The sequence below is a fragment of the Xenopus laevis genome, chromosome 9_10L, assembly GCF_017654675.1.
Source record: "Xenopus laevis strain J_2021 chromosome 9_10L, Xenopus_laevis_v10.1, whole genome shotgun sequence".
Classification (NCBI taxonomy): domain Eukaryota; kingdom Metazoa; phylum Chordata; class Amphibia; order Anura; family Pipidae; genus Xenopus; species Xenopus laevis.
In genome coordinates, this window is record NC_054387.1 from 6,979,006 (window position 1) to 7,267,363 (window position 288,358).

The window sequence follows — 288,358 nt, forward strand, 5'->3', positions numbered from 1 at the left end:
TTTTTTGATTGAAACTTACCAGAAGCTGCTGCATTACTCACCCTCGGCTTATACTCGAGTCAATAAGCTTTCCCAGTTTTTGGAGGTAAAATTAGGTACCTCGGCTTATACTCGGGACGGCTTATACTCGAGTATATACGGTATCTCCCCGAACTGCCTCAGTGTTTTTCCCCATAGGACACAAAGAATAGTCGCCTGCGCTAATGCACATCAGGCAACTTTGGGCGACTATAGTAAACGCATCGCCGTGTGTGCATTAGCGCAGACGACTTTTGTTTGTAGCCTATGGGGAAAAACGCTGAGGCAGTTTGGGGAGATAGTCACTCAGAAGACGAGACGATTAGTCGCCAGGCGACAAAATCTCCCCGAATCTCCTCGTGTGGACTAGCCCTTAGAGGGAGACTAGAAAGGACATTTGTCGTGGGCCCCTTGGGGGAAAGTGGATATAAAATGGTAATAAAATGTTGTGTAACAATTGTTAAAAAAAATATATCATAATCTTCTCTTGCAGTAGAAAGGTTAATACTTTCAGAGCATGAAAGGGAATATAGAGGCCCAATTTCATGTAATGGTTCTCAACAGATAATATCCCATAATCAGTCAAACCCCCAGTGACTGGCTGCGGATACAAGTTTTCCGTATCGCTGTTGCCATGCCAACTGATAATTGTTAATTACCCATGCAAACAGAATGCTTATATTGAAGCAGGACTATGGCAAGTTAATGATCCCTGGTTTTTGGAGTGTTAATGGCTTCAACTTTATCCCTTTCCAACCAATCAACAGCGATCTGAATGCAGCCTTCGCACTTGTTTTCTACTTTCGTATGAGCAGCCAAGTTCAATTCGGTTCCCCAGGGTGTCCCTTCTGCTTATTGCCATCGATCTCTTGATGCCTTATATATGCAGCTGAATGTACTGGCTGCTGCAGAGGCTGGCCATGTAGATTTGGAAGGGAACGGGCACTTAGCCAGCATCAAGAACCGCCATATCCTAACATTTTCCTACCGTAGGGGGAATACACATTATATATATATATATATATATATATATATATATATATATATATATATATATATATATATATATATATATATGAGATGGTTTGGTCTTTATTTCTCTGTGCAGCTTATGTAGGTGAAGTAAAACACAAAAGTCAGGGTTACAGAAGGCTCTAATGATAACTATGACTAGATAATTGTATCATATGCAATAATTCAGCTTCTAGCCTACAAACGGTAGACTGACAAAGACATGTGTGCTCTAGCATAGAAACAGTGGTAGTTTTGAGTAATAGAGCCATGGGGCAAATTCACTAACCTGCGGAAATTCGCCAGCGGCGGCTTCGCTCACATCGCCACACTTCGCCAGGACAACACATAGGGGTAAATTTATCAAAGAGTGAAGTTCCACCACTAGAGTGAAATTCCGCAGCTCACAATTCATTCTATGGGATTTTGAAAGGCGTATTTATCAATGGGTGAAAGTGAAAGTTCACCCTTTAATAAATATTCCTTTAAAAACCCCATAGAAATGAATGGAAAGTGGTGAAATTACACTCTAGTGGCGGAACTTCACTCTTTGATAAATATACCCCTAATTCTCTAAAATGCGGAGTTGCGTCCAGGGAGCCGAACAACGGCAACGTTTCGCTAGCGTTAATTCGCAAGGCAGAGCGAAGTTGCATTAGCGTTGGCTAATTTGCATACGGCGAGAAGTTAAATTTAAATGGGCGTATATGTTGCAGCAAATACATTACATTACACAAGCCCAGGGAACCATAATAAAATAAAATAGAGTTGTTATATTGCCCTAAACATGACCCCCATGTGTAGTTTATGTGCCATATGTAAGGAAATGGGGGGGGAAGCTGGTTACCCTAAAAAAATTTACAATCTTTTGCAGCCTATCACCCGGCATAACTGAAAAGTCGCCAGCGTTTTTTGGGGCTTAGGACTTCCTCAAAAAAAATTGAAAAATGCTCTATCTACTCTATTGCACTTCGCCTAGTTTGAGCTGGCGAAGGAAAGTCTGGATCAAGAGGTAACGTTCATTAAAATCTGCATCTTAGTGAATTTGTGTAGTTATGTCCATTCGCCAATGCGAAAATTCGCCTGACGTTAGAGTGCGAAGTAGCGATAGAGTCTATCTCATGCACTAGCGAAGTTATGCCAACGCCCGTTTGTAATTCGGTGAAGTCCCATAATGAATTGACGCTGGCGAATTTTCACCAGCGTTAGTCACTTCGCCCTTTAGTAAATTAATACTGAATTCATTTTGAAAAGGGGCAAAAAACATTTGTGAGAGACATATTTGGCCATATGCCACTTTCCTTCCCCCTTGTTGTTAAAGTGTTTAGTCTGACTTACTTAAAGGGCACATTGGGCAAAAATATTATCCCCAACCAAAGCTGGGGGCTTATAGAGCTCGTACTATGGTTGGGGGTAACAGTCGTTTTTTTCTTTTAAATTGCCCACCGCCATCGCTAGGCCACCGACAACAGGAGGGAGCACCCGGTACGAACGGCCATGTTGGGGCACATACATGTGCGACTTGCTCATTATGCATGTGACATCAGAAGCCCATTATGCACATGCGTTATGTACTACTTGGCCGCTCACACAAGGAGCCCCCTGTAAGTATGAATGTCCTAGAGCTGGTGGGTGGCAATTTTTTATTTAAAAAAACAAATACCCCCAACCGGAGTGCGTGCTCTATTAGCCCACAACTTTAGTATTTTTGCCCAACAGGTGTCCTTTAACTTTTTACATAGGTAAAGTAGTTTGAAACATAACAGTCAACTGGTATCCTTGACAGCCAAATAGCATTTACAACTCTCACCATACCTGCTCCTCATCCACAGCCCTGTCATTTGTGGTCAGCAGTGACCCACCATGCTTTTCAAGTGATTCATGGCATTTTGATGGTCTTTTGATTATGAACAGGCTGCCTAATCATTGTTTGTAGCACAGGACTCAGGACAGATGCAATAGATGTTTACTTTACCCAATGCCACATGCTCAAAGGCCACTAGAGCCATAAACTATAGTGAGTAAAGGTGGCCACACACGGACCGATAAAAGCTGGAGACAGACCGTGTCGGCAGCTTATTGGCCTGTGTATGGGGCCCCCTGATGGGCTCCCCCGATCGAGATCTGGCCAGATCTCGATCGGATGGGACGAAAAATCCCGTCAGATCGCGGTTGCATCTATTCGTTGATGCGGTTCCGCGATCCGACCGCCCATTACTATTCGTTAGGATCCAATCGTTGGGCCCTAGGGCCCACAATCGGATCAGCCCGATATTGCCCACCTCAAGGTGGGCATATCGGGGAGAGATCCGCTGGTTTGGCGACTTCGGCAAACGAGCGGATCTCTCCATGTATGGCCACCTTAAGTGTGTTTTCTGCCTTAGGTCATGGGTTGCTCATAATTGGCTTGGATTTCATCAGCATAGGCCTAAATATGTTGGTGCAATAGATGGTGAAATTCAATTAAGAATTTACGCTAAAATAAGTATATGCCATCACTGTACCTCTCCTCTGAATCCACTTTTGTATGGAAACCTTTCAAGGATGTCAATGATGTGGATATGGATATAATTTGCTACTTTCTCTTGGTTCTTTTTATGGATGAGAGGAAGAGGCAGCTAAGGCATTCTAGATCACATCTTCATACCCAATACGAGTCTCATTCCGTTTGGACTCTTCCACGGGTGGACTGTTGCCTAGCAACACTCAAAGTTTTCATCATCCTGGTCATGGATTTCATTAATGAGGTTTATTTTATGAACAGAACAAGATATTGTCTCATTAAAGATACGGGAGGAGATTTAGAGTTGAGGATTGTATGAAATTTTTATATATGTAAGGATGGAGATTTCTACTAGTCGACTTGTCATTGATGAGTAGAAAAATCCAGCTAATGATCAAAAAGGGCAAGTTTTCCTATTCTTACACTATTACGCTTGAATCCAAAGAGAACATGCTAAAAAAAAAGCACATGCTCTTTAAGTTGGTATAGAGAGGCTGTGAAAAGCTCTCATTCAGTCCTTCCAGACCTAGTCGGCAGCTTATTGGCCCAAGTGTGGGGCCTTTCAGATGGTCTGGCTGAAAATCAGGCTGATCGAAAATTGGTTGAAGACCACATTGGTGCATTGATACAATCCTTATCTGACGGGTCTCCACAGACCTGCATTATGATCTGAATATTGGTGTAGGGCCAAATTGGCCAACGATCTGTCTGTTTGTTGACCTTGCCCTGGTATGCCATGTTTAAAATTCTATAAATGCATCCTATGTTCAAGCCTTTTTGTTTGAACCAAAATCAGATTTGACTTATTTCAAAAGGTTAGTATCCAACAGGTGCACATTTTTGCCCTGATTCAGGAACCCAGAGCAACCCATCAGCAGATAGTTTTTACTACTCACCTGTTGGAAGGCATTGGGTACTACACCTGGAGCAAACTTTCCACCTATTATTACATTATACCATAATGCAATCATGTAGCAACTACAAGTCACCCAACAAGACTATGATCAAACAAAGACCATAACCAGTAGGTGGCTGGCCAGAACTTACCAGCTTCATAAAATAAAACAGGTTTTTGACAGTCTAAAAAATAACCAGAATTGGCATTAACTCGAATGACATTTCAGATAGGAGCCACTGTGACAGTATTTCAGAGGTCAGATGAGTCAGTCTATATCAGCAGCTTGTTTCCACTTCACAAGGAGAAGCTTGTGTTCTCTCTGCAGATCCAGGGGGGAAAGGAGGGGTGCACCGATCAATATCATATATTTCAGAAAATCAATTTTTAATGTAGGAATGCAGGCTGGAATCTCATTACAGATGAACCTGTAAGTGCAGAATGCCATGCTTTACTCAAACCTTGGTCCCATTGCCTCTCAAGCTGGAAGGATTGCAATTGATCTTTTGATGACCCCAGTGGTCCCTGGTTGTTAACGAGGAGCAGAAAGCTAAACAGGGGTCAGGAGAGTTCCTTAGAATTTTCCTAGTAAGAAACTGAGAGTCACACTTGACCCTGAAAATCGCTCAATGTGTTCATCAGCTAAACAGTTTCATCAAAGGGCTCAATAAAGTCACTTATCTAATTTCAACATCAAGTCCATAAACAGTGTGAGAAGAGCCCCCCAGCGGTGAAAAACTGTAGGGGGGAGAGAAAAGAGGGAGGGACAGACTGATTTGTTCTCTCCTCAGCCTTAAATGACTTCTATATCAGGGCAAATACATACAGTACATTACTTGTGCAGGTATAGATTTATAGTTTCTCTTTGTAGAGTCTAGGACAATGATTCCCAACCAGTAGCTCATGAGCAACAAGTTGCTCTCCAACCCTTGGATGTTGCTCTCTGTGGCCTCAAAGCAGGTGCTTATTTTTGAATTCCAGGCTTGGAGGCAAGTTTTGGTTGCATAAAAACCAGGTGTACCGCCAAACAGAGCTTCCTGCAGTCTGCCAGTCCACATAGGGGCTACCAATAGCCACTCACAGCCCTTATTTGGCACCACCCAGGAACATTTTTCATGCTTGTGTTGCTCCCCAAATCTTTTTACATCTAAATGTTGCTCATGGGTTAAAAAGGTTGGGGGCACCTGGTCTAGGAGATCATCTAAGGAGTTTCCTCTGCTATGAGGACCATTTATGGCCACACCCCCAGTTAAATCATGTCAAAAATTAGGTTATAAGTAATAACTATGTTACATGGAACTTTGGGTCAGGCTTTAATGTCTACTCAGAGAGAAGAGCAAATGATAATCATTCATCAAGCTCTTGTTAAACCCATAAGGAACATAAGAATTGGAAGGTATAGTGTCCCTTTAAATGAAAAAATCTTCGAAAACCTAAAACGTTGTATCACTTAGATCAGATTTTGGCCAAATCATAAATTTGCCTGTAAATGTACAAATCAAATATAGCTGTAAGAATAACAATTAGATGACGGGAGTTAAGATGATGCGGGCGGAGGTGGGGGGGACGGGACACGGTGGCGAAACCATTTTACAGGTTTTTTTTTTTTTTTCAATTACTGACTGACTCTGGCTATTATTTGATTGTTTACCGATGAATTTGAAACCTTAATGTGTTCTGAATGGTAATTAGCGGATTTAGACACGCAGATCATCCTTTGGTGCTCACCTTGCGTCGTAACCACGCAACCATTATGGTAATTGCGCTGGCAGGCAAGAGGACCTCTGCGTTTCTGCTGTCATTACTATGAATACACTAAGCTGGGGGGGGGTCATAAAGCACTCACATGTCAGAAATAAGGTTATAAAAGTATGCTCATTAAATACAGGGAAAATATCAATCGGGTGCTTGTGCTGTAAATATGACACTCGGCCCTTTTGATTCGAGAGGGAGGTAATGTGGAAAATTAAAATGTAAATTATAAATGTCTAGCAAATATGCCATCTCCTGTATCTGCTTTTGTTCCTGCCTTAATCAGACCTGATCAGCTTATTTAGATTTTACTATTGTCTCCCATCTGGATTCTGAATGCAAAATATATCCCATATACAGTATAAATGATGATTTAGTTCCTCTTATACAGGTCAATATGTTTTACATATGAGTGAGAGCTTCCATGCTGCTTAAAACGTCTTAGAAAATGTATTTTACTAGTTTTTAAAATGTATTTATTTCTATGCGGGGGAGTGTATCAGCCAGCTCAGGAAACAGGCATAGAAAATATGTGTATACCAATATGGTATTTTTTGTATTAAGCCCAATTTGGAGGTCCAACCTTTGTCCAAGGTCCATCTGAAGGTCTAAATTATGTATAGGCCTCCCTTAACTTATTAGGTATAAATAGTACAAATATTGGTCATATTTCAATAATATCCAGGACAGTAAATTCATATTCACTCCAGCTCTCACCTTTATTGACCTTCAAAATGGACTGTATGGTGTATGTAGGTGAAAAAATGGCCATTCCCCATAATATATATGTTTTTGCAATACAGAATTATTTTGTATTAAGCCCCATCTGGAGGTCCAACTTTTGTCCAGCATCCCTTTGAAGGTCCAATTTTTGTTCAGGCCTCCCTTAGTGCATTATATGTCAGGCCTCCCTTAGTGCATTACATGGGTACAAATATTGGTCCGATTTTCAAGAATATCTAGGACAGTAAATTCACTCCAGCTCTCACCTTAATTGACTTTGAACATGGACTTTCAGGTGTATCTAGGAGAACACATGACCATTCTCCATAGAAATGTGTATACAATCTAGTATTCTTTTGTAGTAAGGCCCATTTGGAGGTCCAACCTTTGGCCAAGGTCTCTCTTTGCGAATTATATGAGTACAAATATTGGTCATATTTTCAAAAACATCTAGGACAGTAAATGCCAATTCACTCCAGCTCTGAGCTTAGGCATAAAGTAGAAGGAAGGCTGTATTTACTTGGGCCAAAAGTTAGGCACCTCCAAGTGATTGTATTTACTTACCTGAAACCCTGGTCCAGTGCTCCTGTCAACAGAAAACTCCACTGGTCTGGCGGTTCTTCCAGTGAGCACAACGGAACGATTGGCTTCCGCCTTCTTCTTTCTTCACGTGGGTGCGCATATGCAGTAGCGTGCAAAGTCAAACTTTAATAAATACATTCGCTATATCGTTCTACTGCGCATGCATCCAGGGTCGGTCTGGGGGGCCTGGGGCCCACCGGGGCTGCTGTCCAGGGCCCCCCTCTGGACCCCCCTGGTGTGCTGTCCCGCAGCCGAGCCTGTGCGCACTGCCCCCGCCAAGCTGTCGAGTGTGTCCACTTGTGTGCAGGCGCTCATGCACACTTCATTTTTCGGGCAGTTACGGCAAGAAGCAGCCTGAAAAACGTGGATCTGGGCAGGTGGGGCCCACAAGAGCCCGGGGCCCATCGTTTTTTTGTGACCCGCCGGCCCAGTCTGACCCTGCATGTGTCTGCCCCGGGAAATCTGAATAAAGAAGAAGAGGGAAGCCGTGGTGCTTGCTGGAAGATCCCCTGGACCGGTGCAGTTTTCTTCTGATAGGAGCACTGGCCCGGGGTGTAAGGTAAGTATATATAATCACTTGGGGGTGCCTAACTTTTGGCACCCCCAAGTAAATAGGCCTTTCCTTCTCCTTTAAGATGGACTTTCAGGCGTATCTAGAATAATAAATTGCCATTCTCCCCAATTCTCACCCTAACAAGCATTCAGGCTACGTTCACTTGCTACTACTCTATGCACCCCAGCCCAACCCAAATGGGTCAGCTCCATAGTTTGGAAACCACTGCTTTAGGCTTTGCACTGAACACCAATGACATGGGAGCTTGGCTGATAACTCATCCTCTCCTGGGGCACAACAGGTCAAAGTTGCAGCCTTCCCATCAGATACTGTATTGTTTAGGCTGGTTGGGTGAAGTTCCTTTTGCTCTGTTAATGTGCCTCAGCTTTGGCCTGGTGACCCCACATTTGAATTAGCCCCATTTGACCTACTATGTGAATGCAGATCTTCTAGTTTTGTCCAGCTATAGAGTTGCAACCCATTGCCAAAAGCCTTTATGAAATGTCCTCAATGACACCAGAAGGACTTACACTTATGAAAGTGTTTGTTCTAGTGCGTTTATTAAGCTGCTAATATTGAGTGAGATTCTGTAGGACCTAACGACACCAATGCAACATCCCACATCCTCTTACTTTATTCTTCTTTGGGAACAGCCAAAAAAACCTCTCCGGTGCTCTTAGTATAATTGACTTCCGATTTAACACCTTTATCAGAAGGATACATGCTGCGTGCTGGCTGAAGGGTCTCGCCGCTGACACACTTTCGCTTCCCAAAGACACCATTTCCAATCATCCTTTTAAGTTTCCCTTTGATCTGTTTTTTTGCTCTTCTAATTGCCGCATTCAGTCTCTTGCTGATAATTGTTATTATTCTTTTTTTTTTAACTACTCAAGCAGGTGCTTTATCCTTGTTTAACTTGGAGGAAAACATTGTTCTCAGTAAACGGCGTGACACTCAGATTTCAGTTTTTATTTTACATTTTACCAGCTTCAAAAGAAAATAATTCTTATATTGTACAAGTCAGGTGAATCTTTATTATAGCTAAATGCAAGTAGGTTGCTCCACACGAGATGTGTTTTGCAAGAATTCTTTATGAAACAAGGGAAAGATCTGCAACATGAACATCATTACAAGTTCATTAAAGAAAATGTTAATTATAGGACCTCATTTTCTGTTCAATGATTTCCAACAACCCCTTAAGTTTCGGAACAGCTGCCCAGAGCACTCTTAGCAAAATCCAAGATGGAGAACTCCAGTGCACAACTTTGTAGGCCTGGATCATTACTTTTATTGAGATGCTGAACCTTTCAGCTTGTGCCGTAAGTTCGGTTTTTAGAGTTTACTTGAACTTAAATCCCCACTTTAATTTGTCTTATGCTTTAAGGCTCCATGTCACTGTGTCAAAGCCGAAGACATGTTTACAAATTGACAAATTCATCAGCTGGGATAAATGTGTCAGTTCATTACACACTTTCCTGATCTTCTTTTCTGGCTAGAAAATTCATTGACAAGAACCTCAAGAGGATTGTGGGCCATAATATGATCTGATTGGTTTGGATCAGACAGATTTGGCCTAATAGGTGGGTGCCCAAACTGGGTACAGATCCAGCAAAGGAACGGAGCTCCGTGTACTGTATGTGTTCAGCTTTAATTGTATCTCTTCTCTCGCCTGCTTATCAGACATCAATTCACATCTGTCTGCAGCAACCTGCACCAATTTGCATTTATAAAATGTGATTTGATTGCTCTCGGATCACTGGTGGGGTGATTTACACCTCTCTGCGTCAGGTCCAGCCTAGAATCCAGATGCATCGTTGGCCTGATAGTATAGTAATATATAGGTCAGTACTTGTATAATCGAACTCATTTTTAACACAGAATTAACATTTGGGTAAAGATATATATAAAGAAAAAAAGAGCCAATTGAGCCACATTCTTTATTTTTAATCAACTCGTCCACCTGCTGAAGAATTTGCAAGGTTAACCAACTTGATGAGCAGGTCAAGAGCAGTTGGCCAGCACTAATTTGTTCCCTGTTTATTCAGAATGTCCAATGTGCTTATTATTTTTGGAGTAGTCTACAGACTAAATTTGCTCTGGATCACAAGAATCCTAAGAGTCCTTTGGGGGCAAATTTTGAGAAAAGTAAAAAGGACATATAATGTGTAATAATTGTAGTAATTATATCAAGGATTTACAATCTCTGGCCCTACAGCTGTTGTGGCATTACAACCCCAACCAATGACCACGCATACTGTAGTTGTTTACAAGATTGGATCCAACCCCAAGTCATCATAAGTCATTTGGAAAATAACATTAGAATTTTGAAAAGATTTCTGAGCAGAGGAAACTTACCTTGCCTGGGCTCCCCAACACAACTGGTGCACCATGATCCCCCTTCTATACATGAAGAGGTGTAGGTGCAGAAAGAAGGTCTGGCTTCTCAGTTGTTAAACAGTGGTCAAAAATAGGTGATGGTCTAGAGAGCTGAAGGATGTTAGTAGTCAGATAATGGGTTTTAGGCCAGAAAGCTTTTTGGATTCAGCGTATACTCAAGTGAAGAAGGAGCCAGACAGTTAAATCAGGTACAGGTGAAGGTCTAGTCAACAGCCATCAGTCAAGCAGGGATCAAGGGTGAGATCATAGTTATCCAGCCAGTTGTTCATGGGGGGTCACAATCCAACGATAAAGTTGGGTTCTAGAACCAGAATGTCATCCACTTTGTCGTAAACTAGGCAAGCAAGAGGACTAAATATCAATACTAGAGGGTTAAGAGTACTGGAATGAAAAGAAGCTAGGTCAGCTTGACACCAGTTCCATAACATGAAACCTGAAAGCCTAGTACCTAATACCCTTAAACTACAAGGTCACTAGACGTGGCTTGAATGATACAACATTCTGCTTTTGGTTGTGGGGCCCCGATACTCATGCACATATAATACCCATGGTGGATAGACCAAATTTCACAGCCTCTGTCAACCTGTTGCTTGCAAGAACTAGGGGGCAAATAATGGCCAGACACCACCTGAATTTGGTCCCCATGAATGTGTCTGGCAAGTGTTGTTATACTGTAGGCATCAGAACTGGGATAGACCTGATTCTCATCATTTCCCTGCTGCCATCTGTTTGCATATTGAAAGCACCCGATCGGTCCTGCTTAATTCCACGTGGGTTTGTAATGGGAGAAGATTTATCGATCACACGGCTCAAAGTCTTGTTTAGAATTGGCCTGTGGCAATTACCCTTATCCTTGTAAATACGAACTATGGAGTTATAGGTACACATTGTGCGTCACTAATGTATGTGGAGGCTTTATTTTAGAAATAATAACACCAGACTATGAAAATGTTGCACCTGTATATGTAATCCATAATGAACTCCGTTTTACCTAACAAATTGCCATCCCCAGAGTTTTTAACTTACCTTGTCCTGTAAAGAATTAAACATTTGCAATTTCTTCTTCTAGAGAAATAAGGACACTGTATTCCATGACGGCGCATGCAATGTAACCCGGATTTTAGTTTTCATCAAACTCAAACGAGAAATTGCTCGGTGATAAACATAACCCTGCAACACAAGGTCTATAAAGCAATTACACGGGGGTGTTACACAGCCGATATTAAAGGTGCCATTCACGGAATATTAAATGTTCTTTTGTTTACTGACTTTATAGGATGTAATATTGATAAATAGAAGGTGCTGCACAGTACACTGAGCAACTATATTCTTATATTAGCAAGATCAGCAGTGTGATTTTTCTATGTGCAATATCTACTGCAACGTGAAGGCTTGTAGGGCTGATGTAACCTGGCTCCCTTGTATCTGTGGCCCCTGTACTTTAAAATTCATCAGAGCAAGATGAACCAGAATATTGTTACTAGACACAAATGTTAAGGACCATTCATGTGTGTTTTGAAACCACCTTTCCAGGATGATGCCAAACTTCATCCTTGGCGAATGTAAGGTTGCTCCCGAAGCACCCACATCTGATGAAAACATGTTCATTAACATTTGCCCATTATTATCAGGTGCAAATAACTTGTCTTGGCCTTTATGAAATGGACCATGTCACCCTCAAAGCCTGGCCACAAAACCCTGCCTACTGCATTTACCCCAGTTTTGGTTAATCAAGATCTTCACTTACCCCACTCAGAAATATGCTGAAAATTTAAGCCAGTCACCTAGCACTGACCATACCCCATGAATGAACCCACTCCCACCCACTCAAAACCTTAAGGACTCTGTAGACCAGTGATCCCCAACCACAAGCTCGTGAGTAACATGTTGCTCTCCAGCCCCTTGGATGTTGCTCTCAGTGGCCTCCTACCAAGTGCTTATATTTGCAAGTTTTGGTTTTTGTACTGCCAAACAGAGCTTCATGTAGGTTGACAATTCACATAGGGGCTACTAAATGGCCAATCACAGCACTTATTTGGCACCCCAAGAACACTTTTCATACTAGTGTGGCTCCCCAACTCCTTTTACTTATTGCTCACGGGATCAAAAGGTTGGGGATCCCTGCTGCAGACATTAGGATCCGTGGGACAGCCCCAATTCATGGACCAGAAGGAAACATCTCAATTAAAACTGGTGTTTGGGGCAGGTCTCTCTAAGAAGTGTAACAGAGCACAGAAAAAGTTTTTTTTACTGACCTTAAGTTAGAGACTTGTACCCTAAAATCCTCAGATAAGTAAATATTTATTAGCATAATTATCAACCGTCCCAATGCAGCACCGATGCACATCATTACTGAAGCCGGGATCCGATTTCTTCAAAGGGTCAGTGCACAAGAACCTTATTTAGTCCAGGATACAATGAATAGAGGTAGTGATGGGCGAATACATTCGTCTGGTGCGAATTTGCGATGAATTTCCACATTTTCGCCATCAGCAAACAAATTCGCAAACGTCCCGCAAAAATTCGCCGGTGGCAAACAATTTTGCCCATTGACTTTAACGCTGGCCTCCAACTTGACGCGAGCGACTTTTCCGACGTGCGTCCAAAATTGACACGGGCGTCAATTTTTGAATTTCATTAATTTATCAATGTTTGCAGGAAATTCGAAAAATTTTCGGCAAAGCGAAATGGGAGAAATTCGCCCATCACTAACCATTGGGTGTAATTGGGAGGGGAGGAATGCTAGTCGTATAAGAGTGAAAAATAGGTATGTCTCGCTCAACCTTTACCTCTAACCCTGTTACTTTCTGTCTGTCTGTCCATCTGTATTATTTATCCCCCCATATTTTTGAAGCAGAACCTTTCTAGTGCCCTTAGGAATCCCATGTCATGCATGAAGAGTTTAAAGCATCTGAATTCCTTTCAATTCTTTCCGTAATTACAGAAAATCTTGGCAACTGCTATTGTATAAAGCCCTCTGACATCTTAATCTCTCTCCATAAAATGTCACAAAGTCATCGGAATGCTTGATCGGGGCTATCGTAGCCGGCATCTCCCATCGGTATGCAAATGAACGTTTCAAAGCTTAACGGCGATGGAAGAGGAAAATCTGGCGGCTAATTGAACATGTTCTGTCAGTTAATTAAGGGAATTTCCAGGCATTCGGCACACAGATGTCGGCTGTATCGGGTCCAGAACATCACTTGGTACAAGGTGGAAGATGACAGAATTAGACCCACATCAAAAGCTTTGTGAATCCGGATATTCACTGTGGGAAAGTGACACAGATGAGTGATTGACACCTGGTGTCTATTAAGTGGCTTTTGAGTGACAGATGGTCCCATAGGAAATATTAAGAGGTTCTTAAAGTTTTGGTTAGAGGAGAGCAAACATGATGAAGCCCTTTAACACCACTAACCTATACAAGTGCCTTCTCTCCTTAAAGGTCATAAATGGGCTGATTGGATACAGTCTTGGACCAGTCAGCCCATGGGCTGAAATGATGGAGAGCGGATAAGGTGCCATAAATACCCTTCTTGTGGCCCCACTGAATTCTCTTGTTTTGGTTTTCTATGACCCTTGTTGGAGACAGTTTGTTTCTAGCTCTGAGCACCTAAAGGTCCTTCTGAAGATTGGCTGAACTACAGACATGTCAACTCACCTGCATTTTTTGGGAGTCACCCTGATGTAACCGCACCTCGCCCAGAAATCGCAGTAACAGCCAAGTCAACCATTGGTAGTAATGTACATATGATTCTCAACTAACCCCACCACTGAAAAGTCACTTGAAGCCTAAGAATCAGCTGGATCATGGAGTGCTGTCAGGGGCGTGGACTGGGGGTGTGTCCAGGGTGGAACAGGGGCATGGCTAGTGGTGGCCAAGATGTACCTGTATGAGAAGGGATCTGGGTTTGTATGTCTGACATAAGAATATCAGCAAGGGAGAAATCGCACCATAATATCCTATTAGATAATAGCAAAATGAATAATGGAGGTTTCTCCTGCATCTGTAATTCATTTGGGGATCCCTACTATGGAGAACTCGAGGGAGCAAAAGAGTCAGTTTTAGAGAATTTTCATGTTCCCTTTAATTTACTTATTTGTGTGCTCGCTACATTGTGATTATGTATTCCGTCTATTTATTGTAGTATTGAAACAGCTGCTGTGTACCATGCTACACTACATTAATACTTGTACTGTATGTACTATATATATATATATATAAAGTATTAATGTAGAGTAGCATGGTACAAAAAGTAGAAATATTGTATTTTATATCTTGCCTTGAGAAAGGTCCCAGAGTGGACTGAAACGTCACATTGGCTGTTTATATGGTCACATAAATACAATGTTTCTATTTTTGCACAAAAGTCCCGGTGTTGCTGGTCTTTTTGGATAATATATCTATAAAAAGCTACCTTGTAGCTGCCCCTGCACCCGGAATGGGATTCAAATACAAAATAAACCTTAAGACCCTTGGTGCTGGTATTCTGATTATATATATATATATATATATATATATATATATATATATATATATATATATATACAGGGCTGCCATTAGAAATCACGGGGCCCCGTACAACAAAATTTTTGGGGGCCCCGCCCACACTGACGACTAAGCTCCACCCCATATGCCGCCCACTCCACATCGCAGTTAAAAGACCACACAGACATCAGCGCTAAAAAAGTAACCCCCCCCACACAAGTTATAAAAAGCTATTGATGGTCAGGGCCCCCTTATAAAAATTGGGGCCCCAACAAAAAAAAATGTAAAAAAAAACCTGAAAAAAGTGTCAGGGGCCCCCTTACAAATTAAAAAAAATTGGGGTCCCAAAAAAAAATGTAAAAAAAAATTGGGGCCCCAAAAAATTTTTAAAAAAAAGTTTTTTGAAAAAAAAAAGTGGCAGGGGCCCCCTTATAAGTTAAAAAAAATTGGGGCCCCAAAAAAAAATGTTTTACAAAAAGATTGGTGGCAGGGGCCTATAGAATATTAAAATAATACATTGGTGGCCAGGGGATTAAAAAAAAAAAAATACACATTGGTGTTCAGTAGAATTGAACTCATGGCTTCAGTACTTCAACTTTGCCTCCTTTCGTGACTTCGGGTCTTTGCGCCGCTTCAGGACTTCGGCTGTTTTCGTGACTTCTGGTCTTATCAGCGATTCGTGACTTTGGGTCTTTTCAGCGCTTCGGGACTTCGGCTTTTTTCGTGACTTCGGGTCTTTTCGGGCGCATCGGCTTCGGCTTTTCGGCACTTCCCCATTCGGCAACGCAGAGGGAGGACGTACGGCTCGGGCGCTCGTAAGAGGGGCCCCGGATCTTCACAAAATGCAGCGCTGCCGGGCCCCCCTTCATGCCCGGGCCCGGTACGGTTGTCCCCTCTGTCCCCCCCTGATGGTGGCCCTGTATATATATATATATATATATATATATATATATATATATATATATATATATATATTCCGAAAGTAACTGCACTCATGCACTGGTCAATGGTGGGTGCAAAGGTCAAAGCACTCGGCCTCAACGAGGGCCGAAATGTTGGAATGCACAAGTGATGTGTCAATAAATTTGTTTGACAAAACTGCTGGAGTGCTGGTCCATTTTGAACTGTATTTCGGTGACCGAAACATGACGTTGGCTGTAATGCACTCATATATATATATATATATATATATATATATATCTCATTAAACTACAAGCCAAAGCTTTGCATGATCACCAGTCTGCCTCACTGCCCAGAACCCTAAAGATACATTTGCCTACAGGCATTTTCCATGGATGAAGTATCTGAATAGACACCCTCAGAATACTAAATCAGAAATGAAACCCACACTTTATTGTTGGCAAATCCTATTGTATAAGTCTGAGCAATCCCCCGCAGAGCATTAAGGCGTTATATGGTGTGTAATAAACAGGTGCCAGGAGATACAGTACTAATCCCAGAGAAGCCGGTTATCTGAGCAAGGCTGCCTGATGAGCTGTCTCACATTTGATTACTGGCTGCTCCGAGACTGGGGGCACTGGGGTGTGACTGTCTGTGTCACACTATGAGACAACTGCAAATATCTTCTGCTCTGGGAGCATGAGGTCAAAAACCCCATGTGAATATAGTTTTATGGGATCTCTCTGAACAAATTTAAGGAGGCTGTTCCTGCTGAATTGTGCTTAGTACAGGGGAATACCTATGCTGCCATAGTTTTATGGGATCTCTCTGTACAGACTATGAGCAAACTTAGGAGACTGTTCCTGCTGAATTGTGCTTAGTACAGGGAATACCTATGCTGCAATAGTTTTATGGGATCTCTCTGTACAGACTATGAGCAAACTTAGGGACTGTTCCTGCTGAATTGTGCTTAGTATAGGAGAAACCAAATCCATGCAGAATGTTATGATATAGCTTTGTCCAAGTAATGAGCAAATGTAGTTCTGTTGCTGCAATGCCTGTATAGTTTCATTTTCAGTTGTTTCTGACTGGCCATGCCTCCAGTAACAACTAGCTTCTTGTTGGGGGAAATACAGATGACTGATACTAGTGTAAGACAAATTATTTATGCTTTAAATAGAAATATCTCAAAATGTCATTGTTATCCCTTCCCAGAGACTATCATCCCACTGTTACTATAGACACCATCTCTCCCTACTATATCTGCTATCCCACAGTCACACTCCCTTCCCAGAGACTATTATCCACTGTTACTATAGGCACCATCTCTCCCTACTATACCTGCTATCCCACAGTCACACTCCCTTCCCAGAGACTATTATCCACTGTTACTATAGACACATCTCTCCCTACTATACCTGCTATCCCACAGTCACACTCCCCAGAGACTATTATCCACTGTTACTATAGACACCATCTCTCCCTACTATACCTGCTATCCCACAGTCACACTCCCTTCCCAGAGACTATTATCCCACTGTTACTATAGGCACCATCTCTCCCTACTATACCTGCTATCCCACAGTCACACTCCCTTCCCAGAGACTATTATCCACTGTTACTATAGACACCATCTCTCCCTACTGCACCCACTATTCCATAGTGCCTTCCTGGAGGTTATTATCCCACTACAACTACAGACATAGGGAATCCCCTATACAATATTGGAGTGTTTCCCACACATACTAAAGAAGCTATGGGACCACTGAGATTGCCCCTCTCTCTGCTGTGGGACCATTGTCTTCTCTCAGCTAACAATGTCTTTATCCCATGACATTGTGAGGTGGAACATGAATCTGGCTAATCAACCACAATTTGTACCAGATGGGAAGGGTAAGACCTTACAACCTATTACCAAGAGACAGAAGCCTAGCCCAAAATATAGTAAATTGACCAAGCAGAAATGACATTTTAGAGCCAAGTAGAGAATCATTCAAAGCACAAAAGGTAACCCTTCTTTGCAAAGGGTTATATAAATGGTGCTTAACCTTGAGGATCACTGGGTTAAAGGCCCTTGTGACGCATAACTTTTTTGCCCCGTTGACAGGCAACATTGACAGTATCTCCATTCACTCTGGAGAAGCGGTGACAACGTAACCTCCATTCTGTTCTGCTCAGCTGCAACTGCCACACGGCCCATCAATCCCGAACTCTCCCTGAGCAGTTCCCTGAGAATCCAACAGCCTTGCGTGACAGCACATCTGTCAGATCCTTTAACAATACGTGACATTAAGTCAAAACATAATCTGACTGGCAACACAACACGGGGGATAGAGGACCTTCAAAGTGTCATTCACCAAAAACTCTGCACAGGGGAAGAGCTTGAGAAAATAATTTCTCCACGGTCTCGGCAAACTGAGCCTCCGTTACTGCGGATTTATCTTATCAGCAAAAGACTCTTTGCAGTAGTTTTAAACACTGCAGAGAGAGTAACGAAGGATTGAAATGGACCAAAAAAATACTTGTGATCCTACAAGACACACAAGTACATCCATCTGTAGAATGGGCATGGACATTACCACGTCCACTGCAATGTAGATTGCAATGTAGATGGAGGCTAGAAAACTGGAGCCTGCTCTAGGTTCCTATGCCAGCAGCAAGTATTAATCATCTGGATCACCATGCTGGCAGGGACCCTAATTTCTCTGCGCAGTCAGATAATGTTAGAAAACAAAGAGGAGAGAGGTGGAAATATACAGACAGACAAGGCTACGGCTTTGCCAAGAATCAGATCTGAACAAGTAAAGAAGGAGGCGCATTATGAGCCCTGGCATTTATCTGCTGCATAATATTCTGGATGGGAATAGATGGCAGATTAATAGAGAAAGAAAAGAAATATTCTTGTAAAAAATATTATTGATAAAAAATACATGAAGAAGCCCTTCTATGGAGAAAGATAGAGCGTAGACTTCTATGTTATAAATGGGATAAACTCAGGCGCCAGAGGTCTTTTGACTTTTTTTTGTTTCCAATTCCCATTCTGTTCTGACATTTGGTTTGGCCTCCTCAGCTGGTAACAAGGTTATAGATACACGACAATATGGTTTATGGCTTCTATTATGGCATTAGATCTGGAAAGCTGACTAGAGCTTGATTTCTTTCTTTACCTGCAGAAGACAGAGTGTGATACGGACTGGACTATAATTTTAGTGAGCCTTCACTAAGTTGCTCACTCTGGGCAGCATCACTAGCCCTTAAAGGGATACTGTCATGGGAAAAATATTTTTTTAAAAAATGTATCAGTTAATAGTGCTGCTCCAGCAGAATTCTGCACTGAAAGCCATTTCTCAAAAGAGCAAACAGATTTTTTTATATTCAATTTTGAAATCTGACATGGGGCTAGACATATTGTCAATTTCCCAGCTGCCCCAAGTCATGTGATAAACTTCAATCACTCTTTACTGCTGTACTGCAAGTTAGAGTGATATCACCCCCTCCCTTTTCCCCCCCAGCAGCCAAACAAAAGAACAATGGGAAGGTAACCAGATAGCAGCTCCCTAACACAAGATAACAGCTGCCTGGTAGATCTAAGAACAACACTCAATAGTAATAACCCATGTCCCACTGAGACACATTCAGTTACATTGAGAAGGAAAAACAGCAGCCTGCCAGAAAGCATTTCTCTCCTAAAGTGCAGGCACAAGTCGCATGACCAGGGGCAGCTGGGAAATTGACAAAATGTCTAGCCCCATGTCAGACTTCAAAATTGAATATTAAAAAATCTGTTTGCTCTTTTGAGAAACGGATTTCAGTGCAGAATTCTGCTGGAGTAGCACTATTAACTGATGTGTTTTGAAAAAAAACATTTTTTCTGATGACAGGATCCCTTTAATAGCTGCTCAGGCTTACACTATTTACTATACAAGAACCCATCTTTGATGTCCACCTGTACAGGACTATCAGCCACCAATCTCTCCTGCCTCCACACACCCACTACAATTTTTGTTCTGAGGTTGTTCTCCCAACTTGTGGATCTCCCAGCAAATCCTGAATGCCTCAGGGACAGTTATAAGGCAACAAGCTCAAAAGAACATTGCAAAGCCCACATACACCTACAAGAAAGACCCTTGAGCTGATAATGTTGGGGTGGTTTTTACCCACACCAATTTAAGTGAAAGAGAGAGACTGATTGAGTGAGAGTAAAGGGGTAGTGTTCTAATACAAAAATAAGCCAACCCCAGAGACAGATAAGCATGGAGAACTATGTTGGGTTGAAGAGACTCAACACCAAATCTCTGATGTGCCATTAATATGAATTAGTACCCTATATATCCCAATACATCTTCTTAAAAGCACAGCAATACTTTGATTAGCCAGTTAAACTGCTCAGAAGAGGACTATGGCCATAGGTAATTGTGTTCCTTTACAAAATGCCCTCTGCAGAACATAGAAAGCTTCCTTTTCTAATGATGACATCAAAAAGAGTTTTAAATTCAATAGCAGCACCTTAGCAAACAAGGCCATTATGTAGAGTTTGAGATCGAGAATTAGATTTTTTTGCTACACAAGAAGCAAAAGAACATCATTTAGAAACATTCCCCTAAGGTGCGTAATCTAAATGATGAAAGGAGGCGAGTTGCGCGGGGACACGGGAACATTCATTGGCATTACTCATAATTTAAATAAACCAAGAATGAAGCGTGTGTGCAATAGCAACAGATCTTAGCAACAGAGTCTCGGATATCTATTAGCTTCGTGCTGGTTAAAGATCTGCAAGTCCAACAAAAGCAATAGCTATTTGGAAAAACACTTCCCTGAGTGTCCCCTTTATGTATAGGCAGTAAGGCAAATATTGAATTTAAAAGGCAAAGAGAGCCCGTGTCTCAGTTGAGTATTTACTTCACCATCAGCAGATGTTCGACATCACTCTCTCACTATGGGGCAAATTCACTAAAGAACGAAGCGCCTAACACTAGCGTTTAATCGCTAGCGTAGCGCATTTTCGTTAATTCACTAACGGACGCTGGCGTAAATTCGCTAGTGTTACTTCGCACCCTTACGCCTGGCAAATTTCCGCAACGGACGTAACTACGCAAATTCACTGACGCGCGTTTTTCTGAACGCTACCTTTTACGCCAGACTTCCTTCGCCACCTCAGACCAGGCGAAGCGCAATAGAGTAGATAGGGCTTCAAAAAAAGTTAAAAATTGTTAAGTCCCAAAAAACGCTGGGGTTTTTTCTTTTTTTATGGGTGATAGGCTGAAAAAGATTGAATTTCTTTTTTTGGGGCTCCCCTCCTTTCCCCCTACATTTCCTAACTCATGGCACCTTAACTATACAGTGGGCAAAATAAACATTTTATTTGCTGTCTTGAAGGTTTCCCAGGCTTGTGTAGTGATGCTACATATACCTCCATTGTAATTTCAATTTGGCGCCATATGCAAATTAAGCATCGCTAGCGTAACTTCGCTTTGCTTGGCGAATTAACGCTAGTGCAACTTCGCAACCTTATGCTTCCCCTGAGCGCAACTTCGGATTCTAGTGAATTTGCGTAGCGCTGGCAAAAATACGCCTGGCGAAGCTGGCGCAACTACGAATCTTAGTGAATTTGCCCCTATGTATATTGGTGAATGAAAAGGCTGTGGGAGGGGGCGGATGCACAGATGCCTATGTGTTATGGAGATGATCGATGGGCAAGGTAGTAGGGATCATTTATCATGGCGGTGAAGCAAAAGCATTTGACACTATTATGTGAAACCATGATTTAATAAAATCCCTGATTATAATGCATGCACTGTGCTGGCTGGAATGTACATCACTGCACTGGACCGGTGTTCAAGGGAGTCCAGCTCTTAATGGCCACTGGATAGTTCCATCTGTACCTTGGCACACACAGTGCAATCTAGATGCTTAGGCAGGGAAGCATTTCCATGTTTACTCTTTGGTCGACAGCAGGTGAGCAGCGGAAATGGCATTTTATAATTCTCTGGACGTGCAAGAGTAAAATAAAGCACACGCCTTGATAAATTCACTATTTCAGACATCTTTTTAAACCATTTTTTTTGGCTTTAATTGGTTTACACAGTATGATAAATAGACCCGTGTGTGTGTGCTGTATCTCTGGAGGTAGTCTGTTCAGCACCATGGACAAGGCAAAACATTTGCTATTGCTGTTGATGGGAGAACAGCTACTTAAAGGACAAATGTCATTATGATAAACTATATTTAATAAATCATTTCTAGGCTCCTAAAGGGGTTCCAGCATTTGCACTGATTTTGCAACCCTTTGGGGCAAATTCACTAAAGGACGAAGCGCCTAACGCTAGCGTTAATTCGCTAGCGTAGCGCATTTTCGTTAATTAATTAATTCGTTAATTAATTCGTTAATTGGATGCTGGGGTAAATTCGCTAGTGTTACTTCGCACCCTTACGCCTGGCGAATTTGTGCAATGGACGTAACTACGCAAATTCACTAAAGTGCGCATTTTTCTGAACGCTACCTTTTACGCCAGACTTCCTTCGCCACCTTAGACCAGGCGAAGTGCAATAGAGTAGATAGGGATTGCTTCCAAAAAAGTTCAAAAATTTTCTAAGTCCCAAAAGACGCTGGAGTTTTTTCTTTTTTTATGGGTGATAGGCTGAAAAAGATCGAATTTTTTTTTGGGGCTCCCCTCCTTCCCCCCCCTACATTTCCTAACTCATGGCACCTTAACTATACAGTGGGCACATGTGTAGGGCAAAATAAAAATTTTATTTGCTGTTTTGAAGGTTTCCCAGGCTTGTGATGCTACATATACCTCCATTGTAACTTCAATTTGGCGCCGTATGCAAATTTAAGCTTCGCTTTGCTTGGCGAATTAAAGCTAGTGTAACTTCGCAACCTTACGCTTCCCCTGAGCGCAACTTCGGATTTTAGTGAATTTGTGTAGCGCTGGCGAAAATACACCTGGCGAAGTGCGGCGAAGTGGACACTGGCGCAACCACGAATCTTAGTGAATTTGCCCCTTTGTGCGCTTGTATTTGTGTCTGGCCCATTAGCGAATCCCCCCTAAAGTCTGTGAGCTGCAGTTCAACAACAGCTGGGGCTGTAAGTTCTTGGGGTGGTCCTGAGCCCCTGCTTCTCTAACAATGGCCCTGATTTTACTTGTATCTCACCATCCCTCGTATCGATGTAGGAAACCATGGTCTTGCTTTCCATTGTTTATCTTTCCCATCGTATTGATTTGAAAAAGTAGAATTAAATCACCCAATCAGACAACAGACTAATAAGGTTAGATTTATAATAATAAGTTCAGATTTATCTCTATGGACAGAATTTTGGCTTTCTTTCATTAATTATAATGTGTTCGCCAATTGCCCAATCCACCCAAACTGTACCCTTTTCTTTGAGCTCTGCCATTTAAATAGTAACAGCCGTGATACATGGACCTTCTGTGCATATATATTTCGCTCTGTGTCGATGCATATATCACCCTAGTGGCATCTGGATGTCTCAACGATTTTGGCCAGATATCACTTAGCTATTCTTTCAATGACAATGGACAGATACTCTCTGCGGATCCCATCACTACCTGCCAACAGTTTATGCACAAATGTAGCCATTATTCATATTATATTTCTTGGAGATTCAATTTATCCTTCTACTTCACGTCTAATGGAATTATAAATCAAAGTCAACTTTGCTTTTCATCTAAATTTAGCACTAACGGGGTTTAAAAGGGAGGAGGGATGGTGGTTAAGAGTGTAATTATCCTACTCCATTAACTACCCGCCCACTGCAAACAGTTTGTATTAACAGAAGTTAACAGCTACACCGCCAGATAAGCTTAAAGCGCAATGCCGAAGCCTTCATGCGTAGAAAATCAAGAGTGACTATAAAGCCATGGATGCTTTCAGTGCAAGGGAAAGACATATTAACTATTACAGAAGTGCAGGTATACAAGAGGCGTACACCAACAAAGACTGACATGTTTACTAGAAAGCTTGAAATATATAGTACTAGAAACAGACATAAACAATTCAGCACTGAAGTTGAGATTCCTTATTCTAACTAAGATGAAGGAGATACATGTAGATAAAAATCAAGTAAATCCACCAGGTTGAACTCTCCCTATTAGAGGAAGATCAATCTTCTTGCAGTTATCAAATTTAGGGAGATCACCGTGGTTGCAACTAAGATCAAACTTAAGGTGCATAGAGATACAGTAGTGCTGTTTATGGGGTTGGAGTTAAAAATGTTGTTCAATGTCGATTCCATCAACAAAGAACAGGGGACTTGAGAGGAGGCAGAATTCTCACTGGTGGAACCTCATTAAGTGCTTCCTTGCCCATGAGATCATCCTTGGAGGTAATAAACACACTCTAGTTTTAGTAATGTACACCAAAACTTAAGTATGCCCAACCTCCTGATGTTTGACTATTGAGTAATATCGAATCATAATTGCACAGATCGCTTTCAATATCCAAAAATGGAAAGATGGATGATTAGTTGTTAGTTGGTAGGATTCTCAATTATTGCATATGCAGCCACAACTGAGCATCCATAGACCAATAAAAGCTGTAGACTAAAGGCGGCCATACATGGGCTGAAAAAAAAAGCTGCTGACAGAGTTGGCAGCTTATCAGCCCATGTTTGGGGCCCTCTAACAGGCCTACTGGACCGATATCTGGGCAAAAATCTAACAGATGTCAATTTAGTTGAGGACAGATTGACTCTTTGATGCAGTCCTGGCCCCAACTGCCTTTATCCCCTTCATAGTGATCTAATTGTTTGGCCCCAAGGCAAAAGCACCTCATCAACCCAATATTGCTCACTTCAAGGATAAAGATACATTTGTTTGGTGACCTCCCCAGACAAGTGGATCTTTCATTGTATGGCCACCTCCAAGCCTTGTTGGCAGCTTATTGGTCCTCCTGAAGGCCTGACCAACCTATATCTGGCAGATATCTATCGGGCATTATAGAAAATCCAATTCCACATTGTTGCCCAGGTCGTCTCCAAATGAATCTCCCTAGGCCCCCATTATGAGTAGATTGTTGTTGATCAGCTTAAAGGTTGCCATACATGATTAGTGACCTTGCCAAATGGGCAGATCTTAATGAGTGGCTCTTAACCCGATATGCCTACAAAAACCAGGGTGATATCAGGTTAACCAGGGTGATATCAGGTTAATCCAATCATTCGGCCCTAGGGCCAAACGATCATTTTACAACAAGGAAATGAGCACCGATGGGTAGAGGACTGCATCAACTAGCTAATGATGTCCGTGATCGCCAAGAGAATTCAAACCTGCCCGATTGATATCTGCCCGATTTTTGGTCTGATATTGATTGGAGAGTCCCATCGAAACGCCCCATACATGGGCAGATATTCTACTGAATTGTTCTAAAGGAGCGATATCAGCATCTTTAATCTGCCCGTGTATGGCCACCTTAAGCCTGGTCTGCATTTTATGGAGATTGCAACAGGAGAGTTTTATGTCCGTTGTAAATTGGATTTTACTTCAAAATCCGATATTTTGATGAGTCTGTGCACTGCCATGAAGGTACATTAAAATAATTTTAAAAAAAAACCTCTGCTTTTCAGCACACTGAGATGCCTTGTGGGAATTGTCTTCTCATATTTCTGTTTGCCTTTCTGTATGCCAACTGTAATTCCAGAGGGAAGGCAGAATGCAACCTTCGATGACATTTGAAGTTTTACTTCTTGATAAGACAATTTGTGACCAGTAAAAGACCATTTTGGATTGCTTCCTATTTCCAGTTCCGAACTAGTGTTTATAGCCATGTTGTTTTGTTCCTTTCAGAGTGGTACAGTCATTATTACAGCATATGGGCTCCCGTATGTTCTAGCTGATTAAAAACCCATTGCGGCTATTTTGGGAAAGGCTTTGTTCCGGAGGTGTTCCCGTGCAAGAACTGGTGGGTAAATCTAGACATGCCAGGCCTTTCATTTCAGCAAGATGAAAGTGCTCTACAATACGGCCATTCTCCGAAGCAAATGATGTCTTTGATAAGAGGAGATGCAACACTTTCGATGTGGAAAGTGTAAAGGATCACATCTATTCTGATTGGTCTGGTGAACTATTTCTACTCTTTTTCAAGCTAGAATGAAATATGCACCATATTTAGTAGCTTAGGCATCTTGGCATTTTCTTCTAAACTTGAAGACGTTAGCCCTGCTGAACTGGGGTACAGCTTATCAATTTATACAATTTAAAATGAATTCCAGACCCACTTATGCTCTAAAGTGGACATACTGTATATATTCTATATAGTTGATACCTCTGCCTTCCCAAAGCAGGCATCCCATATTTCAGTTCCAGTCTGTATGCAGTTTCTCTATAAATTTGTTTATTTTTTCATTACAATTGTAACCTTTCTCTTGAAGGCCAAAAAAGGAAAAGTTTATATCTGTAAAACAACGATGGATAGCTCATGCAACCTCATATATCTAAACCCTGCTTCTGGTGGCTGTGTACAATTTGCTTTATATTCCCAAATCCCACAATAAAATGGTATATGAAAAGCAAGACAATATCCAGCTGTCGGTGTTTAGCTCCAGATATCAGGAGGAATGATTAAGGAGACGGGTGCAGACTGGCACATCCCCCTTTCCAGGTAATACAAACATCTCCCTAAATCTCCCAGTCTCTGCCTGTATATTAAGTAAAGCTCAAGGACTAAGGAAAGATGGGCTGAATGAGATGAATGTGTTTCCAATTGATTTACCAGAATCTTTTGCTTCAAAAGGGAAGGAACAGTCAGATTTTGATGCTAAAATTGTTACAAAATTCCCCAGCAGCTCTCGTGCCTTACATTCGTTTAGAAAATACCTTATTTTTGCTGTCTAGGAAACGAGACAGCAACGTTGTAGGGGATCAAGGCCCCAAGGACTGTTGGCTTATATAAACAAATCAAATATCAGGATTGGTACCATGGCACTTCCAGTTGATGGCTGCTATTGAAATTAGATTCATGGAGGTAACCAGCATTGGTGCAGGAGGATCAGGTCCTCTTAGGCCATGGTCACTTTCTACAGACCAATGAGAAGAGAGGTTACATTGATGTTTTGTTAAACAGGCCAAGAATAGTCAACGTGTGGCCCTTAGTGAACTACTCCTAGAATCCCAAAGTTCCTGAAATTCCAACTATATTGTTTTGAATTGGAGGTGGAAACAGTTAGGGAAGAACTTTTGAAAGCCACAGTTCTCCCTAAGAGCATCAGATTTTCTATTGGTTGTTGAACTATTTGACTTTGTTTTGCCCACCCATGGCTTGGATTTCTTTTTTTTACTGTTGCATGTTGCACGAGACAATCATTTGAATGGTAAGCTGCGAGATAGCTAGAGACGGCCATAACCTGAAATGATAAGCTTACTATGAACACCTCTGATAAATGCAGATTTGTTGACTGTGCTGAATAGAAACTGATTGCATTCAATTAAAAAACTCTAAATAATTGACTGCCATGTTTCCAAGGAGACTGATATAGAATAGAATGGGAAGGGTGGAGGAGGGGATTCTTTACATTTTGGCTCCTGCCAATCAAGCTGTTAATTGCCCTAATAGAGAAGTCTTTTCCTTGGAATGAGCCATGGAGAATAATAGAATACAGTTAATTAGCAACTGTTGAACATATTGCAGCCATCCATTAGTAAATATTTAGTTTGTGCTGACGTACCCCAGGATTAGTCGAGTGGGCTATATCTCAGCTTCCTGAAATCTCAGTTAAGACCTTAAGAATTAAGCCTGAAGTGTGTAGTCAGCCTGTGGATGTTCTCAGCATAGCCGAAAACCTGTTCCCAAAACCCAATGCATTTACTAATCAGGGCAAGGTCAATAACTGCCCCAGCAGCTGCCTGCATTTCGGAGCTAGGGGTGATATCGATATCTATATATCTGATAAGGTTTATTAAACAAGTCACTTGTAGTTTGAATAGACTCTGCTTTCAAGCTTCACCTCTTCATCCCTCAAAGTCTCTTTTCCACAGGGATTTGCGGCTGATCTGTAATTACTGATTCAAGGCTTTTGTGTAACACCAGCTCTGAAGAAACCCGATTACACGGAGCTCAGTAGGGCTTACACGTTGCAGGAGGAAGAGGACGGTACTGGTAGTGTAGGCAGAAATGGGATAAGCGTGTAGGGGACATGCCATTTGTGTAATGTGTTTGCATTTTTGAGAAGGACAAAGGGACCCAGTCTCCCCATTATCCATTTGAACCAACAAAGGGCAAGCTAAAGTTACTCAGTAACATTGTATGCCCTAGGGATAAAGCCTTGTAAAATTATATATCTCTGGCTATGTGAAACCCAATGACCTTGTCTGGACCGTAGGGCATCTATTATGGTATCAGAGCAACCAAGGGGGAAAAAAGTCCTACGAGCTTCTAACATATTCTAACACATTGTAAATGTTTAAACAGGCGCTTGATAACATCTAAAAGGGACTTATTCCTTCATCAGTTCTTTTCATCTCAAGCGGTAATTGCCTTTAGTTTAAAATGTAACTTTCTTTCCATCGAGTACCATGTCATTATCTTCCCGGGCAATGTTAGCCTGTCACTGACTAGGGACCGTCATTAGGCTCTACTGATATTTCACGAGATTAATTTGTCCTGCAGAAGACCATGGCAGCACACGACATGGCAAGGAAAAACTGCAAATTAGTCTTGGATAGAAACCAATCAAATAGAAATCAAAACCAAGGGTAATTGCGTGGATCGCAGGCAACATAGACTACTGCGCTTAACCTATTTGGATGCACATGATTATTGACGGTAGCAAGAGGTAAAGCAGAACCGATCAAAGAGATTCATCTTCTGCAGTCCATGGTAGCCTTGAATGTAAATTTGCAATCTGCTTAGATGTGACTTTATAGGGGTAACCATAATTGAAGGTGCAGTTGACAATGGTACCGATTCCCAAACTTAATCTTCTTGAGGTGGCCCTATACTGGTTACACTTAGGGTTATCTAACTGAAAGGCTTGGGGTCAAAATGGATGGACAATGTGGTCCATCTAGTCATCCGTGCCGAGGGCAACTTGAAGGTTATGGTAGAACTGGGTAATGAAAAAACACTGGCCAAGTCGCAATTGGCCGGAGACGCTGAAGCGTAATAGGATCACTTAGAGTAATTATATGATCTCCTTGTATAATTATATATCTATGGTGCCTTATTCATTAGTAGATATTTGCACTGGACAAGGAATCCATTGATATTAGACTGTTGTAATTGGCCAAACTGTACAACCAAGTCTGAGCATTAATGGACAACGACAGAATAGTTTTAGGTGAGTACAAGACAACCAAACCAATCAAAATATCTATTTTATACAGTCCATAATGGCATCATATTCCCAATAGTCTAAGGCAGTGATCCCCAACCAGTAGCTCTTGAGCAACATGTTGCTCTCCAACCCCTTGGATGTTGCTCCCAATGGCCTCAAAACAGGTGCTTAATTTTGAATTCCAGGCTTTGGAGACACGTTTTGGTTGTATAAAAACCAGGTGTACTGCCAAACAGAGTCTCAATGTAGGTTGACAATCCACATAGGGGCTAATAAATGGCCAATCACAGCTCTTATTTGGCACCCCAAAGTGCTAGTGTTGCTCCCCAACTCCTTTTACTTCTGAATGTTGCTCATGGGTTCAAAAGGTTGGGGATCCCTGGTCTAAGGGGTTTATTTAAGGTCAAGTGTTGAGAGTTCTTTAACCTCGAATGGTATCTTATTTAAGTAAAAACTCAAATGTGAAAAACCCGATTCTGCGAGTTCAAGTCCCGCAACCTGAAAACTCAAACTGATCGAGTTTTTTTTAGAAAAAAAACCTCAAATCGCTCAATTTATTTGAGTTTTCAGGCAAAACACTTGAAAAAAACTCGAGCAGGCTGTTAACATCTTCAAATGGTTCCAGGGACCTCTGCCATTGACTCCTACATGACCTTGTCAGGTTTTAGATGGAGCTATTTCCAGGGTCGGGGTATAATAAATCTCGAAAAATTCGAGTTTTTTTAAAACTGAGTTTTGACTGAAAAATACAATTAGAAAACTTGAATTTTCATGGAAAATACAACTCAAAACTTAATAAATCTGCCCTTAAATCTAACTACTGCATCAACAGGTTGGACAGGTTCCACCTAATTGTAAAGAATCAACAATTTTATTTAAGGGAAACTGGATGGAAGAGACATAATCGGGATCCTGTGCCTAGTATGGACAACCAAACATGGTCAAATATCTCTTCTACCCAAATTGTCATGTGTGTTTACTATTCCTTGATGTTTCCTTAATCAAGAAGGATTCCAAGTGACAAAACTACAATTAAGCAGACGCCCTGTTGTGCCAGGGGGCCCTGGCAATCCACTTTACACCACAAAGGATTTGGATGAAGTACTTCTGTAGATTATTCTGGGCATTCACTGCTAAGGGATGTCCCGTATCTCAGTTCCCAGCTTTTAATGGCATGTTTGTTCTTTACTGGTCTTTAGGGAGGAATTTAGGAAGATCTAGACCAGCAGCCATGAGACTTGTAAGCATCTTTAATGGCAGCTTCAGGAAGCATTCTGGAGGGTTGGGCAAGGAAACATTGATCATTCAGAGCCAAAGCAAAACTGAGAATCAAAAAACAGATGACAAAAAAAGTAGCAGAAAACGTTCAGAGGATTCAGCAAGAAATTATATGTTTATTCTGCATCCCAATCCAGGCCTTAGCAGCACAGAATGGTGAAGATGCAGCTTCTGTATTGAGGAGTCAAATGCTCTATGAGTATTATACAGACATACCCAACACTTTGTATTTAATACAGATACACCCACTGCTTTGTGTATAAGACAGATCTCCCAGCATGATGGGCCCATTGGTGATGTAAATAGATAGTGAGCTAATTGATGCAGGGCAACGCACAGCTACGTCCAGGCAATTGGGAGGATTCCAGGGGCTGCCGGGATGACGGAGAGAGGAACAAGTCGCTGTGCGGAGCAAAATACAATTACCAGTGCCGAGATCATCTCTGCACCACGAGGCAGCCGGATCAGCTCATTAAAATAGGAATTAAAGATCCAGGCCAAGCAGGGGAGCGACACGCACATTTCCACTAAATCCTTCATTACAGATGTTGCATGAGAGGGTGAGAAGATTGAATTGAAAAAATAATAACTTGGAGAGGAATCTCTGTTTAATCAAGAGCTGATGGGGGAGGCACGTTTTGTGACACTTCAGCGTCGTATGATTTTAAATGAATCTTTATCATGTCAGATGCGCTTGCAACAATGGAGAAGTTCCCCTTGGCTTTGTCTAAATGCCCCCCTTTATTGCAGGAGGGATAATGTTCCACTACCAGGGCTGTTCTCTCATTGCCCACTGGATCAGAGTCCAAATAACTGAGGGTGCTCTGCAGAGTTTGTGGGCCCCTTCATTTAGATAAAGTGCAGTTGCCCAACCTACTGTATGAGTTAGTTTAACAACAGAATTGGTGGGGGCGGAAAGTTGAACTTTAACAAGAGCTGCTGGGCACCGCTATAAGCAGGACCTTGGGCATTCATCCCAGTTTGTGCCGCCTTAAAGGAGAAGGAAAGGCTAAAACTAAGTAAGCTTTATCAGAAAGGTCTATATAAATACACCAGTAATCCCTCAAAGCAATGCTGCTCTGAGTCCTCTGTCAAAAGAAACATCACATTTCTTTCCTTCTATTGTGTACTCATGGGCTTCTGTATCAGACTTCTTGTTTTCAGCTTAAATCTCCAGGGCTTGGGCTTGAGCATGCTCAGTTTGCTCCTGTCTCCCCCTCCCCTCCCTGCTGTAATCTGAGCCCAGAGCTATAAGTGAGCAGGAAGAGACTCAGGCAGGAAGTGATGTCACAGCAAGCTAATATGGCACCTGCTATCCTAAACAAACAGAGAGCTTCTAGAGCTGTTTACTTGGGTATGGTAAAGCATTCTGCAGAATAAATATAGTGTTATATCTTGCACTATTGTGGCTAATCTGTTGGCAATAAACTGCTTCGGTAGCTTTCCTTCTCCTTTAAGAGAGAGTCCATCACAGGATTGAAACTAGGGGTAGACAAAAGGAGCATGAGTCTATGGCAGGGCCATATTTATATATAGACACTCGAGGACCTGTGGGATTGATGCATTAGATGGTGAGAGGGAGGTGGGGGTGACATGTGACAAACCCTACACACAAGGACAGGGGTTTGTCTTAGGTGCCCTTGTCATTTGGCCTGGCACTGCTGTTGTTTGTACAGATGCCTCTATTGGTATTCTTCCAAATGAGTAATAAATGTGGGCCTTGCAGAGCTGGTTTCCCTCTATATCAGCAAAACTTGTCAAGCAACGGGTGTCTGAAAGTCAATGCTGTGCCAGGGTCAAAAGTGATTTCTTGAGCATTATTTGGGTGGGTCATGGTCAAATAGTTTTGGATACTAGCGATGGGTGAATTTATTCGGCAGGCATGGAATCGCGGCGTATTTCCACACTTTGACGACTGAGAATGTTTTCACGAAGCTGCCACGAAAATTCGACGTGGACAAATTTGCCGTGACAAGAAAAGTCGCGCCTCAAAATTGTCGCACATCAAAATTATTCAGACGCCCATTGACTTTAATGCATTTGGACAAAAGAGTCGCAGGCGTAGACGCACTCAATTATTGTGAAGGGTCTGTACTCACACAGACACCCATAGCAACCAATTAGTGATTGCAGAAAGAGCCTTTAAAGCAATAACAGCCAACGAGAGCAAGGTTGCAAATATTCCAACTGCAATGGACAGTTTCGAGCTAATTGAAATTAGTTATTAATTCTCTACTGGTTCCTGCACACGTCTTTATAAGAAGGGCTGCCATCAGGGGGCACAGGGGGTACATCTGTACCTAAAGGGGGGCCCGGCTGTGCTGCACTTTTTGAATTAGCCAGACCTCCCTTGACAGCGCCGAAACCGTGAAATGCCAAAATCCCGAAGACCCGAAAGGAGCTTAAGGTAAGTTTGACTGAACGCCAATGTGTTTTTATGTAATAAAACCCCTGACCACCAATGTATTATTTTAATACTATATCGGCCCCTGACCACAATTTTTTTCTTTTATGGGGGCTCTGGCCACTAATGTTTTTTAAAAACGAGGCCCCCGTGATTTCTGATGGCGGCCCTGTATATAAGGATCTTATTGTCAGCATTGCTTGTTTGCCATGTAAGTTTCACAGGCAGAATTCAGACCCCACACGTCTCTTATTTGCCTTTTTTCGTTTATCCTGGACTCAGCGCGGACTCCATATCCCACCAACACGCTAACGCCATCAATAAGTGACACGGTAGGTCACCTGCAAATAAAACACAAATGTACTTTAGCTCCTCGATTTTTTTCATCTCTCCCCCCCCATATTGATTCTCTCTTCCCTCTGCCCCCGACTGATATTGTTCCTATGCTCACAAAATGATTGGAAACGAGGAGAGCGCAGCCGGGATCAGGTAACCATAAAGTGGAACCCCGCTGTCCTCTAAACTACGTCCTGTCATGTGACTTCAATCCAATTTGTCTCACCGAGGAGTGAATACAATTGGCCTTAATGTATTAGCAACTTGGCTGCCTGTCACTTCCATTCTGCGTCTTCATCACGGGCCTCGAGGAAAGGGGACAAGGGACAAGTGTCGTCCAATCATCTCCTCCCAGTCACTGCTGGGGGGTAACAGGTTAAACCTCTAAAGAGATCATTGTGGCTTCGCTCGTATCTCTGCTGATATTAAATAGAGGAATGATGCTGCACTCTGTATCCATTGGTATTTGCATTGTAACTACAGGAATTTACTCGGTTGCGCCTTGTTTTTGCTCTGCAGGTTAATAGATGCATATAATACACAAAAGCCATGAATAATACACAAAAGCCATGAATATCTGCTTGTAAATTAGATAGTGAATAAGGTACCCCCTCTTGTAAAATATAAGGATATTATAAGTTATGACCATATAAAAACACGAGGCCGAAGTTCATGGAACTCCGAGGTTACTTTTAATATCCTCATATTTTGCAACAGGAGGTACTTTATTTATTAAAATAAACAAGTTTCAGTGAGTCATGTGACAGAAATTACATCACTACTCACCGTTTATAACTGATGACATCACTAGTCACCATTTATAACTGATGACATCAGTACTCACCGTTTATTTAGTGAATAAAGTACCCCTCTTGTAAAATATAAGGATATTACAAGTTACCGAGGAGTTTCATGACCGGCCTCGTGTTTTTATACAGGTCATGGAACTCCGAGGTAACTTCTAATATCCTGGTATTTTGCAACTGGGGGTACTTTATTTATTATAATACACACGTTTCAGTGAGTCATGTGACAGAAATGACATCAGAACTCACTGTTTATAACTGATGACGTCACTAGTCACTGTTTATAACTGATGACATCAGTACTCACCGTTTATAAGGATATAAAACACAAAAGCCATGAATATCTTGTAAATTATATCCTTATAAACGGTGAGTACTGATGTCAGACTTACAGACCCTGATAGATAAAACACCTTTTATATAGTGAATAAAGTACCCCCTGTTGTAAATTATAAGGATATTATAAGTGACCGAGTAGTTCCATGACCTGTATAAAAACACGAGGCCGGTCATGAAACTCCTCGGTAACTTGTAATATCCTTATATTGAACAAGAGGGGATGCTTTATTCACTAAATAAACGGTGAGTACTGATGTCATCAGTTATAAACAGTGACTAGTGACATCATCAGTTATAAACGGTGAGTAGTGATGTCATTTCTGTCACATGACTCACTGAAACTTGTTTATTATAATAAATAAAGTACCTCCTGTTGCAAAATATGTGGATATTAAAAGTAACCTCGGAGTTCCATAACCTTCGGCCTCGTGTTTTAATATGGTCATGAAACTCCTCGGTTAATATCCTTATATTTTACAAGAGGGGGTACTTTATTCACTATATAAAAGGTGGGGTACTTTATTCACTATTTAAAAGGTGTTTTATCTATCAGGGTCTGTAAGTTTTGGGCTGAACTGCTGCTCTCAGAATAGCGGTGTAACTAGATGTTACTGGGCCGCAGAGCAAATTCACTTTAGGGTCCCAAAATATTGATAAGTTGGCCTATTGTATGAAGATATATTGAAATTGCTAATTAATTAGAGTCTCACTTGGCCCCCTACACTCCTGTCCTACACTGCAATCGCTTCCTATGTAGTTATGCCCCTGTCTCGGATGCTTTTAGGACAACAGCTACAGGCATAATGCAGGAACCCCTCCTATACAAAATGGCACTACTCCCAATTGCATAAAGATATTATTCTACCTGTAGTGGTGCTGACCATGGTTCTAATTGGGCCCCATTTGTCCCCCTAAGACCATGTGTGTTGACTGCTATATAGACACCCGAGGGCCCTTGTCTAGGGTGGCAGCTTCAAGTCAGGGGCCCTATGTAGAAATAATGTTTTAAAAAAAAGCATTTTTAATCCCCCTCAGTCCACTGCCATAGGCAATGGTGTAACTGCAGGGAGACAGATGGGCCCATTAAGGACTTACATGTCCCTTGCACCCTCCCTCTTACCTGCAGGACGTTGGATCCTTGCACATGGCAGGGTTGAGAGGAATATGGGGTACCCAGTTGGGGTGACCATGCCAAAAGAGACCCTACAATATAGCCCTAGGGAGTTGGGTGGCCAGGTAATAACCCAACTCTACCTGGCACTCTCCGTCCTACCTGCACCCGTTCCCTCCCTTCTGCTGGCACCCGTAACAATGACATAGTGGGGGGTCCTGAAAATTTAATTTGCAGGAAGGCACAAGAAACTCCCTTTATTCCACACTCTGGCGTGAATGGTGAATATGCACAGACTGTGCTGTGTCTACACTAGCCAAGTACATGAGGGTTGAACCCACTCCCCATGGCTAGCAGAGCCGCCTCTTACCTAAGCGCCTTATTGGTCCCCACCCATTGTGATGGCGGAGTAGGGTGGGGGGCCCAGGCGTGTGTGTGTGTGTGCAAGCCCCTGATGTGGCAGCCCCGGTGGGCCCACACCCCCAAGTTCAATGCTGAGGATGGGCAATTGGGGAGTGCCTAGGGCAGAGTTGGGTTTAAATCTGCTCCACCTATAATTAGGCCACTGTTTATGGGTAACTGGATGCCCCTGGCGGGTATTTTATTGACCTGTCTTGTAAGAATGATGCTTTGTGCAATGTTATTAATAGAAAAGAAAGAGAGAGGAATATTGGTTATTATTACTAGTATCTGGTATATTGGAAAAACACAAGGGGCAGCTATCTAATCCATTCTACAACTCTAGGAGGAGCTCATAATTGCCTGTATTTACTCCTAATGCATTAATAATAAATACAATGAAATACTTTTTTCCCCCTTTAATAATCTCTGTGTCATTTTCCATGAGATGCAGCATTTCATCAAAGGGAAATGTTTTTTTTTTTAATACCTTTGAAAGAAAATAATGTTTCTCGTAGAAAAGAAATTATTCACACTTTCAAGCAATTATACAGAGAAGCACTTACACATAAAAAAAAAAATCAGATGCATTCCCACGAGTAGGGAACTGGCAGAAGATAGTAAAGACGGAAGAGAACTGCCACTGGTATAACAGCAACTCAATAAGACATTCACATAATTAATCAGGGAAAGAAAACTTCACTTTGTTCAACTTGGAAACACTTTGTTAAAACTTTTTTTTGCTGACTAGCTCTCTAATAGTCTCTGGGAAGGGAGTGTGACTGTGGGATAGCAGGTATAGTAGGGAGAGATGGTGCCTATAGTAACAGTGGATTATAGTCTCTGGGAAGGGAGTGTGACTGTGGGATAGCAGGTATAGTAGGGAGAGATGGTGTCTATAGTAACAGTGGATAATAGTCTCTGGGAAGGGAGTGTGACTGTGGGATAGCAGGTATAGTAGGGAGAGATGGTGCCTATAGTAACAGTGGATTATAGTCTCTGGGAAGGGAGTGTGACTGTGGGATAGCAGGTATAGTAGGGAGAGATGGTACCTATAGTAACAGTGGATTATAGTCTCTGGGAAGGGAGTGTGACTGTGGGATAGCAGGTATAGTAGGGAGAGATGGTACCTATAGTAACAGTGGATTATAGTCTCTGGGAAGGGAGTGTGACTGTGGGATAGCAGGTATAGTAGGGAGAGATGGTGCCTATAGTAACAGTGGATAATAGTCTCTGGGAAGGGAGTGTGACTGTGGGATAGCAGGTATAGTAGGGAGAGATGGTGCCTATAGTAACAGTGGATAATAGTCTCTGGGAAGGGAGTGTGACTGTGGGATAGCAGGTATAGTAGGGAGAGATGGTGCCTATAGTAACAGTGGATAATAGTCTCTGGGAAGGGAGTGTGACTGTGGGATAGCAGGTATAGTAGGGAGAGATGTGTCTATAGTAACAGTGGATAATAGTCTCTGGGAAGGGAGTGTGACTGTGGGATAGCAGGTATAGTAGGGAGAGATGGTGCCTATAGTAACAGTGGATAATAGTCTCTGGGAAGGGAGTGTGACTGTGGGATAGCAGGTATAGTAGGGAGAGATGGTGTCTATAGTAACAGTGGATAATAGTTAGTGGGAAGGGAGTGTGACTGTGGGATAGCAGGTATAGTAGGGAGAGATGGTGTCTATAGTAACAGTGGATAATAGTTAGTGGGAAGGGAGTGTGGGCAATAGGTAGAACACTCAGTAATATTCTAGTTTGTTGCAGAAGTAAAACCAACCCTGCCTCTGGCTTTCTACTGCATTGTATTAATCAGATTTCTGATGTAAATAACAAGTTGTACCTTCAATCCACAGGAACCTATTTGTTCAACTTGTCAAAGACCCGGGGCCTGTTATTGCCAGATTTTAGTTTACTTCTAAATTGATTGAAACTGTTTAACACTGTGTTTTCTACCTGTAGTGCTCAGTACACTGTGATATAATCGGAGTATTACAGAACAAAAGAGAAAGGGATTGAGCAGCATCTGCTGGAGAAAGAAGTTGTTGCTCTGTGGGATTTTCTTGTACTTGTTTTATTTCTACAGGTATAGGAGTCCTTATTCGGAAACCTGTTATCCAGAAAGGTCCAAATTAAAAGAAATAGCCATATGCCATAGAGTCCATTTTATGCAGATAATTAAAAATTTTTTTAAAAAATGATTCTTATTGTCTATGTAATAATAAACAGGACCTTATATTTGACGGGCTGCTTGAATCCATATTGGAAGCAAAATAATCCTATTGGGTTTTTAATGTTTAAATGATTTTTAGCGCCCTTAAAGTAAGGAGATCCAAAATATGGAAAGATTCTGCATTCGGAAAACTTCCGAGCATTCTGGATAATAGATCCCATGCCTGGAACTCTAGTTATACAACATCAGGGATGGTTTCATGAAGGCCAATTAAACCAACTTGCCTTATCATTAGGGATGCACCGAATCCACTTTTTTGGATTCAGCCGAACACCCCAAATCCTTTGTGAAAGATTCGGCCCACTACCGAATCCAAACCCTAATTTGCATATGCAAATTAGGGGTGGGAAGGGGAAAACATTTTTTACTTCCTTGTTTTCTGACAAAAAGTCACACAATTTCCCTCCCGCCCCTAATTTGCATATGCAAATTAGGATTCAGTTTGGTTCGGCCAGGCAGAAGGATTCGGTCGAATCCGAATCCTGCTGAAAAAGGCCGAATCCCAAACCGAATCCTGGATTCGGTGTAACCCTACTTATCATATTGGTTGACTGTCTACAATCGGCTGAAAATGAATGTGGTCAGAAAAGGAAAGTCTTGTGATGTTGTGCTGCTTAGGCGTGACCAAATGACTTCTTCCCTCACCAGGTTCATTTTCTGAGCAGAGCAACATCACAAGACTTGATGAATAATAAAAAATCAGGCACGTAGGCCTTCCCCAGGCTTGCAGAACTACATCTCCCAGCATCCCCTATGTGCCACAGCAACGGCAGAAGTGCTTCTCAGTCGATGCTGATTTTGAATGATGACTGATACAACTGCTCCCTCTTCTGGTGACTATTAAAACAGAGAATTTCAGTGAAGATGTTGAGTCTGAAAAGTATGGTACTGCCTCTGCTGTGTTCCTATGTATCATTGTTTGCAAATCTGATTTATTTATTCTACTTTAATATTATTATCTTAGATCCAGTGTAACTGATTGGGAATCCTCCAACCCAAACCTGCGAAAATATAATATAATTTAATTATATTATAATATAATATAATTAAATATAATATAATTAAATAAATATAATATAATTAAATAAATAAATATAATATAATTAAATAAATATAATATAAATATAATATAATGTAATTAAATATAATTTCATAAATCATGTATTATAGTTGTTTAAAGTTATTTGTATTTGTTAATTGTTGGTTCTTACCACCTGAAACAATGTAGGGCAACCAAACTGCAACTCTCACCCTTTAGGTGTTGGAACCATAGCTGAACAGATGGAAGGCCTGTTTTGTGGCCACACCCCCTAATTACCATATTCATTTTACTAATTTTGGCAGGTTATGAAAGTTTGAACGTATTTCTGTGTTTTCCAGTTATTACAGTTTTGCTAATGAAGGTGAATTGCCCTTTAAGCTGTGAGTCTAACTTATCCCAAGGGACCTGTTATCTTATATTGTTACAATTACTTATTTGCTTATTTTGAAATAATATTACAAAAGTATCTTATCTGCTGCTGTGGCTGTCCTGGGCTCTCTGCCAAAAGCCAATTAAGTTAGAAACTTGTTTCTTTTTCTGGCTGTTCAGTGCAGAGAAAATCGTGACTTTCCAGCACAAACGAGGGACTGCGGGTTGAGCTGTCAAAAGAGGGACTGTCCCTCTAAAAACGGGACAGTTGGGAGGTATGGTTGTGTCTTTGGGAGTAGTGATGGGCGAATTTATTCGCTAGGTGCGAATATGCTGCGAAGTTCCGCGATTTGCCACCAGCGAAAAAATTCATGAAACGCCCGAGAAAATTCGCATATTTTTTGCCATTTCGCGAATTTCTCGGGAAATGCCCAAATTTTTTGGCGAAGCGAAACGACGCAAATTCGCCCATCACTATTTGGGAGTCATTTTCCATTACATATATCCAGGATGCAAAAATTCACTCCTTAGTGTTCATTTAAAAAGCACTGATTTCAGTCGTCTGGCTGTGCTCTAAACCACACCTCCCAACATTTAGGGAATAAAAAGAGGGACAAAAAAGTTGGCGTGCGTAGCGCGGCAAATTTTTTTGACTACGCCAATTTGTGTGGCCACACCCCCTAATTACCATGTTCATTTTACTAATTTTGGCAGGTTATGAAAGTTTGAACGTATTTCTGTGTTTTTTTTCCCCAGTTATTATAGTTTTGCTAATGAAGGTCAATTGCCCTTTAAGCTGTAAATCTAACTTTTCCCAAGGGACCTGTTATCTCAAAATCCCCAGTAGGGATGAGTGAATCTGTCTCTTTTCGCTTCACCAAAAAAGAAGTGAAACGTCAAAAAATTCGCGAAATGCATTGAAGTCAATGATGGCGATTCAAAAATGTTAGGGCTCTTACACGGGCATTTGTGCGTTCAGCCGCAGGGGAGCGCAGGAGTAGACGCACTGAATTATTGTGAATGGGGCTGTATTGACACAGACGTATGTAAGCGCCAAACACAGGTGGGACGCAGCATGTTGCATTTCACCTGCGTTCTGGCGCATACATGCGTCTGTGTGAGTACAGCCCCATTCACAAATATCGAGTGTGTGTTAAGCCGCAGGGGAGCGTAGGAGTAGACACAAACAATTTGAGTCATGATCATTGACTTCAATGCGTTTAGTGAATTTTTCCCGGTTTCACATATTTTTTGATGAAGCGAAAAGGGACAGATTCACTCATCCCTAGTGGATACCCAAAAAGCCCTGTGCTGTATGTCTGGTCAATGCCGGGTGTAAAGTATGGGACTCGTTCCAGGCCAGCTGCACCTTCATCGGCACAATTAGGGCTCTTACACACGGGCGGTTTTTCCTTCGCTCCCCTGCGTTGCGCTCTCTTCTGTTCAGCCGCAGGGGAGCGCAGGAGTAGACACACTCAATTATTGTGAAGGGGCTGTACTCACACAGATGTATTTAAGCGCCAAATGCAGGTGGGACGCAGCATGTTGCATTTTACCTGTGTTTGGCGCATACATGCGTTTGTGTGAGTACAGCCCCATTGACAATAATTCAGTGCATCTACTCCTGCGCTCCCCTGCGGCTGAATGGAGGAAAGTGCAACACAGGGGAGCGCACAAACAAACGCCCGTGTGTAAGGGCCCTTACAAAAGTATCTTATCTGAAGCTGTGGCTGTTCTAGGCTCTCTGCCAAAAGCCAATTCTGCCGAGAAAAAAAATACTCCTAAGTGCTTATTCACTTCCAATTTGTGGCAGGGGTGCAAGTGACAGTAAGTGCAGGGCCCTAATGCGCTGTCAAAATAACACACACGATATGGGACACCCAGGGTTGGACTGGGCTGACAGGAGACCTCGGGAAACCTCACTCAAATAACTGATTCCAGTACAAACAAAATCTAACAAAATAACTGCCTTTTGCACAAATCCTGCATGTAGAGAGACATGATGTCTGGTGATTTAAATAGAGTGAGCTCTAATACATCTTCTAGGCAAAAGGAGCCCCCCTATAAGATATATTGGATCTCACCCAACTCCTGAATAAAAAGAGCATGAAGAGAAACAGATGCCGAGTGAGAAATAAACTTGATTATTTCAGAAATAGTACAGAATGTTTAATTGAAAGTTTCTTATTTCAGTATCCTGAAGCTGATACTACATTTTTATTTTTGCGATAGTTCCCCTTTAACATGTTGGATGGACAATAAATGCATCCATTAGACCAGGTTATACTGTGTATATACTGACATTTAGGTGCCACCTTGATCATCGTATGAAGATTCAACAACCAACCACCGGTCTTGAAGGGACAATCTAGTTTGGCAGTGAGGACCATGGAGTAGAGTCCTGCGCGGAACCAATTTGTTAAACCCGGACCCGCAACCTGCATACTTACCCACTTGGACCTGCTCCCTGACCTGCAAGTACCTTATCCGCAACCCGATCCGCGACCCACTGACCATCAAGAAACAGCAAGTGCTGTCATTGTAAACCGGAAGTGACATCACACGAAGTAGGCGTGATCAGAAAAAAAGGCGTAAAACAGGAAGTGCTGTCATTGTAAACCCGGAAGTGACATCATTAGAAGTAGGCGTGGTCAGAAAAAAGGAGTAAATCAGGAAGTGCTGTCATTGTAAACTGGAAGTGACATTGTTAGAAGTAGGCGTGATCAGAAAAAAGGAGTAAAACAGGAAGGGCTGTCATTGTAAACTGGAAGTGACATCAGAAGAAGTAGGTGTGATCAGAAAAAAAGGAGTAAAACTCGCTATTGAGAAGACCCGCAAACTCTGAGAACCGACTACCCGTGTCCATCCACGCTCCCGAAACTTCTACCTTCAACCAACAGGGTACCACAGGTTTTTGTGGGTAACCAGCGGGTACCTGACCTGCTGCAGAACTCTACCACGGAGCCAAAGTTTACAAGGGATGGAAAGCCCTAAAACATATCAGGATACCATAGAGTTTTAAGTCTCATTAGGTATCAAGAGACCTAAGCTCATCCATCATTCTATCTACTCATATACTGTATTATTGATATTATGACAGTCAACCCCAATGGTTCACACCAACGTGATCCAGAAATCAGATCACGTTCCTCTACCAAGTTACTCCAAATATGTAGCGACAGTCATGTTTGGAGGCCTTAGACATGTTTTTTCAAGCTCCTCAGACGAACAGTCCTGTGTCCACCCTTCTCATATTTGGTTACAGGGTAATATGAACAGGCCAAATCTTCCTACGTTGGATAAGGTTAGGGTGCAATATGGCGGACATAGACTGATTTTGTAGAGAAGAGGCAATTTGGTTGGCCCTATTGATGCTAAAGCCATGATGTTCTTCCACTTGTTCCCTCCAGTCACCAAGCTCTCTGCTAGTTCTGCATATTAATTATGGTTTATCCTGGCCCCGGGGCCATGTGACTGACTGTTTACGTAGGTACCCTCTCGTTTTGCCATTATGTATGTATATTTCTATGATAACATTTTCATATTTGAGAATGTGATTCCATAAATCAGCGGGTAAAAGGCCGGGGGCTACATATGCAAAACTCTAGTTCAGCCGCACGGTGCTTTATTTATTAATCAAGGGCCTCGGCTGAGACGCAGCCTGTAATAAATGGATGCAGAGCTCCGGCACTTGGTCTGGTGTCAAGAGATGGCAGGCGTCCTTCACGAGAAGCCGCGATGTGGAATTTACGTTCTTTATTATTAGCCGCCTGGGGGAGGCAGTTGATGAAGACGAGATGAAGAAGGCTGAGATCTACAGTAATGATATGATTTCATAGGTCATGTTACCCTTTATAACTTAAAGGGGAGACAAACCTTTCATGATAGTGTTGCTCCACCCAAAGGTTGCTGAATTACTGTTTAATTCTCAGCCTAATCCAACGTATGATTAAGTGTTGAAGACACAAAACGCGTAAGGTGTAGGGCGCAATAAACTTTCACTTTGTTTTGACTATTTAGTGGAAGATTGTCTTTATTTGAGTGCCTGCACCAGATTTATCCTTTCATTAAGAATTAAAGCATGCTGGGAGCTGTAGTTCAGCAACATCCGGGATGGATTTGTAAAGCAAAGAAAGCTTCCCAAAAATACTTTTTCCAGACTCTTAGGGGCCTCCAGTAAGAACTTTGTTTGTGGCCTAGGGCCATTAAACAAGAACTAAACCATATCAAGTAATGGACCAGTCCAAGTTTGGTACCAGTGGCTTAGAATTTATGTTGGTGCCATGTCTTGGCAACACATGGGGTTGCAAAATTAAAGAACCCCCATAAGCAAGTAGTTACAAACCTAGGGGAGTTTGGGTACCTTCTCTATGGTAGTTTTTATTTTATTTTTGACTGCGTTTGTTAAATTCATTTCGCAGTCTGTACAAATAGGTCCCTTAACTGCTTTTCAGTAATCCCTTAACTGCTTTTCAGTAATCGATATCGAAAAGGTCCCTTTACATATTAGATTTGGGAATACATTGGAAAGACTTCTTAAAGGAGAAGCCAAATGGATAAAATGAACTTACACTATAATGTATCCGGTTTTGTCTAAAAATGTTTCTAAAAATTTTAAAAACATTAAAACGGTCGCCTTAACCGAAGTACAATTTTGGCTACAATTATTTGACTTTAAGGATGTTTCTATTATGTAGAAATATGTCATTTTAAGCCTTCATTGTTTGGACAATTCAATTATTTTTGTACTAATCTTTCTGATTTGCTGTCCAAAGCATGTTCTTGATTGGTCTGTTTTCATTTAAATATCACTGTCTGTACAGAATACTTTCAGCCTATGACTAAGTACCCACAAGGAGCGAAACTCTTAAGGTCTGTCCTTTTTTTGTAAAATAAACTGCATCAAATATTGGAGTGAAGTCCGGTTTGTGCCAGCCAACCGAATATAAATATGCAATTGGTCATTGGAGACGAGAGGCCTGGGGCATCACCAAAGATAAATTCTGTGGAGGGCTTTGGGCAGGGGGACTGCAAAGATGCCAACCCAGACCTGAAATTATCCGGAAACATCTTGCCTGTCTCACCTGTCAAAGGCCTGCCCCAAACCTTGCCCCAACGCCTGCCCCAATCCCAACCCCTGCTCCAACCCCTGCTCCAACACCTGCCCCAACCCCTGCCCCTGCTGCTAATAAAGAAACAAGAAAACTAAACGTCCTAAACATCTTTCCTGTTTCACCTGTCAAAGGCCTGCCCCAACCCTTGACATAACACTTGCTCCAATCCCAACCCCTGCGCCAACCCCTGCTCCAACCCTTGTTCCAACCCCTGCCCCAATCCCAACCCTTGCCCCCATCCCTGCGCCAACTCCTGCCCCTGCTGCTTATAAAGAAAACTTCCTAAACATCTTGTCTGTCTCACCTGTCAAAGGCCTGCCCCAACCCCTGCTCCAACCCCAACCCCTGCCCCAACACCAGCGCCAACCCCTGCCCCAACACCAGCACCAACCCCTGCCCCAATCCCAACCCCTGCGCCAACCCCTGCCCCAATCCCAACACTTGCCCCAATCCCAACACTTGCCCCAATCCCTGCCCCTGCTGCTTATAAAGAAACAAGAAAACTATAACTTCCTAAACATCTTGTCTGTCTCACCTGTCAAAGGCCTGCCCCAACCACTGCTCCAACATCTGCTCCAATCACAACCCCTGCCACAATACCAGCTCCAACCCCTGCCCCAATCCCAACCCTTGCCCCAACCCCTGCCCCAACCCTTGCCCCAACCCTTGCCCAAATCCTTGCTCCAACCCCTGCCCCTGCTGCTTAGAAAGAAACAAGAAAACTGAACTTCCTAAACATCTTGTCTGTCTCACCTGTCAAAAGCCTGCCCCAACCCCTGCTCCAACCCCAACCCTTGCCCCAACCCCTGCGCCTGCTGCTTATAAAGAAACAAGAAAACTAAATGTCCTTTACAGATGCAATGTTAGACATCCAAGGACAGGAGGTCCTTGCCAGCAGAGCTTCCAGTCTAGTTAGGGGCCAATAAGCTAATGATTAGTAGTGAGGGGCCAATAAGCTAATGATTAGTAGTGAGGGGCCAATAAGATAATGATTAGTAGTGGAGCATCAAAGTGTCAAGACAATGGGGCATGTTTATTGAATTGTGAGGGAGAATTCAGTGACACAGATTAACTGCATGCATTTAATGATTGTCACTAGGTGGCAGGAGAGCTCAAACCAAAGCTTCGTAACAAAGAATTCTTTTTTTTTTTTTTTTTACCTCTTGATACCTTTTGATAGAGCAACATAATATTGATTTATAGACAGAAAAAAAGAGCCGCCGACTCCTTGTTGGTTTCTCCTTCAAATGAAAAAGAAGAAACCTATGAGGTTTGGGAAACTCAGTCTTGTGAGTGTAAATCAATATGATGTCAGTCCATTATGTGGCATCACCGGCTACAACCGCATTCATCTCCCCCAATACTGCAAGATAAATGCACCAATATAGTGCAATATAAACAGCCTTTGGTGCAGTTTCACTGGCTACGCCTCTAACACTAAGATGATGTAGTTCAACTGTAGGTGGGCAGCACCTTCTAATATAGAGAATAAAATATTGGGGATTCCTTTTCCTTGTCTCCGACCCATGGGAATTCCTTTGGCATCAACCTCGTATAATATACGACTCCCAGCCAACGGGACTGGCCATTTAGTGAATATTATGGGTAACTGGGGCTTCTTCTTTTTTTTTGGCTGCTAAAACTTTATAGGGATCGGTATTACATTTATTTTACGATCCTATTTGTTTTTAAATGGCCTTAAATAAAGAAGCGTTGCTTTTCCCCTTTCCGGACTGTGCCAGTTTGCATAAAACTTTATGTTTCTGATTACAGCGTCCCTGCACTATTGTCTTTTATTGCCATTCGTTTTCTCGCTTTATTGCCGAGCTTCCGCTCAGTCAATCCCAGAGACCAAGATCTGCTGTTTTAAAAAATATATATATATATATTCTTTGTGCACTTTCATTGTTTTCAAAGTTATTTGTGAATGTAATTGATCTATTCTCTGTCCTGCTGGTTCTGACTCATGAAGCCTTGTAGCAAAAGCCACAGGACAACTCACATATTTCAAGTTATGGGAACACAAAAACAAATACAGGTATGGGATCCATTATCCGGAAACCCTTTATCCAGAATTAAGGAATGAACATCTCCCATAGGGGCAAATTCACTAAAGGACGAAGCGCCTAACGCTAGCGTTAATTCGCGTTAATTTTCGTTAATTCGCCAATTCACTAATGGGCGCTAGTGTTACTCCGCACCATTACTCCTGGCGAATTTGCGCAACGGACGTAACTACGCAAATTCACTGACGTGCGAATTATTCTGAACGCTACATTTTACGCCAGACTTCCTTCGCCACCTCAGACCAGGCGAAGTGCAATAGAGTAGATAGGGATTGCTTAAAAAAAAGTTAAAAGTTTTTCTAAGTTTTTTCTTTTTTTATGGATGAAAAAGATAGGCTGAAAAAGATCAAAAATTTTTTTGGGGCTCCCCTCCTTCCCCCCTACATTTCCTAACTCATGGCACCTTAACTATACAGTGGGCACATGCGTAGGGCAAAATAAACATTTTATTTACTGTTTTGAAGGTTTCCCAGGCTTGTGTAGTGCTGCTACATATTCCTCCATTGTAACTTCAATTTGGCGCCGTCTGCAAATTAAGCATCGATAGCGTAACTTCGCTTTGCTTGGCGAATTAACGCTAGCGCAACTTCGCAACCCTGAGCGCAACTTCGGATTTTAGTGAATTTGCGTAGCGCTGGCAAAAATACGTCTGGCGAAGTGCGGTGAATCGGACGCTGGCGCAACTACGAATCTTAGTGAATTTGCACCATAGACCCATTATAATCAAATAACCCACATTTCTAAAAATGATTTCCTTTTTCTGTGTAATAATAAAAACAGTCGCTTTATAATATAATGAATCTGAGGCAGCGCCACCTGCTGTTCATTTCAGCTAACCAGACACAGTCAGCAGACAATTAAGTTAGTGAGAAAAGGAAAGACTTGTGATGATGCTCTACTAAAGGTGGCCATACACAGGGAGATCCACTCGTTTGGTGATGTCGCCAAATGAGCGGATCTCTCCCTGATATGCCCACATTGAAGTGGCGATATTGGGCTGATCTGATTGTGGGCCCAACAATCGGATCAGAATGTGGCCATGCGGGTGGCCGGATCTGGGGACTGCATCAACAAACAGATACGGCCGTGATCCAACGGGATTTTTTTAACCTGCCCGATCAACATCTTCCTGACTTTCGGGCAGACATCGATAAAGGACGCCCATCGGATGCCCCACACACCGGCCAACAAGCTGTCGACTCGGTCTGTCAACAACCTTTATCGGCTCGTGTATAAAAATAAAGTTAGAGAACAGAGAAGAATCATCTGACATTCCTCTGATAGTTCTAAGCAGAGAAACATCACAAGACTTTCCTCTTCTCACCAACTCAATTTTCTGTTTGGTTGGCTGAAACAAACAGCAGGTGGCGTTGTTTTTTTGTTTGTTGTTTTAAATAGAAACTTATTATCTTAGTAGTATGAAAACACATATTTAAACAAAAAAAAAACAAAACAATGTAAACGGTGATATAGCTGTTGGAGCAATTTTACATTAATTTGATTTGAGGGTATACGTGCCCTTTGTCACTGTAACTTTCCAATCTACAGACGACAGAGTGTCAGCTTACTGGCCTAGTCACTCCTGGAAGTGCAGCTTTAGATTTGGTGAGCCATATATATATATATCTGGATCTGTGGCTGATACCCCGATAGAACCTTCTTCTGAGCTATAAGAGGCCTATAGAAGCTATAACGGTATCACATTCTCTGCTTGCCAGTACATAGGCCTTGCCTATAATAAATATATACTCATAGATAATAAATACATACTCATAGATGTGTCCCATCACCCAGTCCAACCCTGCAACTAGCATATTGCACCCGTATACGTATTAAGGGCAGGGCCAGATTTGCATAGCGGACGCCCCTAGCCCCCCTCCCCTATATTCAAACAAATTTTCATCGGTGCCGAATTTACAGCGAAATTCGAGAAACGCTGATAAAATAACTTTGACGTGCGTCAATTTTGATGCTAGCGCCAATTTTTATCCACGCGACTATTTGGTCCCAATGCATTAAAGTCAATGGGTGTCTGAATAATTTCGATGCGCGCCAAATCCGACGGATGCGACGGAAAATGAACGCACCGAAGTCACCGTGTAGTTCTACCTTAAGGGTCGGAATGAGTTTAAGAGAATGAGAATAAGGGAGATCTTGCTGCTGGTTTTACAGTGAGCCACGCAGCGCCGGATTTGCTGGGCGGGCACCCCTAGGCCGCGTGGTCCCCACGGACCTAGCCAGGTCTGGACTGAGACTCAGGCCCTGGCATTTCAGGTACCCAGGGGCCCAATCAGCCCACACAGAGGCCCAAACAGCCCCCACCAGCCCACTAAATAGTGACTTTCTATGGCACCTTATAGCAGCCCCTCTGGCATTTGCCAGAACCCACAGATTTCCAGTCCGGGCCTGGACCTAGCGCCTACCCGCACTACCTCAAGCAAGGGTGCAAGCGCCGGAGCACCCTGCTCCCCGTAGAGCGGCTGGGTGGCATACCGTCCCCAAAAATGTGCTGCCCTAGGCCCGGGCCTATATGGCCTCGCCACAAATCCGGGCCTGGAGCCATGGCCAAGGGCAAGCTCATCACACACTTTTACTGATTTGAGGACGTTCGTTAAGCTTCTGGGACCCATGGCAGATAGGCCTGACACACAGGGTGGCATGACGAGTTCGAGACCGGGTGGCTGCCTCTGCAGCTGGGGTGGTGGCCCGGACACCCCAATCTGACACCAAAAATGGAATCTGGATGAAATCACAATGGAGTTTATCATTTGGATTTGGCATCGGTGTTGGTACCTAGTGATGGTTGAATTCGTCCCATTTCGCGGATTGATGCCGGCGCCCGTTAAAGTCAATGGGCATCCGTTTACCGTTGTGGCAAATTCACAAATTTATTCGCCGTCGGCAAAACACAGAAATTCCTCACGAATTCGCACCTGCCGAATAAATTCGCCCATCACTATTGGCGCCATGATATCTGCATACGGGAGGCTGCCGCACCATCCCAAGGTCACTCAGACGGCGGTGTAAACCTCTCATTGACTTCTACGGGGGTTCCTTTATGTTACCAACGGCAACCGCTGTCAGAAGCAACGCCGCAATTAGCACACGATGAACCTTCTTCATCATAAGTCTAATCACTTCAAACCTTAAACAATGATATTGTATGTTATTAATGTTATTTCCTCGTAGATTTAACAACTTTACACTGTCCCATATCCCATCTTCTCCTATTTATGAACTGCAACTGCTCTACTGGGCGCATAAATTGGCCAGTTGCGAATTCGCGTCAAACGTTTCGACACTGCCTGAAAAAATTTGCGAAACTGGCCTGAAAATTCGACAGCAAAAAATCTGCTGTTTCAAAAAAATTTGGGCGTGCGGCAGAATAGTAACACACATAAATATTGTCGTGCGGCGAAATTATTTGGACGACCTTTGACTTTAATGCATTTGTCTAAAATTGACGCGTCTAACAGTTGTCACGGGCATCGAAATTGACACGTGTTAATATAATTTTGACATCCATTGACTTCAATTTCTGCAAAAAATTCGCAAAATGCATTGAAGTCAATGTTTAGTTTGACGTGCGTCAATTTTCGAAGCCCTTGACAATCATAGACAAATGCATTAAAGTCAATGGGCGTCCAAAAAATGACGCAAAATGGGTCAAATTCCCCCGTCACTAATAAGAAGTTAATCTATAAAGTAGGACCACCCTCTGCTGGCGGCAAATTATATTTCATTTTCAGTTCAGAGCATTTTTTTGCAATTTCATTTTTTTTTTTACAGTTTTCAAAATATTAGCAGTTTTTAATCTGCTAATATAATGGAAGAAAAAAACAACAGCACCACCTGCTGGTCAGCATTGCCAACCAGCTTGACAGTTGGGAAAAAATTTTCAAGACAAGAAGTAACAGATTCTTTGATTCTTTGTGGAGCAACATCCTATTTACCTATTTGTCCTGAAATTTAGAGTGTGAGCTCTTGTGAGTCTTGACAGCTGCACTGGCAATAGTGTATGTCAGCTAGAATAGACTGCAGGCCATGGATACCAGGCATACAGAATGGGGCTGATGTCCCTGGAGATGTGGAGAAAATCTTTGTTGAATGGTGTTGTTGGACTACAACTCACAGAACGCTGAAACTTTTGATATTATGCTAAAAATACGGTGGAATTTGCAGAGACAGAGCTTCTCGTTAGGCATTTGCTAGGTAGGGTGGGACAGACTTCTTCCTTCTTTCTGTATCTAAAGAGACTTCCAACCGCATGTGCCCTTTATGAATTAGAATATTTATCCTTAAAGGAGACATAAACCCTCAAATGAAATGCATGTGAAACTGCTCAGAGCACTCCTCTAAGCACTTTTTCTTACATTCATTTCTTTCTAGATTTCAACATATTAGCTGCTTTGAAACGGCGAATAAACTGAATTTGAAACAACAGCACCGCCTGCTGGTCATTTACACCGATTGGCTACAGTCAGCTGAAAATTTCCTGAGAAAAGGAAAAATTGCTCTGCTCAGAAAATGAAGTTATTGAGCAAGGAAGAGTCATCGGATGTTCGTCTGGTGAGAACTAAGATCATCTCTTTGTAACCGTGATTAATGCCATGGCCCCTTGAGGACAATTTGTTTGCTTGGGACAAAACTAAATAAAAATGTATAAAAAAAAAAAGAACTAAGAAGAGCTTATCACAAGAACTTTTTTTTCTCTGAAATTTTCTTTTCAGCCAACTGTAGCCAAAATGACTAGCAGGTGTCTGGGTCGGGGGCCCAAGGGGTGTGCGGGCCCCTTATGCAATAGCCCTGGTGGGCCAGTCAATGCAACTGCACTGCGACATGCCACAAAGTGCTCCCTTCTGAACTGGGGAGTCTAATGAGTATAAAGGCCCCAGTACACGGGCCGATGAAATCTGTTGACAGACCTAGTTGGAGCTTATTGGCCTGTGTGTGGGGCCATCCAACGGGCTTTCCCGATCGATATCTGGTCGAAAGTCGCCAATTTAAGCCGAACAATTTAAAAAATCCTGTCTGATCACGGCCGTATCTGTACATTTATGCGGTCCCGTGATCCGACTGCCCATATCAGATGCATTATGATCTGATATAGCCCAATTCAATGTGGGCATTTCGGGGAGAGATCCTCTCGTTTGGCGACATCGCCAAACGAGCTGATCTCTATGTCCATGGGCACCTTTAGTGAAGATTTCATTTTAGTGGAGCCTAAAGCTGGTCTTACACAAGCCAATAAAAACTGCCAACTGGGCCTCTCTCAACTGGGAAGTTTGCCCCACTGACTTCTGGATGAAAATTGGGCAGATATCTTATCAGGTTTTGAACTCTGTTGGCGGCATCTTTGTGTCATCTAACATGTGTATGACCTGATCACTGGGCCCTGACACAATATACTTTTTTTTGGCTTTTCTCAACCACATCTACATCCATCACACATCCTAAACTCCCTTTGGTCCTGCATGTTGTCTCCCTCGTGTGGATTTCTGCTTAATGCATAAAGCCCCCTTACCTCTCCATCAGATCCTCAAGTGCCCAACACTTTCCTCCTTTAAAGGACATCTCTCTCTCTCTCTCTCTCTCTCTCTGGGTTTATTACAACCCTGGAGGCAGCTGAAATCTCCAACCCATGCCTTCTTACAGTCTCTTATAGAGAGTTCTTCCACTAATGTGATGTGGATATTCAGACAAATATATATACAGAGTCTGACGCTTCTCCAGCTTCTCCCCCCCCCCCCCTTTATCACCTCTGCTTCTCTCACATCGAGGACTGAATCTGGCACCGTCTGGGTTTTTTTTAAGGCAGAGGGAATGTGGGTGGGTTAATGAGCAATGGAGAGAAATAGACATTAATTCCCGGGATTGGTCATCAAGGGAAAGAAAAGCCTTGGCTGAAATCCTCCCCTGAGAAGATCTGCTGCCTTTTTTGCACCAGTTAACTCAACGCTCAATGTTTGTTTGAATCCTTTATTCGCTGGGCTGCTCGGCTTGTTTAATCACATTTGTGTTCTGCCTGTGTGTGAGAACGAGGTGGAGATGAAGCGAGAGGGAGAAGGGATGAATTTGGTTTCTATTGGCCGGAGTGTCTCCCTCTCTCCTCCCACCGCCGTTCCACCTCACCTTGGTGTCTCCCCGCACACATCTAGCTCTCCTTATCGCAATGAAGAAATCTACAGCCAGAGTTTCCATGGATTTGATTTATAAACATTTACCCCCCACGGGCGGTCACTGAGTTTGACTGCATCCGAGCTTGGCTGAAAGGGAGGGAAGGGTTGAGTGTACCTCCTACTTGCACTTTGTTATTTCATGTAGAGAAGATTTACAAAAACACCAAAAAAACAAGCACAAACTGGAGGTGAACAGGCTGTACCTCCCAAATGAGAAGATGGATCTGAAGGACAGTCCCAGTGAAGACAGCTTGGGCAGCCTCCACCCCTCTAGCATTCAAATTTTTGCCAACACTTCCACCCTTCATGGGATTCGCCACATCTTCGTGTTTGGCCCATTGACCCTCCGCCGCTTCCTATGGACAGTGGCCTTTGTGGGTTCCATGGGCCTTCTACTTCTGGAGAGTTCAGAGAGAGTGGCCTTTTATTTCTCCTACCAACATGTGACCAAAGTAGACCAAGTAGTAGCAGAAAGCCTTGTCTTCCCAGCTGTTACTATCTGCAACCTCAACTCCTTTAGATTCTCCAGGATTACCACAAATGACTTGTACCATGCTGGGGAGCTGCTGGAGCTTCTGGACGTCAATGGACAGATTCTAGAGCCCCACTTGGCTGACCCAGAGGTGTTGACTGTCCTCCAGGAGAAGACCAACTTTAAAGTCTTCAAACCTAAGCCCTTTTGTATGGAGGAATTCATGGAACGCACTGGGCACGACCTGAAGGAAATGATGCTCTACTGCAAGTTCAGAGGTCATGAATGCAACCATAAGGACTTCAAACGGGTGAGTCTTGCAGATCTACTATTACTAATCATATTGGAAAATAAATTACAGTAAACCAGTTTCATATCTAATAACTACTGTCTGTGTAACTTCCAAAAGGTTTATGTGGTTAGAAACTTAAAGACAAGTTAGGTGGCATCAGGCTGAAGACGTATTAAGGGGTGTTTTTTTTTTCCAATTCAGGGCACACCCCCTTCTACAATATCACTGCTCCACATTGCCCCCCATTGGCTCTCTCTACACCCACTACAAGCCCCTGCCAAATGGTAACCATTCACATATACTGAACAGACAATGTTTTAATAATTTTCAACCAACTAGAACCTGGAGGTCACTGTCTTTGCATTTCATGAATAATAATGAAGGCATGGAGGTTAGAATTGACATCTCCCAGCGATGGAAGCCTGGGTTTGAATCTGACCAGGGCTCAACCTGTGGTCTAAGTTTGGATGTTCTCCTCTACTTCTATAAGAAGGTCCAAGATTCCACCCACAATTGAGACTGGCCTCTGTATAGTTAAGGGGAAATGTAATTATGAGATGGGAAATGTAATTATGAGATGAAATATGATCTTTAATATGTTGGGCCCAAAGCAGGAACCTTGGTAACTGGGCAGGCAGAAGTCAACAGGTGTCCTCCAGACCCTAGAACTTGGGATGCTTTATTGGATCCAGCTTATAATCAAGAACCTGTGCCGAGAGATAGGGGTTAATGCATTGTTGACTGGAGAGTCTGTGGGTAGATATATAATCTTTTTACAGTGTCAGTAATAAACACAAGGATCATTCCTTTATTGTCTTATGATGGCAGCTCCACCGAAGGAGAATGAAGCTGATGCAGTTTCCTAATGCCGAAGTGATTGTAACAATCTTATCTTAATATCTATGAATAATGCCAATAGCAGAATAGCAGCGTAATTAATGCAACACCGGATGGGGGCGGCTCTGCAGGAGAAAGCTTTATAACTGATATCATGCTAGAGATATTGCGCCATACAGGGAAATGAAACCCATAAGACATGGCTGGGAATAATATGTTAGTTTAATAATCATTTCCCAATAGGCAGTGACTTGCTGTCACATGTCAAGCATGGGAAGCAAACGTGAGATCATACGAGAATCCTACCGTGCACAGAAGCAGAGAATTGAATTCAGATTTGTCATAATATATTAAGTTCCTATAAATCTCATATGCCACGGCGGCACGGGATAGACGGCAGGAGCCGATAGCCGACGAGAACATTTGACAAGGAAAAATGATTATGTCTACATGAAGCATGGGGAAGGTTTTTACATTAAATTAAGGACTGAACTTTCTGGGCAGCTGTAATGCCTATGTAATGCCCCATTATAATACCGTAACTGCATCTGGGGGATCTGAGCATTTTAGGGGTCATTTCTAGAGACGCCGGACTCAACAGAACTAAGGAGTGCAAAAGCAGACCCCCCTTAATGCTCATTCTAAAAGCCCTTTGGCTTCACTCACTCTCTTCCTACCACCAGATTTGATGGGAAGGGAAGGAACGGGTAACAGGGGTACCCAGAATCGGACTGGCCCACTGGGATACCAGGAAAACTCCCGGTGGGCCCTCTTGCTCTTTTGGTCTATTTCATGGTCAATCCTTTTAGGGGCTTAAAAATGAAAGAATAGAGTATAGTATTGTAGAGATAAAAGACTAGGAGAATATAGAGTATAGTATTCTAGAGAATATAGAGTATAGTATTCTAGAGATAAAAGACTAGGAGAATAAAGAGGTTGAGTGAAGAACGGTGGAATAATATTTTGGAAAGTGGGCCCATGGTCTAAGGTTTTCTAGTGGTCCCCTTAAATCTCAGTCCGACACTGGGGGTGCCTATTAACCTCCACCTGTCCACTCCCCATGAATACAGAACTTGACATGTCGTTTTGGAGTGCATCGACCTAGGGCAAGTTCAGAGTGGAAAGTAAAAAAAAAATGGCGGACTGAGCTTCTCTTTTGCACTTTCCACCCTGCCCTGCACTTAATAAGTGACCCCTCTTATTTATCTGGGGGATTTGGGGTTATGAGCAGATCGGTTCCAGGGTCGGACTGGGACGTCTGAGGCCCCCTTACTTTTTAACCTCCATTTCCTTCTAGGATCAGGGAGAGGGGACATTTGGGGTGGGGAGAGAGATGGTGTAGAGGGCCTGGTTTGTTTTTTTTCTAACACTGATCACTTCCCAGTCACTTGAATCTGAAGCTTCACCGGTCGCCATATTTGTAAATTTTATAAACGCTAGTACAACATGCTGGGCAACCCACAGTGCTTCCTATTGGAAAAGTAAACTGGGGGTGAAGCAGCTTATGGATTGCAATTGGTCAAACTTCGCCTTTTAAGGGTTTGAGGATTTGAAAAGAGATTATCAAAATGAAGTTAATGGGCCCCTCAGAAAAAAACATTATAGGGCCATTAACTTTAGGAATTAAATATTTATCATACTGCTTATTATAGGGGGCCCAATGGAGCCCTAACTAACTCCTTAGCAGGGTTTGCTGCTATTGACATTGAAATAAAGGCCTGGTTGCTATGGCCAGTGAGCCTAGGGCCTTCTACTTGCATAGTGAAAGGAAGGAAGAATTATTTGCTGCCATTCTCCTCCCAGTGCACAGTGGGGTATAATGATGCCCTCTTTCTGTGCTGCCTGTACCCTGGGGCATCATGTAATGTCAGGGATATTTTAGATAATGTAAAGCTCTATAGCCAGAACCTATTGTCAGTATAATCCATAGTTATTGAGATTCCGTATAACACTAGGCTTTTATTGTCAGTATTACAATGCAGGGACGTGCTACCTACTAATAACTTATTTTCATTGACTTGTGAATCTCATTAATATTCTCCCTCCCTTTGTTACGGGCGCAGATTACATTAAACAGAGGGAAGAATTATTGGAAAGTGCTCAGCGGATGAGTAAGCGCGGCTATTGAGTGCTGCTCATGAGTCGCAACGATTGGTTCTTGTGAGCAGGAATTTATACCAGGAATGAGTGTGTCCATTGGGGCAGTGTATGGAGATGAAGTGATTAATATATTGGTGAATTAACCGTGACCAATATGACTATAACACCATGGGCTTATCGAAAAGACGTGTAATGCCGTGAAACATATATAAAGCCCTGGGGTGGTGTATACAAGTGGTAAGAGTTGCAGTAATTGGTTTTATAGAGCAGCCCCTATAATTAAAGGCAGCTATAAAGAGATGCTGCACCGAATAGGTACATAGATTTATAGGGACATGAAAGAGAGCAGATTCATGCAATAAACTCTACCTGGGAATTAGGGAGGAAGGTTATTGCTGATGTTTCGGAAGATTTCTGTAAGTCCTGCCAAGTGGCCCATCTTGTCTGCTCGGAGCCTGTATAAAGGCAGGATTCTAAACATAGTTCTGGATGGCAACCATATGCAAGAAGAAGGGATTAGACAAATCCCCAATTCAGGCTCTTCCTTTCATTTAGATTATGAGCTCTTGCGAGCAAGGCCTTCTGATTCTGGTTTTATTCTGCAATCGTTGTAAGGTCCCTGCCTGTTTTGAATGGATGGAAAGTGCTGTGTAACTTGCTGGGGCTATATAAGCAAATAACTGAAGATGATGATGATAAAAAAAAGCAGAGCAATATATGTTACTGGCTGATAGATTGCTAGACTTGGGGCAAGTCTAGCAACACATAGTCTAGTAACCCACAGCAACCAATCAGATATAGGCTCTCAAACAGGGGCCCAGTATAATCTGCCAGTTGATTCGTTTGGTTCCAGCACCGGACTTTAACATTATATATATATATATATATATATAGAATAAACCTGTTATAGTTTACTCGGAGTGCTGTCACCATTGGATTTATATATATATATATATGTATATATATATATGTATATATATATATATATATATATATATATATATATATATATAAATGTGAAGGTGTGCTGCTCTCTTCTTCTATTTTACTATTCTTTTCCTACATTACAGTTCTGCCTCTCCCCTGTCTGCAGTTCATTCTGTTGCTAGGAGCTGTTGACGGTGGCAACCAAAAACAGGCTGCAAATTATAAATATAGGACCGGTTATCCAGAATGCTTGGGACCTGTGGTTTTCCTGAAAAAGGGATCTTTTCGTCATTTGGATCTTCATAAATTAAGTCTACTAGAAAATCATGTAAACATGAAATAAAGCCAATAGGCTGGTTCTGCTTCCAATAAGGATTAATTATTTCTTAGTTGGGATCAAGTACAAGCGACTGTTTTATTATTACAGGGAATCATTTTTCAAAACTTGGATTATGTGGAGAAAATGGAGTCTATGGGAGACGGACTTTCCATAATCCGGATCTTTTGGGAGAATTGTTTTCCGAATAATGGATCCCATACCTGTACAATTCAGTCAAGTGCTATTTATATTCCATTGTGACTTTGTACCTGCTGCTTGGTTGCTAGGGTAATTAAGCCCTTGTGAGCAGGGAGTACTGGGGCTTGTTTATTAAAGGTCAGTCTAGCGTCACATGTAGTGGATTCTCAGTTTGTGGATAACACAGGCCGGGAATCTTCCCGTACACTCCAAAAAGTTTCTTGGTTTGCCTGTGCCCAGAGCCACTACCAATGTTAAGTGCAATAAGATCACTGTTATCTGCCATTTTTTCCCCAGAATGCTGCAGTTTTCCCCCGTTATTCCAGCATCCACTGACAGGTGGCAATTGCATTACCGGTTGCAACACTAAATATATTACAGGTGAAAGTTGCACCTGGGCTATTGTGGTTGGCTCCTGGGCACATGGGTGGCCAAATTGCACAGAGATTGGCGACTTATGACCTTTCCAAATGAGAGGGTCTCACTGTATATACAAATGACACTAGGCACAACAGTGACACTCGTTTGTCCGAATCTGTTAGTAAATGTGACTGTCAGATGAGGAGGATGAATGATGCTGCCAGCCTGCTAGGGAAGACATTTTTAATGAGCGATTATTTAAGACGTTCATCCGACATTTTACAGCTATTAAGATATTCATACGCCCTGCTCTGTATCTCTGTAAAAAAAGAAAAATGGCATTACGTGCTGTAAAATACAAAGGTGCATATAAAGTAACGGCTTCCATTAAGGCCCGGCCGCGTCTTTGTTCTGTGCCGTATGTTTTAATATTTACTTTATTTCAGTTCCATATGAAAAGTAAGTATGGGGGGGGGGGGTTAGTCAGCAGCTCTGTTGTCCGTTTTACTCTCCCCAAAACGTGCCAAGGAGATAATCAGCCTAAACTGTTCAATCAAATCCCTCCGCACATTGTTCCAGAGATAGATAGATAGATAGATAGTGGGATGGATGGATAGAGGGATAGATAGTGGATAGATAGATAGTGGGATGGATGGATAGAGGGATAGATAGTGGATAGATAGATAGAGAGATAGAGATGATAGAGAGTTAGAGAGTCAGATGGGTAGATAGCTTGGGGTCTCTCCATCACCAGAAGTTCTAAATCACAGATGGAACAGCTTGGGGTCTCTCCATCACCAGAAGTTCTAAATCACAGATGGAACAACATTATCTACCCTATCCCCCCCCATTGCACTCCATTTAAAGGTTAACTTGTGGTATGTGATTGGCTAATTCTAAGCAACTTTTCAATTGTCTTCTTCTGACTCTTTCCAGCTTCCAAATGGGGGGGTCACTGACCCCATCTAAAAAACAAATGCTCTGTAAGGCTACACATTTATTGTTATTGTTAATTTTTATTACTCGTCTTTCTATTACTCGTCTTTCTATTACTCGTCTTTCTATTGCTAATTTTTATTACTCCTCTTTCTATTCAGGCCTCTCCTATTCATATTCCAGTCTCTTATTTAAATCAGTGTATGGTTGCTAGGGGAATTTGGATCCTAGCAACCAGATGGCTGAAACTGCAAACTGGAGTTTGCTGCACTTGTTCTCCCAGAACTTGCCGTGAGTAACTAGAGGGCTATGACTGATCCAGGATGGAGTGTAATTTGCGATGACAAACTGGCACCGAATCAGAAACCCTTAATTAGTCGCTTGATTAACTGTACTTAACTATAACAGTGAAGGGGAGTGGGCAGTGAGATAAAATAGAAGATAAAGAGCAGATGGGAAGTTAAAGTTAATGGTGTTCTCTATGTAGGCATTACAGCTCTTAAAGCAATAGTGCCCCTTTAACAAGACTAGATAGTTGGTTACAGGCGTGTTCACATTTCCACCTTGATGGCATTAAGGGGCATTTAATATTTCCCTTGGTGCCCACTAAATGTGCCCCTACATTTACCCCTACATGTGCCCCTAAATGTGCCTCCTACATTTACCCCTACATGTGCCACCTACATTTACACCTACATGTGCCACCTACATTTACACCTACATGTGCCCCCTACATTTACCCCTACATTTACCCCTACATGTGCCACCTACATTTACACCTACATGTGCCCCCTACATTTACCCCTACATGTGCCCCCTACATTTACCCCTACATGTGCCCCCTACATTTACACCTACATGTGCCTCCTACATTTGCCCCTACGTGTGCCCCCTTTCTGATCTTTGATTGAAGCTCAAACCCCCACCCCCGGATCTTACTTTTGCAAAATCAGAGGCTGTTCTCTGTCACTGCTTTCTTCTTGTGGTGCAATTTATAATCAGTGAGTAAGTGCCGCCTTGTTAGAAATGTGCAACGTGACCACTTTGAAATGAGACAAATAATTAGGCTTAGATCTCTCGAGTAATTTATGTTGAGCATCATTTAACTAAACAATCTCAGTTGTTGCAGCAACACAGAGAATGGGAATGAGCATCTTCTCCTGACACTCACCTTCTTGTGCTGATAACTCTGTGTAACCTTCTAACTCTGTGTAACCTTCTAACTCTGTGTAACCTTCTAACTCTGTGTAACCTTCTAACTCTGTGTATGACATATGTAACCAGGTTGGACAGAAACAGTCTCCACAAATTTGGGGAATTGAGAGATAACATAAAATCTGAAAAATAGTTTCTCTATTCCTCATTTAATCTAGTTCCTCATTTACTACTATGTGCAGGGTAGGACTAGGGGGCCCACCAGGGCTGCTGACGCAGGGCCCCACCCTGGGTCCCCTGCCTGGTTCCCCCACCGAGCAGTCCCCTACAGCACCGCACATGCTCCTGAGTGTATGCGTGTGTTTTGTATTTGCCACTACCTGCCCAAAAAAGGGAGGTCATGGCAGTAAACTTAATTTAGGGAGCGAATTTAGGCAGCGGGTCTGGGCCAGAAGGGCCCACAAGAGCCTGGGGCCCATAGGGTTTTTTCCCGGTACCCCAACAGCCCAGTCCGACCCTGACTATAGGCACCATCTCTCCCTACTATACCTGCTATCCCACAGTCACACTCCCTTCCCAGAGACTATTATCCACTGTTACTATAGACACCATCTCTCCCTACTATACCTGCTATCCTACAGTCATACTCAGTAGGTATTTCTCAGTGTAACATTGTACTCACACTCAGCAAGAGTAGACAGTCATAGGCAGAGTGTACATAGAACAGACAGGATTCCCATTGAAGGATTCTGTTGCTTTAAAAATAGCTGAACTTAAACTCCCATCATACTTTAACCCATGATAATATGTTATTGAATGTTGGGATCTGTAGTCTGTTAGGAAAAACCCAGCTATGGAAGGTGTATACCCCTTTAATAGGCTAAAATGTAGGCATTGAGCTGTTTGCTAATGTAGATTCATTACATGGGACCTTTGATTATGTGTGTGGGAGAGAGAAAAATGACAAAATCACCCAGTGAAATAACTCCTCTAATATAGACATAGAATGGGCTGGAAACAGAAAACCTCAATTCATTAAAAAGCACCGATTACCCTGAAATTGTTTCCCCCGCACAGCTGTGGGCTGACACATAGTTCTCTGTGATTTGGGGAAACTATCTTGTATCTGACACATTGGAGCCGATTCACTAAAGGTGAATTGTGTTTTATTTAAGAGGCGTTATTTAAGGAACAATTCATCATTTCTGCCCAGCACATTGGGATTCGCCTAGAATAGAATTAATTCTGACTAGTGATGGGCGAATCTCTCCCGTTCTTGCACAAAATTCGCGAAACAGTGAAAAATTTGTGAAAAATCATGAAATTCTAAGGTTTTCACAAAAAATGTGTGAAATTCGGACGTTTTCACGAAAAAATAAAGCAATTAGAACCTTTTCACGAAAAAATTGAGCATTTCAAAGGTTTTCATGGAAAAATCATGAAAATCGGAAATTGACGCCGGCAAATTTTCACGGGAGATTTGCGAATTTATTCGCCGGCAGCAAAACGCGGGAATTCACCGCAAATTCGTGCCAGGCTTATTTATTCGCCCATCAATAATTCTGACACATTGGGGCAAATTCACTAAGATTCGTAGTTGTGCCAGAAGTAACTTCGCCGCACTTCGCCGCACTTCGCCACACTTCGCCAGGCGTAGTTTCGCCAGCGCTTCGCAAATTCACTAAAATCCGAAGTTGCGCTCAGGGGTAGCGTAAGGTTGCGAAGTTGCGCTAGCATTGATTCGCTAAGTAAAGCGAAGTTACGCTAGCGAAGGCTAATTTGCATACGGCGCGAAATTCAAATTTCAATGGAGGAATACGTATCAGCACTACAAATGGCTAGAAAACCTTCAAATCATCAAATAAAAATTTTATTTTTAAAAAAGCTAGAGATGCACCAAATCCACTATTTTGGATTCGGCCGAACCCCCGAATCCTTCGCGAAGGCTTTGGCCAAATACCGAACTAAATCCGAATCCTAATTTGCTTATGCAAATTAGGGGTGGGAAGGGGAAAACATTTTTTACTTCCTTGTTTTGTGACAAAAAATCACACAATTTCCTTCTCTGCCCCTAATTTGCATATGCAAATCAGGATTAGGATCCAGTTCGGCCGGGCAGAAGGAATCGGCCGAATCCAAATCCTGCTGAAAAAGGCCGAATCCCGAGCCGAATCTTGGATTCGGTGCATCCCTAATAAAAGCATAAAATAGTGCTATAATTACTGTGTACTGTGAAATGTAACACCTCCTAGGAGTAGGCTTTACTAAACAACATCAGATGGATTAATAGAGGAAGATGTAGTGAGGAGATGTAGGGCATCAATTAAAGACCTTTAGGGCTCGTACAGATTTTTACCTGCGCTCCCCTGCATTCCGGTTTCATGCGTTCAGCCGCAGGGGAGAGCAGCAGTAGACGCAATGAATTCTTTTCAATGGGGCTGTACTGGCAAAGACGCATGTAAGCGCAGAATGCAGGCAAAATGCAACATGCTGCGTCCCAACCTGCGTTCGCTGCTTACTGCGTCCGTGTGAGTACAGCCCCATTGAAAATAATTCTTAAATAAAAACGCTCGTTTGTAAGAGCCCTAATGAGGAACTGGAGCCTTATCTACCGCCACTAACTCATTTTCATGTTACTTTGGGCAGATCCAGAATGCGCTACGTTCTGCATCATGGAATTATATTAAGTTTCCCAGGGAAAGGAATGACTGGAATACTGTAAAAAGAGACTTAGACTCTGCCAGTGGCATCCCGAATGTCTTAGGTGCTATAGATTGTGACTATATCAAATGCCCTAAAATAACGCACAAAATAACGCATGCTGTAAAATACCGGACAATTCAGCTAAAATGAAAGTAAAAATATTCTTAAAGGTGGCCATACATGGAGAGATATGCCAACATTGAGGTGGGCAATATCGGGCTGATCCGATCGTGGGTCCTAGGGCCCAACGATCGGATCCTAACGGTGGCTTTACGGGCGGTCGGATCGCGGGACCGCATCAACGAACAGATGCGGCCGCGATCCAATGGGATTTTTAGTCTAATCCGATCGTGATCTGGCCGAAAGTCGGGGAAGCCCTTCGGGGGGGCCCCATACACGGGCCAATAAGCTGCCGACTCAGTCTGTTGGCAGCTTTTATCGGCCCCTGTATGGCCACCTTAAATTAGACAGGTAAACTTTTAGTGAATAGATCGTTAATTCTAAAAATATAAAAAGTGATCAAATTTTTACGCCATGCTATAAATAACACTCACTTTGAGCTGCGCTTTTCTTCCGTTCAGCCGCAGGGGAGCGCGTGAGTGGATGCGCTCAATTATTGTTATGAAGGGGGCTGTACTCACACAGACGCAGCATGTTGCATTTCACCTGCGTTCGGTGCATACATGCGTCTGTGTGAGTACAACCCGTCTGTGTGAGAATGGAAGAAAGCGCAACGCAGGGGAGCGCAGGCCGCGTGCAAGAGCCCTTAGCGAATTGGCCCCATTGTCCTGGAAGCCCACCCACATTGTAGAATACAATAATAACAATCACCTGCTCTAATTAGCATAAGCCACACCCACTGCTGGCACAGGTGTTCAACTAAGCACTCAGCCAGGTAACTTTGTGCTTGTTACTCAGCCAGGTAACTTTGTGCTTGTTAATTTATGGAACAGTTTTGGGGAAGGCTCCTGTTGCTGTTTTGGCACAATAATGCCCCATGAGCCAGGCCCATACAGAATGGGATTACTGAGATGAAAATGAAAGATCCTGGCTACTAAGAGCCCTGACCTCAACCCAACTGAACCCCCTGTTGGGATGATTTGGAACCCAAACTGCCAGCCAGACCTGATCCCCAACATCAGTGCCCACCCTCACTAATACTATTGTGGCTGAATGGATGCCGACCCCACCAACAGAGTTACGGCATCTTTTGGGAACCTTCCCAGGAGAGTAGGGGTAGTAACAAGAGCATGAGATTTCGGAAGGTAAGAGACTGCATACTCTGTGCACCTGCGTGACATCTTGTATATAATTTGCTGACTTATTTAACTAAAGGGTGTGCAGGTAGTTGTAGTTGAACAATGTTTCCATGATGCTTTAGGGTCAGGGGGCACACAGGCAGTTTTGGGGAGATTAGTCGCCCGACAACAAATCTACTCCCTTTCGAGGCGACTAATCTCCCTGAACTGGCTCCCCTGCCTTGCCGTCAGCTAAAATGTAATTCACCGGCGGGATGGCGCTCAGTGATTCGTTTTCTGAAGTTTCCTGGTGAGGCAACTTTGGAAAACGAAGTGCTCCGAGTGCCATCCCGCCGGCGATTTCCATTTTAGCTGACAGCAAGGCAGGGGAGGCAATTCGGGGAGATTAGTCACCCGAAGAGGAGGAGATTTGTTGCCGTGCGACTAAATCTCCCCGAAACTGCCTGTGTGCCCTGACCCTAACTGTAGCTGAAAACTCTGCTACAACTACTGAATGTATTTGGTATGTTGTAATGTGACGCTAACATACTACATAGTTACTATATACAGGCAGTGTGAGCTCTGACTGCTAAAACCAAGACTCTTGACATAATGCCGCAAACACTTATACAGGTGTGGGATCTGTTATCCAGAAAGTTTCGAATTACGGAAAGGGCGTCTGCCATAGACTCCATTATAATCAATTAATCCAAATGTTTAAAAGTAATAAAACAAGTAATAAAACAGTAGCTTGTACTTGATCCCAACTAAGATATAATTAATCCTTATTGGAGGCAAAACCAGCCTATTGGGTTTATTTAATGTTTACATGATTTTCTAGTAGACTTAAGGTATGAAGACCCAAATTACAGAAAGATCTGTTATCTTGAAAACCCCAGGTCCCGAGAATTCTGGATAACAGGTCCCATACCTGTACAGGAAACGTTATGGAGGCACCTATATGTAATAATCCTGCATTTAAAAAAGGCTAATGAATTGTGTTCCCTGTGCATTATTTAACCCTTTCTGTGCTGGGTTGGATCCGGATGGCACTGCTGTTATTCCAAAGCAGTCAGCAGCCGCATGTATAAATACCAAAATACTAAAACTGGTGTTGCTGCCTTGCCTTACTACACAGTGCCCCCACAGCTACAATCTGTTGCTCTAACACCATCCTGCCTTACTATACATAGGGGTATATTTATATCAAAGAGTGAAGTTAGAGATCACCATAGTCAGTGAAATTCCAGCACTCTCCCTCTTGGATAAATATCCTACAGTTACAGCCCCTTCCGCTGATCCCCTTTTGCTTTATATTACATATTATTATGCCACTATGGGCAAATAAATTCGGCAGGCGAATTAGTTTCTATATACACATATATATATATATACAGACAGTTCTCTGTCTCTGATGCCATCTCTCGTTTTTACCGTGTGGCTTCCCCAAATGAAGACGTCGCATTTTGAAAGGGCAACGGACTGTTTAGACTAATTTGTGACTCAGAGGCTGACTGTCTAATCAGTGGTAATGAAAGTTTATTGCACATAATGAGGTGTCAGTGGGTGATTGATAAGCTGCGCTCTATTAGTCACATCGTGTAACCTGCCAGAATTGTGTCGCTCTAAGACAAGCGTTCTCTGCTTCCACTCTGAATTGGCAATTTCATTTTTGTATGCAGATTAGCTCTTTATTACCATATTTTATGCTCCCAAGCCTTGCCCTTGCCACACTGCTATGCCACATGGGCATCAAGGGACTAAATAACAGTCGCCTTTGGAGAGGATGTAGCCAATCAGCAGGTATCCTTCACCTATCTTAACAGCTGATTGGTTGATATGGCTTCCTAGAAGGGTGGTTCACCTTTTCCTAGAAGGGTGGTTCACCTTTAAATTAACTTTTAGAATGTTATATAATTGCCATTTCTAAGCAACTTTTCAATTGCCATTTCTAAGCAACTTTTCAATTGGTCTTCATTATTTATTTTTTATAGGCTTTTTTTTTAGTTATTTGTCTTCTTCTTCTGACTCTCTCCCGCTTTCTTCTTCTGACTCTGTCCCGCTTTCAAAAGACTTTCAATTTCTAAAATGCTCTGTAAGGCTACAAATGTATAGTTATTGCTACTTTTTATTACTCCTCTTTTTATTCAGGCCTCTCCTATTCATATTCCAGTCTCTTATTCACATCAGTGCATGGTTGTTAGGGTAGTTTGGACCCTAGGAACCAGATGGCTGAAATTGCAAACTGGAGAGGTGCTGAATAAAAAGCTAAATAACTCAAAAACACAAATAATAAAAAATGAAAACCAATTGCAAATTGTCTCACAATATCCCTCTCTACGTCATAATGAAAGTTAATTTAAAGTGTACAACCCTTTTAATTTTATCGCCTTTAATTCGGTTCGGCCCAGCACTAAGGATTCAGGCAGGTAAATGCTGAAAGCTACTATTTAAAATAACTTTTCCAGCGCAGAAGTACGAGAAGTCACAGGACCAATCCTTAGGGGATTAAGTGACAAAGAAGGACTAGGACTATTTCCAAGAATGGTAGGGGAAATGAGCAATTAATAGAAATCTATCTTGCAGAGAAAGGGTGATGGTGTCAGAAGCAAAAGAAAGAGAGAGAGAGAGGAAGGAAGAAGAAGAGTAATGTGACCTTCACTCTTAGCAGATATTTATTATTCCACTGCTGTTAAGTGCCCCCTCCCCTTGTCTGATTAAGGGCTCTTACATACGGGCGGTTTTTCCTGCGCTCCCCTGTATTGCGCTTTCTTCCATTCAGCCGCAGGGCAGCGCAGGAGTAGACGCAGTCAATTATTGTGAAGGGGGGTGTACTCACACAGACGCATTTAAGTGCCAAACGCAGGTTGGAACGCAGCATGTTGCATTCAGGGGTGCTTCGCCAATGAGGCGAGCCTGCGTTCGGCGCATACATGTGTCTGTGTGAGTACAGCCCAGTTCACGATAATTGCCTGCGTCTACTCCTGCGCTCCCCTGCGGCTGAACGGAAGTGTAACGACCACGTTATCAGGAACCTTGTTTGGTGACTGTACCTAATGGGAAGGAAAGGTGAATTGTGTTCGCCTGTGGGTTCCGGTGTTCACTGACGCCCTTTTGGGGCCCGGGCTTTCTGCTGCGGAAACCAACAAGGAAGTGCGTAGCAAAAACCGTAAGCGAGGTACCGGCAGGGTTGAAGAGAAGATGTAGTCGAAGTCCTGCGAAAGATTCAAGGCAGGCAGCAGAAATTGTAGTCAAGGGTGAGGCAGAAGTCAACTGGAACCCTCTTGGGCAACTTCCAAGGAGTTTCTTGGCACCAAAGGAGTTTCTTGGGCGACTTTAAGGAGTTTCTTGGCACCAAAATTCTAGTTCTGCGGCAGGTAATGATGTCATGACACTGGGCGCCATAACGCAGGCATCAAGAAGCTCGGTGCCAACCGCCAGCATCAGAGGGACCTGGAAACCAGAAGTGAGCGCCTACGCACAGAGACTCTGGGAGAGACGTGCCGGGAGGTAAGAGATTGCCGTTCACTCCCGGTGCGTCTTACAGGAAGAAAGCGCAACGCAGGGGAGCACAGAAAAAAACCCTTATGTCTAAGAGCCCTTATGTAGTGAGAGTCTCCCGGGGAAGGGCAGAGATCTGAGTGCAGCCAATCCTGCTGGGTTTGTCGCATGTTCCCAATGTTCAGAGCAAAGGAACAATTCACTCCATACAGTTCTGTTACAATGCAGAGATCAAACTCTTCCCATCTCGCTGCTCAGATGTGAATTCCCCGCAGCTCTTCCTGTGTTTAAGGTGGAACATCACAGTTATTTTAACGCTGAAACCTTTTTCAGATGCGGTATACTTGTTCAAAAATCTCATATTTCATTATATTATACTAAAGATATCTAGTGTTCATCAAATGGCAAATCTCAAGCCTGCAGTGGAATTGTTTCCTATGCCTCTTGCTAAACTTTCATATCTCAGTCTCTCTGCTCTTTCACTAGTGATGGGCGAATTTATTCGGCAGACATGGATTCGCGGTGAATTTCCTAACTTCGCCACCCGCCAATGTTTTAATGAAAATTCGCGGATCAGAATTGTCATGTGCATAAAAATTATTCAGACGCCCATTGACTTTAATGCATTTGGATGAAACGGTTGTGCGTATAAAAACTGTTGCTCGCGTCAAAATTGTCGTACGGCAAAATTAATTTGACGCCCAGTGACTTCAATGCATCAACGCGTCAAAATGCTGTTTTGCAAATCTTTTGGCGAAGCGGAACTGGACAGATTCGCCCATCACTATATTTCAGTAATGACTGATATCAGGCGGCATTTGAACCAATGCGCTCGGAATCAAGTTTGGGATGCAAAAGTCTGCTCTGAAATTTTGCAATGGAAATATTGGGATGACTGTATCCCTTTAAGGCTGTCCACCGGGGTGTAACTACAGAGGAAGCCTGAGGCTGCAGGAGGCCCCAGGAGGTATAGGGGTCCCATGAGGCCCAAATAATCAGCAATTTCAACATATACTTGTGAAACAGGACAATCTCTGGCCCTAAAATTAATTTGCCATTGGGCCCAATAACATCTAGTGACACAACTGGCTGCCAAATATACTAAAGGGTAAGTAGAAAGCTGTGAATTAATATCTATCCCTAGAAACTGGCGTGTAAAGTGAAATCCGCTTAGGAACTTCGAAGCTGCCCGGGCACCCGGCACAGGTACATATATTGCAGTAGACATTCCATTTTTTTGGTAACAAGCCGCTTTATAGCTTTAGAGAATATTTATTGGTCCGGGGACTGTCAGTCTAACCCTCGATGGTGGAAGATGAGATTTCATTATTGCTGACATCTCTTTATTAGGTGGTAGCGGTGATAAGAAATATTAAAAAAAAATCCCTTTACCTGTATAATGTCTGAGTGTCATTCTCACAGGTGGCAGTTTGTCCCTGTTTTTATCATCAGGAGCCTGGGAAATAAATGCATGGAAATGACCCATGTACAGGACCCCCAGAATCTATTTTTTAATTTAGGGGGGACACTGCGGACCCACAGGATGCCATTCTTCTTTATGTTTGAGGGTTACAGGCCCTTCATGTAAACTGTCAAATTCACCATTTCCCCCCCTTCTTCACCCATATGTGAAAATTCAATTTTGACCAAATTTCCAAATGTTATTCTTGCACACTCCCATTTGTAAAGAACTGTAATATCCTATCCTAATATTTGTTCTGTGACTTCGTTATTTCCATTATGGGAGGATGAAGCCTTTTTTTTTTTTTTGGCAAAATGACAGAAAACAATTAATGAAATTTTCCTACACGTTTGTCAGTCTCTGAAATGCAATAAAAGTAATTAGATTTCGGTAACATTCTGCTACTTTGAAATTTCCATTCCCGATATTGAAATTGATTTCACCTTCATTAGATTTAGCTGGAAAACTTTTTCCCACTCTGCAAGTATAATTTGTACAGTCTCAAGGGCCCCCAGCAGTCCAAGGAGATCCGTGGAGTCTACTGGTGGCACAAATTGATGTCTTTGAAGACACTTATCAGGGGCATAACTACAGAGGAAGCAGACCCTGCGGCTGCAGGGGGGCCCAGGAGGTACAGGGGGCCCCATGAGGCTCTTATTGATGAGCAATTTCAACATATATTGGTAAAACAGGACAAACACTGGATATGTTGGAGGCCCTAAAATTAATTTGCTGTAGGGCCCAGCAACATCTAGTTACGCCACTGACACTAATTATCATTGGTTGGTTAGTTTTAATGAGCGATAAGTTTTAATGAGCGATAACCATAAATCCTAACTAGAATCCTTCCCTAGGAAGTGGGATCCTGGGGATAACATTGGTCTAACCTTTAATTAGTAGATGATATCTTTCACTCATCTTCTCATCTGCTGCTGCTTTTGTTGATACATTTGTTGAGTAGGTGCTGGAACCAGGTTACTACAACTGTAATGGAAGGTAATGTTTTTATGTTGAGTAGGAACTGGACGGTTGGACTAATGATATCTGCAACAACTTTCTCTCCAGCTGTAGGTCAACTAGTCTTACCAATATAGTTGAAGTTGCAGATACTGTCCTATGGTGGCCCTACAGTGGAAGCTGGAGGGCCAAATGGTAATGATCTGATTATTTGGGCAATGGTTGGATCCAGGGATCTTGTGCAGACCTGTCTACTAGATGACCACATCCATGAGCTAAAATGATTGATGACCACCGGGATTTTGCAGCCAAAACCTGGCCGAACCCCAAGATGGTGTCAATTAGGAAACAATTTTGGGCCCCATACACAGTCATTAAATTGAGTCTTGAACTGAATTTTAGTCCGCGGAAATCAATAGGTTCAATAAACAGAAGTTAAAGCGACCATGCAGTAGAAGCCCTTGCCAAATTAGAAGAGCTGTATCCTATTTGGTCATCCAGTTGGTAGGCCAAAACAGTATGAGCTAATCATTTGGTGAGCCTGTGCAGACTGCATCTTTGACCCCAAACGGCCCTTGACTGATGGGAAAATCAATATCTAGCCATGTCCCAACCTGTCAGTTGGGTTGGTCCCATACGTGGTCAATAAGCTTCCAATGTGGTTCAGATCAGTATGAAGAGTTGGACTCCATAAATATTTTCCTTTTGTTTTTTTTTTGGTAGCATCTAAGTAGGAATTACTGTATATTAGCAAAGGCCTGAACCTTATGAACATGTGTCTTAAAACCTTATCTACTATGTTATTATGGAAAGTACAGCCAATATATATATTTATATATAACATCAACTATGGAAATTGCAAAATGCCTAAGCCAAACAACCCAACTGAAGCACGAGAATATCTGCCATTTTATATGGGTCAATGGGGCCCTCTGGGAGCAGGAGTGAAGAAAGATAAGAAATAGAACATGGATAAAGTTCTCCCAACCAGGGGGTATGAGATTTGTGTGCTGAGTAGCGATAAAACCAGCATTTGAGAGCATTAAAGTGTTGCACTGGCGAATATGTACCAAGTGGCAGCTCATAAATCAGTTCCTCTTACTGGTATCTAGGATCTGCGTGTACTAATTTCAATAAAATATGTACATTTCACCTCCTTCTCTGGGCACTTCTGGTTCAGCCCATCAATCTTTCTGCTGTTTTTCCTGTCTCCCAGTGTGGTGTAGAGGACAGATGTGAAATTTCAGGCCGTTTATTAACTGTCATGGGAATAGGTTACGTAAATATCACTTGGAGGTTTCAGTCTTCTCTGTAGGAAGAACAAGAATATACATTTGTCATCTCCTGCAGCATGGGATATGCACCTACATCTGGATGCTTTTATTATCACACTGTTACTATAGGCACCATCTCTCCCTACTATACCTGCTATCTCACAGTCACACTCCCTTCCCAGAGACTATTATCCACTGTTACTATAGGCACCATCTCTACCTACTATACCTGCTATCCCACAGTCACACTCCCTTCCCAGAGACTATTATCCACTGTTACTATAGACACCATCTCTCCCTACTATACCTGCTATCCCACAGTCACACTCCCTTCCCAGAGACTATTATCCCACTATTACTATAGACACCATCTCTCCCTACTATACCTGCTATCCCACAGTCACACTCCCTTCCCAGAGACTATTATCCACTGTTACTATAGGAACCATCTCTCCCTACTATCCCTGCTATCCCACAGTCACACTCCCTTCCCAGAGACTATTATCCACTGTTACTATAGACACCATCTCTCCCTACTATACCTGCTATCCCACAGTCACACTCCCTTCCCAGAGACTATTATCCACTGTTACTATAGACACCATCTCTCCCTACTATACCTGCTATCCCACAGTCACACTCCCTTCCCAGAGACTATTATCCCACTGTTACTATAGACACCATTTCTCCCTACTATACCTGCTATCCCACAGTCACACTCCCTTCCCAGAGACTATTATCCACTGTTACTACAGTATAGGCACCATCTCTCCCTACTATACCTGCTATCCCACAGTCACACTCCCTTCCCAGAGACTATTATCCCACTGTTACTATAGACACCATTTCTCCCTACTATACCTGCTATCCCACAGTCACACTCCCTTCCCAGAGACTATTATCCACTGTTACTATAGACACCATCTCTCCCTACTATACCTGCTATCCCACAGTCACACTCCCTTCCCAGAGACTATTATCCCACTGTTACTATAGACACCATTTCTCCCTACTATACCTGCTATCCCACAGTCACACTCCCTTCCCAGAGACTATTATCCACTGTTACTACAGTATAGGCACCATCTCTCCCTACTATACCTGCTATCCCACAGTCACACTCCCTTCCCAGAGACTATTATCCCACTGTTACTATAGACACCATTTCTCCCTACTATACCTGCTATCCCACAGTCACACTCCCTTCCCAGAGACTATTATCCACTGTTACTATAGACACCATCTCTCCCTACTATACCTGCTATCCCACAGTCACACTCCCTTCCCAGAGACTATTATCCACTGCTACTCTAGGCAATTTCCAGCTTATGGTGCTGCACTTTATATCTGGAATGATATGTCCGGTGTTTTACTGTACAAACTGCCAGAAAGTCTATAGAGATTTTATTCAGATGACAGATTTCATGTACAAAAACCTATGCAGAGTACATTGCGACCTCAATCTGACACATCTCAAGGGAACAGGGTCACTATAAAAATGCTCTAAATTACAGGACAAAGGCAGTGTGGAGAAATGCTAAGTGAACCTGAACGAGCCTGAATAATATAAAATCACAGATCCACAATCCAACAGGATAGCAAGCTATTACATAAGTGGGAGAGAGCTTCTAATCTAGACCAACATAATATTAATAAATACAGAAGAACTCCACTAAATAATTGTCTTGGCGTGACACCATCTTTATCATTAGTGGAGGATGTGTCAAAGTACTGGGTGTAACGACCCCGGGGTGATAAAGGGTCTGTCCTTGGCCCTTGCTTTTTAGTTTGTTGATTAATGACCTTGAGGTGGGTATTGTAAGTAATAATTGATAAGTAGAAATAAGATAATGTTTCATATTAAATGGCAACTTGTTGGGGGAATACTTAATTGAGAAGGATCTGAGGATGTTTGTGGACGGTAAGCTGTGCAACTCTAGGAAGAGTCATTCTATGATGACTAAAGCAAATAAAGTGTTGTCCTGCATAAAAAAGGGCATTAACTCGGGAAATTAAAATCTAATTGGGGCTTATTATAGGTTCCTGGTAAGGCCTTACATTGAGTATTCAGTTATGGTGTCCAGTCCTTAAGAATAATATCAAAGAGCTGGAGAGAGTGCAGAGACGAGCAACTAAACTGATGAAAGGAATGGAGGATTTAAGTCATGATTGTAGACTCTCAAGGTTGGGGTTGTCTTCTCTTGAGCAAAGGAGCTTTCAAAGGGACATGATTAATCCCTACAAATACATTAGGGGACATTTTGGACAGATAGTGGGGGATCTCTTTTTCCCATAGAAAGATGAAAGAACCAGAGGCCACCCATTTAGACTAGAGGTAAAAACTGTCATCTAAAGCAGCATGGTGAGGTTGTTGAATGCCCCGCGGATCACCTTTAAGTTAACTTTTATATATTATAGAATGGCCAGTACTTAGTAGCTTTTTAATTGGTCTTCATTTTTGTACAATTTTTGGATTATTTTGTTTATTTCTTCTCTGTTCAGTCCTCTCTCATTCACACCATGGCCTGGTTGCTAGGGTAATTTAGAACCTAGTAACCAGATAGGTGCTATAAATTCCAAATGGGAGAGCTTTTGAACAAAAAGCTAAATTCTTTTAAAAAAAGATACAAGTAAAAAAAAATTTGAGCAACTGCAAATTGCCTTTGGATCATGTATCGGTGGTATTTATACCTCTTTGAGGGTTGGTGGCACTTTAACTATTCACTACATTTATTTTTGCTCTTGAGTATACAGTAGAATTGTAACGAAAGTTGCCAAAGGTCCTTGTTGTGAATGGGAACAGTATGGCGTTACGACTGCTAACAGGTAATCATGCCTGAAGTAGCCGCCTTTGTGTACCGAGCACTTACACTATGCAATGATTTCTCCTGCAGCCGACACATAATCTTTCTCTTGGCTCTTGTAAGAGACAATATGGGAGGGAGGTGGAAGTGGCTGTTGTGCTGTAATCTTGGGTGGAAAGTCGCTGTGGGGTGTGAACAGGGTCAGAGGCAATTTTTTTCTTTGTATCTGTAATTCAAAGCGATTGAACTAATGTAATTGCACTGGAGTCAGTGATTTTCAGCTGATTTTAAAGTCTAGGGGGGTTGCTTGGGTGCTGCCTTTTTAAAAAAACAGGGTACCATAATGCTGGTGTAAATGGTATGTTGAGTTACGACTTCTCTGCTTTTATTGCAAACACATCATCAAAGATTGACCAGTCCTATTTACGTAGGGTCGTCTGGGTTCCAAGACCTAAAGTGGGTAGTGTTTGTGTGGGGGTGACTGTGGGTGGGCAGGGTGGCTTTTCTAGCTGTAAAGACAATTTATCTGTCATCAAGTAAGAGTTGTAAATTGGGCTTTTGTTTTGTCTTCTGCGTGTTCATCTCAGCATTATGATTATCATTTAAGTAAGTACAGCTCTCAGCAGAAAGATGGCTGATTATGATCTACCATGAATATATCTCTGGCAAACAAAAATAAACAAAAAACATTAATTAAGGGATTAAACAGCACATCAATGCCCCTGTTGATGGAGTACAAATATACATTAGTAGAAACAGTGCAAAGAGGGGATCGTTATAAGTAAATACGTTGCACCGTCTGGCATATACCACTGAGACATATTAAGCATTATTTGCTTTATCCTTGTTTTATCAACAGAGATGCGTGAGCCGCTTAGAAACCAATTAGATTGTGTGCTTTACTGATTGCACCTTAATGATGCACTAATAGCCCTGCTAGATGACAATGCACTGGTAGGTAAGCTTCTCTTGTACTTGTAGTTAAGGAGAGAGACTATTTGGAGCTTTATACACCTCTTAATTTGCTTCGTTTTTAAATAAAATCTTAACTCTGTTGTCAGGAGGTGTGGGGGTGGGGATTAGATCAATACATTTAATTTTTTATTTTATCTCAGTTTCCTCTTGTCCCCTTGCACATGGGCTGCCGTTAATGCGCTGTGTATTGAAATTGCCCATTTAAGCTCGCTAAATCGCTTAATAAGCTCTATTTACCACTTAGCGGGCGCTCGGTTGTGATGATGGGTACTTAGCTTGATCACAGCTTGATCACAGCTTTACTGCTAGGAATAATTCATGTTTCCCACAGTGACAGGTGAATTCACCTGCTGAAAGAATTGGAGGCAAAAGTTCAGCGCAGAGACATTATAAAATACACATGGGGTGGAGGGGACTAGATTTCTAATGTAGGGAAAATATGCCTGGTTAGTAGTGATGGGCGAATTTGCGCCGTTTCACTTCGCTAAAGAATTTGCGAATTTCATGCGAAATGCGCGAAACAGTGAAACATTCGCTAACCAGCGTCTCATTTTTGATGCCGGCACTGGTTTTTTTTAATGCCGGCGACCGTTTTTTGGCCGAAAATGCATCGGTTTTTTTTGCCGAAAATGCGTCGGCGTCCAAAAAACGGATGCCGGCATCCATTTTTTTTTGACGCCGGCGCCTGGTGAATAAATACACATAACTGGCATGGGGTGGGAGGGGGGACTAGATTTCTAATGTAGGGATAATATGCCTGGTAAGTAGTGAATAAATTCGCCCATCACTACTGGTTAGCTGTTCTTTAGAAGTTGTTCAATAGGCTTCCTCTCATTGGTTGGATCAACACTTCTGTGGCGGTCTATGTAGAGGATATACAGTGCTGATTTATCCAGTGTGTTGATCCATGACCCTGAAAGAGTCCTGCAGTGGGTCGGGTACCTGTGGATTACCAGTAAAAAAAGAGGGTAACCTGCTGGTAGCTGGTAGAATTTTTGGATGCAGGTATATCTGGGGTTGGCTCAAGGTTGGACTAGGCCCACCAGGACTTTGACTGAAGAACCCTTTTCCTGACACTCGGCTTCGGCCGACTATCTCCTCCGAAATGTGATGCTACTGGGTCTGGGCGGAGGAGAGACACTATTGGAGGTGAGGCAGCAGGTTGGGTCAATGGGGGTCCACCAGGTTTTTTCCCGGTGTCCCAGCAGCCCAGTCTGACACAGGGTTGTCTTGCAGGTCTCTATATTTCTTATATTGTCCACATTATCCATATTCTACTCCCTTTAACACGTTTAAAAATATTTTTTTCTGCCCCTGCCCACTTTTGTTGATGTCCCTTCTGTCAGGCCCGAAGGCTCAGTTTGAAGTAACGGACCAAGGAGGAAGCTTGCAGGTTTCCAAACACAGTTCGCAGTACAAGATGGGGTCAAGAGAAAGAGTAGTCAGCCAGGCAGAAGATCAGTTCAGGCAGCAGGTAGTCGTAAACAGTAACAGGCAGAGGTCGGTAACAAGAATTCAAAACACGATAATAGCACCCAGGAACACAATGAAGTAGAACCTATACACGGGCAAAGGCAGAGAGTCTCAATTGGCTTTTTAAACTAATCTTTGGCGGCAAAACGTGCGCAGTGATGTCATGCGTCACGTGCTGACGCTGCACGTTTTGGCGCTGGCTCAAATTCGCTGCGTCCAGACGAGGTGCCATTGTTGATTTCCCACGTGGCCCGCCCTGAGCGCCGCCATTTTGGACTGAACGCCGGCGGGGATCGACGCGCTGGACCGCGTCCTTACACCTTCCAGGTTGAAGCAGCAGCTCTTGAGTTTAATGGTGGTCAGCGGGTTGTTGATAGGATTGCCAACTTTTCTGGAAAAAAATTCTGGCCTTCCTATATATTTATCTTTTTTCCCTATTAATAACATTGGGATCAACCATTATTTTTAACGGCCAGGCCTGTAAAATACCGGCCAGGTGGCAACCCTAGTTGCGGATAAGACCGTTGTATGATGAGTCAAGTTGCCAATCCAAACAGGTCAAAATGTAGGTTGTGGGTCTGGGTTAAGTTCACGTTTCAAAAATTGCTTCTGGACTGAGCAGGACCCTACTCTTAACCCACTTAACATCACTTTTATGCAGTAGCTGGAAAGTATATGAAAACATAACCCAAGAGATAAATGGTTTAAAGGAGCAGTGTGATTTGAAGTATTAAAAATATAATGCAGTGTTGCCCTGCACTGGCTGTGTTTGCTTCAGAAACACTACTATAGTTTATATAAAACAAGCTGCTGTGTAGCCATGGGGGCAGCCATTCGGGGGCAGCCATTCGAGCACAGGATACACAGTAGATAACAGATAAGTACTACTATAGTTTATATAAACAAGCTGCTGTGTAGCCATGGGGGCAGCCATTCAAGCACAGGATACACAGTAGATAACAGATAAGTACTATTATAGTTTAAATAAACAAGCTGCTGTGTAGCCATGGGGGCAGCCATTCAAAGAGAAAAGGCTCAGACAGCAGATAAGCTCTGTAGAACATAATGGTGTTATCTGTTATCCACTATTTAACCTGTGCCATATAGCCTTTTTTCAATTTCCGCCATTGCTACAAAGCAGCTTGTTTATATAAACTATAGTAGTACTTATCTGTTATCTACTGTGTACCGCTTTTTATATTTTTGTCAAGCTGCATAAAACAGAACGTCCATAAACAAATAAGTTTGCAGATCTCAGCCTCTTAGAATGTTCACGAGAACAAGTTGTTTCTCCGTTATTATGTCACTAATGAGGCTGCCCAGCGACAATCCAGACATCGAGAAAAAGACGTGACATAACAGCAACCCTTGAAGTGTCCCCGATGACTTCAAATGAACCAGAAGTGTCAGGGAAAGACACACAATGGACTCGAGTTCTTGATAAGTTTGAAAAGGTCGTCGGTGTCGTTCCTGGGAGTCTAATTAGAGCAGAAAGGTTTTCCGAGTCGCTGATAAGCAGGTCCCATAGAATAACGAGGGGACAGAGGAGATGTCTCTAATTGGATAATGTTTTCAACCTTTGATAAGTGTATGTGCTGAAGAGGGACGTGAGAGGGAGATGAAAAACTTGCCAACAGAAGTTCAGTACCATGGACAGCCCGTGTTCATAATGGGGATTAAGTGAGCATTTCTCATGGAAGGAGAGATTAGAGATGACAGTGCTTGCTATACATTGCATTTATGGAAATACAAAAATCCCTTTTTTTCTTGCAACACAAATCTCTCATTCTTGGCTTATGGTTATTTGAACTCCAGTTACATAGTGGGTTGCAAAGATGTAGATCTTAGACGAGAAGGTTTGGGCAGTCAATGGACATGTTTGACAAATACAAGAGTCCTCAGCACTCAACCCATGATAAATATATTTAAGACATTGAGACATTTTGTGCAAACAGCTACTAAAAATGCCTTACCCTTTAAACAAAACAGGCATTGTTTGTCCATATATTGCAATATATTTAAGCTGAACAACTATGTCACAGTCATCCCATATCTGGCCAGTCCTACACTCAATTTTCATCTGATTCATTAAGAATTCTATTGCTTCATTATACATTTTACAAAGGGACTAAGTTTTACCTGCAACTTACTCGCTGCTTTCAAAGTAAAACTCCCAAACTTGGCTGCCCTTTTATTAGACACCAGTGGGATCACCTGACTATAGCTGGGAAGGGTGGGAGCTACAACATGGAGCTGGCCAATGGACATGTTTGGGAAGAACAGGGAGTGGCCTGGGCTGATTAAGGACCCATTTTTTAAAGGGGGACTAACGCCAAAATGAAAAATTAATCATACTGAAATAAGAAACGTTCTAAATACAATCTGTTAAATATTCTGCATTGTTTCTGAAATAATCAAGTTGATATTCACTATTCCTCTCTCAGCATCTGTTTCTCTTATTTCTCTCACTCATTAGTATTAGAGTTCACTCAAATATCTGATTCCAGTACAAAGAAAATCTAACAAAATAATAGGGATGCAGGGAATCCAGGATCGGAATTCGGCCTTTTTCAGCACGATTGAATTCGGCTACATCCTTCTGCCTGGCCAAACCGGATCCGAATCCTAATTTGCATATGCGAATTAGGGGCGAAGAGGGAAATCATATGACTTTTTGTCATAAAACAAGGAAGTAAAAAATGTTTTCCCCTTCCCACCCCTAATTTGCATATGCAAATAAGGGTTCGGATTTGGTTCGGTAGTCGGCCGAATCTTTTGCGAAGGATTCGGGGGTTCGGTCGAATCCAAAATAGTGGATTCGGGTGCATCCCTACAAAATAACTGCCTTTTGCACAAATCCTGCATGTAGAGAGACATGATGTCTGGTGATTTAAATAGATATTCATTGACAGTTAGATCCACTATATCTTATGATGGGTTTCCTTTCCTAGAAGATGTATTAGAGCTCACTCTATTTAAATCACCAGACATCATGTCTCTCTACATGCAGAATATGTGCAAAAGGATTTTGTTAGATTTTGTTTGTACTGGAATCAGTTATTTGAGTGAGCTCTAACTCATCTGACACCCAACTGCTGCATTGAAGAGAGAATGAATAGTGATGGGCGAATTTGCGCGATTCGCCGCCAGCGAATAAATTTGCAAAACGCCCACAAATTTTTTATCGAAAAACGGGCGCCGTTTCGCGAATTTCGCACGGAATTCACGAATTTTTTGGTGAAGCGAAACAGCGCAAATTTGCCCATCACTAAGAATGAAGAGAAACAGATGCTGAGCGAGGGATAGTGAAGATAAACTTGATCATTTCAGAAGCGGTACAGAATATTTAATTGATTGTACTTATTTCATATTTCTTATTTACATCAGTATGATGATGCTTATATTAAATTATCCTTTTTGCGATAGTTCCCCTTTGAATAATGGACCGTTTTCCTTGGACATGCAGAGGGCACCTGCCATCTAAGTAGTAGATTCTCATGGTCCTATTTGCTTCTGCCCCACACTGGAGATCTTTTTGGACAACCAGCCTCTCTTTCTCCTTCTGTTAAACTGGGAGACCCCTATGCGCTTACACTGAATCCTGTAATGCTATGTCTATTATCCCTCCATTAATCAGTAATCACCTTTTAATAACTGCAATCAAACTGCAATTACTGTAAGCGGTGTATATCGTGGTTACGTTTACGCTGCAACAACCCTATTCATTGCATTTTCTGGATGGCTGGGAAATACTTGCACAGTGGAGTGATCTCAGTGCAGCAATACCACCTGGTGAGGCCTGAATAGATTAAGGATCAGGGCATACACTCCAATTAGGGGAGATTAGTCGCCTGGTCACAAATCTCCTCTTTTTTGGGGCGACTAATCTCCCCGAACTGCCTCCCGCCGGCTAGAATGTAAATCACTGACGGGATGGCACTGGGAGCGCTTGTTTTCCGAAACTTTCTCGGAGGCAACTTCGGGCAACTCCGGGAAAAAAAGCGATCCGAGTGCCATCCCGTCTGTGTTCTACATTTTAGCCGGTGGGAGGCAGTTTGGGGACATTAGTCGCCCGAAGAAGAGGAGATTTGTCGCCATTTGTCGACTCTGAACATGTTCCCTGACCCTAAAGAGACCAAAGGAAGCTTAATATGTAATGAACCGGGCCTAGAAGTGCTACATCTCTGTACTTGCTGATACCTGCACAGGGAAATGACTCTGCAGTTTGGGTTTGCTGATTCTACTCTAATAGGCGTTGGGAGCTCGAAGAAATCTGTTTAATAGTCTCCAGCAATGAGAGTATGATTAAAGTATGGGGAGCTGGGAGTACAGAAACCAGTTCTTATTAGAGGCTCATCTTCCATGAAGTGGGCCCCAGGCTCTGTAAAGGATTTATTTTTATTACCTAGTCTTGCTTCAAGAATCCACACAGTCACAAAAAAATGGAGCGCTCACCTCCCAGAAAAAACTCTGTTGTTGTGTCAGGTGCTGAATCAGAAGACCCGATCCTGCCCTAGGGTCACATCAATACATCGGGAAAATCCAGCAGCACACGGGTTAAATTAGCAAAAGTGCTCAAAACTAAAAAAACTCTGCATTTGAGCACTTTTGCAAATTTAACAGTGTGCTGCTGGATTTTTTCGTTGCTTCAAGAATCCAGTCTTGGTGTTGACTAAAGTTTTCTTTAAAGGGATACTGTCATGGGGAAAAAACATTTTTTTTCAAAATGAATCAGTTAATAGTGCTGCTCCAGCAGAATTCTGCACTGAAATCAAAAGAGCAAACAGATTTTTTTATATTCAATTTTGAAATCTGACATGGGGCTAGACATATTGTCAATTTCCCAGCTGCCCCAAGTCATGTGACTTGTGCTCTGATAAACTTCAATCACTCTTTACTGCTTTACTGCAAGTAGGAGTGATATCACCCCCTCCCTCCCCCCCCCAGCAGCCAAACAAAAGAACAATGGGAAGGTAACCAGATAACAGCTCCCAAACACAAGATAACAGCTGCCTGGTAGATCTAAGAACAGCACTCAATAGTAAAAACCCATGTCCCACTGAGACACATTCAGTTACATTGAGAAGGAAAAACAGCAGCCTGCCAGAAAGCATTTCTCTCCTAACGTGCAGGCACAAGTCACATGACCAGGGGCAGCTGGGAAATTGACAATATGTCTAGCCCCATGTCAGATTTCAAAATTGAATATAAAAATAATCTGTTCGCTCTTTTGAGAAGTGGATTTCAGTGCAGAATTCTGCTGGAGTAGCACTATTAACTGATTCATTTTGAAAAAAAACATGTTTTCCGATGACAGGATCCCTTTAATTCCCCCTGTTTCTTAACTTTGTGTTCCCAGAAGCTGCTGGACTACAACTCCTAGCTTAAATGTTGGATAAAGATGTAAAGCAATCTAAAATATGTAGTTCATCAGCATCTGACGACACAAGGATACACCCTGCACTTTGGATGGGGGAAAGCAGAGAAACTGTAAAAATACTGAGCCCTTTGGACTGAAAGCCCGTGGGCAAATGTGCCACCAGACAAGGATGTAGAGAATGATATTCTGAGACAAGTTGCAATTGGTTTTCATTTGTTATTATTTGTGGTTTTTGAGTTCTTAAGATTTTTATTCAGTAGCTTTCAGTTTTAGCAATCTGTGTTGTTAGGGTCCAGAATTCCCCTCCGCTTGCCAAGATCTCTGCAGAATCATGTCGCCTGCTAGGGCCATTAGTACCTCACGAGTGGCTAATTACTTTAAAGCCTTTGCATTACTCCCTGAGCCGTCGCTTCATGTGAAATACTCCCTCATTCATAGACGAAGACCTGGAATCGAATACGTTATTACACAGATTGCTTTTTCCTGCAAAAATGGGCCGTAAACCTTTAGTAGCTTTAGTGCTGGATCATCAAAACTCCCAGCATACTCCAACTCCCAGCATACTCCAACATGTTATAAAGAATTAAAGGATGCTGGGAATTGTTGTCCAGAAGTCATGGAATAGTTGTCCAGAAGTCATGGAATTGTTGTCCAGAAGTCATGGAATTGTTGTCCAGAAGTCATGGTTGGACTTGGATAGCAAAAATGTTACGGAGCACTATTCCTATACAACACTTAAAGCAATAAGTTGCCCTGCTATATTCTAATATATGGCATTGAATACAAACCATCAATGTGCAGACAATGTGCCTTTGTTTATCATCCAAAGGTGCACATTTGAGTCCCCCAAACGTAAACATTTCAGGGCGCTTCCAAATATGTTTGCTCTAAAGCCACTTGTCTCCATCTGGTGATACAGTTGAAGAACTAAGGAGACCTTGGGCAACTCTGTATCCACAAACCCAGCAAGCTTTATAAAAAACAATCCAAACTCAGCAAGCTTTATAAAAAACAATCCAAACTCTTTAATGTTTCATTTTCCTTCTTCCCGCACACTCCCCTCCCAGCATGGGTTTTAAAAGCTCCGAAAAACTCCATGAACCACTTATCTTATTATTCTGCATTGTTTCCTCTCTCCACTGACTGCATCTTTTGATTAAGGGGGAAGCTTATGTTTATATTTATTTATTTGTCCATAAAATTAAATGTAGCTCATCCGAATTCGCCAGGGAGACCCCTGAAAGCTCACAGGCAATTAAGTTAATTGCCTCGAAAAACCAGGGAGAATTCTTGCGCTACTGTTTGGCCAGGGACTCTAAGCTCCGCTCTTTAAATCATGTCTAGTTAAAGAGATTTATTTACATTCTCTGCATTGTTCAACCTCTGTCTCTCTCCTCTAATGGCTCCATGGGGCCTTTGTTCTTTCCTGGAAGACCTTGTGAAAAATATGATATTCCTTGAGGGAACAAATGAAGCCCAGGAGTATTTCATGAACTCAAATAGTTCATTGATACAGAACGAAATTCCCCACACTCAAAATCACCAATTGAGCGCCAGAACTTAAAGCTCCAGTTCAAGCATTTTGTTGATTTTCCTTTTGGTTTAGGTATTCTTAAAGGGTATGTAAACCTTCATTGAAAGTGACTCGGTTGCACCCTGTATCTCTCTAGTCTAGTCTAGTCTAGCCTAAAAAATTCAATGCAATTATTGGATTTCATGTAGATGTCCCCTACATGCATTTTGTTGGTGTTTCTATTGGTTCTGTTAGCCTTGGTGTAATGGAAATGGAAGTCACTACTCGCATCCAAGATGGTGATGGCTTCCAAGATGGCGACGGCGTCCAAAATGGCGAGTCCCTGCCTCTCCATGTGGATCCTGCTGGTCGCAGCGCTATGACGCCAGCGTCTTCCCGCCTGCCAATTGGTCGTTGGCGCAACTGCGCCCAAACTTTTGACGCCAATCCTGGCCTATATAAAGCCTTCTGGACATTGCAGACATTGCCCAAGTATAGGTTTAACTTCATGTATTCCTGGGTGTGTTATTACTGATTGATTCCTGTGTACCAACCTTGCCTGTTCTTTCGGATTGACCCATCTCTGCCTGGATTGAAATTTTGCCTGGACTTTTGACAACTCTCTTGCCTTACCCTTTTGATACTGCAAACTTTGGTCTACTACCTGCCTCCTCCTTGGTCCGCACTCCAGGCCCTTACATTTGGAATTCCTCAACCTCAAAGTGACTCTATTGTACCCCATAGCTCTCCAAAGTAGACATCTCCGACTCAAGCAAAGACTACATTTCATATAGATGCCCCCATCAAGGATTTTCTTGAACTTTGCATTGGTTCTGTTAACCAAGGAATGCAGCAAGGAGATGTAGTCCTTCCATCAACGTGCTCTTCAAAGAAGACATCCCAAGCTCAAGAAGCCCTAGAGGATTTTCATCTCTGTGGTTGTTGGTCTGTGGCTCCCTTTACAAAACCTTTTGAAGGCAACATCAACAGAAACTGTTGATGGATATCAAGCTAGGTACTTTGAGTTATAAATAGAATGCTAAACCCCAGGAACTTTCCTGCTTTGTTTCATCCACTCGCTGTTATGAATAAAGGGTTATTAATAAGGTGCTCAATCCCAGGAACTTTGCAATTAAGACACCTATGTTTATCTGTGTGTACTTTTACTATACCAGACGTGAGACATAAGCACAAGCAGATATTTCCCAGGCCTATGACTCTCGCACTGCAGATAACAGCAAATAGATAGGAGCTGTGTCTATTTTTTTTTTTTTTAGACCTTCATAAGACTGCATTCTTCCACCCTTAGGCCTTGAACACCAACTAGGAGCTTACTTAATGAACGAGAAACTGAATACTGAGCTCACCAAGAGCAATTTGCATGCAGCTTCACTAGCGCTTCCAGCCAGTATTAAAATAGTGTTGCCATTTTTCATTTGATGAGGGAAAAAAATTCCGTTCAGCTTTCTCTTACGCATGATTTATCAATTCCGAGAGTGCCAAGCCTTTGTGTCAGAGCCTTTGCATGTTGTGCCCTTCCATGATCACATACGCTGGTGCAATGTAAAAAGATTTGGCTGCAAAAGGGTCTCCTGTTGAGAGTCTGATGAATTAGACCTAGGTGGGCATTCAGTCAACTGGTCACCCCCTACTAGACAGCCCTTCCCTTCACCAGTCTGTTGTGAAGAGAGTAATTGTGTCTAGCAAACTTCAGATGTACCTCCCTAAAGTGATTACAGCAATAGCTAGAAAGGGCCAAGGATGTAAAGCCAGAACTTTGGAGGCACACGGCGACTTCTCTTGGAGCCTGTTTTATTAAAATGGAAAATAATACCTCCCTAGCAGTGTTGTTCCACCCAAATGTTGCTGAACTACACCCCCTGCTAAATCTAACATATAATTAAGGCTTTAAGTGTTCTATGAGCTCTTTGGCTTTCAAAACCTTTAGATAAAAAGGATCTTTCAGCGAGAATCCCAGGGCACTTTATTATCCCATGCTAGATACATGGTCATGCTGCTGGGTAGGGTTCTCATTACAACACCTCTTGGCATGTGTTATTTGGAGAGCTGGGTGGTGTAGTGTGAAGTTCTATATGCGAGTCGCTTTTCACATATGGAAGGGCTGGACTGGTGGAAAAACTGGTGGGCCCTCACCCTAGCACACACTTACACCTGCTCTTGCATAGGTGGGACAAACTATATGCTGCTATAGAGAGAAGCAATAGAACTTCAAAACTTTCCAATTTATGCTCTTTAGTTTTCTAAACTAGCTGTCCCAAATGTGGCTAGAAGATTCTATGATCCAAATTACCCCTACCATACTCAAAGTCATCGTCTTTTTAATCTTGCCATCTTCTATCCTAGGGAGATCACTGTGCATTTCTGGCTGGTTTACACTCCCTTTGAAGGACAACTAAAGCCTAACTAAAGAAGTAGCTAGAAATGTTGTACATGATGTTTTGTGCTTCTGTACCAGCCCAAGGCAACCACAGCCATTTAGCAGTAAAGATCTGTGTCTCCAAAGATGCCCCAGTAGCTCCCCGTCTTCTTTTCTGCTGATTCACTGCACATGCTCTGTGCTGCTGTCACTTACTGAGCTTAGGGAGCCACTCACAATATACAGTACACATAGAATAGAAATGTCACAATATAAGGCTGATTAGTCATTAATACAGATAATTACTACATGGCAGCACAGAAACCAGTGCAATTAGCATCAGAATTTAATAATCGGCAAACCTGTAGCATCAGCTTATATTACAGCCAGGGAAGCTCATTTTCTGCTGGATAATTAGTGACGAGCCCTAAGCTTAGCTTCTCAACAGCCAATCAGAGCCCACTGAGCATGTGAGTGTCACAGACACTTTCCAAGATGGTGACCCCCTGTGACAAGTTTGAAGTCCTGGATCATTGCTGCTATTGACAAGCTCAAACTTTAGCCTCGTGCAATAGGTTCACTATATAAAATATGCCATTTTTTAGCCATATTAATTTTTAGCCTTTTGTTCTCCTGTAAGAGGATCTCTGCCTTTAAAAATCGGGGGAATTTTTAAGGGGACATCAGCCTTTCCTATATGTTCACATACTGGGAGTTGGAGCACACTAGAGATCTTTTTCTTGCCTAAATTCTTTTCCTTTGTATCCCAAATTGATCTAAGAGGCAGGCAGTGGACATTGACAAAAGGTTTCCTTTATGAATACCACGGTGCCCCCGCAGAAGTAATGTGAGACAATTGCAATGAAATAACTCCCTGTGGTCCTGACGTATTGTATAATCTGGAGAGGTTCAGAGGTATTTAACACTCAGAACAAAGGCCGGAGTCTTATCTGCAGCCACACACTGTGCTTTTTAAACATTCAAATAAACGGAGAACTGCGCTGGCAGTGAGCCATACTCTTGGCCATATTACCCCCAAAAGCAAAATAATATTTGGGAAAATTCATTGAACAGTTTGAATGTGAGCTGGCAGCCATGGAAACCGGCACCGAGACTGTGCCCGGCTCAGGAGTCACGCAAGCGTAGCCCCTCCGAGAAGGAGGGAATGATTAACTTACCTGACCTGAAACCTGTGAAATCTTCCTTTCATTACCCGAGGCTTTCCTTCTTCCAGCACGGACTACTGGGAATTAGGGAAAGTAAGGAAATGTGAGCTTTACTGCAAAGGGATAAAGTCACTCGGCTGCCTTCAGTGCTTAGACTTTTATAGCCGGTATTACTGTCAAAGCTCCATATTCTTTTCTCTAATGAGAGAATTTTTCAGGTGAGTGAACGGCTGTGGGAAAAACGTTTTGAGGTGCTATTAAAGGGGAGTATGTAAACGTTCCCTAAAGCAGGCTCTTTTGCTCCCTCCTTGCTTTCCAGAGTAAGCTTTACTAGAAATGCCCAACGACTCTCCAGGCTTGATAAAGGGTCCCGAAACGTTGCCCTTTGTTTACTTGAATTGGAGCCAATAAACGTCACGAATATAAACACATTCATCTCGTCAGTGTGCCGCAGTGCTTTGGACTTTGCATATGTATTCCCCTAACCCATGGCAGGTGGGGTATTTTACTGCTGAGCACCTGATTTTGAAAGAAAGTATTCAGAGATAGAGCACTTCAATATTGTGTGCAACGACTCTCCAGTGACATTCACCCAACCCATTGGCCCATTCTTATTTCTACCATACAACGCTGCACCTATAATTAGAGTTGTCACCTTAAAAAACAAAATATCCAGATAGGGGAGTGGTGCAACCATGAGGGGTCAGAGTGATGATGTACTGTAATATGGGCAGTTTAGGCACCATTTTGGTGGGCTGATAGAGGGGTATAGAGCTTTGTCTGGGAGAAGGTATTGGCAGTGCTGGGGCCCCCATGCATAAAAATCTTTGTAGGGGCCCAGTGCTCACTACAACACATTCCTGCTCTGACCCTCTGCTTCTAGGGTTGCCACCTTTTCTGGAAAGAAATACCGGCCTTCCTATATATTTATCTGTTTTTCCCTATGAATAACATTGGGATGAGTCATCATTTTTACGGCCAGGCCTGTAAAATACCAGCCATCAACTTTGGTCCTCCGCTCTCAGCCTACTAGCTCAAAAGAAGGAGAGCAGCCAACAAGCGGGATTTCTGTACAGCTATAAAGGAAGTAGACCACACAATCAGGCCTCCGTGTCCCCCGGGCCCAAAGAGTCTGCTTCCTCTATAGTTATGGGTATTGCAGGGGTCCCCAACCTTTTTCAGAGGGCCAGTGACGTTGGGGGATGGCCAGTGATGTCGGAGGGATTTCCTAATATGGAAATCCGGACAGGAACTTTTCACCCAGACAACCGATCCAAAAAATGGGCTGTCTGGGTGAAATCTGGACAGGTGGCAACCCTAGTGGTGGTGGTGCCCATTTGGTACCTTCTATGTTGACTGTCAGACTACAGGAGGTTCTGTTTGACAGTACACCTGACTTTTAGGCAATAGTGATGGGCGAATTTGCGAAATCGCGCCGGCGTCTCGTTTTGACGCCGGCGCCCGTTTTTGCTGCAAATTTTCGCGGGCGTTTTCGTGAATTTATTCGCTGGCGGCGAATCGCGCAAATTCGCCGCAAATTCGTGCCTGGCGAATAAATTCGCCCATCACTATTAGGCAACCAAAACTTGCCTACAAGTCTGGAATTCAAAAGTAAGGTTGAGGCTACTGGGAGCAACATCCAATGGGTTGGTGAAGAACATCATGTTGCTCATGAGCCACTGGTTGGGGATCACTGGGGTATTGAGACAGAGGGGGGAAAGGCCAAGGGCTGAATAAAAGGGATTTACAGATTTACCAGCAAGCACATTGCCAGTAAATTTCTAAAAAATGACCATTGCTGGCCTGAGCCTACTAGGGCCAACCAGAGAACCTGAAAACCAGACCCTCTCTCATATCAATTGTATGGGGACAGTGGCATATGCAACAGAGGTTATATAGACTTATGGTGGAAAGAAGCAAGGGGCTAACGAGATTTTCCATAGGCTGTAGCCCATTAAGTCCTGGTCTATCTATATAAGATAACCTCATAGGCTGTAGCCCATTAGATGGCTGAGATAGTTCACCAGTGAGAATGCTTACCACTACCACTATCTTGCATGCGTAATTAAAGGGATTCTGTCAGGATTTTTATGTTGTTTTTATTTCTAAATGACACTGTTTACACTGCCAATAATTCACTCTACAATATAAAATCTCATTCCTGAACCAACAAGTGTATTTTTTAGTTGCAATATTGGTGTGTAGGTGCATCTCAGGTAGGGATCTCAGGTAGGGTTGCCACCTGGCTGGTATTTTACCAGCCTGGCCGGTAAAAATTATGGCTGATCACAATTTTATTAATTGGGAAAAATGATAAATATATAGAAAGGCCGGTATTTTTTTTCCAGAAAAGTTGCAAACCCTAATCTCAGTTAGTGTCGGATTGGGACACCAGGGGCCCACCAAAAAACTTTAGACCAGGGGCCCACTATCAGTACTATTATTCTTCCTTTCCTCACTCCACTATCAGTACTATTATTCTTCCTTTCCTCACTCAACCTTTACTATAATCTATTATTCCATCTATTGAGCCTCTTTGTTCTCATAAAAATAGGGAATGACCAGGAAATAGGCCAAATGTTTAGCAGCATGAGGGGCCACTGACACCTGGGCCCACCTGGACTTTTCCTGGTATCCCTGTGGGCCAGTCCAACACTGATCTCAGTTCATTTTGCCTGGTCATGTGTTTTCAGAAAGAGCCAGCACTTTAGGATGGAACTGCTTTCTGGCAGGCTGTTGTTTCTCCTACTCAATGTAACTGAATGTGTCTCAGTGGGACCTGGATTTTACTATTGAGCTCTGTCTGAATGTGTCTCAGTGGGACCTGGATTTTACTATTGAGCTCTGTTCTTAGATCTAACAGGCAGCTGTTATCTTTTGTTAAGGAGCTGCTATCTGGTTACCTTCCCATTGTTCTTTTGTTAGGCTTCTGGGGGAAAAGAGAAGGGGTGATATCACTCCAACCTGCAGTAAAGAGAGACTGAAGTTTATCAGAGCACAAGTCACATGACTTGGGACAGCTGGGAAATTGACAAAATGTCTAGCCCCGTGTCAGATTTCAAAATTGAATATAAATAAATCTGTTTGCTCTTTTGAGAAATGGATTTCAGTGCAGAATTCTGCTGGAGCAGCACTATTAACTGATGTGTTTTGAAAAAAACCAAACAAATACGTTTTTGGTCACCTCCTTTGTAGGCTCTTGGTTTATTTTTAGTTGCTATGGAAAGGTAATAAGCTACTGGAGCATAAATTTAAGCTGCATCCATCTTCCTCTGGATGAAATGTAATGTCCAGACAAAGAGCCTGTAATGTCTATTTATCAATCTTCCACGGTGTGAGTGTGTCCGTGCAAGACTGAACGCAGGTCACTTTCATGTGCCGGATGCATCACAATATCATTTTGTATTGTCAGGCTTGTGTTCCCATGGGCTGGAAGTTAAATCTCCTTTCCTGCGATGCTTTTTCTGCTCTTTGTGTTGCTAAATTGATCTGTTTATTGGTATTCGGCTCTGCAGGTTGCTGTTCCTATTATTATCAATTATTTATTAAGTGCAGAAGCAAATCTGCAGCGCGGTGCTATCGGGATTATTCTATTTATTCTGTGTTCTGTTTTGCTGCCACGTGAGTGGTTTTATTTGAATCTATATCTCATTGTTTTCTTCTCTGTGCTGAGAACTCCCTGCGCCTTATTGTCGAGCACCGTGGGATATTATATCACTGGGTACATTGCTGTTCCTGCGCGGTGGGTTAATATGTTGATCTGTACTTCGGCTCACAGTCTTGTGATATTGTTTTGTATCTGGCTCTGGGCATTTTCTATCGTAATATTCTGGATGCCATTATCCCAAGCTTTATTTTTTTTTATTATTATTATGGTGCTGGGGGGGTGTTAAGAAGAGAGAGAACATGCTGGTGTAAAAGCGCTGCGCCTGTAAAACAGCGGGTGCCCTGGCGCCTGTTTCCTAAAGCGGATGATTAGGATTATTATTAGCATTATAAAGTGCCTAGAAGTTGCACAGCGTCGGATAAAACCCAGTATTACAAGGTAGAAATAGACTTTATTTTTGTCTTGATATATGCTATAGAAGAATAGTTTTAGGAGATATCAGGGGTCATTTACATTCGCTGCTGCAGTTGCGTTGTCACAAATTTCCCCGCAGTCAGTTGTGCATTAACCCTCCCCCGTTCATTAGTTGTTATTGCATTAAAACCAGGGGCGTAACTATAGAGGAAGCAGACCCTGCGGTTGCAGGGGGCCCAGGAGTGTAGGGGGCCCAGTGAGACCCTAATTAATTAGCAATTTTAATATATCTTGGTAAAATAGGCCAACTTATAAATATTTTGGGGCCCTAAATTGAATTTGCTATGGGGCCCAGTAACAACTAGTTACGCCACGGATTAAAACGTGTTCTTTGCACAACTGTCCCGCATTACGTGGGACAGTCCCGATTTTTGCTGCTTGTCCCGCCATCCAGGATAGTTGTAGAGATGTCCCGCGGTGTCCCATCATATTTAGATCTTCCCGGCTTTCTTCTTGTGATTTTTGCTTTACTTCAGGTCTTCTCGGCTCTTTCTGGTGCAGTTGTCTTCGGGTCTTTGCAGAAGAGCCGGACCAGACCGGCCAGGCGCCCTAGGCAACCAAGTCGTGGTGTAGACTGGGAGCGCGCATGCGTGTATTGGCGCTAACATGCAACATCCTGTGCGCATGTGCTAATTGAAGCCCGCGTGCATCGACGTCCAGATATGGAATCAGTTATCCGTCTCCTTTAGACTCCAGTTCATTCAAATTATCCACATTTTAAAAAAATAATTTCCTTCTCGTTTGTATATTAAAACCGTATCTTGTACTTGATCCCAGCTAAGATATAATTAATCCTTATTGGAGGCAAAACCAGCTCATTGGCTTTATTTCATGTTTACATGATTTTCTAGTAGACTTAAGGGATCCAAATTATGGAAAGATATATTATCTGGAAAACCCCAGGTCCCGGGCTTTCTGGATAACGGGTCCCACACCTGTAGTTCTTGTCTGAGTGCTGCTGATTAATATTGATCCTTATTAGGGGTAAAACTATATATGAAGCAGACCCAGCACTTAGGGGTAAAACTATATATGAAGCAGACCCAGCACTTACTGACTGATGTTATTTTTAAAGGAGAAGGAAAGTCAGTTAGCAATTGCGAGTGCCAAATGTTAGGCACCCCCAAGTGAATTTATTGACTTACCTGAAACCCCGGGCTGGTGCTCCTATCAGCAGAAAACTGCACCGGCCCGGGGTTATACCAGTGAGCACCACGGAGCGATTCTCTTCAGGCTTCTTCTCGCGGCTGCGCATGTGCATTACAGTGAAAAGCTGAACTTTGACTAAAAAGTCGATATTTGGTTCAACTGCACATGCGACTGCCTTTGGAAATTTGAAGAAAGAAGAAGCTGGAAGAGGATCTCTCCGTGGGGCTCACTAGTAGGGACGGGCGAATTTGACCCGTTTCGTTTCGCCAAAAAATTTGCCACCGTCAAAATGGCCCTGACGCCCAATAAAGTCTATGGGCGTCAAAAGACGCACGTCTTTTTATTTTGACGCACTACGCCATACAAGTATAGCTATGGGTGTCATTTTTTCGGGGAAACAAGGCGAAAAAATTCGCCCATCCCTACTCACTAGAATAACCCCGGGCCGGTGCAGTTTTCTGCTGATAGGAGCACCGGACCGGGGTTTCAGGTATATCAATACAATCACTTGGGGGTGGCTAACATTTGGTACCCCCAACTGCAAAAAGACTTTCCTTCTCCTTTAAAGATTACTGGGGCCCTACAATAAATTTGCTGTGGAGCCCAGTAACTTCTTGTGCCCCTGCCTTTAATTCTATGTTTCTGCTCTGCATCTGTATTATTCTCTCTGTATCTCTTTGTTATATCCAATACATTTGCTATATCCATTATATGCCTGCCCTACATTATCTTATCTCATATAATTCTGTATCCTATTTGTCCTCTTTGTGTGCCGTAACCTTGCGCTTTATCCTATATCTCCAATTCTCTCTCTGCAACGTTATTTGGCAGCACTGATATATTTTGCTTTCTATTCATTGTGCTATGGTTACTTATTGTGTTATTCAGACATTGGGGTTAATAAATAGTTCTATATTCTTTATTTATTCATTTTCTGTACTCTTCTTTGTTATTAAATTGTTCAGCCCCATATTATTATTTGGCTGTTTTCATTATATCTCTAGATCCTGCGCCTTTCTGCTTTATGGCACCCTGACAGCCGGCTTTAGAGATGAGCAGGCTGCTCCTTGTTCTTGTGCAGAAATGGGTTATTCTGGGTTGCAGGAAAGTATATTGTAAAGCAATAGCTGTACGTTGGACCAAAGGATCATATGAACTACAACTTTATCGCTACTTTTAATTAGGGATGCACCAAATGCACTATTTTGAATTAGGCCGAACCCCCGACTCCTTCGTGAATTGATTCTGGAGCTATATATTTCTAACTGTGTATATCTATCTCTCTATGTAATACTGGGGATCTGACTATGAAGATTTTCATTCATCCAGGTCATAGTATTTCTAGTATAGGTCAATCTAAAAACAACTGGACTTGCTGAGTAATCAATGAAGACATTTTACTACTCATCCGAGCAGCTTCTTCAGTTCAACTGACTGGTGTGGGAAGTTCTCGGCATATAAACTCTTCCACTAATCCATTTACAATGGCACATTGTAACTCTTCAAAGAGGTGACATCTGAAGAAACTCACAGAGGTGTTGATTCTGTGTAGTTACTGTGATAGGATTATCCAATGTGTCATGCAACTCCTAGAGACAGGTGTTACTTGTGAGAGTTGCATGAATGGATGTGTGAAGTGTTCTGAATCCGCCGGGGTACAGATGTTAGACCAGCATTGTATGTAGCAGACAGGTGGTGTCGAAGGCCCCCACCTCTGTTCAGAGATGGTCTCTCCACCTTGACATGAATCGCCTCTTTCACGCCTCGTTCAAACCAGCGGTCTTCTTTATCCAAGATTTGGACCTTGCTGTCTTCAAAGGAGTGTCCCTTGTCTTTTAAGTGTAGAAAGACAGCTGAGTTTTGCCCTGTAGAGTTCTCCCTCCTGTGCTGAGCCATTCGCTTGGAGAGCAGTTGTTTTGTCTCCCCAATGTATAGATCTGTGCACTCCTCGCTACACTGGACTCCGTATACCACATTGCTTTGTTTTTCTTTTGGTGTTGGATCCTTTGGGTGTACCAGTTTTTGTCTCAGTGTGTTGCTAGGTTTGAAAAACACAGGGACATGGTGTTTGTTGGGCCTTTGTCAAAACAGCAGCAACCAAGCCCAACAGGAACACCAATAGAAATAACCGCCCGGAGACACATAGTAGGCGAAACATAGTCATCCCATACCAAAAGAAAAACAAAGCAATGTGGTATACGGAGTCCAGTGTAGCGAGGAGAGCACAGATCTATACATTGGGGAGACAAAACAACTGCTCTCCAAGCGAATGGCTCAGCACAGGAGGGAGAACTCTACAGGGCAAAACTCAGCTGTCTTTCTACACTTAAAAGACAAGGGACACTCCTTTGAAGACAGCAAGGTCCAAATCTTGGATAAAGAAGACCGCTGGTTTGAACGAGGCGTGAAAGAGGCGATTCATGTCAAGGTGGAGAGACCATCTCTGAACAGAGGTGGGGGCCTTCGACACCACCTGTCTGCTACATACAATGCTGGTCTAACATCTGTACCCCGGCGGATTCAGAACACTTCACACATCCATTCATGCAACTCTCACAAGTAACACCTGTCTCTAGGAGTTGCATGACACATTGGATAATCCTATCACAACTACACAGAATCAACACCTCTGTGAGTTTTTTCAGATGTCACCTCTTTGAAGAGTTACAATGTGCCATTGTAAATGGATTAGTGGAAGAGTTTATATGTCGAGAATTTCCCACACCAGTCAGTTGAAATGAAGAAGCTGCTCGGATGAGTAGTGAAACGTCTTCATTGATTACTCAGCAAGTCCAGTTGTTTTTAGATTGACCTATATTAGAAATACTGGGGATCATTTATCTCTCTATGTAATACTGGGGATCATTTATAAACAGTGGGCAAATTTGCACCTGGGCAGTAACCCATAGCAACCAATCAGCTCATTGCTTTCAGTGCTTAACCTGCAGTTGGCTGTAAAAAGCTGATCACTGATAGGTTGCTATGGGTCCCGAGGCAAGTGGTGTGCTGCCCTTAGGTTGCATGTATGTATTTAATATACCTATAAAAAAAATTATACATATATATTTACATGTGCCATGAATAACCTGTAAATTATACCCTTATAAATGGTGCTCCGTGATACGATTAGTTATAATTGGTGCTTAGTGATGGTCATTTGACTCTAAAACTGAAATGAATGTTTGGAGTTCCAGGAGCTGTGTGTGTTCATGGAACATTGTCACTTGTGATATCCTTATATTTTACAATAGGGGGTTTAATAAAAAGGAATTTTTATATGATGATTATGATGTCCTGTCATTGTGAAGCCCCCCCCTACAGTGTTAAAACGACGATCATTTAAATGTAGAGTGTCTGAAAACCATGGAAGAACAATCAAACAACTGTTGCTTGACTAGGCCTAAAACCTATGGGCTGGACCATTTGAGGACAACTTCTGTTATAGGGGCACAGATCTCTCAACATTCCTGTATTTCTCAGGTGTTATTATCATTAATTGAGGCAGAATGGTTTGTGAATAGGTTGGAATAGGACATGGCCTTGGTAGAATTAGGTGGGACCAGGGTGGGTTCATACACAAAGATGTTGACTTCACATGGGGAAGGTCATCATAGGCCAAGCGAATGGCTAGGCCCAGCCCCTCTTGCAACCTCCTTTACCTACCCAGCCCTATGCCCCCCTTATGACTTTATATCTAATCGCATTCGATTAGAGGAGCAGAAGAGCAGCTTCCAAACCAGAAGAGCAGCTTCCAAACCATTTTTCCAACATCAGGCTGGACCAAAAAAAGGTCAGGTTAAGAAAATCACTAATAAATAATTAAAGAATTAAGAAACTAGATCTGCAAGGAAGCAAAGCTGGTATAAACCTTTCAATATTTCTAGTTGGAAATTTAGGATATTTGTCTGCCCCTGGATCTCCTCACCTACATTTCAGCAGGTCCTCACCTTTTTCAGGTGCACACACTGGGGGTGATCCATGTGAAGGGGACAACGAACCGACTGCTACTGGAACCTTTGGATTTCGTCTGACCAACAATGCCTAGTATTCCGGATCCGGGGAACTTGCACAAAGAAACACCAACGAGTGGATCAGAATAACAAGTTCCGTTTATTGTAGTCCAAACATAGGCTTATATAGGGTATAAGCAAAGACATCCTAATATAGTGACGTATTAGCAAAGTATATGTCTTGTAATAGGTTCAGCATTCAGGATTGGAAAGAGAGAAATAACAGACAAATATGTGCGTGCGTATTAGCTGAGATATTTTGGCTAAGGCAAGCTGATAACATTGTTTATGGTACATGATGATACTTATGCAAAGTTGTCTAAGAAGAGACAGCACAGGGTCGTACAGGAAAACAAGTACAGAGGCCTACAAGGGTCAGCACGTAGGCATGTTAACCCTTCAACATGTAGACCAGACCAACTGAGATTAGGCTACTCCAGCAGCTTGGATACCATAATCACTCTGTATGCTGTTGCCCTTCACAGATACCCAATAGAATGACTTGCTCTAGTCCTGTTCTTGCTAATCCATTATACACTTAATATGGGCGATCAATTAAAAAAAATCCCCATGTTGTGCTTTCCGCTCCCGGCACAATGCAGCTTGCCTGAAAATAACCTTAATGCTTTTATATATACAGGAGGAACCAGCAGAGATATACATTAAAGCTGCATCCTTGTAAAATAATAACATCTGTGACTTTGCTGATAATGATCCCCTTTGTCTTAATCACAATTATATGTTTGCTCTCTCCCCTTCTCAGGGGTCTTTGTGGAATCATCACTGTGTTCCTGTTGGTGGGGTATTTGAGAATATTATAGGCAACATCCACAGGGATGAAAATACTTTATTTCTGTTGGTAGGGGAAGCGACAGGGTGTTACAAGTGTTAATTACTAAATATATATAAGGAATGTAAATTTAGACCAGGAAGGAGCCGTGTTCAGTTAACGCTCGTAGCAGGGAAATATTATGATTGCCTACGTAAAACAGGGAGGCTGAGAGATCAGACAGCTCTGACTATTCTCTTTCTTTAGACTGGGAGGAGGAAAAATATATAGAACAAGGCAGGAATAATATGTGGGACTGCTTTGCTTTTTAATTACTCTGATTGAGTACAAACCATCTCTTTTCTTATTTGCTTTAAAAGAAAAAGAAGCAATGGAGCCAATAGAATTAGTATGACTGGCCCATAAAATTCTATAATGAGATACCCCCAAGTATTCACCTGGGGTCCCCTGCACAGTATGAGGCCTTGCAGGTAGGAAGAGGGAATGGGTATCGGGTGTACTTCTGGATAAGACTAAAAATATGTTAAGTATCAGAGCTCTGTTTGTAGACTCATGGAAGGTTTTGGATGAAGAGACTAATGGAAACAATTAATAAGCAAAGTAGAACTAAAGGCTCTTGATGAGTATAGGAACTAACAGGATTCTGGACTGGCTGGCAAAGGAGAACTAGTGCCTCTTAAGTATAGGAACAAAATGGCATTCTGGATTGGCGTGCAAAGTAGAACTAAATTGATGATGTGTTGATGAGTATAGGAACTAACAGGATTCTGGATTGGCGTGCAAAGTAGAACTAAAGGCTCTTGATAAGTATAGGAACTAACTGCATTCTGGATTTGCTGTAAAAGGAGAACTAGAGGCTTTTAATGAGTTTAGGAACTAACAGCATTCTGGATTGTCTGGCAAAGAACTAAAGGCTCTTGATGGGTATAGGAACTCCAGGAACTGGACTGGCTGAACAGTGTCGCATTTGCACCTATCTGTTGCCTCCTCCTAGGTCTACACTTAAATAATATTGCCCCTGTTATTCCCATTGTGACCCCTTTGTCATCACAAACAGTAAAGTGAGGAGATAAATGAGGATTTGGAGACATCTGGTAAACTTGAGATTTGTTGAATTGTAAAAAATTGGTTCAAATGTTACAAAAGTAGTGTTATTCATGTGTGGAGAATAAATAGAATTAAATTAGAATAAAATAGAGACAGCAGACCCTACAGCTGCTGAGAGATCCAGGAATACAGAGAACCTTGTTGAAGTCCTAACTGATGCCTGGTTTCAATATTTCTATCACAAATTGTTTTTCCAAAGTGTGGTTGAAGGTGGGGACACCAAAGATCTAGTTTAAGGTGCCGGTAACTTCTAGAAGTGGAATGTGTGAAGAGCAAAGGAGTAGTGAATGTAGCTATGAGTTGAAACGAATCTGTAGAAGTTGAGGACTCAAGGCAAAAAACTAACGTAACCCTGGCCTGGCACAACAGAGGGTGCTCATATGCGATACCGTGTTGAGAGGTTTTGCTGCGATGAAGAGCAGATTATGCGATGGGAATATTTATGCGCAAGATAAGGTGTTTATAGGAGTTGGAATTTGGGTCCTTAAAGGAGGACAATGGTGGAGTAACCTTCCTTCAAACTGTAGTTTACGTTTACAGCACAATAATTTTTATGTATTAGCTTTGTCAAGATGAGAAGATGGAGTGAATAATAAGAAGATGGAGTGAATAATAAGTGTACACAAGCAAGCAGCCAAAAATAAAGGCATTGACTGGAATGAGAGGGGATAGAGAGAAGGCAGAGGGAGGGCCAGACAGGGAATTAATATAGAATACAGAGAAGCACAGAGAAGCACAGATCTGCTTGCATATGGCACAATTCAGTGAGAATCCCACGGATCTGAATGTTCTGTGTTCATAAAAGACCTTGAGCATTTTTTTATTTTTTCTCATTTATCTCTCCGGCATTTCCAACACCAAATGTGTTACGTAACTTTAACTTTTATCCTCTTCCTCCCCCCACACCTAATTCACTCTTTATTCTCTATGTCCCTGCAATGCTATACTCCAGTCCTTTATTTCCTACGGTATTCTGCAGACAATTACCAAGCAGGGAGGTTTAGTAGCTACTAAAAACCAGCCTCTGAGGAACAACAACGTAACTAGGCAGATTTTTCTAACTGTTCCTATGGTTTGATGATAGAAGGACTCGTTTCTCCCACTGTGTTCTTTCTTGACTGGTTTTGGCTTTATAGCCAAACCTCTTTTAAATGGAATGTAAATAATGCTAAAATTAGATTAAAAAATGCTGTAGTCCAGCAGCCTTTGGGTAGAGGTTAAATGGGCTGTGCACAATAGTCCTGGACTGCAGCATATTATCTAAGGTCACAATACAAAACCAAGGCAAATCGTATGAGGAAAACCCTCACCCACTCCCTCAAACCCCTTCCACCCAGGCCTGGACTGGCAATCTGTGGGTTCTGGCAAATGCCAGAGGGGCTTCTATAAGGTTCCATAGAAAATCAGTATTTACTGGGCTGGTGGGGCCTCTCTTTGGGCTGATTGGGCCTCTGTGTACCTTAAATGGCAGGGCCTATTTTATTTCTTAGTCCGGACCTGCTTCCACCTATTTGCATACCAAGCCCACTAGTGATTTTCGGTCAGAAAAACTCAAAACCACAACCAACACTAACTCAACTCTAACCCTCAAAATCTTAACCTACCAGTCCTAACCCTCAAAACCTTAGCCTATACCCAACCCTAACGCCACCCTCAATCATTCCCTCAAACCCCTACTACCCATCTGCATACCAAGCCCAATAGTGATGATCGGGTCAGGAAAAACTCAACCAACACCCAACACTAACCCAACCCTACCCCTCAAAACCTTAACCTATGCCCAACCCTAACCCGCAAAACCTTAACCTACACCCAATCCTAACCTGCAAAATTTTGCCGTTGTCGTCCATCTTCTGTGTGCACCTTTGGTTCCAGGATAGGGAATCTTTGAGAACAGGGGGAGTGTTCTTCTCCAGTCTGACCCAAGCCCAACCCTAACTGCCAATGGTTACCCAAATTTCAGCCAAAACCCACCCAACTGAAAGTACACCATCTGTTTTGGGTCAACCTGCTCATTGCTAAAACCCACCCCTGATGGTCATGGTCCCCCACATCTTGCTCCCTCTCCAGTCGTCCCACTGAACAACAATATCCAAGGCATGTCTCTCACCTGCCTACCCCTATTTTTGGCCCTGGCAGGGAGCAGTAGTCCTGCAACACCAGGGTGTTTTTTTTTCTTCCTTTACCATAAACCAGGAGCATTCTACACAATAGAAGAATAATCCAGGATTGACATAATTGTATTAAATAATGGAAAAATTATACAGGCATGGGATCCCTTATCCTGAAACCTATAGACTCCATTTTAAAAAAAGAATTCAAGTTTTTGAAAATGATTTCCTTTTTTTCTGTGTAATAATAAAACAGTAGCTTGTACTTGATCCCAACTTAGATTCAATTAATCCTTATTGGAGGAACAATCGTATTTGGTTTATTTAATTTTAAAATATTTTAGCAGAAGCCTGGAGATCCAAGTTACAAAAAACCCCAGGTCTGGAGCATTCTGGATAACAAGCCCCACACCAGTGTTACAGGTGATCAAATTTTAATTAGGAGACGTTTCAGTCACATTGGATGTTGTCCCTAAGGAAGGTCATTGAATCTGACCTAAATGTTGGGCTCCTATTACTTTTTGATCATCTATTGCAACTACTTCTACTTTCTGAGATACTTTGCAGCAATGCCATTTTCCAAAGCAGACATTGGTCTCTACTGATTCCAGTCCATGCACCACCTAGTGGCAGAATGCAGCATCTAATAATTATTAATAACCATGGTTTGGTCTAAACAGAGTCAGTAAAAACAAATGATCGCGTCCCGATCGAAGGAGGCATTTAAATTAAACCAATTTGCTGTATTATTATGAATCTCTGTATATTGGCATTCTTTTTGTTATTATGCGGGGTAATGATGGAAGAAATATAATGTTAGTACAATGTCACGGACAGGGAGAGATCATAATAGTATATTTGGTTGCTGCTCATTTCTTTAAATGGTAACAAAACTTCATGTCATGGAGCAATATGAGCTTGCTGCTGGTGCGGTAAGGGAAATTCGTGTGAATAATTCATTTTCCTGGAGGTGCGAGAGAGCCCCTATTTATCAACATGAAGTTGCCGTTAAATGAGTTGCCTTAAGTTGCTCTGAGTCAGCTTCATTTTATCACAGTCCTCCCATAATGAACCTACTGCCTTGCGCAATTACATTGCCGGTATTGTCGGCAGCCAAACGAAGAAAGATGTTTAACAAACTCTGCATATTTACTTCCCAATTATTATTACATCAATCTGTTTTAATGGGACCTTTATATGATGGCTATAAAGAGAAGGGTGGAACGGATCCAGTGTTATGTAATACGAAGGTACCTGGAGGCACCTGTCACTGGAGCCAGTTTTGTGGAAAGCATTGGTTACATTCAGACTTCTAGAAGGAGCTGTAGAATCTATCTAGATCAGGGGTCCCCAAACTTTATTTACTCGAGAGCCACATTCAAATGTAAAACAAAGTTGGGGAGCAATACAAGGAGGAAAGTCCTGGGAGATGCCAAATAAGGGCTGTGATTGGCTATTTGTAGACCCTATGTGGACCTGGAGCCTGCAGGAGGTTCTACTTGATTGCACACCTGTTTTTTTGTTTTCTCTCCAAGCCTGAAATTCAAAAATAAGCGCCAGCTTTGAGACTCTGAGAGCAACATCCAAGGGGTTGGTGAGCAACAAGCCATTGGTTGTGGACCACTGATCTAGATCCACCCATCTCACCATGCCTGGGGACGATTGGGCCAATTTTGTAAAGGGAGGCTACCAGTGGAAAGATTTTATTCTGTAGTATTGGAGGTGTATGATCTGATGATGGCTGAGCATAATGGACAAAGTGGATCTATGAAAATCTTGAGGGCCTAGGTTGGGATGCCCCTGAATAAATACATGATGCTATGTTTGGGGGTTGATACTAGGTGCAGGTGATATATTTGGGGGTTGATACTAGGTGCAGGTGATATATTTTTGTCTGGGACACCGCAAAGTTGCAACTAAATCCCAGTAGCATGCCTAGGTTTCGGTTCAGAAATTCAGAGGTTTCACATCTAGGACAGATACCCGCTGAAGACACCTAAGTGTCGTTCATTGCTTGCTCAGGATAAAGAATGTAGAGAGAGAGAATACAGTTCTATCCAGGACTACTCAGATGGTCAAAAAACTGGGTCAAAAAACTGGGTTAATCTAATCATCTGGATTTAGCCAAGAGATCAACAGGTCATTGTGGCCCTTGTAAAACCTATCCAATACTCTTTAACTGTTGGTCCAACAAGCTGACTTCTTTTTCTGGAGGGTCTCTCCATCTACAGTTAAAGCCACATATCTGGGGAATTAAAATTCCTTGGCTAATATGTTTGATTACTAATGTAGGCTCTGTTCCAGAGCATAAACTCTGTATTAATTGTAAATCCTTGAGGTTCTGGATCTGCAGTAAGACTTCTCTGTGCATTGAGAGCAAAGCATTTTGCAAGTTGATTCAAGGTCATGGTAGCCCTTCCTGTGCTCATTTTTTTTTAAAGGCCTTTCCAACACAATTGGAAAAATTGTATTTGGAGAAATGGAATACCTTTTTCTGTGTGGGTTTTATAGTATCTCTGTATACATTTGGGAACTGTTCCCGCAGAATTGTACCTTGACTTTTGACTTTTGACACTCACTAGGGAACCAAAATGACAAAAATAAATAGCTCTTCCTAAATATATTGTCTAACTCTATATTACAGTGGGGTCAGGACCAGGATAAAAATCCCTTGCACCTTCCAGCAAACCAACAGTTGTACAAGCCTAACCTACTTAATACTCACACATTTCTTGTATATAAGAAACTGTCTGCTACAAAAATTGTCTATGCTAAAGATGACAGTTTCTATAAGACATATCCCTTAGGAAATTTTGTCCCCAATGCAAAGCTAAAGTAAAAAGAAAAGAAGTAAAAATAGAACATAGGATTATGCGGTAGAACTCTTTTGCCTGATTAGAAGAAGGCATCTGCTGCTTCTTGATTCTGAAGGTACTGTATTTGAAGGGCTGATGATGGGAACCCATGAGAAATGTCACTTTTCAATGCAGCTGCCCTGGCTTCTGTTAAATAGTTCTGTTCTCATTTATTCTCTAATGCTGTGGTTTTCAAACTGTAGGGGTAGCTGTATAGATATATATAGGGCTAGGAGCAGTCGGGGCTCAGTTGGAAGACCATTTATGGTGAGAATTGGGGAGAATGGCCATTTGCTCTCCTAGATGCACCTGCAAGCACAGCTGGAAGGCCTTTTAGGTTTAGATTTGGGGTAAAAATGTGTTTGCTGTCCTAGATTTTCTTGAAACTATGACTGAATGACTGATGCACCAAAAATGTTCTATATCTGTACTCTCTTCATGAGCTTCAATTTGGACTTGAACAGAAACAGTTTGACAACCACTAGTCTTAGGTGTATATGCAGAAAGTCAACAAATTGTCATTAGTTACTCCATATTGGCAAAAGCACCCAAGCACCCAAGCTAATATCCACTGTTAAACTGACCTGAAGAACAACCACACAAAGAACAACCACACCACAAGACAAGACCTTCTGCTTGTTGACCACTGTCAAAGATATAGCATTAAATAGTTACGATAGGTCACTCTTGCATTAAATAGTTACGATAGGTCACTCTTGCTTTGTAACATTGAATAAGGTCATACTTTAAGGATGCTGTGACACCCAGACTCTTTGCAGTGTTTGCTCAACAATCTTGCTGTCTGCAATAAACCACGATAATGTCCTTCCACTGCATACCTGGTCTTTGTTGCAAACATAGCTAAAATAGTTACTGGCTATCTGCAACTACCTAACGTTGAGTGAGAACCACTATAATGATGGTCACCTTAAGTGTACTTGACCCAGCAAGACAGTCTACTGGGACTGGGCCACAAGACTAAGGCCACACAATGAGGAGCAAGTCAACGCTGATGAAGGGTAGAGTCAAACTTGTACAAATTCTGCTCCAAGGTGAGTCTCTGTAATCTAAATCTCCCAATCCAATGGATTGGCACTGGCATTGACTGTGAATGCAGATAGGCCCTCATTATAAAATGTCTGATTTAAGGGTGGGCTGGCATCTGTCTTTTGTCTTTGTCAACAAATAAAAGATAAATTAAGTAGGCCATCTAAACCCAGCCTATAGAGAGTGCATGTCAAGATCAAACCCTTATTACCCTAATATTTTCCAGTAGAACTGTGCTCCGTAAGGAGTGCTGGTGTGGATCGATGGTACCACTCATTTCAGACTTTGAGAGAACCTAGAAAGATACCCGTGCCATCGGAGGTGCCATTTGTGGCCCTGGTTGGTCACATCTAGGGCCTGGTTATCTACAACTACTTATATAAAGTAGCACTAGGGCCATCTTATCCCCTTCCAAAAGTTGGCTGTCCTACAGGAACCAAGAAAAATGGGTGAAGAGGGTTGAGGAAGGAACATGGTGTAGATAAGCAGCTCTAAACAGTCCTAGGCTGAATAATTATACAAGGCTAGATTGTAGGCCGTTGGCAGTACAATGTCTTGTTTTGAAAAGGTTAAAGCCTTGTCCCCATGCAAATGCCTAGACATGCACTTCTCAAGCTTCATTCATGTGAAACTGATGAGAAAGGACAGTGACTCCCTACGCTCCCCCCCCCCCATTATCCCCTCCCAGTGTGTTGCCTGGATCTGCGGGGCCCCCCTCCCGCCTGTCACTTCTTATCGGTTTGACAAGAGTCAAGGACTGAGAGAGAGCCTGTTGTAGCAGAAATAAGAAGGGGGTGCATGGGTTTTGCTACTTGAAACTGGTGGAGCTTGTGCGTTGCTGATTTATAGAGTAGAGAAGCTGGAAGTGAGGGCTTTAAGGAAGCAGTTGCAGGGATGCATTTTGCTGGATCCTCCATTATTTGTGGTCGATATCACTGTACTTCAATTCCCATAATGCTCGGTCAGCTAATCAATGAGAGTAACCGTGAAGCTGAGCTTCATATCCTGAGGAACACCCCGGAGAAGGTGGTGGTGCCATTTTTACCATTTCATTTAAAGGTTTCAGCGGCTCCAAAAAAAAAACCCGTAGTACCCAACGCTACAGTACACTTGTAAAACTGCATTTAAAAAATACAATATTAAAGTTTAACCTGCCCATTAATATTTCATCAGTGTTGAGGGGATCAGAGAATCTTGTAGCGGAAGGGATGAATCACAATTCTCTGTAATACGTAGTAATGCCCGTCTGTGTGCCACTCTATCCTGCCCAAGGGCCACTTCTGTAATGAGGCAGTGGGAGAACCTTGCCTTGGGCAGCACCGTCAATGGTAACTTTCTTTTTCAAACCGTATTAAAGGGATCCTGTCATCAGAAAACATGTTTTTTTAAAAACGCATCTGTTAATAGTGCTACTCCAGCAGACTTCTGCACTGAAATCTGTTTCTCAAAAGAGCAAACAGTTTTTTTATATTTAATTTTGAAATCTGACATGGGGCTAGACATTTTGTCAATTTCCCAGCTGCCCCAAGTCATGTGACTTGTGCCTGCACTTTAGGAGAGAAATGCTTTCTGACAGGCTGCTGTTTTTCCTTCTCAATGTAACTGAATGTGTCTCAGTGTGACCTGGACTTTACTATTGAGTGTTGTTCTTAGATCTACCAGGCAGCTGTTATCTTGTGTTAGGGATCTGTTATCTGGTTACCTTCCCATTGTTCTTTTGTTTGGCTGCTGGGGGGGAAAAGGGAGGGGGTGATATCACTCCAACTTGCAGTACAGCAGTAAAGAGTGACTGAAGTTTATCAGAGCACAAGTCACATGACTTGGGGCAGCTGGGAAATTGACAATATGTCTAGCCCCGTGTCAGATTTCAAAAATTGAATACAAAAAAATCTGTTTGCTCTTTTGAGAAATGGATTTCAGTGCAGAATTCTGCTGGAACAGCACTATTAACTGATTCATTTTGAAAAAAAATTTTTTCCCATGACAGTATCCCTTTAAGCTCTTAAAAATTGGGTAAATAGATAGGCTGTGTGAAAGGCTGTGTGAAAGGCAAAAGGCAAAAGGCTGTGTGAAAGGCTGTGTGAAAGGCAAAAGGCAAAAAGCAAAAATGCAAAAATGTAATGTATAAAGGCTGGAGTGACTGAGGGGCAAATTTACTTAAGGTCGAATATGGAGGGTTAATTAATCCTCGATATTCGAATGCCGAATTGAAATCCTACGACTTCGAATATCGAAGTCGAAGGATTAACCGCAATTTGTTAGATCGAAAAATCAATTAAATCCTTCGAATCGTTCGATTCGAAGGATTTTAATCCATCGATCAAACGATTTTTCTTCAACCAAAAAAAGATAGCAAAGCCTATGGGGACCTTCCCCATAGGCTGACATTGACTTCGGTAGGTTTGAAGTGGTGAACTAGGGGGTCGAAGTTTTTTTTTAAAGAGACAGTACTTCGACTATCGAATGTTCGAATAGTCAAATGATTTTTAGTTCGAATCGTTCGATTCAAAGTCGAAGGTCGAAGTAGCCCATTCGATGGTCGAAGTAGCCAAAAAAACCATTTGAAAGTTTTTTTACTCGAGCTAAGTAAATGGGCCCCTGGATGTGTAACATAATAGATAGAACTCTACTTCCTGCTTTTCAGCTCTCTAACTCTTCCTGCTTTTCAGCTCTCTAACTCTGAGTTAGTCAGCAACTATAAGGGGAGCAACTATAAGGGGAGCCACATGGGACATAACTGTTCAGTGAGTTTGCAACTGTTCAGTGAGTTTGCAATTGATCCTCAGCATTCAGCTCAGATTCAAAAGCAACAGTTGTGTCCCATGTGGCCCCTCCTCAAGTCACTGATTGGTTACTGCCTGGTAACCAATTAGTGGAAAGCAAGAGAACTGAAAAGCAGGAAGTAGTGCTCTGGCTATTATGTTACACATCCACTCACTCCAGCCTTTATACATTACATTTTTGGCTAACTAACTATATTAGAAATATTTATTTATTTCACAACCAATCTATTTACCCAGTTTTTAGTTTTATACTGAACAATTTCTGTAAAGGGGATTTAACGTGCATATCTGCATATATTTTATATATATATATAATATATATATATATATTTTTTAATATATATATTTTAATATGAATACATTCTCAGTGTAATATCTGTGTGATTTATTTTGGGCATGGTTATGAAAGGGATAGAGCCATTTTGCTTCAAGGAAGTGCTCTTCCCTGCCAGTCCTTCAATAAATAATGAATTCTAATCTGATGGTTGTGTCCATCCCGTATTGTTGTTGTCTATCCTACACCAAGATCTTGAATGTCAGTGTCTTGGTTCCGTTCTCTGCTAATTAATGGGAGCTCTGCCGTCAAAAAAAGTCAATATTCGTTAGTTAGTGTTTAATTAGCAGCGTTACTGTGCAGCCTGAACCAGCAAAAATAAAGATCTGTTAATAGCCATGGCTTATATATCGCTACTTCCTCAGTTGTTCGGAAACCGGTTATCCTGAAAGCTCCACGATATGGTCGTCTACTGTAGACTTCAAATAATTCACGCTTTCTTTTTTCTCTGTAATAATCAAACCGTACCTTGTACTTGATCCCAACTAAGATCCATCTTTCATTCAAACCACTCCCTGGTTGCTAAGGTAAATCAGAACATAGCAACCAGATACCGGATGAACATGATTAAAAAAAACTGCATATTGTCTTAAAATATCACTTTTTACGTCATACTAAAACCCCTTTAAAAATGCATGCATGGCAGCATGCCCCCCAAAAGTAGTCCGTCTCATAGATTTGTTGGAGTCACGTTACACCCGCTGCTCTAAGGAAGGGGGATGGTTAAAAACTGGAAAGTGGGAGTGGAGATATCTGACATGGTAATTAATTAATTGGAGTAACTACTAAATGCAATTCTTCTGAGGCTCAGCGGGGACAAGCACCCTCCTGTGATCTCTGCAATTTAAAAAATGGCAAAAGAGAAATTCTCAGGAGCCTCGAGGGGGAAAGTGAAATAAAGTTTATTATAGGATAGGAGAGAGAAGGGCACAGTGGGATGCTGGGTAGCACTAGCAAGGCATAGTGAAGAGAAAGGGGAATATTAATATAAAATCCGGGTGTTCCTCTCCTGCTGAATGGCAGGGTTTGAACAATTCACCTTTAAATGAACTGTTAGTATGATATAGAAAGTGATATTCTGAGACAACTTGCAATTGGTCTACATTTTTTTATTATTTGTGGCTTTTTAGTTATTTCGATTTTTATTCAGCAGCTCTGCAGTTGGAGTGGGGGGTCACTGACCCCATCTAATCAACAAATGCTCATTCAAGCAACAACTGCAGGGTCGGACTGGCCCGGCAGGACACCGGGAAAAAACCCGGTTGGCCCCGGCCCTCATGGGCCCCCGCTGGGCCAGACCCCCTCTCCTGATTTCCTAGAAAAAAAAAACAATTTGCGGCTTCACATTAGTGGGGCCAGGGGGGCTCTGGACAGTAGACCCCCAGTCCAACCCTGAACAACTGTATTGTCATTGCTCCTTTTTATTACTCCTCTTTCTATTCAGGCCTCTCCTATTCATATTCCAGTCTCTTATTCAAATCAATGCATGGTTACTAGGGGAATTAGGACCCTAGCAACCAGATTGTTAAAATTACAGATTGGAAAGATTGTTAAAATTACAGATTGGAAAGATTGTGACTAACTCAAAAGACATAAAAAAATGAAAACCAAGCAAAATCACTCTTTTCATTATACTAAAAGTTAGTTTTAAAGGGGAACAAGCCATTATGCAGTGTCCAGTAGTTCAACAACAGCCTGTGAGACGCAGCTTGCCTGTCTCTGCTACAGATCAGCCACGTCAGTATCCCAGGCTGGGAGTTGCCACGTCAGTATCCCAGGCTGGGAGTTGTTGTGTGAAACAGACAAAGGGTCACAAGTGGAAGACGTTGGATATTACTGGAGGCAAATCTGCATGTTCTGCACAGTCTGTTCCCTTCAGCCCACTGTGAAAGCTCACTCACTGCTTCATCATCAGGTTTCTTTAATATTCCAAATATAAAGCCGCATCTGTTGGGAGCCTGATATACAGCCCTGGCTGTGTCTGGAATAGTTCTGCATATTCCTCCAGGGAATGATGGATATTCTGAGATACTTGGATGATACCCTGCGGCCTCCATATTAAGCAGAGGTGTGGGGGAAAGAGACGGCTTTGGCTACTTTTATTAGTGTGTACCAGTGATGGGCGAATTTGTCGCGCTTAGTTGGAAAATTTGCAAATTTACGAAATTCAGGAAAAGGCGAAAAATTTGCAAAACGCATTGAAGTTAAAGGGATACTGTCATGGGAAAAAATTTTTTTTGAAAATGAATCAGTTAATAGTGCTGCTGCAGCAGAATTCTGCACTGAAATCCATTTCTCAAAAGAGCAAACAGATTTTTGTATATTCAATTTTGAAATCTGACATGGGGCTAGACATTCTGTCAATTTCCCAGCTGCACCAAGTCATGTGACTTGTGCTCTGATAAACTTCAATCACTCTTTGAAGTTTATCCTACTTGCAGTACAGCAGTAATCACTCTTTACTGCTGTACTGCAAGTAGGAATGATATCACCCCCTCCCTTTTCACCCCAGCAGCCAAACAAAAGAACAATGGGAAGGTAACCAGATAGCAGCTTCTCCCTAACACAAGATAAAAATCCAAGTCCCACTGAGACTGATTCAGTTACATTGAGAAGGAAAAACAGCAGCCTGCCGGAAAGCATTTCTCTCCTAAAGTGCAGGCACAAGTCACATGACCTGGGGCAGCTGGGAAATTGACAATAAGTCTAGCCCCATGTCAGATTTCAAAATTGAATATGAAAAAATCTGTTTGCTCTTTTGAGAAATGGATTTCAGTGCAGAATTCTGCCGGAGTAGCACTATTAACATGTTTTCCGATGACAGGATCCCTTTAATGGGTGTCAATATAATTTTGACACGCGTCCATTTTGACACCCCAGACAATTTTTATACGCACGCCTATTTTGTCCAAATGCATTAGTCAATGGGCGTCTGAATAATTTTGACGCGTGACAATTTTTATGCACGCGACTATTCTGACGCGCGCCCACATTTTTTTGAAATGCCGGATTTTTCACATTAGTGTGTACACTTTCTCACTTCCCCTTTAACCCATAAAAATACATTCTTTAAATTTGTGTTGATCTCTAAAGGCTTTTTAATGGAGATTTGGAAAGGTTAAGCCTAACTCTGTTGTTATATTGCCATGTGTCCTGGGGTATTATACATGAAGTTGGCACTGTTTATATTAACGGGTGGTCGGCGCTGTGTTTGAATGAAAGTGTTTTTGGGTATTTTACATGACATTGGCACTGTATTTTGCTACCGTATGTTCTGGGGGCATTTCAGGGGCCCACATGGCTCTAATTATGCCACTGGGGTATTTTGTATGAACTAGGCACTGTATTTATACTACCATGTTTTTTTGGGCATTCTATATGGATTTGGCACTGTATTTATGCTGATGTGTTTTCTGGGGCATTATATGTGGAATTGGCACTGTATTAATACTGCTTCTTGTTCTGTGGCATTATAGATCTGGAATTGCCATTGTATTTATATTGCTGTATATTCTGGGGCATTATAAATGGAATTGGCTCTGTATTTATGTTGATGTGTATTCTGGGGCTGGGGCATTATGTGTGGAATTGGCATTGTATTTATACTAGGGATGCACCGAATCCAAGATTTGGTTCGGGATTCGGCCAGGATTCGGCCTTTTTCAGCAGGATTCGGATTCGGCCGAATCCTTCTGCTCGGCCAAACCGAATCCGAATCCTAAGGAAATCGCGTGACTTTTTGTCACAAAACAAGGAAGCATAAAATGTTTTCCCCTTCTCACCCCTTATTTGCATATGTAAATTAGGGTTCGGATTTGGTTCGGTATTCGGCCGAATCTCTCGCAAAGGATTCGGGGGTTCGGCCGAATCCAAAATAGTGGATTCGGTGCATCCCTAATTTAAATTGCTGTGTTTTCTGCGGCATTATAAAGTATATGGAATTGGCACTGTATTTATACTGCTTCGTGTTCTGGGGCATTAAAGATCTGGAATTGGCACTGTATTTATACTGATGTGTATTGAGGGGCATTATGTTAAAGTGTATTCTGAGGCATTATGTGTGGAATTGGCGCTGTAGTCATACTGCTGTGTATTCGGGGGCAATACTTATAAATACAGTACCAATTCCATAACGCTGCATGTTGTGGGGTATTATATATGGAAACAGCACTGTATTTATACTGCGGTGTATTCTGGGGTATTATGTATGGAATTGGCACTGTATTTATCCTTTTGTTCCTGGGCATTTTATATGAAGGTGGCACTGTATACAGCTTGTCATGTTTTCGGGGTGTATGAAACTTGCTCTGCATTTATCCTGCAGTGTATGCTGGGGTTATAAAAATGGGGGTGTGGTCTAATGACATCATGGATGAGATGTAACCACACACGAGAGCTGAAAACCATTAACAACACTGTATATACTGTGTACATGTTGTACCTAGAAGGGGGCTTGAAAAAGTCAAATAACCTCTGCTGCATGGACACTTCGGTCTTCTGATGCCCATTTACCATCAGCATGTACAGGCCTTGGGGGAAGTCCTATATGTATGCCCAGAACCTAAAGCACGTTGTTCTAGAACAATGGTTCCCAAACCCAGTCACACTGGAGATGTTATAGGGTGTCCCAACCTGAAGGTTATTTTATTGGCTGGGTTTTGGAGAAAATGCCTATTCTGTAAGACGGACTTCAAAGACCACCTTAAAGGTCTTTATCAGGTGGGGCAAACCCTTATTTGCTAAATATGTTTGGAACTATGGCTAAATGTCTGATGATGGTTTTCTATATCTATAACCTTGCTAGGAGCTAAGGGGAACCTGATCTAGGTTGGATTGAACTCTTCAGGTAACCATTGCTCTACAAAACCAAAATGTTTTCTTTGTGCGAAGAACTGTAAGACTGGGTTGTGTGTTGCTCAGGGCTGGTTTATTACAGGGTCATATGTCATTGTGTTTACTTTTTATTTGTGTTTATTACTCAACTTTTTGAGAGCCATCCAGACCTTGAGGAACCATGGTCCTCACTAAGGCGTTCCTCTACAAAACCAGTGCAGACACTGGAGTGGGTTTCCACATTCATTGAGAAATCCAGAGCCTTGTATCATCTTCTCTTATCTATGGCACGTTCAGCAGCAGCCTGTGCCGATCATCTGGAGCCAAGAACTGAATGCCGGAGATTTATTAATAATGCAAGGCTCAGGGTGAATGTCTAATGAATATTTATTTTGCTGTGTACTTAAATAAAGTTTGTATCAATTATTCACACTGTTGACACTTGTCTGCGACTGAACATAAAGATTCACCCTGTGTACAGTACAAATGTATGAACACAACAGTGTTGCAAGGATCTCTGCACATGTTGGTCAACACATAAAATATACAAACACGCGGCTCTACAACGGTGGTTTACTGGCAGCGCATCATGGAGGTAGGGGTGTGAAATTGGGGTGCGGTGGCCCTAAGCACTAATGGGCCCTGGACACCTCAATCCAACACTGGGCTGGTGGAATGTTTTTTGACTGGGGTGAGGCCCCTGAGGTGACAACCCCAGTTAATTCCTGTACCTCAGCTCCAGTACCCTACATTATACCTTATAATACTCAGAGTTCCCTGTATAACTCAGCCTGCAGCCTTGTGCCTTTATATGGTCACAGACCCCCTCAGTGACTTCTAATATCCTTATCATTTACAGTAGGGTGTACATTATCCCTTATAATACATGAGTGATACTCAGAGTTCCCTGTATAACTCAGCCTGCAGCCTTGTGCCTTTATATGGTCACAGACCCCCTCAGTGACTTCTAATATCCTTATCATTTACAGTAGGGGGTACATTATCCCTTATAATACATGAGTGATACTCAGAGTTCCCTGTATAACTCAGCCTGCAGCTTGTGCCTTTATATGGTCACAGAACCCCTCTAATATCCTTAGCATTTACAGTAGGGGTTACTTTCTTATAATAGTAATGCTTTTAGCCATTCTACCGTGATTGTAGCAAATCAAAGGTTTCTGGTTAATAAAATGGGGCAGGAATGACTATGAGCAGGGCCTAGATGAAAGCTTTACATTGAGCCTGAGGTTTAAGCATTGAGAAGAAGAAGTAGTGGTTATTATCTAACATCACTGACAAGGGCCCCAGTGTTCCCTAGAGCAGCCGGCCCTGTTCCCCTCTCCTGGGAGTTTATACTTCTCTTTGCTAGTTAGAAGTTCTATAACTAGCTGGGAGCTTGTGAATAATAAACATTATGCATTATTTATCATACCTTCACCTCTGTATCTGCCAGTTGGTGTATGTGCAACTGCCAGCTCCCTGTACCTACATGTACATTACCCTATAGTGTGCTCCTAGGCCGGTCTTTTACATTGCAAAGCTTTTATCTATGTGAAAGTGTTAAAATATTGATCAAACAAAGCCGTGTGGCAGCTTTCAGCTGTTTTATGCTGGAGACTCTCAATCAAAATCAAACCAACTGCAACTCTCTTGTAGGTCTAGTATACAAAGCGTATTTCTAGCGTGTAAGGGGTTGTTTACCTTTAAATAAATGCATTTAGTATGATGTAGAGAGGGATATTCTGAGACATTTTGCAATTGGTTTTTGTTTTTTATAATTTGTGGTTTTTGAGTTATTTAGCTTTTTATTCAGCAGCTCTCCAGTTTGTGGTTTCAGGCATCTGGTTGCTAAGGTTCAAATTCCCCTAGCAACCATGCACTGATGTGAATAAGGGACTGGAATATGAATTGGAGAGGCCTGAATAGAAAGATGAGGAATAAAAAGTAGCACTGGCAATAAATTACAAAGCATTTGTTTTTAGACCCGGTTCAGAAGAAGAAGGCAAATCATTCAAACACTATTAAAAAAAAAAAAAAAAAAAAAAAAGCTAATAATGACGAATTGAAAGGTTGCTTACAATTATTTTTTCTATAATATTCTAAAAGTTAACTCAAAGGTGAACCACCTTTAATGAAAACCCAAGTGTTTTGCTTCTTCCCAGAATTTGGGTTTCAGACAGGAGATTGGATCAAATCCATAACGTTCCCACTCGGAATGAATCCAGCTGATAGATTAGTTCAAAATGGGGGAGACAGGCGGCTCGAGGGCCCTAGCCACCCAGTTTTAGTATGTGTAATTGTTGTTTTGAGAGGGAGGTAATTGTATTGCTGTGCCAAGCACTAAGGTGGAAATCAGTTTATTAAAGGGAAACTAACCCTCTCATGGCAAATGTTAGTGACCTGCAACTCTCTGCATTCTCCACACATTATTGGTATTATGAGGGGCTAAAGCATGATGAGAGTAATTATAGACGAGGACAATATCTTTCTCCAAGTCCTTCAGGGCCAGGGGCCCAACTGATGCTGGAAGATCCTCCATTGAGAAATCTGCTCTGTTAAACTATCACTGCCTGTTCTTTGTGTCGTACAATCATTTAAAGCATTAAAGGAGACGGAAAGGTCGAATATCTATGGGTGCTAAGTTGTTGCCCAGTAGTTGCTTACTCCGGCCTACAGGTTGGCGCTCTACTAACAATGCCCCAGCCTAGGGTACTTTTGGAATTCCAGCCCGCCACCCGCCCGAACCCGTATTTCTTCTGTGTTCCTTTTATAGAACCGCGCTTCCCCGCTGATGATGTCACAAAAGGGGCGTGGTGAGAAGCGCTCGTCTATAAAAGCTTGCCTAACATTATAAGAGCCCCATCAGCTTCTGTGTTTGTGAATCTATAGTACTATCCTGAATTTTGGGTAGACAGAAGAGCCTAGGGTTCAATTGTGGGGGTTTGTCACATAAGTCTTATGCTTGCCCATCCCTAGTCTGCCTTTTGAGGGTTAGGGTTTGCCTCGGGCATTGCCATTTGGCCTGGCACTGAGTACTAGGTTCTCACCCATTGATAATGCTGGGCACCGGAAGAGTATGGCGGCACAGCTAGGGTTGCCACCTTTTGTGCTGAGGAAGTCCGGACGGAGCAGGTGGTATTTCAGGGCGGAGCCTATGACTTTGGGGTGTGAGGCTATGTCTTTAAATTCAAAGCTTCTCAGACAGGCCTTCCAGAAAGTTGGCAACCCTAGGCACAGCAATGGCGCTGAGAAGAAAAGTGCCCTGGGAATACTGGCCTGGGGTCTGCAGTTAGCTGGAGCAACTGGATGTCCAACATAATAGCCAGAACACTACTTCCTGCTTTTCAGCTCTCTAACTCTGAGTTAGTCAGTGACTATAAGGGGGGGCCACATGGGACATAACTGTTCAGTGAGTTTGTAATTGATCCTCAGCATTCAGCTCAGCAACAGTTATGTGCCCCCCTCAAGTCTCTGATTGGTTACTGCCTAGTAGTGGGGTTGCCACCTGTCCGGGTCAGCCCAGATGGGCTGCCCGGGTCAAAACTTCCTGCCTTGTTCTCCAAGTAAGTAAAACCAGGCAGGTTACCTCATGAATGACACGGCAATTGGGCAATTGTCGATCGTTGCATCATAGCCCCTCTGTGTCACAGTCACGCCCTATACGGCGCAGCCCCGCCAACTGCCCGGTCTCCGCTGGGGGAAAAGGTGGCAACTAATGATGTGTGGGTGCAACCTGCTACAACCCGCCCTCCCACTCGCGTCCGCCCGAGCCCGACTTCCCAGCTCCGTTTATAGACCCGCGCTGACCCTCCCCGCCGATGATGCCACAAAAGGGGTGGGGTGAGAGGCGCACACGTCTATAAAAGCTCAACCCGGAAGCCTGCGTTTGGAAAATCGGAAAGGAGCATGCGAGGTCAGCCCGAACTAGGGATGTAGCGAACGTCGGAAAAAAAGTTCGCGAACATATTCGCGAACTTGCGCAAAAACGCGAGCGGTTCGCGAACCCCATAGACTTCAATGGGAAGGCGAACTTTAACATCGAAAAAAAAAATTTCTGGCCAGAAAAATGATTTTAAAGTTGTTTAAAGGGTGCAACGACCTGGACAGTGGCATGCCAGAGGGGGATCAAGGGCAAAAATGTATCTGAAAAATCTGCCTGTGTGTGCTTGGAAGAGATAGTGTAGGGGGAGAGCTGTTAGTGATTTCAGGGACAGATGATAGTAAGTTTGCTGGCTAGTAATCTGCTTGATACTGCTCTGTATTGGAGGGACAGAAGTCTGCAGGGATTTGAGGGACATTTTAGCTTAGGTAGCTTTGCTGGCTAGTAATCTACTGTTCTCTTTAAACAACTGCCATACGTTGACCTTGTAGGCATTGTTTGCCCAGTTTTTTTGGACGCAGCCACTGAAGCACAGTTGCCAGAAAAAATATGCCATATAAATGCTGAAAATAGTCATTTTTCGCCATACGTTGACCTTGTAGACATTGTTTGCCCAGTTTTTTTGGTTGCAGCCACTGAAGCACAGTTGCCAGAAAAAATATGCCATATAAATGCTGAAAATAGTCATTTTTCGCCATACGTTGACCTTGTAGACATTGTTTGCCCAGTTTTTTTGGTTGCAGCCACTGAAGCACAGTTGCCAGAAAAAATATGCCATATAAATGCTGAAAATAGTCATTTTTCGCCATACGTTGACCTTGTAGACATTGTTTGCCCAGTTTTTTTGGTTGCAGCCACTGAAGCACAGTTGCCAGAAAAAATATGCCATATAAATGCTGAAAATAGTCATTTTTCGCCATACGTTGACCTTGTAGACATTGTTTGCCCAGTTTTTTTGGTTGCAGCCACTGAAGCACAGTTGCCAGAAAAAATATGCCATATAAATGCTGAAAATAGTCATTTTTTGCCATACGTTGACCTTGTAGGCATTGTTTGCCCAGTTTTTTTGGTCGCAGCCACTGAAGCACAGTTGCCAGAAAAATATGCCATATAAATGCTGAAAATAGTCATTTTTTGCCATACGTTGACCTTGTAGGCATTGTTTGCCCAGTTTTTTTGGTCGCAGCCACTGAAGCACAGTTGCCAGAAAAAATATGCCATATAAATGCTGAAAATAGTCATTTTTTGCCATATACGTTGAGTCAACGTATGGCAAAAAATGACTATTTTCAGCATTTATATGGCATATTTTTTCTGGCCTCTGTGCTTCAGTGGCTGCGGCCAAAAAAACTGGGCAAACAATGCCTACAAGGTCAACGTATACACTACTACAGCGGTGGATACGGATTACGTAAAATATATTATGGCTGCTTGAAAAAAGTCACTCCGATGTTTTTTCTGGAGACGGTAATATTATGGATATTTAGACAGAATGTGAACAAGGTCACACAGCTAGATGGCGGGTTGAAGAAAACAGTGTGCAAATAATGCCTACAGGGCAAATAATGCCTAAAAGGTCAACTTATACACTACTACAGCGGTAGTAAAATAAAAAAAAGTAAAATAAAAAAAAATGAATATTAAAAAAAAAAATTAAAGTTGGTGCTGCTGAACTACTAGGAGCAGCAGATTAGCACACCAGTCCCACTCCCCAACACTGCTAGACTAATAGCACTGGGCTCTTATAGTAGTAGTAGTAGTAGTAGTAGTAAAACAACAAAAAAATAAATAAAAGCAGTCCTTACAAGGACTACTGTTATTGCAGCAGTCAGCAGATGAGATCAGAAGCAGGACAGCTGCCCACTGCAGCTACATACAGAGCACTGCAGTAGAAGGTAGATTACTAGCCAGCAAAGCTACCTAAGCTTAAATGTCCCTCAAACCCCTGCAGACTTCTGTCCCTCCAATAACAGAGCAGTATCAAAACGATTACTAGCCAGCAAACTTTCAACTGTCCCTGAAATCACTAACAGGCAGCAGCTCTCTCCCTACACTATCTCTTCAGCACACACAGGCAGAGTGAAAAAACGCTGCAGGGCTTCGGTTTTTATAGGGAAGGGGAGTGGTCCAGGGGAGAGCTTCCTGATTGGCTGCCATGTACCTGCTGGTCTGGGGTGAGAGGGCAAAAAAAAGCGCCAACAATGGCGAACCCAAAATGGCAAACGTCGCGCGACGTTCGCGAACTTCCGGCGAGCGCGAACACCCGATGTTCGCGCGAACAAGTTCGCCGGCGAACAGTTCGCGACATCTCTAGCCCGAACCCGCCCAACCTGCCGGCCCGCACATCACTAGTGGCAACCCTACCTGCAAGAGATCTCCAAAGCAGGAAGTAGTGTTCTGGCTATTATATTAGACATCCAGTCACTCCAGCCTTTATACAATACAGCCTATCTATTTACCTAGTTTTTATTTTTACCCGGAAGAATTCCTTTAAGAAATCACTCTACCATGTAGAGTGTGTGTGTGTAAATAATGTGCAATATTCCAGTATTCTGGCTGCTGTATGTGATTGTGCAGCAGGCCGGTGCGTGTGGCTAACATGTAGCCGTGCTCTGGAATCACAGGAGCCGCTTGTTGTGCTTATGTCTCTGCGTGCCCCCGCTCACATCGCATGCTATATTTATTATCTCCCTTAAGCTCTCATTACAAGCGGAAAGCAAATAAACTTCCCCCTCGGATTAGCCGAGTCAGGCAGAAAGTCTCCGAATGTCAGGAATCCGACCCGTTACCATGGAAACCATCTCCACCGAGACATGAATGAGCTACGCTTACACCAAGCAGCGAGCGACATGCGTTGGAGCATACACGGGCAAGCATCTCTCCCGACACGTGTTACACGCACCAACAAGCAGCTGCGTGCCCCACCTTACACCCTGTTGTATGTAGGGTTGCCACCTTTTCTGGAAAACAATACCGGCCTTCCCATATATTTATTTTTTTCCCTATTGATAACATTGGGATCAGCCATCATTTTTACCAGCCGGGCCTGTAAAATACCGGCCAGGTGGCAACCCTAGTTGTATGCCTACTGTGCCCCTTTCTTGCACTGCTCTCATTATAATGGATCTGCTTCATGTGTCCCTATACTCCAATTGCTCCAGAACGACAACTCCCAGAACCCTTCCATTAGCTGAGCAGAAGCAAGGATGCTGGGAGTTATAGGCGTAAGGTTGAAAACCCCTGATCTGACCTGGGAGCCTCCTTTATACATGAGCCTAGTGATGTCCAACAAGTGTCGCTTATTCCTTAACTGAATGGAGAACTATGGTGTTTCCATTTAAAGGGGAAGTGCACCTAAATTCATTTCTTTTTCCAAAACAATTGTGAGCTACTCACCTCCCAAGGGCTAGACGTATGTATATATACTCGATGTATATCAATTGCAAGCGACTTACTACATAACTGCATGGGCCAGACCCAGGGGTAGGTACAATGGGTGGGTACCAAGTGAGCAAAGACTGGCAAAGGGTAGTAACTATGTGACCAATCAGCAGGGTGGGGGGGTAATAGTAGTCCGTGTGGTATGATGGGGACGGAGTGAGCAGGTGGGGGCATTTAGATAGGGCCCTGGTTTACATAGGGTTCCCACTCTGGTCCTGTTCCATTGAAATACAACTGAGACCAGATCCACCCCCAATGCCCACCCATGACATCACTACATGGCCCATATGTCATCCCCTGACATCACAGCCCCTCCCTTTACATCACAGCCACACCCTTTACATCACAGCCCCTCCCTTTACATCACAGCCCCTCCCCCTACAAAAAACCAGTATGGCCTTCCTTTTTGTCCTAAAGCTACGGAGCAGAACTTACTTAGAGTTACTGCAGCTATAAGTGGATTGGGGAGTGTCCTTAAAGGGTGGTTCATAACTCAAAACCCACAAATAATAAAAAATGAAAACCAAATTATCTCAGAATATCCCTCTCTACATCATATGCAAATTGTCTCAGAATATCACTCTCTACATCATACTAAAAGTTCATTAAAAGGGGAACAACCCCTTTAAAGGACAACTAAAGCCTAACTAAAGAAGTAGCTAGAAATGTTGTACATGATGTTTTGTGCTTCTGCACCAGCCCAAGGCAACCACAGCCCTTTAGCAGTAAAGATCTGTGTCTCCAAAGATGCCCCAGTAGCTCCCCATCTTCTTTTCTGCTGATTCACTGCACATGCTCTGTGCTGCTGTCACTTACTGAGCTTAGGGACCCATTCACAATATACAGTACACATAGAATAGAAATGTCACAATATAAGGCTGATTAGTAATTAATACACATAATCACTACATGGCAGCACAGAAACCAGTGCAATTAGCATCAGAATTTAATAATCAGCAAACCTGTAGCATCAGCTTATATTACAGGGGAAGCTCATTTTCTGCTGGATAATTAGTGACGAGCCCTAAGCTTAGCTTCTCAACAGCCAATCAGAGCCCACTGAGCATGTGAGTGTCACAGACACTTTCCAAGATGGTGACCCCCTGTGACAAGTTTGAAGTCCTGGATCATTGCTGCTATTGACAAGCTCAAACTTTAGCCTCGTGCAATAAGTTCACTATATAAAATATGGCATTTTTAGCCATGTTAATTTATAAGGTTTAGTTCTCCTTTAAGTGTTCTGTTTTAATGTTGAGACGTAAACAATGGCATGAAATGCGTCAGGAGGGATGCTTTTCTTTTCTAAATGCCCTGTGGGTTGCGTTACACACACTGAGTATTCTATTTGCAGTAATACAATTTATAGTCAGCTGTTGTGCATTGCTACTCCTGGTTGTGTACAGCAGCTTCTCGGCAACTCCAGCTCCGGAATATTTTCCCATCTAGCCGTGAGAGATTAATTAATAAGCCGCCGCTGGCCGACACATGGAGAGCTCGGCCGCACACACGTGTTTGGTGAATACAGACGCTACGAGCCTGAGTGCGGGTAGGTGTGCGGAGAAAACAAGTACCAGCAGATGGGAGGCTCGTTTGTTAACAGCTATTAATTACTGCAAGAAATGAAAGCCCTCGAGAGCAGCGATTAAACACAAGTGGGGAGGAGAAGACAATGATGGCAGAGAGAGATGAGCTGGGAGAACATTAGTGATGTGGGGAAGGCTTCCTACACAGGGACGAGCCAATGGGAGGAGAACACACATTTACTTTAATGAGCATGATGGCATTCCCAGCGGATCCTATTAGTAGCGATGTATTAATATATTTGCAAATGTATTAAAAAGAAATTCCAGCAATTAGATTTTTTAGCAACTTTCCGTTATGACAATTGACAATGTTCACTAGTTTTATTTGTAAATGTCTTTGCCGTGGAAAGTCACATTGGTTTTCCCTATACTGTTCTCTGGTTCTGACTCTTGAAACAATGTAGCCCAAGCCAGTCGATGAATAGGCCTGGGGGGGGGGGGAAACACTGACTGTTCTCTAATCGAATTACCAACGAAAGAGGGTTCTCCAATGAGAATCAGCCTTACCGGCTTCAGTCGCCTCACTGTTCTGTTACATAAGGGAGATGACTGCGCAGCTTTAACATGATTAATGGCAATGATTAAGATCTAAGCAGATAATTGAAGGGATTATATGGAGAGAATGCAAATAAGTGCCCTAAGGATCTTTGTAGGGGGTCAGAGGGGGGTTCAGTCATGGTCTCGGCATAGACCAAGGTCACAGCTATTGGACCTCTGAATGCCCCAGGGAATGCAGCCCGGGCAGAGAATATTAAAAGCTTGGCAGCAGCAGACGCTCCTCATTGGTGGAGGCAGCTTCATATACTCTGGCCTTAATACTAAGATATAGGGATGCACCGAATCCAGGATTCGGTTCGGGATTCGGCCTTTTTCAGCAGGATTTGGATTCGGCCGAATCCTTCTGCCCGGCCAAACCGAATCCTAATTTACATATGCAAATTAGGGGCCTGAGGAAAATTGTGTGACTTTTTGTCAAAAAACAAGGAAGTAAAAAATGCTTTCCGCTTCCCACCCCTAATTTGCATATTCAAATTAGGGTTCGGGTTCAGTATTCGGCCGAATCTTTCAGGAAGGATTTGAGGGTTCGGCCTAATTCAAAATAGTCGATTCGGTGCATCCCTACTAAGATATAACACAATGGAGCGCCCTTCCATGAGAAGACAAGAGCCTGGGTGCTAGTTCATAAAGAATAAGTAAAGACTGCAGCAGTTGACGGCACTCCAAGGACAATTCCAACACTTCAATTAAGTCAAATAAGTGGAGGTTTATTGTGATCCAACGTTTCGGGTCTTGAGTGGAGCCGAAATGTTGGATCACAATAAACTTCTACTGATTTGATCACAATAAACTTCTACTGATTTGACTTAATTGAAGTGTTGGAATCGTCCTTGGAGTGCTGTCAACTGCTATATATAAAGTCCCAGTGAGTGTGGTTCTCTGTTTCTTCCCTCCTTCCCCTTTCTGCCTTCACTTACCCCGTCCTCTCCTCCGTCGCTCACCCCTCCCTTCCATCGTTCACCCCCTCCCCATCCCTCTGTCCCTTACCCCTCTCTCCCTCACCCCTCTCTTCCCTCCGTCCCTCACGCCTCGTCGCGGTCGGCCCTGTAATTATATATATATATACTGTATATATAAAGGCTCAGAAGGCTAAGAAAGCAGTGCAAGACCCACTTGGGGTGGTGAAGGGGCATCCAGAAATCATTATTGTTCAGGACCAGGAGCAGCCAATTTGTTTCCCCCCCCCCAATATGTTTGTGTAAAACTAAGCCAGAATTCCATTGGATTCATGAATAATACAGCTTGATATTGTACCCCCTTAGGGTTAGGTTTCCAGATCACTTGAAAATTCAGGGGCACGTCTAATCAATTCATGTTGCAGGGCTGATGCACTGAATGCTTTACCTTAGGGCGCGTCCATGGAGAACTCATGCTTTACAAGGGGTGCAGCGTTCCCATATTTAAAGGACAGCTAAACCCTAAAAATGAAAGAATCTGAATTATTTACTAAATAGCCTTATTTATGACATTTATATTATATGCTGGGTCAGGAAAAAACCTGGTGAATCCCAGCCCTTGTGGGCTCAGCTGACTCAGCCCCCGTTCCCGACCTCCCCTACTGGCCCCAATCACGTTGCGTCGTAAAGAAAATGTGTAATCGCAGGGCAGGAGTGTTGGAGTGGGGTTGAGCTTGGGGGTAGGGTTTGAGGCTGGGGTCGGGGGTGTTGGAGTGGAGTTGCGCTTGGCGGTGGGGTGCCGCTAGTTTGGCAACCTGGTGGGCTCTGGACCCCCAGTTCAATGCTGATTATATATATTCTGTATTTTGTGACAGCAGCACAGAGCATGTGCAGTGAATCAGCAGAAAAGAAGATGGGGAGCTACTGGGGCATCTTTGGAGACACAGATCTTTAATTTTAAAGTGCCGGTACATAAGGTACTGGATAGTGCTCGGGTGAATCGCAGCTCTTTTGTCTCCTATCATAGATTAATAGAATGGGATGCACATTTGAGAAGTACTTATCCCTTTTAGATGTTACAGGCAGTTGGGTTTTTGTGAAGCTGCAGTTACAGAAGGAAGGTAGACCCACAGCATTTTCCTTTCCTTGCCAAGATTTGTAAATTGCAGGTGTTGCCAGAATTTCTAGACGTTTGTGTTCTTGGTGTGTCAATTTATAAAGTCCCCTGGGGCCTCGTCACATTGACTGGCAGTTACATCATTTGTCCCAAACTGCTACAATGGGGTATAGGAGTTATGCCCCCTACTGTAAATAAGGATATTAGAAGTCACTGAGGGGTTGTTCTGTGACCATATAAAGGCACAAGGCTGCAGGCTGAGTTATACAGGGAACTCGGTGTTGCGTTCTCAATATTTTTTTTATTATATATTAGTTTTTCTTAGCAGAATATGAAAACCCATTTTCCCAGTAGTATCTGGCTGCCTGCAGTGGGTCAGTGTTCTAGATGCAATCACACAATGTTACTGCATGCTCTACGGAATAAAGGCTGTAATGTTTTTGTTGTACAAATGTTCCTTTTGCTGCTTGTTAAATAAAAACAGAAACTTGTCTTATATCAAAGGCCACGGTGTCACAAGCGCTGCCAGCCCAAATCACCGGAGACAAATACTTTCCTTCTGTCCTCTGAACTGCGCTCCTATCATAAATCTTGTGACATACTTGTACTTAGTTTTTCCTATCGCCATTTATAACTGGGGAAGCCTGCTTGTGACAGAAATCTATACAAATACCTACAATCTCAGCTGCCATAAAGCAGGGCAGGACTGCTGCTTACAATGGGGATCAGATAGGATCTGTGCAGCCACTGGGACAGAATGCTCTGTTATACAGATAGCTAGAATCTCAGCTGCCATAAAGCGGTGCAGGGCCAGTGTCTCAGCTGCCATAAAGCGGTGCAGGGCCAGTGTCTCAGCTGCCATAAAGCGGTGCAGGGCCAGTTTCATATTATTTTATTCTATTATGGGAATTAAAATGGTAATGGTGATATGTTTTTTTTCAATTCCTGTAAAGAATCTGCTGATATATTTTGCCTTTTTTGCCCATTCCAGTTTCACAGCTGGCTGCTGCAGGCGCTCACTTCTTGCCCAATTCCAGAGAGTTAATCTCTAAAGGGCAGGGCTCAGGGGCAGCTCATATTGGGAAAGCAGTCAGACTGAAGGCAATAAGTGAATAACGAGGAGACATTTAGGAAGCCGGCATTTTTGATCAATTCCAATTAATCCCCTTAAATGATTTTCTTCTGATGTTCTGCCAACCAGAAAGCTTTTAATATCTTCCCTGCCCAATAATCCTCTCACACCCGGCCTTGTAATCCTTTCGCCCCTCTTTGGGCTCTGGCCCCGGCAAATCTCGCTCAGGTCATCTTTGTGCTGTAATTTTCTGCCACCCACCTGTCCCCTGACCTACAAAAGCCTCTGATATGTGGCTCTAAATCCCCTTTAATCCTACTGCTCCTTTAACTCATAACCTGGCTGAGATCCCAAGCTCCACTGTAATCTTTCCCATCTGTCTGCTACACCCAATAACCTTCTTGCTTATTATTCCCCTACCTATAAAGTCAGCCATACATGGGTCAATAAAAGCTGCTGACTTGGCCCTCTGAGACCCAACTGAGAACCTTCCTGCCCTTTTTATGGGTCCACCTGATCAGGTAAAAATCGAAGGATATCGAAGGATATCTATGGGCAGACTATAATCATTGTGTTGATGTGGTCTTCACCCAATGGATTCCCCTAGGAACCCATAATAAGCCGATCGTTGACCAGTGAGCCAATCGATTGGATCATCTCTAGTTGACCTAGGGCATTGGTGATGAAATGGTGTAAACATCTGCTCACTTTCTGACCTCTTCCTGCAGTGTATGCCCCACCTGGCTGGGATCGCCCATTATTTGCCCATTAGTATTCGACATAATTCACATTTGTCTGTGATTCCCCCATAGTTTTCCATAGATACCCTGTTCCTCTTCTCATACCCTCCACTCCTCCTCTCATACCCTCTACATACCCTCTACTCTTATACTGTCTTCTGTAAGGTTCATTGATGATGGTCTTTAACACATAGCTCTGCATGGTTTCGCTTAGGGTGCCAATGATTGCACTCATCGGGCATAAATGACCTAGTACCCTACCTGTGCAATACGCTCCTTCTAGTCAATGCCAGGCTAGAGTAGTTTTTCATTTGAACTGTTGCCTAATGGAGATCTTGCCTTAACTGAGTGACTGATTGACATGATACCTCCGAATCGGAGTGTTGTAGACAGTTGGTAGCACTGGGCTGGGGGGTATTTGGGTCTCTTGTATTGTGAAGCAGTTCATCTTATTGATATAAACTTTACAGTGTGGCTTTAATTGCACTCAGAGACACAGACTGTCTCAGAAATACAGATGAAGCATTTTCTCTCGTTACTTAGTTGACTTTGACTCTCTGTAACCCTAAAGACATTAGCATTCCAAAGCTGACTACCAGCGTCTGCCTTACCAAGCTCCTGCACATTCCTAATCATGCCCACAGAGATTCCATGCTGCCACCATGACTCCTCTTAACCACTTTAATATTTTCAGGTATTGGTATCTTCTCTAGAGCTTTCTATCTTTGCCAACAATGTCCTTTGAGCAGTGTTGAAGCTCAAAAGATTTGTTCCTTTCGTCGTCCAAAGTATTTGCAACACAGTTTCCTGAAGCATTGTGGGTCTGGGGCCTCCATTTTTTTTTTCTTCCCCTGGAGATGTTGGCATCTGGGAACACTATCTTTGGAGTGGTTGTCGGATGATTTAAAGCCCCCAGAGAAGCCCAACCCTTAGCTAATTCCATGGTTACATATTTAGATAAACTTTGGTGTATCAGCCATGGAGCCATGGTTGGTGTATCAGCCATGGAGCCATGGTTGGTAGAATATTTAGGACATTTGACATGTTTTCACCCCTAGTCTCGTCCTAGTCTCAACCAACTTGACCTTCAAGCTGAACTTTCATTTGAATCTTGGAGAGCAAATAGGCCTTCTAATTTGCTATTGGTCTATAAGATGGTTCCTCCCTTTAAGTGATTACAACACTCATAGTGAGTGGGATACATTGAATCCAAGTACATACATTGAATCCAAGTACAAAGTTGATCCAGGGTCTGGTCCAACTGCCCTTGCCTAGACAAATTGGAAGCTTCAGATGGGGTCTTATTTTCCTTCCTGGGTTTATCTTGATGGACTTGTCTTTTATCAATCTCCGCAAAGCATCTTTAACCTTGGTTCTGATGAGCACTCCTCACTCCCTACATAAGAGCCCATTCACACCTTCGCCTGAAGCCAGCTTTTTGGATGGAGGTTGGCAAGGCAACAGCTGAACATACTCCAGAGCCTTTTTTGTACTATCAAGTTTTTTTGTACTCTCTCATAACAGATTGCTGGAGCTTAATCATCCCCCGGGTTTTCCTCTGGGAACAACACACAGGCTGGAATGTTTGTTTCTCTGGAACTCTGTGAGGCTATTCAGATGGGAAGAACACAGTGCTACAGATAAGGGGTTTCTTGGAGAATAAGTGCAAAGTTCAGGTGCAACCTGCCTGACACCCACAACTACTATTTAATATATACCTGGGGTGGAAAGGCCCATCACTTACCCTGCTTGGCCAGTCTGACCCTGTTGACGAGTGCCCCAAGATGTTAAAAGAATGGGCTCCCTAAAATGAACCGAGACCTTCATTCTTTATTTGAGTGCTCAGGATAGTCCTGATAGTGGTGGTTAAAGTCATGTGATGTACCTCATAGTCAGCTTTTAATGAAGGGCTGAGGTATTTATTGCATGACGATTGCTTTGGGGGAGAGGCTTAAACAGGATGGAGCTATTATACATAGAATTTGCCCTTTATTTGTCCTGCCATGTGTCTCTTCTGTAATGCCAGGAATGGTTATTCCCCAGTATTCAGCATTCTTCTTCTTCAGGAACAGCCCAAGACTATAAAGAAATGTCTCATAAAACCAGGCATATCTAGGTATTCATTCAATCCCAGCTCAATTCAGCAGGACCATCTCCCTAATTTTACTCCCAGCCTGTAAAGATCATAAAACAATATCACCATACATATTCTGTAATAGTTACAATTCAGCAGGAACAGCCCCCTAAGTTTGCTCATAGTCTGTACAGAGAGATCCCATAAAACTATGACAGCATAGGTATCCCCTGTACTAAGCACAATTCAGCAGGAACAGCCCCCTAAGTTTGCTCATAGTCTGTACAGAGAGATCCCATAAAACTATGACAGCATAGGTATCCCCTGTACTAAGCACAATTCAGCAGGAACAGCCCCCTAGGTTTGCTCATAGTCTGTACAGAGAGATCCCATAAAACTATGGCAGCATAGGTATTCCCTGTACTAAGCACAATTCAGCAGGAACAGCCCCCTAAGTTTGCTCATAGTCTGTACAGAGAGATCCCATAAAACTATGGCAGCATAGGTATTCCCTGTACTAAGCACAATTCAGCAGGAACAGTCCCTAAGTTTGCTCATAGTCTGTACAGAGAGATCCCATAAAACTATGGTAGCATAGGTATTCCCCTGTACTATATACAGTATGTAGTAACACTTTCATTATATCCAATGCGTTAATTTTTAAGTGGCCAAGAATTCTAGTACTCTAAGGCCCCTTTGACTATATACACTATATTGAGCTTATTTTGTTTGATCGTCTCTGTAAATATCAACTTGCTTGGGCAGCTGAGCAATCCCGCCCAATAGAAGGGGACTGAATTAAACCAAGAAGCGTCTATCGATCAGCTGTAATCTCTTGTCTGACTCCCTCATAGGCTGCCGTTAAACCCAGGGAGCATTTATTACAGATTTTTACATCATGGGGGAATATCAGGATTTAAATCAAACCTGTAGCCGCCGGCAGTCCTGTTTTTATGTAATGCAGGGAAGGAGCTGAGCTGCGGGATTTAAAGTGCAGGGTTTGTAAATGCTTTATTTCTGGATGTGACTGAAATAAAGTAATCTGCAGCTTGGAAGTGTTTTATTTACCCTGCTGCTCCCTCTACTGCTGGGAAAGGGGTATTGCAGAGGGTGTACTTTTTTTTAATTTATTGCTAGGGGGCACTATAGACACATTGGGGCCACTATACATTTATAATATACATAGTTATTTATACATAGTTATTTATGTTTAAATTATTAAAGTGCTACCACCCCATGCCAGATTCCATTCTAAAGGTTTAGAAATGTCATCATCGAACCATTTTTTGTCCAAATTCTGACTGCACCCATGCAAAATATGGTTACATTTGTTGCACGACAACTTAAATGCTGTGAATGAAGAAATAGGGGAACCAGTGGTTTTTAACCGGGAAATATATATTTATTTGGCACGTTTCAGTCTTTAAAGTCCCAAATCTCAGTGGGGCTCATTTATAAACAGTGGCCAATAACCCATAGCGACCAATCAGTAACTGGCTTTCTTCAGCCACCTGCAGATTGAGCAATGAAAGCAATGAAAGCAAAACGTTGGTTGCTATGGGTAACTGGCCAGGTGCAAATTTGCCTAGTGTTTATAAATGAGCCCCAGTGTCTCTTCATTTATGCAAAGGGATAAGGGATATTGACCTACCCAGCTGGTAGGGCTAAGTATAGAGTCCTCAGAAAAGCTTGAACTTGGTGGGGGCACAGCAGGTCTGGGCACAAAAAAATTGAAATCTGAGCATCATTCACACCATGTTTTCAAACCTCTTCTGCTTGCTGTTCTTAAAAGGATTAATATATGCTCAGAAGGAAAACGGACAACTGTTCTGGTGTTGTTCTGCCCAGGAAAGACACGAGAACTGTCTTCTAAGGCTTCTGATCTTTTTCATGAGCCAAGCGATATCTAATTAGTTTCCTATATCTATGACCTTACATTTACTGGAATTAACCAGCCGGTGGTTAGCTGTACAATTCATCTACATGAGGTAGTTTGATAATATTCAGATGAGAAGTAGATAGGTAGGCAGGCACAAATACCAAAAGGAAATGGGACTTGGGACTTGGGAAAGTTTATTTTGTTTAAGTCCTGAGCTGAGTATCCCTTTACTTAAGGCAAGGTTTTGCCTGGGAAGACATACTTCTGGTCTATCAGTCCTTGCTGGCACCATGTCTTGCTCTTTCACAGGTTATGTACTCCACGACTTCTCTAAAGGGTTTGGTTCCCTTAGAGTACAACCCTTTTTGGCTCTCAGGCTCCCGTCAGCATCCACCTCTAAACAGGCAGGGTCCAAAGAGTAAATGTGATCCCTCTTATTAAATGACTATGGGCAGAAACTTGTCATAACTTGTCATAACACCCTTGGACCAATAAAAGACACTTCCCTCCCAAAGTAAATGGGTAGCAGAACCAGAACCAGAGTAAGGGAATTGACACAATGGGTCTCCTACAACTGTGATTATTTTCCTTCCTAGTTAAAGTGACCATAAGGTGTCTTTGTGCTAGAAGGACATGTAACCCATGTAGGGTCTTTGGGTGGGAGGACTTCTGCTTGCTATAGTGCCACCAGATGCTTAGGTTGACCTTCTGTGTTCTAGAATGCTGGGTAGAAGTTCAAGCTTTGATTCTCCCTAGTAGTGTTTAGAGAGTTGTGGGTGGAGAGGTGGAGAGCTCCTTCTCCATAGGTGCTTTAGTAGAACAAGTTATAGAGACTTGGTCAGTTGGGAAAATATAAGTCCTTAACTCTAGGACTTATCACTGGAGGTGAGTGGTGTGAAGCCCCATAAAATGGCCCAGGCAAGACCTGGAAAGTGAATTGCCTTAGCAAAAGTTGGTATAGGTACTGTCTTTGAGATCTTTTATTTGTTGTTGTGTGCCTCTGTTTTCTGTAGTGGTCGAACCTTAGGGAAGTGTCAACTATCATTGGGTGCTCACACTGCATTCATCACCTGGGCTGATTTGACCAAGTGCCAATCAGAGTAAAGTGGTTTGAAGAAGTAGGAGTTCCTACCACTGGTCCTCTACAAAAGTGCAACCTCTAAAGAGCAACAAGCATGGCAGCTCCTCATTTGTAAGAATTGGCTCCATTTTCTTTTCTCTCAGAGCTCTTCTTGCACATTGAAATAATGACATTCATGAGCCTAGTTTGGGTTATATAGTAACATGTAAGACAAGGTTTCCCTGGAGACCAATTGTCATTAGGCTTTTGCTGGTTTAGGGCCACTAGAATGATGAATAAATCTAATTGGTTGCTACAGTTGTAGCTGTATTGTGCATCTCTGTAGCTAATGTGCAGCAGCCTCCCAGTGTTTGTATTGAGAATAATGACAGCTATGGGCTGTGCAGTTTGGGCAGATCTACAATGAAACTGCTAAGCAAACGGAGCTAAAGAACCCTGATGTGTTTATTCTGAAATACAATATTGGTATTGTTTGGTAGTGAGAGCGCTCTGGGACTGCTGAAGTTGTCTGAGTGATAATGATGATTAACTGAATTTTGTTGCCCAGACAAAACACTGTGGGTCGAAGGAACGGTACAAAATCCGCACAACTCCAGGCAATTAGCTCATTTATCTCCGTTTTTAGACAGGGCTTCGGTTATTCTTCTACTGGGACAGACTTGCAGTAAATTGGTATCCCTAACACCGGGATGGTTCCCAGATTATGGGATTTACAGTGCCACTGGCATACAACCCTGATTGTCAGGTTCCTAAACTGAAAGCCAGTTAGGGTGATATTTGGGAAGAATGTCTATTTGCCCTCCTAGATGCAACTGAAAGCCCAGCTTGATGGTCAATGATGGTGAGTTTTGAGGGTGAAAACGTATTCACTGCCCTAGACTGTGACTGAATGGCTAATATGCAGACATGTACCTATATTTGTCACCTTGTCAGGAGACCTTAGGACCTTGGCCTGACCTTAGGATGGACCTTCAGCTTGTGCTGCAGAACTTAAGAGCCCGAATGGATTTTTCCCTGAGGGAGAAGTTAGTTAGTGACCTGAAGGAAACCCCACAATGGGATCTTAAATCTTGTTTTCAGGGTGCTTGGGAGCTTTTAGTGTGGGGAGAAGTTTTAGGCTTTAGTTGAAAACATCTGAAAACCTATAGTTTGAAGGGTCTTATTCTTGTTAAGCTTCCAAAGTATCCCTTGCCCTATGAGCAAGTGGTCTCATAATAATTAATATCACGTTAAATCGTGGATAATTGAGTATACACCTCTTAGAGTATACACCTCTAACTTAAGTAGTGCAAAGTACCAATTGCCCAGTGCTGACCACTCAGATGACCCTCAGGTATTTAAAGGCAAAATCCAACCTAAGCTCAAAGTTCCGACTCAAACAGGCAGGGCCGCCATTAGAAATCACGGGGCCCCGTACAACAAAATTTTTGGGGCCCCCTGGGCCCCGCCCACACTGACGACCAAGCTCCGCCCCATATCCCGCCCACATCGCAGTTAAAAGACCACACAGACATCAGCGCTAAAAAAGTAACCCCCCCCCCCACACAAGTTGTAAAAAGCTATTGATGGTCAGGGCCCCCTTATAAAAAAAATTGGGGCCCCAAAAAAAAAAATTAAAATTTTTTTTTTAAAAAACATTGGTGGCAGGGGCCCCCTGTTAAAAAAACTTGGGGCCCCAACAAAAAAAAATGTAAAAAAAACTAAAAAATAAACAAACATTGGCGGCAGGGGCCCCCTTATAAGTTAAAAACAAATTGGGGCCCCAAAAAAAAAATTTGGAGAAAAAAAAATTTTTTGGAAAAAAAAAACTGGTGGCAGGGGCCCCCTTACAAGTTAAAAAAATTTGGGGCCACCAAAAAGAAAATTAATTTTTTTTAAAAAAAAAAACAATGGTGGCAAGGGGCCCCTTACGAGTTAAAAAAAAAATTGGGGCCCCAAAAACAAAAGTTTTAAAAAAAAGATTGGTGGCAGGGGCCTATGGAATATTAAAATAAACTGGTGTTCAGTAGAATTGAACTCATGGCTTCAGTACTTCAACTTCGCCTCCTTTCGTGACTTCGGGTCTTTTCACCGCTTCAGGACTTCGGCTTCGGCTGTTTTCGTGACTTCGGGTCTTTGCGCTGCTTCAGGACTTCGGCTTCGGCTGTTTTCGTGACTTCGGGTCTTTTCGGCGCTTCGTGACTTCGGCTTTTTCCGTGACTTCGGGTCTTTTCGGCACTTCGGGACTTCGGCTTTTTCCGTGACTTCGGGTCTTTTCGTCGCATCGGCTTCGGCTTTTCGGCACTTCCGCATTCGGCACTGAAGAGGCAAGACGTACGGCTCGGGCGCTCGTAAGGGGGGCCCGGATCTTCAAAAAAATGCAGCGCTGCCGGGCCCCCCTTCATGCCCGGGCCCGGTACGCTTGTCCCCCCTGTCCCCCCCTGATGGCGGCCCTGCAAACAGGTATCTCATTCCCTTCTGCTCCCATATAGCAGATACTACTTTGTCTCTTGGTGGTTCCTTCTGCTCTTAGTGGATTAGACAACAACAGTGTCAACAGATTATGAGCACTTTTGCAATTAACATTCTTGATTATTTTTACAATAGAAAAAGTTAATGGGAAAAAGTCGTGTGATGTTTTGCTTAGAAATAACCAGAGGAAGATCAGATGCCTCTTCTCTATTGACTTGCTTCATCTTCTGAGCAGAGCAACCTCACAGGAATCATTCCTTTAAGTCCAAGTCCCTCACTTTTGGAATGAGAATGCTGCGCGAGTGTAGCATGAGGAACGCAAATACATTCTGTTATAAGAAGGGTTTCGCTGCAGAAAAAGATGACCTATTGGAAACAGATGGGAGGTCAGGGGCCGCTAGGCATGGAAAGGCAGCAACTGACTGGAGAGCTCTACATGAGCCCAAGCTAAGAGATACACGGCTCGCTAAAGGAAGGATATGGCAGAAGGATATATAAATTATTTCTTCCTTGGTTCATTATTGTTTCAGGAGTTCTGAAGGAAGGATATGGCAGAAGGATATATAAATTATTTCTTCCTTGGTTCATTATTGTTTCAGGAGTTCAGAGAATCAATAAATAATTTGTTGCATGATGCTTCATGGTTTGAGCAGTTTATCTGAGTGATGGTGCACCTTGTTGCTGTTGAGGAGGAGAATTTATTAATAGAATGTAATTCTTGTTGGCAAGATATAGTTGCCTTTTAAAAGACAACTAAAGCTGAACTAAAGAAGTAGCTAGAAATGTTGGCAACCACAGCCCTTTAGCAGTAAAGATCTGTGTCTCCAAAGATGCCCCAGTAGCTCCCCATCTTCTTTTCTGCTGATTCACTGCACATGCTCTGTGCTGCTGTCACTTACTGAGCTTAGGGACCCACTCACAATATACAGTACACATAGAATAGAAATGTCACAATATAAGGCTGATTAGTAATTAATACACATAATTACTACATGGCAGCACAGAAACCAGTGCAATTAGCATCAGAATTGAATAATCAGCAAACCTGTAGCATCAGCTTATATTACAGCCAGGGAAGCTCATTTTCTGCTGGATAATTAGTGACGAGCCCTAAGCTTAGCTTCTCAACAGCCAATCAGAGCCCACTGAGCATGTGAGTGTCACAGACACTTTCCAAGATGGTGACCCCCTGTGACAAGTTTGAAGTCCTGGATCATTGCTGCTATTCACAAGCTGAAACTTTAGCCTCGTGCAATAAATTCATGACATGAAATATGGTAATTTTAGCCACATCCATTTTTAGGGTTTAGTTCTCCTTTAATGTTCATTTCTACATCTAAAACAAAATGAACAGCAGGTGGCGCCCTGATTCCAAATTCATTATATCAGCAGCAGCATAAAACTGCAAATATCTTGATAACCATACTGCAAAAGTAAATAGTTTTTTTTTAGTAATTTGTTTACTTTTTTTAATGTAAAATTTTTCCGTGTGTTTGAAATTAAATTTTTTTTTTTCATTGCTAAAACCACAATCCTGTAACAAAGAGCATCCCCTGCTGTTCTGTTCTGGTGGTTGTGCTCCAAGGATGTATTTATAGGGCATATACAGGTATGGAACCTGTTATCCAGAATGCTCGGGACCTGGGGTTTTCCAGAAAAGGGATCTTTGTGTAATTTGGATCTGCTTAAAGTAGGCAATACACGGTCCTTCAGACCGATTCGGCAGTTTATCTGCCCGTGTGTAGGGGCTCCCGACATGTCCTCCTGATCTATACCAAAAATCTGGGAGATAGCAATAGGTGAAGTTTGGATTACAATGGGCGCAGACAGGTCACATCAATGCGGTCCTGGATCGCAGAAAAAAAATCAATCGCTCGGCCCTAGGGCCGAACATTCGGATTCACCCACTATCGTCCAGGTAAACATGAAATAAACCCAATAGGCTGGTTTTGCCTCCAATAAGGATTAATTATATCTTAGTTGGGATCAAGTACAAGCGACTGTTTTTTGGATTATTTGTATAAAATGGAGTCTATGGGAGACGGCCTTTCCGTAATTCTGAGCTTTCTGGATAACGGATTCTGTACCTGTGTTTATAATGCGGCTGCAGAACTTTGCGCTAAAGTCTTGTCCTGCCAGAACCCACCACTTGGTGTAGCTGTTGGATCAGAAAAGTAGAATAGTTCCATCATATACTCAGTAAGTTTCCTTCCTGACCTTAGTTGATTTCTTTGTCAAAATGTGGGAAGCTGATTTTAAATCTACTTATAATATTGCGATTGATTTACTGCATGTTCCCTTTCCAGAAATACTGATGATAGGTGACTCAAGTACAGTAGCTGTTCCATCCATTCTAGAACTTTTGTTCCATCCATTCTAGAACCTCCATTCTAGAACCTCCTTAGACTTTACAGAGTCTCTGGTGATGGTCCCCGAGTCTATATAAACCTTTTGAACCCGTGAGCAACATTCAGAAGTAAAAGGAGTTGGGGAGCAACACATGCATGAAAATCTTGGGGTGCCAAATAAGTGCTGTGATTGGCCATTTAGTAGCCCCTATGTGAATTGTCAACCTACATTGAGGTTCTGTTTGGCAGTACACCTGGTTTTTATGCACCAAAACTTGCCTCCAAGCCTGGAATTCAAATATAATCATCTGCTTTGTGGTCACTGAGAGCAACATCCAAGGGGTCAATGAGCAACATGTTACTCACGAGCTACTGGTTGGGGATCACTGGTCTAGATGTTTCCATTCTTTAAGGTCATCATTGGGCTCCCTGGAGAGGCACAATAGGATCAAAAACACCCACTTTTACTAAAGATGCAAGTGCAGAGATTGGAATGAGTCTTCAGGTCTTTCCAGAGTTTTATGGGTTCCCATGCACCCAAAGGGATTACATTGCACCCGGAGAAGCGTAGCCAGGATCCTGGAAGCCTGGGCACACTGCAGGGTACAGGAAATAGTTAAGATTCCTTCAGTTTCCTCAGTTTCCCTCAGTGTTTGGGCTCATCACAAATGTGCCAGAATGAGCGTCTCGTCTTTTCTCTCCTGCCTTCATTGGGTCACTGCCTTCAGACTAATCAACATTCTTGTCTGCTCCGTGGAAGATGATTTAGCTGCTGCCGAGTGTCGCCTCTCACTGTCATTCTGGAGAACTGGGGGATAGCTTGGCTCAAAAAGGATAAAATGTATTTTTTTATATATATATACTAGTATAGAGATAAGCTGAGATGGGAAAGTGCAAAGAAAGGGACATTTATAAGGTATGGGAAAGGTCATGTTGACCATGGGGGTAGCCTGGTATGAGAATGGGAAGCAAGAAGCAAGGGTTAAAGGAGAAGGAAAGCTACCAAAGCATTTTATTGCCAATAGATTAGCCACAATAGTGCAAGCTAGAATGTTGTAAAGCAAGCTAGAATGTTGTAAAGCATTCTAAAGAATAAATATAATACCTGAGTAAACAGCTCTAGAATCTCTCTGTGTTTATTTTGATAGCAGCTGCCGTATTAGCTTGGTGTGACATCACTTCCTGCCTGGAGTCTTTGCCTGCTCACTTATGGCTCTGGGCTCTGACTACAGCAGGGAGGGGGGGGAAGGGGAGGAGGAAAGGGAGAGAGGAACAACTGAGCATGCTCCCAAGCCCTGGAGGTTTAAGATGAAAACAGGAATTCTGATACAGAAGCCCATGAGTACACAATAGAAGGAAAGAAATGTGGTGTTTCTTTTGACAGAGGACTCAGAGCAGCATTACTTTGAGGGTTTACTGGTGTATTTATATAGACCTTCTGATAAACCTTACTTACTTTTAGTCTTTCCTTCTCCTTTAAAGCATGCTGATAGTTGTCCAACAGGGAATTCGAGAAATATTCATATAACACCGAATGAGATATTGGTAGCATAGTTGTGAATTAAAGGGGTTGTTCACCTTTAAATTTAAACTGTTAGTAGGATGTAGAGAGGGATATTCTGAGACCATTTGCAATTGGTTTTCATTTTTTTATTATTTGAGTTATTTAGCTTTTTATTCTGCAGCTCTCCGGTTTTCAATTTCAGCCATCTGGTTGCTAGGGTCCAAATGACCCTAGCAACCATGCAGTGATTTGAATAGGAGAGGCCTGAATAGAAAGATGAGTAACAAGTAGCAATAACAAAACATTTGTAGCCTTACAGAGCATTTGTTCTTTAGATGGGGTCAGTGACCCCCCATTTAAAAGCAGGAAAGAGTAAGGCAAATCTTTAAATAAAAAATGAAGACCAATTAAAAAGTTTCTATAACATACTAAGAGTTAGATTAAAGGTGAACCACCCCCCCCCCTTTAAGTCTCTTGCTTTATTGGTCTTCTGTCAACCAATAAACATTCCCCGTCTGAATCGCCACATCCCTAACATTTTGTCCTCTCTTTTCGCTTCCTGTTTGTGTTTCTTGTATTATCTTTATTTCTCTTTCGGTGCCGTTCACATTTCAGACCTTGCACTTCACCCAGTGGAGAAAAATAAATTGTTAATGTAATGGAGCCTTTAAAACCCTGATTTATTGGGGAATATTAGTCCTGTAATGTCCCCCAGTTACTTTATTGCCTGTGCTTTATTGTTGATACTTGAAGTAGATAAATCTACATGGCAACAGTAGCGCATTTGTGTAAATCAGCCCCTCGGAAATGGTTGGTTCCATTTGCAAAAACCCTCGGAAATGGTTGGTTCCATTTGCAAAAATCCTAGGTTAAGTGTTTCATGTAAAATTCATGGGGGGTTGTTACATTTAAAGGAACGGCCTTTAGCTCCTTCAAGGTGACATTGGCTAAACTAATAAATATTTATTCATTGCTAAACTAATAAATATTTATTCATTGTAAAATGTGTAATTAATCAAGCATAATAAATAAGGCTTAAAAAGCATACCGTATATGGGCAGGGTCCCACAGCGAAAAGTCCTGAAAATCCTAAAAATAAAATGCTACTTCCTTTTCATAGAAGGCGAATACAGGTATGGGATCCGTTATCCGGAAACCCGTTCCGCAGAAAGCTCTGAATTACAGGAAGGTCGTCTCCCATAGACTTCGTTTTATCCAAATTTTAAAAGAATTATTTGCCCTTTTTTTGTAAGAATAAGGTCTAAAATAGGATAAGGCTAGAAATGCTGGATTTTGTATACTAAACATAAACTTACTGCACCACAAGCCTAATCAAACAAATGATTTATGCTTTCAAAGTTGGCCACAGGGGGTCACCATCTTGTAACTTTGTTATACATCTTTGCAAGACCAAGACTGTGCACATGCTCAGTGTGGTCTGGGCTGCTTAGGGATCGTCATAAATGATCAAAACAGCACAAGTCAAATAATATCTGCCAGAAGCCGATACAGCAAGACTGATTAATAATCAGAATATACAGACTGCACTGTTGTCATGTAATCTAATGTGGATTTTATCGTTTTTGTATTGTTTAGTACAAACTTTCTCCAACTCTGCAGAACCAGTGGCTGCAGCAAAATAATCCTCCAAATAGAATCCCAGTTTATCTGTTTAAGTCTGGCTCCATGATCTTTGTCCCTGCAGCTGGAGTTGGAAACAGTAAAGGGGATGTAAAGGCAAAAATGAAATCCAATACAAATCTCTACACAGTCGCCGACTGCTCTACAGGGAAACAAACAAAGCTGCTTGAGTTCTGCATGGCTGGGAAGTAAGGCGGGGGCTCCCCCTGCTGTTTTCATAAGTATGATTGTTTCCCTGCAGAGCAGTTAGGGACCGTCTAACAATTCCTATCCACAGCAGTAAATGAAGGGAGAATTTCACTACATACAGTCAGGTTTCTTATAAAAACAGTACACATTTTTAATTAAAGTATATAGGAGATAACCTTTATATTGCCTTTAATCTTTATTGGAGGCAAAACCAGCCTATTGGGTTTATTTAATGTTTGCATGATTTTCTAGTAGACTTAAGGTATGAAGATCCAAAAGATCTGTTATCCAGAAAACCCCCTGTAATTTAGGTTAGGTAAGCCGCTATATTGATATGTAATTATAAGTTTTCCTGGACTGGCCAACTGGGATACCGGGAGAAATCCTGGTGGGTCATCTCTGTTGCACTGGCAGGTGTTTTGGGTGGCAGTTGGAAGGGGTGGCCAGAAGGTCGGGTTTCAGAACAAAAGGATGTAAAATTGCCCTTGTGAGCCCTTTTGCATGGGAAATGTTCTTCTGAGCACTTTTGCATTTGACATGAATATTTTTATTTGCGAATAAATATAGCTGTAGGTTACTAGTCTTTAGGTTTGCTCATCGCTGTTCAGGAACAAATCACTCAAGGATGGTGAGATAGAGGGGTCACTTGTAAGGATGTTCCTCGTCTACAACCCATTGGCCACGGCTAGTGAATGGCACAGAAATCATGGTGGAAGGCGGAGGAGCTTAGGGACTGGCTTGGCTTGGATAGATTTTGTAATTTACGAAATTCTAGTAAAAGGGCAAGATAAGAGAGACTGGCAGGTTGTGATCCTGTATATATATGTCCTGGGGGCACAGACACACAACCAAGGGCAGGATCAGCAGAGACAGCAGAGCAGAGTAGGAGATATGATTGCCAATGGCTGACATTTGGTAATTATTCCAGCCTGTATCCGATACACAGAGTCAGTGCTGTAAATTAGCAGGCGCTCCCTGGGTGCTTCTCAGCTCTGTCGCTGTAGGGGCTCTATAGCAGCGCTGAGTATCTCTTTCTCTCTCTGATACAGATCCATTGGCAGCTCAGTTGATTTGTTGGTGTAGACTGGCCCTTTTCACAGCTCGTTCATATATTTATTTCTTTTGTTTGCACCTCCGTAAAATATCTATCTGCACGTGGAACAGAAATTTAAAGGGTAAGTAAAGCCCACAATCAGCACGTAGTAAGTCCTTAATGTCTCCCCTGTTAAATGAGGAGATGCTGATGGAATCCGTGTGCCCCCAGGCTGGAAAGGCAGATATTCGGGGCATATTTGGGTATAAAAGAGAAGAGGGGGCAGACAGAGATTTCCCCCAGGACAGCACTAAGTCTATATCTGGCGATTTTTGTGTAAAAAGGACATGAATAGTAGTCTGTGTTGGCGCATGTGAGTCCTGGTGCAAATCTAATATTAATAGTGGAGGCAGAATAAAGACATAAATGCATTCATTCTTACCTCCAATCTGATGCATTCCATCACCAATTACCATTGCAAAAAAAAAAAAAAAAAAAAAAAAAAAAATCATTATGCTATAGAGGCATCCACCCCTGTTCTGACTCCAACAAACAATAGGGGAATGCATGTCCTATACGTGCCTTAACTGATGATAAAACCTCCTTTCCACTTAACCCTAAACCTATCCCCTGCATACAATATGATATCAATGTTAATAGAGATTTACCCCTGGAAATCAAAAACTGCAACAGCCACTTTCGTGGCTGAAAATCATCCGAAATCGCTCTCCAAAGCCCCATGTTGACTTATTTGAAAGGTTTACTTATAAGTGAATGTGAAATGGATGAGAGTGCTACTCTAAGCAATTTGCAGTTTACATTTTGCCGTGAGATTTCAGGCGATTTTCAGCCACTGATGGGAGAAGGATTGGTTTGATGGATCTCATGTTGTGAACTTGGAGTTCTTTTGTCCTTTATTTATTCTGCAGAGCTTTACAGATCAACATCATTCCTTCTGCAGAGCTTTACAGATCAACATCATTCCCATCTCCCCTCCCCTATAGAGCTTACAATCTAAGGTCCTTATCCCATTCACCCACACTAGTGTCCAGTCAGTTAGGCAGAGGCAACATATTGGAGATGTTATATCCAGCAGAAATACAACTTAGTAGCCTCACTAGATATGATCCACCACCCCTCGAACCAGTGGCTCCTGTTTCATTATGTGGAGAGAAACCTCTGCACTTTCCCAGCTGCATAAACACCGACCCCTCGTCCTGCAATTGCAGATTATGCAGAAACATCTGCCTGCCGAATAAAAACGGCCTGATCTGCTGGAAGAGGCGACCCCCCTCCAGGGAGAAGGGCTTTAGTATATCAGAAAGGTCAGGCGGAATGTGTTGCTGTGTATTGCTGTTTGCTGTGTTGACGCCCAATTACACAATTAAGAAATTAGGCGTTTTGTGGTGTTGCATGCTATGAGAACTGTATCTTGTTGCATGCTATGAGAACTGTATCTTATTGGAATAGCAAAGAATAGAGCAATATAGAGTATGTTACAGCTCAGTGATGTAGCCTGTATTATTTTACATGAATGAGGGGGTAACTAGCTACAGTTTTTACGCTGAGAAGTTAAAACTATGGCAGCATAGGTATTCTCCTGAACTAAGCACAATTCAGCAGGAACAGTCCCCTAAGTTTGCTCATAGTCTGTACAGAGAGATCCCATAAAACTATGGCAGCATAGGTATTCCCCTGTACTAAGCACAATTCAGCATAGATATTGGTATATATAGTTTCAGTGGGTGTAGGTATGTGCAATGGGTGGGTTCCATTTAGAGGGGGTTGAACTAGATGGACTTTGGTCTTTTTACAACTGAACTTAACTATGTAAGGACCACTGGAGACCACAGAACCCTATCGATAAGAGTTTGCTATGGCAGCTCCCACTCACAGGAATAAACACCCACACAGAGATAAATGAGGCTCCCCATGCTAATAGCTTCTGCCGAAACATTTCTAGAGTATGAAGAGTAATCTGGACTTATTAATGATACAAATGTGGTTCCCTTGACTGCAGCGAAGAGCAGAAACGCTCTAAATAAATGAAGCATTATTGTAACATCTGCTCCCCAGCCAATCCCATTGCAGTTTTATTCTACTTGTATCCCTAAAGAGGAAGAGATGCGCCTTTTACCCAACCTGCTGCAAATGTCACGCCGCGCTCTTTCCTATAAGGGCAAGTTTTATATTTGCCATTATTGTTTCCTTAACATCATAAAAGACACAATAAATCAGAATAGCTAATGGCCCTGTTATAGGTACTCTCTAAAAGGCACATCAATTTACTTAGAAATTGTGTTAGTTGAAACTTTATTAACGTTCGAGCGAAATCTAACCATTATGAAGCTGAGCTATATTTTCTGCTAATATTATTGCCTGCCTCACTAATGGACAGAAAGGTACCAGGTTATGGGAATATAGATGAGCCACTTAAAAGGAATAAGTGATGGATCTGAGGCAGATAAGGATTAGGACATTACTTCAGTAATGAAGTGATATACACATATAGCTACAATGGGGATCATAAAGCCAGGAGCAGATGTAAGTAATGGCCTGAGATGCTGGTCATCTTGTGGTCAGACCATTAATCCATGTTTGATGTGGTTGAGCCAACCACTTCATTGACCCCTCAAGTTTGCTTCCAAACTTATCAACTTTCAACTGAGCCTTGTATTCTGTCTGCAATAGGAGAAAGTCCTACCCCAATTATATGATCTGCCAGTCTAAAGTAGGGTTGTATGTTGAACATCATAAACAACTATGGGTAATGACCCGAGCTGTTGGTCGCCCTGTGGAGCAGGACTGTGGATTTGTGGATTTGTTTTTATCTCAATCTGTACACGATTTGGGATCAAGACAGTTGACCTTCTGATCATAAAACCAATCAGGACTTGGTATGTTTGTTGGTTAAGCCAACTCTTGATGTTGCTCAGGTTTTCAAGAGGTTCACAGTAAAGCTTTCCAATCCAACCTTGCAGGTTTGTGTGCAATAGAGAAAGGTCCTTGCCCCAAGTATAAGAACTGGCAGCCCAAAGCAGGATGGTAGATCAGTTATTTTCCTAGTCTGTACATGATTTAAGATCCAGACAGGTGACCTCCTGATCATTAAACCCTTCAGGACCCTACAGGAGGTAAGTTTGTCGGTTGATGTAGGTGCAGGGCACACTGGTAACTCGCGTATAGATCAGACCAAGGTTTGTAAATAAATAATGGATACTTTATTTATTTTTTTTTACTTTCCCTTGAGCTGAGGGCCTGGGGCTGGAGCACCTGGGCCACATTTCTACTTTGGTGAGTGATTCTACAAGATTGATGTTGTCTTATGCTTAAAATGTTTTTGGTCCAGATGTTTGTTGGTTGAGCCAACTCTTGACATTGACGACTTGCATAACCGTGAAAGAAATTGGCCACTCAAGTCTTCAAGAGTTTCACACTTATACTTTTTGTACGGACATTTCTCTAGTGCAGACAGACCTGCAAGTTTAAGGATCCAAGATGGTTGCATTCCTGATCATTAAACCATTCAGGGCTTAGGATGTTTGTTAGTTGAGCCTACCCTTCACAATGCTGACTACTTGATTTGACCATTCAGGTCTTCCTATTAATTTGTTTGTTGGTTGAGACAACCCTTAACATTACTAAATACATTAGTGTGAAACTCCTGAAGACTTGAGTGTGAGACTTGAGTGTGAAACTCCTGAAGACTTGAGTGGTCAGTCATTTGACTAAGAGTTTCACATTAATGGATAACATTTCACATTACTTGCAGGTCTGTCTGCAATAGAAAAAGGTCCCATTACTTACCCCAAGAATGTAGCTCAAACCAGTACTGCAGATAATTTTTTTCATGGTCTGTACATAATTTAGGGCCCATACAGTTGCCTTTCTGATCATTATACCATTCAGGACATGCTGTGTTTGTTGGTTGAGCCAACTCTTGACGTTGATGACTTACATAAGCATGAAAGTGATTGACCACTCAAGTTTTCGCATATATAAATCACCTTTCCAACCCAACCTTGCAGTCTATCTGCTACCCCTCACCTTAAGTGATAGATCTGGCAAGTATGGTATATGGCAAGTATGGTATATAAAAGAGTCCAGACCTTCGTACAGAGCCAGACTGTAGTACCGGACCCCCAAAGGTGACAAACTCTTGCCCAATACACTGTAGAGTTTGCTTCCTTTATGAATGAGCATAAGACCCTATGTACCACTATATACCATTATACATACATGTATGTATTATATTGCTAAATCATTCTGTATGTGTCTGTATCTATCCGCCAGTATCTGCCTATTTCATCCACAGCTTCTTCTTGAGAGCATTTAGACTGAGCCCATCAGGTTCTGAAATACACAATGTGACAGAAAAGATATTTATCACCGGATAGCTTTGTATATAAAATAAAGATGGATGATCGGCCAGGGTCGGCCAGGGTCTATCTTAAAAGTCACTGAAAAGCCTCTGAAACCTTTATATCCACCAGCGACACTGGGTAATTTATTAACGTACAGTGCACAAAGCACTTTGTAAAGTTACAACAATACTTGGGAGATAAACTGAACAAAGGGACAATAGGAACAAAGCTTGGGCAGTTGGGAAATAATGTAAGACCTTGTCAAGTCTAGTGATGAACCTGAAGGCAAGTAATATGTGTATTATTATTGCTGGTCTTGTCCTCTTCTTCTTCCATGGAGCCTTCGGGTCTTTTGGCTCCCCAAGGGCCAGTTTTATTTAAAGGAGCTTGTAATAAACAAACTTAGAAGCAAATAAGAAAATGTTATGGATTGAACAGGTCGCACATGCCCAAAACCTTTCGTAGCCACTGCTCTGGGGGTGACAGGGTTAATGCTGGGTATTGGCAGATAAACACAGATTGGCTCTGTAGTGCGTGGGAGGACAAGGTGTGTAATAGCACCAGAAGGGCTGAGAGACGAGTGATTGCTTGAGTAGTATCCTGCGGATCATTCCGAGAGGAGAGATATCAAAGGCTTTCATTAGAGAGCTGTATAGTAGCTGGAAGCAATCAGAATTAATCAGGCCCCGGGAAAACGATCCCAGTCAATCTATAGGGGCCACGGGACAGATGCTCAACTGCTAAACGGCTCCTTCAAAGGGAACAGCTCCAGGGCGCTGGTGGAATAGACATTATGGAACTACATACAGTCGCTCTTATTCTGTGCAATTAGTCTGATCAGCCCAGCGTGGAGAATGGGGGGGACTGAGTGTGGGTGGTGGGGGGGGGGTAAAGCAAAAAAGTACTGTATGAAAGTAACTTTCTCTCTACTCCTCTTCATTTCTCTTCTTACTTTTTCTCTCTTGCTCTTCATCTTCTCTCTTTCCTTTCTCTTGCTCTTCATCTTCTCTCCTTCCTTTCTCTTGCTCTTCATCTTCTCTCCTTCCTTTCTCTTGCTCTTCATCTTCTCTCCTTCCTTTCCTTTTTGCTTACTATTGGTTTTCTTTCCCTATTGATCTCTTGCCTCCCTTTTCCCCAATGACCTGCATTCTAATTCAGCCTCTTTTATTCCCCTTCTCCTTTCAGTTTTGTTTCTGTCCCTTTTCCTTCCCTTTTCCTTAACATTCTGTCCTTCGCTTCCTTTCTTTGTTTTGCCCTTTCTCCTCAGTTTTCAACTTTATATTCAGTTCTTTGCCTCCTTTTATCTTTTCCTTCTCTTTGTAATTCTATCCTTTTCTTGGCCCCGGGTCAGACTGAGCTAAAGGGACACCAAGAAAAACCTATTGGGCCCTACCAGCCCAGGCCCTATCCCCCAATTGGCCGCCTGAGCTTCCAAACCCCAAGCATCACGTTATGTCACTTGGTCCCCAGGTGGCCATATACTATAAGATCCACTCGTTTGGAGATGTTATGAAACGAAACGAGTCGATCTTTCCCTTTTTTTGGTGATGCTCACCAAAGGCAGGGAGATATTGGGGTAATTTGACTGTTGGTCCAAAGGGCCAAATAATTGGATTACAACAATGGCAATGGTCGCCGATGGGATGAGGACCGCATCAACTATCCAATGTAGTCCTCAATCGAAAGAAAACCAAACCTGACTGATCAATATCTGCCAGAATTTTGGCCAGATATCAATCAGGGAGGCCTGTCGAAACACCCCATATACAGGCAGATAAAATGCCGAACTGGTCTAAAGGACCAATATCAGCAGCTTAATTCTGCCTGTGTTTAGCCACCTTAAGACTTCCTACTCAGATCTCGGGATCTAAAACTTACAGTAAACTAATCTCACCATGTTAGAGGCTGTAACTTGGAGATGATTGAAAGCACCTTGCTATTAAAATAGGAATCATTTTAGTATTTTTCTTTCTCTGTAAGAGCCCCTTATTCCCAGCCCAGCTGGTCCATCAGCTTATTAGCAGATGATGGCAATGTAGACTAGATGGTGCATGTAAATAAGGGTACATTTATTTCTCCTGTTGTTGTTCCCTCTCTGACATGTAATGATCAGGTGACCGTGACGAGAGGCTTTGTGACAAGTCTCAGTTCCAAACAAGTGCTGAGCAGGCCGCCTCTCATTTAACCCTCTCCTCTAGCTGAGGACCAGGGTCTGGGTATAAAATTCCAGTTGCTGTGGGAATAAATGCTTTCCATACTGGGTGGTGCCCGCCGTGCCCCTCCCACAATAGTAGAGCCGTTTGTCTTTCTGATGAAGATGCCCAGTGACACCTGAGCCAATGGCAGCTCATTTGCATATCGGGTTCTGTTGGTACATTCTGCTACAAAAAGGGAAATAAACTCATTTATGCTGGGACTAACAAAGCCGAGGAACACACTGGGATAGTATAGAGGACACACACAACGCTTTCTTCTAAAATTGACTATTTTATAAAGTCTCCCCAAGCTGAAGTACTCCTACAGCCGTCACAAGATTTATCAATACCATTGGGTCCACCATGCTTGATAGTCAATGTAGTTTCATGTGACAGGTGTCATTCTGTACTTCCCAATGTCATGTGACAGGTGTCATTCTGTACTTCCCAATGTCATGTGACAGGTGTCATTCTGTACTTTCCAATGTCATGTGACAGGTGCCATTCTGTACTTCCTTAGAATATTGAATGCATCAGACAAATCAGAAGTCATGCACATTATTCGCACCAATAAATAAAGAAAGATGTTAAAAAGATGTTAAAAAAATACATATACTGTATATTTGTGGAATGTAAAACTCCCAGCCATCCAGCTTGTGCTAAAGTGAAGTTACCCTGCTCTGGTAAAAACGAGTTTCTGGCACAGTACTTTCCTTTTTTTTTTTCAATCGTCCACCACCGCCCTAATGATGATATATGCATCGATGATTGGTTTAATTAGACTTATAACTGGCGCATATATCAAGATTAAAGATGGCTCCATTTAGAGCCAAACACAACATTGTGCGAATAGAAGTGAACGATTCCACGGAGATCTAGAGAAGATTTAAACTCTGTCCCTACGGAGCAGAACCCGGTGCTGTTCATTAGTCTTGGCATTAAATGAGCTGTTATCCAAATGTGGAATGAACACGGTGGGGAAACAATGATATTCCTGCCGGTTGGTACAGTTTTATGTTAAAAATAGATTTAGGGTGCTTAATGTGTTCATTTGGCCTCGTTGTTTGTCCTTGTGCTACTGGGGACAACCCAATAGACATCCTCAACTCATGGTCCTCTTGCATTGTTGTCCTCAGACACAAAGGTGGTGGTGTTCCCCTTTAATCCAAACTTTCTGTTTACCCACAGCTTGGCAATGGCAGTTCTGCTGGTACTGATATATATGACACAATGTCTAGCTCAGAAGCTTGTTCACGTGATCTTTGATGCCTCTTGTCTGAGTTGCCCTTGATGGCACAACTGAGCCGTGAATATTCCTCGCTCACAGCTTTTAATTCCATTTTAATTGCTGATGGATAAAACCATTTGCTGGGCTTCCCTTGTAAATTGCAGCAGGATCGCCAAGATATTATGAACATGTATTTTCCTAACCAAGATCACATGAAACCGTCTTGACCAAACGGACTCTTTTGTCCTTGTTGCCCTCTGCTGAGGGTTTCAGGAGGGAGGTGATGCCCTTCTGCAGATGATTGTGCAGAAGTCTCATTCCGCAGCCTGGCAGATATACCCATCAATGCAGACAGTTGTCATAATAACTCCAAGAAGCGCTGCCTGCAAGACAATAACAGAGACATTTTTCCCCATTCACGTGGCTCACTTTTTGACAGGGGATGCTCTAAAGCCTTAACTAACAAACGATGTGATGTTATTGCAGAATACTGAAATGAAAAACTGCCTATAAAATCACAAACCTCTTTCATTCTTACACCAAACGATGCATGGGTTGTGCAGGTAACTGAATGGGACCTGTTATCCAGAATGCTCGGGACCTGGGGTTTTATGGATAACGGGTCTTTCCATAATATGGAGTAGGGATGTAGCGAACTGCCGATTTGGTGTTCGCGGACGCCGTTCGCGAACACCGGCAAAAAATGCGAACGTTCGCGAACAGTTCGCGAACTTCGAACACCCGCTAAAATCGTTTGATCGAACGATCGAAGGATTTTAATCGTTCGATCGAAGGATTTTCATTCGAATCGAACGATCGAAGCCATTCGATCGAATGCTTTTCATTGGATCGAATGCTTACAATCGTTCGAACGAATGGAAATCGTTCGATTTTTAGCGGTCGAAGGAATTCGAATGGTCGAATGGTCGAACGATCGAACGCGAACTCAAACTGCGAACGTTCCCAAACGTTCGCGAACATTCGGCGGACGCGAACGGTCGAAGTTCGCGCGAACTAGTTCGCGGGCGAACAGTTCGCTACATCCCTAATATGGAGATGGAAAAGAGAAAATTATTTGCCTTTAATGGAGTCTGTGGGAGATGACCTTCTTGTAATTCTGAGCTTTCTTGATAATGGGTTTCTGGGTATTGGATCCCGTACCATGTGGCCATACAGTATTTTAGATTACCAGTCCTTTCAAGGTAAATCTCTCTTGTAAGTCTGACTACTGATCATGGGGACCCATATTATTTATTTAACAGAACCCTCCCCATGGTTATTTCCCCACTTTCAGTCTGGGCTTGCTGGGAGGTTGGTCTGGGCTTGCTGGGAGGTTGGTCCTTCCAACTAAGTAGAATTGAGCCCCAATATAAAAAATTAGAATGATTGGCCATTCCCCACCTAAAAACACCCAACATGACCCACTCAAACCATGACCCACTCAAACCCTGTTGCCTATGCCAACCCCACCCTCTCGGACCATAACTTGCCCAGGCTCCCTACTACTGCCACTGGGCTCCTGGTGCTTCAGCTGAACCTCTTGTGGAGTTCTCCACCTATGGACCCGTGTATGGCACCAATATGTTGGCCTCCTTGCCACATAACTGATCAGGGCTAGTTCAGTGACCATTAGGGCAGGCAGACGATACCAGAACCAAAAACACAGTCCCCTTACGTGATCTAATCATTAAGGATTTGTTCCACTGTTCACGTTGGCATTTCTTTGTATGCCTATGATTAAGGTGGTGTTCCCGAAACGTGTATGCACTCCAGCTACCTAAACTTTTAATGACTTAATAAATAGTATTTTTCACTTTGAGACAATGTGCCACCTCGTTTATTGAAATTTTGAATTGCGGCAGTTGAGCCTTATGTGATCTTGGGCACACCAGACCCTCGTGAGTCCCTCCAGAGTGTTTTTGGGAGAGGAGTTGTGCTAAGTCTGTACCCTGCTAGTGTGAACGAGTCTTTGTATATACTCAGCATTTTGTATATACTCAGCATAGTGAAATGCTTTATTGGAGGCAAGCAGTACGACAGCTCCTCAATTATGTATAAATGGAAATATCTACTTTCATGCCCTTTAATGTATCTTCCATACAATTTACCCTAAATAGATATTATGACCAATTCCCTTTATATCCAGACAAGGGTTACTAGGACACCCTGCCTGCCCCAGAACCAAGCAGTGATCAGACTCCGCACATTATAACTCCCATTCGGTATAATTGCTCTGCAGAGATCACCCTTTGTGTCTGGCTTTTCTGGATGTGAGCCCAGTGTAAACTGACAGTGCCAGTGCCTGGATCCCCTCCATATCTGATATACACCACACATAAACCGGGCCTCTGGACAGCGGGCGTGATTTAGGGAGCCTTAGCAAAGATGAACCACTGCATTCTCAGATAGAGCCAATGATAAGGGAGGGCGGATGTTTCCATAGTTGAGAAGCAGAAAAGTAAGATCCTCTGCAAGGGGACAATAAATTATTGAAGCACATTAGTAGAAATATCTCAAGCAGAGACCAATGTTCCCTAAGCTATTGATGTGTTAGAAACCTGTATAGGATGTTAAATCTTAAGCCAAGCTCCTCAAGCTCCTCAAAAAGAGTACAGAAGTTAAATTGGAAATTTTTATATAACTGGAACCTTAACCTTCTCTAAAAGGGACTCTTTTGCATCCCTTAGTTGTCCAAAGTAGACAACCTAAATACACAGGAAAATTCTCCATTGAGAATCACCCATACTAGCACTACTACATTTATCACCTCCTTGCTATCTAACATAGGCCAATTTTATATTGATTTAGGTGTTCAGAGCTAGGAAAACATTGTTTAAAATGTTTGACTCTCTGGACAGGAGGGTCAGAAGCTTAATTACATATGCAAGAGGATGGTCCAATAGAAAATAATGTTTGATGCCACCAGGGCCAATCACATGAACAAGATGCCTCTTGTTTTAAGTGGGCTGCTGACTTGCTTGGCTTTATAATGCATATACATTGGGGTTTCAGAGGTGAACCCCATGTGGTCTGTGATCATACTTGACTTCACACGTCTGTGATACTCATGACTTCTAGGAAGGTGTCATCAGGATAGGAAAGCATAAATTGGCAGATGGCTGTACACCATTGCAGTGCACCTCATCAGCCCTCCCATACATAGATGCAATGTGAGATGGGTGAACACCAATGTGAGATGGGTGAACACCATGTTGCCATCCTAATTAAGTTGTTGGTGGTCATACTGGTCTTCACGTGACTGTGATACTCATGACTTCTTGGAAAGTGCCATCAGGTTTGGAGGCCAGGGAAAAGCAGAGATTGGCAGATGGCTGTACTCCATCACCATGAACTTCATCAGACCTCTCATATACATACTAAGACAGGAGCTTGGATCTTACTCCTGACTTCTAAAAAGGTGCCATCAGAATAGGAGTCTAGTGGAAAGCAGAGATTGGCAGATGCCATTTACCTCATCATATCTCCAAAAATAGATGCAATGTGAACTAAGACAGGCACTTTGATCTTGGGTGAACCCCATGTTGCCAGCGTAATTAAGTTGTTGGTGATCATACTTGACTTCATACTTCTGTGATACTCATGACTTCTGGAAAGTGCCTTCTGGAAAGTGCCACCAGGATAGGGGGCTGGGGAAAGCAAAGATTGACAGATGGCTGTACGCGGTCCCATGCACCTCATCAGATCTTCTATACATAGATGCATTGTGACTCACTAAGACGGGCGTTTGGCTATTAGCATACGCTGATATCTTGGCAGGATAATAAAAAAAAAAAATAGGACACTGTAAATGTAAATCTTCTACTGAAAGGGTTTCATAATGCTGAGTGTCTGACAGCAAAGGCTAAGAGGGCACTAATTACATGACCTCAGGTGGCATCAGATGTGTACTACACGTCCTCACCTCGTGTTTTAATCCGTGTAATAAAATGTCATATTTAGTATATTTGTAATGCAGTTTCTTTGATATAACTCACGCAAGAAGATCTGAATTTAATCAATTCATAAGTATGTTTTAAATGAGATCTAAGCCTTACAGGAGCTTGACCTTGCTTTATTGGCCAGGAGTAGTGACATTTTTTCATCAGGCATAGAGTTGCATCTTATGTGTGTGCTCCGTGATCACCAAATTTATTTGTGAAAGAGGTTTTCTAACTTGGTACTTAGCTCAGCCTTTGAACTACTACAAAACGGAGGCACCCCTCAGTTCAGATCAGGGCAAAACATGTTTATAGCAGCCAGTCTACTCAATAGTTGTCCAGAAGAGGTCCAAAAGAGGTGTGACTCCTCAATAGTTGTCCAGAAGAGGTCCAAAAGAGGTGTGACTCCTAATAGCAGCAGTCGAGTGTAACCGGTATATGATGGAAAGATGGTAACAGTGATTTAGTGTAGTCAACATGGCCTATTTCCACCATTACCATACATTATTACCATCTACCCCATAATGCCAGGGATCAACTTGGCCACCAACAAGTGGGTTCTTGGGAATGCCCATTTAGACCATTAAGAAATAAAAACCTTCTTGGCTGCTGAACTGTACATATGCACGCTAAATGCAGCCGCTTATTTCGAGCCATACACACAACAGCTGCTGACTTGGTCCTTATTGATGTATGGGCCTGGTGATGGGTCTGATTGATTTATAACTGGCCTGTTTTCAGGCAGATATTGGTTAGACACATTTAAAATCCCATGAGGGTGAAGAACCCATCAGCTCATTGATTTGATCCTCACTCCGACAGTCTGTATTCCCATTGTTGTGATCAACAATTTGGGCATCTGGGAAAGATCTGCTTGTTTGGCGACATTGCTAAATGAGCAAATGTTTACATGTATGGCCAGCTTTTGTGCCACACCGATTGATCAATGAAAGTAATGCCTGTAAACCACATTCAATGAAAGTAATGCCTGTAAACCACATTCAATTGTGAAAAGAGTTAGGGAGCAACACAAGTATGAAAACTGTCCCTGGGGGTGCCAAATATGGGCTGTGATTGGCTATTTGGTACCCCCTAGGTGCCATTCTAAAGGAGACTCTGTTTGGCCATATTTCTGTTTTTTAGGCAGCCAAAACTTGCCTCCAAGCCTGGAATTCAAAAATAAGCTCCTGCTTTGAGGTCACTGGGAGCAACATCCAAGGGGTTGGAGAGCAACATGTTGCTCGCGAGCTACTGGTTGGGGATCACTGATATAGAGAAAGCAGACACTGCAATTGGTGGAGGGCCCATGAGATAGAGGAGGTCTGGTGGGACACTGAAAAAAAAAACCTGTTCTCAGGTACAGGAACCAGTATGAAGATGGCCAAACTTAACTGGACTGGGGGAGAATGATGGGAAAAGGAAAGGCAAAAAGGAAATGATGGGAAAAGGAAAGGCAAAAAGGAAAGGAAAAGGATGAGAGAAAAATAGTAGGAAAAAGATGTAGAAGATATGGGGAAACATTCTGGGTCACTCACATTTGTTAGAACTGTATTTATAGGGTTTGTGTACCGGGGGCATTATAGGGTTTGTGTACCGGGGGCATTAAATATGAAGTTGGCACTGCATCCGTCATTTATTCTACAAGCATTATGGCACTGCATCCGTCATTTATTCTACAAGCATTAAACATGCTGGCACTGCACTTGTGTGTTCTGGCTGTGTATGTTCTAGAGTATCTGTGGCAGAGAGACCAGGTTTCCAACACCAGCTCCCACGGTGCTTTTTAACTTGACTTGCTGTTAATTATCATGGAACTGTTACCAAGGAGAAGCCTCAGAATGAGTGACTCCCTGTCCGATGGAGGTATTGTATCATGTTTATTGCATAGAAGGAGTATTCAGAAGGTTCTGTCTTCACAGGCGTCTTCTGGCTCATGCCGTGGTGGCGTAGGAGGTCCGGAGGTCCTTAGCACAGCCAAACAAACGCTAAGGTTAGATTGCAAGCTTCTTGCAGCAAGGTTATGCTACTGTAGCTTGAATCTCTGTACTAGGGGGTATATACCACTGATCAACCTTTGCCTCCTCTCCATGTGCCCAAGATAGGCAAATCATTAGGAAATAATAATATGATACACTGCTCTTCCAACTAGAAGCTAAAAGATTGTAGTGCTTGCACCCACCTTGTTCTCTTGGCTGCACACTTCTGGTTTACATGGGTTACTAGACCACTAGCAAACATTAAGAATATTTATATATCACTCTAGTTAGTATTGAGTACAGATAGAATACATGGGGTATGCATGGGGTATACATGGGGTATGCATGGGGTATGCATAGTTTGCACAAGGTCAAGTAGATCAAGTAACATTTAACTGAAAGCAAACACCTGATTGGTTACTAGACTTGGTGCAAGCTTTTGACTCCATCTATGAGGATGTGCCCCTGAGATTGCTCTACAAGAATAGACACACTGCTAAATTGAAAGGGTTGAAGTATAAATCAGCAACTAAGATATGTTCCTTGCCAATTACTCTTGATTTCCATTAACTGTGCTAGACCTGTGCTCGCCTTTTTTTTTAATGAGGGTTAAGGAAGAGGAGACTTTACCCCTAGGGCCACTTTTATCCATCTCCCCCGGCGCCTGATTACTTTGACCCATGTGGCTTAAGTAGGTACCACAAGGGTAAATTATAAACACTGGGTAAATTTGCGCATGGCCAGTAACCCATAGCAATCAAATGTTAGATTTTTTTTTTAATGAGAACAACGAAGTCTAACATTTGATTGCTATGGGTTACTGGCCATGCGCAAATTTACCCAGTGTTTATAAATGAGCCCCATTGTTTTTCAGCAATGCCTGTCTGGATGTGCCAATGGGTGGCATAGATGGATTTCCTTGCTCAAGTGAAGGGAGAAGAACCATCCTTCTGGGATCAAAGCACCATCATGTGCCATAGGAATAAATGATCAAAAGGTCCAAACCTAGGGGATAGCTCAAGTTCATTTTGACGAGTTCTTAGACCCATGCTTGGTAGTTGCAAAGTCAGACTAAAGGTACTTTTGCATAAGGCCACTAGATTGAGCTCCTTGGTGCCCAAGCGGTGTAAAAAAGGGGATGTTGCAGGACAGTGTTGGGTTGGGTTTTAATCAGTATGGCAGCAGCTGATGTGAGGTAGGCATGCACTTGGGCAGATCCTCCACTAGAGGGAGTATACTCCATGTATGGAATCACACACGCACATACAGAACATGTATTTGTATGCATCACTTGGCTCCCAGTGTAACACGCCAATGGCACAGCTGACCACAGGGAAATCACAATGGCAGAACCAGCCTAAGCACAGATCAGATAGGAGGGGGTACACTTGTGTATTTTGGCTCTTGTCAGTCGTTCTGCTCCACCAGCTTGTGCTCTAGCTATGAAATCGTATCATTTTTCTGCAAGTCTCCGTGAAAAGAAATAGGTAGCTCTTAATATAACTAGAGATGTTGGTTGGCCGGGCAGGGGGTTACGGAGAGGGATTGCTTGCTTCAGTCTCCAAACCCATGGAAGTCATTGCTTAGTAACAGAATCTAGCTACGGTGCTGCCTATAGGGAGCTGAGCAAGCTCAAAAATCAATAAAGCTAGTAATGGTAATGTGATTGATACCCTATAATCAAGGCTGGGGCAACAGAACCCATGGCAATGAATAAAGGCTGCCCCTCATACAATATATTATGTACCACTTAGACTGTAAGCTCTATGGTGCTGGGATCTCCTTCCTCATGCAATGGTTGTGTATATTGCACACAAATAACTGTGACTTAAGAAAAGAAGAATTTGCTTCTCTTCTCTTTTGGATTTTTGCTTCTCTTCTCTTTTGGATTTTTATAGATCTATATCCTGGAAGCATCATTGTCTGTGAGCTTGTTAAGTAAGGGGTTAAGCAGCTCAGACTGCCAGAGTGCCCCTCTTGTCTGAGCTTGATGGTAATTGAGCATGTGCAGGTGTATAAGGAGAAATACGGTAATGCAGGATTGCACTGGTGCACAAGTAGAGATGCCTGTGTGCAGCAGAGACATGGAGAGGCGCACAGGGTGCTCCTATACTTAGAACTGGCCCATCACAAGGGAATCTTCTCCAGAGGCAGGTGTGTTTGTGTAAAGACCACCAAGTCATCTGTGCAACATTTGCCATAAAGTGTTCCCCCTCCTCCCTGGGAACTGTCGGTTGGGACTGCAGACTTCTTGGAAGGCTGGAACTGTGCATGTTTCAGATCTGAAGACCTGATGCTTCAGGAGGAGCCCTGCTGAACTCAGCCGGCACCTTTGCACTGTGCTGCCCTTGCTTTGGAAGTTAGTTCAACTCTTGGACCTGCAGGAGATCCTTACTGAGGAGCACAACAGGAAAGATAAAACACCGCAAGGGACAGGGGGATCCTGGCAGTGGATGAATCAACCCCTAAAACAGGCACGCCTGTGCCAAGCATACAAAACTGCAAGTGTGCGTGTTTTGGTGGCACTCCCAAAGCATGACTTGATGACATTATTACTTCCCGTCTCCAGAGTGGAAAACTGTAATGGAATGTAAATCAGATAACGGATCTTGTGTTGTGAAGAGCATTCTTGTGTAACCATGGGAGGATGCATCCAAAGGGTCTCTGCTTTGCGTTTGAAGGTTTAAAACGATATTAGAGAAGCAGCTCCATCAGATATCTTCTAATCCAACATGCTACTGGGGGGGCAATCCCTTAATCATCTTCATGTCCAACATGCTACTGGGGGGGCAATCCCTTAATCATCTTCATGTTCTTCATAACGCCTAATCAAATGCCTGCATAGATGATCAAGAAAGGAACTGCAGCACGGGACGGTGGCACGCAGAGACAGCCAGAGCTGGAGTAATCATCAGAAGGATTTATTCCTGTTCCAAGCCGTGAGCACTTGGCAGGGAATATTTCTCTTCACGGCCAACGAGCACCCTCACTTTTCCCCAATACCTTCCATGGCACTGTTGCTTTATGGAGAAGAAGACCTGGGTTGCTTGAGCTGAAGCGTGTGGGAAAAGAGTTGCTTATGCCTCGTAATTATGCAGGGGTATTAAAAATCTAAAGAGCAATCCTTTATAGAAAAGATAGCAGGAGGCATCTCCACCAACACCCCCGGGGGAAGATGAGCCTCAGCTTTGAATCTTGATAATCTGAGCAAGTCAAAATAAAAGGGAGTTATCCAGCATGTTTGTGAGGTGGTCCTTAACGCATGGTTCAATGAGAACATTTACTGAAGGCTCTTTTTACAAAGCTGACTAATTTGTCATGTGGCATTTGTGCCTGTTGTAGCAACCTGTGTCTTTTTTTTATTTTGGTGTTTCCTACTGTTTCATCCTGCATTCTGGGCACTGTACCGACTGAATGAATGAGGGGGTGGTGGTGCCAAGCTGTGCTGCCGATGCCCACAGCGAGATGCCCCCCTGCTGGTGAGTGTCTGGGGGAGTGTCATGACTCGGGAAGAAAGGATCCGGGCTCCAGCTGGCAGCTGCCCCTCAGGATTGACCAGAGCAGACGCCCAGGTGGTGCATCAAAAATGCCACACAAGGACACAACATCACCATGCCTTATCTCTGCCCTCCCTGCAACACATAAAGTTGCATGGCCTAAAATACATCTGCTCACCCAAACTGGCATTCCGGCATCGTACTTTTTGGTTCTTGGCCTTCTTCACTTCTTTGGGCTTCTTTTTGTCTTGGTCATCCAACAGACTCTTGTATTTGCTGTCCTTTCCCTCACACACCAGGGTCCAGTTGGAGTGGAGCAAAGAGCTGGCTTTCCCGGCAGTGACATTTTGCAACAACAACCCTGTTCGATTTCACCGGCTCAGCAAAAGCGACCTTTATTTTGCAGGCTACTGGCTGGGATTGCTGTTTGCCAACCGCACAGCACGACCCATGTTGGCAGAGCTACTGCCGGAGGACAGACAGAAGTGGTTTCACAAACTGGCAGATTTTCGACTTTTTCTACCCCCTCGAAACTTTGACGGGATCAGTGTAGGATTCATGGACAGGTTGGGCCACCAGCTGGAGGACATGTTGCTTTCCTGCAAGTATCGCGGTGAGGCCTGTGGTCCACACAACTTCTCCACTGTAAGTCACTTTTCTGTTGTGTGGTTGATATCACATCCAGGTCTGTAAATAACTATTCATGCAAGCTGAGGAAAGCTGCAAAGGGAGTTTAAATTTCTTGAGTATACCTTTTTTAAGTATGTCTAGTATATATAAATATGATGGATAGTCAAACTAGGCATCCCCTTTCACATGTATCGTAAATCTTTTGATCTTTGGCTTTTTATAGTTATCATTAGATCTTCTTGCCCAAAGGTGTAAATCTGGTTTCTGCTACATTTTAATAACTCTGTCCATGCAGTGTTGTCCAAAACAAGGTCTTTCTTTCCATTATTGAGAAACACAATTCCCACCAGCAGTTGTAACATGTATGAAGAAATGGCTGGGCTTTGTACTTCTAAAACATCTTAAAAGACCACAGCTTTACCATCCCAAGTCTACTGTTTTTCTGTAGGAACATCTCATACTTTGACCTTTGAAGTCAAAGCTTCCTCACGTTCCCCTCCACTTTAGAAAAACCTAGGTGGGGCAATACTTATAGTTTTGTACGGTATGTCCAACTGTGCTAGTCAAAGAGGAATAACCAACAACAGTCTGAATGGTAATGATAGAGAAGAGCATAATTATAATTTCTGATGTTACTTCATGAATATGGTTCTCTACCTGGATTACATGGCTTTAAAGTTGATCTGAAATAAGTAGTCTAGCAAATAATACATGTGTGTAGTCTGGGAGTAAAAAAAACATCCCAACACAATTGTGTGGCTTGTGGTTTGCTCATTGATATATGACTATGGATTGATATGATTTATGGCCTAAGGATGTTGCAGAAAGGCAATAGAAGAAGCAAACTGGGTGGTAGGATAGTATGTGATAGAGAGAAGTGGGATTTTAGATTGATTAATGGATGTGCAGTATGGAATGGGATTTTAGATTGATTAATGGATGTGCAGTATGGAATGGAATGTTTTAGAGATACAGAGACAGGGAAGTGTCTGTTAGAAGTTGGTGGGCTACAGATTTCATTATGTAAGGTGTATGCATCCAATGTATATTTCTTTTGGTTTGTATATAGTAGTCGGACCAAATATGCAGCTAATGACAACATAAAAAAAACGCAGATCTCCAAAAGTTTTTTTCACCTGAAGAGCTAGCAGTCAAATAGCTCTGAGATTAGGTTGTCCAAGTTACAGAAACAAGCAGCCAATACTCTTTAAATGGGGGTACATTATAAAAAGACTGGCCAATCACTGGCACTGCATATGCTAAGTATCTCTGAGAGAAAAAGGAGTTTATGGTGCAGTAATATATGCAGCCTTTTGATGATATCCTGAAAACACACTTGGGAGGTGAGACAGGAGTACTGGGAAGCTTATTTCTGAATTGTGGTCCCCTGTTCAGTATGGTAGTATACTGTATATTCACTCCAAATGTAATCCTATTGACCTTTCCCTCGAAATCTTGCCCTAAATGGTCTTCCGGTTCGTCCCACCAGCCACTGGCAAAATGGCTAATCAGCTGTTGATGGGCCACAGGTCCTGTCTTCATCTACTATACTCTAAAGGGCTTAAGCAAACTGTAACTCGGCTAAATCAGGACTTTCCCTCATTCTCCAGGGTCAGCAGTCTACCTAATGCAAGATGGTTCTGAAATTTGGATTCTGTCTGTGCTCTGTACACCAATGACCCTTTAATACATTCATGGGATAGGTTGCTCAAGTCATCAAATCATCAAAAAAAGTCAGAACTGCATAGTTCTCTCCCTATGTTAATACAATTATACAATTTCCCTATAATTTACCAAGGATTTGTTGACTGAACTTGCAGCTTCAGTGAAGTTCAGTAGGAACAGTCCTCTTCATTTGCCTGCATATAGCAATAAAATACTATAGCAATAAAATACAAGTATGTTAATAGACAAACAAAAAATACAAGTATGTTAATAGACAAACAAAAAAATACAAGTATGTTAATAGACAAACAAATGGACAGAGTGTGCAAAGCCTTTATGAAAGAGATGGTGACTGGCCATCAGGAGCCAATTAACCTCACTGTAGGGATCTGGAGTGTGTGGGGGTTTCCTCCAGGAACTCTGGTTTCCAGCCATGTTTCTGCTCTGTATTAGATTCAAAACTTCCCTATACTGAACTTTCAGCTCCTTTTCTCTTCTAATCATCCTAGTTCTTACTTGGATACACTTTATTTGGGGTATGGCAGATTTGAGGCCGTTGAACCGCTCTTCAGAGTGCCAGAGCATGTTACTTTAAGTAGTAGAGGCCAAAGATCTTTGGATTTCATAGCCCTTATATAGTAACCCTCAGCCATGGACTTTATAAGCGGTAAGTAACCCTCAGCCATGGACTTTATAAGCGGTAAGGAAGCAAACTGTGCCAATGCATAACATGTTAAGCTATTGCTTCCTCTTGAAATTATGAGCCATGATGCCAAATACTTCACCTGACCTTACCTGCCAATACCACACCTCATCTTACCTTCTAAGAGATGACAACCTGTGGTCATATGATGTATGTGCACTGGAAACAAATATGAGGGCCATGATTTTATTCCTGTTAATCCTTCCTCCTTCCCCACTACCATCATGCTGAGTCAAATTGTATACTTTGTGCTAGAGATGTGAACAATGCTATCTGAGATCCTTTCATGACTTGCCTTGTTTCTCCATATAAGGTGTACTATTGACATTGTGATTGCTGTCTGTTCTTTGTATGGATCCTCATCTATTTCACTGTTACACGCTATAGAATACTCAGCCTCAATCCTTCTCTGCTTTCTCTGAAGGATGGGTCTGTATTGAATACAAAATGCATGGCTTGATTAAGGCTTGATTAAGCCTATTTATCATGATTATTAGTGTACACTGGAGTGTGGGCTTTTTTAACATGTGATGACATTTGTGCTTTCTTCTATCTAACCCACTGATACTCATTGGTTTATGAGTCAAACATTGCATAGAAAGAAACAAGAAGCTAAATGCCCTGTCACTTGATGTATTCTGATGGCCTCCATCACAATATTTGCCAATGATGTGCAATCTATTCCGGTCACTTAAGACTGAATTTGACCATAGGTGGCATTTGTCTGTGTCAGACTGTGCCTACTAGGGCCCACTAGAGAACCTGAGACTGCGGGCCGACTATAACAATAATTAGACAGACCCTGACAAAGGAGCCTCAGTAGAAATAAGGATAGGCTGATGGAAATTGTCCAAGATGAGACCCATCCTTCTGGCATGCCAGTCTGAACTTGCCTTTGGCTGTATTTAATGCGTGCAGCTTGTAGTACACCTATCCCTTAGCTTAGTTACTTACATATGAATATGAAATATCTGGAATGTTTGGGGCATAGGGTTTTTTGGTCATTTTAATCACCATTCTTTAAGGCTATTATAGATAATTTAAACCTGAAAAAACCCAATAGTTTTGCCACTAATTTGGCTTAGTGCAGCTTGGTTGTCCTCATGTACAAGGTACTGTACTGAATTAATACAAAGGAAAAGAACTTCAGTCGAAAAACAGTTTGCCTACAAATGCTATTGTTTTTTGGATAATGGGTTTCCAGAAAACTGATGCCATACCTACAGTGAATGAGTGATATGTATACTATGAGTGATATGTATACTGTGTCTAATTAACCCCAAACACAGCTTGGTAATTTACTCTTTAATAATGTCTCCTTTTCCCATTCACATCTCCATTACAAGGGGAGGTTGGGGTGAGCTGATCCTTAGTCTGATTACTGGAATGTTGATAGGCCTCCCAGCAGGTATCTCCATTCTTGTCAGCCTGCTACTAAGAGAACGCTACCGTATTCACAGCGTGTGACAGGTGAGGGTTTTTTTAGCATGATAATCATTTAGATTGGGGAAATGACACAGCACTAATTACATACAGCCCTCTCTGGCTTCTCAAGGAAAACACAAATAGCTCTCTGGCTTCTCAAGGAAAACACAAATAGCTCTGGATTAATTGCAAACATTTGGGACCAAAGAGTCAGGAAGACAAACACAGAAAAATGCATCTAAATATCTAAATATTTGCAAATATCACCAGCTGCTTTCACAGCCTGAGAACAGCAAAACAAACCAGAAGACTTGTGTTCCTTCTCCAAGAGCAGCAATGCCCAGTGCATCCCATCCTTACTATGTATGTATGGGGGTTCAAACTATGCAGACTGGGGTCTTTAATACATGACGGGACTATACTACATGAGGGGACTATGCAGACTGGGGTTTTTATACGGGACTATACTACATGAGGGGACTATGCAGACTGGGGTTTTTATAAGATATAATTTCGGGACTATACTACATGAGGGGACTATGCAGACTGGGGTTTTTATACGGGACTATACTACATGAGGGGACTATGCAGACTGGGGTTTTTATAAGATATAATTTCTAAGGATCATGGCAGGGTCGGACTGGGCCAGCGGGACACAGGGGAAAAACCTGGTAGGCCCTACTGAGCAAGAACCAAAACCCACCTGCCTTCTGGAGCCTTTCCTCCCCAGATCGTGGCAAAAATAAGTATAAGGGACTGGTGGTGGGCGGTGGGGACCCCAGCATCCATGGGTATCACACACCCCAGTCTGACCCTGGATCAGGGTTAGTTAGCTTAGTTTGAATAAGGGATCTTGGGGGATGAAACTGGGCAGACTGGGCTCATACCTAAACATGCCATGGCTATAAGAAATAACGGGAACATCACCTATTTTTTCGATCTAGGCCAGTGAAATACCACCCGGGTGGCAACCCTACTCCGACATTATTTCAAGGGTTAAAGCACAATGAGAGCTGTAGCCAAGCACTTTTTAATAATAAAACTCCTGGCTTTCCATGACTAGAGGCCTCTTTAATGCAAGAAGATCCTCCATTAAATATCTTCCCTGCTCTCCCTGTACTTTATTCACAGAATTGTTGCTGGAGGGATCAAACACAAATGCCCGTATCAGTTTTATTAGAAGTGCCAAGTGATGAATCTCGAAGCAGATTGTGTGTGTGGTATTACAACTCCCACCCTTTCGACAAGCCTCTTCTAAAGGAAACGTGCTGCTTCCCTGACATAATCGTTATGCACGGATGTCTTCTTCTGAAGCAGGGGAGTGCGTTATGAGTCAGTTGAAAGCCCAAATGCACATAAAGTATATGTATGAAGTTATTTTTAGTCTTGCATGCACATTTTTCATAATTTATTCAAGAGTTTATCTAATGGATGTGCATTCCTATCTACTATAATCTTTACTCGTTTTAGCTTGATCTGTTCATTGTCACTGATTGGTGATGGCTTATCGTAGACCTCATCACCTGTATGAGGACAAAAGATACATAACCAAAAAAAAGGCTAAGCTGCCTTATTCTAAGGTATTCTAAGGGGTTGAGTAACTCGACTGACGCTGTCTAGTTATAGTGGATCTAAACCCATTATAGAAACTCTCCAATTGCAACTCTTCAACTTTGGTAGCCGAGATTTTATAGATCAGCCTCGACCTAAAATGAGCCATTGATTATATTGCTCGACTTTGGGCAGTTGAATCTTAGAACAGTTTTGGATTGAGTTTCTCCGTTGCATTTGCTTGTAGCCGGTCTTTCCTCATGCAACGTATTCCAATTTTGAGTAGAGGATGGTTGCTTCCAAGATCAGAGCTAGTCCCAGGTCATGGTACAACGCTGCCCCAGCTAAAGATCTGTTGGAACATTATTTTGACACCAAATCAATTGCTGACCTGTGTGCTTTATAATAGACATATTTAATGGACAAACCTTAGACATATTTAATGGACAAACCTTAGACATATTTAATGGACAAACCTTAGACATATTTAATGGACAAACCTTAGACGATTTCCACCATATATATTGACTTTCACTTATTTTTACAAGATGACAAGGGTTTACTTTGTTGGGTTTATTTTGGGTACCGTTTACTCAGTTTAGCTGGTCTGTCCATATATTCCTAAAATAACTGTCATGGAACTGGGAGTACCATCATGCCACAAGACAGTGGGCAGTCAGTAAGGACCTCTTTGAAGTACCTCTTTGAAGTATGTGATATTCAACACTTTAGAGGGTCTATTTTTCCATCAACTTGGCATAGCATTGAGCAGTGTTTCTTAATACTATTTTCCTACCTCTGCTCTTCAGGACTTATATGGTTATGGGCATGGGGTTGGCAGAATCCAAGTTGGGTTCAGATAGTAATGTGAGCTAAGAACCTCTCTGCTAGATGCTCAAGTGCAGAACAAAGACTATTACATAGTACACATAGTATTGCCGTCGCAAACCACTCATGGATGGCCCATTTAGCTGCAACTCATTGGGAGCACATGCTAATATTTATTCTTACTCAACTTCCTTTGGCACACTGGTAACACTCCAAAAGCATGATAGGACAAAGCCAAGGTTACCAGCACAATGCAGAGGGGCATCATTTATGCCATTTTACCCAAACCTCCTTATGTCTCTCCACAAGTCATAGACATTATTAAAGATTATAATTGTTCCCTTTAATGGTGCAGAGTATAGCATGTTGGCTAGAAATATGTTTGGTATCCACATGAACAAGTGAAAATGTTTGGCCATAGAATATATCACTATTTTGGATTGCTGGGGAATGATGTTCTGAATAAATCCAAAGAATTATTTACTATCAACAAATATTGATTCATATCCAACTGGCACTACTTCAAAGAGTAGTAGCCAGCCTTTCAAGCTTCATTCCTTTCCATAACGCTAGAGGTGGTTGAAGGCCTATTCTTTCGGCTTAGCTGCTCTCTCCCTGCTCGACATCAGCAGGATATAAAATAAATCTTTTCTTGTCGGCTCCGTATAAATAATTCAGTCTCTCAGCTGGCCACTGCAGAGAAAATCCCTATGGTTGGGATTGGGGAAGACCATATCGAGAGTGGATTTCCCAGATACATTACAACTTGGAGCAGGGTTGCAGAAATATTAATTTTGTGCCAGATAAGCCATCCTTGCTCTATGGCCTTATGAGGTTTCTTTATGGGAAACCTTAGAGCTTCTTTTAAAATTGCCTTCATTATTCAGGATTTGCTTAAAGGATTTGCAGAAATATTGTGAAGATTCCTTCTGGTTCTGTAACCCATGGAAACAATTTCTGGGTTAGTTAGCTTTTATAAACTGAAGGAGACCAGTAAAAACAAATTGCTTATTGGGTGAAAACGTCCCTGTTCCTTTTAGGATAAGCATGGCGCCCAGGCAGGTGACAGTTACGAGTAGAGTTACTCCAGATGCTCCAGTTGTTGTAACCAGCATTTTAAGAGTTCTATTTTATTAGAGGCCCAAGGGCTAGTCTTGGTTTCAAAAGATTATGATGTGAATAAGGGTTTTTTGATAGAACTTCAGTCATGGTACAATGCTCAGTTACAATAACTACAATATCTGCCACAAAGCAGGGGGTACTGCTGGTTTGTACTGCTGGTTTGTAACAGAATGGAAGAATTATTACAATTCCTGATCTAAAAACACCCATCGGATGCTTCTCTTCTCTTGATAGGTATGGCAAGTGCATTCCTCTATTGGCAGGATTGTATTTTGATCTGGTGCCTCCCTAGGCATTGGACCTTTGCCATCTATCAAAGCATGTGTAGAAGCAGGGCAGCCAGGGTCGGACTGGGAGGCATGGGGCCCACCGGGGCTACTGCCCCAGGGCCCCCCTCCAGCCGCCGCTCCGGAGTGCTGCAGGGGGTTAGTGCGCATGCGCGCGGTGCCGTGTTTGTGCGCATGCGCAGCCATTCTATTCTACCGCGACCCCAAACAAAGTGGGGTCGCGCCGTCCCACTAAGTAGCGGATCTGGGCCGGCCCAGTCCGACACTGAGGGCAGCTCCTGCCATAAAGCAAGGTAAAAACTAGGGATGCACCAAATCCAGGGTTCTGGATTCAGCCTTTTTCAGCAGAATTCGGATTCGGCTGAATCCTTCTGCCAAGCTGAACCGAATCTGAATCCTAATTTGCATATGCAAATTAGAGGTGGGGAGAGAAATTGCGTGACTTTATGTCACAAAACAAGGAAGTCAAACATGCATATGCAAATTAGGATTTGGTATTCGACCGAATTTTTCACAAAGGATTCGGGGGTTCGGACGAATCCAAAAAAGTGTATTCGGTGCATCCCTAGTAAGAACCTTGCTTTAGGTGTTACCAGGGGCAGCAAAAATCTTTTGCCATATTGGTTGGCTGAGTATGCTACAACACCTAGCTTTCGCTTATTTTAAACATCTTCAGCATGTCTAATTAAATCCCATCTCTTCCCTCTCCAACATATAAATATGCTTTACCGACCCACGTTGAAGCTTTACCGACCCACGTTGAAGCATTTCAGAAGTGCATAAGGAAAACCATCAACAACGAGTGGGAAGATTCATATTCTGGGCACCGATTTCTTGCCCTTTAACTCCTCTAATAACAACGCTCACTTGCAAATATCCTTCCCGCGCGATCCTGTAATATAACTAATAAACGGAGATTGGGTTGGGACTAATTACACATAACACTGAGAAGAAAGATTTAATGATAATGGGACATGGACACTTTAATTTATCATCCGGTAGGCTGATTAATTAACAGAGACGAATGTAAATAAAGTCATGCTGTGGTGTCTTCAGGGAATCTCACCAGAATAATAATGGCATTTGGGAATTACCTTTTGCAGGCGCCAGTGGAAGATATACACACAATGCCTTCAGTGCCTTCAGAAGTCTTTTGTATCACTGATCACAGTCTCATGTGTGGCCTAAAATATATCTTTTTTTTTAATATGGAAACAAATTAAACTTTCCAATATTAACCTCTGCATTAGTGAAGTGTGGGTGGAATAAGAGAAGAGGCAAGCTTGATCCATGAACTGCTAGCCCTAACCACAACTTGCTTGTTGACCCCCATTAGCTGCCAGTAAATAGTTGCCAAAGAGAGGCCATTAAATAGTTGGGTTAAGATTTGGTCATGCTTAAGATGCTTTATGTATAAAAGGGTGCTGTGACTCTTTGCAAATGATTATTTCAGTTCTCTGTAGACTGATATTGATGTCTACATAAACTTTGAGAAAGATGTTCTACTGGTTGGTCATAGGAGAAAGGGTAGAACACTCCTGCCAGGATTATGGTTCCTGGAGATAGCAGTGTGAATACTAGTCACCTCACTGGTGATATGGTGACTTGACAAGTAGGGAGTCACCTATTTATTTTAAATCCCTCTGCGAAGAGGGAATAATTTTAGGCCCCTAGCACAGGTCCTGGACCACAATGTGCCACAAGGTCAGACCCGAAGACTAGACTTAATTATAGGTTTTGTATGTCCTGCAAGTCCTGCCAAGCACACAACCTGCAAGTCCTGCCAAGCACACAACTTTTTTTAATCATATAGCACTTAGCCCTGAATTTGTATTGATTATTATGGCCATCTATACAGATGTGCAACCCCATTATTTGTGATTCTGAAAAAGCTGTAGTCCAAAGCTAAATATTGTTGTCATAGTTGGAGGGACAGCACGCCACTCATATCAGGAAATCATGATTATCTAAAGTCTAGTATGCTTGGTACCAAAGGCATCTTCCTTTTCACGCATTACTTCATCTGAAGGCCTCCTAAGCAGAATAGGCATTCTCTTCTTTCTCCTGTTTGCAGGAGTGACACACAATCGGAAACAACTGCCAACTTGTCCCGTCATCTTGCTGCAGCTACAGCAGTGCCGAGTGCCTAATGAGAAGGAAAGTGGTTATCCAAGCTTGTAGAATTGAAAGATGCCCAACGAGAGCAATAGGAAAGGACAGCATGGTGGGGAGCAAGTTGGAGTGAAAGAAAGAACAACACTGAACTGGGGTGTGTGGAAAGGAAGGCTGGAAGGGGATTAAAAAATAAAGACTATAAAATAAAAGAAGAAGAACAACACTGAACTGGGGTGTGTGGAAAGGAAGGCTGGAAGGGGATTAAAAAATGAAGACTATAAAATAAAAGAAGAAGATTAAAGAGAAGGTCACATGGTTTGGTGGACAGGCGGGACCACCAGGAGTTGGTGGTGGGACAGTCAAGGTGTTTGACTTGCATTTTCTTATGTCCTCTAGACTTTGCCCATTCCTGCTGAAAGGGAAAACACAGACCGATATCCTTCATGTACAGAAGAGCATTTTGAGACTATCGATAGAGAAAAGAAAAGAACCCATCAAAAGTTGTAGATTAGCCGAGAGTTCATCAACATCTGAAGAGCCAGAAATGTAGTTGATATTTATGAGCTTTGCTGATCACTTGCATCTCCTTTGTAGCAAAGGCATTGATGTTCCTGGTTCTTTCATTGTGTTTGGTCTATGCGTCTTGCCATGTGTACTAATTAATGAATTCTACTGAAGGTGTTACAGCTTATGGGCAGCTCCGTGTGAGTTAAATAGAAAGCTCATTATTTTCTATCACAACCCGCTGATAACGTTGATTAATGACACCTCAGCATCAAAGGAAATTTGCCCCAATTGAAGCTGAAAAAGGCAGCCACTTTCTGTTTCAGAAATAAAAGAATGTCTTTACCTGATGTACTTGAGCCTGACACTAATCTGCCTAGGAAGCCTGTGAAGGAGAATATATTTACTAATAATTTCATATTGCCATATTACACCAATTGCACCAAACACTTCCACCCAACTACAATTGCTACTGCTGCCACCCCTATCCAGGCCTTGTGCTCCTGTCCAGCCTTGATAACCATTGATTCTCTGTAGTTCTTTTATCTTCACAATTGTTAAAATTCAAATCATTGATACCTTAGTTTTACATTTCTGATGACTCACATTCATGGTAATATCAAGGTATCTACACAGCTCATTTTATCATACTGGGAGGGGCCCTGCTTAGTTTGACTCAATATTGTACTGTTTTTATAAGCAACCTGACTGTATGCAGTGAAATTCTCCCTTCATTTACTGCTGTGGATAGGAATTGTCAGACGGTCCCTAACTGCTCTGCAGGGAAACAATCATACTTATGAACAGCAGGGGGAGCCCCCGCCTTACTTCCCAGCCATACAGAACTCAAGCAGCTTTGTTTGTTTCCCTGTAGAGCAGTCGGTGACTGTGTAGAGATTTGTATTGGATTTTATTTTTGCCTTTACATTCCCTTTACTGTTTCCAACTCCAGCTGCAGGGTCAAAGATCATGGAGCCAGATTTAAACAGATAAACTGGGATTCTACAGAGTTGGAGAAACTACAGAGTTGGAGAAAGTTTGTTTTAAACAATACAAAAACGATAAAATCCACATTAGATCACATGACAACACAGGACCCAGTGCAGTCTGTATATTCTGATTATTAATCAGTCATGACAACACAGGACCCAGGACCCAGTGCAGTCTGTATATTCTGATTATTAATCAGTCATGACAACACAGGACCCAGGACCCAGTGCAGTCTGTATATTCTGATTATTAATCAGTCATGACAACACAGGACCCAGGACCCAGTGCAGTCTGTATATTCTGATTATTAATCAGTCATGACAACACAGGACCCAGGACCCAGTGCAGTCTGTATATTCTGATTATTAATCAGTCATGACAACACAGGACCCAGGACCCCCCAGTGCAGTCTGTATATTCTGATTATTAATCAGTCATGACAACACAGGACCCAGGACCCAGTGCAGTCTGTATATTCTGATTATTAATCAGTCATGACAACACAGGACCCAGGACCCAGTGCAGTCTGTATATTCTGATTATTAATCAGTCATGACAACACAGGACCCAGGACCCAGTGCAGTCTGTATATTCTGATTATTAATCAGTCATGACAACACAGGACCCAGGACCCAGTGCAGTCTGTATATTCTGATTATTAATCAGTCATGACAACACAGGACCCAGGACCCAGTGCAGTCTGTATATTCTGATTATTAATCAGTCTTGCTGTATCGGCTTCTGGCAGTTATTATTTGACTTGTGCTGTTTTGATCATTTATGACGATCCCTAAGCAGCCCAGGCCACACTGAGCATGTGCACAGTCTTGGTCTTGCAAAGATGTAGAACAAAGTTACAAGATGGTGACCCCCTGTGGCCAACTTTGAAAGCATAAATCATTTCTCGCCTTATTCTATTTTAGACTTTACTTCCCTTTAACTACTCTTATTGCTCCATGTACCCATCCATCCTATAAATCAGTTCAATACTTCATATATCCTTCCCTTCCCTCTTGTTAGTATTTTACACGCTCAAGTCTACCATTGCTGCTTTTTGCCTTAACCCTTTACAACAAATATTCCCTTGGTCCATGTAATTGTTTTATTGTGCCCATAAATGGTTGTATTTTCTTTTGTTTTTCTTTTGTTTCTCCATATGCTATAACTCATGTTTCTAATTCCTTATATCTATCCCTATTGTCTCATAATACTCTGCATATCCTAAACCCTGAGTTAGCCACATTATCCCTCCCTTGGTTTTCTCTTCACTTAAACTTCCCTAAACCCCAGCCAATCCTTGTACTACATATAAAGCTCTATAATAATAATGTATCTTATGGCTTCATATAATCCATGGCGGCTATACCTTCTCTCTCTTTATAACATCGTTGCTATGCCCTATAACTCATCCTATCTCATGGTTTTATATCTCACTATAACTTTTCCGGCACAATATCTTACAGCTGTTTATGGCTTATTCAATCGCTTCATATAAACCTTAATTATAATTTCCATATATTACCATTTTTGGATCCAACCAGTGTCATGACATTTGAAAGGGTTCTCAAACATGAATGCTTTTGTTGTGCTTGCGAGGGATGTATGACTGTGCTGAGCCTCCTCCCCTTTACAGGGTTTCTGTTCATACTCAGCGGTGCCTTTGCCCCTATGCCAGCTATAGCGATCAGCTCTTGCATTGCCCGTGCCAACTTGAGATGTCTCGGGGGCAAAGCAGAGAAAACCTGGCAAATTGTTGGCCTAATAGTTTAAGCCGGCTCTTCTCCCATAGATCTTGTCGCCTGTGTCGACTGAGCTTTTTCGTTTTTCAGTGGCAGCCGCCTGCCAAATTCTGCATCTGTTACTCCAACTGACTCCAAAATTAGCAATATTCTACGGATTGACCTGCACCTGCTCAATCAAAGGGCCCCCACTTCTCTCGCACATTGGTTAATCAAGCAACTGTCATTTCAATGATGTGTGCGGAAAGAATCCGAGAGAACATGATAAAAAGCTCTGAGACTCCTAGATTCCCGGCTACAAGGCTTTATCACAGGGGAGGTGTCAACCACTCATCCCCATAACTGTTCAGCTGATGCAGCTGATGCTTATTGAGATCACATATTGAGATCACATAGAATCATTTATTCTAAGTGGAAGCCACAACACTGAAGCCACAATTCCCAACACTGTGCCAAAAGTATTCACTTTATATTCCAGCCTCATGTTTGAGCTGTAGAATTCAGCTCAGTGTTCTCATCCAGTAGCTTAATATGCTCTTTGGCTGGGTCCCTCTAACCAGACCTTCTGTCACACACTAGGGTTGTGACACCTATTTCACCTTTTGATACTAATCTGTTGCTAAATAGAATTACGAAGCAGCAGGACTGTTCTGTACAGATGTCATTATACACTTTTTCCTACTTCAAACTTCTCTTATGTTTATAACGTGCCCATAACCTTCAAAGAGACATTGCCCCATCTTTAGCAGCATGATTTTATTTCCGTGGGCGTTGGGATTTCCACTCTTTCTATTAAAGACATTTCCACCCACTCGGCTGCACCCAAATATGAACTTTCATCACAGGAGATGATAAGGGAGGAGAAAAACTTGTCTCTGTTTCATGTCATGTTTTGATTACTACTGCCCCTTTTTTGTTGCCTTCCTGCAGCTTTTCATGCTGCTCAAGATCCATCAGCACCTCCTTTAGCATAAAAAATAGTACGCTTTAACCACAAAGACCTTCATGACATTGCTCCTCCATCTATCTCCATTTGTAATGTCTTCCCTTGCATTTCCCCAGATCCTTCAAACCCCCTCATCCATATACTTTGAGACTTGACTTGCCTACAGGAACTACCTTGAGATTTACATTTTTGAAGAAGCATACTACTAAAGCTGGCCATAGATGGAAAGATCCAATCGTACGAATCATCGTACGATCGGACTTCCCTATCTTCCGACCTGCCACTAACCATTCAGATCCCTATCTTCCGACCTGCCACTAACCATTCAGATCAAAGTCTTACCAGTCAGATCAAATAAAGTAGTAAAAGAACAGCTCAGCCAATGTTCTGCCCCTGACAGCAATTCTACGATAGTTATGTCCGACAAAGCTGGTGACAGTCTCCCACTGAAAACCGTAGAATCGGCAATACACGCAGAGATATTATTGGAAATTTTCGAACCTGTCCGATCGACCAAACGACCAATCTCCATCGGATGAAAAATGTCAGGACTCTCCACACATGGTCTGAAAAATCCTCGATTTCTGCGATCGGATCTTCGTGTCTATGGCCAGCTTTAATCTCATCATAACTTCCAGTTAAAGTTTTCTGCTTGAACACTATGGGCAAATTTGTCAAAAGTCAAATCTGTTACAATAAATGGGAATATTTTTTAATTCAAGTGTTCAGAACTTTGTGAATTTTTGAGATTCTTTGAGATTCATCAGTTCAGAAAATCATTGTATATAATCGGTGAGAGGTGCAATTTCGGTGGGAGGTGCAATTTCAACATTCTATTTTAAAAAAGTTAAAATGTTGTAAAATAAAATAAAAAAAAGTCAAAATGAAAAAAAGTCAAAATGTTGTAAAATAAATAGAATAATATATATTCCTTTCCTTTCCAAAACATTTTTGTTTTTGCAAATTTGCACTTTCCTTTCCAAAACATTTTTGTTTTTGCAAATTTGCACTTTCCAAATTTGACAACTAAAGCCTGACAAGCTTCTCTATAAGTCAACCGGAGGTGTATTTTCAACATTCAAGCTATTTTATAATTCGTTGTGTTTTTTAAATTGAATAGAATATTGGGATTTTTTGGTCGATTGTCTTTGCTTGTTCTATAGAAAGTTGTGCCATTTTTACAGCATTATGGGGCAGCTACTTTTCAAGGGAAATTGGGCCGTAATTATTTTAAAACGGCCGTAATTATTTTAAAACGGCCTCCCCTCTTGTAAAGATTATATCCATCTATACCTGGCAGTAAGTTTAAATCTCTCCTGTACTTCATGTACTAAAATGTGGTGAGCGATTGTTCGGTATTGAATTCATCTTCCGGACAATAAAACACAAATTCCTCTTAAGAGGCCAGATTACACTTTAGTACTGCCCATTACCAGCACCGGCCATAAACATGGAAATCCGCATTGACAAAAAGCTTAGTACTTCTTGTTCTAAAAAGTTAGTGTTTCATCTTGGATGCCCGGGGGCTAGGAATGTTGCACAGTATTGAATTTTTGGAAGCTGCTGTGTGTGTATATGAGAGAGCAAGAAGCTGGCAGAATTGGGAATATGGGAATGCAGGAGACCACCAGAGGGCACAGCTGGAAATATATACAAGTAGGGGATCTGTTATCCGCAAAGTTCTGAATTATGGGAGTCCCATCTCCCATAGACTACATTTTAATAAACAGTCGCTTGCACTTGATCCTTGCACTTGGTCCCAACTAAGATATAATTAACCCCTATTGGGGGAAAACCAGCCTATTGGGTTTAATAAATATTTAAATTCTATTTTAGTAGTCTTAAGTAGCAATTAAATTCACCCAGGATATTGCGGCGAAATTCTCAAAGTAATTTGAGAAACTGTAGCGACAATTCGCTGGCGCAAAATCCGACACATAAAAAGGAAAATTGTTGCATGTCAAAATTATTCGGACGCCCATTGACTTTAAAGCGTTTGGACCAAATAGTCGTACATTTTGATGCCCATTAACTTCAATGCGTTTCACAAATTCTTTGTGAATTACACTGTAAATTATGAGTTTTTCGGCAAAGTGAAACTGCACAGATTCACTCATCAATAGACTTAAGTCATGGATATCGACAATCCCAGGTCCCCAACATTGTGGATAACATATATAACAGGCAGATGTGGATAACATATATAACAGGCAGATGTGGATAACATATATAACAGGCAGACGGTGAATTAACAGGCAGAGCGTGAGAAGAAAATGCTAGGAATATTTGGGTGCTCAATGGGGACACAGCTGGGAATGTTTGGGTACTAGGGGCCTCATTTACAAAACAAGGGTCAAGGTGCACCCAGTTTTTTGCATGTTGTCCCTGAATCTCTTGTAATAAATCACTACGAGCAATTCCTTCCTTTGAATACAATGGTGCATGCATTGAGGAGCCTGTATTGAAAAGGTGCAGGTAGGTGGCACATGGGCACCTCTGGAACCCCCTTATCTTGCATGAAATTCAGATGGAAAGACTCTAGAGAGCACCCTATTGCTATAAAAATAAACAAGCCGTAGCTACAGGTAGAGCTGGTATTATTTGGGTGCTTGGTGCATGTAAATGAGCAAGTGCAAATTACTTAATAAGCAACTTTGTGCCCGTGCCAGTCCCGTGCCAGTGCCATCAATATGAAAAGAGGTGGGATAGAAATTGCCTGCAAGTAACTGTGGATACCAGCTGCCTGACCTGCCATGTTTCCTAATAAAGCCATTTACGGTGCTGATTTATGAGTCAAGCACTCTTATGTGGAAGATAAAGAATCAATTGGACAGTCAGTTTAACCAGAATGTAAGTGGATATTGAGACAAAAATGCTGAAATGGCTCATAATGTCCCTATGCTGATTATGCAGAAGTTGGAGCCGGCACAGCTGGGAATGTTTTATGCAAGTGACTGAGGAGGCCCAGCTGCACAGGCTTCAATATGTATTCTTGGGAGATACCGGGTATTGATAGGAATACTTGAATGATCAGGAATAGCTTAGAACATTTGAATATTCAGGAATTGAAGCAGCCAGAGGAGGGAATGTCGGAATATTCTGCATAGGAAGGTCTGACATTGGAATATTCCAGAGTATGTCAGATGAATAACAAAGAAAGGGCATGGCTGAGTATGACATACAGAGAATTCTAAGAAAGAGTGGGCAAGACAAGGAAGGTTCAGTGTAGGAAATAGTGGGCATGGCTGGGAATGTTGGGATTTTCTGTATATAGAATCCTACTCATCAGGTCCGGACTGAGAATAAAAATAGGCCCTGGCATTTCAGGTACACAGAGGCCCAATCAGCCCACACAGAGGCCCAAACAGCCCCCACCAGCCCACTAAATACTGACTTTCTATGGGACCTTATAGCAGCCCCTCTGGCATTTGCCAGAACCCACAGATTGCCAGTCCAGGCCTGCTACTCATTCTCTAGTATTTGCATGCTTCTTTTATAGCTGTATACTCACTTGTTCACCCCCAGCAGACCCTACTCTCTACTTGTCTTTCCTCTCTGCAAAGTTGTCTTTGACTGTAAAATTATAATAATTATAGTGACTCGAATGCTTTAGCAGGTGGTTCACCAGCCATGTATCCCATGATGAGCCCTGCCAGACACTGCTCTCTACCTCCCATTACACAGTTATTGCTATATATTATCTTCCATTTGCGACGGCCATTTACACAGAACCTCAACTCTACTCGCTTCATTTCCTAAAGATCATTTGAACTCTCCTTGCTCTCCATCTTCCACTGTGATCATTTAAATATTCCCCGCTATTACATGCTGATTCTCAAAATGAACATCTGAATATTTCCTACTGCCTGGCCTGCTTCTTCCAACCCAGCATGAACCCCTGAACATTCCTTACTGCCTGCTTGCCTCATCTCACCCTGACTAGCCAGACATGCCCCGCTGTCTCCTCACATCACGTCACTGGGAACATTTAGTTTTCTTTGCTCTTTGCTCAACTCAATATATTTTGCATATTCTACACATCACAGTGAATGTTTAAACAATGAATTGCTGTCACCTTACCTCTTTAACGGTGCACTTTCCCTGCTTTGTGCTTCCTTCATCTCACATTCAACTTTTATGTATCTGTGCATCTCCACCAGGGGTTCTCTTTATGGGATTGAAAAAAGCAGGTTCCCCCAGGTCAGAATAAACAATGGGAAGCACTGTGGAATTGCATGTATAGTAGGGAGAGATGGTGCCTATAGTAACAGTGGATAATAGTCTCTGGGAAGGGAGTGTGACTGTGGAATTGCAGGTATAGTAGGGAGAGATGGTGCCTATAGTAACAGTGAGATAATAGTCTCTGGGAAGGGAGTGTGACTGTGGGATAGCAGGTATAGTAGGGAGAGATGGTGCCTATAGTAACAGTGGATAATAGTCTCTGGGAAGGGAGTGTGACTGTGGGATAGCAGGTATAGTAGGGAGAGATGGTGCCTATAGTAACAGTGGATAATAGTCTCTGGGAAGGGAGTGTGACTGTGGGATAGCAGGTATAGTAGGGAGAGATGGTGTCTATATTAGCTGATTTTTCCGTTTGGGCCATGCATCCATTTGATCTCCTGTGCCAACGCAAGTACCGGCTTTGCTCAGACAATTTTGTTGTAAAATATTTTTCAAGTTACATTTTCCCGGAGCAATTTTTCTCTAGCAATTTTGCTTGTCAGAAAGGTGAAACATGTTAATGATTCCAGCGCAGACACTATTGTCAAGGTTACACAAAAGCTCCTTGATTTTAATCATTGGTTCACAGCCGGAGAAGAGTGTGTCCATACCTTTTTCTTAAATGGGGTGACTTGGTGGGGTGGGTGACCCCCTCTAAGGCTAATATCTGGATAAACTTTGCTCCATCCCTCTCTGCTTTCTGAATGCAGATGAGCCTCTACATTTAGAACTGTCCAGCCATACTCCATGTGCAGATATTAAATGTGCTAATGATACAGGGGTTAAAAACCTAAATGATTTATCGAGCAAGGCATGCAATATAGCTGCAAGGAAATACAAGTGGAATTATTGGGAAAAGTCCAATATCGCAGAGTTGGGTCAATAATGGTTTAATAGGTGTCGCCCAGAGCCATTGTCATCCAAGGCACTGCTACTTGTAGTAATGCTCATTCCACACCCCTCGCTCTTACCCCCTATTGCTCTCTACTTGATTCTCCCCGGACAATCTCTCCCCCACCTATCTCTCCCCCACCTATCTCTCCCCCACCTCTTATCACACCCAAGGCAGGTGGCTCTACTACTCTACTACCTACCCCTAGTTCCATTGGAGAGCACCTCAAACCCAGGCAGGAACAGGAAGCCTTTTAATACAGATATGGTTGAATTGCAAAGCCTGAGAGCAGTTGGCATGAATATGACGTGAGCAAGCAACCCCAAAATTCATCCTTCATTATGCAACCCCAAAATTCATCCTTCACTATGCAAAAGAGAAGTCTGTTCAGGATACACCACTCTAAAGAAAAGGCAACAATGAAATCAGAAATCATGCTCTGAGCTGGCTGAGGAACAGTTCTGCTGAGCTTCTTGCTGGAATTCATTGTATATTAAATTGTTTCTATGAAAGAAAAAGCCAGGCCAACTAGTATTGCATCCCAAAGCAATAGTACTTGACTCAACACACTTTCTCTCTGCTGCTCCCCAGTCCACATAGATAGAAGACACCCAAACCCTCCATTGCTCTCCGCTTGATTCTACCGCACAACTTATCATGCCCACGGCCTACCCCTAGTTTCATGGAGAGCACCTCAATCCCAGCAGGAAGACTTTTAATACAAATACTGTCGAATTACAAAGCCAGACAACGAGCAACCAACCAACTCCGAAATTCTTCTTACTGTGTGCAAAAGAGAAGGCTAATCAAGATATACCGCCCTATAGAGAAGACAACAATAAAACTATGATTAGATGCTCCGAGCTTCTACTGATCCGCTTGCTGGAATTCTGTACTCACCAGAGAGCAAGTGGAATCAAAACTGGATGTTGAGTTCTTGACATGCAATGAAGCGAGAAAGGAAACTGATGAATAACTGAGCGTTGATCATCGGGGGGCAAGCAGCACAACAAGAAATACAGTAGTAGGATGTTTAGTGTGTGCTAAAGAGCAGCCGGTTACAGGTGGATACATTGGGATGCCCATTGGCTGTCAGTTACAGCTTAAAATATTCCAACGCTTGCTGTATTCCAACGGTTGCTGTATACTATTACTATAGAGCAGTTATTCCATACAATGATCATTGTTTAGGCATGGGAAACATTTGGGTGCTCAGGGTTCACAGAGAGTGAATCAATGGTGCACTAGATATTGGTTCTTGGCTCTTGGCATGTAGGAAAGGTAAATATAAACCAATAATTTGGTTCATTAACATCTGCTTTAACATTTGCTTTAAGCTGGTGCCGAAACCATTAACATCTGCTTTAACATTTGCTTTAAGCTGGTGCCGAAACCATGGCAACCAATCAGCCCTTAGTTTTGATTGATCACGAGGAATGTTTGCAAACATCTTATTGGTTATCGGTATTCTATTACTGCTGCAGGCCTAAGGCAATGGCTGTTTGGATGTTTATTGTGTACTGGCCATATATAGTAATGAAGGTCTAGATGATCCGTGCACAATAGGCCCAGGAATATGGATGTGCGTCATGCATTGATTGCATTCTCAGGCTGAAATGGGCATAGAACTGGCTGTCTGGGCTGATTGTACAGAAACATTTCAGTTCACAGTGATGCACTCAATGCACAAAGCAGGGAATATTCATTGTTCAAGAAAAGAACAGTCATCAAAAAAAGAGTCGCTGACTGAGCACTGAGCAGAGCATTTACTTACGTGTAATTATTACCATATATAAATAGAATAATAGTGAATTATTTACATGCCCGATATTTGAGTACTGAGTGGTGCACAATTCCAGCTTTTATTTTCCCTACCCGGATTATTTGTACCTGTATGCATGGTTGATGCAAGTTGCATCCCTGGTGCTCCCCTTCAAAAGCCAAATGGAATGTATAAATACAAGTAGAAGAGAAGCACAATGTTGGAAATAATTGTAGCTGTTGCCTAGGGGTGAGTGCTGGGCTGATTTACTAAAAATAGGGGCACATACTGTTACATTTATAACCCCCGAATGGGCAAAGGTTTTGATGAGCCTGACAAGATTAATAAAAGCCATTGTCTGACGGTGCATTGCCCTGGAGCCAAATTGCACCGAGCAAGCAAAGCCAGTGAGCATATAGTGATTATGGAATGCTTGGCTGACCTCGAAGCATATGGATAGTTTTGTGGCACGACTGAATGCACTGGGGCTGTGCTTTTTATTTATGGCTGAAAATCATGGACATTATAGAGGGGCACTTGGAAAAGGGACAGTCAGAAAGAACCAGGTTTTTCTCTGCTGTAGGAATGGGATTTGGAGGCCAAATGTGTTCGATCTGGAACTATGTAATGCTAATTAATAAACCTCGCTGAGATTCTGGCAGGCAGAAGGTACAAATCAAAAATAGCTTCATTTTCCTGGCCGGTGTTGCATCTTCACATATGACCCTAAAAGCGCACAACAGGGAACGTTTTACTTGCTCAGCTGGTGAAAAATTGTTCTTTCTCTGTGGCACGGCTCAATGATAAGCAGAGGAACAGGGATCTGGGCCAAGATCCAACGCTGCACTCTTTAGATGGTGATGGGACTTTCCATTTGTGGTTAAAGAGACCCGAGGTGCTGTGTGTTTAATGGATACTAAGCACAGTGCAGGCACAGCCTTGCTATATTTTCTTTTATTAGACTCTGACTTGGACAGAACTGTCTTTATGGGGTGTGCAAATAATGGTTAATTCCTTGGACTCAGGGAAGCCTGCACGCATCTTTTGGAAGTGGCAGTTCCCGTAGTTTATCCATCAAGAAAATCTATATACAATTCCAATTGTTTTAATTGGTTTAATGAAGCAATATTGCAAAATAATGCAGGAATCGTGGTTTAGTTGCATGGCCTGTTCAAAAAAAGACTTTATTTTGGTGAATCCATGTTGTCCAGCAACATTCTGGTGGAGCAACACTATTGTGGAGGGTTTATGTCCCCTTTAATAGCGGACATTCTGACCATACCAACACCCCTTTCAGAAATGATCCCCTCGTGCCTCTCTCCAGCTACAGTGAAATTGCTTCAGTTGTTGAGTCTGGACAATTTAATTAAGAGAAAAGCAATGTGTCTCATTAGAGATATTTAGCTTTTAGCCATTTATTTCTGCAGCGGGTTGTGACCATTGCAGTTTATCTTTAAGGGATCAGCCACCTGCCACCTGCCACAAGAGCTGACGTCTCTATTAGTGCGCTGCTGTATAAATGTGTACGGATGGGCGAATTTGACCCGTTTCGCTTCGCCAAAAATTTGCCGCCGGCGAAATGTCGCAGATGCCCATTAAAGTCTATGGGCGTCAAAAAAAATTTGTTGCGCGTCTTTTTTTGTCGCACGTCTCCATACAAGTCTATGGGCGTCATTTTTTCGGCGAAACGAGGCGAAAAAATTCGCCCATCCCTATGTACGTTGCGTTCCTTTGCTTCTCATCCACCGGCACCGAATGGGCAGTAGGGTTCCTTTATGGCACCTTCACCGCTGAACAATCCAATCATTGTTGTAGGATTAACACTGCTATTCCTGTGTTTTATGGATCTCTCCCCCAGAGCTGGCCATAAAATTAACTGCTCTTCTCATTGCCTTCTCTCTACCATTAACGGAGGTGCTTCCACTGAGAGATCAGGCTGTAAAGTACCAGCTTTTCTCCTCTCACCTATCACAGGAGTCCTGCAGTTCACATTCACATATGGGATACATCTCCTGTCTTTTTGGGGTCCTATCTGCTTCCGTTATATTCAGGACTTCAAGGTTCATCCATCAGATCTCCATCAGATCTCCATCAAAGTTACCTGCCATCAAAGTTACCTGCCAACCCCTAAGGTTTTTAGGAAGTCTTCAGGTTTCATCAGCTTTAGAACTATCCCACACAAGTCGTAAGATGGGTTGACTTGAGCGAGCAAACAACTATTTACAATGGGACATAAGACACTTGTGAATATGTCTGTTGCTGTTTGAGACCATTGGTTCATGGATTCCATGCCAGTTTGTGTGTGATTATTATGGCTGCGTTTCACTGATGGGCGGAGGGCAAGGACATTTGGGTTAACAGGAATTTGTAGGAAGGCATAGTCCTTGTTCTTCAGGCGTTCTTTGGCTTCCTCTCACACAAAGGGAGGAATTGGACTTTCCATTTCTAAATAATTAGCATGAGGCTCCTACTGGGAAAGAGAAGTTCTGAACACACTGTGCAGCTCATGGACAGAAAGTACAAGCTGAAGATGGATTTTCCATTACTCTAATAAGATTTCTATATTTCAAAGGGATGTGTCAGTATCACATTGAGGATTCATCACTATAAAAAATGAGGGAAAAAGATATATTTTGATCAAAGAGGAGCTGAGCAATTCAGAAAAGGTCATGACAGGTCTTCTCCTCTGGCAGAAATGCCTGTATAATGTTGCTTCTTGTTGCTTCCTGTGTAGAGACCTAACCTCTCCTGAACATCTTTCCCTATGATTTAGCCGCCAGTTGGTTTTACAACTGTTTTACTCCTTCTTGTCTCGGTAACGAGTCTCAAATTGAACTGAACTTGTGTCACAAAAACAGAGGAAGATTATCCTCTATCGCCTTAGTGGCCTTCTAGCTAGGCATTCAGGGGTATCAATAACAGCAAATAGGCATAATCCCCAAATCTCTCCCCAAATCTCTCTCCCTAAACATTCTTCAGGCTGAGCCCCCTACCAGTGATCCAGTCCACCACAGTTTGGGATCCTCTGAACTAGAAACTGGAAATCGGAATACACATAATTTTGGTGAGACCCGTCTAGGAGAGAAGTATTAGAGTGGAGTGCAGAAGAACAGACTCAGACTCTTGTCGAGTCAGCTCTTGTGTGTCCATGAGTGTTGGCTGTGCTCTTAGGGGATTTACAGTGACTCAGTGTCTCAGGCACGTGTTGTACAGGAGAGAGACATAAGTACTAAGAATGTACTTTATAAATAGTGCCATACTCTTGCCTGACATGGTACTGTTGTGTGGCACCTGGCACCTACCCAATAGGTACCCCTTTAAACTGTTATATCTGACGTTGCATTCACCAACAGCTGGAGGACTAGAATCACATGTAGTTAAGATGACTTCCTAAAAACAAAGTGCATGAGGACTAGAATCACATGTAGTTAAGATGACTTCCTAAAAACAAAGTGCATGAGTGCATGTGTAAGTAAGTCTTTACTCCATTTTTGTAGTCCCACCCAAGGCCATGCCAGTGTGGTGGTCATTAGTGATGTGCGGGCTGGCCCGATACCTGCGGGACGGGTCGGGCCGACCTCACACCCCCATTTACACTTCCGGCTTCCACTTTTATAGACGCGTGCTGCTCGTCCCGCCCCTTTTGTGATGTCATCCGCGGGGCGACGCAGGTCTATAAAAGGATTCCGGAAGTCGGGCGCGGGTTGAGTGAGAGCGGGGTCGGGTTTTACCTGATCCACACATCACTAGTGGTCATGTTGACCAAGTCATGGTATTTATTAACCCAACTGGAAGACCGTTGGTCCTTGTCGGGGGTCCACAAAGTCATTTGTACAGTTGCACCAATGTCTATTGTACAGTTGCACCAATGTCTATTTCAACTAGAAGTCTATTGAGCCATTGGCTGTCTTCATTCCAGTGGCTAGCTGGAAGGCTTGGAAAGGAACCATGTCCACCACCCCACCACAGATCGCAATCCCTATTTTGGATGCCCTGTTGGATCTGTTGGGTGGCAGCTGGATGCAAAGTTATTCCACTGCTTCATTCCCATGTGTATGTGCAGGGGTCTCCAATAAATATCTATAACCTAAGATCACACCCTATACATAATGAGCCCTTAAGCATTCATAGCTCTCACTCCCGCCATCTTGCTGTAGGGAAACTAGAGAGAAATTCATTGGTCCATGGAAAGCCAAAATTTCAATCTATCACTGCTAAATATTCTGATGCTTTATAAATGCTTCAGCTGCCATTGCCAGGGATACAGAAGGGTTAAATGCTTCAGCTGCCATTGCCAGGGATACAGAAGGGTTTATATTTTTTATCTTCATGCAAATCTGTGTTCGAGTGCAGCGAGAGGCTCCAACTCCCCGCGCCCTGATGCCGCCACATGATACAGAATACATGGGAGGGCCCCGAGTGACACTAATAGGACGCCGAAGCGCCAGAAAAAATGACAAGTGGAATTGTTAAACAGGCACAAGCTTTATAATTCGCCTGATAAATGACAGGAGGCAAATTATACAGGCAAATGCATGATCTGAGATAAAACATTGTGAAGATGATGTATAATCACAGCCCTGAAACTGAATTGGGCGACGCACGCCTCCAATCAGCCTTCTGTCTCCATAATGAGGCCCAAATTGTGGGGAAATCATCGGTCTGGGCCCAGCAAAGACCCATATCCAAGTTTAGGCAATGCTCTAATTCTATCCATTTCTGCAGTGATCTTTACGGACATGTCTGGGTTTTTTTTTTTATGATCATGATAATTTGTAGTGTGGCTAAAATGGGAGCGTGGTCAGAATGTGGAGTCCCTCGTTCTAGTTTACATATGTTATTGTAGCCCCTGCTCCCCAAAGTATTCAGCCCTCCCCCAAAGTATTCAGCCCTCTAACACATTTGCCTGGGGGCGTTGGGCAGGTGCTATCACTGCTGTGGACAGGGCTAAAACTAGGGGTAGGCAGAATAGGGCAGAGCAGCAGGGGGGATGGTGGGGTGTGTACTAAGCACATATCTCTTCTACCTGATTACCCCGAATTCCGGTCCCTCTGTATCTCGGCAATGCTTACTGGTGATGGGCGAATAAATTTGCCAGGAGTGAATTCGTGTTTTGCCACCAGCGAATAAATTTGCAAAACTGCGGCAAAAATACTCCGGCGTCAAAAAAATGTGGATGCATGTCAGAATAGTCGCTCGCGTCAAAACCGCCACATGTCAACATTATTCAGACGCCCATTGAGTTTAACGTCGGCGTCAACGCATTCACGTTTCGTGAATTTTGCGGGAAAATTCACAAATTTTCCGGGGAAGCGAAACAAATTCGCCCGCCCGTCACTAGGGGTACATTATTTAAAATAGATAATGGAGCTTTATTCTTTGAATCTATATAGTGAGTAAAGTGGGGCTTATCTCACAAGCAAAGGAGTGGCCTGAATTAGTGATGTGCGGGTCGCTAAATACCCGAGCCAGGCGTCCGGCTTCCATTTATAGACCCGCACCACCCCGCTGATGATGTCACAAAAGGGGTGGGGCTTACAGGTGCGCATTTTTAAAAAATGAAGCCGGAAGCCGGCAGTTCATATGGGATTGCAGGGTCAGCCCAAACCCGCCCGACCCACGTGTATCGGCCCAGCCCGCACATCACTAGCCTGAATATTGCCAACATTATTCGGACGGCCATTGACTTGTGGGCGTCAAAATTCGACCATCGCTGATACTTACTGAATGGGGAGGGGGTGATGAGCAGGGGGTCCTGCCTTGGGCACATTCAAACTTTTGACTTGGACCTTGACCCAATTCAGGTGCTGATTCGGCGCCAAATATGCTTCAGCAGTGATCACATGGGCAAAGAACTGGGAACCGGCTGTTCTTGAGCAGATGGAATTCTCGCTGGTGGGACCCTATTTCATCAACGAGACCCTAAAAGGGAAAGGGAAAGCTTTACTGGACTGTGTTGGTTACTGCTCTCTATTAAAGGGCCAGTAACTTCAAAAATTTCTTTTAAAAAATTCGTTAGTACTTTAAAGTTATCGAAACTCCACTTGTGCTCCTCCGCTTGTGCTCCTCTTCAGAAAGCGATCGGGCGATCCATCGTGTGGCGATTTCTCCTCCCTGCCTTCCCTATAGGAGATAGCCAGGAAGGAGAAATCAAGTGCCGAATGATGATTTATTTGTCTTTAAAGTTTAATTTGTCTTAGCGGTTTTTTTCTATGTATACTAACGAAAAAAATTTTAAAAACAATTTGCTGTTACTGGTCCTTTGAAGAGGTGGTTTATCCTCATGTTAACTTTGGTACGTTAATTCTAATTGGCCTTTATTTTTTCTAGTTTTTGAATTATTTCCCTTCTTCTTCTGACTCTTTCCAGCTTTCAAATGGGGGCTACTGACTCGATCTAAGAAATGCTCTGTAATGCTACAACATTAATTGTTATTCAATCAGTGCATGGTTGCCGGGGTAATGTGAACCCTAGCAACCAGATTGCTTATAATGTATAACTAGCGAGCTGCTGAATTAAAAGCTAAATAACCACAAATAAGAAAAAGAAAAAAAGAAAACCAATTGCAAATTATCTCCGAATATCCTTCTCTACATCATACTAAAAGGTGAAACCCCTTTAAAAAGAATGGGGCCAGGCTACAGCTCCCAGCATGCCTTATTTAACCCTTCATAATATGTTGTAGTTCAGTTCAGCCACGTTTATATCCCCTTTTTATCGGGAGAGTTTATATCCCCTTTTTATCGGGAGACAATGATTTACTGTACCTATAAGGATGAGTGGGGACTGACTGACTGTCACATTGTACATTACCAGCTGTCAGCTGGGAACCCAAAGCAGCTGTCACTGAGAGCCTGATCTGTGCTGCAACTACACACGGCAGGACCACATTGCTTGGGAATTCATGTACGAAGCTTATTTATGGCCTCAATGTGTATTGTTTAGATTTCTTAAAATTCTGCCTCTCAGCGCACTGGTACATTATCTTCCAAGAGTAATGGGCTTTGTGATACAGCGTCGTGTGAATCAGCAGCAAATACAGGGGATATAAATACTGAATCAGCAGCAAATACAGGGGATATAAATACTGAAGACGTCGCTTCCCTTTAAACCCTTTATTGTGGGGCTGCCGGCGAGTAAGGAGCCGTAAACTAGTCGCTTATGATTAAAGGGAAAATATACAGTATTTATAAGGCAGGATTGCATTTAAAGGGGACAATTATACAGGCTTTATAAATTGGGTTTATTTTCCTATAAATGTTCAGTGAGATATATACGGGCGCCGGTTATTCTGCACGGGGTGCTTTAATTATCTGTATATTTTTATTTATTCATATTAATGGAAGCAGCAGCCATGATTACTCATGTTTGTATTCATTCATGTTAATGGGAGCTGCATCCGTGGCTCTGACAATATCCGAGCACACAAAATTGACGCCGATTAACAATTTTGCCGGCGACAATTTAATGCAATTGGACAGGAAAAGCATGCGCCAAATTGTCGCCGGCAACAATGTTGAAGGCGGCGGCGCGCCCATTGACTTTACTGCAATTGGACTAAATAGGCGAGTGCCAAATTGTCACAGGCGTCAATTTTGATGGCGGCAATAATGTTGAAGGTGCCAATAATTTAGCACACACCCATTGACTTTAATGCAATTAGACAGGATAGGCATGCGCCAAAGTCAATGTGTTAAATTATCGGCGCCACCATCAAAATTGACGCCGGTGACAATTTGACAGGCGCCTATGTAGTCCAATTGCATTAAAGTCAATGGGGTTAAATTGTCACTGCCTTCAACATTGTCGCCGCCATCAAAATTGTCGCCAGCGTCAAAATTTTTGCCGGCGGATTTTCCCAGTAGGCCCCAGGTGTCAGTGGGCCTCTTGCTTCTAAACATTTAGCCTATTTCATGGTCATTCCCTATTTCTTTAGGGGGGGGGGAATGCTTAATAATGGAAATGCTTAATAATGGAAGAGTATAGTAAGTAGATATAAAATCAGCCTAGCTGCTGATTGGTTCCTGTACAGTGCAGTGTGCTGAGTGACGTCGGCTCCCCTGAACAGCCTGGGAAAGGAGGCAGCAGGAAGTGAACAGCCTGGGAAAGGAGGCAGCAGGAAGTGGAACAGATGGGAGGGGCTAGTAGGGTTTTTGCAAATATTTTCAATAAAGTAACCAGAAACAACTTTTTCAAGTACATTCCTTCTGTCTCCTTTAAAGGAGAAGGAAAAGGAAAGGCTGTAAGTTTTATCAGATACACCAGTAATCTCTCAAAGTAATGCTGCTGCTCTAAGTCCCCTGTCGAACCTTATCTCTTTCTATTGTGTATACAGACCTGTTTTCATCTTAAACCTCCAGGGCTAGGGCTTGAGCATGCTCAGTGTGCTCCTCTCTCTCTCTTTCTCTCTCTCTCTCTCTCCACCTTCCTCCTCCCCTCCCTGTTGTAATCTGAGCCCAGAGCTATGAGTGAGCAGGAAGAGACTCAGACAGGAAGTGATGTCACACCAAGCTAATACAGCAGCTGCTATCCTAAAAATACATAGACAGGTATAGTAAAGCATTATCTATTGGCAATAAACTGCTTCGGTAGCTTTCCTTCTCCTTTAAAGAACTGGTGGGCCCAGTAAAAGGATCTCATTGGCGGTGCCACAGGAAAAAATAGAACATAGACAGTTAGAGAATGTATAACAAGGTTTTGTCTCCCCATCGGCATTTAATGGCACACCCCGAGGGATCAGCAATCAGAAGAGGTTGAGGAATAAGCAAGCGCAGGCTAAATAGAGTGGAGAAGCAATACTCAGGGATAGATGATTTGCAAGACAGAACCCTCCATGGAGAAGCAATACTCAGGGATAGATGATTTGCAAGACAGAACCCTCCATGGATCTAACTGCCAGCACATTCTGTGCAACATTATTCACCCTCCTCCTGCTACTGCCGCTTAATACAGCCTTTAGCGCAACGCTAGGGACTTCTCCCGGGCAAGTGGCGTGGATGAGTCATTGGCTGAGGTTTCGCTTGCGGCAATAAATAAGTCAAATTATTGTGTTTTGTTTCTAGAACGTTTTCACATGTTGTTGTGAGCTGATTTATCTCCCCAGAGCCGGCTCTCCATTGGAACAAAAAGCACAGCACTGTACCTTTCTCATTTGCTGAGAGCTGCAGTTCAGGAACTTCTAGAAGGATGGAGGTTCATCGTTGAAGTAGATGACTCCAACACCCTCCCTGTTATTATTAGTACAGGTATGGGACCCGTTATCCAGGTATGGGACCCGTTATCCAGAAAGACCTGAATTAAGGAATGATTTCCTTTTTCCAGTAGCTTCTAAGTTATAATTAATCCTTATTGGAAGCAACACCAGCCTATTGTGTTTATTCAATATTTATATGATTTTCTAGTAGACTCAAGGAATGAAGATCCAAATGACGGAAAGATCCATTATCCAGAAAACCCCCAGGTCTTGAGCATTCTAGATAACCGGTCCCAGGTACTGGAAAGCAAAGGGCTATCCATGCTTGTAGTTCAGACCAGTCCAGACTCTCAAGAACACCCTTTGTTTGCAGGTGGACACGGGGAGGCACATTTATCAAAGTCCGAATTTATCTCAATATTTTCTGAAAACTACTGCGACCAAATCTGCACGGGTTTTTTCTCCTTATTTATCAATACATTTTCCCGAAAATTTACTTTGCTTTGGGTTCTTTCCTGCAATTAGGGATGCACCGAATCCAGGATTCGGTTCGGGATTCAGCCAGGATTCAGCCTTTTTCATTCGGATTTGGCCAAATCCTTCTGCCCGGCCGAACCAAATATATATCCTAATTTGCATATGCAAACTAGGGACGGTGAGGGAAATTGCGGAAAGTAAAAATTGTTTTCCCCTTCCCACCTCTAATAGGATTCTGATTCAGTATTCGCCCGAATCGTTCACAATGGATTCATCCCTAAAAACAATAGTGGAATATACAAATTTTTGGATTTTAAATTTTTTTCTGATTTTTGCCCGAAAACCACAAAATCTTCGGATTATTGTACTTAACCCAGAGCACATCAGGATATCTTCGGGACCTCTCCCATTGACTTATATGCAACATTGGATCCTCATTGGAAGGTTCTTTTGCATTACATGGTCCACTGGTCCTGAAAAGCTGGACAGCTCCCACCAGACCTTAACCTTTGTAATATGGAGGAGAGTTCTGGGAGTTGTAGCTCAGCAACATTTGGGTATAGCATCCTTGTATGGAATTTCCCATAGCATCAGTGTAGTTTGTCCGTTGGATCTACCAATAGTTCCCCCCCACCCCCATCCTTTCCCCCCACCCCCATTCTTTCCATAATCAGAACATAAGTGGTTAATAGAATGCCAATAACCCTTTGAATGACATCGATAGACTTCCCACTTCTCTACTCGGCTGAATCTGCACATTCCACTGGGGAGGGGGTGGAATATGTCACAATAAATGTCACCCGTGATATCAACCCAATAAAGGGTTCATTTCATTTCTCAGATCTGCTGATATTCTGTTTATTATGGTGTTTTACACGTATAGACTTGATTCCAATAGACAGGATCAGACTTGATTCCAATAGACAGGATCAGTGAAAAGGACGGGAGAAAGGAGAAATACCGCGGCGTTCACAAAATATGATTGCGCCTCGTTATTGGGTCTTATTCATGGAGCCCCGGCAGCGACTTATATGGAGGCATTAAATTAGATACAGGCAAGGACTCCAAAGAAAGAAACACAGAAGAGCTGGTGAGTAGTGATGGGGCGAATTTGTCTTGTTTCGAATTACCGATTCACCGAAAAATTAGCGAAACGCAAATTTTGACGCTGGCGTCAATTCATGGGTGTCAAAATCGGACCTGTTGCCGGCGTAAAAAAAACCTTGACGTGAAACGCGAACATTCGCAGCGAATTCACGCCTGCCAAATAAATTCACCCATCACTACTGGTGAGGGGCTTAATTATAGGAAGCAATGGTTTCCATTCGGAGGGGCTGGGCTGGGGCCTATAGTGGGACCCAAAGCAGTAGAGTGGGAGTGGCCCATGTTGTTCATCTTTACCCTGAAATAATTTCCAGCAGTTTTTCCATGGCAGTCATGCTTATTTAAAGGGGAACTCTGGCTTCCAAAGCAAAATGTGATAAAAAGGCCCAAAAGGCCCATAATATACCCCATCACAAATATACCCCATCACAGTTACCTGTTTTTTCAATATGTATGAATAAATGCCATTTTCTATGCTGAAATCCAGCTGTTTAGTTCCTTGCCAGTATTTCAAATGATGCAGAAAGAGAAGAAATGCTAAACATTGATTTTACAACTTCTCCACAGCTTACAGAGAGCATGCAGGAACTACATAACCCACAATGCATTGCACGGTGATGTTCCTTTCCTTAGTGAAATCACGTGTGCAGGGAATTGTGGGGTTTGGAGGATACAGGCTGAGGAATTGTGGGGTTTGGAGGATACAGGCTGAGGACAGATGGCTGTTGATACAAAGTAACAGTAGTCAGCCAGCTCAGCAAAGTAGTCAGACAGATCAGCAGGAGAGCAGGGGGCTAGGCTTAGGGAACTGTTCCAAACCATTAAAAAGCTTAAGTTATGTTTTTCTGGAGTTCCCCTTTAAGCAAGATAACCCATGTGCCGTTGCGTATGCCTATACTTTGTGTAACCCACATTTTTAGCCAGGGTTGGGGTTTGCATGTAACTGGTCCGGGTTTTAAAAATTGGTTCTGTGCAGGACTCTAGAGCAGGCTGATATTATGGTGGGGAGCGGAGCAACGAGACAATATTGCATTATGGGGAAAATGCTGCAGATTGCGCCAGTCTTTTTTTTGCCCTCAATTAAAGCTTCCTTAGGGATGCACCAAATCCACTATTTGGGATTCGGCTGAATCCTTTAGGAAAGGATACTAATTTGTATACGCAAATTAGAGACGGAAAGGGAAAGCAGTCCCTGTTTCATAGTCACATATATGAAAAAATTGGAAATTGGGGTTTTTAGGGGCTAGGAAGTACAAACTGGAGTGATTTAAAGGGGATGCTCACCCTTAAAAGACAAGGAAAGTCTTTTTCCACTTGGGGGTGACAAATGTTAGGAGCCCTGAATCACTTGGGGGTGCCTATCAGCAGAAAACTGCACAGGCCTGGGGTTATACCAGTGAGCACCACGGAGTGATCCTCTTCCGGCTTCTTCTTTCTTCAAATTTCCCGGGGCAGACGCATGAGCAGTTGAACAAAATATCGACATTTTAGTTAAAATAGTTCAGCTTTTCGTACTGCGCATACGTTTGCCCCTGGAAATTTGAAGAAAGAAGAAGCCGGAAGAGGATCACTCCGTGGTGCTCACTGGTATAACCCCGGGCGGGTGCAGCACTGGCCCAGTCAATACAATCACTTGGGGGTGCCTAACATTTGCTCACCCAAGGGCATGAAGCCTTTCCTTCTCCTTTATGTGAACTTTTAGGATGATGTAGACTAGAGTGCTCTGAGACAATTTGCAATTGGTTTTAGTTTGTTATTATTTGTGGTTTTAGCTGAATAAGTCAAAGCTCCAAATTCCCCTAGCAGCCATGCATTGATGTGAACAAGAGACTGGAATAACAATACATTTGTAGCCTTACAGATGTTTGTTTTTTTAGACCGGGTCCAGGACTCCCATTTGAAAACTGGAAAGAGTCAGAAGAAGGCAAATAATTAAAAAACTATTAAAGGTGAACTTAAAGTTGTGTTTGGGCTATGTGCTTGGAGAACAGCACAATGGAGGCAATATGTCCCCGCAGGGTCAGAGACCCCCTGGCCCCACTACTGCGACGCTGTAGGGTCAGGAAATCGGGAGAGGGGATCTAGCATCATGAGGGCCTGGGCCCACCGGGTTTTTTCCCGGTGTCCCGCTGGGCCAGTCCGACTCTGTGTCCCCGTGATCCGTATTCATCCATTTGTCATTAAGTGTATATTACATTTGCTTTACATGTTACACCATATGGCAGATTAATTAACTGCTGTGGCCATTACTATATGACACATGTTACACCATATGGCAGATTAATTAACTGCTGTGGCCATTACTATATGACACATTGGTTTATAAGTGACAATGTTATCACCTTGCGCTGCACTCTAATGGCCACCAGGTCAAGGCTACGAAATGTCTCGCCACTACACGGCTCTGCATTAATCATCCGAGTAATCATTTCTAATTGATTCAGTAGCCGGGTATTGCTTTCATCTCCAGCTTCATTCATTGCCACACGTCTAGTTGCTCTTCCGGCTAATGCATTAGAACTCAAACACAATGGGATCCGAGCGACTGTAAATTTCCCCCCCAATTACTCCGATGTGGGGGGCGCAAATGCGTTGTGTGCAGGGAGAGAGCAGAGCAAATCGCATGCAAGAGGAGGAAGATTAATGAGCGTTTTTTTTTTATAGATGACTCTTAGTTCTCAGCCGAGGGAAATATGAGCAGAAAGTGCTTCAGAACTCTCCTGTCATAAATTACATTTCTGGTGCAGGGGACAGTAAATGAGGTTTGTGCTACTGCTACTAGCCATGGGCAATGATGTTATCACATGTGAACACTGTCATTTAATTGAAATATAAAGGCTTTATTTAGTAGTGTTGGGCCCAGTGTATACCTCTATGTAAGAATGTCCTATTATTCCCCTTGCTACTATAGACACCATCTCTCCCTACTATACCTGCTATACAAAAGCCACACTCCCTTCCCAGAGACTATTATCCACTGTTACTATAGGCACCATCTCTCCCTACTATACCTGCTATCCCACAGTCACACTCCCTTCCCAGAGACTATTATCCACTGTTACTATAGACACCATCTCTCCCTACTATACCTGCTATCCCACAGTCACACTCCCTTCCCAGAGACTATTATCCACTGTTACTATAGGCACCATCTCTCCCTACTATACCTGCTATCCCACAGTCACACTCCCTTCCCAGAGACTATTATCCACTGTTACTATAGGCACCATCTCTCCCTACTATACCTGCTATCCCACAGTCACACTCCCTTCCCAGAGACTATTATCCACTGTTACTATAGACACCATCTCTCCCTACTATATCTGCTATCCCACAGTCACACTCCCTTCCCAGAGACTATTATCCACTGTTACTATAGGCACCATCTCTCCCTACTATACCTGCTATCCCACAGTCACACTCCCTTCCCAGAGACTATTATCCACTGTTACTATAGACACCATCTCTCCCTACTATATCTGCTATCCCACAGTCACACTCCCTTCCCAGAGACTATTATCCCACTGTTACTATAGGCACCATCTCTCCTACTATACCTGCTATCCCACAGTCACACTCCCTTCCCAGAGACTATTATCCACTGTTACTATAGGCACCATCTCTCCCTACTATACCTGCTATCCCACAGTCACACTCCCTTCCCAGAGACTATTATCCACTGTTACTATAGGCACCATCTCTCCCTACTATACCTGCTATCCCACAGTCACACTCCCTTCCCAGAGACTATTATCCACTGTTACTATAGACACCATCTCTCCCTACTATACCTGCTATCCCACAGTCACACTCCCTTCCCAGAGACTATTATCCACTGTTACTATAGGTACATCTCTCCCTACTATATCTGCTATCCCACAGTCACACTCCCTTCCCAGAGACTATTATCCCACTGTTACTATAGGCACCATCTCTCCTACTATACCTGCTATCCCACAGTCACACTCCCTTCCCAGAGACTATTATCCACTGTTACTATAGACACCATCTCTCCCTACTATACCTGCTATCCCACAGTCACACTCCCTTCCCAGAGACTATAATCCACTGTTACTATAGGCACCATCTCTCCCTACTATACCTGCTATCCCACAGTCACACTCCCTTCCCAGAGACTATTATCCCACTGCTAATATTTTAGTATCCAGTAATAAATGAGAAACTAGTTTTTGGCAGTAGTCGGCATATGGCAAATTTTGTTTTCTTTGGAGTCGCGTTTGCTTGCTCCACCATGTAATCTCAAGTGCACACACGATTTGCATCTCCCTAATACGGCTCTCCAAGCTCAGCATTACAGTGATTTCAGCTGGAAAATTATTATCTTGGTATTTAAGAAAATTATTATCTTGGTATTTAAGAATCTGTTAAACATTTTGCTATCACCGTGTAAAAATAATCATTGCTCTTCTCATACTCTCCTCAGTGGGTTCTTAGACGATCAGTGGGCCATAATTCAGTGGGCCATTATTTTACATTTAATAATTTGTAAACATTTCTAAGTAAAGCATGTAAATAAGAATGAAATTATATACCAACCAAATGCGGGGGGGGGGGTGGTTTAGGGAAGGCCCAATGGAAACTCCATGCCGGTTGATTTGATATAGAAGAACTTGTCTGGCCTTAAGAGAGCCCTGGCCCTGGCCTCAACCCAACTCAAATAGACAAAAGGTCCTCTCTCCTCCTCTGCACTCAATCCATTCTCGATATATCAAGGTCAATGGTAGTTCAATGCTCAAAATGTTTCATTGTCCTTAATACAGGTCCGGACTGAGAATTAAACTAGGCCCTGAGAATTAAACTAGGCCCTGGCATTTCAGGTACACAGAGGCCCAATCAGCCCACATAGAGGCCCAAACAGCCCCCACCAGCCCACTAAATACTGACTTTCTATGGGACCTTATAGCAGCCCCTCTGGCATTTGCCAGAACCCACAGACAGACCTTAGAGGGCCTGCCTTAACCCTAATCCATTATCAATATATTGAGTGCAGAGGAACTTTTCTCTTTTGTCTTTGTCTATAGGAGTTAGGGATGTAGGAGTTAGGGATGTGGGATGTGGAGTTAGGGATGTGGGATGTGGATGTGATCACAATCTCATTTGCACCCTCAAGAGTTAAAAATGTAATGGTGAGCACAACTTTCCCTTTTTTACTATTGCTCAACTCAATGCCTGTGAAATGTATATAAGCACTGATACAAGCAAAGCCTGATCGCCAGGAGATGGTGGACACACTTTTGGCCATACAGTGGACCATAAAACGGTGCCAGTATGAGAGTATATGGAAGCACATCATCCATTATTATTTGCTTGACTGACGAGCACATGGAATCCTAAATCCCAAAGAACATACAATCCTAATGAGTTCATCCAAGCTCATAGTACAGTTAGTACAGTCTGAGAACTGAGCCGGAGAGTAAGCTACGCCGTGATGCTGAATATAGCAAAGCCAAGGAGACCGCCTTCATTAAGGAGATGGCAGTTGGCAATACATCCCAGAATATTCACCCTGCTCTGAAATCGTGTTGTGTAGTTTATATATTGACTTCTTAAGAGCTGATCTGTTCTTGTCTCTGGATGACCCACTCCTCTGTCATTTACTGATGTTCCCTGCAGAGCAAGGTCTAGCTTCTCTGCAATATGTTTGGATTTGCTGTCCCCATTTGGATTTTTGAATCCAAATGGGGACAGCAAATCCAAAGAATAGATCTCCTTGATGGGGTTCTTGCACAGATCAGCAGTTCCAAATCAATTTGTTATACAACCAGGCTAGTACCGTTACAGAAAATGTAAAATATGATGTCTCCTCCGGATATATTCCTATTTAAAGCAAACTATATTGTTCATGGCTAATTGTCTCATTGATGGCTAATTGTCTCATTGATGGTAATCATGTTGACTAAAAGTGCTTATTTTTTAACTGTAGGTTTGCTCGTTTACCAGAGGCGATAATCAGCCTGTATTCTTCTGTTAATTAATGTATATGTGTTCATGCCTCCTGAGACATGGGATGTAAATTGCTGATTGGCTGAAGGCATTGGTTGGTTTCTTGCATTGGTTGGTTTCTTGCATTGGTTGGTTTCTTTCATTGGTTGGTTTCTTTCATTGGTTGGTTTCTTTCCTACTAACAATATTGGTAGGAAGGTCTATCCTAGAACATACCTCCGCACAAGATTGCCAGGTATCGGGTGGTGGCTTCCAGCTCCAGGAGCCTCCATTATGGTAATGTCCAAGATGGGCGGGACGGGCCCCTGTAACACCTGAAGAGGCCTTTCCAATGCTGCCCCCCTCTCACTTAACTTTCCAGTAGTGATGTAGGGGTCAACAAAAAAATCAACCCACACCCAACCCTAACCTGATCCCTCCCAACCTGATCCCTCCCAACCTGAACCAGCACAAGTCCACTCTAAATGACAGAGAACTGGGTCATCTCGAGACTAGAGCAGATCAGTAGTTTATACATTGACTTCTTAGCAGGGTGAATATTCTGGGATGTGTTGCCAACTGCTATCAGTCTATAAAGAGAGTGCCAGGGTACCAGTTAAGTTTGGGCTCGGGTTAGAGTTAAATGAAATTTGTTTGTTTTTTTTGACTCGCTCATCACTACTTAAAAGTTAAGTGAGAATGACCCTGAGAACAGAGATGGATTCCCAAGGCAGTATTGTTGGCCATCACCCCCATCAATGCTCTCTTGTCCTTCTCTTGCTCTTTGTGATGCTCATATAAAACCAAAAAGGGCATTAAACAAAATAGGGCATTGCTCTAAACACCAAAACTGCACTAGATGCACCCACACAAGCCCGATTACAAAAGATAATGGAGAATCTTCTTCTATTTGTAATTGGGTTTGGCATGCCTACCTTGGAGAGCTAATGGGAGTAAGTTTTAGGGTAAGAACGCAGAATAGGGGGGGGGTGTCTCACAATAGCTTAATCATGTATTTGGCTACTTCAAATGGGTTTGTGTGGGCAATTTTTGTAAATTGCAGGGTCAGCAGCTGCCATGCAGGGAAATGGCTCTAATGCACCCTCCACTACAAGTGCAACCCACTTCTCTCAAAAATATAACTCATAATGGGTAACATTAAAGGCGTCTGACCATATTTATTTCTGTATGCACATACTTGACCCAAAGCTGTATTCATCTCTGTTGCTTTGTTTCCTCTTTAACCCTTTCCCATGCTGTTGATTCTTGAAATGCTGCAAATATAGCTGACAGGGATAGTGAGTAAGGTTGGTTGCCTATACAAAGTACATTTCCAGACCCTGAGCTGTCCCTTGTGGGCTGTAACACCATTATCCTGCATTTTTCTCACTCTTTACATTTCCCAAAAGATAATCTAGAATGGGATACATTAGTGCTTGCTGTCTCATTCTGACAATCCAGGTACTTTTTTCTATTGAACACGTCTGAAGCCGAGACGAGGCTGGAGCTCATTATTATAAATTGCCACAGGCATATCCCGAGGTGGAGCGCTCAGTGTTACGCACTCATCACATAAGGAGCTACAGGATTGTCATTATGCTAGTTCACCTTCTGGGGAGCCTGTTCATTTATAGAGGTGATTAACCAATATTAAAATATGCAATTAGATGTCTAGACCTTGCGAAGTGAAATTGTGAAAGAGTGAGCTGGAGCTGCCCATATGTAAAGATCTTCTCGTTGGGCGACCAGTAATCAGAATATAGCATCAGAATATAGCATATAGCAATTGACTATAGATGGAAGGTAGTATCACAGGGGAAGGTAGTATCTCACGGGGGGTGCCAACTCTTCTTCAATGCAGTGAGTGCTTGAAAAATAATATACCATAGTCAAGCGGAGCAAGGACCCCATGAACGTTTTTGGGTTTGACAGGCCAGTTTAGCGAGAGCAGAATCCACTCCACTGAGGAAGAGTAGCAAGGAATTTGAACTCCTAGGTGACACCTGCCTACATGTAAGGAACACAGTCTTCAAGGGCCATTTTCTTCACTGAGAGGCTTCCTATTCAAGGGCCATTTTCTTCCTATAAAGGAGACCCATTTTAGTAAGATGTCTCTCTACAGGTTACAATATTTCTTCACAATTTCTGTCTCTATGTTGAGTGACCTGACCTAAAGCTGTCCGTACATGTAAAGATCTGCTGGTTGGGTCTCCAAAAGTCTTTTGGCCTTCAGGCCAGCAGTCAGAATATAGCAATCACCTGTAGATGGTAGAATCATAGGGGGTGCCAACTCCTCTTCTGCCATATTGGTTCTGTGTCCCAGACCGCTCCAGTGCCACCTTGGGTGAGTGAATGAACAGTACAGAATTTCTTTGTCAACATATGCCCAGCTACAATAGATTGAAGGAATGTCTGGGTGCCTGGGATACTGAAATAACATGGTGGTACAGCCAGGGCCCCTGGCTTTGCCCCCATCCAAGAACTGCCCTTACTCTTCCACCATCTGGTTAACTCCACCACATCCAGTTGGCATGAACTTTAGTGCTACATGAAATGGCATTAGGAATGCTGCTGCTTTATGACCTTTCTCTCTGCTCTGCAAGAAAGGGCACAATGTTGCAATGTTGCAATGTTAGAATAAACGAAGCAAAAGAAATAACATTTTAGGAATGAATCCAATTTGGATAAATGTGAATCACTGTCCCCTTTACAAATTCCAGCGTTTGTCACATGCAGATGCATTTTCAGCTTGCTCCATTGAATTTTATTTCCCTTATTCAGCTCTATACCTCATTGACTTGCTAATATGCGTTTGTCCAGATGTTGCTTCAGCAACCCCACCCCCATCCGTTGAGAATTGCAGCCTGCTGAAACATGGTTTATCTCTGTGACATCATACTTTAACGTGAGAATCGATTTTGTGCCATGCAACAGACGCCATTAAGTGACGTTTCCGTTCCTGGAGAGCAGGAAACATGTAATTGTCCCCTGTTCAAACAAGGGAGGAGATAAGACAAGTGGATTATATTGAGGCAACAAAATTGGTTTATGAGGCAACAAAATTGGTTTATGGCATTGAGGCAACAAAAATGGTTTATGGCATTGTGCACCTTATAAGTAACTGTAATTGTTATTTTGGAATTGATTTTATTAGGAGCTATGCTCTCACTTTTACTATGCCCTCAAATCCCAGCAATTCGTTTTATTTATATACGGTAAGTTAAGTAATTTAGGTAGATTCCATTATTATAATTAAAATTTAGGTAGATTCCATTATTATAGGGTACCTTTTTCCAAAAGGAACATTTGAAGAAGTCAAACGTCCTTGTCTATTTCTAAAGCTTCAAAAAGTTTCCGGTGAGGCTGGAGTGATCTTAGACTTCAAAATGTCATTTAAAACCCATAGTTTGTGCCCCATATGGTCTTAGGGACTGATGTTAGGATTGGTGGAGGCTGAAGTAAAACTTATCATATCTGGGGACCATATCAGGGGGTTCTTGTGTTCTTGTGTTCTCCTACTTGTGAATACCATCTGCTCTGGAGAACAACTCAGTTCAATAATGAGGGCTACAGTAAGTAATGTTGACAAAATTATTGAGGTATCAATGTGTTTGCCCAGAAGATGGCTGATAATATTACTACAATTATTTCAATGGGACCCAAAGAGTTGGGTTCTGTTAGCCATGATAGGGAGGGTTCCCTAAATGGCCCTGGGATCTTGTGATCATTTTGTCTATAGGTTATATAATGCGAGGGAACACTTAGCTCTTCCTCTTTGGTCTTCACCAGTACCAGGGTGGATATGATGGGAACCTGGCATATAATGTACCAGCAAACCAGTCCAAATTAGTAAGAGTAGTAGTGGAATTAGAACTCCTAGGTGGCATGGCTATGAGAGGCTTCCACTGAAGGTGTCCCATTTTAGTAAGGTGTCTTCTGGTTAAAATATTCAATATTTCCATCTCTATGGGAAATTTTAATATCCCACTTTTTTTTAATATCCCACTTACTCCTGCTGTTCAAAAAATCTGGGTTAAAGTTTGTTCAAAAAATCTGGGTTAAAGAATGAAGTTTTCCTTTTTACTGCTAAAACACATGGGTTATATGGGCCCAGTGGTATCCAAAAAAGGAGATTCAAAAAAGGAGATTTAAAAAACTTTCAATATATACCCAGTGCTCAACGTAAGAAAACCCAGTGCTCTTGTGCAAAAATGTTTTTTCTATGCAAACCAGCAAACCAGCGTGTTGATTTAAGCCTTTGTTCCCCATGATAAATCTGTTACTGTTCAGAAATCAGCAGCAGCGGGGCATCACAATACAAGTGGGTGATGGGTTATAATATCCTGGTTGCACAAGAGTTGGGTTGCAATCCTGACTCTGGCCAGAAATTCTGAGTAACGCGCCTGTTGGGGATAAAAGATCACGTCGTCAGATCTGATTGTGCAAAGCTGTGTATTCAGGTTTATCTTTACATGGACTGTATCTAAGGCAGGATAATAATTCTGATGTTTTGTCTTGTGGCTGTAGATGAGTTTGTCTTGTTCTTCAGAGAGGACATTGCATTCCAAAAACGTGCGTTTTAGGAATGCATAAAGGCATAAGAGTTTCTCCAAATTACAAGCGCACACCCTGGCCCTCTTGAAACCAGACCACCTGGTGCCCAGCAAAACAGGGGATCGGCCACCCCCTCGGAATTCCAAACGAAGAAAAATTCACTGGCACTCAAGTAATACTTGCAGGGTAAAACCCTTGCCTTAAATTTATTCAATGCGGCATGCAAGTATTACTTGAGTGCCAGTGAATTTTTCTTCGTTCTGGGGAAGAGTGTCACCATCTTTTTTTCCCATGAATACTAGCATTTCTGGGGCAGGTGATTAAATTAAATTTTTTTTCTGCATAAACACTTGTCATCAAACAAGCACTCATCAATATGATGCCCCTTAATATAATTACACCAGACTGTCCCCATAAATTAAACCAAACCACTGAACTCGCTCGGGCTCATCTGCTAATTAGTTGCATCTGCCTACTCTATTTCATATTTATCTAGACAGCCGTTCCTTGCGTTTCCGCAGCGTGCATGCAAATTATCAATTGTGGATCCATTACGGCTCCCACCAGGATCCTGTCAATCAAACTAATTCCCCACCCCCTCCTTCCCCAAATCGGTTGTTCTAAAGGATTCTGCCATTATCCAATGATGACAACACTGGATTGTCATCATTAAAATGAGATCTGTTGGAGTGACATCAAATTAGTCACATCAAATTAGTCACTTAGTCAATCACTCTTCCAACGCATTTCGCCATGAAGAGAGTATCACAAAGCGAAGACATTAAGATTGTGGAATAAACTTCTCTGCATATAATGCATGATTAGCTTTATATTGTATTATTTGCCTTTGTTTCTTCAAGCAAAATGAGTCACGGAGGTGTGGGTTCCTTTGGTATCATTTGTAAAGCCTTGTTGCATAATGAGGAATTGGAATGGGGTAATAATGCAATGTTATCATTATTTTGCTATTTGTCTCTTCAGCCAAACAACATTTATTTAATACTGTAGGGAAAATGTGTAAAGGGATTATTAGTAGGAGGATGTTTAGAAACCTATAAACCATTGCTCACTTTTGGGACTGAAAAGCACAGCAGAGGAAGTGTTGGATCAGACTCAAGCTCCTCCTGGCTGGTTTCTCATAGACTAACTTCAAGTTGGGCATCTAGGAGTATCTATGACAGAAAAAGGCATTCTACCCAAATGTGTGCCTATATGGCTTTTAGGTTGGGCCCTGTCCAACCTTGGTCTCTGAGCTTCCCTAGGGGGACAGATAAAGAACGTTTCTTTCAATTGAAAGTCTGAGGTGCTTGTTTTCTGTTCATCAATGTGCATCAATGTATAATGTGATTGTGCAGCAAAAAAAGGGGCTCGAGAAAACCCCTAACATGCAATAATGCCTGGTCAAAAGTCCTGCAGAGGAAGAGATCTTCAGGCCCCTCTTCACCATGGGTCTTTTTGCCTGGGTTCCCATTTTGCCTGGTCAAGAGTATTGGGAAGTTGCTTGAATGACATTCAGGGGCAAAGGCCTTCATAACCTCATGACTAGGGGGAGTCCCATTTGCCCTGGAGCTTTGCCCAGGGCTACATTGAAGTGGAAGGGTAGGAGTAGGATAGTCACATGCCCCAAACTAGATCTTCAGGCTTGAAACGTAATGGTCCTGCCTAAATCCAGGTTGAAGAAAAAAAAAGATAGAAATAGTGATGACCTCTAGCTTGCAGTTGGCAGCCTCTAGCTTGCAGTTGGCAGCCCCATAGAAGATGTGATGTTGATAAATGCTGCTGAAGGTCTAACAGGCATTTTACAAAGAAGCACCCATCCAGGTCTCCCATTTCATAAACTGACATTTAATGTTCACAGATTGACCATCACTGGGCTGCGCCATATCCATAGGTGCCCCAGTCTTTGGATGAAATTAAACTTGTGATTTTACACACAAAGCATTGGCTGTTTTATCTGCTTCCAATTCTACATTTAACACCCATTTGTGCCCAATTCTACATTTAACACCCATTTGTGCCCTGTGATATCTGTTGGCCTGATAGAAACAGGAGCAGATTATTTCACTCCATCATCCCCCCGTGACAAAATTAATAATGTTAATAACCGCAGGCACCGAAGGTGAACTAGCCGAGGAGACAATGCAGAGGAGGGAGGGAGTGTGTGGTGGTGCTCTGTGTTTGCGGCAACTTATTAAAAATGAATAAATGTGATGCCCAAAATGATGCCCAAAAGGCAAAGTGTGTTCAAAGGATGGCTTCTTGGGAGGGCTGCTGCTTGTGTCTGCTAATATTTTCCATGTCTGCTATTATATGCCTGATATCAAATCCAGAGAGAGAGAGACTTGTTCTTGGAACATAAATCTCAAGTTCCTACTTTGGGAAGGCTGGGTCAACCAAATAGTGTTCCACCATAACTAGGTAGCAATAGTGAGATTTAAATGCAAATAGAGTGAAGGCCTACAATATTTGAAGAGTAAGGCCTACAATATTTGAAGAGTAAGTTGAAGAGTAAGTTGAGTGCTAAAGTATTGGAGAATGTACTCCCTAAATGGAAGCCCATGTCTACCAAAATTGGTCCACCATGTCTAAGTGGCATCAGTGGGTCTCAAAGTTACTTGAGGTATAAATGCAAATCCAGTGAAGGCCGCCCGAAGCATTGTATATGGAGCACATGATATGGTGAATGTCAAAGCTAATTGTTTCTTGGATAGCAATGGTTTAGTTCACCGGGACATTTACAGAATCACTTGGTGTAGGTGTACACCTAGGAACTAAATGCTTCCTGCTGATTGGGTGCTATGGGATACTAGGGTGCAGGCTTAGTCACTTTTGGGCCAGTGCTGGAGGTGCAGTATGCAAGGAACCATGGGAGATCTGCATCTTCTCATGATGGGAAAGTGGTTACAATTGCGAGGTACATCTATACAAGGGAGCATTGTGGGTAAATGTTATGAACATCTTTGAATGGTTTGAAAGACCAGGCGCTTGGTATTTTGGGTTGAAAGACAATCTATTGATATCTACTCTATATACATTCTAGCTAACGGGGGAGTCCCCCGTATATTTTCACATCTACTGCAGCAGCAGAAAAATGAAAAGAGCTTTCATTAAGTTGTAGTAAATGAACACGGGCATAACGATACAGAATGCAGTTCTTAGAATTTGCTGAAGGTGGGGGCTGTCAGGTGCCAGATTTTTTCATCAAAGGGGGGGTGGAGGACAACAGGGGAGCAATGGTAGGAGCCAGATTGGGTCCTGACAATGCCCACCAGGCTTGTAGCTGGTATCCTGTTGGCCCAGAACAACTGTGGTCTAGTGACCTGGGAAGCTTGCGATTGTACAAACTTGTCTCCCTCTGCCCTCCCCTCATCAATTGATCAGGTGGAGGGGCTTGCAGGTCTTTGTGCTCCATTCATCTATGTGCAAGGTTGTATGCAAAAACCTGGCGGATTGCACTTGTTCTTTGCACCCTATTACATATAACTGGCAGTGGAAGTAGGTCTACCCCTGTATGGAACCTGGAGAAATCTGGGACATAAAAAGGGGATTAATGGCTAATGAATAAAAGCGATTATGGAACAGGATCATGAAACAGGATCAAAGATTTAGCAGCAAATGGATTACAAGCAGCAGGAAGCGAATGGATTACAAGTAGCAATTAAAGTGATGTCTGTGGGATTAAGCGATTTGCCGGCTGAGAATGCTGGGAGTTTGAGCAACTCTGGGGGGGGGGGGGGGGGGGCTGTTTATATCCGTGTTTGTTCCCAGTTTCAATTCCTGAGCTCCATGGCAGTGCACAGGTTAATACTCTCTCTCTCTCTCTCTCTGTATTTGGGCCATAGAGTGGCTCTTCCCGACTGCTACTTTCCTTTCATGAGTCTCATAAAGCAAACATTAAGTGGCCAGCGGGAGGCCCGGGCTCTGGTAAAGTAGTTCTAATGTAATCTACAAATTAGGGGATTTGGATAAACAGAGCGGCAACCTGGACAGTGGAAACAGCAGAATTCATTAGGCTTTGCGGCCTCACGTTGAGGAGGAGAACGTGGCGGAATAATTCTTCATTTTCAGCTCATTTTCACAACTCCGGGCTGATTGATGAAACAGTTGCCAAAAAAAAAAATATTAAAAAGTTTCTGATATTGGAGGCACAGCTACTGGAAGACCAGCCAGAAGCCAAATCAGCTTATTTTCTAGTAGACTAAGTCGCCCAGCAACAAATTACCTCTTCTTCGTGCCGGCTAATCTCCCCCTGCTTTCCTGCCGGCTAGAATGAAAAGTGCCGGTGGGATGGCAATCGGTGCGCTTCTTTTTCCGAAGTTGCCTCATGAGGAAACTTCGGGCAACTTCTGAAAACGAAGTAGTTCGAGTGCCATTCCGCCAGCGTTTTTCATTCTAGCCGGTGGGAAGGCAGTTTGGGGAGATTAGTCGCCCCGAAGAAGAGGAGATTTGTCGCCAGGCAATTCATCTCCCTGAATTACATTCTGGATAACAGGTACCATACCTGTATTGCTTTCTACCTGCTTATGGCGGACCTGCATTTTCCAGGAGTCGGACAAGCGGTTCTGAACAATTGTTGAAATGACTGGGGATAGGGGGGTAGTTAAAAGTGACCCCCAAAATTAAGACAATGACAGACAGACAAGATAAGGATAGTGAAGATAGTGAAGAGTAGCCTTTAATTTGAAGAGTAGCCTTTAATTGATTAGACAGTTTCTGCTTTTATTACATTTTTCTTTTAATGATTTGTTTTCATGATAGTTCCCCTTTCAGTTTGGGTTCCCCTTTCAGTTTGGGTTCCCCTTTCAGTTTGGGGTGTTGAACTCTGTTTAAGGTTTTTGTTCCCTTTAAGCAGACATTGGGTTATACCTGATCATGAGGAACATGTTGCTCTCCACTCCCATTGATGTTCCTCTCCGTGGCCTCAAGTGTTGGATTCGCTATCATTTGTTTATGTCTATAGAAAAATCGCTAGTGATCTTACGCTTAGGTCAATTTTATTGAGTATTTTAATAGAGTACATTAAAGTTGTATGGATATCTTTTATTAAGGATCATATAATGCCCTACATGAGCCCACTGTAAAATGACCCTCCAATGTCTGGGGAAAAATGCTAAAAATGCTAACCCAAAAAAGTTAAGTTCGGACTTTTGCAGGCAATCCCACTTGGAAAAGTCGCCCGTGTTTTTTCAACTTTAATTTTTCGGCACGCAGGATATGATGTAAGTGACAGAAGATTGAGGAAGATCGATCTAGCCTCGTTTTATCACTTCACCTGGTCTGAGGTGGTGAAGTCAACACTGGCGAACGATGTAACCTTCAGTAAAATCCGCCCTTTAGTGAATTTGAAGAGAGACATTCGATATTGTTCGTTCGCACTCTTTCACTAGCAAATTGTCAATAGCGACGGCCACTTCGCCCCTTTAGTAAATCTGCCCCATAGATGTGGATAGAAAGGGATTAGATAGAAGGGAAGGGAATGGAATGGATGGATAGAAGAGATAGATGATTCATCTGACAGTCCAAAGTAGGGAAGAAGCACACCAATTCAGCTAGGCAATGCCTTTAGCACAGAAGTATTAAAACACAAGCTTTCGGGGTCCAACCCCTTCCTCAGGTGCAACCCTGAAAGCTTGTGTGTTAATACTTCTGCAAATAAATATGCTAAAGGCATTGCCTAGCTGAATTGGTGTGCTTCTTCCCAACTTTGGACTGTTGCAGTGTTGGGCTTGGAAGCGGCCTGGGATATGGATGCACCCAGTAACATGAAGTAAGTGGTGTGCGGCAAATTCAAATGTATAGATAAACTGACCCCCCCCCCCCAGCAGTCAGATACAAGCAGCAGTCAGATACAAGCAGACGTCTGACAAGCCGGAACACAGACATTTACTGTATTTCATATATTCCATGTTTTCCCCCATTAATACATCACACAGTATTAGAGTGACAGCTGAAATAGGATCTGGGCCTTTATCTCGGAAGTGGATTTTGAGGCTCCCCTCGGATGGGAGACGGTGATGTAAACACGATAAAGTGGCTATAATCTAAATTCACAGACAAAGGGAAAGAGAAACAGGCTTGTAACTACGGTTATTGCCGCGCGGAAAAGTAAAACAGATTTCACCCGGCGGTTTCCTTTGGATTGATTTTGATGGAAGTGGAATTTAGAGCATTTATCTGTTTGCCCGGCTGATCCTGTTTACGGCTTGTACTGTGGCCGGGGAGATGCTTAAAAGGCCCTAATGTTACATCCCCGGCTTGCAAATTGCCACTCTGTGAATAGTGGTCAGATGCCAACGAGATGTTGATGGAATGGAGTGAGGCAGCGGCGGGGACTGAGGTTGCCATTGAGCTGCCTGGGAAGGAACAGACAAAACCACAAATGCTTCTCTCTCTCTCTATTTCTTTTTAAAGGGATACTGTCATGGGAAAGAATGTTTCTTTCCCAACACATCAGTTAATTCATCAGTTAATTCTTTCCCAACACATCAGTTAATACTGCTATTTAACCGTTAGACATTTCTTATTTTGAAATCAGACATTTCTTATTTTGAAATCTGACATGAGGCATATTGTCAGTTTCCCAGCTGCCCCCAGGCATGTAACTTGTGCTCTGATAAACTTCAATCACGCAGTACAGCAGTAATCACACAGTACAGCAGTAAAGAAAGTTGGAGTGATCTCTCCCTTTCCCCCCCCCAGCAGCCAAACAACAGAACAATGGGAAGGTAACCAGATAGCAGCTGGCACAAATTAAGTTTGCACTAGTAAATGAGCCCCAGGTCCCTCCCTATACAAGATATATATCCATTTATGAACTGGCTGTATTTCATGGAGCAGAAAGAACTCCCTACCTGCTGATAATTAATTGCAGCCAGAAAAGAGCCGGGCCCATTATTGATCCCTGTTTTACACGGCTTTAGACTAACTTGCAACATTATTAATTCACTATTGCAACATTATTAATTGCAACATTATTAATTCACTACTATTTCTGCAGATCTCAACACTCTGTACAGACCGCGACCGAGACCGAGTAAATGCCAGCTGAGAAAATGCCATTTTCTGACATTGGCTGTGTTGGGATTCAATGATCACCATTGACAGTCTAGAGTTGGGAAACAAATCTTATAAAGTGGTTCTGAAACATCAGGGTCAGGAAAAAACACAGACGGGCCCCACTGAGCCAGACCCACTCCCTCTGAAGCCCTGGGTGCTGCCATCTGACCTCCCCCTGGCACTGATTGTGGCAGCAAAATGAGCATCTAAGGAACAGGATGGGGTGCAGGAAAGTTGTGGCACCAAGTGGACCTTATGGCTGGTGCTGGGTGTGGGGGGCCCCTAAAGTGGCAAGTTGGCAACCCTGGTGGGCCTGGACCACCCAATCTTGTTTCCCTCCATTGCTACGGACGGAAAGTCTGAATTTATCTCAATATATTCCGACCAAATCTGCACAGGGTTTTTTTTTTCCCCTTATTTATCAATACATTTTGCCAAAATTTCCTGTGCAGGAAAAAACCTGAAAAAAACGAATTGAACTAATTTTCCGGATTTTTTACCCGAATTCTTCAGATTATTGCAGGAAACCCCAACGCAAATCAAGATATCTTCGGGACCTATCCCATTGACTTATATGTAACCTCGGCAGGTCTGAGATGCCAGATTTTCGGATTCTGACTTTTTCCAGTCTGAGATGCCAGATTTTCGGATTCTGACTTTTTCCATCCTCTGGGTATAATAAATGCTGAAAAACTCGTTTTTTTTTTCCCACTATATATTCGGCTTTTATAGTAAAACAAAAAAAAAAAAAGCCCAATTACAAAGTGAAGGTGTAGGAACCCTTTTAAAACAAGTTGTTATTTCAATGCAGGATTTCTGTTATTAATTTATCCCACCCCAGCCAATCACTTCCTCACCCCTGACCCAAGTTACCCCGACCCAAGTAAACCGAGCGTTCATCTTGAGCTATGATTGAATTATTTTATGCTGTAAACATTCTGTCAATGGTTCCTCCCCGGTGTAAAGAGAGTGTAAATAATTCAATATTATATCTGTCTTCTTTAATAAGTATCTGAGCCGCAACAGCTTCCAGGGGCCGACATTTGCAATTTGTCTTATTTCTCCAATGGTATTTAAGTGCCATGGGAATTTTTTTTCTCATTTCAGGAACCAATTGCTTGTCACATTCTAGTTTATCCTTGTTTTTGTTTTCTAATGTTTATTGCTGTTCCTCTTTTTATCTCTGTGTATCTCTGTGTATTAATTCCCCAAGCTTTTATTCATTTAAATTGGTTTGGACTTAATTCAAGGTTTATGATCCCAATCAATAGTCTGTATATGATCCCAATAAATCCCAGGTTCAAAATGGGCCTCCTGGGTCCCACCCGACTACCTGACATTTAGAGACAACTCTCAAATATAGGTGTTAAATACTTGTAAGCTCAGGAAAACCTTCCTATTACAGTGATTGTTGTATACAAACAACTGTATTCGCTTGCTTCTGCATCACTTCTTTCTGCCAGGGCAGGATAGGACAACAACAAGGACTGTTTATAAGACCTGGAAAATGAGATTCTTGTCATGCAAGGGCAGAGTCGGTTGATGCACTGGCACTGAATTTTGGCAGATCTAGGGTTGCTGCCTATCCTGGCCAGGGAAAGTGCTGTATGATGCCAACATGAAAACATAGGCTGGTATTTTTTTCTGGTATTAAGCCTAAACGCATTTGCCGTTTCTGCACAGTTGTCTCTCCTCCTCTTCTCAATCCCTTCCTTGTTTTGCAATCCCTTCCTTGTTTTGCTCTCCCTTGCTGCTTTCCCCCCATCGCTTCCTCTCTCCCCACCTCCATTTCTTCCGTGCTGATTCTATTATTTTACCTTTAATTCATGTGGACATGGAATGAAAGTGACAAATAAGAGATGGGACATTAACAGTCTCCAGTCTCCATTCTCTCCCTCCTTCTATACAGTTCAGCAGCGGGGCACTCAGGGCTAAATGAAACCACACAAGCAGAAAATAATGAACTAGGCAATAATAGAATAAAATAGCAAGGTGCTGCCTAGGGGGGGGGCACTTATACACTACCCAGGGAGATTACCCTGAACATTTGCCTGTGTAGCCCCCTCTCTTTCAGTGCCAGCACCATTTAAAATTAGAGTGCCAGCACCATTTAAAATTAGAATAATAGCTGAGCCCAAATACAGACTGTAATAACAGGCATGGTGGTGTGTGTGTGGTACATTAGGGCACATTCCCAATGGGCCACCTCTTTGCCTCAGTTCTGTTTTAATGGAACACTGGGCTCTGAGCTAACCTTGATATACCCATTGGATTCTTGATATACCTATAGGATTCTTGATATACCTATAGCAATCCAATAACAACAGGTTCCTAATAACAGAGGTTGTTTAGGGGCAGGCCTGGACTGGGAATCAAAATAGGCCCTGCCATTCCAAGTACACAGAGGCCCAAACAGCCCCCCTACCAGCCAACTATATGGTAACTTTCTATGGAACAATACAGCAGCCCCTCTGGCATTTGGGCCTGTTTAGGGGCTAGAAGTATAGAGAATTCATACTCCTGCTCCAGACCAATGTAGATTTTCAGAATACAGTATGTGTCCGTTTATATAAAATAAAGGTTGGGGATGAGTCAGCATCTTGTCTTTTGCGTATCTTGTCTTTTGCGTATCTTGTCTTTTGCGTAGAGTGGTGGCCCCCTGGAAGTTGGCTATGGAGGTACCTTATAATATTTGCTGTCACAGAAAGTGCTATTCATCCTGCATGTATGTCACGTGGATTTATGAAGGGTTTTCTAAGTGGATAGGAACCATTGGCATCCATCAGTGATTTTGCATCAGGGATTTGCATCAGGTTCATCCTTGAGTGTAAGAAGTGATGAGTAGAATGTTCAGCCCAAAGAAGCCAAGGAGAACCTGAAAATAGCTTGACATGTTTTGAGCAGGTTGGAAAGTCCAAAACTGGAGTAAGGTCTAAATATCACTGTGATGTTGATCTGCTGCTGCCCGGACAATGTCACTCTCTTTGTGTAGACTCCTCTGTGAGCTTGAAAGGTATAAAGACAGACGTATAAAGACAGACCCTGCACAGCTAATCATCAGAAGGTCTCTTCTGGAGAACCTGTCTCGTTGGCACTGAGCTAATGGAGGAGACTGGTGTCCTAGTTCATTTCACTTTATGGAAAATAGCAGCTGATACGTTTACGGTTGGCCTTAATCCAACACACTGTGCTGCACCTCAAATTAAGCCAAGCACCGTCGTTTTTCATTGACTTGTGGGTACAGGCAGCTCCTGTTTTGCATGTCTTTCTTTTGTGCCACAGAGGGAATGCCCTTCTGACATCTCTCTGCAATAAACTGGTTTCTGTTCTCTCTGCTGACAGCTTCTCCACCTGTCTGAAACCCTCCCAAGAGGCCGAGAGCCTGATATAACTTCATATAAGCTGTATGTGGTTTGACAGGTCTGGCTAACCATTCACACAAGCCAGTTAGCCCTGCTGTAAAGAAGACTTAAGAATGTTTCAGAATTACAACTCCCAGCATGGTGGAGTAAATTATTTTGATTATGGGTTTGGGTTTGGGTTTGCAAATTGTATAAATTATTTGATGTATAAATTATTTGATGCTATGTTTACTTACTCTTCCTTCCTTGCAATGTTTACAACATTTCAACACCATTGTACAGTGGGGATGCAGATGAACATAGACTTGCAAATTAAATATTCATTGTATTGCTTCATACATTATTTCAGCACTATGGTAACATATGAAATCAAATCTCTATAGCTGCATGTGTAATGGCTGGGCTGCCTACAGTGCATCTTAGTCATTCTTCTATTCATAGCCTCATTCTTCTATTCATAGCCTCATAGTAAAATCAGCTTGTTTGTAGACCACAAGGTTTGCAGGAGTATTTCCGACTCTTTTGGCATCAGTTTTGTTCCACAAGGGGAATCATGATCCCGCTACCCATTTCTGCTGATTCTTGGAAAGTATTAGAGAGACCACACAAGTTTACATAATAAAAACAGCCAATTCCATAGATTCTCACAAGACCCATCAACAAGACCCCTTCCAGTTATGGCAAACACTCTCTCTAAAATAATAAGCACACCACATAGGCAGGGAGTATTCATTACCCAGTCCTCTTCTGTGTGGGTCTTCAGAATGGAGAGCGCTTCCAGTCATGTAACTTGAACAATCAACATCTGCTTCTGTGAGTTTCATAGCACCATTGTAATTGGATCATGGTGAGTTTCCCTTAAAGGGATCCTGTCATCAGAAAACATGAGCAAACAGATTTTTTTTATATTCAATTTTGAAATCTGACATGGGGCTAGACATTTTGTCAATTTCCCAGCTGCCCCTGGTCATGTGACTTGTGCCTGCACTTTAGGAGAGAAATGCTTTCTGGCAGGCTGCTGTTTTTCCTTCTCAATGTAACTGAATCAGTCTCAGTGAGACATGGGTTTTTACTATTGAGTGCTGTTCTTAGATCTACCAGGCAGCTGTTATCTTGTGATCTTGTGTTAGGGAGCTGCTATCTGGTTTCCCATTGTTCTTTTGTTTGGCTGCTGGGGGGAAAAGGGAGGGGGATGATATCACTCATAAAGAGTGATTGAAGTTTATCAGAGCACAAGTCACATGACTTGGGGCAGCTGGGAAATTGACAATATGTCTAGCCCCATGTCAGATTTTTTTATATTCAGTTTGCAATTTCTTCCCATTACAGTATCCCTTTAAGGCAGTGGTTGTTGAACTTGCTTGGCTCAGGTCCCCCTTGGAGTCTTTCAGCAGGACCCTCCCTCTTAACATCATCAGCCGTAGGTATAGGAATAGCTACAAGTACAAAATTCAGTGTCACGTCACTCAAATTGGGTTCTCATGGGTAGGAGAGCAAATCTCACCCTAACTGGTCTTTAAGCTGAACCACCCTTTGACTGCTTCAAACCACCAAGTAGATGTTTTTGGAAACTACTACCTTAATGGTAATGGGACACAGGACAATAGGGAGTGTTTGGTTGTTCTGTGGGCTGGGGCAAACCAATCCAATATGACATTACCCTTCAGATTTAAAATGCCAGGGATTTCCCATAGACTCTAAATTGAAGAAGCTGATTGGATGAGTAGTGTGACTTGTTTTCAAAAGTTTTCCCACACACACATCCACTCGTTATTGCTCTTATATGCTGGTGCAAAACTAAATTCCTGGCATCCATCAGGCTTCCTTATAACTAAATGTCTGACTGTGTCCAGATGCAGTAAAGCCAGAAAGGTGCATTGTGGGTGCTCTGTGCTATAAATCGGGTCAATGCGGCAGTAATTCAGGAGGAAAGGCTTATCACTGAGGAGCTTGCACAGGGCTCAGAGGAGTTTCTGCATGTTGCTCTGTGTATTTCGTGTAGAACATCTGCCAATAAAATCCTTTTGGTATATATTTCCTTTACTGCTGTCCAAGAAAATAAAGGAAGAGAAGAGGAAGAAAATATAAAATCACAGCATCAGCTGCAGCGGTTTAACCACACATAGGGCTACTGAAATGCACACAACAGCTCGTATATCGACTCGTATATCGAATATTATCAGATCTTGGATCTAGGATCTAACAATGTTGGTGACAGGAAGGTGAAAGGAAGTGTCTTTCCTTTCATTGCCCAGAAGCCCAGAACTATAGGTTCCATGCAGGATGCTGCCACATTGCAGAGTGATTTGTCTAAATTGGAAAAATGAGGTTCCATGTTGAATATCAAGTTATACACTAAATGGCAGTCAGTGTGTTGGGAGTTTCCTTAAATGAGAAGGATCTTGGGGTTTTTGTAGATAACACACTTCCTTCCTGCCCAGAATTAGACAATGTCATTCTGTGGCTACTAAAGCAAATGAAGTTCTAAAAACATATGTCTCTTTATAGGTCCCTGGTGAGGCCTCATCTGGAGTATGGGGGCGGTTTTGGACTCCAGTCCTTAAGAGGGATATAAATGAGCTGCAGAGAAGTGCAACTAAATTGGTTTGGTTAGAGGAAGGGGAGACTGTCAAGGTTGGGGTTGTTTTCTCTGGGAAAAAAGGCGCTTGCAAGGGGACATGATTACAAGTACATTAGATCGGGGCCTTTTTTACCCATAGAAGAAAAGAACTTTCAGAAGAAAAGAACTTTCAGTAGAAAAGAACTTTCAGTAGGGGGTTCTTCACAGTCAGGACAGTGAGGTTGGGGAATGCACTGCCGGGTGATGTTGTGATGTTGATTCAGTTAATGACTATAAGAGGGACTTGGGTTATTTGGATTTTTTTGGATTTTTTTGGACTGACAAAGGTATTATGTATGTATGGGGTTAAAAGAGGTTATGGGGTTAAAAGAGGTTAAAAGGGGTAAAGGTGGGGTGAATTTCACAAATCTCCAACCCAATAGATATTGCAAGATGTAGGCTCCAGGCCTTTGGACTTTACTGTATTAACTTCCAGCAGAGACCTGCCCATAGCCTAGTCTTAAGGCTTCCTTAAAGGGGCTTCCTTAAAGGCACTTCCCTTCTGTTTTATAGGTGTCTAAATTCTTGTGACCCTTAAGTCTCCATTTGATTGTGGTATGCAATGCAAGAAATTTTAACAATCATCTTGAATAAATAAATCCATGAATGTTCCTCCTGGGAGAGTAATTATAGAGCGGTGCGGTGTCAATTTGGTCTGATTAATTCATCTGGCAGTTTGTCATCTGTCAGTCAGTTTGTCATCATGAATATTAAGACTTCATAGTTAAACTGGGCTTCAGGATCAAACGCACAAGTTTCATGTTAAGAATGAATAAAAAAGGGACTTTTATAATCTGTACCTTAGATTTCACCTTAGATTTTTGTTTATTTCATTTTTTCTCTTCTCAGGTCTTCACAAGATATGGAAAATGCTACGTGTTCAATTCTGGACAAGATGGCCGACCTGTGCTCACCACTGTGAAGGGAGGAGCTGGTAACGGGCTGGAAATTATGTTGGACATCCAGCAGGATGAATACCTTCCCATCTGGGGGGACACTGGTATGTTTATATATACCAAACTTCCACCCACCGGGTCTCAATTAAGTTTTTGTTACTATATTGGCTCAGATACAAACTGAATACCTTACCTTCCAAAACTTCTTATATGGGTGAGCAGATGCTAAATGCTAATTACACATATATTGGTGATGTACAACATTTTGAGACATTTTGTCTTTGGCAGGAGATACCAGCACATTAACCTAAGGAGGAGGAAATTCTTTGGAGGAAATTCTTTGGATCAGCCACACTCAAAAAGGCAAATTTGCCTTTTTAAGTGCCTGCTCCCTGCTAGGGTCTTCTGGTGACCTCATTGTATTGTATAGAGTTCTGGAGTTTGATGGCAGCCATGGTTAGAAGCACACACCTCAATGCAATTGGACATTGACTTTCCTTATAAGGAGAGTCTATGGAGAGTCTTACATATAGGATACCTCCTGCACTACAATATATAGGATACCTCCTGCACTACACCATCCGAAAATCCCCATTATTGACCTTTAGAGGATTTGGCATTGCCATGGTGGGCCACATGATTTGCCTTCTCTAGCTTTCTGGAATCAATTGACAACCAGGAATATGGGCAATTGAAGTCATAACCAGAATTCTTTCAATTGCATTTACCCCTGCCATCCATATCTTTTAAGGAAGGACAAGCACGGTGAAGCACATTGGGGTTTTAGAGTTATTCTTGGGATGGGGGTTCAACAACATTAGGGGTAACTTCCCAAGTAAAGACTACGGGAGTATGATCCCTTGCTCTTGCTGAAGGAGTTAAGGCATCCAGGTTGTTATACCAAGAACATTGCTGCTAATAGATATGTGAAGATCTGCTCTCATGTATTACCATTGTGGGTTATTTTTATGTGATTTTTTTATACTCTCTGGAACAGATGGTGTGGGAAGGTGAAGGACAAGCATATAAAACTGTCTATAGACTGTCTATAGATCTCCAACGGAACACATGTTATGTTGTGCGATTTTCTTAGCTCCATAGGACGCGTGGGCAACTGCTTAGGGATTAAGGATTTGAAAGGACTCTACCGACTGGCAGTTTACAATAAACATTTCAGCATTTGGAACATTTAAGAGCCTTCCTTGAAAGGACCTGCCTAGTAAAGTGAAATGATCCTTTCTTGTTGGCTGCATGAAGAACATTTACTTCATTTTTCTCATCTTGGCATTAGGAAATGGCAGCATTTCATCCCAAAATGGATGCCTACCGGAGGGTTTATATTACAGAGAACACGTGCTTAGATTTAGTGGCCAAGTGTCCTGTGATGCTGGAGGATTGGGATATTCTCCAAGCTTGGCTCTCAGTCAATGTCTTCCCATCTGTCCTTGGGATCAACATGTTTGTATCGTACATCACGTCTAGAAAGCTTTACGCTATCCACTGGTAAAGGACCATTGCCAGTAATTAGGCTTTGTTAAATTATCTCAAGAACAAACAGGCTATGGCTTAGCTTCAGAAAGCGGTGTATGCAGGGGGCTAGGCAGGCTTGGTCCTCAAACACTGTTAGAAGCAGGTTGGATGGTAAGAAAAATAGCTGGTCTGGTCAAATTGATGTTTGCACAGAAAAGAAAGCTTTTGATGGCAATTTGGTATGATGGCAATTTGGTATGAAAATTAATTTGGTCTAAAAGAAGCTAATGCTTTAGGGCATATGAGGACATTTTTTCTCTAGGTAGTCATGGTCTAGTAGGGCCCCTGGCATCCCAGTCTGACACTGGTGGAAACTGTAACCACAGAGCATAATATTCAGTACAGATATGTCTGTCATGTTCATAAATTGTCATGTTCATAAATGATCATGGTTGTGTATGCTTTTGGTCATTTTCCAATGGAAGCGGACATCCTTGCTCCGAATGAATGGACCACAGATTCATCTCATAGGGATCATAATGTCAGCTCACAGAATGCACCGATGGAAGCCGCGTACTGTGTTCTACTCTGCTAGAGATGGGATGGGAGCCCAATTAGTCAATCTCGGCCTTGAAGTCAGAAATAAAGACTCTCATCTAGACTACCTTAAAGCACAAGTTGAACACCACTCCACTCCCTCATAACTATACAACTATACACAACTCCCTCAAATGATCATAATTTATAGTCATTAGCGGGCCTCTTCTTAAAAGCGGGCCTCTTCTTAAAATATGGAATCTCCTTCCAAGTGCCAGGCCAGTGCTTAAAGATTTGGTTGAAACAGCAAAAATGTGATGGTGAGTTGTGAGTTAGGAGTGAGTTAGGAGTCTCCTAAGAACCCAGACAGACAATAGATGAAGACAATTAGACATGTCGACATTCTAAAATAGGGGATGGCATCTTGTGATACATCTTGTGATACCTCTGGAAAGAGATACATGTTCACTGAGGCACACAACCTAAGGAGGCACATGCTTCACTGAGGCACACCTAAGGACTGGATCTCCTAGAGAACCTGACTCCCTGGACCCCCCTCTCGCAGGCTCGCAGCCATAAGAATTTACCAGTATAAAATGGCCTAGGATTTAAACAACAACTGTCCTAGGCTGGTACTCAGAGGACATCTTTGGTGGTATGGATCTTCATTGTGAGAGCAAACCTACATCACAAAGCTTGTAGAACAGCCCTATGCCATGTTGTACCCTCCTGCTTTAGTTATTAATTAAACAAAGCAGACCAGACCAAACTAAGCAGACCAGACCAAACTAATTATCTCCTTAGTTATCTCCCTAGAATATAAAGAACAAATCCCCACTTTTTATTTTATTTGTTTCCATGCAATCCCCCTGCGTAAGAGGAATTTGTGTTGGCTGATAATTTGCTGCATTACAGAATACCCGGTGCCTGTGGTCACACCGCATGTCTGTGAGTAAATACACATTAATATATGTGAGTAAATACATTAATATATGTTATTGTAACAATCAAATTTAATGATCCTGGAGAGGTATCTGGTACAAGAATCCCTTCTGCTTCTGATGATAGGCGACGAAGCAGACATGATGCTCGGGGAATTGTGGGAACCGTACAAAAATCAGCTCGGGGAATTGTGGGAACCGTACAAAAATCAGTCCTACATTTTATTCCTCGTCTTATAAATGAAAACAAATTAATTTTTCATACTGTCGAAAAGAATAACAGCGCCTGCGGCACCTCTTTGCTGTTTTCTGTGCTGAATAGTGGTAAATATCACTTGCATAGGGGTTTAGTTCTGGTTGGACTATCCATTAGACTATAAAAGCTATATTATGTGTATTTAGGGTTAGTCCTTCTTCTACTGTGAGTTGTGCCCTAGTGATAGAAGTGCCCTGTGGGAGGTGGGAAATCCCTGTTGCAGGATTTGTACCATATAATATCCCTGGGGCAATAGGGAAGGCATGCCAACTTAAGGCTTCTTGGCCTCTCCTCTGCTCCATAGAAGAAGATGATGAAACCAGGGAGCATGTAAGAAGGTTATGGTAGGAGAGTCAATGAGAGGGCTGTCTGAATGGGCATCAGATGATTGAAATCTGCACCAGCTTTCTTACCAGCTTTCTTACAGGTTCTAGGAGTGTGAGTGAGTGGTTTGCACTATTGCGGCGCTTTAAAAGATGCTTGGGCAAGGGATTAAGGTGTGATCACACAATTGTTGCTAAAAGGGTCACAGTTTATATTGTGAAGGTAGCGCACAATAGATATTCTGCTAAAATAGAGGTTTCTGGTCTTTCAATTCTCTTGTCCTCTGTGGGGCCCAGACTGAAGGCCTGTTCTGGTGAGAGTTGGGGCGAATGCTTGACCAGTGTGAATGCCCCAGATTTCCTTACAAATTTATTTAAGGAGGGTACACCATTGTGTGTAGGGGAGTGAATTGATTCCAAAAAACCTTTGCAACCTCCCCAGTAAGTTTGCAACAATAGCAAACTGGGGGGGGGGGGGGGGGACTCTCTGAGAACAATGTAGACTACAGGCAACTCCAAGTCTATGATTCTCAGTTGTGGTGTTTATTGCCTTGTGGTGTGTTTATTGCCTCCTGGTTTGAACAATAAACCCCAGGCAGGAGCCTGTCCATTTTGTTGCAAACCTAAGCCTCCTGTCTCCTCTGTAAGAATTGTTTTACCTGAGCCCTACCCGCTCTTATCCCCACAATAATATATGTTGTAATTGAGACTCTGGCAATGTTTATTTGTCCAAAATGGCACAGGGGACGTTTGTTTCTTGTCCCCTACCGTGGGGGGCAGCAGCATGCAGGAAAATCACACATGCAGGAAGATCAAATAAATATTTCCCAATCTGTGGTGCTAGCCATCCTAGAGGGGCTTGGAGCCATAGCACGGGAAGTAAGCCTGAGGCCATTTAGGGTGAGAACTGAGCAGAATTACTCATATACCACAAGTCCAATTTATATACCACAAGTCCAATTTGAAGGTCAACCAATTAGTTCCAAGAATATCTAGGACAACAAATACATATTCACCCCAAACATTGAACTATGGCTGAATGACTGAATGACTGAATGACTGATACACCTACTCATTGTATCAAAGGGGGGGGCCCCTCACCAAAGGTTTGTCCTTCAAGAAGCTGATATTGGGGTTAATCCATTGATTTGCAAACTGGAGTGTCCCAAAAATATGAATGAAAGGGATATGCGTCTGATGCTGTTTGTCGGTCTATCCAGCACGCACAGTTTCATTAATAACAGAGTGTCGTTATAAAAAAAACGGTCATGCTTTTCCCATTTCCATCTGCAGCCAGTGTAGGCCCAGGATATTCACGGGTGCAGGGGGGGGGGACAGTATAGGGTTCTCACTATTAAACAGGCACTTGATCCAAGAGTGTGGTGTTTAGGGTTCCCTAAAAACCCTAAACACCGGCAGTGGTCTATTAGCAAGGGTTCCCTGGAGGGCCTCTGTCAACCAAGTAGCATGGGTTCCCTGGAGGGCCTCTGTCAACCAAGTAGCATGGGACTCTAATTTTCTAAGGGCAGCCCTGTTGACTCTAGGTGCAATAAATCCTTGGGGCAACCACTTGATGCATGGGGTTCACTCGAGTGCATATTTGTGCCTAGCGGCAATGCCCAATCATTAAATAACTTTGGAGACAGAGGTCTTTATTAGTGCTTGTCTGACAAGGATAAAATGTCCCCAGTTTGATAAAATGTCCCCAGTTCATGATGTGCGCCTGCAATTGATCATGTGTGTCCTGATCTTTGTATGTGATGTTTCCCTAGTAGAGATGGGATTATTTTGCTTGACCAGATGTCTGTGTATGAGCAATGGATGAGATGCTTTGTATTTCAAGGGAAAGCTTTGTATTTCAAGGGAAAACTAAGGAGAGAGAGACTGGTCTCTCTATGGACTGGTCTCTATGAATGTCTTTCATGTCTCAGTTAATATTTGGAGCCCTAAAGATAAACTGAGACATGAAAGAGCGTGAAAGCCCTAGAGCGTAAGTCATTTTGGCTGCTTGCCGTGATCTAATGGAGAACCTCACTGGTCATAACAACCTTCCCTGCCTGCTGTCAGTTTTCTTTCATGTGAATAGGGAGCACCCAGACACTTCAGCTGCTAAATTTGCTAAATGTGTCTGCAAAAACATTTTACATGAAGATATCCCTCAAAACGAAGGTTTTTATTCATCCAGATTCTGGCAGTGATAAGTCTAAACCAAGCTTGTTGAGTGTCACTGGCCTGTTCTGAGCTTCCTCTTTAGGACAGTGACAAAGTTGAATGAAGGGTCTTGACCAATAAATTAGGCAATTAGGCATTCTCCTCTCCTCTCTGTTGCCAGCCCTCAGAATAACATCAGTCCTACAGGCCCTGCAAGACCCTCAGGTTGGCCAGCCCAACTTACAGTATATAGCCGTTGATCCAAGAAAACATGAGGGGATTCTCTCCTTGGCTGAATCTCGCCAGGATCTGGTGATCTGATGGAGGGAACACCTCAAGCTTGGGGTTTCAATACAAAATGCAAAGTAGTTTGCATTTTACTCTATAGAACAGGTGATCCCCAACCCCCAACCAGTTGCTCTCCAACTTTTGGATGTTGCTCTCAACCAGTTGGATGTTGCTCTCAACCAGTTGCTCTAAGTATACTGCCAAGCAGAGCCTCCTGTAGGATGCCAGTCCACATACGGGCTACCAAATAGCCAATCACAGCCCTTGTTTGGCACTGCAAGGGACTTTTTCATGCTTGTGTTGCTCCCCAACTCTTTTTACATTTGAATGTGACTCATGGGTAAAAAAACGATTTTAATAGACACCCCATGCTGGTTTCTTTACACGCACCCCTATTTAACAGCTGTTCCAAACAGCTGTTCCTTGTTGTTCCCTGTTGTTCCCTCCTCTTATTAAAGTTAGTTTTAATGCTTTTTTGTGTTGAGTTGACATCATTGATTTGACGCTGTCCCCTACCAGTGTCTCTCTGTCAGTTCCACCGAGCCCCGTTGGCTGTTTTATCTCTCCTCCACCTCCCTTCTTGTCTGATCTGCAGTGTTCTCTCTCTCTCGGAAACAGCTGCTTTTCTCTATCATAAATAAGATTTGCAAGCAGGCAGGTGGATCAGGAGACCTTCTGGAGGCAGAACTTGTTGCCTGCTTACACAAATTGTGGAGTTGAGTTGTGTTGAGTTGAGTATTTTCTGAAGATATCCTAAATAAATAAAATTGAAATAAAATTGTAATGCATTGCAATTCTTGGTTCGCACAAGCCAAGTAGTTCATGAAATGGTTTATATAGTGTTATACAGTGCTGATTAAAAGGGAAGCAAATGTTTTGTTTCTAGATGTCAACAAGATAAGGCATAGCACTGAGGGAATCTCTCCCTACTAGGCACCATCTCTCCCTGAATCATTTGTACAGGCTGACTTGCGTATAAGATTGGTTGAATGGCTTTTTAGCAATGGACCGTGTGTAAACCATCTCTCCATGCCTCCATGCTATACCTGCCCCCACAGGAATAGTAGAGAGAGATGATGGGCCCTTGCATTCCATTTTTTTAGAGCAATAAGGTCATTGTTAACATCTTCATTACACTAAATGGCATTGCATTCTACTAAATGGCATTGCATTCTATTTTTCAGTTTTGTACAACTGAGGTTTCCTTGTAATATTATTTTCTCTTTGCTGCTCTATTGTCATTGATGCATTGAGCATAGAGCTTTACAGAATGGTTTGTCAGGTAGGAATTTTTGCATTAGTGATAATCCTAATTTAGATGGGATCTGTTGCAGCATTACTATATTGCCTTAGTTATGGATCCAGCAGGGCCTGAGACTAAAGCTTTGGCCCATCTGAGGTTCAGTGGTGTGGGATTCCTCCCACCAGAAAGATCATGGGATGGATTCCTAGTGGGGTGGATTCCTAGAATAATCTCATGCTCATGTCTTTGCATTGTTGCAGTTTCCATTGCATTGTTGCAGTTTCCATTCTTTACATCTGATTTCTCTTTGATTTCCCTTTCCCCTGTTTCCCCTGATTCTCTTTCACCTGATTTCTCTTTCCTCTACAGAGGAAACCACGTTCGAAGCAGGAGTCAAAGTGCAAATTCACAGCCAGTCGGAACCAACTTTCATCCAGGAGTTGGGGTTTGGCGTGGCCCCTGGATTCCAGACCTTTGTGGCAACTCAGGAGCAGAGAGTAAGTAGATGTCACATCACTGTCTTGTTAATGTGCTCTCGCCAGTCATGGTGGAGCCATGGTGGAGCAGTCATGGTGATTACCTTTAGAAGTTTTGTCTGTCTCTGATGGATTTTCTTGCTGGAAAACTGAGACACAGGCCAATTTTTGGCCACTGGTATAAGGCTTCCATAACCAAGGTTACCATCTGGATCATGGTCCTATTGTTGCTTGCTTACATAGGTTTAGTCAATGTGTCTCTTAGTCGTGGTGTCTCTCCCACTGCAACGTGCCATGGATGAATCATCCTTTTTGCCGGTCACTGGTCACCCATGGTGCCAGTCTCCTTCTCTGACCTGGACAAGGCCCCAGTAGTAATATGAACAAGTTCTTGGCTTGCAACCTCTACAGTGATCCCCAACCCAGTGGCTTACGTGCTCTCTGACCCCCCTTGGATGTTGCTTGTTGCTTCCAGTTGTCTAAAGTTTCTTTTTGAATTCCTGACTTGGTTTTTATGCAACTAAATCTTGCCTCCATGTGTACTGCTAAACAGAGCCTCAATCACAGCCCATATTTGGCACCCCAGGAACGTTTTAACAATTAAATGTGGCTCATGTAACAGATGGCAGGAAAAGCCAACGACACGCACCCAGTAATATTCTCCAGTAATAGTGCCGTAATCACCAGCTCTCCAGTTTTCTACCCAATATCCAAATCCATTATGGCCAATTTGAGTTGATGCACTGCAACATATTTTTGCGCCTAACACTTTTGTTACACCTGCTGTCTGTCTCTGCTACAGTCTGAGGCACGCTCTCTTTTTAATCATCTTTCCAACTCAGTGGTGAAATGTGTTTTCTGACACACAACTATATTTGCACACACTTTCCCATTGTCTGTAAACTAAATTGGCTGGCTTTCAGACTGGTTTTATTGATCCGAGACGACACACTACCTGTCATCATGCCATTGCGAACATTGTGAACCCCCTCTCATCAATGAATTTGGGGAAGACAAAAGTGGTTTCACCCAATCATAAAATGGAGGGAGGGAGGGAGGGAGGGAAGAGTATTGGAGCTGTATACTACTACTGTTAGCAGGGATCACATGCTACTGATCTTCTACTGATCTTCCTACCAAAGGAACAGCGGTCACCTTAAAACATTTCAGATAAATATGGCATTTTAAAAATGGCATTTTATCATCTTTGCCCGCAAGCCAAGCCAACCATTTCCAGCCGACAGTACATCCTAATGTATTTGGAAATGTTGAATCAGTGTGTAAAGGCTTCACGATTTAATCTCTGTTTCAGCTGGAACTGTAGTGGAGAAAGTGCATTTGTTCAGAGAGGCTGTAAAAAAAATGTTCTGCTGCACTAACTCATTTTACTTCTGAAGATCCTTCACCTCAAAACTGATTTAGGCAAGAGGAAAGCAGCAAGCAGCAAGCCAATGATAAAAACATGAATCTCCATTAGAAGCTAAGGGGTGCTCTGACCAAATGGCAGACCTTGACCAAATGGCAGACCTTGAAGGGTGCTTGAGCCTAAACTTTCCCCAAACCTATGCAATATTGGCTGGGTTTGCCAAACTTTTTTTTAACTGAGCCACATTTCAGATGGAAAAAGAGTTGGGAGTGATTCAAAATAAATGCTGTGGTTGGCTATAATGAGAAACCTTTGAAGGTTGTTTCATCAACATTTTCTACCTAATGTCCTCCAAGGATGGACCTGTGCCAGATCAATCTTGGTGACTCCTCTCCGTGGAATTGGAGGGCTTATTAGACTGCTGCACTCATTGGTGCATCTGCTCTGAATCTCCATCTCACTTTCCAAACCAGCTGTGACTGCAGGACAGACGGTGACTGTGCCAGGCGGTTAATCAGCAACTGGTCTGTGCCCTCCACAACTCATTTCCATCCCCAAAACCACTTCCATCTTCTCCTATGGATCCATGAATTATGCATGAAGCTTGTCTGTTATGCCCAGATTAATTGTAAGGCTGATACTGGACCGGTGGTCAATCTGCTTCTTTGGTTCCGGACATTGTGCCTTTCGTCTCTTCATCTCTCTTCATCTCTGTATTGCCAATTACTGTGTAGGTTTCTCAAGGTCACCATCAGACAAATTTGTAAAGAAAAAGAAATTCCATTATACAACTTCATTATACATGGTCTCAAAGTGTATTTGTATTGTAATTAATTTGTATTGTATTTATACAGGGGCCCAGAGAAGGAATGTTCTGGGCACACAATACTACACCACCCTCATATGATACTTTAAAGTTATGCCCTACCGTCAAGGAAAAGGGCCAAAGTCATCTAGAGTGAAATTCTGCCACTCTCCATCCACTCATCCACTCTCATTTCTATGGGATTTTGAAAGGCGTATTTATCAATGGGTAGTGAAAGTTCATCCTTTGAAAGTTCATCCTATTTTAAAAATCCCATCGAAGTGGGAGAGTGGCAGAGGACATGTTGGGACAGAATGTCTATATAAAGCATAAATGCACCAAAAATAGGCAGGTCTTGTTGAGGTAGGGGCCTTGTGAAGCAGGTCTTGGTTGATTAACTGGTTGATAGGTCTCGGGAGGACTAGGACTAGGTCTCCTATACAATACAAAATATGATGCCCTATGATGCCCTATGATTTGGAAGTCCTAGTTCCCTGAACATAAATCTAACCCACTTCCATGATGTCCTTGTCCCTTTTTGGGTCCCAGGTCTGTATCACCAGTATGACAAGAGCCTCTAGTGCCATGGAAGTGACTTCTAATATTGGAAGCAGTCATAAACGCATAGGCTGTTTGGAAAAATTTCAAAGTTATTTGGATAAAATGGATCCATGGAAAATTTCTGTATCCCATACAGTATTTGTTTATGCCTTTAAAGCTGGAACAAAGTGATTGATAAATCCATCTGTACAGGACAGCATGGCAAAATCTCCTGAATCGATTCTCCATGAAGTTGTACATCTCTGCAGATCCCAAAACAAGGCTACTGAGGTTTGACAGCAAAGCTGTTGTTGTGCCGGCTGCATCGATGGTTATTATTCTCCAATTCTCCATCTGTCAGTCCTTATGTGCTCATATTCCACTTCCAAATACCTCCAGGGCAGAGAGGCTCACAAAGCTGTTCTGGTTACAGTGATCCCTGCAAAAAAGCATTTTGTTCTGCTAATGAATAAAGAATAATTTACCAACACTGATCTAGTGCAGGCAATAATGTACCCCCCCCCCGCCCTACTGTAAATGATAAGGATATTAGCAGGTCATGTCCATGTATAGGCACAATTCTGCCTTTACAATCACAAAGTTCCACATTGAAGACACAAATCTGTGCAGTTTACTATGGGAGGTGGTACACGGGTCCTACAGTCCACAATATTTATACAAATGGCAACCTTGGAGAAGAAGAATTGTTTTAAACCATCGAAACTGTGGTGTGAGGGAGAAGCATCAATCCAACCCGAGGGAGAAGCATCAATCCAATCACAAAGGGGCTGCAAAATATTAGGCGATCTACTTGATACCCCAGGCCAGCGCTCCTGTTTGCAGCAACCCGGGGCAATTACGAGCAATCGATCCCCCTTTCTTATGCGGGCGGCAGAGTTCAAAGCAGGGCAGTTTTCTGCTTACCAAATACCCCAGTCGGGTAAATAAAAAAATTTGAAATGAGGGATTAATAATTCAGAGATGTGTTAGAGTTCAGTGCTGCTGAACACTCCACAGGGCAATGTTGACTCCACAGGGCAATGTTTGACTGAATGTGACTGGCAGCTCATAGGAAAGTGTTTTAACTGGGGATAAATCAGCCCCATTACAAACAGACCTGTGTTCTCCAGGGTGCCATGGGAATGGCTTTCTCTAGTGCAGAGCATGTTGCAGTGTTCACCATTCAAGTGTTCTGTGTTGTTTGGACACTAACGAGTGTAAATTTGCTCCCCTCCCCATTTTCAGCTCTCAGCTCTCAGCATTTACACATCACTCACACCTCACACATAACTGGGAAGAACTGGGCTTTACTTGCCTATACTTGGGGGGCAAATACTCTGAACACAAGGTTGTTCTCCTCTCTCTTGCGGGATCTCTATAGATCGGCTTCTCCGCCCATGGGGGGGACATGGAGTAGCTTGTTATATCTTGGTTGTTTACTTGGAGTTTAGGGAACGTGCCTCTCTGTAAATGTGAGAGCTCTTCATTTTCACAGAGGGAGAGGAGGGTGAGCTTCCCAGCTGGGGATACAGGCAGATAATTGCAAGATTAGAATCATGTCGCACAGAGAAAGCTCAGCCATGGATACGTAAAGTCACATCAAACTTGGCACCCACCAGTTACATTTCCAAAGGCTGAATCCACCCTCTCCCAACTCAGCCCATAGCAGGAGCAATCTCTTGGGTATTTTGGGCACATTGGGCACATTTTTGTATACAATGCATGCACTTGGTTACAAGTGTAAGTTGGGGGAGTTTGGCCCACAGGTACCAGGAAAAAATCCAGTGGGTCCTCCTGGCCCAATCAGACGATGGGAACCTTCATTCTAGTTTGTGCCAGGAGACAAACCCCAATTGCATTTGCTCCTTGTTTGTATTTCTATTGTAATGCTCTAAACCATGCTCTACTTGCAAAGGAGACAAAAACTCGGCAGAATTGATAACCTTCCTTTCTCCCCCCTTCCTTTTCTCTCCCCCCCAGCTCACTTATCTCCCATCTCCGTGGGGCACCTGCCGATTTTCTGAGCTGGGCTCTGACTTTTTCCCAGCATACAGTATATCGGCCTGTCGAATCGACTGTGAGACCAGATACATTGTGGAAAACTGTGGCTGCAAGATGGTGCATATGCCAGGTGAAGTATGGGTGAAGTATGGCTCAGCTTACCTTGGACAATCTGAGCCCCAAACTGTCACTTTTCATCAACCTTAATTGGTCAGTGCCTAAGGAACCCATAGGGTCTCCTATATTTCTGCCCTTGTCCATACACTGGACCTCTATATCATAATATATACACACAAGACCTTCATTGCCTCATTCATTGCCCCATTATGCCCCATTCTCTCTTTACACACTTCTAGCACTGGGTGTCTCGTTTTTACAGGTGATGCTCCATTCTGCACCCCAGAGCAGTACAAGGAGTGTGCCGAACCTGCGCTGGGTAAGTGACATTTATGTCTCAATTTACTTGTACAGTACAGCTGTTTAATACAGGCATGGCAATCAGGGCAATCAGGGCCGTTTTACGGCCTTGGCTACACCCCTAAATACCCATTTTCTACCAACAAAACTGAAATATAAGCCAGTATATACAAAAACTCCAGCTATGCCTCCATCAATAAGGTCAGTGGGTAGGTCAGTGGGTAAGAATAGTGTTCTTCCCTTGTGCTCCACAGCTGCTTGGCACTACTCTATATGATTGCTGTATGCTGCTGCTGCTGCTGCTGAGAAATCCAAGATGGCCGTGTGTTCCATGGTGTAACACAGTTTTCATGAAGAGCAAGAGCAGCAGCAGCAGCAGGAGAGGTGGCGCAACGGCCTGCTATAAATTCAGTGCGTTCTGTGCAGATTATCCACATAGGGCCACAGCAGCCCCAGGTCTTAATTCGAGGCTAAATTCTGCATTTGCAATGGGCAAGTCTGGTTTATGGGAACTGCCTCCATGTGCATTTTCCTGCAATTACTCCATTACTGCAAAACTTTTTTTTTGTGGATGACTTCCCCGTAGATTCAAACACCTCTCTCTTTCAAGAACGACCTCTCTTTTATATGGATTGAAGTAACTGCAGCAGCACTCTGTTCTGTGATAAATGATATTTATTCGTGCATCGGCAACGTTTCGAGCTATACCAGCTCTTTATCAAGCTTGATGGCTTGATAAAGAGCTGGTATAGCTCGAAACGTTGCCGATGCACGAATAAATATCATTTATCACAGAACAGAGTGCTGCTGCAGTTACTTCAATCCATGTGTGAGAACCTTTTGCAGAGAGGAGACAGCGTGCACCTGTGACTTCAAACAGTGATTGGTGTGAGTGTGGCTCTTTACCTTTGAATTGTATTGACCTTTGAATTGTATTGACCTCTCTTTTATAGTCCAGCTAAATTTCCTAGTCCAGCTAAATGTCTAACCAATGCAACACTGTGGAAGCACAAGTGGTTAATGCACAAGTGGTTGATGATCTTGTCTCTACAGATCTCTTGGCTGAGAAGGATGGAGGAAACTGCGTCTGTCTGATGCCCTGCAATGTCACCAGATATAACAAAGAGCTTTCCATGGTGAAAATCCCCAGCAAGACTTCCGCTAAGTACCTGGAGAAGAAATTCAACAAGTCCGAGAAATATATTCTGTACGTTACCCTGAGAAGAAGAGGGATATGGAACTTTCTAAATTTATGAATAGATTCCACAATTTGCCTTGGAGCATACACCCAGCTAGCCATCTGCCCATCCCTCAAGCAAGAATCAGAATAGGAGCAAAATAAATTTCATTAATAGGTTTTAAAAGATATGACATGGATGGGGATGGGATGTCCAATATTCAGAGGACTCAATTTGTCTGTGGTCACAGTCTCATTGGTCCCAGTTGTGATCACCACTATCTGCCCAAATAATATGACCCAGGAAATATGTGGGGAACAACACATGCAAAAATATTGGCTATTTGGTAGCCCCCTATGTAGAGACACATCTGTGGCTAACTCCTACTTATTGCACCTCTTGCCTTTTTGCACAGGGAGAATATTCTTGTACTGGACGTGTTTTTTGAAGCTTTGAACTACGAGACAATAGAGCAGAGGAAAGCCTACGAGGTGGCCGGATTACTAGGTGAGGTAAAAACCCCGAGGGCAGATTAGTGTGTGTGGTTAGTGTTTGTGTTTTACTGTAGACGAGTCAACTTCAACTGGAATTTCACAGTCTGAAGACCAAGCCAGCTGAAGACCAAGCCAGCACAAGGCAACTGGTAAAAAAAATTTGGGGACACCCCTATGTGGACTGACAGTACACCTGGTTTTATATGACTCCTAAACAGGTTAGGAGGCAAGCAAGTTTTGGTAGCATATGAAAACAATATGTCTGTCTTTTCACACCCTTTCACACCCTTTAAAGTCCCTCCAAAGTACAAGTCTTGGGTAAATAAGGATTTTTTATCTCCATCTTAATGGCATTGTGCATTATTGTACCACAGGTGACATTGGGGGTCAGATGGGACTTTTCATAGGAGCCAGTATCTTGACTATCCTCGAACTCTTTGATTATATATACGAGGTAAGTAATGAAGAACGACTCTTGCTCACTGGCTAAAGTCAGCAAATCCTGTTTAGTTTGCTCTTCAGCACTAGATTGCACCAACACATCCCACTCCATTCCTCCTCCTTTCCTTTTGGAAATTACCAGCACCTATTTCTCTTCTATTTCCTTTTTGGGATTTGCAGCTGATTAAAGAGAAGCTGTTGGACCTCTTGGGCAGGGAGAACGAGGAAGGAGGCCACGCTGAGGATCTGGTGAGTTTTGGCAAAAAAAAGAGCCCTATCAAACGCCCATTGCTGACAAATGTTTCAGCTGTTGGGATTGACCCCTTCTGTCTGTCCCTCTGCAGAGCTCCTGTGACCCCATGCCCAACCATTCAGAAACCATCAGCCACACTGTGACAGTCCCACTGCAGGCCACGCTGGGGACATTAGAGGAGATCGCCTGCTGATACACAGCGGACACTGCCTTTTTATTTTGTGCCAAAAAAGAAGCCAATGGAGCATGGAGGTCAGAGAATGGGGGGTCAGAGTGGGACCTTCCCCTTCCCACGTGCCTGGCCGGAAAGAGACATTTGGAGACTACAGAGGAGAGAGAGGGACTTGTATACTGCCAACTGTACACAGCTCTGCATGCCCGCAGTATATATGGCACGAAATGCGTGAGGATCCCCCCCCCCGGGCGCAGCCACATCCTATTCCATCCAGCTCTGTGTGGGTGGGGGGTTTCAACAAAGTGTTTTGTTTTTTAATGAAAATGAAAATTGAATAAAAATGCGGACAAGTCAAAAAGGAATCCAGAAATCCAGAATTCTGATGTTCCCAGATCCTCTGATCATTCCCAGATCACTCCATTAGTTTCCTATTTAGTTGGCACAACCTCCCAGGAGAACCTTAGAACACTGAACCTGCCCGACAGTCTCAGGTGGGGAAGGAGGTGGGAAGAGGGGAAGGTGGGGAGGGGAAGGTGGGGAGGGGAAGGGGGGAAGGAAGAGAGAAGGAAGAAGAAGTCAACCCAAAACCTGGGAACACCCCTCAAACTGGCCCAAACCCATCCAACCCATGGATCTAAGTCCACATGCCACTTATCCTCCAGCTTCCATGGCAATAACACCCACCCATAACACCCACCCACTCTGTTTCTCCAGAGAGTTTCTCCAGAGAGTATTTGCACAATGTGACTGTGTGTCAGCCCTCCTTTTCCTGAGTGATAAGCACATGAGAACTGTTCTGTTCTGCACATGTAACAATTACCCTCCATGGCCAGATTGAGCCTTGACTGCACACTTTGCTGTATGGTCATATCTGTATGGTCATATTTTGGTTTATAGAAGGATCACTGGCACACAGGAGTTTAGCAGGGCAAGCCCTTGCAATTTTAATGAATGCAGTGTAACGTTTCAGGGCACGCCCCTTTGTCAAGCATATTTTGGTTTGCCATCATCTTTCTTGTGCATCTACTGTTGGCAGGAGGGTAGGGTTCATCTTACCAACATGACACTCTCCTGCAAGAGAATTTGCCTATAAATCATGCGTATAAATCATTCAGTGGGGTCTCTATCAACAGTCTCCTTATTGTCAGAATTTGACCTAAAATGAGTGAGTGACCTAAAATGAGTGAGTGAATGGAAGAAGTCAGAGGCACCTGCTGCATTGAAGTCTGTCTAGTGGCGAGTGTGACAAGAAGGTAAGGTCTCTCTCAGTTGCAGCAATGCCATTTTCTATGAATCTGCTGTTAATGGGCACAGAGTTGTGCCATCTAGTGGCAGTAAGTGGAAATCAAGTGGAAATCAATCAACTAGTAGAATCTATACTAGTCAACTATTTGAGGTAGCATTCCCTATAATCAATCCATTGATCACCCTACATTAGTGCAATTTCTAAAGCCCATTTGTCCATTCAAGTTGAGTTGGGGACTGTGACGGCCATTCCAGAATTCTCCCTCTGGGCCTTTGTGTCATGACATATTTAAATAGGTGAACCCCTAACTCCTCCTCAACTCCACATTCCCCCTCTCTATAACAACAATTCTTGCATTTTTATTATTAAAGGAGAACTAAACCCCTTAGGCGTTATTGTGTTGCCCCCCTCCCTCCTGGCCTACCCCCCCCTCCCTCCTGGCCTACCCCCCCTCCCTCTAAATTGCAGGTCCTGTCCACAGAGTTCACAGGCGCCATCTTCTCCCATGTAGTCTTCTTCCTGGATTGCCCGGCGTTTGGCGGCGCAGGCGCAGTAGGAGCATTTGCCAGATCAGCTCTACTGTGCATGTGCCGCCAAACGCCGGGAAGAAGACCGCACGGGAGAAGATGGCGTCTGTGAACTCCATGGACAGGACCTGCTCCCAGTGGCGGAACTACCGGGGGAGCAGGGGGTGCGAGCGGGCCAGGGCCCGCACCCCCTCAGGGCCCCAGGCCCGGCAGCCCGTGTGCCACTGAAAATGCGGCCGTACGGAGGGGGGCGGGGCCCAGCTGCGCGTCACGCACCAGGGCCCCCTCTAGTTACCCCTTGGAGCAGGCAGTAGCGTAAGTAGCAACTTAGGGGCATTTGCCCGGCGGGGGGAGGTAGGGGGCAACACAGGAGAGGGGAGGGGATTTTAGGGGGGGTTGACTTCTCCTTTAACAACAACACTTTCACCCATTAGTCATGAGAGGATCCTATCTTTTTAATTGTATTTTCTCTGCACCGAGAAACGGCCAAGCGAGAGTCTGTGACAAGTTCCATGGGGCCTCTCTCCCTTCTGTCTCGCTTAATATTTAGCCTCTCACTGGAGTGACTGAACAAACACTTTCTCTGAGACTCTCTCCGAGACTCAATCTCCACGTTGAAAATTACTTTTAAGAACCAAAAAAATGTCAACTTTGTTTTCTCCCTGCCTCAACTCCCCTTGCCTCAAAAACAACATATCTAATAACCAAGGCAATTTGTTGACTCTGGGTAGCCCTTCAGAGCAAGAAATACTTGCGGTCTATAATCATTACGTGTCAAACTATTGGTAGAGCCCAGGGGCCCAACGTGTCAAACTATTGGTAGAGCCCAGGGGCCCAGCGTTGGACTGGGTGGGTCAGAGAGACCCACTGGATTTTTTTTTCAGCTGTCCCAGCGACCCAGTGCAGTCTCTTATTCAAAGCAACGCATGGTTGTTTAATAGGGGGACCCTAAACACAAGTGGCTGTGGCTCTCTCATGGTGGGAAACCTTTAATAATGAAGCCCCCTAAATTAATACGATATTAGAGGCTGTGCACAAAGACTTATTTCTTGATGTATAGGGGAGTTTATGTCAGTGCTCTGGGAAGGCTGGAGAAAATATGCAAATAGCTGCACCAGGTGCAAAAACATTCCAAGGGGTTGACTAAAACATTTTAGCCCTTCGTCCCTAGAGGCACACATCACATTGATACAGGTCATCTTTCTGTCAGAAATTCTAGACTGGAGCCGGCCTTGCCTTGTTGTTCCACATGGAGAGTCCTATCTCTTCCTTCAAAAGGGAAACAACACCTTTAATCCACCTTCATATAGTTGCTATCAGTTATCATATAGTTGCTATCAGTATTTTGTTTGTTATTTTGTCACAGGACCACGTAATGTGTAATTCCTACTTCTTCTGCCTCCAGCCCCACCTCTAATCCCCCAATCCTGCCTCCTGGCTTCACCTCTTTCCAGCCAATCTATGAGGCACAAATGTCTGTGGTTGTCTCAGGTTGTCTGCTCATACAGAAGAAGATTGTCTCAGGTTGTCTGCTCATACAGAAGAAGATTAAAGGGGCCCATGGGCCCATGACATCAGAGGGGCTGCTATAAGGTCCCATAGAAAGTCACTATAGAAAGTCACTATTTAGTGGGCTGGTGGACTGTTGGGCCTCTATGTACCTGAAATGGCAGGGCCTGATTTTAATTCTCAGTCCGGACCTGATGGCTAGGCCAGCTAACTACTGGTCAGGGGGTAACCCTGAGGGTAATTTTGGAGTTCTATTAAAGTTGCACCAGTTCTAGTAACCATAACAACCAATATGCCAACTCGTTTCTTGGAATGAACCGTGCGCCATGTGCACCAGATGCATCAATAAAGGTCTCCACCTGCCCGGATTTCGCTTTTTAGCCAGACTGCTCCTATGGCAAATGGGACATTCCGAGCAGACGGATGGCACGGCAGCCTTTTCCATCAGGATCGAATGCTATTTTCAGCTCCGTTAATAATTAATTATACAGAAAACTCTTTTTCGGGGGATAGAGCTCAGCAGCTCCTATGGCAGAAGTCTGTTATTGATGCATCTGTTGAGCACAAACACCGCTCCTTGGGATTTATCATTTCTTCCCTGGTAATTACCTGTCAAAATCTAAATAATGGTCCATTAGATGAATGCTGGTTTTGTTTCTAATTAATTAGATACACAGCTTGTCATCCCCAGGCAAGGTTATGAGACAGGCAGCGGGATAGTGGTGGATAGATGCGCAGCAGCACAAACAAAACCACCAAAAGCCTTGCACCCCATCCATATAACAAGGAGGAGATTTCTTTGTGACAATTGTGACAACTGCCTGTTTCCGCGTCTCTTTGCACACAAGTAAATGCCAGGTACAGAGGGTGGTCATTACTGGGCCACTCCCAAGAAGGAGGTGGCTTGGTCTGTCTTAAAGGAACAGTGACAAAAAGAAGTCTGAATATCTGCTGAAGAAGTCTGAATATCTGCTGTCTCAGACCTGCCAAGGTTGTATGCAAGTCAATGGTCCCTATGCTATATGGAAGTTTCCGTGGTCTGCTCTGGATTTCGCCTAATGCAACTTTGTTTTGGCAAAAATCCTGGCTTTTTGGGAATTCAGGAAAAACCTTCTGAAAAAAAAATCATATGAAACTACCCCATTCCATGATCGTATTCAGATGAATCACGCCCAATATAAGCAGAGGATATCGGGGCTCCCATCACATGCCTGGCCATGTTCATAAAATACCCCCACTAAGACTGGGCCCTTGTCTGAACTCCTGCCTGCATCCCGTACGGCCCCAGTGAAGAACTTTTAGTCGGTTATATATATTTAGTCGGTTATATATATCTCGGTTATATATATTTAGTCGGTTATATATATCTCTGACCTATTTAATAGGACAATGGACAATGTCACATATGTGACTCATGTCAGGGATGTCTTTTCACTTCTGGGCAAGTCTATGGCAAGTCTTTGTACTACTGTACTGGCTATGAACTTACTGGCTATGAACTGCAGCAGAGTTCCATTTAGTGGTCAGTGACCACATTAAAGGACATTTACAGCACTATAGACAGTGTTATGTTTTGGGTAGCCGAGGATGAGTATAACAGTGCTTTATTAGCAGAGTCATGCAGCCATTACACAACAGTTAGCTTTCACTTTTCAAGCTACCAGGATATGCACAGCATGTCTGAGCACATCGGTTATAGATGGTTAGCGGAGACAGATAAAACTAGAATCACACTATTTACACTTATTAGGGATGCACCAAATCCACTTTTTTGGATTTGGCCGAACTCCCGAATCCTTTGCGAAAGATTCGGCCAAATACTGAACCACATATGCAAATTAGGGGTGAGAAGGGAACATTATTTACTTCCTTGTTTTCTGACACAAAGTCATAAAATTTCCCTCCCCACCCCTAATTTTCATGTGTAAATTAGGATTCTGACTCGGTTCGGCCGGGCAGAAGGATTCGGCCAAATCCGAATCCTGCAGAAAAAGGCCGAATTCTGGCTGATTCCAGAACCAAATCCTGGATTCGGTTCATCCCTACACTATATAAAGGGGGAAATAACATGACGGCTGCAGCTGCTGCAGCGTAATTGAATTACAAAGCCCACAAAACCACATCTTCTATTATTAGACATGTGCAGACAGACAGTAAACATGGCTAATGAGACTCTGTGGAGTGGTCTCGGGAGGGGGCAGACTCACTAATGAAACGGTCTCGGGAGGGGGCAGATTCACTAATGAAACATCAGGCTTTGGCCCAGGGAAAGAGGTTTACGAGATGTACGAGATGCAGGAGATGCTGCCAGTGAGATGATCATTCCATCCTTACAGTAGGGCATACGACCCCTCAGTATTGGGTACATTGTTGTCCCATTGTTGACGAAAAACAAGACCAATCCAGGAGAGGGGCCAAAATTCAGCATCAATACACAAGTAGCAAGGAAAACTTTACCCAGACATTATTCCAGTTGTCAGGTGCCACTTAGCTTGGCCTGGCCTGGCCTTAACATCTGATCCCTTTAATAGGGCTGCTCCAGCAGATTTTTTTATATTCAATTTTGAAATCTGACATTTGACATTTTTGTCAATTTCCCAGCTGCTTGTGCTCTGATAAACTTCAATCACTCTTTACTGCTGTACTGCAAGTTGGAGTGATATCACCCCCTCCCTTTTTACCACCCCCTCCCTTTTTCCCCCCAGCAGCCAAACAGCCAAACAACAGAACAATGGGAAGGTAACCAGATAGCAGCTCCCTAACACAAGATAGCAGCTGCCTGGTAGATCTAAGAACAACACTCAATAGTAAAATCCAGGTCCCAATAGTAAAATCCAGGTCCCAATAGTAAAATCCAGGTCCCACTGAGACACATTCAGTTACATTCAGTTACATTGAGTAGGAGAAACAACAGCCTGCCAGAAAGCATTTCTCTCCTAAAGTGCAGCAATGACCAGGGGCAGCTGGGAAATTAGATTGACAAAATGTAATTTTTTTTGAACTTTGAACTTTGAAGAACTCATCATCATTTCATATCATTTAAGCCTCAAAAAATTTTGGATGCAAACTAAAATACTGGCGCACGTCAACACTATTCGGACATCCATTTACTTTTAACGCCGGTGTCAAAATTCGTGTTTGGCTAATTTTTCAGGAGAAATTTGCCCATCACTACCCCTCACTTATTTATGCCAAATGGCATGAATTGATGAGGGTCGAAACTGCTTCACAAAGGGGAACCAATGAGAAATACATTCATTTTCTTGCCATTTTTTAATTTTTAGAGAGCGTCTGGCTGTTCTTGGCACAGGGCACAAGTACTAAGAGCTCCGGTTCATTTGGAGAGGAATGATTTACGGGCGTGCCTCGGTCAGGTTTCGGATAAGTTCATTGTTATTTGTAGCTGATTTATTAAATTAGTTCTGGCTTGAGGCAGGGCTGTCCAAGTACTACAAACGCAGCCATGATGATTGAAGTAGGGAACGTCTGGTTGGCAGGGACCATTTGATAATCCCAGCTTTTTACATGGTTTTTACATGGTTTTACATGGTTTGGCACAAACAAACTCAGCCGGAAGGGCACCAGGAAAATATAATCCAGTGGGCCCCACTTACACAGGACCAGCGGCCACAAGTTTTTAGGGAGAGGGCGGAGATAAAAGCTACAGAGGGGGCAGACCATGGCTGAACTGTTGGAGAACTGTTGAATAAAAAGCTAAATGTGAATCCATCACCCAGGAGATGTGTGTTAATCTAAAGAGCTGTCTAAAGAGCTGTCACTGAGGTGCTCCCATTCTGACAAAAGATTCCTCCCTCCCTAATACAGTGTCAGGTTTATCTGAGAGGCGCATGGAGCATTTATAATGTCCCCGTGTCTGGAGGCAGGTCACAAGCAAAAACATTTCTATGTGGAGTTTAAATCCAGAGTGACAGTCCAGCGACAAAAGAATCACATTGTGATATATTTGGCTTTGGCACCTAAAGCTCATTCCTTCTGAATGACCTGAATGACTGTGACTGCAGCCCTGGCTGGGCCTTTATATCAGTCAAGCACTTCCATAGATCACCAGCACATTTACAGTGGTGTGAAAAACTATTTGCCCCCTTCCTGATTTCTTATTCTTTTGCATGTTTGATGATCAGAAACATAAATGTGTATGTTTCTGATCATGATCATGTAACTATTATCGTTGACTAACACAAAATGCAGCAGTTTTTAAATGAGGGTGTTATTTAGGGAGAAAAGAAATCCAAACCCTGTGTGAAAAAGTAATTGCCCCCTGAACCTAATAACTGGTTGGGCCACCCTTAGCAGCAATAACTGCAATCAAGCGTTTGCGATAACTTGCAACGAGTCTTTTACAGCGCTCTGGAGGAATTTTGGCCCACTCATCTTTGCAGAATTGTTGTAATTCAGCTTTATTTGAGGGTTTTCTAGCATGAACCGCCTTTTTAAGGTCATGCCACAACATCTCAATAGGATTCAGGTCAGGACTTTGACTAGGCCACTCCAAAGTCTTCATTTTGTTTTTCTTCAGCCATTCAGAGGTGGATTTGCTGGTGTGTTTTGGGTCATTGTCCTGCTGCAGCACCCAAGATCACTTCAGCTTGAGTTGACGAACAGATGGCCGGACATTCTCCTTCAGGATTTTTTGGTAGACAGTAGAATTCATGGTTCCATCTATCACAGCAAGTCTTCCAGGTCCTGAAGCAGCAAAACAACCCCAGACCATCACACTACCACCACCATATTTTACTGTTGGTATGATGTTCTTTTTCTGAAATGCTGTGTTACTTTTACGCCAGATGTAACGGGACGCCAAAATTGAGACGAGCCTTAATGTTCTTTTTGCTTAAAAGTGGTTTGCGCCTTGGAAATGTGCCATGCAGGCCATTTTTGCCCAGTCTCTTTCTTATGGTGGAGTCGTGAACACTGAGCTTAATTGAGGCAAGTGAGGCCTGCAGTTCTTTAGATGTTGTCCTGGGGTCTTTTGTGGCCTCTCGGATGAGTTGTCTCTGCGCTCTTGGGGTAATATTGGTCGGCCGGCCACTCCTGGGAAGGTTCACCACTGTTCCATGTTTTTGCCATTTGTGGATAATGGCTCTCACTGTGCTTCGCTGGAGTCCCAAAGCTTTAGAAATGGCTTTATAACCTTTGAAATTGAACTCAGGTGTGATAAACCACAGTTAAGTTATTTTTTAACAAGGGGGGCAATCACTTTTTCACACAGGCCCATGTAGATTTGGAGGTTTTTTTCTCCCTTAATAACGTAAACCTTCATTTAAAAACTGCATTTTGTGTTCAATTATGTTATCTTTGACTAATAGTAACCGTTAAGTGTGACAAACATGCAAAAGAATAAGAAATCAGGAAGGGGGCAAATAGTTTTGCACACCACTGTATTTGGAATGCTTGACTGGTGACATCATGCTTAATTGGTGACATCACAGGTCTCCTTGATCAAGGGTGTCCGGCCTGCAGACATTTGCATTACAGGTCCCATTTGCAAGGTTGACTGGAAATTGAAGGCCACTGACAGTTGGTGCGCTAGTAGGGGATATTCAAAGGGACACCCATGGGTGCACCCACCTCACATGGCAGATGCAAGATACACACACTTACACACTTCATTTGAAAGTTCATTGATACAAAAACCTCCAATTAAATAAGGGCAGGGCAGTAGGGGTATCGATCAGGGATACATTGCAGGAGAGTCTCACCATTGTTAAAAATCAAATTAATTGGAAATAATTGGAAATTAAATTGGAAATAATTGGAAATTAAATGGTGCCCTTTAATAGGAACATCTGGGAAAGGGAGATAAGGTTCTGCTGGCTCCTTGTTCACCTGCACCCATATCAGAGAAGGCAGCGATCAAATAGCATGTTGTGGAGTGGAGTGGAAATGGGAGTCTAAGCTGAGCAGAGTCTGCCCATCACTGGGTGCTTGCTGCCTATTCATCTCCCAGACTCCCTATAAAGCTCATAGCTACTCCGCTGCTACTCCGCTACATTTTTTTATTTAGACATTTGACAGGTAAGTAAGTAAAAATGGGATTTTATTTGGGATTTTATTTTTTTGCCTTTACATGTCCTTTAACTCTTCCTACGGAAGGCACTGCATTGGGCAGGAAGATTCCAGGAATTGGGAACATATCCGTCTCTCTCTCTCTCTCTCTCTCATTTGTCTTGTCATTATCAAGAGGAGAGATTTTCTCAGGCAGCGAGATATGAAGTTTGCACATATGAAGGTTGCACAGAGAATAATGGGGTTATAGGGTTTCTCCCAGGCCATGGTCTTCTACTAGGGATGATCTATTCCGAGGTAGACATTGTGCCAGATATTGCTCTCGCCCGCTATCTGTATATATATTGGATATATATTGGATTTTTCTCATTATTTACCTCTATTATTATTTTCCCTTCTGCCATTCCTGGGCTCCTGGGCTCGAGCAGAGGAATTTCCTTTTAACGTATTTGTTCTGACAGCCGCAATGTATTTTCGACTGGCATCTCGCTTTCCCTTTTGTTTCATTATTAATCTTTTATTCGGTTTGATGGGGGGTTTTTTTCCCAGAATTTTGCAGTTGCTCACAGGCAAAATATTTCCTTTAGGACCCTCAGATACCGAAAATGCACCAATTCTTCTCCAGCTCAAAGGGTCGACTTCACTTCAAAATGAACTTTTTATTGGGGTGACTGAGGCGAGTCTGAGATCAGTTAATCAGTTAATTCAAAAACAACAATATTCAAAAGGAGACATATTGAAAAGTAGTGATGGGTGAATTTTGGCCGTTTAACAAATTTTTTGCCTTTTCGCAGGAAATTGTCTTAACGGCGTCCAAAAAACAGACCCTGGGTCCTGGCAAATTTTTGCTGGAAATTTTCGCGGCAGTTTCGCAAATTTATTCACAAATAATTGTGGGAATTCGCCGCATATTCGCTCCTGGTGAATAAATTCACCCATCACAAATGAAAAGCATTAAACAGGTATGGGATCTGTTATCTGAAAACCCGTCATCCAGAAGTTATGGAAAGGCGTCTCCCATAGACGTCATTTTAACGTCATTTTAACGAAATAATCCAGATTATTAAAACGGATTTCTTTTTTCTGTGTAATAATAAAACAGTCGCTTGTACTTGATCCCAACTAAGATATAATTAATCCTTATTGGAAGCAAAACCAGCCTATTGGGTTTATTTCATGTTTAGATGATTTTCTAGTAGACTTCAGATATGGAGATCCATTACAGAAAGATCAGTTACCCGGAAAACCCCAGCTTCTGGATAACAGGTCCCTAAACACACGTGTTCCACTTCTGGCTGCCTTCTTTGCCAGGCAGCGCAGGGGAGCCAGTGACAAAACTTGAAAAGCTGTTGCATGTTATTATCTGCGGTTTTTGAAGGCAATCTGGTTGATAGGGTCCCTAGCAACCATGTCCCTAGCAACCATGCATGCATGGATTTGAATAAGAGACTGGAATAGAAGAGTAATAAAAAGCAGCAATAACAATAAATGTGTAGCCTTACAGAGCATTTGTTTTTTAGATGGGGGGTCAGAGACCCCCATTTGAAAGCTGGAAAGAAGGCAAATAATTCAAAAACTAGCCATTCAATAACATACTAAAAGTGTAGGTGAACTCAAGACAAGTGCAGGTGAACTCAAGACAAGTGCATTTTATTGGATTGTCATTTTCAGCCATATACAGTAATACAGTACATATCGTTCCTCCAGAACCACAACTCTAGTACACGGTCACGCTGGACAAAGTGGACATTTCAGTTCCTTATGAATATATTCAGTTCAGTCCTTGGGAGTTGAGATACCTGGTGGCTTGTGGAAATAGACTGTTTCGCATATTTTGGAAGTTTCGCATATTTTGGAAGTCAGCGCTCGAATACTGCGGTATCTTTTACAGGATGGCAAGAGGATGATGTGCAGGGTGGGTGCTATATCGGACAATGCTCGTAGCATTCTGGAGACAGCGGGTGTGGTACATATCCATAATGGCAAGAAGCGAGACCCCAATGATCTTTTCCGCTGTCCTCACCACCCGCTGCAGGATCTTGCGATCTGATACAGAGCAGTTTCCATACCAGGTAGTGATGCAGCTCTGCATAAAATGCTTTCAATAGACCCTCTGTAGAAGATAGTGAGAATGGGTAGTGAGAATGGGTGGTGAAAGGTGGGCTTTTTTTTCAGTTTTCGCAGAGCTTGTGTTAAGGGACCAGGAGAGGTTCTCTGCCAGATGTACCTCAAGGAATTTGGTGCTCTTGACAATTTCCACCGGAGATCCGTCAGTGTACAGTGGAGAATGATCCCCACGTGTGAAGTCAACCGCTATTTCCTTTGTTTTGTTTGGATTCATAGACCGTTGACTTTGCACCACCTCTTGTCTATATGCGGACTCGTTGTTCTTGCTGATGAGACCTGCTACGGTTGTATCATCAGCGAACTTGATGATGTGATTGTGTGGCAAGTCATGGATCCAGTCATGAGTCAGCAGTGTGAACAGCAGTGGACTAGGCACACAACCTTGGGGAGCTTCCGTGCTCAGTGTGATGATGGTATTGGAGGTGTTTTTTCCCCAATTCGGACTACCTGAGGTCTCTTGGTCAGGAAGTCCAGCAGGGGCGTAACTATAAAGGAAGCAGACCCTGCGGTTGCAGGGGGGCCCAGGAGTGTAGGGGGCCCAGTGAGACCCTAATTAATTAGCAATTTTAATATATCTTGGTAAAATAGGCCAACTTATAAATATTTTGGGGCCCTAAATTGAATTTGCTATGGGGCCCAGTAACAACTAGTTACGCCACTGAAGTCCAGGATCCAGTTGCAGATTGCTGAGGAATGATTGTTTTGAATGCTGAGCTGAAGTCTATGTGTCTTTATTGTCTAGGTGGCTACGTGGTTGGAACGGTAGGCGAATTGCAGTGGATCCAGAGATGGCGAGAGCAGGCCTTTGATGTGTCTCATGACCAGCCTCTCAAAGCACTTCATTATGGTGGATGTTCGTGCGATAGTCATTTAGGCAGGACACGTGGGACTTCTTTGGCACAGGAATGATGAACTAGAATTAGAATAAAATTAATTTAATTTGGGGCCTAATTTTATGTAATTGGCAGGGCCCACCACCTAGGGGAGCCAAGTGGGTGGTGAATTAATAACCCAGGGACAGGCCGTGCTTAATATAAAGTTCCCCGATCTTCCCTGCTAAATGGCTGTGGTTGCCTTGGGTTGGTACAGAACCCCTAGACATTCTTTATTAAGCCTTCTGTCTTTACAAATTTCCATTAGCAAACAAATTACCACTCCGGCGCCAGATCAATGTCAAACATAATTAGGAGACCTTTGTTTTCTCTCTCTCTACCAGCAGAATTATTGCGGGACATTTTTTTCCCCTTTTGTCCAATTAAGTAACTTTATTGTAATTCTGTTGTTAACTGTAACAAATTCGCAGTCGGCACAAGAAAAGCAACATAGTGGGGGGGGGAATCAATTATTTGGAGCCCAACTAAATTATATTACTCTGTCTCCGCTCGTGTCTCCGTAAGGCTCAAAGGGACAAACATTGGGGGTAAATTAGGCAGAAACTCATTTACAATGGACAAATTGTATGTAAATGAGTCTTGTCTGTATCCCCAGAGGAGGAAAAATGACTCACCCCCAGGGGCACACACAGGGCAGGCGCTTATTCAATCAAAAGGGAAAAAACAGCGGTGGTGTTGTAATATTACTAAAACATAATGAATAATTTACTTGCTTCTCTGTATTCCCTTTGCAATCCGATTTTAAAATAAAAATAATGATTCCAGTAAACAAGATTTTATTTATTCCGAACGCTGCAGGTTTTCGCTCCGTCCCCACAGACCCTGTCAAAGCTCCAACAGCAGCTCAGGCCGATGAATGTTTTTATAAGTATAGTCTGCGCTTGAGCATGGGCTGCTTTTTGGGAGAACCTGGGGGGGCGGGGGAACGGGATTAGGGAATTTTATCAAATGGACAATAAACGTTGGATGCATAGACAGTGGTGAGTAAGTGCCCGTTTCAGGCACGAAATGCATTAGGCTAATAAAGTCTTTTACAAATACTTTTGGCTACTGCTTTACTAGTGGATGGTCTCTTCCTGTATTCAGATTTTCAATAAACATTGGAAGCTCAAATTAGAGGAGCGTTTATTGGATTTGCTCGGCTGCCCAAAACGGATTTATGGAGGTTGGCTAAGGAATCAGTTATTTCATTCTGGTGCCGTTTCCCTTGGTGAAAGAAGTCAAGTTTGAGACAACACTGGCTGGTATTAATGGGCGTGATGGGACATAGAGAGTCTTCCAGTCTTCCAGTGTACCAAGTTTGTACCAAGTTTCAATCAAGTTTCAATCTACCACATAAAGTGTGTAAACATAAGAACAGCAGACCCTATGGTTGATCGGTAAGGGGGTCTACACTGATTTAATGTTTGAGTAACTGCCCCACATTAAAGACTGTAGGGGCACATCAATGGTTGGACACTAAGGCAGGGCTCCCCAAAATTTTATACATGTGAGCCCTGTTGGGGAGCAACACAAGCATGAAAAAGTTTCTGGAGGTGTCCAATATGAGCTAGGCCTGGTTGGAGCCCCCTGGGGTAGAAATCTTCACAGATGCTTCAGGCACAGGATGGGGAGCCCTTCTTCAGGATTTGTGGTCTCAAAGAAGCTGGAACAAAAATCTGTCAGGGATCCCGTCCAACGTTTTGGAACTCAGGGCTGTGTTTTAAGCTCTCCTGGCATTTCAGGATGTCTTGAAGGGTGCTGCAGTCCGTATCAAGTCGGACAAGGCTACACAAGGCTCTGTTTGGCATCTCACTGGGTTTTTATTCTTGCCACCAAAAAACTTGCCTCCAAAACAAGAAGTCAAAAATAAGCTTTGAGGCCACTGGGAGCAACATCCAAGGGGTTGGTGGGCAAGTTTTGTATGGGGAGATTACCATTACCAGCAGATGACTTCCATGGGGAAATCTCAAACTGAATAGTGATTTATGGCAGTCTGTCTCTTTTCGGGAACCGTAAGCCTTCATAAACCTTCATTATTTTTCCTATGTGGTCAGGGTCAAGAGCAATCAAGACCAAGTAGTAAAGACTAAAGTCTAAGTAGACACAGAGACTGAATAGAAAAAAAACTCCTAAGGATTGTAATCAGGCACAGGACATGGCAGGAGGCACAAAGAATAATCTGGAACAAGCCAAATAAGCAATGCCGTCCAGTCACCCTTAGCAACCCAGCAGACTGAGGTGTCCCCTACTCATGAGTGCGCATGAACAAGTGCACGAAGATACAAGAAAAGATGGAGATGGGGACACAAAGGTCTGAACTAGGGGAAGGCAGCAGAAGAGGTACGTGCCTGGCGCCCCTGTTCCTTTGTGCCCTATGTATGCGCTTCTTTTGCCACTTTCCCTTAGTTCCGGGCCCTGCAAATCAGTCAAGGCATTTGTGAATATTTCGTTTTTGCTTGAATCTTGATGTTGCGATGTTGCAAGGTCACTGCTATTATACTCTACTATCGCATTGATGTCCCCAAAGGACAGCTACTCATGGAAGGATTTGCTAGCAATACTGAAATCTTTCAAAACACCCCACCATTGACTTGATGTAAAAGAGATCAACCCTGCTCTACAAAACAGGGACATAACTATGGAGTTGGCAAATGGGGGCTCATTAAAGAGCAGTTTCAATATGTTTGGGCGAGATCGGTCAACTTTTGGGGTGCCCTCAAATGTTTTTGCTCTGGGGCCCAGTAAGCTCTAGTTGCACCACACTGCTTCAGAACAGCAAATTCTTCTGTTTTCATCTCTGTTGCGTCTGTTCCATCCATTCATACAATTACTAATGCCATGCAAAATCTAATTAGAAAAGAATCATTCTAAAGCAGATGCCTACAACAAGTAAAAATGAGAAAGCCAACTGCAAAGAGACTAACGGAATACGGAAGTCTGAAACTTTCTACCCCCTCCAATTAACTGATCTCATTAAGGAGTTGCCCCACGTTCCTTCCGTAACGAGGTTAATATTTCATTCACTTAACACAGGTCTTAATCAATGACTCCGCTAATGGCAAAAAGGAATGGGGCAGCCATCGCTCACAGCTTCTTATTAGACCAAACACATTAGTGTTGACATCCCCTTTAATGATCCACAATCAACCCCAATGCAAGACAAATGAAGATAAATATGAAGATAAATATGATTGTGGCACTGAACAGAGATGATATCTACTTCGAGCAATGGCATAGGGGGCGACTGCCAGCATTTTGTGGTCAGAGCAACTTCCAACTTGGTGGATGTGTAGCAAAATGATGAGAATTGTCCTTCTGTTGACCCAAATGGTAATGCCTGGATGCTGCTCGTTTGTGGTTTCCTTACTCAGTGCCAGACTGGTACCAAGATAATGCCCAATGGGTCCAGGTGCCAGGTGGACCTTCCAAGTGCTCATCCAACCATGGGGCCTTGTATTCCTCTGCCATGGACATTGTCCTTTTCTGTATGAGAACAAAGAGGAGAAATGGAGTGAAGAATAGATGATCTCATGTAAAGAGACAAGGAGAACTAAGGAGAACTAAGAAGATGAGTTGAGTTGAGAAGAAGAAGAAGAAGAAGAGAGAAAGGCTTGGAGAATGGCCATGTGGCTTTAGGGTTTCTGATGGGTCTGTGGAACTTCAGCTTTTTTATAAGTTTCCTTTATTTAGGTAGGTTCCTAAAAGTCAAGCTGACTCGTTGATATCTGATATACCATGGCTATCTAGTTGAGCTTTTGAAGAGATTTGGTTTCTTTTGAAGAGATTTGGTTTCTACATAAATGTTCCTATGGTACAGGTATAGGACCAGTTAGCAGGAATGCTTGGGACCAGATAATGGATCTTTCCATAATTTGGATCCATAATTTGGATCCTAATACCTTAAGTCAGGAGTGCCCATGCTTTACTAAAAGTGAGGTCTACTTTTAGTGATGTTGTTCCATTATGATCTACATCCATAAAAGCATTGTTAGCATTCTGTTCCGTGGAAATCCATGTAACACTTTTTAAAGGAGAACGGAAGCGTAACTAAAGAAATGTTGTGCATTATATTTTCGGCTTCTGTACCAGCCCAAGGCAACCGCAGCCCTTTAGCAGTAAAGATCTGTGTCTCCAAAGATGCCCCAGTAGCTCCCCATCTTCTTTTCTGCTGATTCACTGCACATGCTCTGTGCTGCTGTCACTTACTGAGCTTAGGGACCCACTCACAATATCACAATATACAGTACACATAGAATAGAAACCAGTGCAATTAGCATCAGAATTTAATAATCTGCAAACCTGTAGCATCAGCTTATATTACAGGGAAGCTCATTTTCTGCTTAATAATTAGTGACGAGCCCTAAGCTTAGCTTCTCAACAGCCAATCAGAGCCCACTGAGCATGTGAGTGTCACAGATACTTTCCAAGATGGTGACCCCCTGTGACAAGTTTGAAGTCCTGGATCATTGCTGCTATTCACAAGCTGAAACCTTAGGCTGGTGCAATAGATTCAGTATATAAAATATGGCATTTTAGCCATTATTTATTTTTAGGGTTCTCCTTTAATTATTTCTTAGGTAATCTTAACATAATAATTATCTGAATGAAAAGCATGAAATAGGAGGAGGGTGATTAAGAGACATCTTGTCTAAGACAGTGCCTTGAGGTCTACTGATCACCAGCTAAAGGTCTACTGGTAGATCTCTACCTACCTTTTGGGCACCCCGCCTTAAGCCTACTAGAAAATCATATAAAAAAAGGATTAATTATATCTTAATTGGGATCAAGTACAAGATACGGTTTTAGGATTACAGAGAAAAAGGAAATCACTTTCAAAAATCTGGATTATTTGGATAAAATGGAGTCTATGGGAGACGGCCTTTCCATAATTTGGAGTTTTCTGGATAACCATTTCTGGATAACGGATCCCATACCTGTATATTCATTTTTTTTTTTTTTTTTGCAGAAGCAGCTGAACCAGTGCAGCTGAACCACCCTGTTGTTTTTTTTAAGATTGGACATTAAATTTGTCCATTCCACATTCCGGAAGAGCTAATAAAATTTTAAAGGCAGGTCATTGGGTGCAGGATGCTCTTTAGTTTTCAATTTCCCTAGTGGATTAACAAGCTTTCATAGCCTACGATATTTCCCTGAGATCTAGTATTCATGTTTCTATGGCTACCGATGAAATGCGCAAGACTGGACGTCTCGGATTTCTTCCAAATCAATCTGTGCTCGGGCCACGTTGTGGGTAAACAGGGCTATCATTATGATCCAGGTAGAACACCAAGCTCGTGCTTTGAAATTGTCCTACTCTTCTTCTGCCGTCAGGTCTTTGCCATGACCTCCACAATGTAATTCTTCTTTGAAATGGTTTTCAGTTCATGCTTGAATATGCCTGGATCCTTTTGTGCCAGTCTTGGTAAAATATTCATACTTCATCTACAACAAATCCGTTTCTCTCTATGCATCAGTAGGCATATGCATATAGGGTGGCCTCGGGTGACGACCATGGGACAAAGCAATTTGCATCTTCTCAGAAAGTGTTCATTAGCATCTAAAGATGACCCAACAGAAGCTACTGTAACCCTCTTTTCACCTTAGTCCCATAGGCCATCATCTTCTCCAGCTTCCACCCCAGAAAATTGCCCAACATAATGTCACCTTTAGAAGAAGCTTGGGAATTCTGATGGCACTCAATTGCTCATCACCTTGGTCATCCAATAACATATTCAGGCACTGGGTCAATCATGATGGGGCAGTAAGAACCACCAAATATTCCCTGCCCAATGTTTCACAGCTTCGCTCATGCAGAGAAAACGCTTCAAGTCCCACGTTGGGTGCCAAATGGAAGTATTTTCATTTTTGTGGGATAATTCCAACCCAGCACACTAGGGTTGGAAGGACCCCGTTTACTTACTAGTATTAGGCCCTATGATTACAGATGGTGGCCATGACTTGGGTGGGGTATTATTATTTTTCAAAAAAATCAAACCTATCTGAGGACAAAAAGTTAAAGAAAAACTATACGCCAGAATGAATACTTAAGATAGCGGATATCTTATTAAATGGCCCTATCAATCTTCCCAAACCTGTCAATCTTCCCAAACAGCAATCTGCAACTCCAAACTATACCCCATTGTTTGGGGGCATAGTTTTCCTTTAAGCTGTTAATATACAGATGCAGCAAACTTGATTTATCCATCTGGTGCACACAACTCGCATGGTGCATCATTGATTTCAGAAAGAAAAAGGTGTATATATTAGGTCTCCTCAGTGTTCCCATAAAGTTTAAAAACCACCAGCCAGTAGGATTAAACATTTTTCATCAAAAATAAAAATCATCAAGTTTGACGTAATGAGGATTTTATACGGCGATCGATAGAACCTTTGATGTGTGTCTCCATAGTAATACGATATATTCCCCAAAAGTAAGAAATGGGGGCAAATATTGATGTGGAAGAATCACTTATAGGCCGGGTGCAGCACCCGGATTTGTTCCTGGCAGGAATGAGGGAGAGATTTAATAATGCAGAGAGAAAAAATGAAATTCTATAGCTTGTAAAGAGCTGGTGCCTCTCGTTAATCATGGCTCCCTGCTGAACCGTATCTGGAGGAGATGTAACACCTGCCAATAGCTATCCTCTCTTTTTCCTTCAGCACAAATAAATATCTCATGTTTACCCTGCAGGCCTGCGATACTGGGATGTGGAGGTTAAATTATTTAGCAGTAAAGCTTCAAGGTTCTTGCCTGCATTAAAGGCTCGATGCTGGCCAAAAGGCAGAAGATACAGGCTTGGTGTCTGGCAAGGTGGCCTTTGATAGGGTTGTCCAATCTCTGTTATCTGCTGTTCAGCCACAAAATGATCTGCTCCTATGGCAGAACATAGCTTATATGAGGACCCCTTGCATCTTCAGGGTTGTACTAACCACACTAGTATGTCTTTGTGGAACATAGGCAGTTTCTTTGTGGAACATAGGCAGTTTCATTCCCCCTATGTTCCACAAACTCATTTTCAAAATGCTGGAGACCCTCTCAAACAGATCCATCACCATCCGGAGGACCCTCACGCAGAGATCCATCACCCTGAACCTTCACTGAAGCCTCACAAGCCAAGGCTTTGGACAGATGTCCACCCAACCTAAGTAAGAGATCAAAGAGTGAACATTCTACTCCAGTCCTGTCTGTCAGGGAATGCCTAGACCTTCCCATACAGGACTTATCCTATCTAACTGCCCCATGGGCAGAGTGTAAGAGGGGCCAATAGTTGAATTTTTTTTTTGTTCCGATCATTCGTGCAAAGAGCAATGGTTGGAACAGTACTTCTTCCATGAACTGGCCAACCTAATGAAAATTTTCAAACCACCCCAATCCTGGAACCAACGGTTATTTATAGCAAACAGAGAACATTTGGGATCTGTAGGCCACCATACACTTACACCTATGCCTTTGAGATAAGAAGCAAAGAGAGAAAAGGCTTGCATCCCTTTATGGTCATGGCCCTTTTGTCTTCCGTGGAAACCCTTTGAGCTTTATGCATCATAAAGGGGAGCAAAACAGGACCAAAATTGGCTTCTGGAAGACTAAAGAATCAACAGCAACCAATAAGATTTTTATTGTTGTTGATCCCCAACCAGTAGCTTGTGAGTAACAGGTCGCACTCCAACCCCTTGTATGTTTCTCTCAGTGTCCTCAAAGCAGGTGCTTATAGTATATTGCCAAATAGAGCCTCCTGTAGGCCTCCAGTTCATATAGGGGCTACCAAATAGCCAATCACAGCACTTGGCATCCCAAGGGACTTTTTCATGCTTGTGTTGACCAACTCTTTTTACATTTGAATGTGGCTCACGGGTAAATTGGGGACCCCTGTTCCAACCAGAGCAGACCAGTCAATTCTAACTTTTGATTGGACGTTGTGAGCAATGACATTACCCCACTGTGCCCTTTTGCAGAACTAGTGTCTGGCAGGGATTCCTAACCTGCCATATTACACAAAAAAAGTCTATTTTAAAATGAATGTTTTGCTCAGAAGTTAAGCGTGACATTTTCCCCAAAAACACATCCCTTGAAATAAATGAGCCCCCTGGTTACTGCCTAAGATTACCGTTTGCTTTTAAAGTGAATTGGACAATAATCCACTTTCATTATGGGCAGTTACAACCCGCCGTATTAACCTTTAAAGCTCGCCATGATTGCCGGTAGTTATTCATTCCCTTTAGATTTCCGGATTATTATCACTCAGGAACTGAAAGTACATTCTCTGCCTTATATGTAGGACACTGTGCCATCAAGTCAGATACCCTCACTCCGTGACCTTCCAAATAGGATTCCTCTGCCTTCTCTTGTACAGACAGCAACCACAATAATGGCAATAGGGTATAAAATAGTCAAATTACACAACTCTTCTATAAATTATATTATTTACATTCCATACAAGCAATTTACAGTATATAAGTGGGTTTCCCCCTGACCTGCCCAGTCCCAATCTGCCAAAACTGTTCCTCCGCCTCTAACCCCTATTACCCGAAACCCGATCCCTTTCACATCAGTCGCCTAAAACCCAAAATTAGGCCCCTACACAATTGAGGGTGGGTCTTGGTGATCTCCTATATACAGGTGGGTCTTGGTGATCTCCTATATACAGTAAAATATTCACCTACAACAAAAACTAATCATAGCGGGTATTTTTAGGATCGGACAGGACTGGCGGCACACCGGGAGAAAGCCTGGTGGGCTCCACGACCCAGACCTGTTTCCCAAAATCATGGCCAAAGCAAAGTATAAGGTGGGGGGGGAAGGGCTGGTGGTGGGTAAGTGGGCAACGGTGGGGACCCCAGAGCGAGTGTGGGGGCCCCTGGGGTAGCATATCCCAGTCCGACCCTGGATGTTTTCATAATTCTGTGGGGGTTGAGATGACACTAAGCCCTCAGCTCATAAGGCTACAGCAATAAATATAAAATGTAACCTTTGCAGTTGATCTGGTTTTGTTGCTGGACAGGGACAAGAAATAAACAGAATAATAACAATAAATAAATAACGAAGACCAAGTGAAAAGCTTCTTAGAATAGGTCAGTCTATAACATACCAGTAAATTGAATATCGGACTTCCCAAAGAAGGGCACTCTAGTTGGGGGGGGACTGCATGATGATGATGAGGATGATGGGGTTTCCTTTTTATTGTCCGAGATTGCTTTTCCCAAGGAGTTGGGGGGGGACTGCATGATGATGATGAGGATGATGGGGTTTCCTTTTTATTGTCCGAGATTGCTTTTCCCAAGGAGTAGTCTGTTCTGACATAAAGCTCTTGTATCCCCCTCGCAAGTGAGATCTCACAACTCTGTATATTCCATCAGGCTGCTGCTGCCACGGCTGGAGTGCATTTGTCTCGCCTCTCGCGCAGAACTAAATTGAATTGGCTGCACTCCTCCATTAAACCACAAAAAAATATAGTTCTGCATGAGCTCCCCTTCCGCTAACAGGCACATTGTCCCCCTGTTTGCCTACGTCCGCCACTTGCTGTTCTTAAAGAGACTGCTGCCATTTATCAGCCGCCAGTGGGAATGAGGCCCTGCGGTAGCACCTGCATAAATACAGGGAATACAATGCAGCAAAATGCTTTCGATTCTATTTCTGAGGCTTGTGCCTGTTAACAAAGAGCCCATATAACAGCGCCGGGTAAGGAGGGAATTTAAGTAAGAAAGGCACTGGTTTTAATTGTCTGCTTTAAAAGGGGTGGTTCACCTTTAACTCACCTTTTGTATTTTATAGAATGGCTAATTCTAAGCAACTTTTTAGTCGGCCTTCATTTTTTCTTTCTTATGGTTTTTGAACTATTTGCCTTCTTGTTGTGATTCCAGCTTTCAAATGGGGGTCACTGACCCCATTTAAAAAACAAACGCTCTGTAAGGCTACACATTTATTGTTATTGCTACTTTGTATTACTCCTCTTTCTATTCAGGCCTCTCCTATTCACATTCCAATCAATGCATGGTTGCTAGGGGAATTTGGACCCTAGTAACCAGATGGCTGAAACTGCAAAGCTGCTAAATAAAAAGCTAAATAACTCAAAAACCACAAATAATTATATAATGAAAACCAATTGCAAATTGGCTCCGAATATCCCGCTCTACTAGGGATACACCGAATAAAGGATTCGGTTAGGGATTCGGCCTTTTTCAGCAGGATTTGGATTCAGCTGAATCCTTCTGCCAGGCCAAGCTGAATCCTAATTTGAATATGTAAATTAGGGGTGGAGAGGGAAATCGCATGTCTTTTTGTCACAAAACAACGAAGTAAAAAGGTTTTCCCCTTCCTACCCTGATTCAGATTCGGTTCCGTATTCGGCCAAATCTTTTGCCAAGGATTTGGGGATTCGGCCGAATCCAAAATAGTGGCTTTGGTGCATCCCTACATCATACTAAAAGTTAATTTAAAGGTGAACAACCCCTTCAAGTGAACCTGCTCCTGGTTGGCACTCGCTACTAGAGAGCAAAGGACCAAAATTCAAGTGGCCAATCACAGTGGCTGCTGCTCTGCATTTTGAAAACTGGTATAGGGTAGCATTGCCATTCTGGGGGGACCCCTAGTTAATATTTTTCATTCCTTTTCCTTTAAGAGATACATTTTCTATTAAAAGATTTGCAAATACTTTGTGAAAGATTTGTACAAATACCAAACCCAAACCCTAATTTGCATATGTAAATTAGGGGGGCTGGGGAAAAGAGAGCCAAGTGAACAGCACATAGTTAAGACATATTTGAGTTTCTTGTTTGGGTGACAAAAAGTCCCATAATTTTTTGGATTCAGATATGGTTTGGCCAGGCACATGAATTTGGCGGAATCCTGCTGAAAAAGGCCGAATCTTGTCCAAATCCTGCTAAAAAAAGGCAGAAATTTTGGATGAATCCTGCTGAAAAAGGCAGAAATTTTGGATGAATCCTGCTGAAAAAGGCCAAATCTTGGCTGAATCCTGCTGAAAAAGGCAGAATTTTGGCCAAATCCTGGATTTGGCGCATCCCTAGTTTTTAGCCAGAAACGTACATGTTTTAATATCGAAGGAGAACTGCAGTAGCAGTGGGGGGTGACAGTACGGGGTTAATAAACAACCCTGTCTGGACATTTAGCCTCCCAATGCCCCTCCCATGTCATTCTATTAAAATAGGAACACGCTGTTCTACTTTGCGGATGTCAGTACCAGGCTTCAGAAGCCGACACGCTGTGGGCTCATTAATGAAATCTGCACAAAACACACGACCTATAAATAAAATAAAAAAAACATAAGAGGGGGTGTCGCTGTGCACCCCTGTTGCTCCATGGAAGTGTATGGGAAGGTGGAGTGAAAGCTGCAGAGGATGCCCCTTGGGACAATATCCAGCTCTGTATATATTGGATAGATCTCATATAAACCCAACACTGTATATATTGGATAGATCTCATATAAACCCAACATTGTATATATTGGATAGATCTCATATAAACCCAACACTGTATATATTGGATAGATCTCATATAAACCCAACACAGTATATATTGGATAGATCTCATATATATTGGATAGATCTCATATAAACCCAACAGTGAACATTGTGCCATTTGTCTTTGTGATCTGCACCTTCCAAATACTCCTTCAGGGACAAATATAAATCATCCATTCCTATAAACATCTCTACCCCCCCCCCCCCCCAACACACAAACACCAAGAGATTTTAGATTTAACTCTTTCTGTGCCGGAAACAAGTAAATAAACACTCGGCGCATTGAAAACTGCTGCGGCCACAGCCCCGAGGAATCATAAATGTGATTTAATGGCGGCATTACAGATTCAATTACAGAACTAAGCCTCAGTCCAGCCGCAGAATAAACCTGACTATTTGCAATCTGTATCAAAGCAGATTAAAGTTCCCCCCGGGAAGGTGCATTCATCACCGAAAGTGGTGGATTGTTGCTCTTTCTGCCTCCCACACGCTGTAATGTTAAATAGGGCATCGTTACGTGGCCCCACTCCCTCATATTACACCTTGTGAAGCTCAGTTAAACCGGGTCTGGGGCGGCAGTTGGAACAGGCAGCCGAGGGGAAGGCGGCCAATCATGTTGTCAGATCTGTGCGGCCCCGGCTGTCAAGGCTCAACAGGAAATTAAAGGATGGAGATATTTCTGTATATGAGCGAGTCATTATTAATCGGTGGTACAGAAAGGAAAATTACAGTGGGTTAGGTGTTCCTTGCCTTTAAAGCTTAAATCAATCTGACAGTACTATGATGCAGGTATTCTAGAGTACTAGAGTACTAGATAATACTGGGCCCCGCAGCAAATTAGTTTTCAGGCCTAGAGGTTCACCTGTTTTACCAATATGTATTGAAATTGTATCGGATATAGGGCCCCTATACCTGTTGGGCCCCGTTTCCTCTGTAGGTATTCGTATTATTGCTAGTACCCTTTATATAGCTCCGATATAATCCACAGCTGTTTATATACAATATACGAACATACCAGTATCCTCGGGACACTAAGGACACTAAACTAAACTAAAGAAGTAGAAAAAAGAACAGAGATAGGCAACACATTTAATCAAGGGAATGGCTATTTTTCTATTTGGAAGGAAGGCTGGTTAAGGAAAGGATGGGAGGCCAACGATGTATAAAATGATGTATAGAATGAATATTATTGTTATAAACAGGGAGGGTATGATATGGGGGGGGGGGGGATTTGAGGCTTCTTGAAGCGGTTTACCATGTCAGGTTTCTAAAGAACAACTGTAATCCATCAGTACACTCAATAAACAGTAGAAGAATATAACTACCCCCAACAAGAGCAAAGGGGAAATAAAGCAAAATAGACACTGTGGGACCCCTACAGACCAACCGTGCTTCCAAGAATAAGTGCTATGGGGGTGCAGTAAACCAAAAAGTAGGGATGCACTGAATCCAGTATTTGGGATTCGGCTGAATCCTTTGTGAAAGATTCGGCCGAATACCAAACCAAATCCTAATTTGCATATGCAAATTAGAGACGGGAAAGGAAAAAGTGGGTAAACATTTTTTTACTTCCTTGTTTTCTGACGAAAAGTCACACGGGTTCCCTTCCCATCCCTAATTTACATATGCAAATTAGGATTCGGCTCAGCCAGGCACAAGGATTCGGCCAAATCTGAATCCTGCTGAAAAAGGCCGAATCCTGGATTCAGTGCATCCCTAATTAAAAGGCTAAGCTATAGTATGAAATCAAGGGTTTCCCTAGAGAGGGAGCATTGACCAAAGGGGGGTGCAGAGACAGAACCATAGGTCTCTGTTCCCCCTTCCCTGTGGGTCCCTAATTCCATGCAGGATTCTAACACATCTCCCCATATACAGAGACATTAGAAAGCCGAGCAGAAAACAGATCGTTATAGGCAGTGACCCGTATCATTGGCTCCAAGCTAGACCCAGTTACGTGTTCAATGAGCGGAGAAAATTTAGCATAAAGAGTTCATGACTTTAAACATCTAATTACACCAGCGCAATTGGTTTGGTTCTGAAATATTGACAAGATACGGGCGCAGCGAGCAAAAAACAGAACCGAGGCGTTTCAGAAACACAAAAATAAATAAATAAATAAAAAGAGGTCAAAGAGGTGGCGGCTGCTGCCAAAATCCATAGACACTCTTGATTTTTGATATATCTGAATGTGCACTTACAGGCCATTTAATAGTAATTGGTTGAACCTTATGAACATCCAAATATTACTTGCACATTCCAGAACACAAACAAACGGTCATAGAGATCTGGAACCCTTTATAAACCATAGAAAAGAGGCCTATATTGGAAAGACGGTCATTAGAGTGCCTATATAGCATTTGTTTTCTTTGAAACCCATTATCGGGGACTATGCCGGCCCTTTAATCACTAGGCAGCCATTGACCCTATAGCATTGCCGGCCCTTTAATCACTAGGCAGCTATTGAACCTATAGCATTTTCGCTCCATGTATAGACTGCAGACATGACGGATGATTATGGGTCGGAGTGGTTCCCTCGAGGAGAGAAAAGAAAATCAGTAGGGTAAAGACAACCCCTTTATGCGTTCATTTAATAGGGTATTGACTGCACTATTTATAACCTTGAGCAAAACTCCGGCCTGCCACTCTAATGGATGGATCCCTATGCTCTTGGCTCCAAAAGGTAATGGCAATCTGTTCATGATCACCGGCATTAGGTCTACCGCTGGGACGTGTGATATTGGATTTAGAGGGTGGAAGAATTAGAGGGTGGAAGGAATAGTGTCGAACCTGTAATAGAGAAGAGTTATAAAGCAAGCAAGGAGAAATGGGGGAGGACCATGAAGAATGGGGGAGGACCATGAAGAATCTGGCAATATATCTAAGGAGGTGATCACAAGTGCAGCTAAAGGCTATGGCACATGTGCTTTGTTGATGACCCTAAACTTGAAGACCTTTCATCGATTCCCATTGAGGCATTGGGATACATGATGCCTAAGGGTAAGGGAGAGGCTGGAGGTAACAAGGCAACGTTCCAGACTGGTATCCACAGGTCAGTGCTAAGGACTATGGCACATGGTCCTAGTTGACCAGCATGGTGGTGACCCCTAACTTGAAGACCTTTCATCGCTTCCCATTGAGACATAGGCATCATGTATCCCAAAGAGTCAGCGGCCGCAAGGCAGCCCTGCTGGAATCAGGGGTGCTTCGCCAATGAGGCAAGTTGAGGCTGTCGCCTCAGACGGCAGCGCTCCACTAGGTACCAGGGGCAGCAAAAATGCTGCTCCTGGTACTTTAAGAGCGAATTTCTGGGGGAGAGGGGGCAGCAGCAACTGCTGCTGCCGCCTCAGGCGGCGGAGAGGCCAGGTTCGCCCCTGGTTGGAATGATACACATGTAAGGGGACAAGCAGGGGTACACTTATGTACCTTGGCCCCCACCCTTTCCAAATACAACATGGTGACCTCAAGGTGTTTTGACACCCACATGACACAGTGGAGTTAAAATGCCATTATGTGCCATAGCCATCAAGGTTCAAGAGGAAAAGGAGGCAGTCGATGAATTTAAGTTCAGTTCCCTTATTTTAGGGGCGAATGAAAGCGATGTGACCAAACATGGCGGCCCCCTACTCCACTTTGAAGGTCTGCAGAACGGCAGTGGGTATAGGGGACAGCTTAAAGGTGGTTCATCTTTAAGTTAACTTTTAGACTCTTACAGAATAGCCAATTCTAAGCAACTTTTCAATTGCCCTTCATTTTTTTTTTTTTATAGTTTTTCCAGCTTTTCACTGACCTCATCCAAAAGCCAAATGTTCTGTAAGGCTATGAATGTATTTTTCTATTCAGGCCCTCTCCTATTCATATTCCAGTCAATGCAAATCAATCAATGCAAAATTGCTAGGGTCATTTGGACCATAGCAACTAGAAATTGCTGAACTTGCAAACTGGAAAACTGCCCGCGACAATTTTTATACAGGCTCCTATTTTGGCCAAATGCATTAAAGTCAATGGGCGTCTGAATAATTTTGGTGTGCGGCAATGTTTACGCTCGCGAATATTTCAACATGCTACCAGATTTTTCGCCAATGAATCTTTGAGGATTTATTCACCGGCGGCGAAACGCGGAAATTCGCCATGAATTTGCGCCTGCCAAATTTATTCGCCCATCACTACAAATAATAAAAAATGAAAACCAATTGCAAATTGTCTCAGAATATCCCTCTCTACATCATACTAACAATTAATTCAAAGGTGATTAACCCCTTAAGGACGAGGAACAGTTGAGGAGGGGCTGGGGGATGGGCGTAGTGCATAAAACTGAGGGGTTGTTTACCCTTTAAGGTATTTGGTAGATATAAGAACAGCCAGTATGGCAACTGTCACTTGGGTTGCAACAGAGCCACTAACCTAGAGGCTTTTTTTCATGGCTGCATAGAAACTAATACAGTCTATAGCATCCATCTAAATGAGCTGTTAATAAGCTTTTCAACGCAGATTTAGCACGTGTCTGGCGCTGATAGAAAAGCGGCCGCCTGCTGAACGATCTAGAGGTTATTATAGTAACATTTCCAGCTTTGTAAAAACATATTTACAGAATGCATATTTACGAAGGCAGAATTCAAAGGTGCATAACCCAAAGATTAAATCATGGGCCTTATAGTCTCCCTTTAAACGGCCCCGCCGCTGCCTCGTTGCTCAATTAAGGAACAGTTCTGCCGCCATCATTTCAGGCCGTGGGTTAATATACTGCACTCGTCCTAATAATATATTGCTTAATGAATGGCCGGTGCTGCTGCAATGGTGATGGGTTGGTAATGAACAATAAATCCCCCTTCCCTGGGAGCAGAGGTCTGTAGAGTTCTATTAATGTAAGACACATTCCTGCTGGATGAATATCCCCGTCATTACGCCGCATTCCACGTTATATAATTAGCCGCTTTGGGTGCCCTGTGACTTCGGCTGTCTGCCAATCCAATCACAATTCCCTGGTCCCACATTCTGTTAATACCCTGAGCGCTCATTAATAAATGTCACCGGATGCCCTTCTTACTGTCCGCAGTGCTTACACTTGTTTGTAGATCATTTTCCGTAGAGTAATTGGCATTATGGCTTAATTACGCTGGAAATGTTTCGGATATTTTTCACGTATGGGGGGGAGGGGACACATATTCCGAGGGCTAACTCCCTTTGGCGACTATTAGGCATCGAACAGGGAGTGGGAATCCACCATCAAATGCTCATCGTTACATATATACATATTTAATTGCTCATCATTACATATATATATACATATTTAATTGCTCATCGTTACATATATACATATTTAATTAAGAAAAGATCTAGGGAAGGGCACCTATGGTAAATTGGTAACACAGGCAAAGTTAATAAGAGAAAATAATGAGATTAAAAATACTCTTGGCTGAAGAGCTGTCAACGTGGCGCCTACAGATCTGGTGAGTAACTAGGTTTGTTTCATAAAACAGGTTATAAATATCTTATGTAATTTATGTAATTTATAAAGTGTTCAGTTACACCAAAAAGTACTGGGCACCTGCCTGTCCAACATCCCATCCCTAAACTAAGAGGATTAATGACATTTACCCTACCATTGCCCCATCTCTTCTGGGAAGATGCCCACTTGATGTTGGAACCTTGTTGGTGGGATTTGCCTCCATTCATACCCAAGACATGGGTTCCAACTCATCCCACGAGGGTTCCGTTGGGTTGAGATCATGTCTCTGAAGTTCTTCTGCTCTCATTTGAGCAAACCCATTCTTTAGCCACCTGAATTTGTCCATGGGAGCATTATTGTGCTAAAACAGGAAAGAACCATCCCCAAAACACAGAATTGCCAAGAATATTTTATAATTATCTTCCATAATAACATTTTACTCTTTGCTGAAGACCTATCAACGTGATGCCTACAGATCTGGCGAGTAACTAGATTTGTTGCATAAAACAGGTTTATAAACATCTTGGGGCACATTTACTAAGGGTCGAATTTCAAACTGAAAAAACTTTTGAACATCGAATTGCAGTAGTACAATATTCGAAGTCGAAGTTTTTTTTGATCGAATATGGCCATATAATTTGATCGATCGATTAAATCACTCAAATCATTTGAATCTAAGGATTTAATCGATCGATTATCAAAAAAAATACTTTGACTTCTAAAAACGTAGCCAAATGTTGCCTATAGGTTCTAGGAGGTCCCCATAGGCTAACATAGCAGGTTTAAGGTGGCGAAGTGTCGAAGTCAAAGTTTTTTAAAGAGACAGTACTTCGATTTTGGAATGGTCGAATATTTGAAGTTTTTCCAATTCGAATCAAAGTCGAATTTGGCCTATTCGATGGTCGAAGTACCCAAAAAATTACTTTGAAATTCGAAGATTTTGAATTCAAAAATTCACTACAAATTCTCTTCTACCCTTAGTAAATGTGCCCCTTATGTAATGTAATGTATGAAGTGTACTGGGCACCTGTCCAATATTTCATCACAAAACCCAAGGGATTAATATGAAATGTCCCACCCTTTGCTGCTAGAACAGCCCCATCTCTTCTGAGAAGAAGCCCACTAGATGTTGGTACCTTGTTGGTGTGATTTGCTTCCATTTACATGCAAGACACTGGTCACTGATGCTGGGGTTGAGGCCTGGCTTGCAGTTGGGATCACAACTCATCCAACAGGACTTCATTTGGGTTGAGATCATATCTCTGGGTGGTCAAGTTCTTCAACGCCCATCTCAGCAAACCCAATCTGTAGGCACTTGTCTTTGTCCATTATTGTGCTAAAACAGGAAAAACCATCAACAAAATAAGAATGTTGCAAAATGTATCGTCACCTGTTTCATCAATGGTAGCTGTGTCTTAAAAAGCCAATTCCAGTAATTAGAAGGGATGCCCACATACTTTTGGCCATATAGTGTATTTCACAATTAAAACACATGGTGTATCTTTAATGGTCTTGTGGTTGGTAGCTTTAAATCCATACCAATGTTACCTACCTCTCAGATTCTTCCTGTTTTCTTTTCGTTGGTCTTGCCCTTTTCGGTTCAAGGCTGCTGTAAACAAAAACAGAGACAAGCTGTTGTATTTTTATGAAACATCCCAATAGGTGACGTCACAATGGGTGAGACAGCATGTTTGATGTAAATACATGCTTAGGGCTTCTATAGAAAAATAAATACTTTGAGCAGCATAATAAACTAAAAACACTCCCTTACCATCCATGTTTTTCTGCACTTTAGAAACCCAGCTCTGGAACAAGGTCCTTTGCTTCTAACGAAGGTCCCTGCCGCTGGAAATAGAATTCTCTCTCATCCTTTTAATCCATCAGTAAAAATGAAATGGTCTCTGTCAAGATGCAGAGCTCCATCTGAGACAAATGAATGGCTCTGTAGAATAGAACATAAGAGAGATGGAAATAAAAATACTGACTGTTCCGAGTCCCTTATGGGGAAATAAAAAGGAGAATAAAGCACCGACTACAAGGCTCGGCACCAAGAAGTGTATAAAGAGTTCAGGGACTATTTATTAATATAAAATTGTTCTCAAGCACCTCCTTGGGGTGACATGGCTAATAACGCCTTTGATATTCTGCAATGAGAAATGTGTCTGGCTTGGAATTTCCATCTACTCCTTCTTTTAAAACATATTTCTTAAGGTGACCCTACATGGGCAGGTTGGAAAATCCTATTGGGTGAGGACCGCATTAACATGCCAGGACTGGAACTAAGGGAAGGCAACAGAGGTGACTGTGTAGGGTGCAAGGGGCTGGGGGGCAATGAGCAAGCCAGCAGTTGTAAACAGAGGATAAAGCAAGTGAGCAACCAGGAGCAAGTAGGTCAGGGTCTTGGATATCAATACATTGGCACAATCCTCTCTCAACTGGTCTCCCTTGGCTCTCGTGACCCAGTCTTTGGGTTGGGGTCCATACAATTAGATCAACATTATTTGGTCCAGCATTTTGGCAACTATATCAGATAAAGTCCACTTGAGTAGGTCTTACAGTGTATGCCCAGCTTTAGAATGGAAGAGGCAAGACTGGCAATAGATAGATATAACAAACGTAGCTGTGATAACCTGCCTGGAGTTGAACCAGGGACCTGGTGTTCTTGTGCTGTCTGTGTTACCACTGCTCTATACGAGCAGACAACTAGTATCCTCGTTCACTCCTATGCTGGCTATTGCTAAGAAGAATGGCTTGTTTCACCTGTTGCCAATTTGGCCACAGGTGAATTTTTTAAGCCATTTGACTGGATATAAAAACCCCAACTCTGCTCTAACTCATTACCCAGTATAGGTCTATTTCGGTAGTGCCTGGGTGCAATCTGTTATTGTTTAAGCTGTGTTTGACCTTACCTGTCCCTGTTCCAGAATTGTCTGCCACCTGTCCTAATCCGTGCCTGAACTTTGGATCCTGCTTTGTACCTCAATATCGTTGTGTATCACCTTGGCCTGTGACCTCGACTACGGTTCAGCTTCCTGATTCAATTCCATTTTGTCTGTTTGGTTTTGACCCGGCCTGTCCCTTGACCACGCTCCTTGTTCTTTTGACCCGGCCTGTCCCTTGACCACGCTCCTTGTTCTCCATCCTATCTGTATACGTTACGGTTCCTTTGCCTGCCCAGAGCTTCCCCCTTGGTCCTCTCACATTATGTCCAGGCGGTATCTGAGTAGCAGAGGGCTCCTCTCGAAGCCAAAGGTGGCTGCTAAAGGCAGAAGTGTGAGCCTAGACTGGGACCTTGGGGGTTACTCTGGGTTTTAGGATACCATACATCACAGTAGCCTCACTGAAAATTAGCTTTTTGACTACGAAGCTCAATGGCACCATTTACCAATGATCCAATCATTCAACCCTCAAGCCAATAAAATAATGAAAAGGAGGACACCTTGGGTGAGGACCACATCAAGGACATCTTTGTCCTAAGGATTTCAGGGGAAGGTTCTATATATAAGTTGCTGTCTGGAGGGGCCAAGTTGGCAGTATATATCGGTCCATACAGAATATATGCATCTTAGATTGAACCAGTGATCCCCAACCAGTGGCTCTTGAGCAACATGTTGCTCACCATCCATTGGCTGTTGATTTCAGTGGCCTCAAAGCAGGTTTTTTTTTCAAATTCCTAGCTTGGAGACAAGTTTTGGTTGCATAAAAACCAGGGGAATTGCCAAACAAAGCCTCCTGTCAGCTGCCAGTTCACCTAGGAGCAACCTAAATGCACCACCAGCAGCCAGGAACATTTTTCATGCTTGCTGCTCCCCAGCTCTTTTTGCATTTAATGTAGCTCACGGGTATAAAAGGTTGGGGACCCCCAGGTTAAACCGCATTTCCACTGAGCCAGCCTGATCTTCATGAAACCTTTCCCCATTAGTACTTAGAAGCACTCGGTCCATTTTGCCAGCAGTCCGATTTCCTTCTACCATTCACCGGTGCCCTTGGGAATATTTAGGTGAACGTTTATGGCTTCATTTTTCGTGATTAAAGAACATTTTTACAACATAACCATTTTATATTCCAACATTAAAGGCACCATTTGCTCAGCATCAGGATTCTTATGAGGTCTTCACCAGATATTTTATGAGTTCACTTCATCCAGGGGCATTTGCACCAATAATTTGAAATTTTTTGCCTTGACAAAAATATCTCGTTCTTAGCGCATATGACCTGGCAGGATTCACCATTACAAAATAACATTGCCCTTATGGTAAAGCCTGACCGGTTGAAGACCAAGTATACATTAAGTAATCTTAAATTTAATCTACTGTGTTTTCTGAAGTAACAAGTATTATGGTATGTTTCATTTCTCTATATATTGGATCTTATATAGAAGAAGCTGCCATATTGGTCTCTTATTCAATATTCTTTCCAGTCTAATATAACCCATAGGTGATGCTGTTCTATAAAGGACAGTATAAAAAAAAACTATATCTGAAAAACAGGAGGAGGAACATGGAGCCTCCAGCACTCTGCCCTGACATTCTGTCAAATGAATGACAAATAAATGCAGAATATCTCTGACTTATAGTTCGGATACATTTGTTATACAGGAAATCATTATTCAGAGCAGGTTGGGAAGCAATAAAAAAAAAAAGTATAGAGGCAGAATCATTATTCAGAATGCGACAGGTCATCATTAATCAGTATAGTCCTCTTATACAAGGTGAGTCACTATGTTCTAAGGCACTGGGGGGGGGGGGGGTAATGAGAAACAACATACCGATTCCCCATCTGAACGTTGCATCGATAGAGTAAGGTCAATTAGGCTGCCATGTTCTCTGCCCCAGCTTCTCATATAGGGCAAGATGCCAAAGGGGGACTTTGAAAACCAAGGAAGGAAAAGAAACATCTAAAAGTGGAAGTTTAGCTTTAGTAATCCAAGGGCAATTTGAAAGCAGAGTTCTTAGACCTCTTGGATTTTGCAAGTGTCCCCATAATTATATTCCCAGTGGGGGCAATATTCCATGAACACCGCCATGTTTATGCCACAGTCGAAGTTCCCTCTGTATGGCTCTTCTCAGCCAACTGTGCATGTAGGGTTCTTGATGTGCAGCGGCAAAAACACATTGCTCCCTGGTGGAGTGAACTAAGCTCCTGCCTAGAAGAACAGAAGGAAGAGGGCTAAGCTAAAATGGACCAAGGCACAATGCTCCCTGGGGTAGTTCCTTGAGGAACAGAAGAAGAGGGCCAAGCCAAAATGTACAAAAATCCATTGCTCCTTTGGTGAATAAACCAAGCTCCTCCCTAGAGCAGAGGGAAGAGTGGTAAGCTATAATGTACAAAAACACATTGCTCCTTGTGGTAGTAAACCAAGCTCCTCCCTAGAAGAACAGAGGGAAGAGTGCTAAGCTATAATGTACAAAAAACACATTGCTCCTTGGGATAGTAAACCAAGCTCCTCCCTGCAGGGTCAGACTGGCACATTTGGGGTCAGTGGCGTAACTAGTTGTTACTGGGCCCCATAGCAAATTCAATTTAGGGCCCCAAAATATTTATAAGTTGGCCTATTTTACCAAGATTTATTAAAATTGCTAATTAATTAGGGTCTCACTGGGCCCCCTACACTCCTAAGCCCCCCTGCAACCGCAGGGTCTGCTTCCTCTATAGTTACGCCCCTGTTTGGGGCCCACCGGGTTCCAAACCACAGGGGCCCCGAGTGCATGTGCAAAACCAGCACGTTATGTGGAAAAAACGGCGTGATGCACAAACATCAGCGCGCAAGCAAGAAATCCTATGCAGATACGTGAAATCGCCTGATCGGGGAGAGGGTCTGGGCCGACGGGGGCCCACCCATTTTTTTTCCCTGTGTCCCGCCGGCCCAGTCCGACCCTGCCTCCCAAGAAGAGCAGAGGGATGAGGGCTAAGCCAAAAATCGACCAAGGCACATTGCTCCCTGGGGCAGTTAACCAATCTTCTCTCTAGAAGAACAAAAGGAACCAATAGAACCTGGAGGGTAAATTAAGCTGCACAGGGGGTTCTATCCAAAGCCAAAATGTACAAAAACGCATTGCTCCTTGGGGGAGTAAACCAAAGTCCTCCCTAGAAGAGCAGAAGGAAGAGGGCTAAGCCATAATGTACCAAAGCACATTGCTCCCTGGGGCAGTGAACCAAGCTTCTCAAATTTTCCATTTTAAGAGAGATGATAAAATAAATGGAACAATTAAATCGGTATTGTGGACCATTACTATGACTGTAATTCACGCTCACCTGAAACAGCTGGTAAGATGCAGCAATTATCTGAGGCCTCTAAACAGCGGTGGAGCAGCCCCTGTGGCACCAAAAGTCACCACCCTTGACACGGGCCCTTGGGTGCCTATATAGACATACAGCCCTGGTGATGCACCTGTTAAGTGACCAGGCTCATCCAGTAACCCACAGCATTCCATATGATGAGCATTCAATTTTTCTAACTGTGTTACAGCTCAAAAAAGTAACTGCTGATTGGTTGCTATGGGTTACTAAAGAGGAACCAATATAACCACTTTTACTACGAAGCCAAATACGTAGCCTCTACAATGATTATTTCCATGCCCTCACTTATGCACCAAATATGAAAGGAAACAACAGGTCAACTGTTCCTTCCCAAGGAAACGCTCCGACTCTTAGCTGGCGGATCAAACGCAAGGCACGTACCTACAGAGATATATTTCTACAGATATTACCCCGAATAACCCCTTTTCTCAGCACAATGATTTGAGGTCCGTGATCCTGCATAAGTTTCTGTCTTTGCGCTGTAATACAGTAGAGGAGATTGCCTTACACATGGGGGCCTCCTGCTGAAGAAGAACTTCTAAGGGCACTTCAGCCTCAATCACAATATATTCTAAAAGAGTGAATCAAATTTCCTTTGAGCACAATCAGTATGGGGTCACCCTTGTTCTGAGCCACTTTTACAACATCGTTTGGTTTCTCCGGCTTTGCAGCTCTTATTGTAGCAGAAATTTTTCCAAGGCTGCTTTGCATTGACTTGTTTGACGGAATTGTCTAAATTCTACTATTTTCAGTGAGAGAAGCATCTTGAAGATGTATTCATGTGCCTGTCAATTGTGTATAAGCAAATCAAAAAAATCTTCTAGTACCACTTTATAAGTTATTCATTGTAGAAACATTCATAAACATAGTATGTAATGTATTTAGTCCTCATTAGGACTCCGTGCCAGTATGCAGCTGCCCAGCATAACAAAGATGGCATGCATACAGTTGGCTTGTTCGTCAGCATGAAGGCATTTGCCATGTATATCATTGGGATGAGTACTCTAAACAGGGTCGCATTATGGGCTTTTCTATAAAAGGCCTAAGACGACTGAAATTGTTCATAGAAGAGCACTAATAAGTAAGAATAGGAAAGTCAGGTTGGATCACAGCCATACAAAACAAGCCCTCACAGAAGAGCCTCCTAACATCATTGTCTAGTGGGCCAATGCTAAATTTGCCCTCCTTGTTCAATATCATTGCCCTACCTGACCAACTCTCCATTATTCTTCCTCTATTCTTCCTCTAAACTGTTTTTTCTTTTCTTTCTGTGACCATTACTGACAGGGTGTTGCTTGGAGGAGACTTGCCTCAAAGGAAGTAAAATTCCTTCTTTGTCCTACAAGGGGACAATCCGACAAGTCCCTGGATCACAGTCTCTCCATGTCTATAGCTTTCTGCCCCTATGGGTGCTGCCCCCTACCTCTCTAGCCTGCTGTCTCTCCATATATATGATAAACACAAGCGGATAGCAGGTATAATGAAGTTCTCATGTCTCAAAATGTAAAAACTCACCAATTGTGAGAAGAGGTCCAGGTGCATAGTAAACGCGCAAGGCCGTATCGTTGTGTACCGAAATAAACTACTAATTATTTTACAAGTCTGTCTGGAAGATTGGTCTTTGTAAGTGTCTGCTCTTTTTTGATGCCGTCTCTCCATGTCTGTAGATCTACATCTCCTTAAGTTGCTGCTCTACCTTTCTAACCTGCTGTCTCTCCATCTGTAGCTCTCCATCTCCATATTTGCTGCTCCCTACCTCTCTAGCCTATGGTCTCTCCATATCTGTAGCTTTCCATCTCCACGTATGCTGCTCCCTACCTCGCTAGCCTGCTGTCTCTCTGTGTCTGTAGCTCAGTGCCCCATATCTGCTGCTCACTACCTTTCTAACCTGCTGTCTCTCCATCTGTAGCTCTCCATCTCCATATTTGCTGCTCCCTACCTCTCTAGCCTATGGTCTCTCCATGTCTGTAGCTTTCCATCTCCACGTATGCTGCTCCCTACCTTGCTAACCTGTGGTCTCTCTGTAGCTCACTGCCCCATATCTGCTGCTCACTACCGTTATAGCCTGCTGTCTGGCCGTGTCTGTACTTTTCTATCTCCGTATGCACTGCTCCCTACCTCTCTAGATTGCCGTCTCTCCATGTCTGTTGCTCTTTGCCCCCATGCCTGGTGCTCCCTACCTCTCTAGACTGCTGTCTCTCCATGTCAGTAGCTGTCTATCGTAGAGAATAGGAAACACTGGCACTCAAGGCAAAAGAATTGCAGGGTTAACCCTTGCTGTTTATTACTTCTTCACCTGTTTCCAGTACAGTAGCCGTCTATCCCCATGTTGTCATACCGCATTGTCTTGCACCATTATTGGCCAACCACTAACTGGATGAGACTCCCCACCAATCAGCATTCTCCCAGTAACAGCATAAGACAATAACAAAGGAACACTTCCTTTTGAAAAACCCATACAGTGATAAATTACTTTTAAAAGGTCTGTTTACTGGCTGAGGCCAATTATCTCAATGTTACATTGCTGCGAGTTCAGGGAATGAAAGCTTCTCAGTTTAAAAGCAAGAAGAAGTTTTTATCATTTAACATTGGGCTTAAACAGACAGATCTGATTGGAAGCCTCAGCACCGGTGGGATCACGGCAAAAGAGCTAATTTTGCAGAATAATGTAACGGCTGGTTTAGCGGAGTAATAGCAGTTGGCAGATGCTATGAATGAACGAATGGAAGGATGAATGGGACGCAGCGGCTGAAGTAATGACCCCTCTCCGCTGATAAACCTGTGATCCGAGTTAATTATCAGCACAGACATGTCCGGATTGGAATTGTCAGCAGTTGTTCCTACTCGTAGAGCCCGTTTCCAAGGGATGCTGTGATGGCGTGGTTTCTACGCAGTTTCTGTGTGTTGTGATTATATTTACGGTTATTCTGCTGCCTGGGACCTTTCACAGATTCTGCCTCATTATCGGTTAGAGGAAAGGCAAGAGGCGGCATCTCAGGCAGATACAATAGCTGGTTATGCTCTAGGATCCAGCAGGGAGGCAAGAGATACTTCAATGTGACATTAAATACAGAGATATCCAAAGTACATTCCTACAGTTAGCAAGGCCCTATGAGAAAGTCTAATTTAGGGTGCTGGGGCTTGTGGGTCTCAAACAGCTAGGACATGGTGGATTGATAAAAGGCTGCATGGCCTGAAACGTGAAAATAATTTGTGGTGTTTAGGGATGTAGCGAACTGCCGATTTGGTGTTCGCGAACGCCGTTCCCGAACACCGGCAAAAAATGCGAACGTTCGCGGACAGTTCGCGAACTTCGAACACCCGCTAAAATCATTCGATTCGAACGATCGAAGGATTTTAATCATTCGATCGAAGGATTTTAATCATTCGATCGAAGGATTTTCATTCGAATCGAACGATCGAAGCCATTCGATCGAATGCTTTTCATTCGATCGAATGCTTACAATCGTTCGAACGAATGGAAATCGTTCGATTTTTAGCGGTCGAAGGAATTCGAATGGTCGAATGGTCGAACGACTTGTATTCGAATCGAACGCGAACTCAAAATGCGAACGTTCCCAAACGTTCGCGAACATTCGGCGGACGCGAACGGTCGAAGTTCGCGCGAACTAGTTCGCAGCAGAACAGTTCGCTACATCCCTAGTGGTGTTGAAACATCCCTGTTTATGGTGTGTCAATGGAAAGTGGCCACTGGAAAACGTGCATTATACAAGTTGTTGCCTGTTTTCAAAACATGGTGGATTAGAGACAGACATCCAGTAGTGATGGTGAATTTTTTGACGCCACAAAATTTTGGCACCAGTTCCAGGAATTTATCGGTGAAACGTGGAAATTTACAGCTTATTTGCACCTGGCGAATTTATTTGCCCATCACTAACATCCAGCACAGTAGGAGAGCAATTCACTTTAGGGATAAGGGGTTCAAACCCTGGACCTAAAACTCAACATCCTCTAAGCCAGTGATTGTGACCTATGGACCACAAACGAAAACTGGCTCCTCATGTTTGTGATGGGTCTCCATGGCTTCCTTTCTAAAGTGAAATGCTCTGCTACAGTAGTCAATAATATTTAAATAAGAAAAGGTGCATAATTCATTCTGAATCAATTCCTGGGGTTTGGATTTCATTTGGGTCCCCTCAGATGAAAGGTCAAGAAATCCAGCATAAGAACTGAAGGCCACCTCCACTGTTGGCTTGCCAACTGTAGGATAGTCAATCTAGGACTGTGTTTCCCCAAAAAATTAAGTTTGGAAAGCAACCCAAGCATCCAAAACATTTCTGAGGGTACCAAAGGAGGGTTTCAATTGGCTATGTTAGCCCCTATGTGGACTGGCAGCCTACAGGAGGGTCTGTTTGGCAGTACATCTGGTTTTTATGCAACCAAAACTTGCCTCCAAGCCTGGAATTCTAAAAAAGCACCAGCTTGAAGGCCACTGGAAGCAAGATCCAAGGGGTTGTGAGCAACATGTTGCTCTTGAGCTACTGGTTGGGGACCACCGATATAGGCACCAGGTAGGGTTGCCACCTGGCCTGTATTTTACCGGCCTGGCCGTTAAAAACTATGGCTGATCCCAATGTTATTAATAGGGGAAAAAGATAAATATATAGGAAGGCCGGTATTTTTTTCCAGAAAAGGTGGCAACCCTAGCACCAGGATATCTGCAGGCAATAAAGAACACAAGAGATCCTATACCTAAGTCAGACAATGATCAAGACAATGGTTGAAGGCATTCCAAAAAACATGGCAAATTGTATCCAAAATTGCACTTTGCCAACTGCACTTGTATATGTTAATGAGCCATACAAATTTGCAGGCAAAATAAAAGTCATAATAACATGAGAACTCCCCAAAATGCATGTCAGTATATGCAACTTACCATTATACAGGTGTTTTGATGGTTTTCAATGTTCCTTGTAAATGTTATCGAAAGCAGCGTCTGTTGGACCCTTTCTGTGCTCAGGGACAACTTGAAACGATGGAGCAGAAGTCAGTTCTTCCCTGATAAATCAATAATTTAACTTTACCGTTCCCCTTTAAGAATATTTTTTTTGCAGAGAGTATAATCACTTTAGCTTTATTTCCCATAAATCTGCGATGTTGTGCAATAAATCCGCCATGCTTTATAAATACAAGTCGGGCAGACTCTGACAGCAGATTAAGGATGTTTAGAAGTCATAGAAAATCACCTTTCTAAATTGCTGCACAGTTTGCTCACATTTATTATTCACCTTTTCCCACACTAACATTGCTGGCGCCAGCTGCTGCCCTTAATTATTAAGGCCTAAGGAATTTCAGGGAGGCAGTTGTGGTTTTAAGTATTTAACATCATGTCCTGTAATGATTCATCCAGATATTTTTCACATCGAAACAAAGATTTTAGGAGAAGAGGCTAGAATTCCCGTTTGAAGGACAAGTGGAAATATGAGAGAAGGACCACAGAATTCCTTAGGTCTGTGTATTTGAACTTAAAGTTAGGTCAGACATGAGCTGTAAGAAGATGGATATTGAGGTAGGTTTAGCTCCGAGTTGGGATGGGGGGTTTAGTAAATCTGTACATATATGTATAGACCAGTTTGATAAGGAACTTAAAGAAGATCTTTTCCCAATATGGCCACCAAAGCCCATCAGCGTAAAGTATTTCAATATAATGACGCTTATATGAAGCCAATGCTGGCTTCATTGGTTGTTGAGTTACTGCTTCCAGGGTGGGATCAAACTGAAAACGGTCCACCTAGAAGGCTTCATTGGTTGTTCAGTTACTGCTCCCAGAATCTACCAACAACAGAAGCTGTCCAACTTGAAGGCTTCATTGGTTGGTGAGATACTACTCCCACAATCTACCATCAATAGAAGCTGTCCAACTTGAAGGCTTCATTGGTTGTTGAGCTACTACTCCCAGAGTCTACCAACAACAGAAGCGGTCCAACTTGAAGGCTTCATTGGTTGGTGAGCTACTACTCCCAGAGTCTACCAACAACAGAAGCTGTCCAACTTGAAGGCTCGATTGGTTGGTGAGCAACCACTCCCAGAATCTACCATAAATATAAGCTGTCCAACTTGAAGGAGTCATTGGTTGTTGAGCTACTACTTCCAGAATCTAGAAGCAATATGTATTATTGCTCTGGTGGGATCAAACGGAAATTGAAAAGAGAGCAGAAGAGAAGACCAAGCCACTAATACCAACCACATGTGGTCCTTCGTCAACCTTGAACAGTAGGAACCTTTAGATTTCACAAGCAATCCACAGCCCAATGGCCTGAAAGTCAGTCTATATGTGGTCATTGCTAGATCACATCATGCAAAAACGGTTTATGCAGTAGGAGACAAGCAAGAAGAAGACATGAATGCTAAGGGCATTTTTTATTATATGTCTGCACATGTGGCTTTATGTTGGGTAGAACAATGTATTCATGCATGCAGGAGGCCCCATTCTTCTGATGTCTGTCCACTAATATTTATATTCCACTATGAATGCAAACTTAGAGGTCACATCTCCAGACGTTAGGTTAGACCATCCCCAAGCCCACCAAGATGAAAGAGGACAATTCATCCATCATATGAATAAAGTCTAAGCGAGAGGCTTCCCGAGCAAGATCAAACCTCCCTTCCCGACATCAAGGTCACGCCTTCATCCAAAATCCTATTTCAGGGAAAATGCGCTGTGCAGCAAGAAGCACTTGCTTGATAAGGATAAACTTAATTACAAACCTTTCAAATGTGTAACTTTCAGGGTATAAAGCAGATCATTCACTTGTAATCACTGAAAGCCAGAGAGCTGCTAACAAGACTTTAATTGGCATAGCTCGTTGAATCTGCAGTAAGAAAAACAAACTAATAAAAGCAGAATTAAAATCACCCAGCAGATCCAGTGCCTTAAGCCAGGGATAGCGGGCAGAAGTTATAGTTCAATACAAACAGTTGAAGGACATCAGGCTGTAGATATTCTAGGTTGTCTGGGGATGCTGGGAAATGCAGGCTGCAAGACAATTTAAGCTGGTTGGTAATAGTATTATTATCATCCTTTAATTATATTGCACCAACATATTTAAAGGGGAAATTTAATACAAGCTTCAGCATACTGAAGTTAGAACCTTTCTAAATACAATCAATTACATGTTCTGTGCTATTTCTGAAATAATCAAGTTTATGTTCACTATTCCTCTCTCAGCATCTGTTTCTCTTCATTCTGTCTTCATTCAGCAGTTGGGTGTCAGATGAATGATCCAATATATCTTATAGGGGGGCTCCTTTTGCCTAGAAGAATTAGAGCTCACTCTATTAAACTCACCAGACATCATGTCTCTCTACATGCAGGATTTGTGCAAAAGGCAGTTATTTTGTTACATTTTATTTGTACTGGAATCAGTTATTGGAGTAAGCTCTAACAAAATTGCTGCTTTTTGCACAAATTCTGCATGTAGAGAGACACAATGTCTGGTGATTTTAATAGAGTGACCTCTAATACATCTTCTAGGCAAAAGGAGCCCCCCCTATAAGATATATTGGATCTAACTGTCAGTGAATATCTGACACCCAACTGCTGCATGAAGACAGAATGAAGAGAAACCGATACTGAGAGAGGAATAGTGAAGATGAACTTTATTATTTCAGAAACAGTACAGAATATTTGATTGATTATCACTTCAGTATGCTGAAATTATATTACATTTTTCCAGCCCTGGCTGGAATTGAACCTAGGACCCCAGCACTGCAAGGGCAGCAGTACTAACCATCGTGCCAACTATTTGACCATAATTGGATTTACTTTTGGCCTTATCAATGTGTCCGCAAACCCATAACCTGGAAGATGACCTTTTTTTTAAAAAAAATAAAAATAAAAAACACGACATTTTAGGACACTCCTTTGCTCTACAGAGACCACACCCACTCAACCTAGAACTGCCACCAGTTTTAAAGTAAGCCACTCCCATTTTAGGCGCCATGATTCAGGACAGGCTTGCCCTTTAGCTGAAGGCCAGAATAAAATAAGGGTGCACATCCCAATTTAATAAAAAAGTTAAATGATGCATGCAGTGGCGTAACTAGATATTACTGGGCCCCACAGCAAATTATTTTTCAGGCCCCCAAAATGTTTAGAGGTTGACTTGTTTCTCCAATATTTATTGAAATTGTATATGAATTAGGGCCTTGTGGGGCCTCTAAACCTCCTGGACCCCCCTGCAGCCGCAGGGTCTGCTTCCTCTATAGTTACGCCCCTGCATGGTACCTGCTGATTGGTTGCTCTATAGGTTCATAGATGGTGCAACCTTTGGGGTCAAGAAGCAGACTTGGCAGCCCATTTATACCCCTAGCAGGGTATGCTCTGGGCATGTCATGGCAAAACATAGATCACCCAAATTGCCATTTTCTTGTTTAAACTGCTTTTATTAAAGTACAATCGCTCTTCTGAGCACTTTTGCAATGGATGTTCTTTCTTCCTTGAAATGATGGCTGTGTAACAGCAGCGCCCCCTGCTGACCTTTCCTGGTGGTGGTCAACCCATGGCAAAAGGTTATGTTACCGATGCAGGAAGCATCTTCTGGCATTTCTCTGCTCAGTCTCATCAGATTAAGAATGTAAGAATTTGCTGTTCTATCCAGCCACCAGGGCGGTAGAGAAGGAGGGACATTAATAATATTTAGAGCTGGCTAGGCCTGTAAAATACCTGCCAGGGCTGGGGCCGGTTTTACAAATTCACGAGAAAACGTACAATTAGGTTCAACCTCTGGGCCACTACAATCCATCCAGAATCCAAGCAGACTGTATCCTTTTCCTTGATCCCCCTCAAGTCAACAGTGGCATCTCTGACCTTATTATTAACCCGAGCCTTTTGACTTTAAGGTCCGCCCTTCTTAATACTGCCCCTCACTGGCTGGCCAATTCCTCCCAAAAAGGTGGCAACCATATATTAGCCGTGTCCTCTTTAAAATGCATATAGCGCATTTGGCATCCAGAATATCAAGTCTGCTGCCACCTAGCTGTCGGAGGCTAGAACTGCATTCTCTTTGCTAGCTGCCAGATGTCTGACAGTTTAGTGTATCAATAAATTACAAGTCATTTTTCTCTGCTGAATATATATATTATTTGACTTAACTGGCTTCAGTGGTAGACATTAATAGCAACTGGGATCCCTTTTCTGCTGCCTTTGCACGAAGCACAATGCATTTTCATATAATTGCACTCTGGAAGCCTTGTAAAGCTCTCGTGGCATCATTTAGAGGGACAGTTTAATGACGGCAGGCGTGACATGTCATTGTTTCTCCCTGACCATTGAAAACTTGGAATCAATGGCTCCCTTTTTATTCTGGCTGCGCGGCAGGAGCTGTTTTGCATGGTTATTGCCGATGAGTGGTGGGGGGGTGCTGCTCTAAGAGTGATGGGGCTACAGCGAGGAGCTTAACAAGTCCAAGGTCACCAGAGCAATCAGGATGTGATTTACAGACAGAGCAGCAGGAATAAAATACACTTTATAAGCGTAGATCTGCGCAATGACAGAGACTTTTTCTGCCGTCGAATCAAAGTCATTTGTAATGAGGTTTTTCCGGAAAATAACTGGTTCATTCCTAATAGGATGCCTCCTTTCCAGAAGGGCTGCTCCGCCAACGCTCTCGTCACTGCTATTCATTCAAAAACGATTATGATCAAAAGGCTTCTTGTTCAATAATTTTTCCCATCTTGCCTTGTAATAGTGGGATGTGCTGGAGTTGCCAGACATTTAAAGGGGATGCCCCCTAACCAGTGATCCCCAACCAGAGGCTCATGAGTAACTCATGTTGCTCACCGACCCCTTGAATGTTGCTCTCAGTGGTCACAATGGTCACAATGAAGGTGCTTATTTTTGAATTCCTGGCTTGGAGGCAAGTTTTAGTTGCATAAAAACCAAGTGTACTGCCAGCCAGAGCCTCCTATAGGCTACCAGTTCGGTAAGGGGCTATCAAATAAGTCAATCAGAGCCCTTATTTGGCACCCCAGGAAATTTTTTTAATGCTTGTGTTGCTCCCAAACTCTTTACATTTTTGAATGTGGCTCATAAGTAAAAAAATAAAAAGTTGGGGACCCCTGCCCCTAACTATCCAAAGTAGACATCATAAACTTAATTATACATGAAAGGGAATTCTCTTTGCGACAATTATTTTATCGTTACTAACCCTATTGAGAATGTTCTGCAACTTTAAAGGAGAAATAAAGTCTACAAAAAACCCAAAGCTCCTACATAGGACCCCCTCCCAAACGGTACCACCGGGCAGCCTCACAACTGCATCTATCGATGTGCCTGGCTAAAAGATGCAGTGTTGCTCAACAAGGTTGGCAGATGCCACCTCATGTTCTCCTACAAGTTTGCCAAGAATTTCCAAAGCTGATTTAGACCGGTCTTCAATCATGCACGCTCTATTTTGGTGATCACAATGAAGAAGACAGTCCACTGCACTACTCAGGATTTTTTTAGTTGGGTGCCGTTCAGGATGGAGGTCTTTGGCGGGGTCCTGGGGTTGTCAATAGACCGTTATCCTACAGAGCTAGATGTCTTTGGCTTGAGTGAAAGATCCCTTTTGCAACAATTAGGCCATTGCCCCTGGAGGACTTGGAAAATATATTTTGTGTATCATTGCTTTAAATATACTACATTTCCTAGATGAGGCCCTATACCATGCGTTAAGTGTTTGACGGCACCTTAGCTACCAGGAGCCCAAACAGTCAGTTCTATAACAAAATAAACATTCAGCCATGGTTCCTAAAAGACTTGTTGGTGCCCCCTAGCTCTCCAAAGTAGGCATCTCAAACAATTATAGATGCAAGAGATTTCTCCAATCAGAATTGTCTGATGCCTTTGGCAAGAGTCATAAGAAGCCAAGGAGAGGGAAAGAAGTGCAAACAAATCTGGCAGAATTCTCATTGGTGGATCCGCTTGCATCAGTCAGGCCATTGACCCTCGGAAAAGGGTATGTTGTGTATCATTGTTTTAGGTGCTTCAAATACACTAATATTTCTAGGAAGGGCCCTACACCACGTATTAGCGTTTGACCTACCTAGAGCTCAGACTATCAGTTCTATAACAAAATAAACACATGTTCCCTATAATGCGCTCTCCAAAGTAGGCATCCCAAACTTAATAACAAGATGCAGGAGAATTCTTCTGTCAGAATAATTTGGCTTTGGCAAGTCATATGAAGCCAAGAAGAAAGAAAGTAGGCAGAATTATCATTGGTGGATCCTCTTCTGCCAGTTAGGACATTGACCCTCTAAGACTTGGAAACAGTTTGGTTGCGTAGTGTTGCTTTAAGTGCATTAAATACACTACTATGTCTGGGAAAGGCCCTACATCCTTCAAGTCCAAACTGTCAGCTCTATAACAAAATAAACCTATTGATTGGCCATGTTCTGCTTGAACTGTGCAAGGTGCAGAACTGCTGCATCAGACTATTCTTCCTGCCCAAAATCCCGCTTGACATGACTCAAGAAAATGTGCAGCCGCCATACTTTCCCAAGGTCGCTTTTGTTGATTTTCCTGCAGAATTCTGATTAATTGCTACGGACTATAGTGACTGTTAATGTTTCAGTGACCTACCCACAATGCACTGCTTCAGCAGCATTGAACTTTTCCACTTTTCCACTTATAATAAGTAGATCTGGACTAAGTTTCCCCATTTGCCAGCAGATTGTAAGGGCCCGAAGGCACAGCTGGAGTGTGGACCAAGGAGGAGGCAGGTAGTACCTAGACCAACGTTTGCGGTATCAGAAGGGTAAGGCAAAAGAGTTGTCAAAAGTCCAGGCAATAGTTCAATCCAGGAAGAGAAGGGTCAATCCGAAATAACAGGCAAGGTTGGTACACAGGAATCAATCAGTAATAACACACCCAGGAATACACGAAGTTATACCTATACTTGGGCAATGTCTGCCATGTCCAGAAGGCTTTATATAGGCCAAGATTGGCCAAATGTTTGGGCGCAATGGCACTGGCGTTTAGACGCTGACGCGCGTTCTGATGCTGGCGACCATTCGATGCCGGCATCCAATCGGCAGGATGTGGATGCGACCAGCAGGATCCACATGGAGAGGCAGGAAGTCGCCATTTGACGCCGTCGCCATCTTGGATGCCATCGCCATCTTGGATGTGAGTTCCATTTCCATAAAACAGATGCCACCACATGATACAGCCATAGAAGAACCACGGCTCCATGTCGAACTCAACAAGTATAGCAAGAAAACATCCCATCCTCCCTTGAAGTTCATATGCCCAGTAAAATATTCAATATTTTACCTACTGGAAAATAATCACCGGCACCCAATGCCCGTTGCAAGAATGCCGCACTCCATAGGCATCTGCCTGGCCAAGGAGAACCAGCAATCTACCAAAATCAGAATTGCCAGCATTTAGCCTTTGCCTATGGTTGTTCATTTGCCATTTATGTATGTAGATTCTGGAGCAAGAGACCCCAAAATATAAAACCTCGGAAAAGGTTTGTGCATCTCAAAAGCCCATAAAAGTAATATGACCCCACAAAAGCTGATCTTTTAGAAAAGTACAGATTCTATAGAATCCAAAATGGCAACACTACCACAATATAAAACGTTGCAAAACCGTTAATCCGATACAGAGGGCAGTTTTGCACCCCTTGGTACTCTCTGAAAATGTGGATTTCACATCTCTCCCAGATAAATAACCGCACTATAGGGTACTTAAAACAAGTAAAATATAAATGCTACTGTATATTTTCATGGGTTAATGCCATAACCCCTCATGCTCTATCTCCATGAATGCGGCGGATAACAAAAAACACATTAAGCCATTCCCTTTCCGGCAGAATAAAAGTCAATAAACGAAGACCTAAAGCAAAGGATTTCTCTATTACATCCCCACAAAGCGCCAGGTCGATGGCACAGGATTACTGCCCTCTGTATTTATAGGAAGGGGGCCCGGCAAACTCCATTGTTTATTCGCCCATCTCTGTGAATCTGCAATAAAGTCTTTTTCTTCAACTGCTGAACCATCGTTTGCCGACAGCCCACGCAATACCTGCCGGCACCTCCAGAGTTTTATGTTGAATCCTGCGGGCACGGCACTCACAGTCTGGAAGATGCAGTAAAAACTCGGAGCATTTTTCAGCTTGGCATAAACACAATAATGTTCCAAAGAGCAGTTAGTGGGAAAAGTGCTTATAGGCTGAATGGAGACGGAGCTCGTGGGCTGATAGAGAGAGCGAATCCGGAGAACAAGCAGCGATAATACCGACGTCTCCCGTTGCCTCGTTAAAGTCCTAGGCTAATGCTGGTTTTTGAGTTATTTAGCTTTTTATTCAGCAGCTCTCCAAGTTTGCAATTTCAGTGTAAGATGTGCCGGGAGATATTCTGGGGACCCCATGGCCCGAATAGGGGCAACAGGGTCTTGACGGGGCCTTAGGAGACAGCTATCCCCGCCCCTCCCCCCTTTTTTCTGTTGCAGGTGCTGATTGGCTGGGAGTCCCGGGCGAATGAGAAGAGGAAAGAACAGCGGTAATACTTACCATTCGGCGCCGGGACACGGAGGAAGAAGGACGCAGCATCCCACCCTCCCTCCCTATATTATGTGCGCATTTGCGGGGGGTATCTTTGCAAGGACCCCCAGGGGAAGTTAAAAGGGGGGTCTGTCATAGTGAGTGGAAGTAGCCTGGTAGGCCTGGGTCCTTATAGTGTGGTAGGCAGCCCGGTTTAGGGTTGGGAGAAAGGAACAGGAACCTATCTTGGCAGTTTGGGTACAGATACCCCACCCCCATTCCCTCCTCCCCGGGTGGGGGAATAATAGGTTAAAGGTTTAGAAGTTTGTTATACAAACGGTTGTTCAAAGGTTAAAAATGTTATACCTGATTATAAATTGTATTATTGGTTAAATAAACAACTGCGGCCATCTCTTTCCAAACCAGTGGTGTGTGTATTATTTGGGGGTAGGAGAATTGTGATGTGTGGGGGGAGGTAGAGGGATAGGTGTGGAATCGACGCTGCACCCGTCAAGATTCCTTATATCCCCGACGCGTCTCTTCTCGTTTGCGGGGCGATGTCGGGTTCTTTGAAGTGACGCGGGTGTCACGTCGCCTACGTCATGACATCATCACTCAGCGCAAATTTGAATTTTTGGTGCCAAAGATTCCCTTTCAAAATCCAAATCACCATTTTAACAATGCCCAACTGGCTTCGGATTACTGATCCTGCCAAAGCGTTATTTTGTGATTGATTCCTTTGGTTTTTTGACTCCTGTTTTTGACGTAGATTCCTGCCGCCTACCCAGATCCTTTTTGCCTGTTTGACTACGTTTTGCCTATTTATTGCCGGTGCCTCAGTTCGGACTTGTTGCTACCTAGAATGCACTTTCTCCTCTGTGGTTCCGCAGCAGAAAGCCGGGGCCCCAAAATGAGTCAGTGAACACTGGATACCCTAGTGCGTCCGAGTGTACCCGTCGCCTTCTAACGGTTTCTGTTTGACGTGTCCGTTACATTCAGTCATCTGGTTGCTAGGGTCAAAATGACCCTAGCAACCATGCATTGATGTGAATAAGAGACTGGAATATGGATAGGAGAGGCCTGAACAGGAAGAGGAGTAATAAAAAGTAGCAATAACAATACATTTGTAGCCTTACAGAGCATTTGTTTTTTTAGATGGGGTCAGTGACCTCCATTTGAAAGCTGGAAAGAGAGGAAGGCAAATAATGAAGACCAATTGAAAAGTTGTTTAGAATCATCCATTCTAAAAGTTAACTTAAATGTGAAGCACCCCTTTCAGACTGTATCCCGGGGGGTAGAACAATAGATTTAGCAGACCCTGCAACGAGAACAGGAGCAAAAGGAGATCAGTATTTTATTTTCTTCATCCAAAAAAATGTATTTCACCCGGTAGACGCCTGACGCGGAAGAGCAGTCGGTTTTATTACAGATTGTTTAATTGGAACAATTAAGACCAATAAAGGATTATTATAAAAGCAGACGTCGGTGAGCGCGTATTCGAAAAGAAAACATCATCATCATAATGAAGGCTCTGTGTTTGAACAGCCTCATCCGCGAACATGTTCCCGTTTTAAATAGATTTCAATTCATTTTGTTTGGACTGCGCTTGCCACTTGGCTTTATTAGGGCAGATGAGCAAATTGATTTGGTGTGATTAAAGGGGAAGTGATGGCTTTTATTTAAAGGGATCCTGTCATCGGAAAACATGTTTTTTTCAAAACACAGTTAATAGTGCTACTCCAGCAGAATTCTGCACTGAAATCCATTTCTCAAAAGAGCAAACTGATTTTTTATATTCAATTTTGAAATCTGACATGGGGCTAGACATTTTGTCAATTTCCCAGCTGCCCCTGGTCATGTGACTTGTGCCTGCACTTTAGGAGAGAAATGCTTTCTGGCAGGCTGCTGTTTTTCCTTCTCAATGTAACTGAATGTGTCTCAGTGGGACCTGGATTTTACTATTGAGTGCTGTTCTTAGATCTACCAGGCAGCTGTTATCTTGTGTTAGGGAGCTGCTATCTGGTTACCTTCCCATTGTTCTGTTGTTTGGCTGCTGGGGGGAAAAGGGAGGGGGTGATATCACTCCAACTTGCAGTACAGCAGTAAAGAGTGATTGAAGTTTATCAGAGCACAAGTCACATGACTTGGGCAGCTGGGAAATTGACAATATGTCTAGCCCCATGTCAGATTTCAAAATTGAATATAAAAAGATCTGTTTGCTCTTTTGAGAAATGGATTCCAGGCAGGATTCTGCTGGAACAGCGCTATTAACTGATTTATTTTGAAAAAATAAGTTTTTTTTCCCATGACAGTATCCCTTTAAAATACTCCCTCATTGTGTAAACCTGTTTCTTAAGGGGTTGTTCACCTTTAAATGAACTGTTCGTATAATGTAGAGAGGGATATTCTGAGACAATTTGCAATTGGTTTTCATTTTTTATTATTTGTGGTTTTTGACTTATTTAGCTTTTTATTCAGCAGCTCTCCAGTTTGTAATTTCAGCCATGTGGTTGCTAGGATCCAAATTCCCCTAGCAACCATGCATTGATTTGAATAAGAGACTGGAATGTGAATAGGAGAGGCCTGAATAGAAAGATGAGTAATAGCAATAACAATACAATACATTGATAGCCTTACGGAGCATTTGTTTGTAGATGGGGTCAGTGACCCCCATTTGAAAACTGGAAAGAGTCAGAAGAAGGCAAATAATTTAAAAACTATAAAAAAAGAAAAAAAATGAAGACCAATTGAAAAGTTGCTTGGAATTAGTCATTCTATAACATACTAAATTTTAACTGAAAGCTTTAAGCTTGGGTCACCTCTCTGTTGCTGGACTACAATTCCCAGGATTCAAGTAGTGTGGTTTTCTGGGGTTCTTAGTTCAAAGGGGGCCCAGCTCTGGGGAATGGGAAAATAGTGGGGGGGGTTAGAGCTGGGGGACATCCCAGGACCAAATATCTGCCCCCGCAGCAGAATACAGTTGATGGCCGAGATTATAGGCAAGTTGATATTATTATTAGATATTTGCACCCGATCTATTAACCAATCTGCTTGGTTGCTATGGGATACTAGACCTGGTGCCAACTTTGAACGATCCCATTGCCAAGGTTGTGGCTGCTCAGAAGCAAAGGGAAAATAAGAGTTAATATATAAATATATTCCACTGATTCTGAACAGGTTGCAGTGACTCACACGGGTTCTACATTATTTATAGCAAGAAAGATCCCCCTTTCCGATGAGAAACAGGCGCATTAATGAGGTTAACGATCTGCCAGGCTCATGCATAAAATTTCAAGATGACTGAAACGTGGCAGATGCGGAGTTTATGTGGCTTTACACAACAGAGGCCGCAACAGACCGGCAGCGCGTTAATCATATTCGTATAGCGCCACACCTGCAGAGACCGCAATAATCACGCCCATGGTACGGAGCCAAGCAATCGCTGCCAGCACTATGGGGCTAATTCACTAACCTGCGGAAATTCGCCAGCGCCGGCTTCGCTCACACGCAACACATTCGCAGAAGTAGATTCGCCAGGACAACACTAATTAACTAAAATCCCAAGTTGCGTCCAGGGTGCCAAACTTTGGCGAAGTTGCGCCAGCGTTGGATAATTTGCATTTGGCGCAAAGTTAAAGTACAATGGACGTATATGTTGCAGCAAATACATTACACTACACAAGTCCAGGGAACCTTAATAAAATAAAGTTGTTATATTGCCCTACACATGAGCCCAGTGTATAGTTTATGTGCCATATGTTAGGAAATGTAGGGGGAACCCGGGTACCCAAAACGGACTTTCGCAGCCTATCACCTTGAAAAAGTAAAAGACGCCGGCATTTTTTTTGGAACTTTGAATTTGTGAAGTAACTTCGCCTGGCATAAGAGTGCGAAGTAGCGCTAGAGTCTATATCTTCTTCGCTAGCGAAGTTACGCCTGCGCCCGTTAGTAAACCGGTGAAGTCCCGAAATGACGTCATGCTGGTAAATTTTCGCCAACGTTAGTCACTTCGCCCTTCAGTGAATTTCCCCCTATGTCTTGTTTAAAAGGGTCTCCCCTACCCTGTAACAATGTAAAATAACGGATTTTAATATTATTTTCTCCGTAATTTCTCAGCCGACTGGGCACAGCAGGTGGCGCTGTTTCAAATGGATTCTATCCGCAGTGTAAAAACTGAAACATTTCTTGAAACCATTGGGTTTTTTTTTCTTCTTCTAGGTCTCAAGAAGTGTTGCTGTTTTTCCACCGCGGATAGAGTCGCTTTGAAACAACAGCGCCACCTGCTGTGCCCGAGAATATCAAGTTACGAAGAAAAGAAAGTTAAAATGAAGTTACGGTTACAGCAGAGACGAGGCATCTGATGTTTCTCTGGTCAGTTCAGAGTAGAAGAACTTCACATTAGTGATGGGTGGGTCCAGATTTTTTTTGGACCCACAACCGACCCTAACCCGTTCTCACCTAACCCGACTCCTCCAATTAAAGACCGCGCCCAACCGGCCCCGCAGTGACATCACGAAAGGGGCAGAGCAGGCATAAATCTATAAATGGAGTAGCCAGAAGTTTCAGGTTTAGGGTGGCCACCTTTTGGCCCAGTTGAATCCGGGCAGGACGGGGCCATCATGCAATGGGGGCGGGGTTGTGATGATGTAGGGGAGGGTCATGACATCAGGGGCTGAGCTATAACATGGTGATCAACGATTGGCCAATCGTTGTATCAATCATATGGAATCCTGCCCAGTTTTTCAAATTTGGAAAACCGGCAGCCCTTCAAAGCGAGCAAACCCAACCAGACCGGGACCCGAAGATTTGAACCCGCGGGTTTCCGGACCGCTCATCACATCACATGACTTTCCTCTTCTCACCAACTTAATTTTGTAGCAAAGAACAGGGAGCTGGGAATGCAAAAAAGCAGGCAGGATGCTTATTTGTGTTTCCTTTTGCTTTGGGCCTTTTGACAGGTTGTTAGACTACATCTCCCAGCATTCTCTAGTATAGGGTTAAAGCAGGAGAGAGTTGTAGTCCAGCAATGCATAATTACAGGTTTTCTCAGGCCTAAAGGACCATGAGCCCAAAAGGGACCTCCAATGATTTAGATTTTGGCAGTGAGAGACAGCGCAGGATCTGCTGCGACTTCTGCGTTGGTGCAGATCCTTCACAGTCATTTATCTGTCCTAGGTGCATTCTAGAAAAGTGCTGGGGTTTTCTTGAATTCTAGGGGTGCCAGTGTTTATTTTATGGGTGCACAAAGGTGATTTTTGTTTGGCTGCATGCAAGTCAATGTGGCTAAACAGCGCCACCTGCAGCTGAGAACTAGTAATGCGATCTCTATCTGTCCACCACTGCAAAGTTCCTTGGGAATGTCGGTCTATCAGAACCGTAGGATAAAATTCCACAATTAACGCAGCCGCCCCTTCTCCGAGAATTTTTATTCACGCCGTATAAGCCGAGGAGTGATTTACATTAATTTCAGTTTAAAAATGTAATTGACTTAACAAGCAGCAGGCTTAATGAAATAAGTCATCAGATAAGCTTGGGGGGATGCGTGGCTGCTCCTTTCCCCTGTCGTTAGCAAATTGGGACCCCAGGAATGGACTGAATTTATTTGTTCTCCCAAACTCACGGTTTTAAATCTTAATTTCACCATCTATACCCGCCTCATCCGTCTCTTTTTGTCAGCGCATTATAGACAAGGGAACTGCTGGGCGGCTTTCTGTATCAATAACAAATCACTGTTTGGAATCGTTTCAAGGTATAAATCAAGTGGTAACCAGGTCTGGACTGAGATTCAAAATAGGCCCTGGCACTTCAGGTACAGAGGCCCAAATAAGCCCCACGGTAGCCCAACAAATAGTGACTTTCTACGGCAACTTACAGCAGCCCCTCTGGATTTGCCAGTCCGGGCCTGGTGGTAACAATAAGTGGTAGAAGGTATAACGAGTGCATGGACCCCCAAGAAAAATAAAAATTTCAGGTCTCCTTCACTGCTTGGAGGAGACTTGTGGCACCCCTACCCCACCAAAATGAACCACCCCAATACTGGTGCTTACTGGCAGGGGTCACTGAATATCATTGTGCTGGAGGGGGAGCATGTTTCCCAGCACCCCAATTGGTTGTACAGGTATGGGATCCATTATGAGGAAACCCATTATCCAAGAAAGCTCTGAATTACCAAAAGGCCGTCTCCAATAGACTTTATTTAAAACGGATTTCTTTTTTCTCCGTCGCTTGTACTCGATCCCAACTAAGATATAATTAATCCTTATTGGAAGCAAAACCAGCTGATTGGCTTTATTTCATGTTTATATGATTTTCTAGTAGACTTGAGGCATGAAGATCCAAATTACAGAAAGATCCATTATCCGAAAAACCCCTGGTCCCGAGTATTCTGTATAACAGGTCCCAGATCTGTACTTGATCCCAACTAAGATATAATTCATCCTTATTGGAAGCAAAACCAGCCGATTGGGTTTATTTAATGTTTATATGATTTTCTAGTAGAAGGGATGAAGATCTTAGTTATGGAAAGATCCAGTATCCAGAAAACCCCAGGTCCGAAGCATTCTGGATAACAGGTCCCATACCCATTACCGCCAAGAATACAGGACACAGGGTAAAAATTAAGCTGGGGATCTACGGTTCCATAACCTAAACTTACAAGGCTCCATCTTCCCCCAATAACTACACCACTGGTAAGCCCCCCTTAAATGAAGAACCCCTATAGCTTTTTAAAAATGTTCCTGTGGATTTGCCCAATAAAGATATTAAAGGGAATGTAAAATCCAGAGTTGGGTTGGATTAAAAGTAGGTGGGCCAAACATCAGCCATCTTGCCATTATTCAACATACAGAGATTATATTATTATTGGCTCCCAGAATGCTTTAAACCTCGATTCAAAGAGTATGCCGTAAATTGTAGCAAAATGTATGTATAAGATCCATTATCCGGAAACCCGTTATCCAGAAAGCTCCGAATTACAGGAAAGCCGTCTCCCATAGACTCCATTATAATCAAATACTTCAAGTATTCAAAAATAATTTCCTTTTTCACTGTAATAAAAGAACAGTACCTTGTACTTGATCCCAAGTTACAATTGATTCTTATTGGAGACAGAACAATCTTAATGGGTTTATTTAATGTTTTAAATAATTTTGCAGTAGACCTAAAGTACGGTGATCCAAATTACGGAAAGATCCCGGGTCTCCAAAGTTCTGGATAACTGGTATGGGTTAGCAAAAGTTTTTATCCTTTTCTAAGCAGCCTTAGTCTCACTGGCAGGGCAGCCATCAGGGGGGGGGACAGGGGGGAGAGTTGTAGGGGGCCCCGAGGGTAAGGGGGGCCGGGCCACACCACATTTACTTGATTAGCCGGGCCCCCCATCATTCTGAGAGCTGCGGACTTCGGGAAGGCATGGACGTTTAAGGGGCCCTGGCCACCAATTTTTTTTTCTCATGTGGGGTCCTAGCCACCAATATTTTTTAATGGGGGGGGCCTGGCCACAAATTTTTTTTATGGGGGGCCCTGACCACCAATATCTTTTTATTTTTTATTAACATGTAGGAACCCTAGCCACCAATATTTTTTTACTGTGTGGTGGGGGCGGACCTGTGGGGTGGGGAGGGCGGACCTGTAGGTGGGGCTTGCGGTGGGTGCAGCCCAGGGGGCCCAGGAAATGTAGTCATATGGGGCCCTGCGATTTCTGATGGCGGTCCTGCTCACTGGCTTCCTTATCCACTACCCACAGGACTGTATATTTCCATTACAAGAAGGGAGAAGGGGTGTGGACGAGCAGTCCAAGGGGGTGTGGTATAATGTCATTGGGGGTGTGACCAGCACGGTCAATGGCACTTTCCTTAGTAGGTACAACTCCCTAGTTTTCCGATGACCAGAAATAAGAGGCACCTTAAATCTACACCAGTATAATTGCTGCACAGTACTGATCATAAACCTGCTATAACATTGTGAGGATATAGTGTCTCTTTAAGTTAAAATAAAAAAGTAAGAGGGGAAACGGGAATAAGAAATGCAAATACAAATGCAGCAGAAGGAGGCAATAAACCCTTCATCTCTCTCCTTCCCCTTTCTCTGTCTATGTCACTTTCCATTTGTAAGAGGAGAACAAATAAGGGAAGGGCGGGCATTATTATAGCATATGGTTGCCATGGCGACTATCAAAACGCTCCCTAAAATGCTAATTCGCCTATAAAATGATGCCGACTGGCTTGTGTTTTTTTTTTTGGCATTATTGTTTTTTAATGGAGGCGTCTAGACATACTGTATGTTCACTTGCCGCTTGGATTTACGTTCACACAAAATAAAGGGGGGGGGTGATGCAGCTTGCAGCAATTAGCTCCTTGCGGGAAATCAGCTTGGATAATAATGATTAATTAATTTATGTAACATGTTACAGCTCAAAACACTTTCAAGTTGGTTTCTCTCTTCCCTTCCCGGAGCGAAGAATTAAGAGTGCGAGACGGATGTAAAGGGATCCCAGACTTGTCAGTCCTCCCAATACCCCTATTAATACACCCGGCTGGGAGGTACCAAGGAAGAATAAAATCCCCCACATTTAGCTCACTGAAGGTTTACGTCTCTGTTAAAAGGGAAAATAAACCAACTGACTCTCATATTTTTGGAAGAGAAACCCAAGCATCTCCTATTCCAGTCTATTATTCGAATCACTGCATGGTTGCTAGGGTAATTTGGACCCTGGCAACTGGCTGGCTAAAATTGCAAACTGGAGAGCTGCTGAAAAAGAGCTTAATAACGCAAAAACCAAAAAGAATAAAAAATATCAAAACCAATTGCAAATTGTATTGAATATCGCTATATCATACTAAATTAAGTAATGACATCACTGTCCTTTCACTAATGAGGTGGCATCAACGTTATACCCACAAGCAAGCACTGGACTGGGACCCATCAGCTGATGGGTACAAAAATCAAGGATTTAAAGCCGCACCAATACTTAGTGCATTTTCATAGGTCTTCCAAACCTGTTCCTGGAAGGGCACATTTCTATTTAAGGTCTGAATGTTGACTTTGGCCTATATTTCTCCTTGTAGACTGCCCGCCCTGACCACTGTTGAGACTCTTGGCACCTAATTATCGGGCCATGAAGCTCCTGTGGACAGTTTAGGTCTTTATGTGTTGAACTGTCCCACTGGAATCCCAGTAGAACTCGTGGTGGGCTGATGTATCAAAGAATTCATCCAATTATTTGCCTTGTAGGCCATGGCCATTCCCAACTTCTATAAGAGAACAAAGTGAAAATACGGAGGGATGGAGACAATAAATAAGAAGGAAAAATAATTAATGGACCTTCAGTCAAAGGGTTTACACACTCGCATGACGAAGATGTGCCAAGAACTTTTTACATGTGCAAGTGCTGGTTACAATAAGATAATTCAATAATAATTATATATAAAGCATTAGGACTGTTTTTTTGCTCTTACTGGCCCTTTAACAAAAGCCCTACAAAAACAAAGCGAAAAGCATAAATCTGATGCTTTCGAATACGTTGAGAACCGGCCACAAATCTCAGGTTTGTGTTGTTCCGCTCATTCCAGCCCATTTGCAGAGATGGATGCTCCGATACTGGCCGGCGCACATAACAAATCTTTCAGATTTCTGAAGAATATATTTTTATTTTCACTCCGTCTTTTTTGCCTTCAGCTTAAGGCTGATATATAAACCCAGACTGGGGTCAGCTACTGTTCTTGTGTAGGCAGAATGTCTACTAATTCAAAGCAGGAGACCCAATGATAAAATCCACACCAGTTTTAGAAGGTCACTGCAGCAACATTCGATTATTCAGCTGGACGTTGTCCTGGTCTCCATTCCGACCAGACCACAAGAGATCTTCTAGGGATTAAAAGAAGCAGTTCAATCAATTTGCATTAAAGGTGGCGGATAAGAAAGGCATTTTTAAAGGACACACTTGACTCCCTGCAAACTTTGTCAGGGGTATAGGTTCTTCAGAGCGAAATCTTTTTGGCATTAGACATGTGCCCAGTAGAGGAGGCATGTTGGCAAGATACCAGTACCTGATGGAGCAAAGTGGTGCCAGACAGTGACATAGATGGACTTAGGTGGGGCCCCTCAAGTGGAAACATTTTCAGGTACAATGACCTGCACCCTCAGTCGCCAACTGCAACAAGAAAATGGTGTTTTTTTTAGGTCCTCCAAATAGTGAGCAACAGTAATAGGCATGGTAAGGTAAATATAGCAGACCATGATGGTGACAAGGTCCAGACTGAAAATAGGCCCTTTTTATTTGAGGCCCAAACAGCCCTCCATGGGCCCAAAAATAGTGACGGTCTATAGCAGTGATCCCTAACCAGAGGCCATGTTGCTCATCACCAACTCCTTGGATTTTGCTCCCAGTGGCCAGGCAAGTTTTGGTTGCATT

At 42.8% G+C, this 288,358-nt stretch overlaps 1 protein-coding gene and 1 long non-coding RNA gene across 3 annotated transcripts; one reads left to right on the plus strand and one right to left on the minus strand.

Annotated features, from left to right (window-relative positions):
* Positions 1-52,422: 52,422 nt before the first annotated feature.
* Positions 52,423-229,287, plus strand: LOC108700864 (acid-sensing ion channel 2). Of its 2 annotated transcripts, none has more exons than XM_041576062.1 (10): positions 52,423-53,563; positions 213,524-213,674; positions 221,149-221,276; positions 225,947-226,097; positions 226,347-226,403; positions 227,438-227,591; positions 227,978-228,069; positions 228,431-228,510; positions 228,678-228,746; positions 228,842-229,287. In XM_041576062.1, exons 1-10 carry the CDS (start codon positions 53,000-53,002, stop codon positions 228,941-228,943), a joined length of 1,548 nt encoding a protein of 515 aa, XP_041431996.1. In that variant the 5' UTR covers positions 52,423-52,999; the 3' UTR covers positions 228,944-229,287. The 2 variants fall into 2 exon arrangements, with proteins under 2 accessions (XP_041431996.1, XP_018090373.1); XM_018234884.1 differs by lacking the exon at positions 52,423-53,563 and adding an exon at positions 155,549-157,630.
* Positions 229,288-259,131: 29,844 nt separating this feature from the next.
* On the minus strand, positions 259,132-260,265 carry LOC108701985. The gene is made up of 3 exons (XR_001933226.2): positions 259,929-260,265; positions 259,710-259,766; positions 259,132-259,493 (listed from the first exon to the last, which is right to left on the minus strand). It is a non-coding gene; the product is annotated as an uncharacterized LOC108701985 (long non-coding RNA).
* Positions 260,266-288,358: the final 28,093 nt, after the last annotated feature.

Excerpts from the sequence above, each read along its gene's own strand:
- LOC108700864 (XM_018234884.1), top strand. The coding sequence starts at position 156,989 with ATGACTCGGGAAGAAAGGATCCGGGCTCCAGCTGGCAGCTGCCCCTCA. Across the intron at positions 228,511-228,677 it reads TCTTTGATTATATATACGAG|CTGATTAAAGAGAAGCTGTT; the intron begins GTAAGTAATGAA and ends TGGGATTTGCAG. Across the intron at positions 228,747-228,841 it reads GAGGCCACGCTGAGGATCTG|AGCTCCTGTGACCCCATGCC; the intron begins GTGAGTTTTGGC and ends GTCCCTCTGCAG.